The sequence below is a fragment of the Colletotrichum chrysophilum genome (genome assembly GCF_026319265.1).
Source record: "Colletotrichum chrysophilum strain AFK26 chromosome Unknown scaffold_50, whole genome shotgun sequence".
Classification (NCBI taxonomy): domain Eukaryota; kingdom Fungi; phylum Ascomycota; class Sordariomycetes; order Glomerellales; family Glomerellaceae; genus Colletotrichum; species Colletotrichum chrysophilum.
This window is the reverse complement of record NW_026517337.1, coordinates 4,135-273,699: the sequence shown is the minus strand read 5'-3', so window position 1 is coordinate 273,699 and position 269,565 is coordinate 4,135. Positions and strand designations below refer to the sequence as shown.

Here is a 269,565-nt window from a genome sequence, read left to right as displayed (position 1 = left end):
ATTTCAGACCAACCCGAGATGAAAGGGCCATTGAAAGCCTTGAGTCGGTTGTATGCTCGAATCTTCTTGCCAACGTAGACCGCCAGCAAAACACCTAAGGCCGCCCACCGAAGGTCGTACAAGTGAGAAATGACAGTCATGACTGCAGAATGAGACACATGCAAGCATGCGAAAGACAGAAGCACAACTGCGTCCTGGGACCATGGACCCGGGACACCTCTTCATACTTATCAAACCCTCGCCTATACATGCCCGTTCACATCCTTTCCTGGCTTCCATGAGGGGCTCGCCCCCGGATGGCGTTCTCATCACACACAACGTGGCTTTCCCGCTTGCCCAGTCGGGATCCATCACGCTACCATCGCCCACTCTAGCCGACGCCCTAACGCCCGTTGATACCGCTCAGCACCAGCCTGTCAAGAAATGCCACAAATTGTGACGTGACGATACCGACTGGTCGATGGCTAATATGCTGGTATTACCGAATGCAGCCAAGCGGACGACGGGGGGTCAGCAGCAAGGCAAAGCCCCAGCCAAGCCGGCCAGCACACTGCGACTCCGACGGACGGAATGTCGCATTCCCAATTTTCGAGGTGCCTTAGTCGGGTCGGTACGACGTGCATTGCATTGCAGCGCGCCCAATAGCGCCGCTGGGTTCCAATTAGTGCGAATGGAAACCGCACCGCGACCGTGAACATCCATTGCCGTTGAGGATGGGCTTACGGGGAGCTGGGAGGAGGGGGGGAGGGCTAATGCACCGAATCGGGGTCATCACAGGTATTGCCGCTTCACCGGGAATGGAGCCAAGGTGGGGTGGAGGAGGAGGGGATTTTCGTGTCCAAGTCATGAAATCCTACTGCAGGCGTATGAGGAGGGGGTTTGAGACTCGTCGTAGCTAGTCTTGGCAAGCTGTCGTGATGCTCTCTTCTCGTAGCCTCGTTCCCAGTGAAACCGGTCTAGATGACCCTCTCCGAATGCGAGGTGTTGTACTGGGTTTTTGCAATGAGAGGCGGAGCCCGTTTGGGTATGGGTCTCTCAATCCTTCACCGTAGATCATCAGAAATTCTGCCCGAATGCCAGAGCGAAGGCTGTTTCACTCATTCTCCTATCGCCGACTCACCGGATGCACGCACAGTCAGGGGTCAAACTCTAGCTTTGCATAAGCTTAAGACATCACCGACTAGTTGGAGCCAGGTTGTGCAGCAAATCACTGATTCCAGAAAGTCCTTCTGACGTGTGGTGCATTAGGTTCATTCTATTTTTCAAATTGTAATCTTGTAATCATCTGTCATAACATCCTGTACCCTGTCATACACGACTGTGGTGCCTTGAAACGCCAACGACTCCAAATTTCCATCAAGTGAATTATTTACTCCTGGGCGGAGTTGAGAATATTGGCACCAGCCTTCTTCTTCCTGCGGCGATCCCTGCGGCCAGCGGGGGGAGTGACTTGAGGAGGAGGGCTGTTGGGGGCCGGGACAACGGCGACGGGCACAGCCGGGGCCGGGGCCGGAGCCGGAGCGGCGGCTGGGGGTGCTGGTGCCGGAGCAGCGGCGGGAGGAGGAGAAGCAGGAGCTCCAGCAGCAGGCTCAGGTTGAGTAGGGTTCGCAGCCTCAGGCCAGCCAGCAGCAGGTTGCTCCGCGGATGGCTGGGCATTAGGATCGGCGGGCACAGCAGCAGCAGGTGGTGCAGCAGGTGCAGCAGCTGGGGGAGCAGCAGCTGGTGGAGCGGCAGCAGGCGGGGCAGGTGCTGCGGCAGGAGGAGCAGGAGCAGCAGGCGCCGGAGCAGCAGCCGGGGGTGCACCAGCAGCTGGGGCCGCGGGAACAACAATGCCTGGCGCAGGGGCAGGAGCGGGGGCCGGGGCAGCAGCTGGGATGACAGTGACAGGAACTGCCTGGACAGCGGGCTGGGAGTAGGCTGCGATACCCTGATCGAGGACGTTCTCAAGCTGAGCTCTGTCCTCCTCGGCGATTCTCTGTCCAACTCTGGGGACCTTCTCTTCAAGCGCGGCAGTGAGAGCCATGGTGGAAATCTTCTGCCTTTGGAGAGAATCCAAGGCAACACCGCTCACGCCCAGGTTGTCAAGAACAGGCTTCCTTGAGACGAGATCAGAGACCGTGGTGGTCGTCTGATCGAGGAGACCATCGGTGATGCGGCGAAGTCTGGCAGCTCTGATGGCCCCAAGGCTTCCGGATTGCTGGATCTGAAGAGTGGCCTGGTTGGTGGTGGCCTCAGCCTGCTGAGAGAAGACGAGGAGGTTGTTGGCAGTGACCGGACCGCCATCAAGAGCAAGGACGGCGGCGTCAACCTGGGCAAGTGACTGAGAGACCGGAGCAAGAGCAGCCTCGATGTCGTCGAGGTTGTCGCGAGCCTTGATAGAGTTAACCGGCGCAGTGGCGATGATCGCCGACTGGCTGAGGAGGGCAATGACCAGAGGAAGGGTAAACATTGTGAAGAAGGTTGGATGGCAGACAAAGGGTCTTGAGAGTTTGTGGAGATATAGCGTAGCTTTGGAGGCAACCAAGCTTCTTGACTTTGCTTTCTTTGTCTGATGCTCCAAAAGAAAAGGTTCTGTCGTCGGGAGATCGAATGGGTTTATAACCTTCGTTCGGGCTGTCTGTGATGATGAGGAGCTTGGATCATGATTAGGACCATGATAGAGTAGGTGCAATGTCGTTAGCTCCTGTCAGACTCGGCAGACGCAGACCGTGAGACACTTCCGTGAACTGAATCTGGTGAGGACCCGTGGTCTACAGCTGGTGATCGATGTAGACTGCAGTTGAGCCTGGCCTGGACCTTCGCAACTCTGCGTCCCCGACGCTGTTGTCGACTGTCGGGCGGGCTGTCAGAGTCCGTGTTTGACGTCCGTGTCTCTCGGCCGGGAGGTACTCGAAGGTGTCTACACCCATTCTTGACAGCGGAACAGTACAAAAGTACTCAACGGCTGTCCGCCGGCTTCCGAAAAGGGAACAGACTTCTGTATCCGGGGGAAGGTCTTGATCTGTGCGAGCAGCTCCCCGCAGGAAGGGTAGGCAAGCTGCCGATGCATCAGGGATGCGGCCCTAGCAAACCTCGTGCGGTGAGGGCCGCAGGTAGGCATGAAACCAGATCCTGTCTCTTCCTAGAGGCAGACAACAGGGTCGGCAGCAGGCGACAGGTCGGGGAGTTTCCCAAGAGGCCATCCCAGGGCAAGCTGTCATACGCCAAATCATGGGATGAACGTCGAGCTTAGTCCAATGAGGGACTAGACTGTGCGTCCGGGGACGCAAGATGGAAGCACGAGCGCGTTTCGACGGTGTAAAGTGATTGTGAGGGGATTTTGAGTGACATGGTCTCAGTGTATGCAGTCAAGAGCTCGGGCACAGCTGCGCCTCCTAAGGCACCAGCAAGCAGCGACAGTAGTCGATATGCTCGTCAACCCTATTTCGCGGACAGCTGCAGTGCGTCGACGCCAGTCCGATGTTTTGGTGCTCGCGGCACGTCCCCGCAGACTGCCATCGACGAAGCCCTATTGGATATCAGCCTCGTGGAAACAGGTTGTGATAAGGTGTCCGGCTGCGCAGCCCGAGAGGTTCATAGCTTGTTGCCATCGCCAAGGACATAGCTCCCCGACCCTTGTGATCATAGCTTTGTCAGGTTGACAGCATGTAAGTCAGCCAGGGCCATCTCAGGAATATCGGATCGTTGCAGTTGCCTTTACAGACAAGACATGGAAGATCTGGCCGGCCTCATCCACCATGAACTTTGGTCAAGAGACTTTGCGATAGTTCTTCCCATGTTGATGATGGATGCAACAAGCCTTTTGACGTTGCCGAACCATAACCTTGAGGTTATTTGCAGCATCCATCTATAAGCGCCATCTATAAGCGTGATGTTTCCCTTTCGCCTCCTGCATGAATTACAAATGGCTAGATCTGCAGAAACGCTGCCAAAATGGCATTCGGTATGCACCTGCACGAAAGACGCAAGAGGACCAGCGTGCAGAGCTCACTGCATAGCGCCATCGATACTGAGCTTCCTAAATGGGCACCGAGAAGCCCACCAGGAACATCTCACGCGGGCACCTGGAGGACGGTGATGAGTCAGACCGAATGGCTTCCGTCGCCTGTGGAATCCATGGATCGGGGGCCCACCGGTGTCACCAGGCCGGCGTCCCCGCTTCTCTAGGCAGCGTACTACCATGACCGAACAAGTCAGTACTTGAAGGCTCCGTATCCGCGACTGGAGTAGAAACCGAGACTTCGACCCGAACACGACCTGGGACAAAGCAGACGTTGGAGAAGTTCGCCGTTGCAAGCATGCCAATCGACGTCCAGCCCATCGTGGCAGCCGATCTCCGGCGCTGCGCCGAAATCGAGCACGACGCGTTCGCAGAAAGCCCATCCTATCCTGTGCTGTTTCCCGGGCCCTTGCCAGACGATCCCTTGGCCCTCCGAGTCGAGGGCCTGGAGAAGGAGCTTCGGGAGGATCCGACCGTGCGCATCCTCAAGGCTGTGGACACAGAGCTTCAAGGCGACGAGGCGATTGTGGCATGGGCCAAGTTCAACAGTTATCCGGAGGGACTGCCGGTGCCCAAGCCACGTGTACCACCGCCAGGATCCAACGCTGAGGCGTGCACAGCATTGTTTGTTGGCATAGACAAGATGCGGGAGCGTTTGATGACAGGCAAGCCGTGTGTCTGTAAGTGGCCACTACTCCACCCGTCAGACTGGCTGTCAGACTGGCGCAACAACGACTGACGACTAATGCGGGACGAAGACTTGCATATCCTGGTGACAGATCCAAAGCACCAGAGACGGGGTGCTGGGCTGCAGTTGATGACCCCGCTGATGCAGGAAGCAGTCAGGCTGGGCGTGCCCGCGTACCTGGAGTCCTCTGTGCCTGGGCATCGGCTTTACCAAAAGGCAGGGTTCCGTGATATCGATGAGCACCGGGTGGACTTTAGCAAGTTTGGGCAAGAAACGCCTCATCTAAACTGGGCGATGATCTGGGAGCTGCCGAACCGGAGGTGCCCATGAGGTCTCAAGAAGGCCATGATCTCGTCGGGGAGCGTCAAGTCGCCTGGGGCGTGTCTCGTAGGGCGCGTCGTATCACGGCGGTCTCCCAAATGGCCGAAGAGGGGTTTATCGCCGATGACCTCATGGACCGGCGATAGATGTGAGCTGCTTTGAACGGTCGAACGTTGGATTTGAACGGGAAGAAACACATCCGTAGTTGATCTCAAGAAGAGAAAGAGCTGTCAGTCCAATCGCTCCTCCCCGATGTGCAGGGACCCTCGTACTGTGCGCCATGTCTTCCTTTCCACACCGTTTCTTTGCAAACTAAACCTCGCAGTCGGACAGTGCGACAGATTCTGCAGATAAGCAGTGTCCAAGTGTCCGGCCAAGTCGGGGGCCCGGCGCGTCCAGTGGCCAATGCGTAAGGCGCGTTGTTGGATGTGCACTGTGACCCTTGCCCGGCAGCTCTCCGCAGTGAGGTGGGCGGCGGCGGGTGCGGCAGTGGCCTGCACTTCAGTGATCTCGCTGCTGGAGGCAGGTCGTGGCCCCACCTTTGTCACTGAATTGATGATGAAATCGACCTCAGCGGGCTGCAGCAAGTGGCCCGGACGTTCTTGCTAAACTCCGACGCAGCAGCACCGACCTCACCAAATCGCCCATCTCGACATTCTCCATGGGCCGCAACTCTGGGATAGAGCTCCCACTTCACAAAGCTCACAGACCGCCGCAATGTCTTACGTAGCACCCATTCATCGGCCCAGCAGCATACGCCATGCATTGAGACTGCGGCTGACAGAAGACGAGGAAAGCTTGGTGGTATCGTAAGTCTGCCCTCCTCTGCCTTTGCCTGTGCCCCTCCATCTGCGGGACAACCTCGAGATAGCTATCGCGACAGTCGCTGTCTCTGCCCTCCACATGCTAACCTTCTCCAAGGAGATCCAACAGGCTGGAAGTATGGCGCGTCACGCCCACCGACATGTTCATGCTGGGCTCCGTCTCCATTTACGGGACAGTCCTCCTCCTTCAACGCCTCACTCCGAAAGACTCCAAGACCGACTTGTTGTTCGTCGGCACCGACCGATTCCAATACTTCACGGCAAGATGGGACTCTGATCTTCAGAGACTCGTCACTGAGCAGGTCATTGAGGACAGTGGAGAACCGCACATGCGCGAGGCCCAGAGTCAGGACAAGTGCTTGGTCGACCCCTCTGGCAGGTTCATGGCCATGCACCTATGGGAGGGTGTCATGAACGTCATGCGTCTAGGAGCTCGGGCTCCTCATGCTTCCCGTCTAGACCCTCTGTGGGAGCAAGTCCGTTTGTCGGAGCTCTCCATGAAGGCCAGCACCTTCGTGCCCACTGAGACCGGCCACCCCACCATTGCTTTCTTGTACCAGAGTAAGATCGACAAGGAGGATGCGAGGTTGGCAATTTATCGCCTCATGAGCGATGACAGAAATACCAAGACTTCAAATTTCGATGCCGAAAAGGACAGAGAGCTCGACATGGAAATACTGGACCCTTACGCCAGGATACTCATTCCCGTCAGTGTCGAGGAGGACCAGGTCAAGCGCTACCACAAGAGGGACACATCAGCGGCGAAGGCGCAGCTTGGCGGCCTGATTGTTGTCGGAGAGACTCTTCTTGTCTATGTCGACACTCTCACAAAAACAAAGGTGTCTGCTGGCATAGACAACCCGACTATTTTCGTTGCCTACGCCGAGTACGATGTCAGGAACTATTTCCTTTCCGACGACTATGGCAACTTACAACTTCTCACCATTGACACCGACGGCGTCGTGGTCACGGGGCTGAGAGTCACACATCTTGGTCTTACATCTCGGGCATCTTGCCTCGTCTACATGGGTGACGGCATGCTCTTCTTGGGGTCCCATTACGGCGACTCGCAACTGCTCAAAGTCGACGTCACTGCCGGCTTCGAAACAACACAAATTGTCCAAACAATACCCAATATTGCACCTATTCTTGACTTCGCCATAATGGACCTGGGTAATGCTGGTGACAGCCAAGTCGGCAATGCTTTTTCGTCAGGCCAAGCCCGTATCGTTGCGGGCTGTGGTGTTCATCAGAACGGCAGTTTGCGGAGCATCAGGAGCAGTGTCGGTCTTGAGGATATTGGCGTTCTAGAGGATTTGAGTGACGTTCGTGGACTCTTCTCTCTTCGGTCTAACGGCTCGGACAAAGATGATACCCTGGTTGTCTCTTTCATCACCGACACAAGAGTCTTCAGGTTCGATGCAGAGGAGGGCATCGAGGAGGTCTTTCAATTCCAAGGTCTTGAACTAGACAAACCTACACTAATCGCGTCAACCCTGCCGAATGGTCAATTGCTTCAAGTCACAGCTAACAGCGCTGCGCTACTTGACCCTGAAGGTGGCATCACGCTAAGCACGTGGTCAGCCCCAGAAGGCAAAGTCATTGTCAATGCATCATCCAATGCCAAATGGGTTCTGCTTTCCATCGATGGAACCACACTGGTCTCGTTGAGCCTCTTGGAGAATCTTGCAGCTCGGGAGCAAGTGCTGGGAAGTGGAGTAGGCGGAGAAGGCGACCAGATCTCGTGTATTCATGCCGCAACTGACTTGGATAATATCGGTGTCGTGGGTTTCTGGGCCACAGGCTCCATATCCATCATTGACCTGCAAACGCTTGATGCTTTGCACGGTGAAACCATCAAGCAGACCGACGACAGCGTTTCAGTACCCCGGAACATTGCTCTAGTACAGCTGCATCCGCCACATCTATTGGGCCCTACTCTCTTCGTCTCGTTGGAAGACGGGCAGGTGGTGTCCTTCGATGTTTCGAAAGACAACTACTCGTTGTCCGGCAGGAAAAGTGTCATTCTTGGCAGCAAACAAGCAGGCCTTCATATCCTTCCGCGGCCTGACAGCGATGGTATTAGCAACGTCTTCGCTACCACAGAGCACTCAAGCCTCATCTACAGCTCAGAGGGGCGCATAATTTACTCAGCGGCGACGGCGGAGGACGTCACCTACATTGCACCATTCGACTCGGACGCGTTTCCTGATGCTATTGTTCTCGCCACTGATAAGAATGTTCGCATTGCGCATATTGATGTCGAAAGGCGAACACACGTGAATCCACTTCCCCTGCGCCAGACGGTACGCAGAGTAGCCTACTCACCGGCGTTGAAGGCTTTCGGTATCGGCACCATTCGGAGAGAACTGTTCAACAACGAGGAGATGGTCACGAGTTCCTTCCAATTAGTTGACGAGATTGTCCTCGGCGTAGTCGGAAAGCCCTTCCATCTTGATGGCGCCGCTACAACGGAATTAGTTGAAAGCGTTATCAGAGCCGAGCTTCCGGACAGCTCTGGTCAATCTGCGGAGAGATTTATCGTGGGGACTAGCTATCTCGCTGATCCAGAGATGGATGAGAATAGTGAGGTTAAAGGACGTATCTTAGTCCTCGGGGTCGACTCTGATAAGAACCCGTACCAAATCGTTAGCCACGAGCTGAAGGGTGCATGCCGAAGTCTTGCTGTGATGGGCGACAAGCTTGTCGCTGGCCTCAGCAAAACCGTGGTGGTGTACGATTACGCCGAGGAGTCCTCAACATCAGGATCGCTCCTCAAACTGGCTACTTTCCGACCATCCACGTTTCCTGTCGATCTCGATGTCAACGGCAACATGATTGGCGTCGCCGATTTGATGCAGTCAATGACACTGATCGAGTTTATTCCGGCCCAGGACGGTAACAAAGCACGACTCGTCGAGCGGGCCCGCCATTTCCAGTACATCTGGGCTACCGCGGTTTGCCATTTAGAGCAAGACTTATGGATTGAGGCAGATGCACAGGGCAACCTCATGGTGTTGCGCAGAAACCCCAATGCACCAACAGAACACGACAAGAAGCAGATGGAAGTCATCAGTGAATTCCACCTCGGCGAGCAGATTAACAAGATTCGGCCACTTGACGTCGTCTCCGGCGAGAACGACCCGATTGAACCGAAGGCCTTCCTCGCAACGGTATGCATCTGCGATCAGATTCCGACATAGCTATAGCTGCTAACGTCATCTTAGGTTGAGGGATCAATATACGTCTTTGCAGACATCAAGCCCGAATACCAGAGTCTGCTACTGCAATTCCAGGAAAGGCTTGCAGGGGTGATTAAGACCCTTGGCCAAGCAGATGAGCCTGGAGCTGGACTTTCATTCATGTCGTGGCGAGGTTTCCGGAATGCCAAGCGGTCCGCGGATGGACCTTTCCGCTTCGTCGACGGCGAGCTTATTGAGCGATTCCTGGACCTGGACGCGGGGAGACAAGAAGCTGTAGTCCAGGGGCTGGGTCCGACAGTTGAGCGCATGAGAGACTTGGTAGAGGAGCTGAAGCGTATGCACTAATGTGTAGTATGCATATGTACAATAGTAGATGCAGGATATCGGGACGACGTCAAGGACTAAGGCCGTCACACCAGGTGACGCTGAATAAGATGAAATACAGACATATTGAATCCAACAGACGACCAAACCGTATGACAGAAGCAGCGATCTCAATTGGCATCCAATCGTTGTCCCAGTGGAGACGGTTGAAGGGAGCATTCACGGTCAAAATTTGTCCAACTTGGCAGTCGGCTAATGGGGGCATTGCAACTATCCAGCATAATTCGATCACCACTCGTGCCACCCGGAAAGGGCCGGGACTCTGGTGCCCCCACCAGCCAATCATCAAGCACCAATTTCACAACGTTCTGCCTCAGGCTGCCAGCCCAGAAAGCTTTCGGCAATCCTCAAACCACAGCATCACGAAAAAAGACGCTCACTTGCCCAAACGTCATCCCTCTCCAATTGCATCTCGCAACAACCACCAACCCTCTCCCCTCCACCCTCCCGAATCTCTCGAGATGGCGCCCCTCGCACACGCTTCCCGCACCTGCCTGCGGCAACTGGCGCGAAGCAGCCCCTCCGCGACGGCTGCGCGCGCCCTCAGCACCTCGGCCGCCCGGAACGACGCCACTGCCACGAGCTACTCGAGCCCCTTCAAGGGCGCCCAGAAGGGCAGCCAAATCCCCGACTTCAGCAAGTACATGAGCAAGGGCTCTGCTCAGGGCAACCACCTCATCTCATACTTCATGGTCGGCACCATGGGCGCCATCACCGCCGCCGGCGCGAAGTCCACCGTCCAGGGTACGACAGCCTTCTTTCCCCACGAGTCACCGGACAAACGAATCGACGATCAAGACGAGGAAATGATTGAGGGAAATGTGTTTTCGGCGAGCATTGGCTGACGGGTGGTTTCAATTGCAGAGTTCCTCGTCAACATGTCCGCCTCCGCCGACGTTTTAGCCATGGCCAAGGTCGAGGTTGACCTGAACGCCATTCCCGAGGGCAAGAACGTGAGTAGCCTGGTGCTAGGTTCCGCAGCAGGGCCAGCGGGAATTGCGACTGACAATCCGGACCGCAGGTTATCATCAAGTGGAGAGGCAAGCCTGTCTTTATCCGCCACCGCACCCAGGCCGAGATCGACGAGGCCAACAAGGTCACCGTTGCCTCTCTCCGTGACCCCCAGGCCGATGACGACCGTGTCAAGCAACCCGAGTGGCTTATCATGTTGGGTACGTGATCCCCGATCTGAACGGATTTTCGCACTTCCTCGGCTTTCGGATATCCGGGGCCATCGAGGCCCGCTGGGACGGGATATCTGGGCCCTCGTGACCTCAGCTAGGATGCGAATCTGTCAAGAAGAGCCGCAAACTAATTTTTCTACCCCACAGGTGTCTGCACGCACTTGGGTTGTGTGCCCATCGGCGAGGCTGGTGACTACGGCGGTTGGTTCTGCCCCTGCCACGGTTCTCACTACGATATCTCCGGCCGTATCAGGAAAGGACCCGCCCCCCTCAACCTCGAGATCCCCGAATACGAGTTCCCCGAGGAGGGCAAGCTGGTCATCGGTTAAGCACCACCTTTGTACGAGTATAAAAAGGATGATGAGAGGGAGAGGAGAGAGAGCCACGCCGCAGCTCGCAGGTCCCCCCTTCGCGGGGGATGCGGTGTGGATAGCAGCAACAACAACCAACTAGAGAACACTTTTTCCTTTTTTTGCATCGGAGACGACCAATGGTGCTTGGGGTTTGGGTTCCAAGAGAGTCAAAGAGAGAGGTTTTTTCTTTTTTCTTAGACGTGTCCCCGGGCAATGATGCCAATGTACAAAAGTCACAGAGCGTCCAGGAACAATGAGTAGCCTCGCAACTTCATAATAGCCATGCCGGGTCAGGTTTGTGATGTGCCGTGTGGGATGTGACTGGCTGACTGACAGTGGACGGGACAGCTGGGTGCATGATGGAAAAGATGACAGGATGACAGGCCCGGGAGTCAATACGATCGACGGCAGTAATCGGATGAGGAAGCTCAAACCCATCCGGAGGGTTCAGTACCACGAAATGATCGCTGACAGCTTCGGTCCAGTCGCCGAGACTTGCACACTGGTTCAGGCTCGCTGAGTAGAGTTGGGGAAAATGATGGTAGTGACAGCCGGCTGCGGAGTCGATCAGACTGAGCCGTCCACATGTGACAGCTCTGCCTGTATGCACCCAGAGTTGGGGAAGTGGCTGAATGGCATGCCGTGGCGCATAATCTGGCTCGGCAGTCAGTGCTTCCTTTCGCTGACTGGCAAGAGATCGTCGACTCCGGGACCCGGCAGGTGACGCGTTGGTGTTTGGGACGGAGATCTCTGGGAATGGGGTCGAGAGAGGGTGCGACGACGGCTTGCAGGCGATGGCACCACGCAGTGTGTTGCCGCCTGGGTTGCTCACGTAAGGGTGGCCGCAATCTTGGACAGATGTCGAGGTCTGGATTTGGAGGAGGAGGAGGAGGAGCCAAACGACTTGTTTTGAGGAGGTCTGGGCGTTGCAGGTGTTGGTGGGCCCCCGGGCGGTAAAGAGGGTCTCGATGTTTTGGGAGCGCGGCTGCGAAAATAGAGTCCCTGTTCGGTACCGTGTTTGGGTTGCGGGGCGCAGGATGTCTATCGTGGATAGAGTCTCTTTACCTTGGCAAGTATTTTCCGCCGTCGGTCTCGGTTGTATCCTGTTTTTGTGGTTGAAGTTTCTGAGTCTCTAAATGTGCGTGTATGGACGATGTTCAGTGTTCATCTCGTGAGATCATCTGAAGTGAAGAACCCGGAAGCCATCATCATCGGCATGAGAGGGGATCGGCGCTTTTCAGATGCATTTGATGAGATGACACTCTGGGCATTGACACATAAACCCTTCCACATAACTTATTACGCAAGCTATTACTGAGATCTCATGCTTTGCCAAACCCAGATGCCAAGGCGATGGCAACTGTCGCGCTGGTGGTGGACAATGCAGAAGTCGAAGTGCTGTGCCATTGTGCGATTGTTGCTGTTGCTGCTGACGAGGATGCGCTTCCCCCAACACCCCTGCCAGCTCCACATGGCCGCACGGATGGAAGCGAGCCAATGATGGATCTCCGAGAGGCGGCTCGGAGTGGATGAGACGCCCTCCCGCGACAGCTGCCGTCTGATTTCCGAGTTCCTCAAACTCTGTTCGACTTCAGTTCCTCTCCGCCAAGAACAGGGGGCGGAGGGACCACATCTTGATTGTTGATCGGGTGAGGCTCCTTTTGCGTCTTCAAGGTGAAGATGACGACCTTGGACTTCACTGGCTGACGAATTTGACGTTAGACTCATCTAGTGATGAGGAAGTTCCTGACAGGGTGCCCACCAAAGGAGCGTCTGCCTAAGATGAATCGAGTCGTGGCTCGAGCGAAATTTGGACGCCGTGTTTGTACGAGTGTATGAGGCGAGAGATATCTCCCTGGTGGTTTCCTCGGAATTTCCGCCCATCCAGTCGGCCAGCAACCGAAACAGGTAGTTTTTCTGCCAGGTCCCAACAGGCGCCCTCCTCCTATCGCCCGCTCTAGCGGACCGGACGAACTCTTGGCTCGCACATGGCCATGTCCTGCATCACCCCTACCGAGTGGATGAGCCGCATCGGAGACTGCCCAGCCGACAGCTATACCCACCCGACAACTCCGGGCCCCAACCGCCAAGCCGCATCACCATCGCGGAGCGACAGGCGAGGACCCAAGATCGACAGAGTCGCTTTCCCAAGCGAGTTGCTCAGGGGCCGCCGTTCACGTTGCGCCGTGTTGGGATGATGAGACGAACAAACCGAGATGCGGGCGGCCGTCTCTGCTTGCTGCTGATGGGTCGTTGTCCGGGTCGTCATGTCCGTATATAAGTCCCCATCTTCTGTTCAGTAGTTGACAGAAGGAAAGTTCTGTTTCCTCATCACGCATACTCTCCTTCTCTTTCGTTCAGTTCTGGGAACTTTGTTTGTATTCTTTACTCTTCCATTCTTTAGATTCTCGTCCTTCTCTCCGAGATCACTAGGCCGGCCCTTCTTTCACCTTGTACTTTACCACATTTCTTTTCCCCGAACGAACATAAGATGAAGTTCCAAAACTCCATCGCCCTCTCGGCCCTCTTCGGCCTCGCCGCTGCCGAGGTGCCCCAGGAGCACTCCCACGAAAAGTACCTCCGCGCCGTCAACGCGCTCCTGAAGCAGGACAACCCCCTGAACATCCAGGACGCCGTCTTCGGCCTGCTGGGCAACGCCGCCGCGGAGGCCGGCGCCGGCGACGTCACCAACCTCGATTGTCTGCACCAGGCCACCGCCGACTCGGCCTTCACCGCCGCCAAGGCGGCCAACGACGTCGACGGCATGGCGAGCGCGCTCGTCTTCCGCGCCGTGGAGCGCAACACGGGCTCCGTCGGCCTGAAGAGCGTGCTGTGCGACGAGACGGCGCAGAACCCCGAGATTGCTGCTCTTACACAGCACCAGGACCCTGCTTCGGAGGGTGCTGCCGCGACGAACAAGGAGATTACGCTGGAGCTGGCGAGGCAGCTTGCTGCTGTTGGGGCTGACCCCATGCTGGCGCTTGACTCGGGCACTTTCGAGCCTGGTGACGTGAGTGTATGCTGCTAGAGTGAACTGGCGACGATGCTGATGAGACTGTAGCCGAACGACAACACTGGTGCGGGCAACACTTGCGACGACGCCGATGATGCTGAGGGATGTATCTTCTCCCAGAACCTCCTCGTCCAAGATGCCACCGCCGAGGAGATCCAGGCTGCCGTTGACGGTGCCGACGGAACGGGTAAGATTCCTTCAGTTCCAGAACCATACCTTCTTACATCGTGACTAATGCCAATACCTTGCAGCCAGCAACTCTACCGCCGTCACCAAACTCAGACTCCGCCGTGCGACTCTCCCGAACCGCCGTGGAAAGAAGAACCAAGACGCCGCTGCCGGCGCCGACGCTTCTGCTAACGCCACCGCCGTTGCTGACAAGGTCCGTCGCGGCAACAAGAACAAGGACGCTGCCGCTGATGCGGGAGCCGCTGCCAATGCTACGGCTGTTGCTGATAAGTTCCGCCGCGGCAACAAGAACAACGCCAACGCCAACGGCAATGCTGCCGCTGCCAACGAGACCGCTGATGCTGTCCAGTCCGCTGGAAACGGCGGCAATGCGAACGCCAATGGTAACCAGAACAACAACGCCAACGGTAACAACCAGAACAACAACGCCGACGATGCTGCTGAAGCTACGGGCAACGGCAACGGCAACGCCAACAACAACCAGAACGGAAACCAGAACAACAACGCAAACAACGGCAATGCCGATGATGCTGCCGATGACGTTGCTGATGACGCCGCTGATGATACTGCCGATGACAACACTGGCAACAACGGCAACCAGAACAACCAGAATGGTAACCAGAACCAGAACGGCAACAACCAGAACAACCAGAACGGCAACCAGAACAACAATGGAAACGCTAACAACGGAAACGCTGGCAACGCCAACAACGGAGGCAATGATGCTGCCACCGGAACCGACGTGCAGACCTTCACCGGCGACCTCGGCGGCCCCCCTCCCCCGGTCACCTCCGACGCCGCCTCTGACAAGCCCTTCTCCGTCAACGGCGCCACCTTCGTCAATGCCGGCGCCGCCCTCCAGCGCTCCTGCGCCGTGCAACACAACGCCTGCGCTGACGCCGCGAACTCCGGCTCCGAGGACATCACCGTTGCCGACTGCGACGCGCAGGAGGACGACTGCCTGGCCGCGGCCTCCCTCAAGAAGCTCCGCCGCTCCTCCAGCGTCGGCTCCGAGGGCCGCAAGATGCGCATCGCCAGCAACGCCATCAAGACCCGCCAGAACCTCGACTTTGGCGAGTGCCAGGACCCCAGCATCGAGTTCGCCGCCGGCCTCGACGGGCGCAAGGAGGCGTCCTTCGGCCCCGCGGGCGACTTTGAGCACGGCTCGGCGCTCAACATCAACATCATCAGCAGCTTCATCTGCGGACAGCTGTCGTCGAGGTGCCAGGCTTCCGACGACGCTGTTGCAGCATGTGAGCAGGGACAGGCTGACGCCCAGGGATTGCAGGGCCAGGCGGCTGCTGATGCCTTTAACACGGCTCTCGGTCTGTAGAGGCTGTTTATGTATGATGACGAGTTTCCTTTGTCGGAGTTTGGACTAGATGTACGATGAGAGGAACTGAGAGGGCCATGTGAATGAAAAGAATTCCATCTCAGATATTTCTGATGAATATGACGATGATTTGCATTGTGCTTTGTATTGAGACTGATTGATTTACCATGGAAATTGAATTTTGTCGATGCTTTTAAAACCGCCGATAATCGACAAAACCACCACCAAAAGGCAAAGTGTAATATCGACTTGGAAATAAAATTCCAATCATGATGAGAAACATGTCTACACACACTTTTTCCAGTCCACCAGGTCGTGGCTTGTTTACATTTGCTTAGCGCTTGCCGCCAATGAAAATCATTTCACCCGCTGTGGGAATCTTCATGCAGCGTTTTCCTGGATCTCATCTCCAACTTCACTCCACATCTCCAAAACCAAACGCTGAATTTTTCACCTTACTCAGTCACCCTTCACATCCACCAAAAAATCGAAAATTACTCCCAGCAAATCTTTAGCTGAGTGATTCTTCGACTTTTTTCTCGCCATGGCTGGATTAGACTACACGGCCCTCGGCGAGCGGGATTTCAGAATCCTCTCGCTCGCGCCCGGAAAATTCGACGAACCCCTCAAGGGTGAGCTTATCGTCCGTCCGATCGACCCTTACATCGACGAGGCCTCCAAGCACGATGGTGAACTACCCGAGTCGGCTGACTCCTACGAGGCTGTTTCTTACGTCTGGGGCTCCAACGACACCCCGCGCAGCATCACCATCTCATCCACCGAGGTGTCCATCACAGAGAACCTCTTCACCTGCCTGAAGCGCGTGCGCCTACAAGACCGCCCGCGCCAGCTCTGGGTCGATGCGCTGTGCACCAACCAGGCCAACGCGGACGAGAAGCAGGCGCAGGTCATGCTCATGCATGACGTCTACGTCAGCGCGCGGCGCACCCTGGCGTACCTCGGCGAGGAGGCCGACGGCAGCAGCGATGCGATGGACTTGATTGAGAGGTACTGGCGCGTCTGCATCCCCAACGAGCTCAACGCCGGCGCCCGCGCGTTTCTGGAGGATTCGCTCGGCAAGCCCGTTCCTGATGCGCCGACCGGCGCGGAGGCGGAGCTGCCGGCTGAGGGCGACAAGCGCTGGCTGGCTGTGTCGCGGTTCTGGAACCGGGCGTGGTTTAAGAGGGTGTGGATCGTCCAGGAGTTCATCCTGGCGAGGGATGTGTTGATGATTTGCGGAGAGAAGACGGTGAACTGGGCGCAGCTTTGGCCTGCTACGATTGCGCTGGAGGAGCCCGAGAGCCCGCCTTGGCCGCTGATTGACGAGAAGGGCGAGGAGGTGGAGAGCGCGGCGGATTTGATGGCCAACATGGCACAGAGACTGCGGTTCTACCAGCTTGGTGCCATGAGGGGAAATGCCCAGGAAGATGGATGCTGTGGCGATGACGATGAGCATGATCATGAGCACGGAGACGGTTGCTGCGGTGGAGATGACGAGCATGAGCACGATCACGACGGACATGACCACGGAAAAGAAGCCGCTGAAGGCAGCGAGGAAGAGTGGGAGTCTGAAGACGAGGACGAGGACCCGAAGCGCTCCACCGAGCTCCTTAGCCTGCTTCTCTCCTTCCGCGAGGTCGAGGCCGCTGACCCGCGCGATTACTACTTCGCCCTCCTCGGCCTGGCCGCTGACGGCGACAGAGAAGAGTTCCGCCCCGATTACTCGGAGAAGTTCGAAGAGACCGCCCTCCGCTTCGGCCGCACCCTGTTCCACGAGCCCTTCAGCGAGGAGCTCCTCGACCACGCCGGCATCGCGGAGCACCTCAACGGCAGGGCCAACAAGTTCCCCTCGTGGCTGCCCGACTTCCGCCGCCCCTGGCACCGCATGACCGTCGCCGACGCCGCCGAGTCCGAGGCCGCGGGCGAGACCGACTTCGACTTCGGCTTCGACCCCAACGACGACGAGGACGTCCTCCTACTCAAGGGCGTCAAGGTCGACACCATCGCCCAGATGAGCGGCGTCCCCCGCGCGGCGCACCTGCACGCCGACCGGCCCTCCATCTGGGTCAAGAAGGACATCCTCACGCTGTCCAAGATCCTCGAGAAGATCCCGGGCTTCGAGAAGGCGACATACTCCACGGGCGAGTCCGGGCTGGAGGCCGTGCTGCGGACGCTGACCTTCTTCCGCGCCGAGGCGGAGGAGGAGGAGGTCCCGATGGCGACGCTGAAGCTGGCGTACCGCTTCTGCACGGCCGTCGAGGAGGACGACCTCGACCCCGAGCGGGCGGAGCGCGACGTGCTGCGCCGCGAGATCGAGCTGGCGGGGCGCTCGGCGGAGGAGGCCAACGAGGCGCTCGTGGCGGCGGCGCAGATCCTCATCAACCGCGTCTTCACGACGCGCTCCGCGCTGGATCTGGTGCTGGCCAAGGGTGAGAAGTACGTTGCTATGGTGCCTGATGGATGTGAGGCTGGTGACGAGGTTTGGGTTATGAAGGGGTGCAACGCGCCGTTTGTGCTGAGGAAGAGCGCTGAGCGGGAGGGGCTGAGACGTATCGTGGGTACGGCGTACGTGCACGGTATCATGGATGGCGAGGCGGTCGAAGAGGGAGTCGAGTTTGAGCCGGTTACGATTCACTAGTTGGGATCATCTCCGGTGTCATGATGGAGAGATGGCGTGGGATCATGATGACATGACACGGACCCAGAGAAGGTCTTTATGCTTAGACGTCTAGATAGAAGATCACGGAAGGAATACAAAAGTTTTGCAATTTAGACTGACACGGCTGCTGTGAGAGGAACCTTGATGGCCTGTGAAGGCACCGCGAGCGTGGGCTCCCGCACCGAGCGGCCGGGACGGCACGGACCTGGAAGTGGGTCTTACCGGTCCGTTAGCGGTTCCATGGCAGCGGGAGTGGCTGGCGATGTAGGCGTCATTGAGCGTCATCGTCTGGTCTGTTAACTTGTTTTAGAGCTATGATGCAGCGCTTTGTTAACACCTGTTGTTGAGTTCAAAAATGGCCAGTTCGTCTCTTGTGAAGATGACGCGAAGTTTCAAGCAACAGCAAGCTCGGTCTCAATTGTTATTTTTGACCCATCGAATCACCAACCGCACAAGCAACTTTTCAACGTACACTGCCAACAGGATGCCTTCGTCAAAAGGAAAGCCCACTGATCCTGAGCTGAGGGAGGAGATCAAGGAAGGTGAGAGTGATGAGGAGCCACGGCATTTGAGAGCACTAAACTGACATTTTGATTATAGAAATTAAGCAGGAGCCTAACAAGTCTGGCGGCGGCGAGGGACAATGGTCAGCATGGAAGGTCAGTCTGCAAGTCGTAATATGAACATGGGCTAAGGACTAACAATTACCCAGGCATCCAAGCTTGCCAAAGAGTATGAGAAGCAGGGTGGTGATTATGAGAATGAGGCCGGCTCCAAAAATGAGCCAAAGAAGGGAGAGCCGGAAAAGAAGAGCGAGTCCAAGAAGAAGAAGGAGACTGAAGATTAGGGCGTCAGTCGTCATAATGTGCATCAAAGGGCGTAGCTTCACAGAATAATAAATATTGCATCAAGGTCAACACCTCGCACTTTGTCCAATAATCGGAGGAACTTTTGATACGAGATGTCGACTGTGCCGCATTTCCGTCACCCATGCAAGGCCGGAGTACATTAAATCCCACCCCTCGTTCTCACCTTCTTCGCGGCAGCTCCCTGTCTACTTCATACCTTGAACATGCAAGGCATCACAGAGGAGGACCCCTCAGAAGATATACAGCCAGACGAGGATGATTGCTGGACGCCTCTCCAAAAGGCCTCCCGCGACGGGGACCTCACCGCGGTACAGACAGCCCTTGCAGCCGGCGCCGACATCAACGCCCCGCCGCAAGGGTACTACGGCCGCACCGCGCTCCAGGCGGCCTGCTTGGGATCGCACGCCGATGTGGTATCGGCGCTCCTGGCCGCCGGTGCGGACGTCGACGCTGCCCCCGGCAATAACGACGCGCGCAACGCACTGCAGATTGCGAGCGGGCAGCCGGACATTTCCATCGTCAGAATGCTCCTCGACAAGGGGGCCGACGTGAACGCGCCGGCGACGAGGTACTGCGGCGCGACAGCGCTGCAGTCTGCGTGCTCCGCGGGACTGGGTGACGTGGTTGTGCTGCTGCTGGATCACGGGGCGGACGTGAACGCGGCGCCGGCCAAGACGGCGGGACGGACGGCGCTGCAGGCCGCCGCGGCGCACGGGTTTGCGGGTATAGTTAGGACACTACTGATGGATCACGGGGCGGATGTGAACGCGCCGGCGTGCCGGCATAAGGGCTTCACGGCGCTGCAGGTGGCGGCGTTTCACGGAGACGAGGGGATGGTCGCGACGCTGCTGGGCGCCGGGGCGGATGTGAATGCCGAGGGGAGCAGGTTCAAGGGCGGGAGGGCTCTGCATGCGGCGGCAGAGGGGGGTCGCGTTCGCGTGTGCGAGATGTTGCTGGATGCCGGGGCCGAGATCGACGCTGGATCTGGCGGATGGGCTGGTGTTGGTGGTGGTGGTGGTGGTGGGCAGACGGCGTTGCAGGGCGCGGCTGCGAGGGGTCACGGTGCGGTTGTTGGGGTTTTGCGGGACAGGGGTGCTACGGGAATGGAAGGTGGAGGGACGTTTCTGTTTGATAGAGTTTGATTTCCTGGTGACATGCAGCAGATAAGGTGGGATTCTGGCCATGGAAGAACTAGCGGTGGCTGGTTCACTTGGAGTTGATAACGCAGTTGCATAGCGGAAAAGAAGGGGTAGTCGACACATCTTCCACGGACAGAGAGAGACACGCACAATCTTAGCTAACCAACTAGTCCGTTACCTGGAAGGATGCCGGACCCTTACTGCGGGCGGCGCATGAACACCATCGACAACACCACCACCCGCAGAGCCAACAGCCAAGACAAGATCACACAGGCGCCCCGACGTTTACGTCTCGTCCGGAAGTTCAGCCAAGTCAGCCGACTAACGCAGACCAGGGCATCCCTCGCTCCAGCCCGGTCACGAACCGTGTCTCCCACTCTTACTCTACCAGGTCTACAAAGATACAAAGATACAAAAGTACTTGCAGTGACAGTGACTAGACGTACGAGGCAGCTGTGTGTGAGGGAGGCTCCACCCCGCTGCGCCCGCGTCAAACCGGCCCCGCGGCGCCCCGCCTATCATCGGCTTCCGCCGGCTCGGGTGTGGTCCCGCGGCGCACCGCCCGGCGTGACCTGCCTCATTGCGAGTGCGTTCCCTTGCTCAGTTGCTCCCTACGCTCCCTTCCGCACCGTAGCGGCAGGCAGGATAAGATAGAGGGGGACCCAGTTGCCAAATAATTACCTAAAAAAACAGGCCTAGAGTTCCAAGGCACTGCACTCTTCGAAACAGGCAAGCAACATGGGACCTTCAGATGAAGAAAAGTACCTTGCCTACTGCACCTACACAACACACGCAATACACATACTGTATGTATGTACCACAACCAAACAGTATCACTTCTCGAAGCCAGACTTCCTTACTTCACCGCTAGCCTCGTCCCGTGACGTAAGACGAGCACCCGCTTGGCTTGCCTTCATCACGTTCGTGTGGGCCTGCTGACCTTGACCCTTCCTCCAGGCTGGTGAGACGGGCGTGTTAGTGTACCTTTACCATACTCGTCTCTCCCGAATCCACGTTTCTTTGTGTCTCGAATCCGAGCTGGCGCTGCGCTGGGCCCTGCGATGTCCCTCCTCCTCCTCCCAAAACGTGCTACATTGCGCCGTCCCGTATCGCTGGGGCCGCCTCCACCCCGTGGTCCCTCCCTTGCAAGGCCGCCTGGACCTTATGCCAGGTAGAGGCTTGAATTGGGCCTGTCTCAATCCTGGGGTTTCGCTGGGTCTTCCCCGCCATCGCCGCGATCGTCTTTGGTGGGGCACCTCTCCCCGAAAGAAAGGTCCCCAAATGTCTTGATAAGGACTGTGCTTTGTCCTTCCCACCCACCTCTGGTGCCTCTACGATGCCGTGACTCTGTCTCTCCCACATTCCAACTCTCCCGTCAAAGCAGCTGACCAACAGCGGGACCCAATTGGCAAGAAACAGCAATACCAAACTCAGCAGACCCCGCGCAGAAAGATAGGCACCATGGGCTCGACGCAGGAGGCCGACCTCATCCTCACCACGCCCACGCACGCCGAGAGGCTCCGCGTCTGGACCTCGACGCACCAGAAATGGGGCGCCGCCCTCGAGCTGGACGAGTACCTCCGCCGCGAGGAGTACCTCACCACCGTGCCCATGAGCCGCAACGGCGGCATCACCCAGTGGATCCTGACCGACCCCTCGCTGCCGCCCGACGCCCGCCCCATCCTCTCCTCGTGCGAGAGCATCCGCAAGCGCGCCCTCGCCGCGAAGCCCGACGGCTCCGTCGCCGAGGCCGTCGCCCACGGCATCGCCTCCGTCTTCACCGAGCCCGAGCACCGCGGCAAGGGCTACGCCTCCACCATGATGAGCCTGCTCGGCCCGCGCCTCGGCGGCTGGCAGGGCGCCCGCATGGCCAAGGGCGAGCAGTGGGGCGACATCCGGGACGGCGAGGTCGCCTTCTCCGTGCTCTTCTCCGACATTGGCAAGAAGTTCTACGCGAAGCAGGGCTGGCACCCGTACGAGAGCGCGCACCTGTCGTTCCCGCCGCAGCCCAGGGCCGAGGGGCAGAAGGAGGGCAGCAAGGCGAAGCCGGTGGGATACCACGAGCTGGCGGAGCTGAGCCACGTCGACGAGAAGTTGCTGCGGGCGAGGCTGTCGAAAGAGTCCAAGGGGAGCAAGACGCGGGTGTCGTTGCTGCCGGATATTGATGCTATCTTGTGGCACCTGATGCGCGAGGACTTCATGACCAAGCACATTTTTGGAAAGACACCGACGGTTAGGGGAGCTGTTGTCGGGGAGCGCGGGGAGAGGGTGTGGGCGGTGTGGACGAGGGGATACTATGGTGGATTGAAGAAGCCTGAAGGCAACACCATGCATATCTTGAGGTTGGTTATGGAGAACGAAAACAGCAGCGATGAGTATGTCCAAGACGCTATTCACGAGCTCTTGACGCTGGCGAGAGCGGAGGCGGCCGAGTGGAAGTCGAACAACATTGAGCTGTGGAACCCCGACTCCAGAGTGAGAGGGCTGATTGAAAAGGCGGGCATCCCCCACGAGTTTGTTGAAAGAGAGACTGATAGCATTGCGAGCCTGATGTTTTACGGCGATGGGGATGTGGAGTGGGTGCTGAACGAGAAGTTTGGTTGGTGCTAGACGACGAATCATCATACACGGAACATGCATATCACGGTTGTGGGGAATCCATTACACGGAACGGAATTCGGAGTACAGGACAAGCGTCCAAATTGGCATGGCAAGGTATCATTAACAAATGATCTATGAACCGTCTAACCTTGATCACTTCCCACGTGGCCCATTTTTGATTGTTTTATTTTCACATATACGCCGCCGCATTAGTGACCGTGGCCGTCATCCTCCGCCCTCTGCTCGGGATCCAGCTTGATCAGGGTATCGATACGCATGATGCTGATGCAAGCCTCCACGGCACTCTTGAGTTGCCGGATCTTGCTGATGCTGGGCTCCAAAATACCAGCCTTGACCTCGTCAATAACCTTGCCCTTCGTCAGGTCGAGACCGTAGTTCTTGTACGCCTTCTTGCGGGCGACAATCTTCTCGTCATCGTTGCCCTCGCCCTCCTGGATGCGCTGCGAGAGCGCGTGCCGAGAACGCAGCTGAGCGACGAGCTCTGAGGCGTCCTTGGCCGCGTTGACAGCCAGGGTCTTGGGGATGACGAGCAGGGATTGGGCAAACTCGCCGATGGCCAATTGCTCGCGGGAACCGACGGTACCGGCAAACTCCTCGAGGTAGATGTGCAGAGCAGTCTCGACGGCACCGCCACCGGGCACGATGCTGCCACTCTCGAGCGTTCTCTTGACGGCGTTGAGGGAGTCGTGGATGGAGCGCTCCATCTCGTCCAGGGTGAAGTCGTTGGGACCGCGGAGGATGATGGATGCTGAGGAGTGGGTCTTGGTGCCCTTAACGAGGATGCACTCGTCGTCTGAGATGCGCTCCTGGACAACCTCCTCCGCGTGTCCAAGGTACGCGGGGTCGAACTTCTCGTCGCCGTTAAGGTCGGACAGTGTGCTGAGAAGGGTAGCGCCGGTAGCCTTGGCAATTCTGCGGAGGTCCTCCTTCTTGCATCTGCGAACACCCATAGCGCCCCTCTCAACGAAAGTCTTCAGAACCATGTCGTCGATACCCTTGGTAGTAAGGATAACGTTGGCGCCAGCCTTCAGGATCATGTCTACCCTCTCCAGGATCATGCCAGACTCTCTCGCGCGGATCTGCTCCAGTTGTGTCGGGTCATCGACGGTAATCTGAACACCCAACTTCATACGCTCCTTTTGCAGGTTCATATCCAACACGGCAATCTTGGCGTCCGTTATTCTTGTAGGCATGGCCTGGGAAGCGACTGTGCAGTTAAGAGCGTAGCCCTTGACCAGAACAGACTCCAGCGAGCCCTTTCCGTGTGCCTTCAGGATGTTGACAGCCTTAACGGGGTATTTCGTCTCGTTGCGGTTGTTCGTGGTCTTGACGGCGAGCATGCCATCGACAACCATGTTGGCGAAGAACTCGGAGTCGGCACCGATGATCTTGCTGGACATGGAGGTCTTGGCAATGTTGATGAGGGATTCGCGACCGAGGTTCTCGACCTTGATGCTGATGTTCTCGTTCATGTACTTGACGGCCTCGCGGAGGGCAAGTCGGTAGCCGGTGATGATGGTAGTGGGGTGTATGCGGTTCTTCATAAGCTCGTTACCTCTGCGCAGCAGCTCGGCGGCGATGAGGACGACGGACGTGGTGCCATCGCCGACCTCCTTGTCTTGTTGTTGTGCCAGGTCGACCAAGATCTTGCCAGCGGGGTGCTCGACGTCCAACAAGCTGAGGATAGTAGCGCCGTCGTTCGTGACCGTGACATCCTACGCCGGGGTTAAGCGGGGTCCAGGGGGGGAGGGGGCCGCCGAACGTACACCAATATCGTCGACCATCATCTTGTCAAGGCCGCTCGGGCCGAACGAGCTCTTGACAACATTTGCGATAGCTTGGGTCGCGAGGACTGGGAGTTTGTTTTGTCAGCATGGATGAAGCTGTAGCCGGGGGTCGCAGCAAGCGAAGCAACAACAGCGGCGACATACCGTTCTGGTCTCTGATGTCGGCACCGGAAATCTTCTGGCCACCGAGGAAGAGGGTGCCGCTCCCTGACTGCTCGAACATGGACGCCATTTTGGGTCCTCACTGCCTGCAATAATGGTGAATCGCGGGATAGGGAGGTGGTGGAGGGTGGATTTTGGGTAGCTCGTCGGTGTGGCCTGGACAGCAATAGAAGCTTCTGCGCTGTGCCTGCCTTGTCCCCTCGACGCAACTTTTTTTCGGACCCGAGTTGTTCCAGGAACCGGGGAGCTGTGGCTGGTGCGGTGCGGTGTCGATAAGGACTGTGCTGCATTTGGAGACAAGCACTGCACTACTGCCATTTCAGTACTGTCGATACAGTGCAGCTTCCCCACCTTCACAGTAGCTGAGCCCACCTCTGATAAGCGCTCGGGCCCCCGGTCTGGTCCCCTGTGGCTGCCAATTGACCCCTCACCTCCCTCGCGCCCAACAGCTCGACACACGACTCACATTTTAGTGCGGGGCAGATTTTCCGCTGTATCGCACCGCCATCTCTGCCCAAAATCTCGAGTGACTCAGGCCGACCCGGGCACCACGCCGCCAATTCTATAAGCCGATACCCTCCCCGAGACGAACCTGCGATTCGCAGTCACTATCGCAAACATGGCCGACGCTGCTGCCCCCGAGCAATCCAAGAGCGCCTTGAAGAAGGCCGAGAAGCAGGCCAAGATGGCGGCCGAGAAGGCTGCGAAGGCTGCCAAGCAAGCCGCCCTTCCCGTTGTCGGCGGCAAGAAGAAGACGGACGACATCATTGGCATCACGGTCAAGAAGAATGAGGACTTCTCCATGTGGTACCAGGAGGTCGTTCTCAAGGCCGAGATGGTTGAGTACTACAACGAGATTGCTGGCTTCTTCATTCTGCGCCCGGCCTCCATGTACATCTGGGGTGTCATCCGCAAGTGGTTTTCCGAGCGCATTGAGGCCATGGGCGTCGACGAGACCAGCTTCCCCATCTTCCTCTCCTCCAAGTCTCTCGAGAAGGAGAAGGACCACGTTGAGGGTTTCGCCCCTGAATTGGCCTGGGTCACCAAGGCGTAAGTCAACCTCTCCCTCCGAAATCGCCTCTGCCCCCACTAACAACCCTTTTAGCGGTGACAAGGACCTCGAGGTCCCCGTTGCGGTTCGTCCCACCTCTGAGGCTGTCATGTACCCTTACTACTCCAAGTGGATTCGCAGCCATCGCGACCTTCCCTTCCGCCTGAACCAGTGGAACTCCGTCGTCCGATGGGAGGCCAAGCAGACTACCCCTTTCCTCCGCACAAGAGAGTTCCTGTGGCAGGAGGGCCACACCGCCCACCTTACCGAGGAGCTTGCCGGTGTTGAGGTCCGCGAGATTCTTGAGCTCTACGCTGGTGTCTACGAGGAGCTTCTCGCCGTCCCCGTCGTTCGCGGCACCAAGACCGAGAAGGAGAAGTTTGCCGGTGGTTACTACACTACCACTGTCGAGGGTTACATCCCGTCCAACGGCCGTGGTATCCAGGGTGCCACCTCTCACTGCTTGGGTCAGAACTTCTCCAAGATGTTCGACATCACCGTCGAGAACCCCGAGAAGAAGGGCGAGAAGATCCACGTCTGGCAGAACTCTTGGGGTCTGTCTACCCGTGTCATTGGTGTCATGGTCATGATCCACGGTGACGACAAGGGTCTCGTCCTCCCCCCTCGCATCGCCAAGACCCAGGTCATCCTCATCGCCGTCGGTATCACTGCCAAGACCACCCCCGAGGACCGTGAGAAGCTCGAGGGCAAGACCGACGACCTCCGCAACGAGCTGCGCAAGGCCGGCCTCCGCGCCGAGTCTGACTTGAGGGAGGGCTACACTCCCGCCTGGAAGTTCAACGACTGGGAGCTGCGCGGTGTCCCTCTCCGTCTCGAGTTCGGTCCCAAGGACATGGCCAACCAGGTTGTCAGCTTTGCTCGCCGTGATACCGGTGAGAAGGGTACCATCCCCCTGGCCGAGCTCTCCACCAAGGTCCCTGAGCTCCTCGAGACCATCCAGTCCGACATGTACCAGAAGGCCAAGAAGTCCTTCGACGAGCACCGTCTCGTTCTCAACGACTGGGAGAAGGTCATCCCTGCCCTGGACACCAAGAACGTTGTCGTCATTCCCCACTGCCTGGCTGAGAAGTGTGAGGATCGCATCAAGGAGTTGACCAACAGCGAGCCCCCTGAGAACGCCACCCTTCCTGAGGGTAAGAAGCAGCCTACCATGGGCATGAAGTCCCTCTGCCGTCCCTTCGACCAGCCCGAGGGCCTCGTCACCGGCGAGACCAAGTGTCTGAACCCCGACTGCAAGGACTTTGCTAAGGAGTGGGTTATGTTCGGACGCAGCTACTAAAAGATGGGGATGTTATTCAGAGGAGTTGCGGGTTGAGTATTTTGGGACACTATCGGATAACGAGACCCACGGCGGATTTGATTCATGTCATGTGTTGCTAGAGGAGAGAGGTAGAGGGTCGAGCATGTTATGGTTCTCAAGAATTAGCGAGGGGAAGTAGAAACATGCAGGTAAAAAGTCATTCGATACCAAGTTCATTACTTTTTTTCAATCCTCCAGTGAAGCATCGTGTCGAATCCGCAACGCGTCACATTGAAAACTGGACAAGAATCATCTCCCAGGCTGACTATCGCAAATAACACACTCCGGCTTGTCGCCGTTATGGACCCTGCATCCCGAAAGCCAGCCCGCAATTGACTTTGGCACGGTCGACTGCGCCCCCCTGTCACCCGGACCGCCAGTGGGTCGACTCATGATGGCTCATTCAATTGGTACCCCAGACCAGTCCCGAAGAGGCAGGTCTCGGCCCCCCTAAAACATGATGGTGGGTGACTCATTTTCAGCGCCTTTGTCCAATCCCATGCTCTACCAGTCCCCCTATCGAATAGCACTGACAGAAGACGCCTTCATCTGACAATTCCTGTTAGTGATCGGTATCGGAGCCGACGCAGCACCGTCAAACGCGTTCCGCATTCTGACTCAGAGGATTTGTCGTGCAGCGAGGCGTCGACTGATGGATGATGTCGAAATGAGTTTGCTTCGGCTATGTTTTGGTAACACATTGCTGATTCGCCAATTGAAGTCCAGATGTGGCTGTGGATCGAGAAGTCTCGGCCATCCTTGAGCCTCAGCGTTTTATCTTCCGCAATGAGCTCTGTTCCAAATATTAAAGTATAAAGCAGACCAGTTCTTCATAGTACACAGGCTTAAATCATCAAAGAAAATCAAGAAATCAAGTTTACTCACAGAAATCACCAGTTTACCCGTCTCAAGTTCATCGCAAACACATCTAATGGTCGGCGCAACAACCACTAACACCACCAATACCAACACAACCGCAGCCATGGAGCAACCAACCACATCCCATTTCAAGCTCTCCGCAACGTTCTGCGGCACATGCGATGTCCGGTTCGACAACCCGGATACTCGCCGAGCACACTCCAAAAGCCAATGGCACGTCACGAATCTCAAGCGTCGCATTGCTGAGCTAGAACCACTCACGGCCGAGCAACACGCCGCTGCCGTAGCCGCCGCCCCGGATAGCCCCACCACGGAACCGTCATCGGAAGACTCCTCATCCTCCGCCTCCGATGTCGAGACAGACACCGAACCCGACTTTGTCCCTGAGGAGTGTCTTTTCTGCAACACGGTCTCGGAAAACTTTGAGGAGAATATCGCCCACATGCACAAGTCACACGGCATGTTCATCCCCGACAAGGAGAGACTTATTGTCGATCTCGAGACTCTGGTACGATACCTGCACCTCGTCGTCTTCGGGTACCGCGAATGCCTCCAATGTGGGACGCAACGCCGCACACCTGCCGCGGTTCAACAGCATATGAAGGGAAAGAACCACTGTCGCTTCGATATTCACGCCGAAGACTCCGAATTCAGAGACTTTTACGAGAAATTGGCCACCGACGAGGAGGCAGAGCAGGAGGGCAAGACGCGCAAGGCCATCGTCGACGCCATCGAAGAGGGCAGCTCTATACGCCTACCCTCCGGAAAGACGCTGTCCCACCGCTCCGCTCCAGCACCATCACGTCCTCGCAGAAAGCTCGGCGAATCTTTGTCTGGCGAGAACCTTCTCCCCGAGGGCGTGAACGTGGACGAGTCGAAGGCGAGCATGCAGCTTACCGCGCCCGGGATGAAGAATAGTTCCAAGGCGCTCACGCGTGCCGAGAAGCGCGAAGCCGTCTTTGAGACGCAGCTGGCGCGGTTGAGTGCCAACGATCGCATGGCCCTTGCTCATCTTCCGGCTGCGGAGCAGAGGAGTTTGTTGCTGACGCAGCATAAACAGTTGCAGAAGGCAGAAAGGGCTGCTAGGAGGACTCATATGAGGTTGCAGATGAAGGGGAACATTAGTGGACGGTTGAACTTGGTTGATGATGTGATGGGGCCGAAGTTCATGGTTGGATTGTGGGGATAAGTCGAGTCATTCTTACGGAAATAAAATTCAAGGGTGTTAAGAAATCCTGACAAAGTTTATGGTAGAAGTCAATGAATGTCTTTAGGAAACTAACTATAATATGTCCTCCTCCACTTCATCGGTGATCAAACTTGGCCCTAGGGTTGAGATAAAACACATATTATACGAGCATCCATCCATAGCTCCCCAGATCTACCTGCACTAAACATCTGAAGTTAAGACATACTACCATTCCAACAGTACCGTGAGTACTCCCAAGGAACTAATTTAGTCTCCAATTTTCAGTTCGCTCACTCGCAATGCGTCCTTGACTACTACCTTGACCACCTTCGAAATCCGGTTGGCGTAGATGCTGCTGGTACATTGGCGAGCCTTGGCTCGCAAACAATTCGTTGCGCATGGAGGAGGGTATTTGGGACTGACCATGGAGCGGTTCCATATGCTGTCCTCTGAGCTGCTCCGGATTGCCAGCATCCAAGGGTCCGCTGAAGGGCTCGCTGGCTCCTCCCATGCTTTGCTGACTATGCCTCATCTGCCCTCCAGAATAAACTTGCGTGTTGTCCATGGAGAACCCCCGTGTCTCCATACCTCTCACCGAGGACGAATTATCCATGTACCGGGGAGTTTGCCAAGAGGATGTCGAGCTTTGCCAGGGCCGAGGCGGCGGTGGAGGACCACCCCTGCTGTTATAAAAGGGATCAGGGGAATCTGATGAAGGGCCATCTTCATAGTATCTCCTCGCCGGCCTCGGTGACAAATCTGCATTCCGTACATCGTCCGCTCGAATAGCCTCAATCCTCGCCTCTTCTCTGTCGGTCATGGCCCGTGTAAAGTCCATGTACCTGCCAAAGCGTTCGATTGCCACGGCGACTCTCTGAAACTGTTTATGGTCGAGAACGACCGCGCTTCTCTCACTAGATGCTACGCTGGGCTCCTCGCTAAGAGAAGTCTTCCGAATGTGATAGTGAGCTAGAGAGGAGGCAATCTGGAAGGCGTTCCGAATTTGGCGTCCGTTCCAACGAAGATGGGGGGTTTTATGATGATTCTCAAAGTGATGAATCGCGTACTCCATAATCCGATCTTCGTCAATAATGAGCTTCGAAGCTTTTTGTCCAGTGTTGTTCTGCAGTTCCTGCTTTTGTCCCTCAATTGCTGACAGTTTTTTGATGTTCAGTCTGAAGATCTCGATAGTTTGAAGCCTGTTCAGCGGCTCATAATAGAGGCTGATATGAATCCGAGATTTGAACGCTTCGTCAAGCGCACCAACTCTATTGGTAGTAAGAAACAGGATACCGCTGTAGTACTCAAGTATTCGGAGGAAAACTTTGATCCGTCAGAATCAGCACATATGACGTTTACGAACGAGCTGAAAGAGCTTACCGGACACCAAAGCATTGCGGTCCAGGTCGTGGTTGCCTCTTTTTGCAAGAAAAATGTCGGCTTCGTCAAGTAGTAAAACACAGTCCCAAAGATGGGCCAGTCGGAATAGATCTGTCAAGCTTCGGTCTACCAAGAGAGCGTTCGTTCCCAAGTCCCCACACGTCATCGAAAATAACGGCTTTTTGTTCGCTTGGGCGACCGCTTCGGCGGTCGCGGTCTTACCCACACCAGGCACACCGTGAAGCAGAATACAAAGGCCAGCGCCCTTGCCGCCGACAAGATCTTGGCTGATAGGACCAGACATGGGGTTTCGACGCTGAACTTTCCTCTTCTCGAAGTGATCTGCGACCAAAGACTGAACCATGACTTTGTGTTCCTCCTCAATTTTTAGATCGTCGAAGATATCAGGTTGATCCTGGATGTGCTTTAGCGATCGCACATCTACCATTGCAAAGTATCTTGTGCGAAGAACGTAAACAAAAGCTCTTTGAGGCAGCAGAAGGTTGCTGATGTCTTCGTTGATACCGTCAAGTGTTTTCGTGTTCTGGCTGCCGAAAGCTTTGAGAAACGGATCTGACTTCACCCAGGTATTTTGTATCTGGTCAGCTACACCATCGTCGATTTGGATTGCTTCCGTAAGTCGGAATAAGGGACCAGGTCTTGTCATTGGTGTTCCTGGGTCCGGCCAGTGAAGAAGCCGAATCTCATCATCTTCTGCATCCCAATCCTCAGAGATGTCAACTGGCTTAGGTGCCTCGAACTCTGACCTCCATAGGGGCTGCCGGTCCAAAGCTTCTTTGAAATCGATGATGACGTCGCTTTCAATGTGAGTTGGCAATTTCACTTCGTGCGGAGCCCACGTTGATCCCATGGGAGGGCCAGTCAAAGTCCAACCATCGCAAGAAACGTGCTTCTCCCGGACAAAACTTCTGAAGGTTTTGCCCTGATTAATCAAGTTGTCAATGATGTTTTCCGAATTGGGGGCAAAACGTATAGGGTAACCCGTCAAATCTCTGATATCTCTTTGGCCAAGGAAGAAGTTAATGACAATGGTGTGCCAAACGGGCCCGTAGGACTCGCCATCAAAATCGAGATAGAAGCAGTCCAAGTGCATAGGACGACGGTTGAACTTGCAATCTTCTTCATTTTCGTCCTTCGCTGGGTAATTATCCTTTCGATGGAGGACAAATGCAGTTTGGTACCTTTTGGTCGTTGTTTGTCTGCCATTAGCGTCTGGCGGAAAGCCATTCACTGGCGGCTGGTACAGAACATCGCCGATCTTGAAAAGATACCAGAGATCATCGAACCGAACCATTCGATGGTCAATATCATTGAACATATTCTCCAAGGGCATTATTCTTTCATCCATGAACTTGACGTAGCATTGGAGATGGTCGATGGCCATCTGTCCAGTAAGGGAATGTTGACCGTTAGGTGTGGGGGTAAGGTGATGATGTGTCCCTTCTGCTTCGGGTGTCTCCCTAAACAGGGTCGAGGCTCCCTCGGTGCTAGCTGACTTGCAATTGAAGCCTTCGTCTGCCGGCGGTGATAACGAAGACATTGAAGAGTTGGCAACGTTTTCTTGGAGATCCCGAAGCACTTTCTTCATGTGTGAATGATAGTAGATCAAGCATTTGAACGGTCTGAAAAATACTCGGGGAACATCAACACTCCAAAGAGGGGCTTCTGTCACTTCCAGCAGATAGTGCAGAATGATTGGCGAGTGAATCCGTATGCGCTGAATCCAGGTTTCGCCAGAGGCCACCCTGAGCCTTGTCTCCGGTTTTGGTCTATTCGGTCTCAATGAATAACCATGGCGGTCGATCCATTTTTGTCGTTCGTCCACAACAAAATTTGCTCTCATAGACGCCTCGGCGCTTTCCTGGTGGGCAGACTTGTCTGAGCCTACCAAAAGCTCCACGATGTGATATAGGTCATCTTCTCCCCAACGATTCTTGAAGTTTTCAAAATCAAATTCGCCAATGGAGACAAGCAGAGGGCGGGAGAGAAGTCTTTCTTTCCAATCAGCAGCCTCCATTCCTTTGGGCTGTCCCCAAGCATCAGGAGGAATACTTTGGTCGTGCATATAAGGTTTTGCCATGGTCTCAGGCGCTACGGGGCCGGGTGCGGTGGTCTCCTGTGCGGTGGTCTCCTGTGCGGTGTACTCCTGTGCGGTGGCCTCCGGTCCGACGCCTTTCTCTGGCAATGCTGCCCCTCCAGCGACTTCGACATCTAGCCCTGACATTTCATTAAAACTGTAGCTGGTGGGCTTTTGTTTCCGATGGCGCTACATGTGTTTTATTGTTGCTTGCAATACGCCGGCCTTTTGAATGACAATGTGGTGTTTGTTTTAGGCGAACCCAGTTGGGAGTTGGTGCGGATGTCGCATCAATGTGTGATGATTCAGTTTGAGAGCTTGCGCTGAAATGAGGAAATTAGCCACATTGTATTGTAAGCCTGATAGACTAAGTGGGAATGAATCAAACCACTTGCGAGAACGTAGTTTATCTGTATTCGTGTATTCTTTGACATGGGCTTCGGTGCTGTATCCTCCGCGGTCTAAAACGACTGAATGGGGTAGTGAATGATGTGAGGTCTGGGTCAAAGTAAGCGCCAACTGAACCCCGAAGAGCCCCCCAGCGAGGAGAAGATCTCGGGCACCTGATCATTTACCCTGGATTGGGACATGTACTTATTGACATTTTTTCAAGTTTTCATGTGCACTCACCAGATATCTGCAAGTCAGCTGATAGTATGCATTTTTGCTCCAGAGTATTTCCAGCCTGACGGGAAAGACGCACCAACAAAAAAGGATCATTTGAGCACGGGGCATTTTCACATCATGCATGAGTGTGTACCACAGAAATATCATGAACGTGCACCGGAAACCACCAGGCTAGCGATAGGAACCTCTGCCTTGAAATTCATGCATAAGCAAGACTGCGTTGTTCCCGCCATGACAGCAAGTAGGTATCAGGTAGCCAATTGCCTCTTGTTTTCCACTGGCATTCCTTGATCATGATTAGTACGACCAAAGGGGATGATAACACTACACTTTGTCAAGCGAGTGCTTTAGCTGTCCGGACGCAGGTGGGGGGGGGGGGGGGGGGGGTGGGGGGCTCCCTGGTTGGATAGGCTGATTCACAGTCACGAGGGAGCTTCCGCGAAATGCAAATAATCAATATGACCTGACAACAAAGCAGGCTCGCATGATTATGTGGAAGGTTGGTGCCGATTATTGGACAGATGTAGTATCGCTGCGCATGCGCAGTCATCTTGCCAGTCGCACAACATCAGGCTATGGAAATTTAAAAGCGGGGTTAGAAAGAGGCAGAGTTTAATGTCGGGTCTTTGAGCCGCTAGCCCGTCAGGCAGCGTTGCCTTCGATCCATCCACCCAAAAAGGGGCTTTCTGACATGGTCCAAGAAGCGAAGGCAGTGGTATAGATCGTAAATGCCATCACCATACCGTGACTGTGCCCATTAGTCTTCCGCTCTCATTTTTGCGAGAAGAACTTTTCTTTCAAAGCGCTGGGATATTTTGAAATTCGTCGATGCCGGACTAATGCGGAGCAGTGAATTCTGTCTACTTGAAGCATGTCAATCGAGATTAGAACATGGCTTTAGAACGTCCAAGCAATGGGCTAAGCACGACCAAGGAAGCCGAGGAGGTATTTATAAATGAGGAAGCCCCAAAGATTGACAACACCTTCGGCGGGTTGAGATTGTCAGAAGGCGGCCAAGTTAAGACACTAAATCATTTCCAGTGGGTGGTATCTCTCAATGTCTTCTCGTTTTACATTCATTTGTGAAGTCGGCGTCTAAGCTCTACTCAGGAAGCTTCAACCAGCGCTACAAACATACGTACGTCAAGATGGACGGTTTGCTTGGGGGCCGAATCCGTCGAAGTGGGAATGGGAGGCGCTCTTCAACGACATCGCTACTGAAGAGGCGAGGGCAACACAGTCGGATCAGGGTGCGTTCGATATATTCAACCGAATGGTCGTTCGCGTCGGGAACAGGTCGGATGCCATCGATCCCTGGATAAACCTAATCCCTGATGCTTACGGACTCTGTGTCGTCAAATGCGCATTTGCTGTTCTGCTTAGTGTAAGTCACGCCACTTCGATATTGCGCATAGCTAACGATTTCAAAGAGAGCTAGGGAGTACGTGGACAAAAGGAAGGCCATATTTGATGCCTTCCTGACCGTTCGGGATGTCATAAAAGAGGCTGTCATCAAAGAGATACACTTCCAGACCGATGCTACAGTCTATCGTTGTGCGGGGGACTTATATGAAGCAGCAGTAGATGCTATACAAGTTCTATCGTCTATTGTCGACGACATGAGTCGCAGTCACAAATGTAAGTTCTTTCCATTTCTTTTAGGCCTGGTTGTTCATTCTAACGTATGTTCCTAGTGTTTCGCAAGGCAAAGAAAAGGGAAAACCCAGAGATCTTGAACATTGCGTTCAAAAATTTGAACGACAAAGCGAAGATGCTATCTCTAGTAGTCGAAAATTGTCGCATGGCAATACTGAAAAAGATCGGAAAAGATTCTGGGCAGACATTGAAAGAGGTAACATTCATTCGATGGCAGAGTACTGAAATCAAGGACCTGCTGTTCAGAATCCACCAAGAACAGTTTGAAACACTTCAAGGGGTACAGAGACAACAGCAGATTCTTGAGGACTTGGGCAAAAATAGGGACTTGGCTAACACCAACCTCCTCCATATGTTTCGTGAGGAAAGTGACAGTAAGCTGCCACGGAATCACTAGGGCAGGAATATTTCCTTTTGCTGACCACGCTTCAGAATTCGAAAACTCTACATTGCCTGCTATCCAGCAGGCCTTCCAGCGGTCATTGAGCCAGTCCAACTTACGATTAAAATCTAGCAGGGCTGTGATCTGCCTTGAGGACCTCTTCAGAATCCTTTGCGCTCCTTCGATTGACCAGAATTTTGGAAGAGACCTCCCTCTGAGTCTCGATATGTGGCGGGCGAGAAACAGGGAATTGCATATCGTTCTTGCAGCGGCGACGAAATTTGGATCACGAGCTCAGGACCAGGCGCACTCCCTTCTTCACCAAGATCGTTTCTTCGACTGGATGAGTTCACGACATCCAGACATGATTTTTGTCGACGGAAACATTCCAGAATCAGCTCGAGATAATCTTTCTCCCATGTCACTCCTGTGCGCCAATTTGGGACTGACCATAGCTAGACGGGAGCCAAACTCTGTTGTTGCACACTTTTACTGTGGTCTTCACACTAGCCCACTCAGCGATAGCTGGTATGGTCCAGTTGGCATGTTGCGATCCTTGGTCTTCCAGCTTTTGACAGCTCTGGTCGAGAAGAACTGCCTTGATTTGGACTTTCTGGACCATCACAATTATGTGCGTGGGATTGAGAGGCATGACACTGAGGTGCTATGTCAGTTGTTCAAGGATGTCGTACAGCAATTCGACGCAAGTACGCGAATTTACTGCATCGTCGACGACGTTTCCAAATATGACGTTGACTTAAGAGATTCATCCATCATATTGCGCATATTCCTCCAGAAGTTACAGGAAATTATCAGACTTGATAATCTGAGAGCTAGATTCAAGGTTCTGATGACTGTTCCTTTCAGGACCTTGCCAACGTTGAGGGGATTTCTCTGGGACGATTATCATCTTTCTTTGCCTCTACGGACTTTAGGAACCCGTGGCTTGTCGGATAGGTCCATAGATTTCTCCATCTCCAGTCCATCAACGCCTAGTATTGTATCCGATCGATTTAGGCAGCTGGAAACGACTCCGGAAACGTGGCATCAATCCGAAGATGATTGATTAGCGGCGTTACAGTCAAAGCCTGGTTTAGCATTGAGAGGAAGTCATGTATCCATTGAACAGAACAGTACCCGTCACTTGACTTTTGATACGCTGTAAAACAAAACACTTAGTTTCTGTAGCAATTTGCAGCAGCTTTCAATTCTACGCCATTCTCTTCGGCATCTATCCCCGTTTTGCTCCCCGAGTGGAGTACTACCGGTCGTTACTTGCCACTTTACCATGGATTGCTATTATCATGGATCCTACCGCTGCTGTTATGTGTATCCATTCCCCCTCCCACGGCTCAGTCGCCGCCGCCGTCGCCGTCGTCATTTGCACCTTAGAAACAGCCAGTAGCCTTCCGCTGAAGTACCACAGCTCGGCGGCAACAGTAACCAGTGAGTACCTTCTTCATTATCAGTACCTGAAAGTCAAGGCTGTCAATCAGACAACCTCTCGTTGTCGTCGGCTGGTATATAGTAGTAAGGACCCCGTGGATCCGACCATAGCTCGTCCGTATCCAATCCCAGCCTCTCTGCGACCATCTCTGTTGCTTCCCGCCTCGCCTGGATGAATTTGGCAACTAGGACCTTGTCTTTTTCTTGCTCCTCCCAAGGAGCGTAAAGATTGACGTTAGCAGCTCCAGACAGTCAGTGCAGTCTAAACACGAGCCATTGGAAAGTGATAAGCTCCCAGTTGGGGACCTTCTGGGGATCCTCGGACCAGATGGTGAAGGTGTGGCCGTTCTTCAATGGGACTGCGCCGTCGAGCTCGTTCTCGTGATCCCAATCTTTCCACATCTGGCGTGGGTCTGCATCCATCGTGGGAGGACTGTCGTCAAACCCTCCCATTTTGGTTTTCTAGAGCCAATGAAAACGAAGTCCGATCCCATGCATGAGCTTCTTCTTGCTGGCAAAGTTGGTCTCCTTGCCTCTCTTGTCACCTTTGGCAGTGACCTTTTTATGCGGAGGCTCGTCTTTAGCTGCCTCAGAACCTCGCTTCACAGCATATGGCCCCATCCCAGGTTTTTCGTCAGCAACGGGTTCTTGAATAGTCACATATTCATGTCGTTGGCGAACAGGCTCGAGGCCAAATACCCTGTTGTTCCACATCTTGCGAAGCGAGCTGCGCAGAGTAATCATGTTTGCAGGGGATTCCAGTAAATCGAAATCACCAGGTGCAGTCTTTTCGCCTTCCGAAGCCTTCTGATTCAGGATTTCCATCAGTTTGTGCTTGAGATCTATGCCTAGAATGGCCCCGAGTGGTTCGACGACGTTGGCCTGGATTTCCGAGCGTCGCGAAAGGGAGGAGAATGGGAACACATGGCAATCCTCGCTGCTACTCTTGTGGGTAAGAACACATCGGAAACCGTCTCGTCTTAGGGCCTTTGAGCAGGTTAGCATAGGGATCAAAAATGACAGAATCATAGAAACTACATGCCTCCTCCCTCTGCGAATTGCTGCGCACCAAATCTAGCTCTCTTGTTGACCTATCCGTCTGACTCACTGCAAGATGTCAGTCATGCGAAGAGCGTGCGACCGGTGATGTCGATAGACTCACTCCACCATATCACTTCGCCCACGTTGCGGACAGCCATCAGGAAAGCGCTGAGCCTGTCTTCTTTCTCTTTCGCAGCCCCAGTGCGCATAGAAGATTGGAATGCGACGAGTTCGTTTCAACCCATGGTCAACAATACCGCCCAGCAATTCGCGGATGTGACCGTCTTCTTATTATGAGTCCAGAACAACGTTCTTTCGAGGTCCTTGTCATGGTGAATAGTGTGCTGGAAGGTCCTCATCACCTCGCGTCTTTGCTCCAGGGCAATTTTACCGTCGTCTAGATAATCAATGTGACCGCCCATGCTTCGAAAACAGTTCCGGAAACAGTCGATATGGTCGTTGTCTTTGCTGCGGCAGGTTGGTGTTGATTTTGTTGTCCCTCGTACGCGTGTCGGAGATCATAGTGATGAAATTTCCGAAACCAATAAAAGTGTTATGCCACATAAATACCTTGAAGGCCCTACCTTGAAATGACCTCTCTGATATGCAAACACCCTGCAAGTCCAGCCTGAAGGTTCAAAGTCAAGCTTAGGCGTTAGAATATCCAGTTTTCGCTGCCGTCGTTGCCGTCGCTATCGTCATCATTGTCATCGTCGTCAATGTGGCTGCTGTCCCACGTATTCACTGTCCGCCCGAATAGCAGGGCTCCTGCCAAAGCAGCTCTCCTTCCTGCTATCAAGATTATTTTGCTAATCTACTGTGATCTCATATCTCAATTGAGTAAGGCGAGGTTATGTGGAGCGTTTCTGCTGTCGAACCGCTCGTGCTGCAGCCTCGAGATCGTCTCCGACGATATGGTCCCAGGCATTGAGCCGCACCTCCCAGACCTCTTTCCCCCCTAAACTTACGACAGATATATGATCTACTAGACTTTCATATCGCTCTGTAGTTAATTAGCACACAAACACGCTTCCCACCTTTCGGTACCACTTTCATTAGAAATAAGGTTGTTGGCGCATGATGCTTTCCGTTCGTGCTGTAGCAAAGTTTTGCTTGCAATTCAACCAAGAAGAATCATCAACACTTTTAAAAGACGACGTTTGCCAGAAAAGATGTTCTTGATCTGTAGTTGCCTGTGATATCCAGCGCTGATAGGACCAGGTGCTGCCTAAGACTCAACATGAGTGAAGTTGGGATAGAAGACTCTGTGATGGATGGGGGTTGATTATAGGTCTTAGTAAAGGTCATAGTCGTAAGCCATGGCTGGCTTGAATAATTACAGGATGAAGTTGTTGTTGAAACACTTGCTTTTCCTATGAAGGCTGCGAGGCACCACCGACGGGTTTACATACATACCCATCTTACGTGGAAGTGTGGGTGAAGCCATGGAGGATAGATGTCTGAGAGCTACGTGCGCCTGCTTCTGAACTTTGTCACCAGCAGCATCACGATGAAAGTCAGTCTGCACTTGATAGGCTTAGGACTGGGCAATACCTGTTGAAATTACCAATTGTCCTCGTCATCTGTCAGTCCGCATCAGCCGTAATAATCGTCATCGGAAAAGGATGCATAGACAGTCTAAATACTGCAGGTAATTCGTTGCCCAGCTCTCGCCTATTCTAGTATGATTTCCTCAACTGTATTAAAAAGGTCCTCAACATCATCTGTACTCCAATTAATTTTCAAAAGCCCATATCGTTGGTAAAGTGTCCCCCCCTGTCTCCGCACTAGTAGCCCAATGTACCAGTACCAGTCGTCGTGATCCGCATTCAAGCCTAGGGTTAACCATAGTATATCAATGCCTTCGTCTAAACCCGTTAGAAATGAGTCGTACAGTGTATCATCTTGATTGGAGCGCTGAGCATCCAAACTACCATGAGCTTGGCCATTAATCCTCTTCCCTCGCCGATCCTTAGTAGAGACGATGAGTTGATTGTTTATTCTTTGCAGAGAGAACGCAATCAATGGAGCTCTGATGTACAGTCTAGAATCAATGCCTTCCGTCAAGGACATATTTCCGGGATGCACAGGGAACAGTGGTGGCCGCTGTGGGTGGTCGTCACGGACGAGCCCAACATCTTCGAGTTCATGAAAGTAGACCGGGCAATTTGAGGCCCAGCTCCAGGTGGGAAACTGGGTCCCGACATGCTTTGGAGCTCGTATCCTCAGGTCGAGATTGTCGACTTCCATCAGGTCATCACCCACATAGGACCATGCAAGTCCTTGTGCGATGCTACTTCGAAACACGCCATGAAAATATTCAGCCCCACACCGTTGAACTAGTAGACTCGCAATCCCATGGATGGCGTACAGGCGGTCGCGTTCGTACGAAAGTTGCTTCGAGGAATATGCCTCAATTAGCTGATACCAACCAGTGTAGGCGAGTATTTCGTCATCGGGTACTGCTAGAACTTGTCGGGGCTCGTTCGAATATCGGATTAGTTTCTGAAGCCCGCCTTCGATGAAATTCGAGCTTTGACATTCTAGATAAAGACCATTCAAAGTCCAGTGTAATATACGCCGAGAAAGCATCAGTTCCTGGAGGTACCATCCGCGTTCCATTAGCGGTGATGCCGAGAGCGCTTTCTTCAGATACATTTCGAATTCTTCCCCCCTCAAAAGCACTGATTGCGACGTTATGCTGGATGATAACTTCGAAGCGATGCGTGGGACAGGAAATCTACCCAGTGGTCGTTCAGTAAGAAAGCCTTCTGAGCTATCGCGCGCAAGAGACGCTGCTATGCAACATTCTGCGTTGACATAGTATTCCCTCATCCTCATGGCCTCTAGTTCGAAGTCTCCAGGATCGTCCTCCGTGGCTTGAATAATGCACATTGCATCAACCCAAAGGTATCGAAAGCCCATCATTCGTGTCAATATGATGGCATCCCTTATGGTTTTAGGTAGCGTTGTCGTGGAGAATCTACACAAACGGCTCTCCAGATTATCTCGGGTCGTTTTGGCGCTCTCGTTACTCTGGCCCCAGCAGTAACTGAGAATCAAATACGGATTTGTCACCGACTTATGGCCCGTTTCGATAAGTCGGATTAAATCATCCTCACCTTCTCCGACGTCAATCAGTCGTGCTGGGAAGATTCTGGAATCACCCGAAGGTCCACAGTGGCTATGATCTTCTTGTTGCTCATGGCAATTCTTCATCCACGGTAGGATTTGGTTGTTGACTAGTTCTCCCAAGTCATCGAATATAGTCCCCGGAGAGAAACCTGTCAGACATCTTAATGAGTGTATCAAGTTGCCATGGCGCCTCCTTCACTTACGTTTTACTTGCCGTTCCTCTAATATTTCCGACCCTTTCCACTGGTCGGCTTCCAAGGGGATGAAGTTGATGCAACTCCAGGAATCAACTGACATGCCTTCCACTCTCAACGAAATGTAAAAGCTACCTCCGTGTCTAACACCAACATCTATTGAGAGTGATGCGTCAAAAAGGAACCGTACGGTCTGCCTTTTTGCAACTTCTTGGCTATTGATAATGCAACACCAGAAGAGTTGACAAAGAGTACAACCTGCAGCGGCGGATTCTTCAAGTAGAAGAAAAGTTTTGTCGGGCGGGTCTGGCTTGTAATCCGGCCCGTCAGCAATTGGGAGTTGCGGCCATTGGAAAAGCTGGCATGAAGTGCATAACTGCACAGTGCCAAAGAAAGTGGCTGTAGTGGACATAGTATCTCTGTGTTTTGAGGAAATGTCGTCGAGAAGATAGGCTGGGCGGAATGAGGAGTGGTGAGCGAGCAGCCTGGGCTGCTTACATGCAAGTCGCCACATATAACATAGACGCGAGACCTCGCATCCCCACCTGCAACGTGCGTTGTCAGCAATGCCAAATTCGCTACCCATTTCTTCTCATTTGGGGCCATGGGATGACACATTCGATCATTTTACTGGATAAAGATATTGGTTCTTGGATTCGGTGCTGTAGGAAAGGTACTGTGCAGAAGCTGCGACATTTATGCTCCAATCAGCTGTGTCATCGCAAAAGTTTTGTAATGTGGCTGCGGTTCTGACACACATATATGGTGGGCCCGAGTCCAAATCCCCCTCATTGCCCAGACTTTGGCTATTCGTGCGAATACTGATGGCAATCCGGATGGTGATCGACAAAACAACGACGACGATGATGATAGCGACGACAACGATAAGGACAACACGAAGGATACTGAAGAAGTCAAGAAAGCCCCATGATAACAGGGACGATCAACAGCTAGAATAGGCAGTAATAGGCCTAAGTAGAAAATCTGTTGCTCAATATCTTAGCATAATAACTCAAATGAGTTAGCCATATGTCAAGGTAACGGAAATGAGGCTGACGTTATTCACAGCCATAATCATAAAGAGTTCCATATATAAGTCCCTGTTTGTATTTGTCGGTGGAAGCCTGTCTTGCATGTCGACAGATTCGCTCCTGTTGGTTTATGTTTTGAACTCGACAGTGACGTTGACCCCGACAGGACGGCCCGTATCGACCAGCCTCGCCTTCAACTCCTTAGCCCTCTCCTCCTCACCGGCAACCTCACCGATCACCAGTCTCAGCTCTCTCAATACAGGCGGCCGGCATTCCAAAAACTCCATAATTTTCCATTCTAGGGTCTCCCATCTCGCCATCTCGGCATGACCGCCTTCACAGTTGAGGTCATCCCACTCATATTTCCACCACGAAGCCATCTCGTTTGTGATCGTTAGCACCTCGAGGCTTTCCGGCAAAACGTAGATTATATCAGCGGCGCCTTGCGTCTTCCAGCCAAGTAGAACGGGCAGAGAAATGATCAGGTGGGTCAGGCTGGTAAAATCCTCTAGCGAACCGATCGAACCGCGGATGCCCCAGGGTCCTGGCCCGCCACAATCGATGGCCGTTGACGACCACAAGGTCAACGACAGCGATAATTCCTTGAGTGACTCCTTTAGAGGCGCCAGAGCAGTTTTCAGGTTTGCCAAGTTGAGCCATCCTTTCGCGCAGTCGGCATCGATAGCGATATCGACTCGCAAGACTTCGAGAGTTGGGGAATTTCGAATGATTGTGGCAATGTTGTCTTCTATGAGTTGGCATCTCTTCAAGACCAAGCTCTTCAGTGTCGGTGCTGTAAGCGATGAAATCGGCTTAATCGGCTTTCCGCCGTCATCCACTCTGTGAAGCTCAAGCGTCTTGATCGAAGGCAGGCTGAAAAAAGGCAGGATGGATTCTGGGTAGATGCAGTATCCGAAATCCTTCGCAAGATCATCGTCGGGAACAGGTATGCTAAATTGGAGTGTTCCAAGGCTGTTGAGAACGGAGCTATTGTTGGAGGAGGATATGAGCTGCCCTAAGGTGCACAGGAATGGGTCTCTGGGAGGGCGAGCTTTGCCTCCGTCATCGTAACTGGCTCGGTCAAAGGTCTGTATCTCTAGGGTTGTCGCTGATGAAAGACGAGACACGACAGCAGCTATGGCATCTGGCAGTTGAAGCTCTCCAGTAGCTTCGTCCTGCATGTTGGCCAGCCATGATCCGAGGATAGCTCTTTCCTCCTCGTCAAATTTCTGGGTGCAAAATTCTCGTCCAAGGCATTGTGTGCTACGCGTGCCCCGCAGCGTCACACTTCGTATGTTGCTGATTTGCGCGGCATTTCGAACAATAAAGCGCATTTGACTGATGACTTTGGGTATTGAGCCATCATCACTCCAATCCCAGCAGAGCTCATCCTCAATATGTGTCGTCATTTTAGACCTCGTGGTACTTTGGTGTTTTCTTTGTGGTGATTGTGAATGCCCCACAACGAAGTTACTCAAGGGCGCAAGTGGACTCTTGCCGCAGCATTCAGCCCTGTATCCGTCATGTTGGGTAGAATCCCCTGTAAATTTAGTTGCCCACTGGCTACGGGATGCCATCAAACTTCACCCGCTCCATCTAAGGTAGGTCGGCCAAGTGCTGTCGGCTGGGTGGTCGAGCTTGCCAGACGCGGCCGTGCATTGAAGACCCCCCGAAAAGAATCCGGCAATAATTCCGTCCAAGAACATGGACATTCCGTCAACCCATCCCGATGCTCTCAGCCGCGCATAGCTGGTGTCAATACGCGCCAAACGAAGCCACTGTGGCGGGGAACACGGGCTAGTCCCGGATTCAAAGCAGGAACACGACTAATGCGAAAGATCATGGCGATGACATCCCAGAAGCCGAGGATTACGAGGCCCTCGTAACGTCGAAACCCCACGCCCATCTCCACGTGCATTGCCTACGTATCGCGCGCCGAACACGGCCATCCCGAACCAGCGAGGAATCCTTCGTCGCTGCTGCCATTCTTCATGAGTGGGCGATGCAAATCTGTAAGACTGTTGCGAAAGGGCGTCAGCCCCCGGCGGCGTTCCGGCAATGGCTGAAATCTCCGCCTTCGAGTGCCGTTTGCTGAGGGAAACGCCGCCGGGGTGGCTTGACACTCCTTTCAGACACCATCCTAGCCACACAGGATGTGATATAAACCTTTCACCAGGTCCTTCAAGCCTTGGATAGCGATGTCTCACTGGTGCAATTCGTCTTTCCAACATGTCTGATTCCAAGAAAACCATGAGCTCCGAGACGGACGAGTCGCTTTGCGACAGCCCCCCTCCTTATGAGCTTCACTCATCAGGCGCGCTTCTTTCTAGCGCTGCAGCCATATCTGGTAGGCTCATCGCTGCCATGTGGTGCTTCTTACTAACCATCAACCAGCCGATGGTCAGGTCAACATCAACTTCCAGTCTGAGTATCCTGAGAAGCTTGCGGAGGAGCTTCCACCCTTTCCAGATGACGCTGATGTCACTGCGCCGATATTCAACGATAAAAGGGTTCCTCCTCTCAATGTCGTGATTCAAGTGGTCGGCAGTCGTGGTGAGCAGAAGACATCTTTATCAATTGGAGACAATCGTGACTTACTTGCTGCAAATTAGGCGATGTCCAGCCCTTCATTGCTCTCGGCACAGCTCTTCGCAGATACGGCCATCGCGTACGGCTTGCAACCCACGATACCTTCGCCAAGTTTGTAACGGACTCTGGTCTAGAGTTCTTCCCCATTGGCGGCGATCCGGCAGACCTGATGTCGGTATGTAAAATCCTTACCATCTGCGGTGTTCATGACTGACCCCATCAAAGTACATGGTCCGCAACCCTGGATTGATCCCATCAATGGAATCACTAAAGGGCGGTGACGTCGGACGGAAGCGCGCCATGATGAGAGAGATGCTCCACGGATGTTGGCGGTCTTGCATCGAGCCTGACCCCATCAGCAAGGGGCCATTTGTCGCAGACGCCATCATCGCCAACCCTCCGAGCTTCGCCCACGTTCACTGCGCTCAAGCATTAGGCATACCCGTCCATATCATGTTCACCATGCCATGGACTGCCACCCGCGCTTTTCCGCACCCACTCGCCAACATTCAACGTGGCGACAACCTCGAGCCTCAGACAACCAATTGGCTTTCCTATGGAGTCGTCGAGTTGATGACATGGCAAGGTCTCGGCGACGTGATCAACTCCTGGAGACGCAAATACCTCGAGCTCGCACCGATACCAGCAAGTATGGGACCGGGCATCACCACCTTTCTGAAGATCCCGCACACCTACTGCTGGTCACCTGCCGTTGTATCCAAACCTGCCGACTGGGGCCCGGAAATCGATGTCTGCGGATTCTTCATGAGAGACGAGCCTTCGTTCAACCCGCCATCCGACCTAGACGCCTTCCTCGCATCAGGTCCCCCTCCCCTCTATGTAGGATTCGGCAGCATTGTAGTGGATGATCCCGCCCGACTGACAGACGTCATCATCGCAGCAGCAAAAGCTTGCAATATTCGCGTGGTCATCTCTCGGGGATGGAGCAAGCTAGGCGAGGGGAAGCCCAACACGAACGACGTCTTTTATTTGGGCGATTGCCCCCATGAGTGGCTGTTCAAGCGGGTGTCAGCAGTTGTTCACCATGGAGGAGCAGGGACAACGGCGTGCGGTCTCATCAACGCGAGGCCGACCACCATCGTGCCCTTCTTCGGAGACCAGCCATTTTGGGGTCGTGTAGTTGCCGGTGCCGGTGCCGGGCCTCTACCAATTCCTCAGAAGGAACTCAGTGTGGAACGCCTGACTGAGGCAATCCAGTTTTGTTTATCCCCAGCGGCGAATCAGGCTGTGAAGCAAGTAGCCGACATCATGCGACGAGAACGAGGTGTGGACACTGCCGTCGAGTCTTTCCATCGCAACATACCTGCCGCCAGCCTTCTTTGTGACATGCTGCCTGAACAGCCCGCCGCCTGGATGTACGAGGCAAAGAGCAAGTCAGGTCGCAAACACCTCAAGCTCTCAAACCAAGCCGCCACATATTTGATCGACGCGAAGAAGATCAAGTCTTCCGACTTGAAGCCTCTGCGGACGAAGGAGTACAACACCGACGTCACGCGATGGGACCCCATCACCGGCGGAGCTTCCTCCCTCCTCGGCACGGTGACTGATTTCACCGTCGCGTTAGGCGGCACTTTCATCGACCCATGGAAAGAGTATAAGCGCTCAAGAGCTTCTGGTCACGAGGCTGGACGGGCCAGTGGTTCAGCTGCCTTGGCTGCTGGGAAAGGATTCGCCTCTATGACGGGAGCCGTCGCCAAGGGTGGCCTCGTAGACATGCCACTTGCGCTCACAGAAGGTCTGCACAACGTTCCGAGGCTCCTCGGTGACAAGCCTCGTGACAATGGCAAGGTCGAAGACTGGAAGAGTGGAGGTGTCGTAGCCGCAAAGGTGAGTCAAGCTGTCGCCCAGAACCGATTTGGACCGCCTCTGACTTGATGACAGACTTTTGGAACAGGCTTCTACGACGGCATCACCGGTGTCTTCACTGACCCCTACAAAGGTGCAAAGGAGGGAGGGGCTCTCGGCCTGATGAAGGGTGTCGCCACAGGCTCCCTCGGTCTTTTTACCAAACCAGGCGCCGGTAAGTAAACAAAATTCGTCCCACCGTCGAATATGTCGGTCAGAGCTGACCCGTGATGACCAGGGATGTTCGGGCTGGTGGCATACCCGGCAAAGGGAATTCATAAATCCCTCAAGTCGAGGACGGGACGCGGGCATACGGTGTGGCAGGCAAAGTCTGAGCTTCTAGACCGTGACCGGCGGAAGCAGCGCGAGGATTCCCCCCGCGCCGGGAGCAAGGTCCTGCAGGTGTTCGATGCCTACTTTGCGCAATAAAGTCGCATGCGGAGTGTATCGTATGGGGCGGCCACTTAGACAATAGCATTACCAAGCGATTGGGTTTCTACTGCATGGATTTTCTAGCTTGCTTGGCGTATCTGAATGTACTTGGTGGTTCCATGCATATGAGAGACATTGGTATGGAACATGGCAGGTAGAAGATCAGTGAGAAGAAGGAGCCCTTAGTCGGATACAGGCTCAACTGGAAGCTCTCTGATGGCTCAATGCCTAACGATTTCCAACGAGAGTAAAAGGGCTCGGAAACAATATTGCGAATGGAACGCTTCTGGCTGACCGGTCGGAGGAGAACGCGACAGATACGTCAGGAACAGAGGACGAACCATCGCCCGATGGCCACCAACATGCGACCAACCACCTCACAACTGAAAGACAAGGCAAAAGCAAAGAAACAAGCACGAACCGATGCCAAAAGTCCGTCGGGTTGCAACGAGAAACAAACAGAAATAAAAACAAAAAGCGGGTTCTCCACCTCCGGCACCCCGGTCCCGAGAACCTTGATGTCCCGGGCTCGGGCGGGGTTTGAGAACCCGGAGGGCCGCCGCCGACTCAGCCTCCCATACTCAAAGACCACTTCCACCCTCACCACCCTCGAGCTCGAAGCCAACACGACTTTAGCACCTCTTGGCCGTGGGGTCCTTCGCCTTGGCTACCATCTGTTTTCTTCCCCATTGGCCAATGGGGACTACATCCCTCCAGCGTCAGTCATGATCGTGAGCTTGGCGTTGAGCTCGCCCGCTTTGCTTGGCAATCACCCGACAGCTCGACTAAGACGAAGGGCAGTCATGGCCGAGAATGAGCTTGAGAGGTAACTCCACATGGGCGAAATATTGGCACTTTGTCCATCGAAGAAACGAAAAAGCTTGCTTGTGAGCTCCGGAGGAGGGGCTCGTTGGGAGGGATACCGTGGCCTGGACGGCGGAAGATGGCTGGCGATGACTGCATACCCGCGGCGCATGTCGTTGCCCGATCAGCACATACGGCCGGGAGGGATCATGGCAGGATCAGCCTGGCAGAGCGGCCATGACGAACGACGACCGACGAACCCACGCGAGCAGCAAACCCCTCATGGGCAAACTGCTAGCTCGCGTCTTGGCTCGACATGTCGAAAGAATCCCCATTGGCGTCCCGAAGCTGCGGAACTACTCTCTCGACGAAGAAGAATTTTCCCTCGCAGCATCCCGCAGCTATAAAAGACTACCCGCATACCTCCCCATCACCAACTCTCGATGAAGCTCCAAGCTCAAGCTGTTTCCCAAGCTCCTAGCTCACCTCAACTACATCAGCCCTTTCAAGCTCCTTGAACCAACCTCACCAAACAAACCTTCAAGATGATGTACACAACCCTCACCGCAGCCATGCTGCTCCTCTCCAGCGCCTCGGCCTCTCCCCTCGCCGTCCGCCAGGAAACCACCACCACCACCACCCCCTCCGCCTCCGTGCCGACCCCGGCCGAGCCCTACTCCTGGTCCAAGGACTGGCAAAAGACCTTCCCCATCCACCAGTCCTGCAACGCCACCCTCCGCGCCCAGCTCGAGGTCGCCCTCGCCGAGACGCAGTCCCTCGCCGCCCACGCGCGCGACCACATCCTCCGCTTCGGCGACGCCTCCGAGCACGTCCGCAAGTACTTCGGCAACGCCTCCACCGCCGCCGCCGTCGGCTGGTACGAGCGCGTCGTCTCCGCCGACAAGTCCCCCATGACCTTCCGCTGCGACGACCCCGACCGCAACTGCGCCACCCAGTCCGGCTGGGCCGGCCACTGGCGCGGCGACAACGCCACCGAGGAGACCGTCATCTGCCCGCTCTCCTTCGAGATCCGCCGCCCGCTCTCCTCCGTCTGCGGCCTGGGCTACAACGTCGCCAACTCCAAGCTCAACACCTTCTGGGCGACTGATCTGCTCCACCGCGCCTTCCACGTGCCCACCGTCTCCCTCGGCCAGGTCGAGCACTACGCTGAGGACTACGCGGAGGTGCTTGACCTCGCCAAGAACAACGCCAGCCTGAGCGTGGTCGACAGCGACGCGCTCCAGTACTTCGCCATTGACGTCTGGGCCTACGACATCGCCGCTCCCGGCGTCGGATGCTCCGGTGAGCTCGAGGAGGAGCACGACCACGACACGCCTGCCCCTACCACCACCGCCGCCACGCCCGCCGCGACCACCTCCAGCGCTCCTCAGGAGTGCCACACCCACGCTGACGGCGTCGAGCACTGCACCTAAGCGTTAGAAGAAGAAAGCGGAAGATAGTTGAAGAGTGTGTTGAGTGACGAAGGAAGGAACGAGAGAAGTCCTTACATGCCGGAACGATACCACTGGATCCATGACATTAGACGAAATTTGGGAACATATGCCTTTCTGGAGGATGACCTGTTAATGACGAACATACTAGATATTCAACTTCAACCGATCGTAGTCATATGTTACTAAACTTATGACAGATTGGTCTGAGGTCTCCGTTAATGATTCAATTAGAGTAGCAATAATCGCATAGCTTGCTCGCAAACTTCGAGCAATCTCTACAGTTGAAACTTGCACAGATGCTGGCGGATGCCCTGATATATTCTGCCGTCGTGACTTCCCTGCTTCTCTTGCAATTTGCCCAAAACGCTACTGACTCTGATTTTGAGCCTACAGCCGAGACCAGTGAGTGTGCTACACCAGCCCGGCATACTAAACAAAACAAGCAAAATAAGTTGAAAGTTTCCTCGGTATCAAACATAACCTATATTATAGAGGAATAATTGTGTGCTGCACGAGATACAGCTTGGTCTAGGCTATGCTGCATCGGCCGGTCGAGGAAAATGCCAGCGCGGAGTGCACAAGGCGACTTAGAACGCTTATCATGGGCTGTTCACAGCTGCGAGAGCGGATATATCTTGCCCCAACACAGTACATACCCCGAAGCAACATCTATTGAGAAAAATAATTAGAGTTCCATGCAGAGAGTTAGCTGCAATGTGGAAGGCGGCTATTACCATATTGCGGGAAGAACACCAGAAAAGCCATAGAATGCAGGGTTTCAGAAAGACGCCGAGAGTCTTGCGGAAAGATTTGCCATGTCATGGTCAGGGTGATAGAAGAAAATTTTTAAATGTCCAATGGACCGGTCCAGTTGGGCTCATTCGGCCGGATCATGACTAGCACCCATTTCAAATCGGTACACAGAAGTTTCCCGCTCGCAGAGATGGGTCAATGCCTTAGTTATGCCATGCGATGTCGTGTTGTTCATGGTCAGAACCTACTGAGCAATCTCGTATCATTTCATCGAAAACTTGGAGATGTATTGCTTCTTACGAAGACTACGAAAGCGATCTTCATATTAGAAAATATGAAATTCTTGTATTTCCCAAGCGGTAAAATGAGGAAGACCTGAAGTAGCATACGTATTGTTATAATCGCAGATGCGGAAGTATCCCAGTCTCCGGTACTGGTTGTCATGGAATCTTTTCAACACAATACCTTCAAGTCTCGATTTCAGCGCGGGAAAATCTTTAGACTGAAAGTCTATAGCTATGAGTGTGACAGGCGTGTAGTTTGTATTCGGCTCTCGTGCGTCAAGCTGTAAATCGATGTCAGGTGTTCCACAGATGTCGTTATTGCCAGGCTTCCGGTATATCCATTGACTCATAGGGTGAGGCTGATTTCGGCTCTCACTTGCATTGTACTCATACTGCCACTCGATCTCCACTGCTGGCCCCGAAATTCGCAGCTGAGCGCTTCTCAACGCACCGAACGGTGCCTCCTCAGAGACAAGTTCATACTCAGCACTTACTACTGAGGCGAGACATCCCCAGTTACGACCTGAGAAGCGAACCCCGTCATTAATCGAGAGCCAAGACCAGGTTGGTCCTTGGTATTGAGACGGCCTTGGCGATGGGTGGGACTCAGTACACCGCCATAGAAGCGACCACGGCAGGCTATGGGCCCATAGGCCCGCGATATACTGCTGAAAACCGGGTAGCAAGGCCGAGAACCTCTCCGCTAGCCCAGATATGGCGAGGCTCCTGTCGGTTTTCACCGATAGACAACGATGCGTGTATTTTTGCACTAGGCTATTCCAGCTGGTGGTCATTTCCTCTGGTGTTGGTCTAGAAACCCTGAAATTCGGGTTCGACGAGACGAACATGACGGCGTCCAAGACATAGATATCTTTGAAGCCGAGGATTTCGTTCTTCCAACTGAGGTAGTTATCGAATGGATGTACTTCGTACCCGTTGTCTTTGGCAACTTTCCATCCATCGTTGTACTCATATGCTGCCTCGGGTCTTTGTTTCCGGCAAGTCCACTCTGTCCGCCAGGTACCGAAAGTGAGCGAGCGGCTACAAAGGACGGTCTCCTGCAACACCCACCCTCGTGTGTCCAGTCTAGTGCAATCATCATCTTTGACTGAGGACTTGAAATACAACGTAACCGATCCGATTTGCTTGTCTTGATCCTGAAAACGATGATCATGAAAACGAAGACTGCTAGATCCTGAAGGTAGAGATCTTGTGTGTAGAAAGCCATCGGTGGCTTTGTTCGCTCGTTTAGCCATGATAGTCAATGACGCGTGGCTGTACACCCAAGTCATCTGGCTGATCTGTGCAATCTTATCTGTTTCGTTGTTCTGAATGATGCAAAGTGAATCCACCCAGAGAAGTTGGATGCCAAGTATGTGCGTCGTTATTACGGCGTCCTGTAGCGTCTTTGGGAGAACACCCCATGGGATTTCGGTCTCGTACTGAGTCAAATTCTCCGTTTTAAGCATGCTTCCGTCTAAGCCAGCGCCCCAGCAATAACTCAAAGCTGCATATTCTATCCCCTCCAACGGTTCTTTGTAGACAAGTCTGAGTTGGAAATCTGGTCCGCGGGGGGTGATCTCAATAAGCCGTGTCGGTAGATATGCAGGCAAATCTATCGAGCAGATTTTGTGAGTGGAAGTTGAATGCTTAGAGCAGCCCTCAATCCACTGAAGGATGGAAGACACGGTTGATGGCGATAAAGGATCAGCTGACATCTGTTGTTTGACACCAGGAAGATGCTCGATAGGGCTTTCTTCGCCTCATGTTACTTGTGATGCACGGGTTGACGCCAGGGCACTCAGGTTACCTTACCTTGATCTTCCACAAGATAGCAGGTGGCGTCGCGGGCTTCTAAGGCTTCCGTGGCGCACACATAACGATGTACTACATCGGAATCGGCGTTTTGCTTGCTGAATTGAGGTACGCGATTTACTCGGATGAGACTGCAAAAGTTAATTTTGCCGCAACCCAACTTTGCATATAGCTGTATGTCATTCGCGTCCATCCCTTCGTGAAGCTGTTTACCGAGGTCGCGTAGAAGACATCTCGCAAAGTCGCACCCGTCTCTGGATGCGTCCGTAAGGTCTTGATAGGAGACATCCAGACGAGTCAGGTCTATGTTATGGAACCTGAGGCCGTGTAGCGACGCGTCCCAAGAGCTACTAAAGCTTAGCTCTTTTGAGCAACCAGTGCGTAAGACGATCTTCTGACAATGACTGCAAGAATGAGCCCTCACATAATGATCCTCTTGACATTTAACCGTAGTGACATCCATTATTGAGCCTTGAAGTAAATTAGATAAGACGTTGCTAGTGGTGCAATCTTTTTGAACAATGATTCGAACTGTGGATGCTACTTAAAGTGGCAACTGAGATAGAATAGGCCTGGGACACGAAGGGAACGAAATGTTTGGAAATGGGCGGCTAGATAGGCTTACAAGCCTGTGTCCTCTCGACGTCGCCACCCCCGCCCAAAGTGCAATGCGCGGGACTTTCTTCCATATCCTGTCTGCGGCGAAACCGTTGGCAGGTCTGCATTGATGTGCAAGCGTGACCTCCTCGGCCAAGATGACTGGCCAATTCAAAAGTTGGCGAACCAGTCCGCAAATACAAATGCAATCCGTCAGGAATAACAGCCAAGTGTTCGTCCTGTCTGGCAATGAAGTGGCTGATAGAAAGAGCCGAGCACGAGAGGAGACTGGAGTGCGTTGCTGGCAGACATCACCGCGAAGCTTCTCCGCCCGCTTTGGAGCAGACCATGCCGATGACACCTAATAACAGTACCGTAGATTGTACCACGCTGAGATGGGATAGAGGAACGCCTTCATTATTGATACCAATCAATAATAGCAGTGGCATATTTACTGTCAAAGAAACAGACCCTTTGCTTTCCATTGTCTTCTGTAAATGCCTCGTTTAAACCAACATAACCCGAACGATTCCCCGCCGTTATTGAACCCTTTCTTGAACCAACACACTCCTGCACGCCTCTGTCGAGCCAAGTCAAGCGCGTCCGCACTGCCTGTGTATGCTTTTGTGTCATGACATGAAACCAATCATTATCTTGAATGCCAGTGCTCCAACAACTCTCTACGCTATGCAAACATTTTACTCAGCAACCAGGCCTTCCAAAACATTCATAGCCTTGGTGCCCTCGTTCTCAAACTTGCTGACCATCGCCTCGCACTCCTGACGCAGCCTCTCCTCGGCCTGGTTCGCGTTGAAGTGGATCCACTCCTCGACCGTCATTCGCTGCTCAGGGCTGGTTAGCTCCATGCCCTTGTGCAGCAGCCTGTCAACAGCATTCCTCTTGTCCGACTTCTCGGGCGACCCAAAGATGAGGTCAATATCGACCGGGTTCCAAGGCGTTGTGCTTCGGAGACTAGCTAGAACCTTGCGCTTAGTCGGTGAGTTGGGGCGCGCCGGCGTGGATGAGGGTGCTTGCATCACGCGCTTCTTTGCGGTAGCAGATCTTGAGGAAGGCGGCTGATTCTCTGCGTCGGAGGATTGAGGGGATGGTGAGGGAGACACAGCTGGTTGACGAGCTGACTGAGCAGGTGAAATACGCGGGGCCGCTGTTTGTTGCTGAAGGCTGCGACGTGTCGAGGGAGCAGCAGCCACTGGGGAAGAGGATGCAGGTGGAAGGCTCTTCTTCTTCGGCTGCTGCTTGGGTTGAGGTGTTGGCTCGGGGGCTTCTGACTCTGGCTCCTCCTCTTCCTCTTCCTCTTGTTCCTCCTCCTCCCTTTCAACTTGGGGCTCATCTTCATCCTCTGCCTCATCTTCTTGCGGTTCAGCTGGCGCTGGTGTCTGGCGCGCTGACGCAAATGATTGCCTTACGGAGACCTCATCAACCTCGTCCGCCTCCTCTTCGTCCTGCTCAGGCACTTCCTCTGCCTCAACTTCAGCCTCGGGTCCCACTTCGGCCTCAGACTCGACCTCAGGTTCGGGCCCGACGACTTCTTCAGGCTCGACTTCAGGCTCAGCAACTGGCTCTGGCCCAGCCTCAGGCTCAGCCTCAGGCTCAGCGATCTCTGGCTCGACCATATCAACCTCTTCTGTCTTGCTAGCCTCGAGGGAAGCACGCAATTCAAGCGACTTCTTGGACGGGCGGCCGCGCTTCCTGCCGGTGCTGCCGGTGCTCGTGCGGCTGCTGGTGCTCATGCGGGCGTTCTTGGTAGTCGTCGTGATGACGGTAGCAGTACTGATCTCGTCCTCCTCTGGGTCAACAGGCTCTTCAGGCTGGGCTGGCTCGACTGGCGCTTCTGGTTCGACCGCCATGGACAGCTCGTCTTCCTCGACAGGAACTGGCGCAGCCTTGGCCTTCTGAACCTTGGTCTGCTTCGAGACCTTGCGAGGGCCAGCTGCCTTTCGTCCCTTCTTGGGAACCTCGAGGACTTCGGGCTCGTCGATGGTCATCTCGGCCTCGAGCTGCTTCAACTCCTCGTCGACGGCTGCTTCGTCGGCCACGTACGGCTCGGCATCGAACATTTGGCTGTCTGCCCGCTCTGGGCTGGCCGCTTCATCTTGGGGCACATGGGCCTTCTTCGTCTTTGGCTTCGGAGCAGGAACCTTTTGCCTTTCGGAATCAGAGTCTTGCATGATGTCCTCGTCATCAGTCAAGGGACGCTCCAAGTCCGCCTCGAGTTGTCGTTGAATGTCATCATCTTCTTCGGGAAAAGCACCGGGCGCAGCTCTTAATGAGGCAGTGGAAGCCGTTGACTTGAGCGACTGTCCCGAAGCCTTTCGCGTTCCCTTTGTACCAGAAGCACGAGCGGTCTTGCGGCCCTTGGGTGCCTTGGCAGGTGCCGGCGCATCAGCAATACTAATGTCTTGTTGCGACTGGTCAATGACGGAGCTGTCTGCAGCAGCCTTGCGACCACGCGGCGCGCGCTTTTTCGGTGCGGGTGCCTCGGAGACGGTCATCGCAGATTCGTCGGCTTCGTCGCTTGTGCGCTTGCGACCTCGCACGGGCTTGGGAGGTGGTGCTGGCTCCTCAGCCTCCATAGGCTCGCTCTCTACAACCTCGACAGGCTCATCCTTCTTCGCCTTGGTCTTCCTGCCCTTCGCCGTCGTCGTGGCCTTCTTGGCCCTCGATCCCTTCTTGCCAGGCATCGAGGCGGTCGTCAAAACGCTGTCGTCCACCTCGGCGGGGGCGTCGGTAAGGGTGGTGATGTCTGATGCCGCTGTCGCTACGGATTGAACGGACAATCGTGCCGCGGTTTTGGAGCCTCTAGCTGCCTTGGCCTTTGGCTTCTTGGTTGCGCCGTACTGTTCCACGAGGGCAAAAAATGGGCATTCCGGTGATCGGTTGCTGTGCTCGTCCCTGGGGATGTCAGCTAGGTCCACAAAGGGAGGAGGCAAGACACTAACCAAGGCTTGTCACCCTGTTCCCACCCGTCTAATGCCAGGTCGCAGTAGGTACACGTCGCCATGTCATCGTATTCCAGGGAAGGGGTGTACTTCCATCCGGCCTCCGCAAGCTGTGAATGGTCAGCGCAGGAATCAAGATGCAGGTGGAACGCGACTGACCTGCTTAGTCTTGCACTTCCAGCCTCTCTTGCCATCATGCGGCCAGCGCCCACCGAAAGTCTCCTTCCTCGCGTTGATCATGCGGGCGCTGGAAGGGTCCTCCGACGCGAGGTCGCCCACGTTTGCCTCAATGCCGGCAACAATAGCCCACCCACAGTTGGGAGCGTGCTTAATGTGCTCCTCCAGGGCATTGTCGCCTTCTTCCCACCCATCGAGAGACTTATTGCACAAAAAGCACGCGACATTATCTGGGTTCTCGGGGAACGGACGCCACACAAAACCTGCTTTCGCGAGCTGGTCCAAGTTAGCGCGCGTGTTCCTTCTCGATATCTTCTCCTGAATTCAAACGTACGTCCTCGGGCAAAAGGTATTTCGCGTGCGGCCATGTCAGGTTCTTCGATGCGCCCTTTCCAGCGCCAGATGCGCGTCGTTTCGGTTGGGGGAAGGATTGTTTGAAGGAGGCAAGACGGCCTTCGAATGTGAAAAATTCGGCGGGGACCAAGCCTTCGAAAGACATGGCGGATGTGATTTGGTATGGTATGTCGGGTACGGGCTGAAGTTGGTGAAGGTATGAATGTCGCGATCAGGGACGCGAAGCGTTTGCGAAGGGGTGAAGGGGGGCGGCGCGTCGATCGCAGAAAGCAAATGTTAATCGCAGCAAAAATGCATTAGGGCCGTGTAGGTTCGAGTGTAAATCGCGTCGGCCGTGGAAGAGAATAGCAATGCTGGAGCTGCGAAGGTTAGTAGCGAGTTGTTGTTGAATTGGTGTGGGAAAGCTGAATGACGGCGTCGGCCGTGATAAAAGCGAGGGACGGGAGTGTGCCGGGCGTGGGCTGGATCGGCAGAGCCCCAATTGCATTGGCTACATCTGTCGCGTTTGTTTACATTCAGCTTCTGCTGTTCCCGTTGCTAGCGGCAGGAGTGTGGTGGGTCCGGCGGGGTGTGGCTGACGGATGCATGACATGAACCCTTGCGGGACATTCAAGTTGGAAGTGGCTGGAGCTCATGGCTATTGTGGCTCAACTATCGATAGTGTCCCATCACTTCCCGCAAGCAGCAGACTGAACTGCACGGACTTTTAACAGTGTTATTCGGGGCTGTTTCCCCGTCATCTTATGATGACCAATGCTAAAGATACAATTACGACACTGCTTGCTTCAACATGAATCAGCATTTACTGGGGAATGCCCAGCTCCTTGTAGAAGGCCTCAGTGCTAGGTTTGCGGCCAAGGAACTGCTCCAAGGTCAACATCTCCTCCTGACTACCGCCCTTCTCCAGAACGGTGTGCCTGTAACGACGGCCCTCCTTGCCGTTCATGGGGTCGGCCTTGAATACAGAGTAGAACATGTCGGTCGAGTACACCTCAGATGAGAGGTAGCCGTAGTAGCCGGCATCGTATCCTCCAATAAGATGACCGAAGCAGGCTTGTCCGTTGCCCCAGTTGCTGTGATGGTTAGCATCAAAACTCGTTGGGCCTGACATAAGGGGTACAACATACTTCTTCTCGCCCTGAGCTTCGGGGCCCTTGATTCCAGCAATCTGGCCGCGAAGCTCGTTGTAGACCTCCGACATTTCCATGTTCTTAATCTCCTCGTGGCTCTTGGGGGTGTGGACAGTCATGTCGAAGATGCCGAAGTGAAGCTGGCGCAGGTTGAAGAGCGCAGCGTTGACATGCTTAGTGGAGATCTGCTTCTCAATAAGATCGTCGGGGATCTTCTCGCCGGTCTGGTAGTGGTTGGAGAGAGACTTGATGACGCTAGGAGTCCAGCACCAGTTCTCCAACATCTGGGACGGCGCCTCGACGAAATCCCTCACAGTGCTTGTTCCGTGGAAACGGCTGTAAGTGCAGCGGCCAGCGAGGTCGTGAATGCCATGACCCAGCTCGTGGAAGAGCGTAACGACCTCGTCGTGCTTGAGCAGAGAAGGCTTCTTCGGGGTAGGCTTGCTGAAGTTGCAGACCAGAGCAGTTGCGGGGTACCTGCGAGAGCCGTTCGCTTGCAGGTAGCCAGGCTGCAGGTTGAAGTTGGCAGCGTGGCCATACTTGCCCTGACGCGGGTGGAGGTCAAGGTAGAGGTAGCCAACAAAGCCATCGCCCTCAGAAGCATCGTCCCAGACGCTGAAGATGATGACGTCCTCGTGCCAAGCAATATCATCGGCCTTGCCAGTAGGGCTCAATGTAGCACGATCCTCGGGCTTGAGCTCCACAAAGACGAAACCCAGAAGCTCCTCGAAGATCTTGAGCATACCAGCAATGGTAGAGGTAATGGGGAAGTACTCGGCAATCTTGTTCTCGTCGATACTATACTCCTTCTCGATCATCAATCGGTCGTAGAACTTGTGATCCCAGAGGTAGTAGTTGCCGTCGTTTGACACGCCACGAGCCTCGGTATCCGCCTTCTTGAGCTCGAGCAAGTGCTCAACCTCCTTGGCACCGCCAGCGGCGAGGCGAGAGCGGAGGTCACCCAGGAAATCTGTGACGGTCTTGGAGGTCTTGGCCATCTTGTCCTCAATACGGAGGGAGGCGTGGTCGGGGTAGCCGAGCATACGAGCAGCCTCGTCGCGAAGGACGATGGCCTCCTTGAACAGCGGAGCATTCTGGTTGCATTTGTTCTCGTTTTGAATAAAAACCTTGCGTCTCGTCTCGGGGTTCGTCGCGAACTTGAGGGTGGGGAAGAGGTCGGGGTACTTATAAGACAGCTTGAGCTTGCCCTCGTTGTCGCCGGTGCCCTTCTCAAGGCCTTCAATGACGTCCTCGGAAACTCCGTCGAGCTCTTCGGGGGTGAACCAGATGCCGCCGTTCTCCTCATTGAGGTTCTTCTGGAACTCGATCTGGATCTGACTAAGACGCTTCTTGATCTCCTTGAAGCGGTCTCGCTGAGGGCCAGCAGGCAGACCCAGTCCCATCTTGATGTAGTTCTTGTAGTCCTTCTCGAGCAAACGCAAGCTCTCGGGGTCAAGCCCCTCGGCGTCCTTGCGGTTGTGAATGGCCTCAATCAGCTTGAAGACATCCTCCCTCATGTTCACCTCGATGGAGAAGTCGTCCATGATCTTGTCGGCCTCGGTGGACGCCTCGCGCAGGGCAGCATCTCCAGAGACGTACTGGTAGAAGCCGAGTATTCTAGTCGACAAGCCACTCTCGTTCTCGTCCTTGGCGATGGGGCGCATGACATTGTCGAAGGTGGCCTTCTCGGCGGGGATCTCGGCGACGAGCTTGTCGAGGAGGGCTCGGGTCTGGTCGCAGATCTTCTTGGAATCGCCGACGATGGACTCCTTGGTGCCGGTGAAGACGGGTGGTGCCTGGGGCGGCGACTTGTACTTGTCGGGAACCGTCATGGCGGCGGTCACCAACGGGCGGTATGTGGAGGTGGGAGTGGCGACGAGGGGATTCGGTTTGAACCGCAACTGGGCGAAGAGAGAAGTGATTCTCGGAACTGCTCGCGGGGCCGCCAGGATGAGAGATGTTACGAGGAAGAAGAGGGAGAAGGAGAGTATGAGGAGGGGTAGGCGCTTGAAGTTGAAGAAAGCGAAGGACGCCACGGCGACTGGGCGAAACACGGTTCGATCAGTCGGTCTAGAGTCGGAGCGGGGGAGGGGAAGCAGGAGCACCAGGTGAGGCGGTGGTCACTGATACAGGGTCGGTTGGATGCGGTGGTTGCTAGCTGGCTGAGGCGGTTATGCTGGTGGTGGTCAGGTAAGGTACAGCAGGCGAAGTAGAGTTCGAGTAAGGCAGGCGCGGGTAGTTACGCAAAGCAGTGGACTGAGGTGGTGACTTGCAGGAGCTCAGGCGGGGACGATGTCTAAGTGGAAGGTGGCTAGTGGTTGATGGCGGGACGTCGTCTGCCAGCGACTGAGGTGCTGCGTCCAGTCCAAGCTCCCGGCGCTGCGACATCCGCCCCACGCTGAGGCAAGCGGGGTGTCAGTTGTCACCTTTGCTGTCCTGCCCGACTGTGTGCTGTCTTGTATGGAGACATGTTTGTTCTAGATGGTTTTTGATCATCCGCGCATTTGCAGAACACCCGCATCTCTTTCAATCACTTGGGCCATCGTTTCAATTTTGTTAACGAAGGTGTTGGGATGGTCAATGGACTAAGACTAAACAGTGGCACCCCAGTTGGACCTTTCTGCAGGTCCAGATGCCCAGACGCAGGCCACATCGCCTGACACTGAGAAAGATTATATAAGACAGCGGCATCGGATCGGCTAATGCGGGGTGCTGCGTTGCTGGGCAGACAGCCGGGGATGGTAGCAACAAACGGCTGATGACATCTCATCCGCATAGTCTGGCCAAAGCAGGGCAAGAGTGATGGTAATTAAGACGGCGCAGAGATCAAGCATGGAGACGGTTGTGGAAATGGATGAGATCAATTGATTGCCGTCAATGCCGCTGATCCGCAACCACATCTAACCCCTAAAACAAACAAGCATGACCCTCGATGCTGTCCCGCGCACACACACATCGCGCAACCTCCTGACGTCCGTACGTGAAAGTACACGCAAATAGGTATCAAAGTGTTTATTTCTTTGTGGTATCGGTTCTATCGAGAGCCGTACATGATGATCCAGAGCAAGCCTCTGACGAGCAAACTCCGGAAATACCCAAATTCCCTACAAGTAGCGAAACAATCGCCCAACGCAACGCAACGCAAAGCAAACGCCATCCCATCGTGCCAGCCATGCAAAATGTCTTCGTAAGCTGCCCTTCTTGATCTTTCTCTCCCATGTATGTCGTACAACTCGCTCGAATGCCTCCTCTCTGTCGCCATCTAGGCGGCGACCGCTTAGTTGGCAAGGATGGTGCGGACGAGCTCTGTGTATGTTGTCAGCATTCTGTCACGAATCGAAGATGGGCCTACGCGAAAGGCATCGGAAAACATACCGGTGTAGTTGACCTGGCCGGAGCTGGTGTCTACAGCCTTGAGCAGCTCGTCGACCTCCTCGTCCGTCATCTTCTCGCCGAGGTTGGTCAGGATGTACTTCAGCTGGCCGACGCCGATGAAGCCCGTCATGTCCTTGTCGAACACCTGGAAACCACGGCAGTACTCCTCGGGCTCGCCAGGGTCGCGGAAGCCGCCGGGGCGGTTGAGGATGCGCTGGAAGGTCTCGAAGTCGACTATGTGCAAAGTCAGTCGCCGGTCTTCTTTCCCTTCACGTCTCGTCCGAATCGCATCGCGTGTCGCGCCGCACGGAGTGTTCGGCGGCGACAGGTACGGGGGATGGGGTGGGAAACTCACAGTCGCCTCCGACGTTCTTCTCAAGGTCGCGGATCTCGGTGAGGGTAGGGTTCTGGCCGCAGGCGCGGAGCAGGTCGCCGAGGCTGTCGATGGCGACACGGCCGTTGCCGCGCTTGTCGAACAGGGAGAAAGCCTCCTTGTAGTTGGTCGAAGCCTGAGCGTCGTACTGGTTAGAAGCCATTTTGGAGATGAAGTTCTGGTTGCGTGTCTGCGCAAAGGGTCTCGATGTGTTCGCGGGGTTGTGGTTTGTGATGCGTCGCAGCGGATGCAGAAGAATGTAGAAGTAAAATGGCGCGCAGAGGTGTATGCAGTGGGAGAAAGGTTGGGTGGGAGGAAGGAACAGAAATGTCGTGATGCAGAGTCGGATGCTTCTAGCCTGGCGCGGAGTCCCAAAGTGTGCTGCTGCCCTGCTGTCGCCGCCAGTGGCTGGTTGGTGCCGCCGCTGATCGGAAAGTTCGCCCCGTGGCTGGCCGCTGTTGTTTGGGTTGGACGCTGGACCTGTTGGCGGGTGGATGGCGGGCTGCTCGTTCTTTCTCCCACTGCAATTTTCCCGCCCAAAGTGCTTCTACAAGGTTCGCCGCTGAACCAACCACACGCTAAGGCAGGTTTTTTCGACTCCTCCAGGCGAGTACCTCACCACTCACGTCGAAAAAAGGGGCTGCCGAATGGCTGACTGGCTCCTCCCTTCCCTTTGTTTACATTTTTCTGTGTGAGGGAGGGGTGGGGGTGGAAAACAAAACAAAAAAGCAATTGGGGGGGACTCCAAAACTCACCATTCTGGTCTGTGTAATGTGGTACGGTTGGTTCCTCTGTTCTGTTCTCTGGTAGGATGGGCGAAAGAAAGGCAGACTTTTGGTGTGTTGTTTTGATTGAGACGAAAAAACTACGAAGTAGAAGCAAAGCAGGACAATGATGTTTTCTGCAAGTTGAATGTTTGGCGGTCGAAACACTTTATGTTCTCAAACCCCCCTCCCCTCCCCTCTCCTTATCCTGCTGTTGGCCTGTCCTCTGCCATTTTTTATCCAATGTTCATTTTTATCCAAGCCGGCCCTGGGCCATGGGGATTCCCAGTCACCGTTATTCATGCGGTTTACAGACGGGCGGTGTGAGTCTGCCCGCTGCACCGCTGTGCGCACTATTGGGGGGACGGGAGGCACCCTGGGCGGGCGGCGAGCGGTAAGCAGCACCACTACCACTGCGCCAGGCAAGCAAGCAAACCACCGAAGGCAATCAAGGCGAATACAGTGTGCCACCGCCCGGTGCAGCGTTTGGGAGCATCTCAGTCGACACATCCGCCAAAACTCCTGAAACCTGACGGGGCAACGAGGGCCGGTGGGGTCGCAGTGGGAGCCGAGCGCCGCGGGACCCGCACAATCTCAGGCCCGTCGCCGAACGGCCAATGACGTGTCGCGAATGTCCCCTTCACCCATGGCCGCCAGCGACCCAATTCCCACCGCCAACTGGGCACCAGTCATCTTTCATGGGCCATGGCGTGCACTATCGACAATCACTTTCGCAGCATCGTCACTTCACGAGGTTATGCACCGCACTTTTATGTCATGACATGGCCGTCGTCTTGATAATGAACATCTCGTCGCTTCTCGCACGTTGTGATCGCCCTCGAGCGGTTCGTCCCGACACCTCAGACTCAGGCCCCGAGCCGGCGAGTCATTCCTCCACCCCTCGATGACAACCTTCACTTCCTCTTGGCCAGGATTATCGTCGTCCCCCAGACCGCCTCGACCTCCACCTCCCGCCACCTGTCGCCCTTCGCCTTCCACTCCGGCACCGCCTCCAGCAGCCGGTCGAACAGCGCGTCCGCAATGTCCCCCGTCCCGCCCTCCGCCCGGCTCTTGATCTCCGGGTGCGCGTCCCGCCACCCGCGGTACGAGCTGAACGTGCGCACGTAGCCCTCGAACTCGCCCAGCTTGAGCGTCTTGCGCTGCCACGCCGCCTCGGGGGCTACGTCCGCCCCGATCTGCGACGTGGTGCGGTCCGGGTCGTAAATGATCCGCTTGACCTTCTCCCACTCGGACGCGGGCGGGTCGACTACCGACAGGTTATCCCGGAGGATCTGGCGGCCCGGCTTCTCCCAGTACTCCCCCATCGTCTCCAGTGGGAATGCAGGTGAGGCCTGCCCCTCGCCGTAGCAGAAGTGATCAAAGATGGCGTTGGCCTCAGGGTACCCGATGAGAATGTTGTCCTTGTAGCCCCAGAATGCCAGCGTGCCGCCGCTCTTGACGACCCGGGCGAGTTGGGGCCAGACCTTGGAGTAGTTGAACCAATGCGCTGCTTGGCCCGCAACCACAAGGTCCACAGACTGGTCCTCCACGAAGGAGAGATCCTCAGAGCTGTCCTGGCGAAACGTGATCTTGGGGTCTGTCGTCGACTCTGATGCCTGCTTTACCATGTTGGCGCTCGGGTCGATGGCGATGACCTTGCTGAAATGCGGTGCCAGTTCCCGTGAGATGAGGCCGTGGCCACAGCCTAGGTCCAGTGCCGTCCCATTCGGTGATTTGGCATTGTGGTATCCCAGGATCGTCTTGTACAGCGATGCTGGGTATGACGGGCGGAAAGCCGCATATCCAGCGGCATTGAACGTGGAGCGTCTGGAGAGTGTCAGCTTATTCTCACTGATGTGGTTGCTTGAAAAGGAGGGCTTGCATACGCAAAGACAGACATCGCGAAATGCTTCTGTGTATCTGTAATTGGTGTGTTGCTATTGGTCGGCGCTTGTTGACGCCGAAGAGAAGGATATCGTTCAGTTTGGTGTTGATGTTTTGATGAAGTTCAAGTCTGGCCTCCCATCTGTAACAATCCCCAACAAAGAGGCACCCGCGTACCTCTTTATCCTCCTTATTCGGCTCTTTTGCAAAATCCCACGGCACCACACAGCCGAATGATGTTGCCACAGCCCAGTCACGAAAGCCTCAAAAACCGGCAGACTGACTAAGGTATCCGTCGACATCAAGCAACCCGCGGCTCAGCCCAGGCCTCATCGGCCGTGGTTCCCCAGTTTTCCGCCCCCCACGCGGGCGGTATCCGCCCGCGGCGCACTGAGATGTGGCCTCGGGCTCGGCCACAGCGTCTCCACCTGACGTGCTCGGAGCTCCTTATGGCATGGAGATTCGAAAACCGCCGAGCCGCCCTACCCCTCATCTCCGACCACCTCGCTCTTCCTCAACTCGAGCCCTCACCACTTGCGATTATTCATTTCGAAGTCAGAGATCACTGTATTGTTGCCCGACATGTCGACCGAAGCCACCGCCCGCGCCTTCTTCTCGTCAAAGTTCTTCGCCGTGGTGGGCGCCAGCTCGAACCCCGCCAAGTTCGGCCACAAGAGTGCGTTCCGGCTCCCCGAGTCATCCACCCCCGCGTTTCTTCAATCCTTCTCCCGCTCACTCATTGAGCTAATAAGAGGGAGCGCTGCCACTTCACTCAATCAACTCTCACACATCACTGGCTTGCTCTCATAAACACACCCAACCCCTCACAAGGCACCCAACAGCACCACTAACATATAACCTCCAGTCTTCGCCTGGTACCTCCACCACAACATCCCCGCGACGCCCATCAACCCGACCTCCAACACCGTCAACGCCGCCGGCAAGGACCACCCCGCGGTCCCCAACCTCGCCGCCCTGCCCAACCCCAAGGAGACCTCCGTCTCCATCATCACCCCGCCCGCCGCCACCCTCAAGGTCCTCCACGAGGCGAAGGAGCTCGGCATCCCGGCCGTCTGGCTGCAGCCGGGCACCTTTGACGACGCCGTGCTCGAGTACGCGCGCGGCGAGGGCGGCTTCGAGGCCGTCGTCGCGGGCTTCGGCGGCGGCACCGTTGGAGGCGAGGGCTGGTGCGTCCTCGTTGATGGGGAGCGGGCGATGAAGTCTGCGGGGAAGCTCTAAGCGTGGCGTAGCCCAGGCTAGGACACGATGGAGAAGCAGCAGCAGCGACAGTAACAGCGCTGTGCCAAGAACGACGGGACGGCCACGTTGACATGTTTGTTACGAAATGAATTACGAGAATTTACCCTTTAGTTTGGGAATGCGTGACCCCCTCCCCAGGCACCGGGCCTCCAAAACACACACGCCTGGATCATCCATCGTGAAGAAACGTCGCGTTGGCGAGGGCTCACCGAGATAGCTCCGTTCCATGGTGCCTTTAAAGTTGTGACGACGTTCAGGTCACACCACCACCACCCCTCCCTCCTCCTCTCCCCCTCTGTTGCATGCAGGATCACTCCAGCAGATCGAGGGTCTTGGGATCTTGTCATTGATTCCCCCGGTGTGATCGAGTCAAGTTGCCAAGTCTGGGGTAAGGAACCTAGCGCGTCGTCCGTCGGGTGCCGGACCGGATTTTGAGCCTCAAGTGATCCCATCACGAAATTCTTCTGGCGAGCAGAGAATCAGCCCCCATCCCATGAGTCTGGATTGTTGCTCGAATTCAATTCTTCAACTTTTCAGAGAAACTCGTCTCACCCCATCTCCCGACATCTCATCTCCAATCCCAACCCCTGTTCATCCTCAGTCCAACAACAAACGGCCGACGCACACGCCTCATCCGCTACCCCGACTTCTGCTCCCTTGATCCGTCCCAAGCTTTCCCCGCAATTTGCACATCCAGTCGCCGGGTCTCCACACAAGCTGAAGCTTCATCCCCAAACTCAAACCAACCCAACGCGTATTAGTCTAGCTCCCCCTCTCCAAGACCAGCGCACCTAACCTGCGTGTGCTGAGAACATGGAGCTAAGAGCCTTCTTATTACTGTAGTATGTCGAGGCGCTCACGGGTAACGATACTCGCGTGGGCTGCATGCGCTACTGCAAGCCCGGGCTCCGCGTCCCTCCCGTCCGCCGTGTTATTCCCTTCGCTTTGCCGTCGCAATCCGGCCGGCACAGACATCATTGGACCACTCTTCATGTTCTCTGTCAGTTCTCTGTCAGAAATTCCCGTTGGCCGCTGCCTCGTCACATCTGCGCCCTCCCTTGCCTCCACGCGAGATGAGCGAATCAGCCTCACCTGGAGCCCCAATCGACTCGTCACAACGGTCTTCTCTCCTCCCCTCGTAATCAGAACCGGCCGTACGGTGGACGGTTCCAACAGAGACGTTGACAGAAAACTTCCCCAGATTTGCACGTCTGCGCCCCTCACTGTCACATCCCAACCCCGTCTAGTTGGGGGACATGGGAAGGGAGACCCATAAACGTCCAGACCTCCTCGAACCCCAAACGTGACCTCCACACAAGAAACTTCCGCCTTGGGCGAATCATCCTCTGTAGATCCTGCATCATGCCACTCCCGGTCCGGCATCCGGGGGGTTTGCAGTCACCACCCATCATCCCTTGTGCCGAACCCTCCACGCTCTCTGCCGGTCGCCCTAGCGAAATGCCCTCCTCGTCCAATGCCTCTCCCGAATGATGGCAAGACAGGAACCCCGTCTCGTCCATGATGGAGGTCCTGCTGCCAACTCTCCGACTGGACCGGTCGTGCCAGCAGGTCCTTGCCAAGATGGCCGGTCGTCCTACCCATGTCGGGGGCTTTATGTCCTCCTCCTCTGGGTGTAAGGCAGCATGCAGAGGGGGGATATACTAGACTCATTGTGGTGTCCTGGGGAGCCTTCATAATGGAGGGCTCTGGCAGGTTCACCTCATCTTGCTCTTGCGTCCCTGACATCTCTTGTTGTTTGTTCCTCATTGTTCATCCAACTCTTTTCCTGTATCATTAGCTACTCCTTCATCAACATCATTGTACCAAAAGACATACATCTTTATTTAATATGGCAACCATGGACCACAAAGAGTTCCAAGAAGTCCGCTCACATTCGCACCACAACGGCCACCACCGGCCGCCCCGTGGCCCGCCGACGCCGCATGCCAATGGCTACGAGTACGCCGACGAGTACATCCACCCCGAGATGAGCCGCGACGACGCCTTGAAGAGAATGAAGACGGCCGGGTCCATCTCCATCTCTCCAGAGCTGTTTGAGAAGCTGTACCTGTCGCCACAGAACCAAGTCAAGGGCGAGTTACGCAAGACGTTTGGTAACCCGACGCCAATGTCAGTATGCCAGACGACGTATAAACCTTGGGATGTGTTCACTAACATGATGCAGTGCCATCGTGGGCTTTCTCATCTCCCTGACTCCCCTCTGCTGTGATTTGATGGGATGGCGTGGTGCTGGTGGCAGTGGTGCTGCAGGCATGTAAGTCAGACCGTTTCTTCGTCCTCCCCTTGACTCTCGACTGATATTCCATCATACATACAGTCCCACATACTTCTTCTTCGGCGGTCTTCTCATGTTTGTCGGCGGCCTGCTTGAATGGGTCCTCGGCAACACCTTCCCCGCGACGGTGTTCACCACATTCGGAGCCTTCTGGGCCTCCTTCGGCGGAACTCTCAACCCTTCCTTCGCGGCCTTCTCGTCGTATGCCCCGGCGGGCGAAGCTGGGGCCGCAGGACTGGCGACCAAAGGCTTCAATGCTAGCTTCGGTAAGTTAATTGATGTCTCGATAGCAGGTATCCCATTGGTGCTGATTGGTTTGCCAGGTTTCATTACCCTCGCCATGGGTATGATCTGCCTCGTCTTCCTCGTTTGCTCCCTCCGAACCAACATCGTCTTCTTTGTTATCTTCCTGACGCTCGTCCCTGTCTTCGGCCTCATCACTGCCGCTTATTGGTTTCTGGCCATGGACTTCACTGGCAACTCAGCGTTTGCTGCCAAGCTTCTGGAGGTGAGTCGTTGACTTTCTGCAATCCACAATAAACAAATACAAAAGCTGATACACGATGCCTTTCAGGCCGCTGGGGCGTGTGCGTTCGTGACATGTATGGCCGGCTGGTGGCTCATCTTTGCCATTTTGCTGCCGTCGGTCGATTTCCCCTTGGAAATTCCTGTCGGTGACTTGAGTCGGATCATTCGAGGAAAGAGCGAGAGAAGTCAAGTCTGAGACATATTGAAAGGAAGGACTCTGCGTCAGGGAGGAGTATCCCGTCAGAAAACAACGGCTTGCTCCTGCTAGATGACGCACGCATGCAGAAGAACGGACTTGTCCAAATTGATAGAAAATCGTTTCTTCGTTTTTCGGTTGGGAACCTCTGTGACTTGCTAATCCTGCTGCAATGCACAGCCTTAAGAAATGGAAGGAGAGTATGCCTTGGCCTCAACGCTGCCTCATATGTCAAGTGGAAGAAGAGGGTAGGGGCTGCCCATTTACGAAGAGACACTGGACGCGACAATAAGCCTCCAACAAGTAACAACAAAGACGACTCTTTCGCTGAGATTCTTTCTATTTTTCTTGCTTTGGGGCCTTTTCACCCTCGCTTACTGGCAGACCTGAAGAGGAAAGATCTATCCAGCTGCCAGGCTCCTTCTTTCAAGAGAGCGGCGCGGTTTCTTCACTTTCCGTCTTCTTGCTTGGTTCTTCAACCGAGCTCGAGAATTCTTTTTTTTTTTTTGGCTCTAATTTTCCACTATCCCGCTTCCCATTCAAGCCCAATGTTGCTGTGATTATCGTTGATTAGTTCCTTCTCTTCTCTCTTCACCAAAGCCTGCAACCCCTTACTTCCCACCGTCACCTCCCCAACCACGTCGGTTGGCTTTCTCGCAAGCATGTCTCTCAACCGCAAACGAATCATGGAAAAGTAGGCGCTCAAATTCTTTTCTGCTCCTCTGCTTTGCTAACGCGCTCAATAATAGTATCTTCCAATCCAAACAGATCACTTTCGTCATTGGCGAGGAGCAGAAGAAGTATTACGTTCACGAGTCGTCCTTTAGCCGCCTGTCCCGACCTCTCAAAGCGCTACTTACAGGAGGCATGAAAGAGTCTCAGAATGCCAAGGTCGTCTGGGCAGAGGTTGATGATGATGTTTTCCTCGCCCTCGTTGACTTTGCCTACCACGACTCGTACACCATCCCATCGCTTCGCAAAGTCAAAGAAGGGAAGCATTTCCCAGTCAGCAACACATGGGAGGGTTTCGGCAGCGACAACTCACAGGACGACGCAAAGAACGAACCCAGGAAGCGGACATTTCCATCAATCATCTCGTGGATGTTGGAGACCGGTACCGAGTGTACTCCGAAGTACGATTTATGCAAAGACAAATTCAATGGAGGCCAGGGAGTATACCGAAATCCAGCTTCGACCTTAATATGGGCAACGGAGATGAGAATGACCGATCGCACTGGCTACACCGACGTCTTCATGCTGCATGCACGACTCTATGTCCTCGCCGATACCTACGCGATTGAGCAACTCCGCAAGCTTTGCCTCCAGAGGATCCGTATCAGCTTTCTCAACGTCACCCCAAACGCAGAGCTGCTCGAAACCTTGCATGACTTGATCATCTACGCTTTCGAAAACACCAAGGCGTCAGATGAACTCCGCACGCCATTGCTTCATTTCTGTATCGCTCAGATGGAATGGATCAGGAGTAGTGGCTTTTTAGAGCGGATGAGAGAGGAGCTTCCCGAATTTCTGGCCGACTTGGCTCTTGAAATTCCGTTCGAATTCTGGAGTAGCATCGGTGGATCATGACAAAGAGCTCGGCATCATAGATGTCGAGGTGGTACGGTGCTTCAATTCAGCAATCCTGGCCTAGGACCGTGGGATTGGCTGGAACGGGGGTTGTACACAGGGCCGCGGAAAATGGAGAAGAGCTACTTAGTGTCATAAGAAGAAATCAACACCGTCAAGTACCAGTGATTTCCCGCATCGCAATATGTCTATGACTCCTGTGCTGCTCAAGCCTTCGTCACTATGGCCTTGGCTTAAGAATACCCTACCCAGAATCTTACCATGTGGCCCAGTCATGCGGCCTGGATATTCAGCTCAGTTTATGACCAGATGAATGGAGGAGGACCAGGTGAATAACTATGCAGTGTATAATGTTCTTCAGTTGTATGTAGTTAGTGCCATTGTCACTTCGATGGTGCTAGCCCTCTTTTTACAGATTGTTTAATTTCATTGTCCTTAATTTGGGCCGCCTTACTCAGCGGCCGCGCCTGGACAGTGAGATGTTGCGAACTTCTTCTGCCCATGATGTGCCGCAGGTGCCGTTCTGGAGCCCCACACTTCTTCACTGCAAGTCATTGACGTGCGTACTCAAATTGCACACTACCGACTTTATCAACAAGATCCCTCGTCCAGCAAGGGGACCCCCGACCTTCATTGCCATTTACAGCTGTGGCTAGGTCCTTCATGGGATCCGTTCCAGCCGCTGTCAATGGAAAAAACCACATCGAGGCGGGCGCGAATTGCTCGCACTCATCTTACCGTCCTATGGGCCAATTTTAGTTCAAACTCTAAATACATAGGATATTCGGGAGCTGTATCCGTACTCTAACAGGTCGATCATCACGCTTGGATAGATATAAATGAATCAATGTCCCGCAGGCCACAACGATGCAGGAACTACACTACCATCATTATTTGTCGAAAAAGAAAAATGAAGTTGCTTACTCTTTTCTCCTGTGTCGCCGCCGCGACGGCGGCCGTTGCACCCCGCCATGACGCCGAACCAGCTGAGAGCAACCTCCAGAGCAGGGGAGCGTCCTGCAATGTTTGCGTGTAAGTCTAACCAGACTTTCTTACAGAGAAACCGAGGCCTCAGCTTAACACTTTCGATAGAACCACTGTCAAGGGCTCATCTACGACAATCTGGGGTCCTTTCCCTTTCCCATACGACCACGGAGGCCAGACGTCGCGAGGGATTTACGTCGGCTGCGACGTCCATATCGATCGCAAGCGCACGACGGATTGCAGTCAGTGGAGTGTGTGGACGAAGGGTACCTGTGGACAGGTAACCAAGCAGCAGACGTGTTGATAAGAACTTTGACATCCGCTGAGGCTGCGTGGGCCGAGACATGGGATTGATCAAGAAGGCGCGATTTTGCTGAATGTTAATAAGAGAATGTCACTGGAATAAATGATATTGCCATGGGACAACAAATACTTTGAGTTTACCAGTATTTCTTTATGCATTATACAACCAAGACAATAACGCAAACCGTTAAACAACCAAAATCAAGGTTGCAGAAGGGGCACAGAGCTAGACAATATCATAGGCCATCTCCAACCTGAGTTTGAAGTAGCTGGGGCAACACCGTCAATGTCATGGCTCGAGTGCTATATCGTGATCCTTAATACTAGATCCCGCCATTTCTAGTATAGAAGCATGCCGAGTAGGCAGTACAATGCTATGCGAAGAGAAGCCGTTGCAACTATAGGTTTTTATGCCGTATCTAAGAAATCTTAGGTTTCAAAGAATGATGGTTCTCTCTGATTTGTGAAGTCATATGAGAGGAAACGGACTTGTTACCATTGCGACCTCTTGCTTGCCTTGATTGCTCCTTCCTTGATCGCTCCTTCCTTGATCGCTCCTGCCTTGGCCGTTCCTGTCTTGATTTCCAAACACTTCACCCTAGGACCCACCCAAATATTCGGACGGCCTTTCAGTGCAATCGAGTATTTAATGCTCATTCTATCGCTTGCCAGCCGCATCTGCGTTCTTCCTTACTTCCACCACTGCAAGGCTCGCGCCAGGGCGAGAGTAATTCATCCTCGGTCTTGACGTGGCTCGTCGTCGCTTTCAACTTCGCCACTGATATTCCCGCCTGCCATTTTCGATATCGCTGCCCGCGCCAGTACACGGTCGCGCGCCTCCGTCGTCCTCTGAAACCATGTCTCCCAAGCGCAAGGAACCCATGGATGAGTAGTTCTCACTGTCAGAACTTCCTATCTTCGCCCTCCACTAATAGTGTGCAGGGCTGCAAGTCCAACCAACGCGCCTTCCAAACGCCAGAGAGATATGAAAGAGTATTTTCCCAAGCTCCTACATCAGTAACTACTGCTAATCATGGTATATAGAATCTTCAAGTCTCGCAACATCACATTCGTCATTGGCCCTGAAAAGGAGCAGTTCACCGCTCACGAGTCTTCCATCGCCGGTCTTTCCGAGCCGCTCCGTGTCCTATTCACTGGAAACATGAAAGAAGCCATCGAGGCTAAGGTCATCTGGGAAGACGTTGATCCGGCTGTGTTTGTCAGTTTGCTGGAGTTTGCATACACTGGCAGCCTTTCTACTTCAAATTCCAAACAGCAAGGAAACCGCGACGGGCTGAAATCTCCTGGCTTGAATAAAGAGTCATGTGCCGATAAGAGAGATGACAAGAGAGAGGACAAGGGAGATGACGAGAGCGACGACGACCAGAGAGACAACGACGAGAGAGACGACTACGAGAGTGACGACGAGAGTGAGGACGAAATTAACGACGAGAGTGACGACAAGAGTGACAATGAGAGTGGCGACGAGAGTGGCGACGTGAGTGACGACGATGAACAACACAGTCAGAACGGAGATCCGGGCAATCTCGGAACCGACCAGTCCGATGCTGAGAACGTAACCCTAATGAGCGAGATGAATGAATACTCTGCGAGGGGAAAGTTCTCGCAGAAGCACTTTCGGCTCAAGCAATTCCACCAGTTGAAAGATGACCCGTCAAGCTTGAATGATGACATCATTCCGTACAATGCCGAGGCCTATATAATGACCGCAAAGCTTTACATTCTGGCTGACAAGTACGACATTGCGGCACTCAGAGGCCTCTGTCTTTGCAGATTCACTTGCAGCTTGGCTCATATTGGCGGCCGGGAGATGACCATGGATATCCTGGCTGCTACTATTCGATACGTCTACGAACACACCATAAAGAAAGATCAGCTTCGAAAGTTGCTGTTGCGATTCCTGATCACGGATTTGCAGTGGGCACTTGGATGCAACGGGATAAGGAAGATGCTTGGCGATATTCCCGAGCTTGCTTCTCAGCTGGTACTCCTGGTGCCTTCCTACTACTGGGAGGAGCTCCAATAGGGAAGGTAGGAAGGCCACCTACTACCAGCACGCAAGCGAACATGACCTCCTAGACAGACAATACAGACCATGAAAAAGCAGATAATCATTGTGTCAGCCCCTAGTTTTGAGAAGAAGAATGAGACTATCCTAGGAATCAGAGTAATTTCCTTGATGCTCACCTCTACTCGGTGTGGTTGTTGGCCTGAGATGGTTCAGGTGATCATATCGTCGTCTTCCTCATTCGGCTTTCTCATCCGCCGTCGTCACCCGTCGTCATCATTTGTCTTCGTATTTGTCGCTGCTATCGCTAATTTCCTGCGTCACTATACACCTGTGACCTGAATGGCAAACCCTTTCCCAGCAGTCAGACAAAGTTCTTCTGAACTTCTTTGGGTTCCACGCAAAGAAAGATTATTGTAATCTGCTTCTTAATTACTCTCGTGCTTAAAAAGTGGCAGTCCTTGGAGGTGAAGAATTGCCAATCATCATTGTCAATGTTTTCGTGAGAATTGCCAACCATCGCAACCTAGGTTATCCGGACACGGAGCGGACGTAAAGCAGACGTGGTCATCAAATGCCACATATTTAGGAGGTTTAAAAAGCGATCTGTCAGGTTTAGATGGGGATGCAACGTGGGATTGCAGTCTTTTTGTGTTAGAAGGATGTTAAAAGAGATTCTAGAGCTTGCTTCCCGATCATGAAAGACACCGTGGAATGTGAGACTGAAGGGAATAGTTAACGGTAATTAATGGTCAGAAGGTATTGGAAAGTAACAATCTTGGATGTTGAATCGGAAGTTGAACGCAAAGCAATACCAAGCCTCGACTGGATGACCATCGAGCCAGAGCTTCGGGACAGCCCTGTGCCCGAAACTCCGTAAACGACCGTTAAGTTGACCGGCAAAATGTATTCTCCACCTTCGGAGAACGACAAAAGAGGCAGTATCTTCATTCCAGATGCAGTCTTCTTCATGCAGTTGCGGGGTCGAAATGCTTGTGCTCGGTGAATTCAGAAAGTGTTGCGAGCACTTTGTGTGGAATGGCGCGACTGCAATGATGTAGTTGGCTGAGCCGCAGCTGACAGTGCAAACATGCATGCCAATGTAACATGAGATCTCGAAGATGATAGGGCGATAAGACGGAGATGTGGACGTTTAGGATTTGGATCCCAGCAGCGTTTCCACCCGCGGATATTTTGCCAACTCCAGGTGGAGTGAATGAGTGCGAACGCTAGTGTTGGTTCGCAGCGTTCCTCGTTCTGTCTTGTTTCCCCTCACGCTTTCACATCTTCTCCCAGTACCCATCAACATCTCGCCACGCTTTCTTCCTCTGGACTTCATGTGCTCATAGCAGCTCTCAACTACCAGCTCCCCTCAATCAAACATGGCAGAGCAGCGCGCTGCCACGAAGTCTCCCGTGGGATCACCTCCCAAGTCACCTGAGGCTGCGACGCCGGGTGCCGCATCACCCGGTCCCGATCAAGCCCCCGATCAAGCTCCCGAGGCGACGATTGAGGCAAACGATGCGCCGGCTGATGAGGGAGATGGATATTCCACAGCTTCTGACACCAGCTCTAATGCCACGGCTTCGTTATCGTCTTCTGTTCGGGACTTCAATTTTGAGAACAAGCGACGCTACCACAAATACAAGGAAGGGCGATATGCCTTTCCTAACGATGACGCGGAACAAGAGCGAGAAGATATGAAGCACAGCATGGTAGTAACACTATGCGGGGGAGCATTGCATAGCGCACCCCTCCAGAACCCGCAGAAGATCCTGGATATCGGTACCGGAACTGGGATCTGGGCTATTGACAGTGCGTTGTTCACATTGATGCTTGCCTCACCGTCGAACATCCAGAACTAATCTCTCTTGCTTTAGTGGGTGATGAATACCCTGAAGCTCAAGTCACGGGTATTGATTTGAGCCCAATCCAACCTGCATACGTACCGCCGAACGTTGCATTTATCGTAGACGATGCCGAGTCGGAATGGCTCTACGCAGATGACTCAATTGATTACATTCATGTTCGAAACATGGGCGCGGCGATCAAAAATTGGGAAAAGCTGTTGGCGCAGGCGTATAGGTACTTGTCTTTTTGTTATGTGTCGTGTGCCGTCTGTCCTCGGTGCTAACTACAATAGGGTGCTTAAACCGGGTGGGTGGATCGAACTGCAAGAGATGAAGTGGAACTTCAACTGCGACGATGGCACGATGGGACCCGATTACGCACTCACTAAGATGATGAAGTTGGTCTGGGAAGGCCTCGGAAAGTTTGGAATCGAGGCTGATGTAGCTGATACTAATCCTCAGCGCTTGAAGGATGCTGGATTCGTTCATCAAGTCCACGATGCCGTGAAAGTGCCAGTGGGAGAGTGGCCCAAGAGAAAGGATCTGAGCAAGATTGGAGCCTACTGCAAAGCTGTTCTCTATGATGGCATCCATGCAGTCACGATCGGTCCCTTGACTAGAGGTCTGGGGTGGACTTCTGATGAAGTTGAGGTGTTCTTGGTTGACGTGCGCAAGGACTTGCTGAACAACTCGATTCACTCTTACGTGTACTATCATTCGCTTGCGGGCCAAAAGCCAAAAGAGGAGAAAGCATGAGACAGAAAGTCCGCGAAGCTTATGGAAACACTCGGTCGCTAGCGATGCTGAATAGTCTCAAGGGCTTTTAACATCTAAAGATAATTCTATTAGCTCCGCAATGTCGGCACTCAATGTAGCATTCTGAAGCCACAGCTCATCAGATTTACTGTTATTGGTAGTCTAGACACGGCCAAGCTCACTGTTCATGCTGCCTGACTCAACAAAACTTCGGGCATTTGCAAGGATGTCTTTGACAAGATTCCTGAAAATGTGGCTCAAAATGGGATCACGACGCAAGGTGACATGTTCGTCCGAGTGGTCGAAATCGGTTACAATGGCGATAACTCGATTTCAGACTGGCAAGGCCCGAAGGATGACGGGGCTTTTAACCCACCTGCTTCTTTGATGAAATTGGTCAAATACAACCACGGATAAAAGGGCCCCTAGGACAGAACGCATTTTGCACATTGACGCCCGGATAGAACCCAGAAGCTTCGCAAGTTACGCGTTGAAAATGAGGGTATAAGATCTTGACCTAATTACCACTTGGGCTATGTACTCGATGAATGAAAAGAAAACTGCCTTAACGTTTCTTTTCCGCAGGGTCTGACTCGGTCGGATCTGTCGCTTTAGGATCTGTTGGTGTCGTATCGTCCGGGTCCTGTGTCGTCGGTGTCGGCGATCCCCCACGACCAGCGTCACAGCCTTGCTGGTCCTTCAGAGCGCCATAGAAGCTCTCCCTATACGCTGCGTCCATCTGCGCCTGAAAGTTGGCGTCGGTGAAGGGAACCTGCGTCTTCTCGTACTTGACATCCTGCAGTGCCTTTGCCGCCGCGTCCGGGAGCGAGTCCCACCCGACGAGCGTACGCTCGAAGACCTTGTCGCCGTCGGCGCCTGTAAAAGGCGCTATCGCGGTGTCGTGGATCTGAATTTTAGGGTGTGTCGGCATGTCTACGCCTACAGTCGTCGACTTGAAGGAGAAGTCGCCCGCATTCGCCGTGCCCCAGGTGAGATGGTCGGTCGTGAAGGAAATACCCACAGGCCAGACGGCGGTGACATCGTCGTCGACGCAGCCCCAGCGGTTAATCCAGACGACAGCGCTAGCCCAGTAGTGCCGGTGGCCGTTATCATTACCCTTGGCCCAGCGGACTTTAGGCATGTAGTAGCTGTACATAATACCAGTGCGACCTTGGCTCGAGCCGCGGCGGGCGTAAACTTGAGCATTTCCCCCTTTATCACAGCCACTTCGGCCGCCATTCGTGGGTTTCAAACCGCCTCTAGAGTGATGATGTGAGCATATTTGGGGTATATAATGGGTAGGGAAGGGTATCATTGCTTACCCGAGGTTTCCGCTGGCATCTGTGGCCGGGTATGGATCGCAACCTCCCGCCACGTACAGGAAGGGGCTAAACCGGAGTTCAAGCTGACCATCTACACCTGGCGAAGCATTCTGGGTAAGCGCAACAACTTTGTCATGGTCGATCCAATTGTGTCCACCCGAGTCGTCTTGGCCGCGTGGGAGTACCGATGACGCTACGGTGTTGAAGAGAAGACAGCCCAGTAAGGGCCAAACGGCGACAACTACCATCTTGCCTTCTGAGTGAGTGTATGTAACGAGTGTAAATGAGTGGCTAGGCTGTTGCGCAAATGCAAACAAACCCCAGGAAAACGAATGTTAAAGGTGACCATCACGATGTATGTGGCATGAGCAGACCTTCACTCCGGCATACTTATGTTCCTCGTCCCGGGAAGATTCTCAGTAGTGGTTTAAAGCGACTGGAAGTATGCTGACTATTGCACACAGTCTCTTTGCTCACTGCATACGTTACATTAAAGAGAGTTTTCCCCCGTGGCTTCATTTAGCATCCCCCTTCATTACCTCAGGCCAAATGGGCGTTGAGTATACGAACGGTATGGCCGGACACAGAGTTATTTCCACACCTCGCTCCTTGTTATTTTCTTTGTGGTCTTAATGATATTGATCTGACTTGCCGGTAAGGCTGGCCTCTACGCTTCGTGTAAACTTTTACCTTCATATTACTGTGGGTAATAACACGGAACCCAGTGCCGAACTCTACCTTATGTAGCCGACGGGATGTCATACCGACGCATTAGCGTTTGCCTTCCCGCAACCCCTTATTGCTACGCCAGTCTACGCCCCTTAAACCAACTGCGTGTTCTCACAATTACGTTAGCGTAACTACCGTAGTTGTTGAGCGAGTTGAAGAAAAGCCGAGTTAACGCAATTAACGGCGGCAGCTCCCCTACCAGTCTGTACATATGTATTCGACCAGTCATAACTTCAGACGGACCTTGGGCGGTCCAATCAAGAATTTGCAGGCTAGATGATGTTCGCCCCGAGCTTACGGCTTAGTAAAGAGCATTCGAATATGAGTCAAAAGTCACTGTATTCGTCGTGTCCATCCCATTCGACCCGAACGCTTCGCACAAATTCAAGTTGGAGCGACTCACCAAATGAATGGTGGTCCATTAGCAAAGAGTTCCAGTAGAGTTTGCGGCCCGAAATAGCAACTCTCGCCGAGCCCCAGAGAACGACGCACAGCCCAGCTACCAATGGAGTTGCCGAAAGCTTATTAGTCAGGGGTCTTCCGCATCTAAATCAACAATGAGCAAATTACACTCATGCTCTTTATTGTCCTCGTACGGACGGACACTTTTGCAAGATCCGGTAGGGCTCTCATTACCGGTCAACATGTGCACTAGATTCCGATCGAAAATTTAAGTTGGATCGCAAGATGCCGAACACATGGCTTCACAGTCGGCGTCACCGTTTTGACCTCCTGAACTCGGCCTCAATTGAAATTACAATATGGAAAGATGCACGTCGCTTAATCACTTTGAAGAAAAGCTTTCTCACTGCGTTATATAGATGGGTAGATATTTCCTTGGTTCCCGCCTACTAGTTGCGCTAGGTGCTACGTCCTCTGCCACAAATGCAATACTCTGCGAGAACTTTGTGCAAAATAGCCCTTTGGGGCGCCTTCAGTCTCATCGCCGTCAAAGCACAAGGGACAAACGGACTTCTCGCCGGCGATGAGAACGACTGGTTGGCATTAAACAACGTCGACCCTTGGTATCTGCCCCCGGATATAGTCGACGGCGGTGACAAAGATGGCTCTGGTGCGCTCCCAACACCTGCGTAGATCCTCTTCAAAGTTACAAGCTGACCATGAAAATCTGCAGTTTTAATAATGAACGGCCGAGTGCGCTGCGGCGTCGTCCCTCTCGACAAGAGCGGCAACGTGTGGACGATCCCCGCCAACGGCGATTTCGACGCTGTCGGTTACATCCTGCCCCGAGGCGGCTACGACTCACGATCCGACAAGAGCCTAGCAGACTGCGTGCTTCGCGAGTCCAAGGAAGAGGGCGGCTTCATCATCGACGTCAACTCGCTTGTTCCCCTCGGGCTGAGCAAGGGGGAGACAGTGTACTGGTACAAAGGCACCGTCACCGAGAACGTCGACCCGACCGAACCGCGCGACCGCCCGCCAAAGTCCTTCGCTGCCGCGGAAGCGCGAACAGAACTGCAGAAGCCGGCCAAGAAGCCAACGAAGAAGTCGGACATGCGAATGGCGTTCAATAAGGCGGAGTCAGCATCCGAGTCTAACAGTTACCGTTCAACGTTCAAGGCGGGTGGCGGTGCCTCGGCCTACTCATTCAAAGAGGCCGGGGCGGCTATGGAGGTGTACAGCACAGAGTTCCAGAGTGGCAGCGCGCCGATTATTAAAGTGGAGGTTGACTCGTTCTTGAACAAACTTGTGGCAGAGAAGGCGGGCAATAGTCAGGACCAGACCAAAAACCGGCTGAGTCTCGCGCGTATGATGGGCTCGGTGTGGCTCAGGAAGGGCCTCGCGATCAAGCAGCTCAGTGCGGTAGAATTCATTGACGTAGTCGATGATCAAACCAAGGCTGCAATCACGGCAGTCCAAGGTGAACTGGAAGCCGTAGCCGAAGATTTCGAGGTTCAGTCGACGGATTCGGTGCACTGGGGACGTCTGGTGAGCACACCTCTTGGCGAAGCTGCGCAGAGCTTGGCTGCCGCGGCAGAAAAGTCCGTGTCGAAGATTTCTGTTACTAGTAGTCCCATTGGTATCGTCTTCGACTTAGTTTGAGTGGTTGTAGAGTAGTAAAAGGCTACATGGTTGGCGGGTTAGAAGGAAACAAATAAAGATGCCCCATTTCTCCGATTTTCTGCACCGTTCGTTTTGAAATGTCATGGATCGTCATATCAGGGGTTCATGGTACCAATATCGTAGATTCTCAGTAATGACAAATTGGTCGCGTTGAATAGACGAGATTTTTTGACAGGAACTGCAGGTATGAGTTTAGATAATATCTGTTCGCGGAGCCCGTTAGTTCAAATTTTACGTATGCTTCCAGGCCTCATATGCTACTTTTCAGCGTTTATTATCAAGGGACAAGGACGCAGAAATTAAGGACATTGTGATGCCCACTTTGTCTTCGGGCAACAGGCAGCCTGTACTCATTATGAGTGGTTCGGAAGTATTGAAAGGCGGATACATTTCATTTCTTCCCTCGAAGCTCAATCTAAAGCCAGCCACCAAGTTGATCAACACTTTCGTCGTATGTCTCAACGACGGTCAAAGCGTGATATCTTCTTGAGTCAGCTGATTTCTGTCAGTTTAACAGACTGTCACAGAGGCATTGTTGATTTGACTCAGGGTTATGGGTCGTCTATGAAAACACGCTGGATGTGCATAGTTACGTTGTCGCCACAGACGCTTTTGGAGGTGGCTACGTCATCCCAATGATTGATGCATTTGGGGACATGAAAAGAACGTATGGCTTTCGCTCTGTCGAAGTAGCCAGTGTAACGGACGTCTTTCTCGCTTCGTCGGGCATCAGAGGTGTGCAGCTGAAACCTACAGCAGCGAGAAAAAGCACAAGTCACTAAATTGCTTCCTCGAATACAGTTGCATCGGAGAATATCTCAAAGTTGATGCACACAAAAGGTTGGGCTTGACGGTCTATCTCATAGAATCCACTTGACCCTTCGGAGAGTAGCACAGGTGCTAACACATTCACCACAGGCTTCACAAAATACTTGAAGACCCCCATTAGCGGTCTATATGAGGGCAGGACTGCCATTTATAAGCAAAGGCACGAAATGTCTGAATATTTCAGTGGTGATGAAGGCTGTTCGTGGGTGAACTCTTTTTCTGAAATGAACTGAAAACGCCACAACAGCGGTAACTAATACAAGATTGAAGCAAGAATATGTCTCGAAACGGGGGCAAATAACGGCTAGAAAAAGTCTTAATTAGAGTGGAAGAGTGGGATAATCGCAAGCGTAGACATCAGAAACCAAAAGTACATTATGTTGCATTCAATCTTTAATTTACTTCTCGTCAGAAAGACCCGACTATGGTGGCAAGTCTACGGTACTTCTATTTGTACTTCGTGTTGATTCTCGGATCTGAAGGTAGGTGAGCTTTCTACGTAGACTAAGGTACGACCTGAGTGGGTGCTATAAGAAGGTACAATGGGTGGGCTCCTTGCGTGAAGGTGTGATATTTCATCATGACCCCGATCCGATGTAGCAGCGAATCTCACTCCTGCCTTGAGTGAAATTGTCAGCACTTCATTTAAATATCACATATTGGTCGTAGGCAGGTGGGCTTTCCTAAGAAGACTAAGGCCACACGCTTACACTTTCGAAGTTCATCTTGCATGGGAAGCACGACTCGGCTGATCCTCCTCCCTCTTCAACCATCAAGATCAGACTTGAGTCCCCTCACTCTTTCTTCATACCTTGCCGGATTTCTGACAAGGACTTTCAAGTTAATTGTTCTCCGACGTTAATTCGCTTGGAGAATCAGGGAGGTGCGACTCTCTCCCTCACATCCGACCCCACTTTATGGCGTCCGAGTGTCTCGGCCCGCTAAAGTCAATCCCAGCAACTGCCTACCTACCTTGATAATCTCACCTTCCACAACCTCCAACTGCTACGTCTGATCATCGCATCATCGGACGCGAACTTCTGAATCCATTTCTGAAAGAAGACGAGCACAAATTCAGACTGTGAAGCTGTGTTCATTCGTACTCTTCCGCCACCCAAAACGATGGCTGGCAGAACCATCGTCGACACAGAGACGTACGTCCCCCTCCCCCTTTCCGGACGGGCTTACCTTGTTGAGTCGAGTGCATGGATGCCAACTAACAACTGCCAGCATCTACACATCGCGGGTCTTCAATTTCATCGTGGGGCCAGAGAACACGACATTCCATGTCCATGAGAAGCTCTTTGCCCCTCACTCCAAGGGGCTGACGCGCATGCTCAACAGCGGCATGCGCGAATCGCAAGAGGGCGTCGTCATTCTGGACGATGTCGACAAGACCACTTTCACCAGCTTCCTGGACTACGCCACATACGGCAACTACATGTTTCAGAGGACGATCCCTTCGAAGAACACCCAGTCGACGTTGAGTGACGCTGATGTCACGCCAGAGAAACGGTGTGACTCTCTACGTGACCATCTCATTCATTACGATCATCGACGGGACATCATCGAGAGGAAGCCGTACTTGAAGTACATGGAGCTCTTTGTGAAGAGCGGGGACCAGCACGGGCTTTACGCCCCTCCTACGTACCTGTCTGAACCTGACGAGCTTGGTTTTGACGTCGATCTGGACTTGAAACTCTCCAACAAGGAATTTGGCGAAGTCTGTCAACACCATGTCAAGCTCTACGCCTTCGCCGATAAGTGGGATATCTCTGAACTCAGGCAGCTGTGTCTTCACAAGATTCACAACTGCCTAACCCGCGTCAAACTATGCGATAGCGGATACCACTTGCTTTTCGCCCTGATTGACGATGCTTACAAGAGCACCATGCCTGGAGATTTGCTCCGCAAGCTATTCACGCAGATGTGCGTCGCCGACATCAGCCTCATTCGAGGTATGTCTGGATTTCCTTGCCTGGTGTGCCGCCTTCCGGAAATAGGCCTAGACATGATTTTGGAGGAGCCCAAGTACTGGGAGGACAAGCCGAAGGCCTTAGCCGACGTCAACAGCAAATTTCCACCGCGACCATTAATTGGCGACCATGATCAGAAGGGAAGGTAGACATCTTGAAAGCAGGATCGTCACAAAAGCAAAACATACTTTCGGGCTTTCTTGCGGGCACTTAGACTTTGAATTAATTGGCAATTTTTATCATTTCGGGCGGGGCGGAGCAGGACTATTTCAGGAAACGGCGTTGGGGGAACTTTGCACATTACGCATGCGAATTATTTGATCTGCCGTCTACGGTAGCCAATTTGAGTGCGTACTGGAATCCTCTGGATCATCATATATCTCTCCCTATATGAAAGCTTTGGTATGCGATGTTCAATGACGAGATCACAGTGCGTCGTAGTCCCTTCGAGAGACGGTGACATTGGAGCACGTTGTACCTCCTCTTGTAGTGCTAGGCACCCGGAAGCACTCGTTCGGGCAGGGTGCGCTGGCATTGTATTGCCATGAAAAGAGAGGATCCGTCTCATTAGTAAGGATCTGCCCGATCATTGATGTTTGATATCCAGGGAGTTGCCGAGACTGCTGGAACACATCGTACTTCAAAAGCTGTTAGCAAACGTTGATGAAAGGAAGTCCTGATCCACCTACGCTACTCAAGGTCATTACACCCCAGCCAACGTTGTAGTTATGCTGGATAGTAGTGCCGTAAACGTACTCTGTGAGTATCTCATCAGCTTTCGACTTCACCAGAATAATGTCGTGCGTCCTAGCTGACCTTTGAATCCTGCCCAACGAATGGCACTTGCGCACTGATTCCAATGAGTCAATGCTACTTCCCGAGGCTTTCAAATACGTACCATAGGACACGATTCGGCGTTGGTGTAGATGGAGAGGTCTCCCCATGCGGCGTAGATCTCACTGAGAAGCAGTCAGCAGTCAAGTTTGGCAAAGCCTTGTAGTAGGACTGGAGCTAACGTTGGCGTCATCCCCTGCTCTGTGAACTTGGCCGTGCAAGCATTGATCGCTGAAATTTCTCCATGAACTGAATTCAAGTTAGATTGGAGACACGTCCGTTGATCAATACAACGTACTGGTTGGATCTCCCGTGCGGAAGTTCGCGCCCTCGCAGACAACTTCATCACTGGTGTGATTGACAATGATCGAGCCAAAGGCGGCGAAGGGGCAACTAGACACCCTCGGTCAATCGCAATCCATAAGATAGTCATGTACTTCGGGAGGCGCTTACGGTCCACTTTGGCGGTAGAGAGCTTCATTCGTCTGGTGGTAATGTTAGAACGTCGCAATCGAAACCTCAAGATTCATCGTTTAATTACCTTTCTCATGTACTCAACTCGCTTCGCGGCTGGAACAGAGTTGACGGTCAAACCCGACATGTCCTGATCATCGTTTGGAATCACAAAGTGCGCCGAGCAAACGCTCAGCGCTCCCAGAGTGGCCAACACGATTGATTTCAACATGGTAATTGCGCAAAGATCAGAGGAGTCAAATCACATTTCGAAGACTCGCTTAACACAGGACAGTTGCCGATATTTATGTACTGCGATGCAGCTCAAGATGCGGCTTTGCCAAATCCTCCAAGAGATAAGAACGTCTGGGATGATGGCTGGGGCCCACGTGCCGAACCCAACCACCCGGAACTCATGGTACCACCATGCTTGTCAAATGAAGCTATCACCATGCACGACCCCGCAAAGACCCGCACATGCGAGGGGGTATGTCGTTAGCGCAGCTTCTCTTATCATTTCCCACGTTGCGGTGACAGCTTGGCCGCGGATGATTGCTACAGTACTGCGGGGGAATTCCCGAGAGCGGAGGATGGCCGCGCGATAAGATAACGGCGCACTTCACCGTTGTCGGTTAAGCTGGAGGTGGTGATGACATCTATGATTATCACAAGCTCAATAGAACCTAAGCTCAAGCGTCATGTCTGTCAACATCTGCGAGCTTTGCTTCTAAATCGTCCAAGCCCAACTCAAATAGCCACCGCATACGATCCACGGCGGGCTTTTCCACATCCACCGCGTTCGTCGACTTCTGCCTCTCGGCTTCGGGAGATCTCTTCAAATTTGTTGCTCGCGTCATTTGGAGCACCTTGTCAATCTTGGCCTGCCGCCAGGATTGCCAAGCACCAAGCGCGAGAGGCCGTTCTTCCACGGTCCAGCTTCTAGACAAGACCTTTGCCAGGGAGTAGACGTCTTCCAAAGCCTGGTTCACACCTTGTCCCGACGATGCCGGCATCGCATGAGCAGCGTCCCCGACGATGATGACATTTCCCGACGGTGAAGCCCAACTAGGCAGCCTGGGCATCGTGTAGAATGGCCAGCTCAACAAGCCTTCTGGACATTTGCACAGCTGATCAATGATTCGTCTTGCCGTGTCATGCCACTGATCATAGTCCTTTCGCATCAAGGAAGCCAAGGAATCAGGGCTGGCGGCCAGATCTTGCCAACCCTCACGGCCTTGTTCGGGATGCGGGAATTGCGTTCCTACCATGAGCGTTCTGCCGTCCGATTCTTCAGGAACCATGAAAAGACCGCCCGGCTTGCCTTGAATTGTGCAGCTAGAAGCGAAAAACTCCTTGTCGGGCCATTTAACAGAGTTGGTAGGGATGTGCCCGTACACACAAAAGACACCCGTGTAAACAGGAACGAGGTCCGTTAGATAGCGCCTCAGCGTGGAGTGAATACCATCCGATCCGACAACAACAGCAGCTTTCTCCGCCTTGCCGCCAGCCAGAAACGTGACGCCTTCCGGGGAATCGCTAATGATCTTCTCGAACTTGGCATCAAAGTAGATCGGGACTCCACGCTCGGCCAGCATTTGCTTCATCTCTTGCAGAAGGGCGAGACGGTACAGACGATAGGCAGGATATCCGTACACTTCCTTGGAGGCTAGCTTCATCGTATCCACAGTCTTATCTTCGCTGTTTTTGGTGATGCTGTCTTCGAAAAGGAAGCTTTTCGGCTTGATTCGGCTCAAGACGCCGAGGTCGTCGAGGATGCGGCATCCGTTGGGTGTCAAAACCACACCGCTGGTGAGGATATCCGCATCTGCGCTTCTTCCTTCGTAGATCCGGCACGGAATCGACTTTTGGTGGAGGGCCAAGGCAAGAGCAGTACCCTGAGATACCTGTTAGCTCACTTACAGTAGCACACTCGATAGTGCCATGTGAGAGGGGACCCACGCCAAGGCCTGCGCCAATGATGGCTACGCCGTCCTTCTTGATGGTGTCCATTGATGATGAGACTGAGCTGTTTGTCTGTGATGAGTTGGAAGGTTTGGTGACGGGATTCCCCGCGAATGATCCGTACTTATATCAAGTTACCACTGCCTATCAGACGGCGATTGATGAGATGAAACCGCCGCGTCCGAAAAGCATGGCCTTGACGGGAATTCGGGCGATGGAACTTACCGTCTGACCATTGAATTTGAAGGAATCCGGAATGCCGTACATCGTAAATGAGGGCCTGCGTAGACAAGCAGTTGAACTGCACGAATGACGAAACATTGGCGTACTTTTCCACGAATGAGACAGCCATACTTCCATGTCATTGAACACCGTGTCCGTGCTCAGAAGAAGGTTAAACCAGACGGCTCTTCGCGCTTTGTGATATTCACCATGTTCTTCGACTTCGTCCGATGTACAGTGTCGAGAATGACCACATCTTGTAATTTGACGGCCATCATTCAGTAGCCGACCGGACTAAATCGTTGCCAAGGCCTCGAGGAACATTTAAACAAAGCTGGACTATCAGCCTTAGGCTATATGGTCGGAGTGTATGCCCAACTCCGACGGCTGCGGAGTTTACGTAGATATCCGAACGATGAGAACGACTGCACGGCATACACAACTGCTCTCTGTGTGGCGCATTTATACCGACAGGAGATTTTGGGATGCTAAAGCCTAAGCAGTCCGGTTTGAGTCAGAATTAGACATATAAGTGCATTCAACAGCAATAAATGCCAGAGTCACCCCTACAGTCTTTGCTTTATCCCCGGGTGTTCAATAATCAGCGACAGGACAGAAATCGTCAAGAGAAGCTATCTCCTTTCTTCATGACTAGCCATTGCATACTGCGTGCGAGCCGCGGGATGAGGCTTTCATTGAAGTCTATAGCAAGTTGTGCACGAAATACCTTTGCATTCCAGAAGTCACGTTCAGTCGCCATTCCCAGGTTTCCATGATCACGGTTTGTACACCCAGCCGTCACCACACTAACGCAAGCTTCTTCATTTGCCGGTATGGTCATTTTCAATCAAACTATGATCATTCCCTCTGTCCTGTGAAGCAAGAAATCCGGCAGATGGGTACCGTAATGTGGGTTACAAGACTTGAGGGTAGAAGTAGGCTAAGGTACACTGTTGTGGAAACAAAGTCTTAGTATTGCCTAACATTGGACAACTTGTAACAAGACTGTTGTTATGATCTCGGATTAAAGTCATTAGCATCTTTTTCATATTACTGCTGTGTTTGAATTAACTTGTGTCATCTCATCGCAGATTCCATTGATAGAACGATGGCTTTTCACAAGCCTCTGCTCGTCCATGCTTGTCAAGGTTCATCTAAACTAGTGCAACGTCATCTCACTAAATGTAAGTATGAGCAATAATACTCCAGCTTCCAGTTATGCGAGAACCAAGCCTCGACCGAAGTTATGCTCATGTCTTTTTTTGAGCCGCAAGTCGCCACAAATCGTCACCTAGAGCTGAGCAACTTGCGTCAGCTCTTCAACACGGTGCGTCTATGGGCTTTTGCTAAGTCGTTTAGGGTTTACGTATTCGCAAAACTGAAGCTGTGACTAGTTCGCCTCATTCTCAGGTCGACACCTGATTTGTCGAATATCGTTGGAGTTTCTCGTTGAGTCATTTGTGAGAGAGTACAGGACGTGCGTTCAGGCGATAACTAGGCTGCGTAGCTGTGCTCGTGAGGATTTCCCCAATGCTGGAGTTTTAGTGGAGTAACCCAAATAGTGGGTAAGGGTTCCAGTTCTGCAGGGTCTCGACTGCGCGATCATAGCGACCCTCTACTACCCTCTCTTTTCTCCAGTGGTTCGGCCGAATTGATGAAGAACGCCATCGTACGGAAGGCGAATCGTTGCGGGGGGTAACTAATCTTATAAACCCCGCCAGATTTCTTTTGTGTATCATGACGTCGGCCTCGCAATTCAAGAAAGTCCGTTTCGTATTTGTTTCGTACTCGGCATGGATCTCGTGATGGCCCCGGATGCTTCCAGGATGCGAGACCGAGGTGCATATGAAGATACAACTACCGGGCCAAGTCCCGCCATTCACCTTTATCATCCCAACCCCGCCCGCGTCGTGCCCTCCGCCTGCAAACACACAAGCATCTGCGTAACCGAACCCAAAGTCGCAACGCGCGCGAGCCCTTCACGATGGCCGAAGTTCAGAATAATCCCGCAACGACCACCGAGACGACGGCGACGACCACGGGCGCGCCCGCGGACGAGTCGCAGATCATTCAAGAGGCGCCTCTGTTGTCCAAGGTCAGGTATGGCGCGACGGCTTTCGCGATCCAGAACTTCGTGGTCAAGCCTGCGCTGTTCCTCCGCGACGTCAAAGCACGCATCATCCCGTCTGAGCATCGCCCCGACTTCGTGAAGACGTACGAGTGCCGACCGTATCTTCCTGTCAGGTATGCATGCAGCCAGCAGCTAAAACAAATCCTTTCGTCTGTAAGAGACCTGCAGCTGACAGATGTTCCAGAATGTTCTTCCCCAAGTGCTTTGACAAGACCTCCAAGGATAAGCTGCCTGTTCTCTTCACTATTCACGGAGGTGGTTTCGTGCTCGGAACTCCCGACGACAACGATGACTGGAACGCGGCGTACGCTACTCAGCATCACTCCATGGTGATCGGACTCAACTATGCCAAGGCCCCTGGCAACCCGTTCCCAGGTCCGATTCATGACTGCGAAGAGCTCTTCCTCGCCTCTTTGAACGATGAGTCCCTGCCCATAGATAAGACCAGAGTCGCTCTGGCGGGTTGGTCTGCAGGTGGAAATCTCTGTCTTGCGGTCTCGCAGCTGGCTTCCGTGAAGAAGCACTTGTCCGCTATTGTTCCACTGTATCCCTGCACGGATCTCTCCCTCGAGGCGGAAGAGAAGGCCAAGTCGCGACGATACAAGCCTGATCTGGGCGGTTTCCGCGCCAAGGAGAAGGACTTCCTACTTAGCATCGCCCCTGTGTTCGACTGGTCTTACAAGGTCCCGGGCGAAAGCGCTCGCAACCCGCTTTTGAGCCCTGCATATGCGCCAAAGGATGCTTTCCCAAAGCAAGTCTTCATGATCGGCTGCGAACTCGATCTGCTTGCCCACGAAGGTCAGCGACTCATTCACAGCCTGGCTGGGCGCCCGGCCCCTCCCGCTGTTGTGGGCAAGGAAGAGACCGTGGAGAAGGGCGAGCTCATCCTAGACGACGAGAGGTTCCACTTTGAGGTTTCGAACCCGGATGGAAGTCGATACAGGTGGTTGCTCGTGCCCGACACCGTTCACGGATTTGACCAGCATCTGGATGGCATCGTCCGTGACCCCGTTTTGCTTGAAGACGCCGAGATCAAGACGCAAAAGACAATCAAGATGATTGGAGAGTGGGTCCTCAAGGCACCTGCAACGACGGCCTCGTCTTGAGACCACTTACCCATGAAGCCAAGAATCTGCCCGAGCAACTGCGCGACCCCACCGCACACGTAATAAGGGACTGCTTTCCAAGTATACCAAGAAAATATCCAGCAGTGGACGACGTTTTTATAGTATACCATTTTTTTCCTGTTTCTTCCAGATTCTTGTATTCAGTTTTCGTGGCTCTCTGCTCAAACGGAAGTCATCATGTACGTACGTAGCTCATTGTTTATATGACATCACTCAGGCGCATACTTTTGATCTTCGGTCGATGTCGTTAGGGCTTTGGGAATCGATCTAGTAAATCTTTCCAGTGCAACGAGGCTGTTACCTTACAACGCCCCCGCCCTGGGTTCGAGGAACCAGTCACACGGGAGTATCGAAGAAAAGCCGTCAGAAACATGTCTAATTCTATTCCATCTACAAACTAATTTGGAAGTACCGTCCCGGCTGGCGGGATGTTCAGGTTGATCAGGTAGTCGTCAACCGCTCTAGATGCATCGCCCTTGTTGAGGTAGCTAGTATGCCCGGACCCCTCCCTCAATATCAAGGTCGCATTCTGGAACTCCTCCGTCATTCCCACGGCATACACCAGACTTGTGGCGGGGTCGAAGCGAGAGTGTACGAGAAGAATAGGGTTCTGTGTCGCCTTGACACTCAAAGCCGTTCGAGGGTTGGTGATCTTCACAGGATACCCAGTGCAATCAATGACTCGATGCCAGAATTCACCCATACCAGGCGTAACGGTGAAGGCCCTCGTCATATCAGCAACTCGTTGCACTTCGATATGACTCTCAGCTGCGAAGAAGTGACCATCCTGGCATTGAACATTAGTAATGGACAACGAGCGGCTGTCTGTAAAAATGTCTCCTGACAAGAGCCCCGGGCTGAAGAAAGAGCCATTTCCAGTGGCTCCGAGTTTGAGCTGTTCCGCAAAGGTTTTGCGCTCTGAGGGGAATTCTAGGGTAGATCGAGCGGCGCCTATCACGTTGTTGGCCGTAGCGAGGGGAAGACACCTGGTCTTGGCTGTCCCGTCGCACTCTGCGGCCTTTAGGTTTCCAGCGTTGGCGACTTCAAGGATCTTATTCCAAGTCTGTCTGATATCTTGGCCCCCCTCCCCACAGTTAGTGGCGTTGGCTTCACAGAACCTGAAGAAGTCCTGGATTGTCGCATCCAAGGAGGTTGCCTGCGTCATGATGTTGGACGCAAAGGCACCAGTGTGCTGAAGCATGCCGTCGAGAGCCATGGCTCTAATAGTGTCGGGGAATAGAGCGGCATATTGCGCCCCTAGCTGGGTTCCATATGATACGCCGAAGTAGTTCATTGGCTCGCCGCCAGCAGCTAAGTCCAGTCAGCATATCCTGTAAATGCAGCCGTTACACGACACGACTGACCAACTCTGACGGCTTCCATATCCTTCGCCACGAATATTGTGTCCATGTGATCGAACAGTGGCCCAGTCATAGCCCGGCATGATTCTCCGAGAGCCTTGTTGTAATCGAACAATTTCTGAAATCCTTCCGGCGTTGTCGCATCGAACTCGCTTGGCTGATTGGCCAGGTTTGTGTCGCATTTCTGCGGTGTACTTAAGCCAACACCTCGAGGATCCATTCCGATGATATCAAAGGACTCCCGCACTGCGTCGCTGATGTAAATCCTTTTTGTTGCCATTCCAAGAACCATGCTCGATGCGGCGCCACCCGGCCCTCCTGGATTCACGAAGAGATTGCCAACACGCTTCCCAGTGGCAGGTAATTTGACGATGCCCAACTGAACCTTGGGACTATCGGGCTGCACATTGTTGTGATCGAGTGGTACTGAAAAGTTGGTGCATTGAAGCTGCGATGTGGCATTGACTCCGCGGAACGGCCGTATATCAGTTGGGCAAGCGCTCCATGTAATCTGGGCTGGTATATCCTGTTGCACGGGACCAACTGGCTGCGGAATCATAGCCGCGATTCCAGCCGATACGCATGGGAGGAGACCCAGCAGTAGGCTGAGGATCAACAGGTAGTCCATCTTGACGGAAGACTGCCTCTGGAATGTCCGTGTTGTGACAGGAGTTCGTCCATGGGCTGCACAACATATCTGAATGGAACTGCTGCCATCAGCATACTTTTAAACGTCGAACCGCTGATCTGACCCATCGAATACCGTTTGTCAGGGGCATCTGCCACGCATCACGACACGGCGGCAACCCTGAGTCAAGGAAGCTTTTGAACTTTGATCAGGGCGACAAGCCACCAAATTCGCGTTTCCGCCCGGCAAAAATGTCTCGCGGACGTATCAGTCTTGGCCCTGAACAGGAACAGCTTTGGTGGGTGAGACGAAACGGCAAGGAGGGAAGGGGAATTAGAGTTTTTAAGCTTGGATTTTGGCATGATCCCACCAATCATCCCGCCGGTTGTGTGAGAAAGTGTAAGAAGCTAGCGGCAATTCAGGAACGGCGTTTCCAGGAGCCAACCTAGATGCCGCCGCGGTAACTCCCGTAGACTTGTCCGAAATTCCGATAGACGCGGGAGAGTCATCGTGTAATCGCGTTCACGAATGGGGCGGAACGCTCGCCTATGCGAATTAAGGTTTGCTACTGTATGATCGCTTACCTCCGAGCGATGAACTGTTGAACGGGAAATTTGAATAGTGGCTTCGGTATTAAGGCCCATCGCCGAGGAAAAGCATGATGCGATACACTACTGGCTAAGATCTAGCAGTCGCCGTATTCATATGTGATCCTAGCTCTGTGACTATCCTTGCCGTACCTGCAGGTAGTCCGACCTTGTGTCTCCTTGCTTCTCATTCTACAATGATTGAATCATTCCAACCAGTGGTGATACCCAGAAATGCAATGTCACAATCTGGTCGGGGCCCGAAAGACCTTCCGGCTCTACCAATGACATTCATGAGGCCGATTGCCCTAGCCATGCGATAACTATAGTCAAGTACTAGACCGAATACAGCGGTCACAAATAGCAACGTGGAGAAAGCCAACTCAGCCTGAGGATGCTACTGATTTGATTGTGGGCGCCCGCGAATGTCACGCATTGGAAATCAACGTAGCAATGCGGCGGCGACAGCTGCTCAGCAAATCTTCTCCTTTCATGAGAGGATAGGGGGGATGGAACAGCAGATCACCCGCATCGACAAGAAAAGTCCATCCTTTCAACCACTGAGCCCTTGCGATCTTGACAGGCCTATTTCTGCGATTACGGTCGGGGTGTTTTCCAAGACGCGGATGTACATCAACTGTCGAGCCTTGAAGTCTATTTTCTGTAGTGCTTCTCGTTGGCACGTTGTGTTGTGCGAGCCATTTCCTCCCTTCGATATCAATCTATAAATTGCTCTCCAAATCCATCAGTTACAAGAACTCAGCTAGAGCTGCCTACACATGTATGGAGAGGCACCTTCTCAGCTCAGATGGCAATGTCACTTTGAGCTTAACAATTGGAGGATCACCTGCTCCCTCAAAGCTTCTGTTGACCTGCCATGTCTCCGGAGGGACTGTCAGCCCCTGAGCGGTGCCATTCCTGATCATGGTACGAGGCAAGGAATCTGTCTCGCACACTTCAAGATACCTTCCATGACAATGTGGCATTTGGAAGGGGACGAGTTTAGCTTCGTGCGTGACTCAAAAGGGTGCAACCTCGACATCTCAACCCGAATAAATGCGTAACCTTCAAGGCACCCAAGGATTGAATGCCAAACCCAAGTCTTTCCGATTTTGACTGACATCCCTTGGCCTAAACTGCTTCCAGAAGGGACATTGCGAGGGAGGGAGGCAGGTCTACGAGAGGAAGGAAGGCAATCGGGACGCCGTGCCTCCCACTCCTAATTCTTCTGCCACCGTGTGAGGCTTCGTGGTCTGGTTGGTTTGGCCGGATAAATGGTCAAATTCTCGTGATCTTGGTTCGATTCTCCTATGATGTCGAGACTTTCGGGCCTTTTGTTCCACGCACCGCAAGGGTGCATCTCCGAGCCACACATGGCAAAAGAAGGCCACGATTGAGGTTTTCATGTGGTACCGCTTTGAGCACCCCCAAGAAGAATATAGAAAAGAAACCTCCGCCAACTTTTGTTGAGTCAAATTGTCCCTCAGACTATTATCCAACGTTCCTAGCATTGAGCAGCCGTGAGGCTGAACCCGCTAAGATCAAACTAAGCGTCATCACTGGAACGACTCTGTACTGCGTTGACGATTGTGCCAATATTTTCATATTCATATCCATCTCAATCTGCCAGGGAGGAAGGGGACTGCTTGGTAAGTGGGCGGCAGGGCATCCTTCTCCTTAAATCATGTCCTGATGGCGCCTCCCTGGTTTGGGTGGTACCTCCTGGGGAAGGCGACATGCGTGATGGCAGGAACGCTCCAGCTTCCCGGGGGCGTGTCGAAGATCTGCGGGTTCAGAGAAAACAGTGATAACAGCCCACAGTCAGCTCTCCGAAGCAAGTTGGAGGCTGCATAGATGGCACATATTCTGAGTTTTCTAAAGCAAAATGGGAGGAGCCAAAAGAGAACATTCGCTGAGTTTTGGCTTTTGGCTATGATTCCCGTCCGCAAGCGCGAGACTCTTTACATGCTAGGTTGTTACTTTGGTGAGTTTTTGCTGGAGTCGTTGATGACGAGGGTTGATGCTGAAATCTCAGGGGTTCCGCCGTGAATGCCGCAAGTTGATAGTTTCTCAATCATGGTCGCTTAGAATCAATCCATGCCCGAATCACTGAATTCGGAGAACACCAGAAACGTTGCGATAGAAAAAGGCACTTTAGCGAATAACCAACATGACAGACTCGTAATTTCCGCAGCCTCCGTATTTTCTTACCTTCGTTATGTTGGCCGAGGCGGCCAGTGTCATATGACTTATGGAAACCTCTCTTTTGAAATTGTCTCAAATCCCCATAATTCCCCATCTCTCGCCGTCATCCACTTACAGGCGGAGATGCATCACTCGGGAGTGGGAAATCAGACCCCACCCCCATCTTCTGTGTTCGTCTCCCACTTACGGCCATGATAAGCCACCCCACCTACGGTACATTGAGATGTATAAGTAATGTTATAGTCTCATCGCGTCTAAAATGAATTAATCATTGTACCGAAGCCAGTAAAGTCCGCTCTTGATTGTCTGTGAATTGAGAGGTTATCTTCACCAGTATGTTGTTCCCTCGCCATGCACCACCAGCTGCTCACATATACAAGTGTCTTCGTCTGAAACAGAAAGCATCACGGCCGTTCTTCACGCTTACGGCGCGGCCCTCAAGAGTCGTAACGTGGAAGAGGCTGTCGCTCTATACACCTCCGATGGCGTGATCATGCCGCCTCATTTCACAGCCGCTGCAGGCACTCCAGCTCTTCGCGAGTCCTACACACGCATATTCTCTAGCATCCAACTGGTCATCAAGTTTTCTATTGATGAGATTGTTGTCATGTCCCCAGATTGGGCATTTGCAAGGACTACAGCTGAGGGAACCAAGACGATGCTGGCGACACAGGAGTCGGAGGAGCATGCCAATCAGGAGCTCTTTATCATGAAGAAGGAGGGCGGGAGCTGGAAGATTGCGAGATATGCGTTTTCAACGATGAAGCCTTTGGTTCAGAATGGTGTAAGAAGAAGCTAAACATGTAGTCAGCCAACGAATGCTAGAAACATGAGCAAAAGAACACTTAGAGCGCTGATCTTCAAACTTTGATCCAGGCCATCTTCATATGGCTTCGGTATTTATCTCAATAACAGAAAATTATTTGATTTGATTCAAAATCCTTCTGCATAATACGGAGTCCTGTGCTCGACCTTCCATCCAATCATACTGTTTGGCAATCATTTTCCGCCGATGCCGAATCGTCATCGACGGAATGATTCCGAGTAAGACTTCCACGACCCGGGCAGAAGTTCAGATGAACACCGTTTACCTCGAGGTTTATCGTCGTGTCTGTTTCGTTTCCTGGCGTCCCTCTCCCGTAGATACCCATACGCCAAGGAATGAACAATATCGCTGGGCCGAAGAAAAAACATGGCAACAACTGCCAGCGGCTTGCGAGCTGCAAAAGTCCCAGTTCGGTAAGAGGGCGCTTTTTATCTAGTGGTCTGGCGTTTACCCCGTCGGAAAAGCCAACCTGCGGTTTGTCCCTGAGCGAGAATGTCCGAACAAATGACTCATCCTCATCCCCAGATGCTGCTTCGATTGTTTTCTCTTGAAGCAAAAGAAGCGTGCTAGCTGACTCCGTAGCATTTGTCAACTGGCTATGTATACTTATTAAGGCAATAAGCCCACTGCTAATAGATAAAAGCAGGGCGTACGACCCGAGCTGTGCTGTTGTAGAGTCGTTCTTTACAGACGAAGTCCATGGTGCTAAGCCGGTCACGAGACAGATGCCCAACATGACCGCAATGTTGGCAAGCATCTTTTCGAGTGCAGATTCTAGACTCTTCTCATAGTCCTTGACTTTTGCATCGCGAAGTGTGTTGATGAACGCGAACAACTCTTTTTCTGGTCCTGGTGAAACCTCACATATAAGACATGCCCACGTCCGCTTGTCAAGCCTGTGTCTGAACCGCTCCCATGACAGTTTGCTTGCACCTGGCATTGCTTGGCCTTCGGGGAACTTCGAGGCCGACTGATATGTAGTCGACTGTTCTGTCTTGCCAAAGAGTTCGAGGCTGAGAGGATTCCATTTGGCCTCGTCGGCGACGATCTGGTGTCGGCGTTTAAGATGTCGGTACACGTTGCTTGACGCAAACACAAATGTACCGCAGATAGTTTTCCAGCAAGCCTGATATATAACAAATGTGAAGTTGCGGTAAAGTAAAGTGGAAGTGCGGCGGTGAAACAAAATGTTGGCCAGCCCGTATACCAAGACCAAGAACAATCGGGTTACACTGTCGGCGGTCGTTCTTTTGTTCAAAAAGCCGTTATAGACAAGCGTATTGAAAGTCATGGCGACGACAAGCCAGCCACTGACATAATTCCATATCGATATCTGGACCATAATCTTCATCACCGATGAGGAAGTTCTAACCCTTACTGGTATTTGTTTGGGCTCTGGACTTTCGGTTCTTGAGTCATCGGGCTGCACATCGTTGATTCGACGACCAGATGAATACGGAGAGTCCGTGAAATCGCTATGCCCACCAATGCAGTAGATTTTTAGTTTCTTTGAAATTTTATATCTGACGTTGATGCCAATCTCTTGGGGGAAACAAAGTATCCAAGGCAAGGCTTCGTTTTGGTCTTGAGTTTGAGTTTGAGTTTTGCTTTCATCTCTGGGGTGGCTTTCTTCATGAGTTTTAGGTTCAACTTGGGATCCGCTTTCAACTTGGAGTTTTCTGTCATTCGGGAATTTCCATCGCAATCTCTCTGGCCAGGTCATTGAAAGAATGGCGGAAATGTTTGGCTCCAGGTACGTTGAGGGTAACCATATATCGTTCGACAGCTTGGGCGTGTATGTCGTCAAGATCCAGTACGTAATCATCATGAATGATAGTGTGACAAGGGCGATTGTGGTGTTAACCTTCTTGCTAAGTTCCATGGTCTCAGACACGGGCCCGCTGGCATTGCTCGAATTATCGGAAGCTGTTGCAGCCATCTGTGCGTCGATAAAGAATTTAGTACCGTCGCCCATAGTAGCTGGTCGACAGATAATTGAAGTGACTAGGCCGAGTAAAAGAATGAGGCGGCGGCAGTGGATGAGATCCATTTTCATTTCATTGTCCCATATACGGGACGGTGACGGCGTTTTAATGAAGAGCCTGTTGAGAATAGGGAACCCCGAACATTCACTGTCGCCGAGATCCGACGAGTCGTCCGATACCGAATGCTGTGGGAACCAGGAGCAGATTTGAGTCGCAGAGCTTGAGATACCTGTTGCTGTCGTAGCAGACAAGAAAGCGGCCTCTTGCCGCAAGGTCGATAATGAGGAGTTAACTCCGCAGATACCGGACGCAATGAATTAAGAGAGAAATAATTTCGGCATCAGCATTATGCTAGGTGGGCAGCCTTTGGGATAAGTAGTAAAGGAGGGGGAAGGCACATACTTGGGCCTTAATGGTCCCTTAGAGAGGTGCGGCTGTGTAGTTGATCCCGCAATCGGTCTCTCTCCCTTTTCAACGCCGCTACAGGGGAGTTTGTCCAGCTGAAGCTGAGCAGCTTTTGTCGACTGCTTGCTATATGTCTCGACTCGAGACCTTGAGCTCTATAAGAATGAGAATTCCTGTTAGGAAGATTTCGTTTGAAAAGAAACAGCTGGTGGGAAGAATGCCGATGGTTGGGTGATCAGGCTGGACCCGCCAAGAGCAAGCAGGCTGAGCATCGGGACACTTGGGGGCAGGGAAGCAGCCAACCCTTGTTGCATATGCATCTTCAGATGTGGGACACCCATTAAAATCAGGCTGGCTCTGGGTACCCAACTGACGTGGCATCTCGGTCTGCCCAGTACACAGCCTGAGGCGATGCATCTTGCATGCAGAGGTGGAATATCCGGAGAAAAAGACTGCAGGGTTGAACAAGAGAAGCGACATGTTTCGAATGATTCGGCATGCCTTCACAACATCATTGATGTTGACTTATGTCAGCAATGAGCAAGTATTTAGGTACAATGACGGCTATCTAGCCAAGTACTCTCTTCTTAATACTACAACTTATGCCCACAGTCAGAGGTACTGCTACAAGTGAATCCAACAATTGATGGTTTAGTTGGTAGCAGAAGAAGATCGTTCGTCATAGTTGGAAAGCAGGTTCATATACGTTCGGGTCTCTTGTGAGTCCTTGGACCTGTGCTCATTATAGAAGGAATTGATGGTGAAAATAATAATACAAATTGAAAGTCTACAACCACAATGCTCCTTCATTATCGTGGTATTATCCCAAAACATGCACCCATCTCTCATCTACTTCTTGATCTCGGTGCTCCCAGCAGCAGTTGTCCCGCTCGCTGTATCAGGAGAATCCAACAACTCTGGGCCCGGCTCAACCTTCTTGTTAACGCTCTCAGTCGCCACCTCCTTCTCAACCTTCTTAACATCAACATCATCCGCCTCAATCTCTTCTCCGTACGGCCCGCTGGTCTTCACGCCCTCCATAGAATCAGTCTCATCTCCATCCTTCACGACGCCGTCCTTGACACTGCTCGCCCGGCTCACGTCCGCGCTCTCGGGACTCTCCGTCCTCAGGCCGAGGTGCTTCTCGGCTGTGGGATCCTCCTTGTTGCCGCCCTTCCAGTCAGCGGCCTTCATCTGCGGAACCGGCGACCCCTCTGAAGGCTGCTGCACGACATCGCCCTCCGCAGGACCGACTTCGTCACCACCATCCTTGGCGCGGTGGGAGTCCGCAACTCGCCAAACGACGGCAATCTTGTCGAACCCGCGGGACCCCTTCCTACTGGACCCCTTGATACCGTCCATCGCGTCCCATTCGATCTCGAACACGCCGCTGGCATCGGGCTTGCCATCTTGCTCAGGACCGTTGCCCTCAAAGAAGACGTTGAACCAGACGTGAGCCACCGCCGTGACCATGGTCAAGCCCATACTAGCGGACGTCCTGTTTCTTCTCTCGACAGAGATGTTGACATCACTGTTCGGGATATGGATGGCCTCCTTCGGCTTGAGGATAACGGCCATGCCACCAGGCTCTCCTTCCTCAGCATCTTCCTTGCCATTCGCTTCCGTCTCGCTCCTCTTCTGCTGTCCAGGCGCCGCCGGGTCCCTGATAAGTGACGTCGTCTTGGCGTTCCTCAACTTCTTGCTCTTACTCCTCGACACCCCGTCTTCCTTTGTCTCCTCCTTCTTTCCACCATCCTTTGCATGATTTGTGTTGGCATGCTCCGCCAAAGGTGCTTCCGCAGGGGCCTTCTCCGTAGGCTTGACTCCCACGCTGGCCAAATCGGTCATCATACGCCCGATACCCCCTCCACTAGGTGCATCTCCCTCGATAACCACCCTCTCACTCTTCTTGAACGTGTGAAACACCTTGATCTTCTTGCCCTCATCCTCGAAGCCTTCAACATCAAACTTGACGCCGCTACGCAGGCCCCAGACATGAATCTCCATAATCTCAACTGCGCGATCCACATACTTTTTGCCTCCCCTAGTCCAGCGGTCCACGTAGGTGATCGTCCGCAGCTGACTTGGGATAGACACACCAGCGCCGAACTTAGGCCTCATCCTCCGCTCGGTAAACCTCGTCAGCGCCTCCTCAGGCTTCCAGCCGCACTCCGAGATCAGGTAGCTGCAAGAAACAGTCCCGCTGCGGCCCTTGCCAGCCTTGCAGTGCACAACGACGACTCTCTGATTATCGCCTCCCTCGACCTTCTTGCCGTCAGACTTGCTGACAGCCACGTCGCCCTGCTGGAGGTCGCCGCCATTGAGCCAGTTGCGCATGCTCGCCATGATCATGGGAATCAGGCGGAACGGCGGCGGGTGGTGGTCAGGCCAGGGGTAATGCCTCACACGCCCGTAGACCTCCTCGTCGGGGTACCCCGTGCCCTCGGCGCGGAACTCCCATATCGCCCAGTTGTCCTTGTGTTTCTCGTCGAGGAAGGTGACGAGGCGGTCGAGCGGGTTTCGGTAGGCTCTTTGGGGATACGTCCCTGATGGACCGGAGCTGATTCGCACATCATCGTCAGCTTCATGTGTCCTGCAAACATTGTGAAGAAGAGAACGACTTACGTGGCAATAATGTTGGAAGTGACATAGCACAAGTCCAAGTCGGACTCGGCGTGCCTTGCGCGAGGCCCCGCGACGATTTGTCGCAATAGAGAAGCCATTTCTCGAAAAGAAAAAAAGAACCCGAAACCTTGAATGCGACGTGGAACTTGGATTGGAAAGCGGAGCAAGGTTTAGAACGGGGTCGCGCGCCAAGAATAAAAAGGTTGTTGCAGTGCAGCTGTATTAAATGAAGGGCCTAGGGAGGTGCAATCCAAGTCGAAAGGCCTCCTGACGTTTTGCGGGCGGTTCCTTAGCTGCGCCTGCGCCTTGGTCGCGTGCAGCTTGTCGAGGCTTGACGTCGGTGTGCGCGACGGCTGCGCGACGTCATTGATAGTGGGGTGAACCAGGGGAGGAAAAGGCCGAGCTACGCCACTTTGGGTGTGGCTAGGTGTCTAGAGCGTTCGTTCCCCGGGTGCTTGGCGACATGTGCTTAGCCCTTGTATCAGTGTTACATTATCAACGCCCACACCCATCGCAGCGCGAAGCAAACGGTGTAATGAATACTTTAATCATGCGGGTTTTGATGTATTGCGCAAACAAACTAGTAGACAATGGCCAGAGCCAGAGAGCGAAACGGGAACCTGAAATCATAGTGTAATGCAGAGCGCAACCCGGGGTTCGTCCAGGTCCTAAACTCGCCGACACTCCAAAAGCCAGAATGAGTCGCGGAAAAGCCGTTTGAACAATGGTCGGCCGTAAAACATCTCCTCTTCTTTCCTTTCCGTTGCTACCTTGTATCCTTGCCCCTGAACCGTTTCTTACATACTCCCCTGGAAGGAAACATTCTTATCATGGCTGGAGTTGCAGCCTGGCCCATCACATCGGCCGAGCCGGTACTGATGCGATATCGTATAATTAAGATGTGTGGGCATCATGCACCAGTCGTAGGGACTGGTGTGCATTCTGCCTGCCAATTTGAGCTCTTAGGAGGTCTTCTTGGGGACGGCGGTACCGCTGAGGTAGCGGTTAGGGTCGGTGTAGGCGTAGAACTGGCGGGCGCCTCCCTTGACAGTGTCCCAGGCCTGGCGAGCGGCAGGGGGAGTACCCTGGTTGCCGACGGCGGAGTCAACGCGGGACTCGAACATGGCGAACGAGTTCTGGACGTGAGAGCTCTGGGTGAAGCGGGCACGCAGGAAGGCAGTGTAGATGGCAATCAGAATCCAGGAGCGGCGCTGGAAGGTGATGGCGGAGAGCAGAAGGCGAACCCAGAGGAGGATCTCAAGGGAGGAAACCACGGACATGGACGCGTCGTAGTACTCCTTGACGAAAGCGCCAATCTTGTCGGCAATGGGGTTGTGCGCGTACTGGGGCTTTCCGCCGGGAGAAGCGCCAGCAGCCGGGGCGATGGGCTTGGGGGGAGTGATGGTGGGAATCACGTTGGCGCGCGTGTAGGTGGCGACGTGGAAGACGGAGTAGATGGCGTAGGGAAGCATAGCCAGGGGGTACTGGGGAGAGAAGAGCCAGACCAGGGACATGACTGCAGATTCCAGTTAGCCGCAGCGACAAGACGGAGAGAACGAACGAAGAAACTCACCAAGGTACTGGACATTCTCGTCGGCGATGAGAGCCAAGGGGCTCTGGGGCGCCTTAGCTCCGGCCTTGCTGCGAGCTCTCAGGGTCTTGTAGACGACAATACCGTAGGTAAGGCAGGCCGAGAGGAAGGCCAATCGGTAACTCCAGCGGGCGACTCTGCTGTAGTAGTTGAAGGTAACGTAGGAGAAGGAATAGCGAATAACGGACAGGATCAGAGTCAGGTGTCTGGCGAACGCGTTGTTAGCAAATGCTGAGCCCTGGAAGAAGTTCTCATCGCTAAAGATGCAGCCCCGGTCCCCCGGCCTTCTCCGCAGGCGCGACTAGCATGTTCTTCGGGTCGCAGGGATACGGATGAAGCTCGAAGGTCAAACGGAATTGTCTGTACGTACCCGGCAAACCAAGCGACTGTTTGAAGATAGACGGTTAGCATATGCCGCACTCAGACATGCAGACGGGAGTTTGAAATCGACATACATTGCAGGGTCTGGGCGAGAAGCAGAAGCCTCTGGGTGAGAGGGACGCTGGCGGGCGGAGGGGGTGCCATCGTGCAATATTCTTCTGGCGGCAGGCGCGATAGGCTTGAAATGTGGTATACAGCTGTTGGTGCTGATAATCAGCAGGTTCGCAAAGGATGATGGGATTTGCGACGCAGTGCAAAGCTCTGTGTCGTGTGTCTTTTTTCTGGTGGTGTTGGAGTTGACTTTGGAAAGCTGGCCAGAATGCGCAAGAAGTTGAGGTGATGGCGGGCGGTGGAGTGGCTGGTTAAGGTGGAGGTGGAGGAAAATGGAGCCTGGACTCAGGCAAGCGGTGGTCGGTGCGTCAGTGCGTCACTGCTTCCTTCTCTGTGCTTCCCTTTGGTCGGGCCAGCTGCTGCCCTTTTTTTCGCTGGACTCTGGAGTGGCCGGGAGCGCGCAGAATGGACACGGAATTGAGAGGGAGGGGTCAATGGCGGCGGGAGGGAGGAAAGGTTACAGTGACCCCGGCAAAGCAAGACAGCGGTACGACGACCAACCCAGCTGAACTCCAGTCCAGGGTCCCGGGCACTTCAGCGGCAGATCTGCGGACTGTTCCCTCGCTGAGAAGTGAAGGGCTCCAAATTTTATGACGGCCTTGGACAGGGCTCTTTGCTGCGAGAAGTGTCACCTGCGAATCATCAATGCGACAGCTCTCACATGTCATTTTTTGCGCATGGAAAGATGAGCCCTCTGGTCCTTTTATTTTTGTTTACTTTCCATCATTTCTGCTCACCTTGACACCGACGAGGCGGAAACATCTGAGCCCAGCACCTCCAGGTAAAGGGAGACATGAGACGACGGAATAGAATCCGTGCTCTCTGGCTGCAGCCCAGTATCAGCAAAACACCAGCCGCTAACCAGTCCGGATGGCCTGATGCGCTGATGCAGCAACTAGGTAATCGTCCACGGTGCTAGGTGCTAAATGCTAAGTAGCCCAGGCAAATGGTGCCTCTGCCCTGCTCTGGACTCATTGGGCGCGCATCTGCGAGACGCTCTTTCATCACCACCTGACGCTAAATCCGGACTTCCCTGTTGGTGTCAAGCCTCAATCTTCGGCTTGTTTCCTTTCGTCATCATCACACCCTTGGTCTGTGCGCCAGCTGCAGCTCCGATCCACCAGCTTTGGCCAATCCAAATTCTCCGCCGTCAGCTTGCTGTCAACACTGTACGTCTCAGCCTAAATTTGCATCTCAATACAGTGTGGACCAACACACCAGAACTGTCCGTCTAGACCCCTGTCAATTGAGAAGCTGTGGCGTCACAGCTCCCCGAAATCTGAATTGTTGAGATTTGGAGCTCCGTGGCATCACCACAACTGATTGTCTCGACGGCCCGTGTTGTTTCGCCCACTCCGACCGTGACAACCCGCCACGATGCCGCCAAAAGCTGCTCCTCCGCAGAGGGAGTTCGTCCACCCCGAGGCCGGCCATGCCAGAAAGAAGTAAGCCGTCCAATTCAATTCCTGGCTGCTGCGCAGCCACTCCTGCGACGTCCACTAACAGGACCCTCGCGATAGGCCGCCCAGCCCTTTCGCCATCGAGCCCATCTCAGCCTTTTATTGCTTCCTGGCTGCAAACATAATCTCCGCCCTCTTCGCCCCGATCCAAGACTGCGACGAGACATTCAACTACTACGAGCCTACCCACTACCTCTCCCACGGCTACGGCCTCCAGACATGGGAGTATTCTCCCACATATGCCATTCGCAGCTGGCTCTACGTTAGTCTGCATGCCATTGTCGGCAACATCCGCCGTCTGCTGCCCCAGTCTACCAAGGCAAGTCCAATGCGTCGTCCACGATATTCGGCCTATTGGTCTCGTACTGACTGACCTAGGTTGGCGAGTTTTACTTCATTCGATATGCTCTGGCCTTCGGCTGCGCCTTATGCCAGACCCTGCTGTTCCGTGTCATCAGCCTCACCCTCAATGCGCGCATTGGTCTCTTCTTCATCCTGGCCACGGTCTTCAGCGCAGGCAACTTCCATGCGAGCACCGCCTATCTACCCTCCAGCTTTGCCATGTACATGGCCATGCTGGGCGCTTCGTCCTTCATGAACTGGCGTGGTGGACTGAAGACTGCTCAAGGAATTTTCTGGTTTGCTGTTGGAGCTGTCGTAGGATGGCCTTTTGCTGCCGCCCTTTCCTTTCCCTTCCTCATTGAGGAGGCTATCTTCGCTGCGCTGAGTGACAAGGATCGCTTCATTGAGGCTATCATCCGCGTCGTCAGGGGTGTGATTGCTGGCTTGATCGTTATGGTAAGTCTCTTGTTGATATCTGTGGTGTAAACCGCATCTCACACATCTAGTTCTTTGATGGATGCATCAACACTTTCTTCTACAAGAAGGTCGAGGTCGCATCTTGGAACATTGTCAAGTACAACATCTTCTCGGAGACCGGTGGCCCGGAGTTGTACGGTACTGAGCCTTGGGACTTTTACTTCCGCAACCTCGCCCTGAACTTCAACATTTGGTTCATCTTGGCCCTTGTCTGCCTCCCCCTTTTCGTCCTGCAGAAGCTGGTTTCACCTTCAGGACAAGGCTTTCAGACAGGCTTGCGCGCGCTGGTTTTCATCTCGCCTTTCTACCTCTGGCTTGGCATCTTCACCCTTCAGCCTCACAAGGAAGAGCGTTTCATGTACCCCGCGTACCCTTTCCTTGCTCTCAATGCTGCCATGTCCCTGCACATCATTCTGGCGGCTCTTGGCAACTCGGATCCCAAGACTCTCGTTGGCAAGATTCCTGCCAAGCTCAAACTCTTCACCGTCAGTCTGGTGCTCCTGCTTTCCTTCGACATCGGACTCTCGCGCGTTTACGGGATCTGGTCCGCCTACTCTGCCCCGATGAGGCTCTACTCGCCACTTGGAGCGGGTGTCAGCGGTCAACAGGGGCTCGGCCTCCGTGGCGATAACGTGTGCTTCGGCAAGGAGTGGTACCGCTTCCCGTCATCCTACTTCCTGCCTCGCGACATGCACGCCAAGTTCGTTCGCTCCGACTTCCGAGGACTGCTTCCTGGAGAGTTTGCTGAAGCTCGGACTGGCTTCGGTTTCTGGAGCGGTACGTGGATGCCCACGAAGGGCATGAACGACAGGAACGAGGAAGACATGGGCAAGTACGTTGATCAGAGGACTTGTGGATTCCTGGTCGACACTCAGTACCCCGAGCGAAACGACCCCTTGCCGCCGAACGAGCCTGACTATATCGCCGATGAAGAGCACTGGGAGGTTGTGAAATGCGTTCCGTTCCTGGATGCGGCCAACACACACTTCCTCGCCAGAGCACTCTGGGTTCCAGACCTGCCCTTCATTCCCGAAAAGTTTCAACGCAAGTGGGGCCGCCATTGCCTTCTCAAGCACAAGAAATGATGGATCCCAAGAGCTCAAGCAAGGTCATCTACGTACCCAAAGTCGGCCTGATACCCACCATTCCAAGGCGCTCCTTGCCCCGTTGGACAGCTTCTAACGGGCGATTAGACGAGGGCGTCAACTTAACAAGTGAATACTGGCCAGGCTGCTCAGGCATTTTGGCATGCTCGCACTGGGGTATCAAGTTCACCTGAAGAAAGGTGGCAGGGCAACCAGCTATCAGACCGTGAAGATTGGAAAGGGAGCATTTATGCACGCCTGCAAAGGTTACGCGCCTGAACAGCGAAATATGCCTGGTTACAGCCGTTTGATACCACACAATGAAAGCATTCAACACACTCAGTCTACCTCCTACATGTGATGCTAAACTTCCACACTAGGGTTTACAGCAACAGTGACCACTTTACATGACCTCCTCAGAAGAAGAAACCCAGAATTCGCTTCCACATCGGAGTCTTCTTCTCAACCTCGTCAACTTCATAAACCTCCAGCTCCTCCTCCCGCCGCCTGCCCTTGTCCAGGTCAATACTCCGCAGATCAACTCCAAAGCCCCAATCTCTCGTGTACACCTTCCAGAAGAGAAATAGCGCAAGAGTAATCGGCGCCGCCATATAACTCTGGAAGAACGACTCGGCATTCGGGCTTCCGCCAACCGGCTAATCCCCATGTCAGCAACACAACTCTCCAAACATCTCACAAGATCACAAACAACTTACGTATAAAGCCGAGTAAAACGTCGCGCTCAGCGAACACACCACCAGGAACACGCCCACATAGCTTCCAGCCACGCCCAGGGCAGAGCGCCAGGGGATCTCATCCAGACTGCGGCCCTGCAGCCGCCACGCCTTGCGGAAGCGGATGTGCGCCAACATGATGCTCGCGTACGCGAACTGGCCCGAGAGGCCCGTGACGGCGAGCAGCCAGCTGAAGACGGTCTTGCCGTCGGCGGCGATGGTGATGAAGGAGATGAAGCCGAAGGCGACCTGCAGCGCGACGCAGTAGATGGGGCGGCCGTCCTTGTCGACGCGCGCGAAGATGGCGGGCGCGCGGCCTGATTGCGCGAGGGCTTGGAGGACGCGCGTGGAGCCGTAGGTGCAGGAGTTTGCGACGGAGATGACGGCGAGGGTGATGACTGTTGTTCTGGTGTTAGCTTGTTGTTGATGGGAGAAAGGGTGGTAAGAAGGACGCACCGCCGTTGATGATGTGAGGGAGGACCTCGATCCTAGCTAGCTGGACCGCGAGCACGAACGGGGAGGCTTTGGTGTTGGCTCCACTTGCGCCGAGGAGGACGTCGCTGTCTGACGGGACGATGAGGCCCATGATGAAGATGTTGAGGATGTAGAAGAGCGTGATGCGCCAGAAGACCTGCCGGGAAGCCTTGGGGAGAGTCTTGCGGGGGTTGGCTGCCTCAGCGGCAGCGAGGCCTACCATCTCTGTGCCACCAAAGGAGAATGCTATCGACTATTAGGTTTCGATGATACAGAAGCATGAAGGGTATGGATGTACCGGCAGTCACGAAGACGGAGCAGAAGCCCTGAAATCCGTTGCGGAAGGCGCCTGGGTCGTGCCAGTATTGGGCCCCGATATAGCCACGGGGATCGGTCGGGACGCCGCCTGTGTTGATGATGATGCCGAGAATGATGAAGCCGATGCAGGCTATTATCTTGACGATGGCGAGGATGAATTCAACTTTGAGTGGGCGTTAGCGTAGGCTGCTGGGCCGTAGAGAGTGTCAAAGGCATACCTTCTCCATATCCTCGAACACCAAAGACTTGAATCACAATCAGGAGGGTCATGAAGACGGCGCACCAGACTCCCGGGTTAACCTCCTCTCTGCTTTTCCAAAACTCGATGGTTATTCCAGCAGCGGTGATCTCAAAAGGGAGGGTTACCATCCAACCGATGGAGTATTCCCAGCCCATTGCAAAGCCCCTTATTACCAGTTAGCTGTATCGAGACTCCAAGCCATCCCCCGAGGACGAGCTTACCAGGCCGGATCGATGAATCGCACGGCATACTCGTAGAAGGCTCCGTTGACCGGGTAGATGATGGCTAGTTCTCCGAGGGCTTGGACGGTGCACATCATCATGCACCCGATGATGATGAAGCCAATGAGCTGATCAAAGATGTCAGTTCGTCACCCATAAGAATTGAGTTGGGATCACCCTACCAGAGCTGCCGGACCACCGGTCCTCAAGGCTCCTCCAGTTCCGACGAAGAGGCCAGCACCAATGGAGCCTCCTGGAGTTCATGAAATGCTATATTGAGCTTCATCCATGACAACAATTTTTAGAGTCCACTAACCGATGGCAATCATCTGCATATGCCGCCCCTTCAACGCCCGCGATAGGGGACGATGCTGCGATAAGGAGCTCTGCTTCCCCTCGCCATTACTGGAGGTCGGCTGAACAGCCTCGTCGGCAACGTCCAGCTTCTTCTCGTCAACTGCCATGTTGATATGACGCAAATTTCACCAAAAGTCAAGTCAGAAACAAAAGTCTGCTAAGAAACAACAAGCCTCGCCCAGAACTTGGCGGCTCGGCTTCAGTTTTATTCAAGTCTATCAGCTATCGTACTCCGTCGTACGGCTATTGCCCGTCGCACAACTGCCAATGCGACTTTATCTTTCATCCCAGCATTCGCGCCCCTGAAATGCATGTTGGACGTATGCTCGTCTGATAGAAATTCGGTCGATCTCTTATCACAAGAGGCGATGTCGCGTCTGTTGGTTCGGTGGCCGGGGGTCTGGTTGCCGTCTTTCCCCCGGTGATAGCGCGCGGCCGGCTAGAGATCGACTTTCATGGTCGGCAAAAGGCATGGGCGAGACGTCACTTGTCTTCATGCAGGTTGAAGTGCAGTATCTGGGAGCTTCTTATCAATGGCACAATCGATGAGATGGGAAGGAAACATTTTGCCAAGGAACGTGCCGTCAGGAGGGTGGTAGGACTGTGTGTCTACAGGACTGATAGCGTGTTGCAAGTACACCACGTCCATCACCCATCTGATTGAGCAAGACATTACAAGTCTTGACACCAAAGGAAGCTGCTCGGGAATTGCATCATTTATTGACAGATTTAAACCAGTTCATGAGTCAATCCATCAAGTTCATGTCCCGCATCAATCCTCCGTCACCGGGAATACGCGGTCACGTTCTCACGGTCCGATACTCGACCGGGGCTCAGATAAGACACCCCCCGGCCACCGATCGTCATCGCGACATGCTCCCAGATAACAATGGCAGACGACGTCCATCCGATAAGAGACCTCCAAGCTCGGACTGATGTTGAGTGACGGTGGGGTCGCATCGGAGGGGTGTCCGGTAAGTGGATCCCCTCCCGGAGCCCTCTCCGGTACCCTCGTCGAACCACTTTCCTCTCTCGGTAATCGCCCAGATCCTCCGCGATGCCAGCTATCTTATCTGCACGTGTGCATAGCATCAAGTGACATGTTATCGGAGCTGCCAGCCATTCACTCACGTAGACATCCCCCAAGAATACAGCTGCTACACACGTCCCCTTCCAAGCTTACTCCCTGTTCGGCTAGCATCGCGATGCGTGCGGGGGAGAGAGGAGCGATAGCCGGCTCCAGCCATCAAAACAGCGTACCTGTACTCTGTAGACGCAGACGCCAACTCATATCTCCAAGACGGAAGCAATTCCAAACAATCCCGATTGGCATGCCCATCTAAACCACAGCATGTGACCTGTTAGCCACCAGGATGGCCATGCCCGCCACGTCCGTACATCGGACCGGAACGAAGCGTTGGAGAAGGAGGCGTTGGAGAAACCACCGGATCCGATCACGACCAGAGGCGGGGAAACCGAATAAGCATTTAGAAGCCGTCCCCCTTTCAACCGCTCAAATCACGGGCTCATCTCATACTCGGAAGCATCCGAATACTCTCTTGAAGTTGCGACGTACACGAATTCTGTCACATTTGCATCCAGATATATCATGAAGGTGTCGCTGGGGCTGGCATCTGCCAAGACGCCCTGGGCGAACCCCGCGTTTATCGTATCTGGCAGACGAGGCTACGGGAAGCCAACACAACCGCGACAAGCAGTCGGAGCAGGCTCGCCACATGCTGCTATTCCAGAGACAAGCAGCATTGAGCTCAAGAGCCCTCCAGCACGGAAATCCGTCCCCGGCGCGCCTTTATCCATCTTATCTACGGGAACCCTTCTAAGATCGTTACTCATCACCACCGTCTCGTCAAACCGCTTCCTTCTCATCCCCTCACTCTACGCACTATCCTTCCTCTCCAAGTCGAGCGGAAGCTTCCTTCTAGACGTTGATCGCAACCCAGTACTACACGCCATCCTCAAGAAGACATTCTACGACCAGTTCTGCGCCGGAGAGACCCCTGAACAGACGAAAGCATGTGTTGACCGGCTCAAGGCCTTGGGCTTTAAGGGCGTCATCCTTACCTACGCCAAGGAGACTGTATTCGACCACTTGACTCAGTCTGCTCACGAGACTGGAAAGACTGCTGCTGCATCGGGTATTGCTGGCGTCGATTCTGAGATCGAGTCCTGGAGATGCGGCACCTTGGAGACTGCTGCCCAGGTTGGCGAGGGTGACATCCTCGCCATCAAGTTGACCGGAGCTGGCCGCGAAGTCACAAAAGCCTTTGCCGAAGACAAGTTCCCCCCGAAACAGATGCTCGACGCCCTCGATGAGATCGCCACAACATGCAAACAGCGCGGAATTAGAATCATCGTCGACGCAGAGTCCACGCACTTCCAGAAGGCCATCGACCGCGTCACCCTCGAGCTCATGCGCAAGTTCAACGGAGACGGATATGCTGCCATCTACAATACGTACCAGGCATATCTCAAGAGCACCACGGACAACGTTATCAACCACCTCTCGGAAGCCAGCAAGGACGGGTTCACCCTGGGCCTCAAGGTCGTCAGGGGCGCGTACATCCTCTCCGACAACCGCTCGCGCATCCATGACACGAAGCAGGACACGGATAATGCGTACAACTACATCTCCCAGGGTGCCGTCAAGAGACACATTGGAGACTTTGGCGGATCCAAGCCATTCCCCTCTGTGGACTTGTTGTTGGCTAGTCACAACAGGGAGAGTGTCTTTGCTGCGCTGAAGTTGCACCAGCAGCGCGTCAAGGAGGGCAAGCCGACTGTGCCCATTGCGTTTGGACAGCTGCATGGCATGTCTGACGAGGTCAGCTTCTCGCTTCTGCAGGAGAAGAACGAGGGTTTCGGGGGGCCGGACGTGTTCAAGTGTTCTACGTGGGGCAGCATGGGCGAGTGTTTGGCGTATTTGCTCCGCCGGGCAGTGGAGAACAGGGACGCGGTGTTGAGGACGACGGATGAGCATACTGCTGTGAAGAACGAGTGTTGGAGGAGGCTGAAGTCGGCCTTCGCGGTTGCGAACTGATCTAGCATAAGAAGTTCAAGGCATGAGTTTTGGGAAGCGATAGCCTGCAGCCGTCATAATCTTACGTCTTATTTATTCACTTTGTGATTGGATCGCCGCGAATAGCATGTGCTGCTTCATTTCCAAGGAGAATACGGAGGCAATCATCACAATGCCTAATCAGCCGACTCGGCGTAAGACGACCCAGCTACACCGCAGACACCAGTTTGTAGATATTCTTGCGCATCATCCACATCCCCAAGACTGTCATTGAAATAAAACGACTGGATGGCGATGACTAAAAAGTCTTCTGCGTCGATGTACAATCGGAATCTGTCTGACGTTGGAAAGTTCGGTTTATACCTGGCCAAACCCTTGCCAACTATCCAATATCGTTGTCCGTCAACTTCCTCTCTGACTACAAGAAGGATCTGTCTGTATCCCTCATGCCCCTGAAACAGACACCAGTCGCCAACTGCAGCAGTTCGTGGGAGAAGGATATTCCTGACGACACGATACACTGTTTTCTGGCCTTCTACAATCGGAAAGACCCATTCACCAGTTTCGTTGCATGTAAGACGAATCCCACTCCATAGGAATCCCTCACAAAAGAAGGATCTCGTGCCGGCATTATGAGATAATGATGCCTTTGTGCCGGATGCGGAACTCATCAGTCCCTTTGCCGTGTTCTTATGATTTCGTATCTGTATCGCATGCTCAAGCCTGGTCGACAGCTCGTCGTGAAGTTTCAGGATCTTAACCACCAGCTCAGCATATTCGAGAAGGAAGTCGACAGAGTGTATGGGGCTCTCTTTAGCTCTTGAAAGCAACTCAAGTCCCAGCTGGAATACATCCATGGTGTAATCTGGCGAGATTGGCTCTTCGCCACTCCAATGTACCAGAGAAAGAACTCCATACACTTTATCTAAGAGATCGTGGCAATCCAACTCACAATCATGCACATGCTCAATAAGCATTGCCAGGGGCAGCGGCTGTTGTTGGAAAGAACCAGCCACTAGCATCTCAAGCTTTGGGATATCTGTTCGCAAAAACGGGTCATCGGAAAGACTTAACCGCTCAAACGCTTCCCGGGCTTTCATCAATCCCCAGATATGGTTTGCTGCTGCAAATCCATGAAACATGCGTATATGCAAAAGCGACTCCCCACATTGTACATAAACTTGCTTGCCCAGAAAGAGCTCTTGATAGACCCAGACTCTCTGAAAATACTCCCTTCTCAAAAACGACTTGAATGAGATGAGCATCCGCGGAAGGGTCTTGTATCTGATTAGGAAGAACCACAGTCTTGACAAAGCTCTGTCGCTAGGGCCGAGCCAATGCCGGTTTCTGCCTACCCATCTGAAGAAGTAGGCATGGTTTTGGAGCTTCTTGCAGAGGAACCGGCTATCATCTGCATGTTCGCCAACATATGCAATCACCAGATGAGAGGCTCCGAAGACTTTGCCCATGATGGCAACTTGGTGGCCTTTTTCTTCCAGATTTTCTTGGTCGATACAAATAGCATCGATCCAATAAAGAGCTGTAGTATCATGTTGTCGGGCCCGCCGCAGAACAAGTTCGCAATTTAGCCGAACACTTTTGAGTTGGCCATTAACCTCAATCAGAGTTGTTGGCGCTTCTGGGCCCCAAGTGTAGGAGATGGCATTGTATTGAGGTATTTGTGCCAGCCGAAAGGTGTGGAGGACGCAGCGTATGTCGACGGTGCCAGAAGAAGCCGCCGGCGGCGTTTGGAAACTGAGGAGACGGATGTATGTGCCAGCATTTGGCAAACTAGTGTACTTTGGGCTTGCTGTCGATTGATTGACGTTGTACCGGGCTGACAAGTCAGGACTTTGACGAAATGAAGAACTCGAGGAGCCTTCTATTTCGAGTGAACGACAGCAGATCGCTTTTGCAACATCTGTATCTGACGAAGCTTGGCGCAGTCTTTCTGCTGGCTTAAGGTTACCCTCCGGACTTGCCGAAGGTAGCGAGCGCGACCGAAGCATCGCCATGGCAATGGAAAGTCGGTATTTTGCAACTGAGGAGAATAAGAGGCAGGTCCCCCACTAAGCAGATTATAAAGTCCGAGAGTGAGACTGCGACTGGTCTGACGCCAAGAACTCGGTGGCTATGCATGGCTGCCTGGTTATCTCGGTCGGCGCATTCTCCAACTAGACCCCAAGAAGTTCAATCAGAACTCATAGCCCTAAACAAACTTTAGAGCATCTTCCGTCATCAATAGTAGGGACAACACTCGCTCATTCAGCAGCATGTTTGGAATGGCTGATCCAGTTGAAAGGTACTAAAGCAGTGTGAGAGTTGGCTCATGCTTGAGGTCTCACCTTCCAAGCCCGGAGAAGTCAGCTTAATTCGCAATGTACAAGGGAAGTACCTTGTCGGCGTTAACACGTGGTTTCGTGCTGCCGGTTGTCCCTGGTGCTAACTTGAATGAAAGCTCAACTTCGGCACGGATATGTAGCAAGCACTAGGCACAAAGCTCTCCGTGGCGCTTATCGGCTCACAACATACCTCCCGGCCTCCGCGGCACTGCGGGGTGTCGTCCCAGCGGTCCGGAGTGGCGCCCCGTAGCGTCGGGCACGATCCCGATCTTGCATCCGGCCAGCCGGTCCCAATTACCCCACAAGCACCAAGTGGGCTGAATGCCGATCGTCTCCATTGAATTCTCCGGGAAGTCGAAGGAGTTTGTCCAACGAGGAACAACCTTTTGTACACAGTGACATATCATTCCTCAGTTCCACATTTGACCGCATATCTTTCAAGACACTCTGGTGAACGTTGATGACTTCGGCCGGCCTAGTTCCATCTATTTCGAGGTCGCAGCAACAAGCCGAATGAACCCGTCGTTATCCTGCGCTCAGTTACCCATCACATCATTATCTCCAAGCCTCCAGTCATGGCATCTGCTGAGCATTTCAACAAAGCTCTCGCTCCCTTCAAGTACGAACTTTATCCCTTGGGTACAATCAAACCCAATGGGTGGTTTCGCGACCAGCTTCGACTGAGTGCCAAAGGTCTCGGAGGGAACTTAATCCACTTTTATCGATTCGTCAAAGAGAGCACTTGGCTTGGAGGAACATGGGAGTACACCCCCCTAAACGAAGCTGCACCATACTGGTACAACTACATCGTTCCGCTTGCGTATAGTTTGGATCGAGATTCTGACCCGCAGCTGTTCTTGGACTTGAAGAAGCAAGCGGACTACTTCTTGAACTACACGCTTGAACATCAAGCCGAAGATGGCTGGCTGGGTCCGGAAACTACATCACATACCCGGGGAATATGGGCGCGCTGTTTGCTGCTTCAGGGGCTCATGAATCATGCTATCGCGGATTCCTCCAGACGTGCAACGATCCTAGAAGCCGTTTTGCGTTTTGTGAGGCTGGTTCGCAAAATGCTCAAGAATAACTACCAGGGTTACATTCCACAGAAGGATGATGTCTTCGACTTGCAACTTTTTGGGGTCGCTAGAGCTCATGAACTAGCTCTTACACTTCAGTGGCTCTACGATCAGCCCGAAAGCTCCAGTGATCGTCACGGCATTTGGGAAGTTATGGACATGATGTGGCAAGGCTCTCGTATTATGGAGAGAGACTGGACGAAATTCTTTGGGGAAGACTTTCCCAAGACTCCTTCAGTCCGCTACAAGTCTCTGAACTTCAAGCACGGAGTCAACGTTGCACAAGGTAAGACACTATAACTGAATGAGATCCATCTGATATTGATCCAAGTCGCAGGCCTTCGATATCCGGCTCATTTGTACCGGATGGAACCGTCTGACGATCTCGCATCTCTTTGTAGAGATGCTGTTAAGAAGACCTTCGATTACCACGGCACAGCTGCAGGATCCATTAGCAGCGATGAGTACATCGGTGGGCTTTCGCCGCAGCGGGGCTCCGAGCTGTGTTGCTCTGTGGAACTATCGTTTTCGATCTCCTACCTTTACCAGCTTTTCGGAGACAGCCACTTCGCCGATATGGTAGAGTCAGCAGCCTTCAATGCCGTACCTGCTGGTATCAGTGCAGACTGGTGGAGTCATCAGTACATCACGCAGGTCAACCAGCCCTGGGCCAAAGAGCTGGAGCTTCCAGAGGGCGAGAAAACGCCATTCTATGATGTTTGCCGGTACGCAAATGTCTTCGGGCTAGAACCTGAGTTTGTAAGTGGCCAGAAAGTCCATACAGAGAGGTATGCTGATTAACTCCCGAGTAGCCCTGCTGCACAGTCAACCACCCCACTGCTTACTCTAAGCTCTTGATGAATGCCTTCCTCTGGAAACAAACCCCGAAAGGGATGACATCCATCATTCATGCCTATCTTATACCATCCAGGCTGGAAACTGAGGATATCACGATCAACTGCGACTCGAACTACCCATTTGCCCCGTGTGCGCTTCGCTATAGCATCTCCACCAGCAAGCCATTTGAATTGTTAATCAGAGTTCCAGACTGGGCCTCTCCATATTCTACGATCGAGTTCAAGGGCTCAGGCTCGCTTGCTTCAGCAAAGCCGCAGCCATTCATACAAAACACGGAGGACAGCAGCGGCCATGTTCACAAGATTGACATACCCGCGGCCGGCGACTTTGATGTGTTCGTCACAATCCATGCGGAGGTCCGTGTTCAGAAGCATGAGAACGGCTCAGTCAGTATTCACTACGGACCTCTGCTTTACGCGTACGAGATCGACTTCAAAACCGAGACCAGGCTGCCACGCAATTACAAGGACCAAGCTTCAGAGTGTACCGAAATTTCTTCCGTGGCTAACCAAGACGAGGAGCCATGGATGACACATACCCGTGACCACGACTACTTGCCAACTGCCGACTGGAACATCGCCATCGATCCAACACAGGGTTTAGAGGTCGTAGTACACAAGGGCCCATGGGAGCAAGAAGGCGACAGGAAAGTTTCAGAACTTCCTAATCCTGTATGGAATTCGGGAGCCTCTCCTGTGCACCTTGAGGTCTCTGCTGCTTGGGTCAGCTGGCCAACTCGGAACGGAACTGCAGCAGACCCTCTCGATGTAGAGAAGAAGATTCAAAGCCAGCCTTTCAGAGCGAAGTTAGTGCCATACGCAACTGCGAAGCTTCACATAGCACAGTTCCCTGTCGTAGACACTACATCATGAACAAATTGTCTCTTGTATCAACGGGACAAAGTACAGTCGTGGATGGCGTCGCATTTCTGGATTTATAGACGAACTTGTTTTGTGATTTGAACCAATATAATCCAATTTTCCTGTTTCTGGCCAGTATATTTCTTATGTACTATTCAGCCAGGGCTTGCATTTCGAAAGTGGACGATGGTAGCAGCGACTATTCCAATGAGAGCGACTATGGCAAGGTATCTTATGTAGGGGCACACAGGAAAAGTAGGGGGTGTCTCTTAACGAAAACATCACACGCGCAGATATCAGCAAAGATGCATGTTATCTGGATAGTTTTCTGTGTACGGTGGCACAAACAGCAGCAATTGAAGACAATCACCAAGTGTCAATTCCTTTTCCAGTCAGAACTACGATTGCTCTGTTCCATTCAAGTTTACCCTTAAACTTAAACATACTGAGGCATGCACACATTTGGCTCTCCATAAAGCATGCAAGAACATATAATACTTAACCAATATAGTTTGCTACCCATCTTTTGAAACGTCGTTTGCTTGCACTGCCTGTCGGGTGTCGTACTTATCCTTTAAGCTTGCGTCTGAGCTGGCAAAGGTGGTAGAGTGGTTGTCTTCGTTGTTTTTGCTGTTCCGTTCGTCTTGTAGGTGCTATCAGGAGTAATCACAACTTCACCCGTCGCAATATCAAACCGGTTGGTAGTTCGGTTGAAAATCTGGAATGAAGCCTTTGGCTGGAAATCTGGTGATTGTCAGCTTTGTGCGGTACATCACCGGGGTTCGCAGCGGCTTACATGGGATCTCATGGCCTGCGTTCCAGACTCGAGTGAAGCTCAGCTTTCCGTATTGCCGCGTTTCTCCATAGGCAACCCCATCGACCGTAAGCTCCGTGTACCCAGCGTCACGGAAGTTCTCGGCACCAGACCACTCAGCCGCAACGGAGAGCGCTTCTCCGCCGAGCCAGTTACAGATGTAGTCTGCATCTCCAAAGACCAGGGAAACTTGTACGTCTAGCTCAAGAAGCTTTTCGATGTCTGGGAGGTAGCCGACGGCGAAGTCTCCAGAGAGGGTGTAAGCTGTGTAGAGCAGATTGTTTGACGTATAGTTTAGGTCCACGCCAAGAGCGTTTTGGACTGGTCGGGTGTTCAAGTAGGGCTGTTGCATGGTTAGCAATTGCTCTGGTGCCAGGCTTCGTCTACTTACCCTCCAGTAGTTGGGCGGAACGTCTTCTCCTGAACGGAAGCGCTGTGTCTGATTAGTCCAGCACAACTCATCAGTGGTGGGGGGCTCACAATATCATAAGTTCCACGGCCTTCGAGATTGAATGTGTAAAACATCCCCTCAACGTCGGATTGGCAGATAAACTGGGCGGCTGAGCATGCTGAACGGCGAACGATAGAGTCCCTCTCAAGCCAGTCGCAATAGTCAAGCTTCTCTTGACATCCACCAGGGCGATCACGGTTCCACTTCCCGTAATCGTAGATGGTGTCGTTGATCAGATCAACTCCGTATCCATTGTTCTCTCCTCTGGTGAAGTCAAGCAGGTATCGCGTCTGGGTGTGCTCGTCAACAATGCCATTCACGATGCCGAGGCTCTTCAAGTTTAGCTTGCGGCCAGTTGCGGTGTTTTCATCGAGCTCGGAGTTCTTCTCATTGAAGAGAGTGTAGAACGCGGGGCCCCAGTGGCCACCAAATGACTCTGGAATTCCATTAGTGACTCGATGACTGTCGGATTTGATCAGCCTACTCACCAGCCCACAGATGAAAGTCAATAGATGAGATGTTTGACGTGCTCATTTGCGGCAAAGCGTCATAAAATCCTTGCAGAACCTCCCAGCAGGTTATGGCAGCTAGACGACTTGTATCTTCCTTTGTTGGGTCGATAACTGCCCAGCGACCCTCTCGCTCATCTGAACTCTCGGGCTCCTTGTCCACCAGGAGGTAGGTTGGGTCAAGGAAACCCACCTCTTTCTCGCTGTAGGAGAAGCCTTTTCAGGTCAGTCTTTGAGATACGTAATTGGTAAGACCTTGAAGAAAGTACCTGTTCCGACTGGCTGAGAGAGGAAGAGAACGTTGGAAATATCAGTCCAGGAGTAGTCTCTCAGGACTGTCGTCATATTCTCGACAACCTCGCAAGGTCCGATCTCCTCGAACAGTCCAATGAGAGAGTCGGATCCAGGACCACCGTTGAGCCAGAGTGTTACCTGTTACGTTAGCTCGGGGGCCCTCAAGTCTGACAGGTCGAACGTTGGAAGCTCACAGGGTCGTTTGCAGGGTCTCTCCGCGACTCAAAGAACCAGAAGAACACATGAACATCAGGGGCGATATCGATGTATCCGCTGTAGGAGTTGACCCCCGGCGTGGTCTCGCAAATTCCCTCTTTTCCAGGCTCCTTGAAACGGATTTGAGAACCTCCAGGGCTGGTGATCGTCGTCACACCCTCAGCAGCACCCGGCGCCTGTCTTGGTCGCAAGACGGCAGTGAGTGTTGGTGTCACGCATGATGCGAGGAGAGCGGCGATGAGATTCTGGAGTCTCATACTGACTGTGACTTTCAGAGTGAAGAAGTTTCAGGCTGGCAGCTTCACATTACTGATGGGATTGTTTTCCATGCCGGCGATACCATTTATTATAAGCGCATCAGTACATATCACTGGCTCATGGTCGATAAATTAGGAAGCTCATCGATGCTTTTAGGCATGTATAACAGTACGTTTCATTCATCAACCAAATGGGAAGCCCGTTGTTGGACAATTTCCCCCATCAGTCGGGCGCGCTGCGACCGGCTCAGGTCTGCATTCTCGGCATGTGCAGTATTGAGACTCTTCGCTTCATGCTCAATACGAGCATTGAGTGTGTAATCACGTCACACTGGGTAATTTCTCATCGCTTCCGGGGGTTGGCCAGCAGGAATCCGGAGCGGGGAGAGCTTACCTCGACTTCCATGGGACGTGATCAACTACCCGCTCCAATCAGGGACATTCGCCAAAGCAAGTATGAAAAACCGCCCGATTTTAGGAACTGGATGTTGGCTGCCGAAGTATCGATGTTGCTGATCGTTTGCCGTATCATACGTTACTTCGGAGTCCTTCCCGATCTCCGAGATTGGGCAATCGGGCCACCCGTTCTTGCATCACCCCTTGTCCTGATGATATCCCCTGTCTTTCTATCACAGCTCAATCCATACAGTCACGATGCGAGAACATAGGCACTAGCTGGGTGGGTATGCTTGATTGTCTAGGTACGGTCGAGGTTCAGTGTCCATGTACATCCATCCTCAATCGTGAGACTAGGCAATCCCAAAAAATGATTCTACCACCCTGATCAATGGCCTTATGGCTTCCAAAAAACGAAAGTCCCCAATGTGCTTTAGAACTTTCGCTACTCTCATGGGCGGATAATGCGAGCAAATTGAAAGCCAAGTGACTTTCCCATCCTGGTTCTCTGATAGACACCCGTGACACTCACTTTCCACCGTGTGTGAAATACACACTATCTGGATCTCTTGTTCGTTGCCGGGTATGCCTCCTTCATAGCAGCGTGAATGGCACGCTGCTCCTTGGTGGGAGTCTTGCAGAGTTCCTCGAGGTCGGTCTGGTTATCGCGACGCTGGAGCTCGAACTTCCAGTAGGCGCCGCCATTGTCGTTGAAGGCCTTGGTGCGACGAACCACATCGTACAGGCCATCATACCGAATGCCAACGCTGGGGCTGTAAAGACCGTTGTTGCCCTTCTTGGCAGCTGCACGGAGCAGGCGGACAGGCCGGTTGCTCTTGAGTGACTTGTACAGCATCTCAGTGCCGTCAGAGTTCTTCGGTTTGTTGTCTGTACACTTGTGGGCGCCTGATCCAGAGTAATAGATGGTATTGCCCTGGTCCTCATTGAGACTGTCATAAGTCCCACCGGATTTGACGATTGAATGAGCACCCTGGTCCTTGTCTCCAGTAATTCCGCCGAACCAGTTACCATGGGCGCCGTTGACGCAGGCGACCATCTGAGCCGGCCACCATTTGCCGACGGGGATGTGATTGTCCCCGAAGACTCTCGACTTAACTGACGCATAATCGGGATGGGCCACCCAGCTTCTCTTGCCAGCTTTCAGAACGTAAGCGATGCCTCGAAAAGGACCGTTCTCGCCGAACATTTCATGATGTTTGTCGGGAACGTAGAGGCCGTCGGGAGCGTTGTCGTTTGAGTCACTCTTGACAGCAGCGGCCTTGGCTGTCTTCCGACGGGGCTTGCCAGCTCCCTTTTTGTTCGGCTGAGCTTGCATAGCAACTGGAGCGATTGGGTCGATTGCTGTTTGCATGTTGGTGTGATCCTCCATGTGATCCTCCGTGTTGAGGGGGCCATGAACACAGGTGGGAACCTTCGGGTAAGCGTGGAGCGACATGTGGTAGAAATTTTGGCCGTCCATCAAGCCCTGTGAGTGGTGCGAGTGATATACACTATCTTCGGCTTGACCAAGATACTGCGAAGTATCCTCAGAGACCACGATATCATGGTTAGCCATGGAATCATAATCTCCCATGGTCATGTCAGCATCTGGGGCCTTGTAGCAAGCTTGAGGGTGGAAGATTGGCATTGAGCCAGGCATAGTGATGGACTCCTTGTTGAAAACCATGCAATACTTTCGATCGCTGTCGTCCATAGCAGCGAAAGTGGTTTCATCCACCTGGCTCAAGTTGCTGAAGGCCCAAAATTGCCACAACTTAAACGCCCGCTCCCGACTCTTGGTATCAATGTACTGCTGAGATTCAAGGGAATCCGGGTCAAACATGACGAGCACAGTGTCCATCAGACGGCGACGAACATCTCCGACAATGTATTCGGCCTGCCACTCAATGTAGTCGAAGTGCTGCTGGAGGCTGTCGTAGATGTCCTGGACAGGCGGACCCTTATTCTCCTTTGAAGCAACGAGAATCTCCGCTGCGAGGCGATGGAAGTCATCGATAATCTTTGCCTCCACGGCGGGGTCCACGCTTTTGTTCGAGTGGTCGGCAAGATGAGTCTGCTCATCGTTGCTTGATGTACCCTCGATCATGCGATCGTCCTGGGGGGCGGTGTCATCACTGTGGTAGGCTTGCTGGTCCTCCTGTTTGACGAATACGTTTTGGGCATCAGCGACCTCGGTGTGGTCGGCCATGTGGAAGTCCATGCTCATGCCAACTTCGTCTCCATCATGAGAAGCATAGCCATGGTGACCCTGCTCACACAGGGAGTTCTGGTCCTCGTAGGGAACGTCGTAGCTCATGTTGGCGTCCATGGATGATGAGCAAGACGTCTTCGCGGATCTGGCTACTCTAGGAATGTCAGCTTGGTTTTCAAACAGGTCGGCTTTTCCCCGAAGCGTTCAAAGACTTACTCAAAACAAACTATGGAGTCCAGCTGCGCAAAATGCCAGGTGTGTTTGTTGCTCGCCCGTTGATGTTGAGCAAGATGTCTTTGCGGATCTGCCTTTTCCAGGAATGTCAGCTTGATATTCAAAAAGGTCGATTTTTCCCCCTGAAGCGTACGAAGACTTACTCAAAGCAAACTGTCGAGTCCAGCTGCGCGAAAAGCAAGTTGTGTTTGTCGCTCGTCCTCGAGACGATGGGTTTGGTGGAAAGCAAAACAGCAAAATCGAAGGATGTGGGAGGGAGAAGAATTTTCAAAATTCTTGTGGGTGCAAGAAGAAAACCCTTTCAGCGGCCACTCCTTCCTCAAACAAAAGACAACAAAAGGCTAGCCTAAAAATGATGTTGTCGTGGGCATCGCTTAGTCGTGCAGACAGGTGAGCCAGGAGTTGAGGTCTGTTGTTGTCGAGAGATGTCTTCCGCGGTGATTGGCTCATCAACTCACCAAAGGCCCCGCCCTTCCAAACAGCCCAAATCTCTGGAGTGACAATTCCCCGAGCAGGGCGCCTCATTATTAAGCTTCCCATTGTCTTTGTGGCATGTGTTGGAAGGAACACAAGTCTGGCTTCAGAAGAAACATTCCATGGAATCTCTTGGAACAATCCATCAGAGATTCAAACATCGACTGGGCAAAGGATTTATACTGGAAGGGAAGATTGTAGCACATGGGAGCCATACCATGTAGTACAATTTGCTTGCCTTCCTCATCTCAGATGCGTAGGTAGCTTCGACTATCAACCTGGGGAGGACGTCTTGTCCCTAGAATTTAGCCAGCTATGAAGCGAAATCACAAGCTCTGGCTACGGCCCGAGTTGATGCTGCTACATAAAGGCTTCCAATTTGTTTGAATTCATCGGCTCTCTCACCACACCTTGCTTTGCCTCAGATGTTAACTGACATTCGAACGCATACGAAGCCGGAATCGCAACATATTATCCTGCCTATGCTTCAATTCTAGAACGGTTTTCAAGCATGCCGGTGATACGAGCTTTTCTGAACGGCAGTGCTTCTTTGGTAAGCACGACTCGATACTTCCAGATACTTGATCCAAAAAGACTTCCATATGTTCCAGAAGGAGGTCTGGAGAGTCTCCTCAGTCACGGCCCCTGTCATCCAATCGGCACTAATCCAGGACCTCCCTGTTCCCGTTCTATGCCCCATTGGTCCCCGATAATAGCCAACACCAACCGCTGAAATCGTCGCCGGCCCGGTGCTTCGACGCGTGTTCTGCACGCCCTGCGTCAAGTCCCCTACTCACAAGGGGCGGCCGGCCAGCAACGCACCAATGGCCAAGACCACCACCCGTCAACGGCACGGACTGATATGCACCCCGCATCCCACCAACCACCCGACGTGCTAATGACATTACAAAATGCTCGAAACGGCATCTGGAGATAGCGAGCCTCTGGGATCTCCCTAGATAAGCGCTCCTATCAGTGGGTCCTCGTTATCTGCAGCTGGCTCGAGGGAGGGCGTACGGCCCGGCCGATGAGGAGGCACCTCCGACCCCGCACCACCTCCAAACGACGGATATCTGGGGGACTGGGCAGTCTGCCTTCCCAGATACCCACCTACGATGGCGATACCAAGACGATTGATGCTCATGGAAGCAGAATAATTCCAGATGGAGTCGTCTAATACACAGAGAAGAATCACGAAGCGGTCGTCATACGCGTGAGTCGCGACATGATGTGGTCTGACCAACGGGAGATAGCTACTAACGACTGACACTCCAGCTGTTCACGATGTCGGAGGCAGAAGATCAAATGCTCGGGATTGCATCCGTGCAATAACTGTACTCAGCGGCGGCTGACTTGCATATTCGATGAGCGCGATAACAAGGTTATGGTGACGCAAGGGTCGGTTCCCAACCTTACAGCTCTGACGACAAAAGTACTGACTGCCATTGGCTTAGATACCTATCTGAACTACAACAGAAGATCGCACGCCTAGAGCGCCTTCAAGCAAGGGCGCTGGCTGAGCAGAGCATCAGACGAGGCGAGGATGTCGACAATCCTGAGGGTATGTCCGGTTGGCTTCTTAGAAGTGGGCGACTGCTGACTTCGAGAAGATGGCTTTGGAGACCCATCGCGATATGATGAGCATCGCGCTAGCTATCACAGCCCGGAGGCAGCGCGAAGGGACTCGCCGCCCCGGAATCCCGATGGCGACGGTCCAGATCTGACGAACCCTCTCACTGCGACGCCGTCCCGGTACTGTCTTTCAGCATCCAATGGAATGGCTTGTAAGTGCCTCTCACTCTCATCATACTCTGCCTGTCATTTCGAAGCTGACCGACGCAGACTTTCTCGCCCCAGGGTCCAACTGGTCATTCTCGCGGCATGTTCTCAGTGTTACACACGACCATGTCTGTCAGTCTCCTCTTCCTACCAATAGTCTCTTGTTCGACGGCTGCGCCTATGACCTCGGATGGGACGGCTCTCGAAGCACGCAGGCCCTCGACAGCCGCTTCATTCCGAGCATTGACTATGCCATCTTTCTGATCAACGCCGTCAAATTTCACTGCGGCCAAATGTTTCATCTCTTCGAGGTGGACGAGTTCATGGTCAACATGCAGAACTTTTACGCCAAGTCATCTGCTGATCGAGCAGAGGACACCAGCCTCTGGTACATACACTTCCTGGTCATCCTCGCTTTCGGCAAAAGCTTGATTCAGAGAAAGAGTGAAGGCAAAAGACCGTCAGGGGCGGACTTCTTTGTTAGGGCTCTCCAGCTCTTGCCAGATGTTACGGCACTGTGCAAAGAACCGATTCTGTCTTCGGAGATCCTGTGCTCGATTGCGTGGTACTACCAAGCGTTGGACTTTCGACATGCTGCTCACAACTTTGTAAGTGCCCTAATACCTTGGGGTTGTTCGAGAAGAACTCTGCTGACTGGATGATAGATCGCACAAGCGAAGAGCATGGCGATGAATCATGGTATGCATACCGACATGCCAATCATGGAGCTTGGCCCGGAACTGGTGCAAAGATGTCGCAAGATCTGGTGGACAGTGTACGTGTTGGACCGTCAGATGAGCTCGTTGATGGGGTTGCCCCAGTCAACTCTAGATGAAGGTGTCTACTGCCAACTGCCATCCTACTCGGGATCAGTACAACGCACGACGGCATTGAGCATGCAGATAAAGTTCGCGCGCATCATTGCTGAGATCAGCAGCAGTGAGTCTGACGTCTCTGCGAAACCGAACTCTGCTAATCATCCTCATCCATCTCACAGCTGTTTACGGCACGACAGGTCGCTTGAATAAGAGATTCGTACTCGGCACCAAAGCTGTGCTCCAGAGCATTGTGTCAGTCGCCGACGAGCTTCGTACCTCATTTCCACTGCATGCAGATGAGCGATTCGATGGGATCTCGAGGCTCTCTGCGCACCTGCATCTGTCTTATTACCAAGTGAGTAAACACATGGTTTTCCCCCGGTGGTCTAACGGACTAACGTCTCTTCTTAGTGTATCGTCCTCGCGACAAGACCCTTGCTTTTATGCTGCCTGATCAAGAGATTCGAGTCACCGCTGGAGGCGGACTCTCTCATAGCATCACCGAAAGTTCGAAACCCCGTTCAAATGTGCGCCGAATCCTCTATTCAAATTCTCAACATCCTCGACAGGCTACGAGCTCAGGGATTACTAGGTAGGATACCGTCTGGCATCAAGTCATTTCGAAACCCCAAAGGACTAACTCAGAGGATAGAAACCTTCCTTCCCCTCGACCTCGACTCCCTATTCGTATCCACCGTCGCTCTCCTCGTCGCCCGAGCGGTCGATTCCCGTCTGATTGAAAGTCAGTCTCCGTGGCTAGAAAAGTCGCACGCCATAATCGAAGAAATGGTTGCCAGCGGCAACCTGATTGCGGGATTTCGCAGGAACGAGATGCAAAAACTGGAGGAGATACTCAGCAACTTCACCACAACGCAGCCTCGCGTTGCGGGCATCCCTGAGGATACTCAAGGAGCCGAATGGAAGCAACAGCAGCTAACGGACGCCCCGGCCACTATTCAGGAGCCTGTGCCGCCTCCGCCGTTTCCCGAGTTTACCAAAGACAGCAGCAGCCAGGCGGAGGATCTGACGGCCCAGCAGATTATTGATGTGGTTAATTCTATGGAATGGGAGGATAATGAGTGGATGTCATTTACGGTCATGGATGATCAGGCATGAGATGGACAAAGGTTCGGGGAAGCTTAACGTGTCGGGGTTGCGGTTTATATTGGATCGAGGACCTTTTGGTAATTGAAGCTGAATCAGATTTATGAATCATATCAAGCAACGATGTTCGTCGGGGATTCTCCAACTGCCAGGCCAATGGGAAGCTTGAACCGAAACCGACGTGTTCGTCTGGTCTTTTAACTTTGAGATGAAGTCTAAACGGACAGTTCCGTCGGCGTAGGCGATCATCCCGCCGGGCCAAAATATCTCCAGACTTTGGAGGTGGAGTTTCCATGATTCGGTCTTAATCTAAAGTCGATTAAGACGAGGCAGAATCCGGGGTTTAGCTTGCAATGAATCACCACACAGTTGCCCGAATCCAAACACAAAAGCAAAAGGCTTATTCGTATAATTACGAGCTCCGCCCGGTCGCATTCAGGTACCTTACATGAGGTCTGCCGAGGCGAGCCCCCAATCATAAACAAGGATGGGCGCATGCCGATCATTTGCTAATAGCCGAAGCAATCGGGCCATTCCCCGATTCCCGTTATATTTTTCCTTCGTATGAATGCCACCCGAGCTTCTAGATTGAGTCGCCGGGCCCCTCCACAACGGATGGAACGATTGCTTTCCATCACAATGTCACCAAACGGCATTTCTTGGCGGGCGAATGGGGGAGTAGCGCATATCGACAAGGGGGCCGGAGGCTGCATGTTGCAACCTCCAATGAAAACAAGAAAGACTTAAAAGCAAGGTACTGCCGTCCGATGATGTACGACATGCATGCAAGGTACGGCTCGTTGCGCGAACAAGGGCTTGACTCTCCTCGTCTTTCACCATGTCTCGGTTCTCAGGCTTGGGCCCGGCTCTGACGCTGGCTCTTGCAGCACTTGTCAACGGCCAAGACAACCTCGGTATCGCGAATGGCTTCATTGATTACAAGACGGGCCAGGTCAGCGGCCAGTTCGTTCGCGACTCCCAGACTCTCGCTTCGCTCAAGGTCGCTTCCGGCCACGACTTTCTTCCCTCGGATTTCCTCTCCAACCTTACGCACACCGAAGGCGCCCACTACCTCGGAGACGTCACCTTTCGCTACAAGGTCGCCGGCGCCGGTAACTGGACCAGCGTCGACTCTGCCCAGGCCAGAAAACCTGTGAAGGCTCTGGAAGGCCTCGCATCCGGTGTCCTTGCCGGCGCGGACTTGGGACCTACACTGCCCAGCGGCATTCCTCTCGCCATCACGAGAGAGTGGCTGACCGAAAGCGACAGCCTGGCTCTGCGCATCAACCTGACCAACACGGGCAACGGCACCGTCGAGCTCGGATCCCTTGGCCTTCCCGTCTCCATCAACAATGTCTTCAGCACGCGCGAGGCGGAGAACCTCCAGGACAAGTGCTCGCTCGCGGATCCGTACATTGGCCTTGACGCCGGCTACGTTCGTGTGTCTCCCGTCAAGGGAACCGGCAACGCGCTCGTCGTCGCGCCTCTCGGCTCGAGCCCTTTCGAAGCATGGAGACTTCTCAGCGAGCCGCAGGGTGACTACTACTACCAGAGCCAGACGTACGAGGGCAACTATGAGTGGATGATTCACTCCAAGGCCTGGGCGGAGACGGAGTGGAAGGGTGGTGCCCCGTGGAACACCCCCACGTCCAAGACTTTGGAGGCTGGCGAGACCTATTCCGTCGGTCTCAAGTTCTCCGCCGCCGAGAGCATCCAGACCATCGAAGATGCCGTCGAGAAGTCGGGCATCCCTCTTGCCGTGGGCATCCCGGGATACGTCATGCCCGCAGACCTCACTGCTCGCCTGTACCTCACACACTCCTCCCCCGTCAAGTCCATCGACGACTCTGGCGTGTTCACTGTGAAGCAGGACACGGCCGCCAAGGGCTCGCCCTACCTCATCACCCCTGTTGAAGGCAAATGGGGAAGAAGCAAGATCACCATCACCTACGAAGACGGCAAGACCCAAGTCGTCCACTATTTTATCACCAAGGCCGCCACGCAGACGGTCTCCGACCTGGGCCACTTCCTCACCACTTCCGCCCACTTCAACGACACCTCCGACCCCTTCGGCCGCGCGCCGTCCATCATGGGCTACGACCGCGAGGTCAACGCCATCGTCGAGCAGGACTACCGCGTCTGGATTGCGGGACTGAGCGACGAGGGCGGCACGGGTGCGTACGTCGCCGCGGCCACGAAGCTGTTCGTGCAGCCCGTGGCCAGCGAGGTCGAGGTCCTCGACGAGTTCATCCACGAGACCGTTCTCGGCACGATCCAGCCTCCCGACTCGTTTGCCGTGAGGGCGAGCACCTTCTTCTACCAACCTGACGCAGTCAACTACACGTACAACGCAGACCTCGACTGGACCACCTGGGCCGCGTGGAACAAGGAGAGGTCGTACACCACCGTCCGCGCTTACAACTACGTCCACCCCGTCATCGCCTACTGGTCCATGTACCGTGTGGCCAGAGACTACCCCGAGATCAAGACCCGGGAGGAGTGGAGCTGGTACATCAACCAAGCGTTCAACACCGTGCAGTACTGCCTCAAGGACGGCGCCAAGGACTGCGACTACGGTCTGACTGGATTGATGGGCGAGACGGTCTTTGCCGAGCTTCTCGAGGATCTGAAGCGCGAGAACATGACGCAGGAGGCGTCCACACTCGAGGCCTCGATGAAGTACCGCGCCGATTTCTGGGAGACCCTTGCCGTGCCGTTCGGAAGCGAGATGGCCTGGGACAGTACCGGGCAAGAGGGCGTCTACTACTGGACCAAGTAAGTCATGAAATCTCCAGCCATGAACCGGTGAACCTTGCTAACTTGCGAAAGCTACTTCGGCCTGAACACCACCGCGACCAAGGCCATCAACAGCATCACGGCGTACATGCCCACCGTCGCCCACTGGGGCTGGAACGGCAACGCCCGCCGGTACTGGGACTTCAACTACGGCGCCAAGCACGCCGGCACGGAGCGCCAGCTCCACCACTACGGCTCCGGCCTCAACTCTCTGCCCATGCTGCACTACTACGAGCGCAACCCGTCCGACTTCAACGCCATCCGCGTCGCGTTCGCAGGCAACACCGCGCCCCTGAGCAACATCGACGAGGAGGGCTGCCCGTCCGCTGCGTTCCACTCGTTCCCCGAGCACCTTGAGTGGGACCCCTACACCGGCGACTACGGTCTCGGGTTCCTTGGCCTCGGCCTCGGCCAGACGCTGTACATTGTCAATACCGAGAAGTATGGCGAGGTCGTGTTTGGAGGCAATGTGGTAGAGTCAACCGCCACTTCTGTCGTCGCCGAGCCGAGGGATGCGGTTCGCCGGCGGGTATTTGTTGCGGATCTGGGATTGAAGATCTCGTTGAGCGCTGGAGCTATTGGCACCGTCACGTATGATCGAGAGGGCCAGACCGTCAAGCTAAGCGTCAGCCAGGCTGCGTCTGATACGGCTCTCAAGGCCTCTTCGGCCATCGTGTGGCTTTCTCAGACCACCGGAGGAGCGGCATTTGCGGTGACAGGGGCTACCCAGGCGAGAGGTGGATATAAGGTTGACTTGTCGAGCGGAAAGGCCGAAGTCACGATTGCGAAGGCGTAGACAAAGTCGAATGGTTTCAGTGTACAAATTTTGGGTGAAAGAATAGAAGCTTCTTACAACAAGCGCCATGATTCCCACCCAAGCTGTGATGACAGACGTCCAATTTGTCTAACATCTCCGTTCAGCGCAACGAATACAGCAAGCCCAGGAGCAATGTTTCACCCCAGAACTAACACGAAATGATCAGACGAACGCCAAGTGTCCCACCTTCTCCAAACCCCGCATCCCCGGCCTTCTCCCCCGCGAAAAGATCCAGCCACCATCTTATTACCCCGCACGATTCTCCCCGCTTCTCATTTCTCTTCGAATCTGCCGATATCCCGACATGAGGAAGTGCCCCTTCGGCCCAGGGCTCCCCCCTGCCATTGGCTTCGAAACTGTGTGTTTAGGCCGCTTGGATTGGGTCAGAAGTGCCTGGCTCCTCTCAGGAACCGCGACTCGTGGAAACGGTATAGCTCCATCATTGGCCACCTCCCCAGACGAATCACTGAGCTGATGAGCTGGTGAAAGCTTCTCACGTAACTTTGTCCCGAATTGACCGAGAGGGGCCCATATCTACCGGCAAATATCACCTCACCTCGTGTCTTTAGTACCACCATGGCCACCCCAGGTTAGAGAGAGCCGTCTCGCGGGGACCGAACTAGGATTGCTCTCCAGGCTAAATGCCCAGGTCGCGTCTCTCGAATCCCAGCTCCCTGGATGCGGTGACATCGTTCGGCATAATACCTCGCGATGCTTCGTTCATAAACTCACTCCCGTCCGGATGGGCTCGCCTACTCAAGCTGTCTCCTCTCACCTGGGTTAGACCTCAAGCCCGCCATGGTCTCGTCCAAGAGCTTCTTCCTAGGCGCGAGCCTCGTCGCCAGCACCCTGGCATCTTCCTGCTGGCGCAACGCAACATGCACTCATCCAACCGAGGCGTCCTTCCCGGGCCCCTGGGACGCCAACATCTACGCTCCCGACTCCCGCACTGCCCGCCCGAAGTCCGTCCTCTCCCTCGCGACAGGTGATGCCATCGGCTCGTTCCCGTGCGCCCAGCCGCTCAAGGGCAACGGCTCGGCGCTGGTGTTTGACTTTGGCGTGCTCGTGGGCGGCATCACGACGGTCAACTACACCTACACGGGCGACGGCCCCGCGACACTCGGCCTCGCCTGGACGGAAGCGAAGAACTGGATCGGCGAGTACTCCGACAACTCCAACGGCAACTACCGCGGCCCGAACGCCACCCTCATCAGCGTCGACGGCGCCCTCTTCCACAACATCACCGCCGCGGGCGAGGGCTCCTACACCGTCCCCTTCGCCCAGCTCCGCGGCGGCTTCCGCTACCTCACCCTCTACCTCATGACCAACTCCTCCTCCTCTTCAACCTCCAACACCAGCGCTCCAACCCTCGCCATCGACGATGTCTCCCTCGAGATCGTCTTTCAGCCGACCTGGTCCAACCTCCGCGCCTACCAGGGCTACTTCCACTCCTCCTCCGACCTCCTCAACAAGATCTGGTACGCCGGCGCCTACACCCTCCAGACCAACGCCGCGCCCCCGGAGACCGGCCGCGTCCTCACCGAGGCCGTCTGGAACGGCTCCTGGTTCAACGACGCCTACCTCGGCGTCGGCTCCTCCCTCCTCCTCGACGGCGCCAAGCGCGACCGCTGGATCTGGCCCGGCGACATGGGCGTCGCCGTCCCCTCCGCCTTCGTCAGCACCGGCGACCTCGAGAGCGCCCGCAACGCCCTCCAGACTATGTTCGACTACCAGCAGCCCTCCGGCATCTTCCCCCGCGCCGGCCCGCCCTACCTCGACGCGACCAGCGACACCTACCACATGTGGACCATGATCGGCGCCTACAACTACGTCCTCTTCTCCGGCGACCTCCCCTGGCTCGCCTCCAACTGGGCCGCCTACCTCCGCGCCATGGACTACATCTGCGCCAAGATCATCCCCGACACGGGCATCCTCAACGCCACCGCGACCGGTGACTGGGCGCGCTACATCTACTCCACGAACGGCAGCGCGCCCAACATGCTGCTCTTCCGCACCCTCACCACCGGCGCTTTCCTCGCCGACCTCGCGCCGTCCAACTCCTCCTCCTCCCCCTCCGCAAACCTCACCTCGACATGGCTCGCCCGCTCCGAGACCCTCAAAACCGCAATCAAAACCCACCTCTGGGACCCCGCCAAGGGCGCCTTCTTTGACGGCTACAAGAACCGCACCCTCTACCCGCAAGACGCCAACGCCTACGCCCTCGCCTTCGGCCTCCTCGCCCCATCCTCCCCGGAAGCCGCCTCCGTCTCCGCCGCCCTCACCGACAACTGGACCCCCATCGGCCCCGCCTCTCCCGAGCTGCCCGGCAACGTCTCGCCCTTCATCACCTCCATCGAGCTCGAGGCGCACTTCGCCGCCGGCCGGCCCGACCGCGCGCTCCGCCTCATCCGCGACAGCTGGGGCTGGTACCTCACCCACCCGAACGGCACACAGTCGACCGTGATCGAGGGCTATCTCACGGATGGCAGCTTCGGATATCGCAAGACGCGCGGGTACACGGACGACCCGAGCTACGTCTCGCACGCGCACGGCTGGAGCTCGGGCCCGACGAGCACGCTGACGGAGTACCTCGTCGGGCTGCGCGTGACGGCGCCCGCGGGGCGGGAGTGGCGGCTGAAGCCCGTGTTCGGGGAGGTGGAGGCCGCGCAGGCGGGGTTCACGACGGCGCTGGGAAGGTTCAGCGCGCGGTGGGAGGTGAGGAACGGGAGTGTCGCGAGCGTGGAGTGGGATGTGCCGACGGGGACGAGGGGATGGGTCGAGTTTGGGGGTGGTGGGAGGTGGGTTGAGGGGGGGACGGGGAGGGAGGTTGTTAACGTGATAGTGTCAAAGAGAGAGGCGTGAAAGCTTGTATGCATGTAATAATGAGAGTCGATACGTTACCGTATTTCTGATTTCGGACTGAGATGTGACTGCGTAGAGACGTTGGAGTGGTTGATCAGTTCCGGATCCCCAAAGCTCATCCCATCGGACTCCGTCTCAATACATCCGCTGAATAACGTCCGAGTAGCTTTTGACAGCCCATCGCACGCCCCGGTCACGTCTGTGTGGTTTTCAATAACCTACCGCATCAGTAAGCGTACGGCCTGGGCAACGTCCAAGCGGACGACACTAGATGGAATCCATCCCATAGATACATGATGTATTGGCCCGGTCAAAGTCTGACGAAGTTGAGGGCTCCCATACCCAAACGATCACATCAACAAGAAGAGAAAGCTCCAGCCACAGCAGAAGGGCGGCTTTCTTCTCCCACGAACCACTACACGCCCATTCCCTGCACGAAACAACCAAAAAGGACAAGACGAGAACCATACAAGATCGCCTCAAACCTTGCCCACGCACTAGAAGCAAGAAACGCAGAGGCCGCAGCCTGCCCAGCGTTTCAAACTCATCCGAGCTTTTTCGCGAGGCGCGGCTGCAAGATCCCAACTCTCAACGTCCAGAGTCAGAACTCTCCGTACGGGACAAACCCTTTCTCTGTCATCTCAAACAACGGGGTTTGCCCGAGAAATCGGACGGTCAGAGAAGATGGGACGGCGGAAGTATCTGCAGTCAATTTCGTAAGTTCAGCTTTGCTTGTTCAACAGTTCTGATGAATGAGAATGTTGTGGTATTTTCCCCGGGTATCAGTCCCAGTGTGTATGTATGCAAATGTAGGCGCAGCAGCTGCAGAGGCCATATGCAAGTCCTCACGCGTTTCCGGGTCAAGGAAACACGCCTTTCGCAAGGCTCTTTTCGCCGATCCAGTGACCATATCCAAACATGACTTTTTCTCCTTCAAAAACAGCTCCTTCGGGGGCCTAGACCAGCACTTGCTCAGGGCCACAGCAACCAATGCACCAAAATCAGGATCCCTCTCCAACTCCAAAAACACCAGCACAAAACCCAATACGTTAAGAAACGATCCTTTCATCCCAAAGGCATCATCAGCTTGTCGTCGTAGTCGTCGTCGTAGCCGGCTGTGGCACAACCTGCGCAACTTCCGGATCGCTCTGCCGCTCCCTCTCCCTCAGCAACGCCCTCTGCCGCCGCCTCTCCTGCCGCCTGCGCTGCTGCTGCGGGCTGCCCTCCTTGCAGGCATCGACGCAGTGCATGACCATGTAGAGGAAATGCAGGATGGCGGCGATGAGCTGCAGCCACATGTACCAGGGGGCCCAGGTGGCCTTCTCGACGCGCAGGGGGTCGTCGCGCCAGGCCTTGTACTCGCGGTGGGGGCTGCCGGTGCGCCAGCCGTTGAGGATGATGAAGTAGAAGAAGGCGACGAGGCCGAGGACGAAGAGGATGAAGTCGCCGACGACGAGGGCGCCGGTGCGCAGGCGCGGGATCTGGCCGGTGGAGTTGGCGAGGGTGACCATCTCGGCCATGGAGTAGACGATGCCTGAGACGGACTGTTGGAGAGGTCTGTGTTAGCAATTGGTTCGCTTTGTGAGAATTTCCCTGTTATGGAACACGATCAGGGAGGAGGCGGAGGTTAAAGCATACCGCGACATATCCTATGGGAAAGTCAAACCCGTAGCGCGAGAGCATGATGAGCGCTGCGAGGGCGCATACTTCGAACACGACGAGGGTCAGGCGTAGGCAGAACTGGAGGATGCCATAGAGATGAGGGATGCGCGGGCGCGCCATGGCTGGCCACGACAGACGAGGACTCGGCCGCCTCCAAGTCGTCGAAGCAAGAAGAAAAAAAGGACCTCGAGGGTTCTCTATCGTGGAATCATTCGCTTGCGGGGTCGTGTCGGTGAGGACGGTCGGTCGGGTCGGTCGGGGTGCTGGGCGGACTGTAACGTCGGGGTCGGTCGCCGGCGCGGGCGGAGCGGCTTCAGGTACGAGAAGGGACGAGAGAAAATAAAAGCTAATAACGACAAGGGCCGGCCGTTTCGTTTCTCTGGGAGGCGCCTTTGTTTCGGTGGCGTCGCTTTTTCTTCTTTGTGGTGGCCCGTTGAGTGCGTGCGTGTGTTACATTCGGCAACGGTCAGTCAAGACGGCCGGTGTGGTGAGTGAAGTGGATGAGTGTGAGATGGAGAAGGTGAGGGTCGCCAAAAAGTCGAGGTGTGGTGCAGGTCGTTGTTTGAAGGTCGGGTTCTGCCTCGCCCAACCGCCGACGTCCAGCGGGGAAAACGAATGGCTGCGTAAGGTACGTGGAGCGGATATCAAGATGGACGGCGACTGGCTGCGGCTCGAGAGGAGCGGTGGTGGTGGTGGTGGTGGTTGGCAGGTTAAGAAAACAAGCAGGTGGTTGAATGTGACCTGCCCTGGGTGGTGAATGAATGAATGGTTGCTGGTGGCACAGGAGCGACCTGCAGGAGAATGGAGGTTCCCGACCCAATTGCAAGTGGAAGATGCCCAATTCCGAACGATCTCGTCACCCCCAAAGTGATGGATTTTTGCACATGGACAGAAGAAGCAAAAAAGAAGAAAAAAAGGGCCAACACGAAGCGAGCACAGCAGCGCAGTGGGCAAGCGAATGCACTTAATCAGTCCAAGGAGGGAGTTTGGGCGTCCTGCGCAAAAGGCCGCCTCAGCTCTTCTCTCTAGCCATAGGATTGGGGGGAAGGGGACAAGCGAGAAGTCCGGGTTTGCCAAGCATTTCTGGACAAGGATGCGCCCCGAGGGAATGGAGGATGGGAGGAGATGGCCATGTCTGCGTCGCTCATCTTTGGGCACGGGAGGGAGGGAAGGAGACTTTTGCAAGTGGTTGTAGCTGAAAATGCGAGGCGGGAATAGAATCTGTAGACTAATGGGCCGAAAATGTCTAGATCAACAGACCGTCCTAGGACCCTTGGATTCTTGGAATGCTCTCCCTCGGATGGCGGGAACTTGATCGTCTTCTCTCCCACGAGTCCGACGCCGCCGCCGCCGCCGCACTACGACTGCATCTCTCGGGGCGCAAACCAGCACAATGGCCGTCCCGCTCCCATTCAGGTGGCTGTGCGTCCTAACGGCTGCATAAGCCTTCCTTGGAGAACAAGAGAGAGTGGGAAATGGGAGATAATCTGGATGCGACAGGTCATCAGCAAAGTGGCCCGGGCAGAACCTTGGAGATGCCCAGTGGGCGAGTCGGGGGATGCGGCCAAGAACCTCCGGTGGTTGGATAGGAGGGAAGCCCGGGAGGACTGGGCATTGTTTGGGCGTCTACAGAGTACGCATACACATCCAACACCGCCAATTGTTCGTTTTCAAGCCTTCCTGGGTGGTCTCTACTGATATGTTAGTGGGAGTAAGTGAGGAGGCTGGGAGGACCCTTGCCCGCCGTCCCGCCTTCTGGTCCGTAAGGTTTTGCAGCAGGAATGCCAGACCCTTTAGCTCTGGCAGTCTGTCACTGTTAGACAGGGGCTCTTTCTCGCCTTATGTCAGCCTCAATCCGTACCTCAGGTGTACTATGTAGATGGATGTCCTTCGTCTCCGGTGGGCACAATGGACGCTTGGCAACGGCTGAACGGACAGAGGTCCTTCGCCCAGAAACCGTTTGCGTCATCCCCGGCACCTCACCTCGCCAGTCTCTCCCATCTCCGCAGCGAAACCCTTCCAGAAACATGCCAAACCGCGCCGTTTGAACACCACCACCACCGCCTCTGAACCGACGACACCTCTCACACCATTAGTGTTTCTACTATCGTCCACCACCGACACGAACGACAGGAACACCGATCGCCCATCTTCCTTTGCGGCGGAAAGAAAAAAGCAGGGTCCAGCTTCCATAAATAAAACAAGCCCAGTCCAAGTTTTCTCGTGATCAACCCGCTACGTACCTCCTGCTCAAGCCTCAAGCGCCCACCGGGGCCACACCATGCAGAAAGGCGTCCGTCTCCACATTGCCACACCGCGACGCCTCTCCCGGCCCACGTCCCGTAAAGGGCCCCCCCGCGGCGTGCCCACAAAGAACGCCCCCTTTAGGAAAATGACCGGCGCGCGATGAGATCAGATGGAGCCAGACGATTGCGGCTCATCGTCACAACCACCGCCCGTTCCCAGTATTCCCACCACCGGAAACTTGTTCATCGCAGAACCTGCCCGTTGCTTGGTCTTTGCCTGTTCACGGTTCTTCTTCCCACACGTAAGCTCACGATACACAGTGACATACAGCCGTATCCTGCTGCTGGGCCTGGAACCAAGGCAACCCGGGCAAGACGGCACTTGGTCGCGTGCTTGGCTGGAGATCCCTCCATCACCTCAAGACTCCAAGGCGGGATGTGAATCGTGATGCGACGCCCCCCGGACGGGCTTGACGTCTTCTTTGCCATGCAAACGTAAACCTGTGGGCGGTGGGCGGCGACGCCCTGCTTGCCTTCCCATGATGCTTGGTGATGTCTTGTTGTGTTTTCGATGGAGTAGGATTTGACGTAGCTGAGGAAAACAGGTTGACGACAAGACTTGGGAAAGCTTGATCAAGTATATAACTCTAGACATCGAACCTCTCCAAGCATCCAATTCATCTCACTCATCAGAACAAACCAACAATAACAACAACCCCATCACCATCACCGCAAACCTCAAACACCCAACCACTCTAAACACACATCTCTTATAAACACACATCCAAAATGCACTCCGGCAGACACGAGAACTACGGCTCCTCCGGCAACTACGGCGGCGGCAACGACTACGACCGTCGCGGAGGCGGCTACGGAGGCGGCCACGAGAGCTACGGCGGCGGCATGGGCGGTCCTCCCCGCGACAGCTACGGTAGCGGCGGCATGGGCGGCGGCCGACGTGATGACTACGGCGGCGGTATGGGCGGAGGCATGGGTGGCGGCATGGGAGGCGGCCGTCGTGACGACTACGGCGGTGGCTACGGAGGCAGCTCTCGCCGTGACGACTACGGCGGCGGCCGTGACAGCTATGGCAGCGGCGGCGGACGCCGTGACGACTACGGTCCCTCAGACTCCTACGGCGGTGGCCACTCTTCCCACGGACGTGAGTTTTCCCCTTTTTCCAAAGCATGACACTCTCAGTATATACTAATAACGAGAAAACAGGCCGCAACAGCTACGATGACGACAAGAAGAGCTCCTCCGGCGGCGGCTTCCTCGGCGGCATGCTGGGAGGCGGCGGCAAGGACAAGAAGGACAAGAAGAAGGACGAGGGCTTCACCGACAAGATCATTGACGGTGCTGCCGAGTACGCCAAGAAGAAGTGGTAAACTCTCCGAGAGGTATGCCTGATGATGTAATGAACAACAACCTGTACTATTAGCCGGGCTATTGCCTGATATAATAATTCCATGTTCGACAAGAAAAACACGGTTACCAAGCAGTGCGGGTGCGTGAGAGGATGAATTCCAAGGTGGTGGCCTAGGCCTGTAGTAAGTATATGAACCCAAGCAGGAATGGCATATCGGTCATGGCAACTTGCGACGTTGTCGCACTTCATTCAGATCGCCAAAAGCTTGGCCTTCAGGTTCTCGCCTGGTAGTAATGTGTTACAAGCCCTCAACGCCAAATGCCTCGCCTCTTCACCATGAGTGTCGTAGGGATTTCTCCTTGAACCTCTCAATGCTCCAGGGGACCTAGAAATCCTGGCCGAGTTCTCAGGACTCTGCGGAAAGCCAACTCTGCGTGCGACAAGGCGTATCAACCAAGAACCCCAATCCTTTTCCTGTTCTAAGTCGAACCACCCTAATGCTAATGCAAGTTTTCCGTATCGACATAGACAAAGGAAAAGAAATGGCACAGTTAGACAGTTCTCAAGCAGCGCAAGATCCGAATACCGAACCATCACCGTCATGGCCTGCCGAGTGAGTCGAGCGTAAAGGAGCAGTCTTCGCTCAGATGCTTTCGCAGTAATGTACAGGTTGAAGCTTGAAACTTCGTGGCGAGAAATATCATATGTACTAGGCGTTAAGGCGTCGCATGTTGAATGTTCGTAAGCTGCATCGAGCAGACTGTGCAAGTCGTCAACCATCCATGTTGGTGGTGAACTTGATGTGGCCGTCTATCCGGACTTCTCAGGTTTCTCGGCGTCCTCTTCTGCCTTCTTCTGCTCCTCGGCCTTGGCTTTCGCCTTGCCTTCGTTATACTTGGTCCACTTCTCAGACATGTAGCGGATGGAGCGGCCTACGCCTGCGGTGAAGAAGCCCTTGATGGACTGAGCAGTGGCGGGCCAGTTGACCGTCTGCTTGATAACCTTACGGATGTACTTTTGCAACTCCTCAGGGTCGTCTTGCACGATGCGCTGTTCGAAGCCGCCGCCCTCGCGACGCTTGTAGCTAACGTCATCCTCATTCTTGGAAGCGTCCATCATGGCCTTAAAGTCGGCAGCCGGAACCATGAACTTCTTTTGGTATTGAAAGTATAAACGCGAGCGGAAGGCCTTGGGAAGACGGCGGACCATGTTACCCCGCTTGACGGGGTCCATATCCTGGTGCATGGCGCCATCGTACTCAGGGTCCGAGATGTGCTTCGCCTGCTGGTCGGCCCCTTCGCTGTAGTCGATATTCGGCAAGGTGTTCAGGAGAGGGCCGTACAGCTTGCGGAAGGAGACCATGTTGTTGTCAACAATGTTTGAAATCTTGCTCTTGTTTTCCGTTGGGAGAGCCATGCGCGGGTCGCCAAGGTAGGAGATGCGGGCGATGGTAGAGTAGAGCTCCTTTTCGGTGAACTTAGGGGGGAGAAGAAGGAGAGCAGTGCGTACGGCGGCGAGGAGGTTGGCCTGGTTCGCGAGACGAACTCGAGGATGATCGCGCAGGATTTTAACCGGCTTCTGGAGTCTTCCCGCGAGATACAAGTTGTTCCAGGTGGACAGATCGGTGCAGAGATTGTCGATAGAGGTCACACCGTACTTGATGAGCATGCCATTCTTAGTGACATACGGATTGAAGTAGACTCCAGCACCCCAGCGGTCCTGGAAGGTGGAGACAAGGCCCGAGCCGAAGCTGGCCAAGCCAGAGTAGTGGTCGCGATGCTGGCGCATGTTGAGTGAGTGCCAGTGCTGAGTGTGGGTGACTCCGAAGATGAAGTCAATCATCTTAGGGCCGCCCTTCTGGACCTCCATCAAGGAAGACGTCGGCTTGGGGTGAACGGTGCGAAACTCCTCGTCAGTGACACTTCTACTGGTCTTGGACTGGGGAAAGACACCAGAGCCGTAGGCCATGGCGTACATGACGGGAGCGCGGAACTCTCGAACAACGTTTGTCAAGACCTTTTTGAACTCGGCGTTGACCTCCATGTGCTGGTTGATGCCGAAATCTTTGTAAGGGAGCTGATCAAATTCCTCGATCTTAGCGTCTCCGTGATCCTCCCAGTTGTCCTCGGAAATGGTCGGGCCCTCCTTCTTGCGCGCCTTTTCGGCCTCGCGTGCCCAGTTGAAGTTGATGGCTGACCCATGGTGAGTGTACGCGGGTGGGCTATCCTCCTTCTCCTCTTCTTTGAGTTTGTTCTCCTTCTTGTCGGCTTCCTTGGCGGGGTCCCCTTTCTTGGCGTCTTCGTTCGATGAGTACCAGCGAGTGGACCAGGCGGGTGTCACAACGATGGTCGACGCTGCGACCGACCGGAGAGAGTGATAGGGGACAGCCCGAAAAGGCTGAAGCTATCTCATGTATCAGCAGGCAGTTCCCACCTCTGGTCCATTCAGCTGGGGACAGAGAGAGGGCTTACCATAAGGCGGGACATCGTCATCGTCGCCGCTTGGATGTTGTAGACGTGGCTGTCGATGTGGGGTCGTAGGACGAGAGGACGGGAATAGATGCAATATCAAAGTGACAGTGGGAATTCGAGCTTATCCATTCAAAACACACAGGGCAGCCAGGTCACGGCGGGAAAGGCGGGCAGGCAGTGACCGCAAGGCGAAAGGCAGCAGTCCGGGCCAAGTCAACCCAAGCCGTGTCGCAAACAGGCTCAAACTTGCACCCAATATCCAATCGAAGCAGTAATAGCGTCCGTATCGCCGTAGAAGTCTCTCGCAAGTACTTTGTGAATTCGCGATCGTTCCAAATCGGCTTGGGCGTGGTTCGAGTCGAGAGATCCGGTCCGGGTTCGAGCTTGGCTATTACGGACCAAATTGATGGCTACTGGCAGCTGCCCCTGTCTATCTGCCCCAATTGGCCGAGCTTCACCTTCGCAAGCGGTGTTTCGCGGTATCGTATCGCTGGGTATCGATGGGCTTGGAAGGGGCTCGGCGTCGTTGTCGGGGTTGCGGAGGGGGGAATTCGGAGGGGGAATTCGGAGGAGCTGAAGCTATCGTTGAAATCTGCTTCTAGCAGTGAGCTCGGGCAAGCACGCACTAGGTAGGAGCAGCCGGGCACGGAACAGCCCGTGACCAATGCAGCAGCCAAGACAGGAACAAGCTTCCAGGCATGTGGGATGTGGGGATCACGTCATGGTGCTGCTGCCCCTGTCCGCCGTTCCGCCCTGCCCTCTCAGCCGGCGCAGTGACAGCCACAGGGTCCAGGGCCGTTGTCTTTCTAGCTGTGTCTTGTTCTTTGGTGCTTGAGGCCGTGATGAGAATCTGACAGCTTTTCGAAGCAATTGAAACAGTGAAGGGGCTCAAACAATGCAAAGAGAACGGAAAACTGGTAATAGCAGAACAGATGATGAGATGACATGACCAACAAGAGGCAAGTGCAGCTTGCTGATTCAAAATAGTCGAAGACTGTATGGGTTCATCCGACAAGGCAAGAGAAGCAGGAGAAACTTCGATTGCCATCAGCTGATTTGTAGTGCAGAAAGTCCCTGTCTAGGAAGGTGCAAATAGCGAAGAGACTTTCCATCTCAAAGCTGCAAGTGTGACCCACGGCTTTGACAGGCAGCACCGCCCAGTTCCTACCTGCCGACACCGAGAACAGCTTAAGGTAGGAAATCGGACAGGAACAGTCGCAAACTGGCGTCAACACCTAATTACCCAAGCACGCCAGGTCAGGAATGTCTTGACTTTCTGCATATCTCAGAGGGCGAAACTTTCTTTCCGTAACTTCAACCTTCAAAGTCACAGCGCCAGCGGCTCTTCAAAATGGAAGACGATGATGACGAGCAGCTCACGCTTGAGATTGGTCGTTTTTTGACCACGAGAAAGGCAGCAATGCAACAAGATGCGACAAGCAAATCGGGCCCAGCTGCCTCAGCTGAGATGCAGGCGACACCGCGGGGAACCGACGGGGGCGACAGGGGAGAGCGGCCGGGCCTGGGAGATCGAGCCAGTGCAGAGATCCCTGCTAAAGAACACGTGACACGCTCACCGGCAACCCGGAGCTCCCAGAGCCAAAACACCAAGTCACTCCTCAGACGCGCCGTTAACAATCGGCACAGCATCCACGACATGCGCTCTCACACCCCATCAGGCGACCCTCCAGGCAGGAGAGGTTCCGTAACTAATCGCTTTCGCAATAGCACCGGCGGAAGCGCGTTGCCACGACCTCACACCTCCCTCCGAGAATCCAGGGTACGATCCCCTAAAATAAACAAAAACAAAGACCCCGATCCCCGCAAACGCTGACCATAAACTTTCAGTTTCGCGCAACCCAACCGACATACAACCTCTTCACCGGCGGCGATGCGAATAGCCGTCCCGGTTCCCGTCAAAGCTCGGTACGCGCCGCTTCTCGGGAGAGTTCCAAGGAAAACATGGCACCGCCAGACGCGGCCGAGTATGAATCGCAGAGACAGGTGATCGAGGAGCTCAAGGCGGAGCTGGGCACCCTCAGGTATACGATCTCTACATTCGAGCAAGAGAAGGAAATGGCCGAAGCACGACACAAAGTTGAACTCGAAGAGGAACGCCGCCGAGCCCAACTGGACTTCACTGCTAAGCAGACTGCCGAGAGCGAGAAGTCGCAAGCACAGCGACAGTTTGAGAATGTCCAGAAGGAACTGAGTGACTTGCGAGAGGGCGCGTCCGAGGAGAACTCCAGCTTAGAAAAGCGCGCGCGAAGTGCGGAAGACGAAGCGCGATTGCTCCAGGAACAGTTGGAAGATCTTTCAAGCGCAAAAGATGAGGCCGCACGAATCAACGAGAAGAAAACAATCGACTTGGAGATGCAGTTGCAGGCTGCACAAAAGTCAGTCCAGGAGTTGGAGCAGGAATCACAAGCTCGCGAGACTGCCCTACAACAGGTCCAATCCCAGCTTGTCGACAAAGACAACGCGATTGGGGACCTTGAAGCGGAAGTACTCAGGCTGAAGGCCCAGACTGGCGATGCTGATACTATGGCTATCATCAAGCGGGAGTTGTCCGAACAAGTAACACATATTCGCAACCTCGAAGCAACCAACCGCGAGCAGCTATCTGAGCTGAAGCACCTGCGCCAGATTCACAGGGCCGTCGAGGTCGTTGAGGAGGAGAAGCGATCCCTTCAACGTAAGCTCGAGGCTGCCCAGTCTCTGGAGACGGAATTGTACGAAGCCCGCATGCAACGTCAACGTCTTGAGGATGAGCGCATGGCATGGACTGCGTACCTAGCTAGCACTGGCACTGAGGCCGAGTTTGAATCCCCCGAGGATGTTGCTCGCGCTCTGATCCAAGAAAGACTCACGTCAGCCTCCCACGTCGAGAGAATAGGAGCCCTCCTAGCTGAGCTGGCGGCGCAGGAGTCTGCACTCAACTCTCTTCAACAAGAGCACGCCAACCTCAAGTCACAACTCGCAGAGGCAAAGACTGCGGCCACCACCCAAAACGTTGACAAGGCCCGTCTGCGCACCGAGCGCCAGCGTGTCCTTGCTGTGAAGGAGGTTGAATATCTTCGCGCTCAGCTTAAGACCTTTGACGCGGAGGACGAGGCCTTCCAGCCGGAGTCTGTCGATGAAACCAAGTCCCGCCGCATTCAAGAGCTCGAGGACCTGGTCGACAAGTACCGCTCGGAAGTGCAAGCGTTGCACACGGAGATGTCTTCGATCGAGTCAGGCAAGCCTGCACCAACAGTTGCTGGCACGAAACGCCCACGCGACGAGAACGACGAGGCCGCACACGAACAAGTCGGCCTTCTCACTCGCAAGAACCGCAAGCTCCAAGATCAGCTGTCTTCAGTCCAGACGCAACATAGCGTCACTCAGAAGGAGCTGTCTGTCGTGCAGGAACAGCTCAAGACCCTCAAGACCCGATCCAAGACGCGCATCCTCTCTCTCCGCTCCAACCCCACCTCGGACTTTGAAGCCATCAAGATGTCCACCCTCACCGCCCTCAAGCAAGAAAACGCAGACCTTCTCGCCCAGCTGCGTTCAGATCCATCTGTCCGCCTCATTCCCATCACCCAACTAGACGCCGCAAACCGTCTGGTCGAAGAGGCGCGCGCTGAGACGGCATCCGCACAGAAGTCCGCCAAGCGTCTCAAGGAGGTCTGGTCCAAGAAGTCGCTCGAGTTCAAAGAGGCCATCTTCTCGACCCTCGGTTGGACCGTCATGTTCATGCCCAACGGCAAGATGCGTGTCGAGTCCACCTTCTACCCGTCTCAGACGGACGAGTACGAAAACTCCATCGTTTTCGACGGCGAGAAGGGAACGATGAAGGTCGGCGGCGGGCCAAAGAGCGCCTTTGCCCGTCGCATCGGCGACCAGATCGGCTTCTGGGTGCGCGAGAAGGGGTGTATCCCCGGCTTCTTGGCCGCGCTCACGTTGGAGTTTTACGAAGAGCATTCAAGGAACCAGAATTCGGGCGAGTAAATGTATCGTCCGGACGGGGGTAGGAGCGGGATACGATGGGTTTTCTTAACAAAAAGCATAGCTCGTTTAATGTTTCAGGGCCGATGTACTTGTTTGTTTACACGAGATACCTCACCTCGAACCCTAGACTGGGACGAGGCTTACATGCTGCATGATTCTTTTGCTTAATGACAATATGTATTATTTCTGTTCAACTAAACTGCCTTGGATAATTCCACAATTATTCGCCCCAAGACCACCTAAGACCACCCAAGACCAAGTGACTGTTCACCATTTCAACATAGATATCACCTTTTACAATAGCATGTGCTTTGGAGGACTTTTTCTTCATCATATCGGTACAAAAGCTACCTACAATCCAAGCCCTTCTCCATCTTGTTGGGAAAACCAAGAAGACATGTGACAACATATCCTCGGGGGAATCCAGAAATGAAAAGGAAAACACAATTTGCCGTCACCAGGCGCAGAAAAAGCTGTCCGCGCGTGTCTTTTTCTTCCCTTTCTCCCGTTGTGCCGTCCACATACCGCATACGCTCGCTATGTAAATGTCCTTCAATCAAAATCTACCGCTTCCAACAAGGGTATGTACACCTCATGAAACTCCTCCTCATTATAGCTTGGCGCCGATCACTTGGCCTCGTACTTGCCGCTCGTGATCTTCTTCACCAGCTTCACATCCACCCATTGTTGATCAGCTGGCAGGGCCGGCGAAGCCGGGTTGTCGTCCGCGAAAGGGTCGGCTTCCTCTTCCTTGCCCTTGCCCTTGATCTCTTCCAGTCTCGAGATGGAGATGCCGCTGCTGAGGGACTCGGGAGTATATTCCCATCTGGCCTCGATGTGGCCCGGCTTGGGCTCGGCGTTTTCGGCGCCAATGATGCGGCACACAATCTTTTGCGTCTCGGCGGTGAGTGTGAGGTCTCCAAGGCGCCAGTACACCAGGTGCTTCTCCTTCAAGTGGGTTCCTGCCGGTTTCGTCTGGGCTCCTGAGGCCTTGGCGCCTTCGTATGTAGCCACGAACACGACGTTTTGCAGCGTCACGGGTGCTGTGAGGCCGCTAGCAGGGTTGAGCGAGTATTGCAGAAGGAGTCCAAGCTTGTCGCCCTGAGGCTTCCAAGCTGGTCGGATGAACAAAGGAACATGGGCGGCCAGGCCAGCGTCGCCGGGGTGAACACGATATGTGAACGCTGTTGCAGTCTTGTTGATGTGCGATACATCGAGATTGAACTCATCCGGCTTGTCAGGACTGTTCTGAACAAAGATGCGATTCGGTCCAATGACTTCCAGGCTAGGGAAATTGTTGATACGAATCGTCTCACGCTCTGCTGGACGTTAGCACACCAACTTGTGTAAGTATGGCTCAGAAGCTTACCTGGAGAAGCGTCGCCGGCGGGATGATAAGCAAAGGCAATCTCGCCATGAACCTTGGCATTCTTGACCTCCCCTTCTTCGAATGTAGCTGACACTGTCTCGATGATAGAAGCATTGAGACCAGGCTCGTGCATTTCAGGGTGCTTGAGGTGAGCAAGGCTCATCAGGGAGTTGGCTGAACGGATCGACTGAGTATCTGATGTAGCAGCGATGCTTGCTTCGGAGGCGAGCGCTGCGACAGTAGTAGGCTTAGAAGACTGGCTAGGCAGTGATGGGGATGTCGGGAAGGGGTTCTCGTTGGTGAGCTCGGGCATGTTTGGCGGCGGCACATAGATGGTATTCCTGACGTCTCTCCGTCCACGCACTGTTCCAAGCTTTCGGGAAGGAGCAGCCATCTGTGTAAGAGTGTTGGCGACGCTGTTCAACGCAGCCTCCTTGGCATCGGCGTCCTCCTCCTGAATCGGCGAGCTCGCAATGTTGAGCTTGAACATTTGTTCATTCTCCTCTGCGGCCTCGCGCTGAGCCTGAGAGATCGGGTCGTCCGCAGGAGGGCGAATCGTAAAGCCCTCGGAGTCCTTCACTTCGGCCTCCTTAACCTGGGACGGTGGCGGTCCCGGGGGAGGGGCCACATCCTGCACATCCGTATCGTGGGTGCCATTAACAGTACCAGCCGATGAACCAAGACGAGCAGCTTCCGACGATTCCTCACCAAAGCCATTGGTTCCCTCATGGAACGGCCTGTCGGTTCCAGACGAATGGGGCGGCCTAGGCGAGTCGGGTGTTTCCGCAAGAGCCGACAGTCGGTTGTTGGTTTCGGCCAAGTTGTGCGAAGAGGCTCTTGGCGAGAGGCCACTGGGGCGGACGTGGGTACTGCTATGGCTGCTACTGAGGCCACGGCCGAACGAGGAACCGCCGGTCTTCTGTGGAGAAATCGGACCGAAGCCACCGTGGATGCTCTGTCGGCGCCGGCCGAGCATCGTGCCGATTCGACTCCGCAGCTTCGATTCTGCGATACATGTCAGCCAACTCTGTCGGTTTTGTCATGATTCTCGTGCTCAACATACCGGACTTGCCCTCCAAAGCTCCCGAGTGATCGCTCGTATCGTCATCATGGTGACCTAAGCTGGAAGAAGGTGGCGGGGGTGGAGCCAGAGTCTGGCTTGTAGGCACGTTCGAGGACTGTCGTGATGTCGTGACCCTCTTCTCCATGCGCGGCCTTCCGGAAACAATCTTCTCCTTAAAGCTCGCGATTTCCTGCTCGGTACTTATTTCAAGCATCAAGGCCAGCGTCTCGGCAGCCTTACTCTGGGATCGTTGGGCCTGGTCGCTTTCGTGGGTTTGGTATTGGGTGAGAAGGTCGCGCAGCTGGTTCACGCGCTGTTCGTCGAGAGCCTGGAGGGTTTCGAAGATGAACGGGGCTTGGGAATCCCATTGCTGGGTGGCCTGCTCGAGCCTAGCGGTGGCATCTGCCATCTTCTGCGCATTCGTCTTAGGACCCTTCCTAGCCAGCGCGTCCATCTTTTTCTGGGCATCCTCGAGGTCTCGAGCCATAGCCGTCAGGTTGGCAGAAATGGTTTGCATGTTCTGCATCTCCTTTCGGGCCTGGAAGTTGCGCAGGGGCGCTTCGACATCTTTCTCGAGCAGGCTGGCGAATTGGTGATGAGAGTGGGCGGTCGCATCGACGGAGAGCACGATCTTGTCCCAGGGTCCAGAAAAGACGCTGGACAGACGATTAGCACGCAAGACGGTGGACGGGCCTCGGAGAGAAAAGCGACCTACCCGAGCTCGGACTGGCCGTTGGGAACTTTGAAGTTCATGAGCTTCCGTAAACTTTGGACATACTGTTCCTCGACTCGACGGCGCTCCTGGAGATGCTGGTTCAGCTTCGAGTCTTCTCTTCCGAGAGATGATTGGGTAATCAATTACCTGTAGCCAGTCTGCGACTTCGGTGTTGATCTTGGTTATTCTCTTCACGCGATCGGTCAGGACGTTGACAGCCTGCATGGGCTGGAGGTGTGCCTGGACAAAGGAGGGACCATGGTTAGCAATCAGGTCGCAAACAATGCGCTTCTGCAATGGCACACGGAGGCAAGGGGAGAGGGGTCGGTGGCAGTGTTGGGCCGTCGGGCTCTGGAGTGGGAAACAGTGACGATGATGGGGAGAGCAAAACATACCAGCATGGCAGGGTATTCGGCCCTCGCAAGATCATCCATTGTGTCTAATTAGTGCGCGCAAAATCATATACGGTGAATGCAGTCAAGGAGAAAAACGGCGCGCATAGCGATGCTGTCTATAATGCTGTTGAGGGTGTCGCCAAGGTGAGGAGCATTCGCATCGTGGGAGGGCGACAGTTGGTGGTGGAGGAAGTTGTAGGAGTGGCAGCAGCAACAACAGCAGTGGTGGTGGTGGTGGGTTGCGAAATGGATGGAGGAAATGGAGCGGATTGGATGGATGGAACAAGTTCGGCGCAGCGAAAGACGGAACTGGTGGAAGCAAGGCCAAGCCAGGACGAGGCAAGAGGTCAGAGACAGGGAAGGCGTTGTTGCTGTCGCTAATACACTACGGTACTGCACGCACACTCACACGAGGCAGAGGCAGCAAAGGCAGCACCTCACCAGTCAACACCACCGCAGCAAAATGGCAGAATCCCGGGTTGGCAGGAAAGGCCGGGAAAGGTCTCCTGGGCAGCTGGATCCAATGTGACCTGGACCGATGATGGAGAGTGTGGAGTGGACCGGACCGGGGGCAGCGCTGGGTGAGTACCTAGGTGTGGAAGCAGGCGCAGGCAGTGCGAGGCCAGTCCCGTCAGCACCCAAGTCTACGAATGGAAGCCTGTCCGGAGCTGGACCGCGCAAGTGACCTGACGGAAATGGCCTTGGGTCGCCAGGTCCACAGCTAGAGGAGGTTACCTTAGGTATCCGAGGTACCTCGACAGGGTAATTGGCGACATTGGACTCTTCTCTCGCCTTGCCTTGCCTTGCCTTGCCTCGTTCGCAGTTGCGCTGCTGAGGAGTGAGTACGGAGGAGGTAGCCAGCCACTATTACCGGAATGAAGGCAGTCCTCCAGAGGCAGCTCCCAGCGTCGGGTCTCTGGCTGCTAGGTACTGTTTGACTACGTCTCCACTTGTACCTTTCTTACCTCATCCCAATTGTCTCACCATTCCCTCCTCCGACTTTTTTTTTTCTTGCTAGATGCAATCAATTGGCCCAAGTGCTGCCGAAAAGTTCAGCGCATGTCCGCTGGCAAATTTGAATTCTTTAATTGGGACGGGAAGTTGGCCCGGGAGCGGCGGACACGGACGGCCCTACGGAATAGAGGTACACGACGGACTCGATACACGCAGACTGCAGTACGGATACACAAGAGTCGTCATCGCCAGTTGCTGCACAGCAATTCTGCTTGCTGCACAATGGGCCTCTCTTGAACTCAAGAACCACATGGCCCAGTCATCAACTCACCTCGCCTCGGTTCGACCCTTGTTCGAACATGCAGCCGTCCTAATGACCATAACCAGCCTCTCTGCATGTCCCCCGTCCTCGCCGCGGTGGTCTGAAAGTACTTTACTTCCGCCTGACAGGGCTCCTGTACTCGAAACGGGCTAGTTTGGAGGGGACTTCTGCAATACGTCACGCACCTGACGGTCCCGGTTTAGTTTGTTTTCACCTTGTGCCTACTCGACTGAGCTTCTTCGAATAACCCGAGCCCGCTCCCGCTCCAACACCCAGTTCCAATCCTAACCGCACCGAATGCTAGCTAGCCGACGCCGTGCTCGACGAAGTCTTGTCTGGCTTCGAAATGCTGAACCCGACCGCCCGTGACGCTGATGCTGGAAACAACGGCGGCGCCGACCTGCATAACTAAGGAACGCGTCCCGTCAACTCTAAGAACCTGGCTTTTGCACACTTTACTTATTCAGGGCCTTGTTGCTCACAGGATGTCGCCTCCAGCAAGGTTCAGAAAACGGTGCCTGTATGAGATGACGGGAAGAGCCCTGGCGTCTCGCGCCCGCGCCATGAATCTGGCCCGAATTCAATTAGCACATGGCAAGCAAGCCAGCACACGAGGATTCGTCAGTTGAGCCGCATCATCCTTGCCGCCATTGCCAGCGATGCATGAATTACACTTTCAGCCCTTATTTTCATCGCAAGAATTCGGGTTTTGTGCACGATGCAAACTGCCATGCTCAGGAGAACCCGCTGGCGTGACTTGCAGGCTTCCAACTGCATTGCAGACAGCGGCCATGCATCGGCATTAACATAAGGACACACAACAGTCTTGGACATCGTAAGGTAAACAGTGTCAAGCCTCTCCGAGCTAGCGGAAGCTAGGCAAAAATAGAGGAATAAGCAAGCCCAATTGACGCCAAAGGAGCGCCTTGGTCAGGTACCCGTGAAATTGCGATGCCCAGCTTTGCCTTATGTAAGCAGCACCGAATACAGGGGCCCAATGCAAGTCGAATGTAGCCCAAGCCACACTGTACGGCGCCGACGGGTCTGCGGGGTGGCTGCCGGCTGCCCCGGCCCGGACAGTCATCGAATCTTCTCACACGGTAAAATTTCGCATCGCTCTGGCGAGTGGAAGGTACACCGCGCTGGATGCTTACTACAACAATCCTCGTCCCTTCCTCAGATATTTTGGTGCTCACTAACAACCACTGGAAGGCGTTGTCGGACAGGTCACGAATACTTGCCATCCCCGCGTGCAGCTCCCTACGCTCGACTTCAAAGTTCAAAATCAATAGGTTCGCCTCAATGGCTGACGACAACCCGGATTGGAGGTCGCAGCTCTCGGCGTCCGAGCGCTATGAGAACATTCAGAAGATGTAAGTCGGTCTCCTCCACCCGCATCTCGGTCGCCGACTTACACCATCACGCAGCAAGGCAGTCCTAGAGGCTGCAAGCCCAGACGCATCCGCAACATCGCAGACCGAGGCTTTCTCGGTCGAAAACCAGGCTTACAAGGATTCCTCTTCGAGAGTAAGTTTTTGGCCATGTGGTATTCTGCGCGAGCTCAACTTACACTCTTCTGAAGGCGCAATATGACGAGATATGCCAGCTAGTCGGATCAGCAAATCTCGTTCCCCAGGAGAGCGCAGCACCCATAGGCGATGCTGATGACGGCGTTGGAGTCACTATTGGCTCTTACAAGAGCTGTATGCCAGTCGCAACTGGCTTGACGTCAGAGGTCTACCGATGCCAGGACCGCGCCTTGAAGGTCATCGTCGAAACGCACAACATCGAACCTCACAATCCGCAACGTGAGGCCAAGATTCTTGCAACTCTGAAGCGTCCTTGCATCCCGCTGTTGGAAACGTTTCGAGACCAAGAACAAAGATTCGTCCTGGTCTTTCCCTACAAGCCGCTCACCCTTGCCGATGTCATCGACAAAGGAACCCTCCCGCTGCCTAGAGTTCGACGCCTCTTCAAGGAGATTCTAGCTGCTCTGAAAAACATACACAGCCAAGGCATCATCCACAGAGACGTCAAACCGGAGGCCATTCTGCTCGACGGCCCCGATGGACCGGCCTACCTTTCAGATTTTGGAACGGCCTGGCATCCGACCATGTCTGTTGTTTCCGAGCCACCCACGGCCAAAATTTTGGATATCGGAACCGGGGCATACCGAGCCCCTGAAGCACTATTCGGCAACAAGGCTTATGGGTCCTCTGTCGACATGTGGGCTACCGGCGCCATGTTGGCGGAGTGTTGTCGCGATCCTCCCAAGCCCCTTTTTGAGTCCAGAGCAGCGCACGAAGACGGGAATCAGCTGGGCTTGATCTTGAGCATCTTCAAGACTCTCGGCACGCCTACGCGAGAGACGTGGCCCGAAGCTGCAAGCTTCAAGACGCCGCCTTTCGAGATGTACCGCATGTTTGAGGGCAAGTCCTGGGAGGAAATTCTGCCAGAGGTGGATGTGGATGTTCGTGATTTGGTCACGAAGCTGGTCCGCTTCGATTCAAAACGGTGGACTGCCGAGCAAGTAAGTTTTGATGGTTCATAATCCCGATGTTTGATCTGACATTGTGCTAGGCTCTGCAACACAGGTGCTTGCAAGAACCCGACGAGACGCCGATTTGAGGGCCTTTAACGAATCACAATGACCTGTCGCAATGAATAATGACTTGTAACGACATCGTCAAAGTATGTCAAAGCCGGTTGGACAATTGTTTAGAAACTTCTTTGACTGTAAACCTTCACAACGACGGAGAGTACTGTCCTATCGCAAACCAACAAAACATCTACAACAAAGAGCTCAACGAGTCCGAACAAGTATTAAACCAGAAAGCCGGCACGACGTCTCTGAAATCCGCAGACAGCATCTAAAACACTATCCATCAGAACCGCAAAACAATCGCAAACCGAACCGCAGCTCCAAGCAGTAGTCCTCGATACCACGAAAGCCAGCCGAACCAGCCCGCCGCCATGTCCAGCCCGTTATATTATCGCGCCGGAAGCTTCGATACCTCCTCGAGTGCGTCCGACTTGGACCGTTTCTTTGACGAAAGAGGTTGCCATCAAGAGGTTAATGTTGGTCTCGCAAGTAAGGCAAACGAGCACCATTGCCACTGCGGCGCACCCGGCGGCGACTTTCAGATGTGCCTTAAAAAGGGGTGCAAGGTCATGTGCAGCGACTGCGGCGTCGTGCGGTCCTCCCAAAGCAGCTCCTTCTGTATGAGGTGTCACCTTGCAAAGACGAAGGAAACCCGCGATGAGAAGAAGGCCCAGAAGCAGGAGGAAAAGGCTAGCAGGAAGCGGAAGGCGGGAAACGATAGTGGAGGGGAGCAAGCCAACAGTCGCAAGGCGCGCAAGCCCAAGCATACTGCTCACCAGAAAGAACTCCGCCAACAGGTCCAGGCCGCGGCGCACGACGCCAACCAGGTCCACCACGGCGGCATCGTCAAGATGGCGAAGGCGAGGACGATCCCGACCATGTACGGCTCGACCGGAAAACCGTGTCCTTCTCACTTTATCAAGAAGTTTGATCGGTTCATACGCTCCATCGACCCCGATGCGGTCTTCGCCCGTGACTGGATGGACACGGACGGCGCCTACGATGAGGACGTGGAGATGGCTGACGAGGACGTCATTGAGGATGATGACGAGGATGATGACATGCGCGATGGGCATCTGTGGAAAGACGACAACCAGTTCATGGAGGACGCGGCGGCGGGTCGCAGACTTCGTCACATTGACGACTTTATCGGCATGGTTGTCCGTCGTCGTTGTCGATACTGAGCGACAGCTCGGTTTACCTCTGCTGAGGCTTTCATTTTATCATCAATCTGGGTTTCGTTCTCTTGTTTCCACCTGTCGTTGCTTTTCATAGAAATCATGGTTCTGAACTTCATCTTCGTATTCATCTATCCCCAGCTAAAACCCCCCAATTGCTTTTTCCATGCCGTCTAGGTATGACCTACATAGAAAAACGAAAAAAACAATGATACCACCTCTTTTCCTTGACTCATTTCGTCTCTCATTTCCATTCCATCGCTTCGACGTTCCCCACTACCACATAAAAGTCCAACTTGCCTTAACCCCTGCGCGCCTTGGTATCGGCACCAAGGTAGTCAATCGGGTTACGGCACAGCGGGCAGGTGTTTTGGTTACTGCTCTGGAACCACTTGTACAGACACGTGCGGTGGAAGAGGTTCTTGCACGTGCCGCAGCGCTTGTCGGGCATCTTCTTGTCGGTCGAGATGATGCTGTAGCAGATGGCGCACTCGCTCTGGCCCTTGAGGGCGCCGACGATGTTGCGCTTGAAGGCGGAGAGGCCGTCGATTATGCTTCCGTTCTGTGCGACTGGTTAGTACGATGTTGAGAATGGCAAATAAGTGCGCAATAGGGGGGGGTAAAGCTTACAGAGAAGGTAATGACGCCCTGCGTCGTCAGCAGCCAGCTCTGCCACTTCTTCTCGCTGACGGCGACGCGGTTTACGCCGACGACGCTGACGCCCTCGATGGGGTAGCTCGCGGGCACCTTGACGGCGATGCTGGCCATGCTCTCGTCGACCTCGTAGCCCGCGGTGATCTCCTTGCCCGTCTTGCTGACCTTGACGACGAGCTCCTTCTCGTCGTCGGCGGCGGACTCGCCCTCCTGCGACGCGGCCCAGGCGGCGACCTCGTCGAGGGCGTCGGAGACGATGATGGGGGAGAAGTAGCGCGTCATCCACCCCTCGACGGCGATGCGGGTCTGCTTGGAGCGGCAGTCGAGGTACCAGGTCTTGAAGAGACCGGGGGTGTACTTGAGGGTGAGGTAGTAGAGGTGCACGAGCAGCCAGTGCAGGTTGCGCTCGTCGGGCTCGGCGTCGGCGACGGCGAGGTCGTAGGCGGTGATCTCCGCGATGCCGAGGCCCTCGCGCTCGAGGTTGAGCGGGTGCGCGGCAGAGTGGCCGAGCACGTCGAAGGTGAAGTTGAGCAGCGGGGCGATGTAGTTCTCCGTCTTGAGGTGCTCGGTGTAGTCGTTGCGGACCTTGAGGGAGGCGGTGCTGAAGGCGTCGAAGATAAGGTGCCACGAGAGCAGGTAGGAGCGGATGGCGAGGGGGAATTGGGCGAGGAGCTCGTCGGGGTAGCGGTCGAGGGTTGGGGCATCGAGCAGGAGGGAGAGGAGCTCGTCAGGGAGGCGGGCGTCGGTCTTGTCGAGGAGGACGTTGACAGAGAGCTCTTCTTGCCGGGCGGGGAGCGCGCGGTGCAAGAGGTTGAAGGCGGCGGTTTGGATCGAGCGGGAGTCTGCGGCGATGAGGCCGTACAGGTCGGAGAGGTCGGAGATGTGCTTGAGGGGGATCTTGTCGACTTGTCTGCAGATGATGGCGTCTACGATCTCGAGAGGCTGGGTGCTCTTTGCGCGGTCCAGTTTGAGGAGTTCAATCAGAGAGAGGGACTTTGTCTCTGCGAACTCTTTCAGCGCATCTTCGAGATCGTCATTGGGGTCCAAGAGGGTCTCAAGTGCTGACACGAGCTTGAGGGATGTGTGGATATACGGTAGCGAAGCATCAAGACGGTCATCAGAGGCCTTGGCCCAGAGAGCCGTAGAGAACTCAATCGTCTTTTCCCAGTGAGGGCCGTAAACCTCCTTTATGCTTGGAAGAAGTCGTTGTAGGGCGCGGCAAATCTCTGCGGAGAGGGCCGGTGTGAGGTTGAGGGTATCCTCAAGCCAAGATGTGATTTGGCGGACGGCAAAGACAATGCGGTTGTTAGCCACGGGAACTTCGCCCACCTCGTAGACCTGCAGACAGGCATTCAGAAGGATAAGGATCATGAGTGCCTTTTCGGCCTTCTCTGGCTCGATGCTTGCGCCGGCAACGTCACTAACGAGGCGGTTGCATAGGTTGTTAATTGCTTTGGAAGACTCAAGACTTTCGCCAAGACCGGTGAGCACCGCCGTGGCTGAGAGAATCGTAGGGGGCGTGGCTCTCAATGTGGCAAGCTGGGCAATCTTCTCGTCGCCTGCAGCGGGGAAGCCATGCTTCTCGGTGAGGGTTTGAAGGAGTTCGCTCAGGGCTCTGGCGCTGTACAGACCAAGCGCAGTGAGCTCCTTTGTCTCTTGCGTCATAATGGCGATGAGACCGTTGATGAGTTTTGTAGAGCCAGAATCAGAGCCATCTCTCCATCCCTTGGCGTCGTCAGCGATGGCGTTGATAGTTACCCTGGTGGACGACACAAAAGCCTCAGCAGCGTTGAGAGCATCGCCAGTCTCCAGGTTGAGGAACAACTTGTTCTCGTCCATCAGCGTAATTTGGTCGGAAACTATCTGGACCGCAACGCAGAGAAGGTAAAGGATTTCTACCTGGAAGCTCTCGGGTAGGGTAGAAACGGAAATGTCAGATGACAGCAGTTTGGAGGTGTACGCCGCCATTCTCGCAGGAACGGAGTAACCGTCGCGATCTCGCCGTACTCTGACGCGCTGCGCTGACTCTGCAGGCGGAACCAGGAAATGAGCTCCGCCCAGACTGCTCGTGATGGATAGAGACGGGTTGAGAGATCCCTGTAGGAAGTTGGACAGCTGCTGCATCCAGACATTCGTGCTGGGGAATAGATCCTCAAGTGCTGAACCGGTTTTGGATGCTTGCAATGCCTGCTGTACCAAGGTGTCGATTCCAAGGGACTGCGGTCCTGCATCCTCCAGGTTCCGCTGGATGATGGTGACCAAGGGCGACGTGCCGTCCACGGGGTGTTCCAAAAGAGCTCTCAAAGAAACAGCGCGGGACGAAACGGCTCTGTCGTTGAGCTCAGCCAGCCCCAGTAGCTCAGCAACGACCGCTGTATGAGTTGACTCGTCTTGTGAAAGAAGACCCGGCTTGTTGTTGGCAATGATCTCCAAGGCCCTGAGCGCTTGGGCCGAGTGCTGTTTGTCCTGAGAAAGGTAGGAGATACTGCTGTCAACCAGCTTCTTCGCAGTTGATTCCGTGACGGCGTCGTTTCCCAGGCCCGCTTCGAATAGCGACCAAAATTCTGACTCGCCCCGGATGGTGCCGGTGCACTTCGTTTCGATGAAGCTTTGTAGCTGCTCGTGGGATTTGGACAGGTCGGATGCGTGCCGATTCGCGATTAGGCGCTCGATTCCTTTCGCGGCCAGCTTTTCGTCAGACAAGCCAAGCAGGGACTCGATCCACGTCTTCCAGATGGATGCATAGGCTGTCTCCTGGCCCTGCAGAGAACCCAAGATAGGCACACAGCTCAAGAGATCCGGTGCGGATCGAGAAGTCATCAGAACATCCATCCGCTCCCGACCTTGGCTCGAGAGAAACTGCTCCAAGGCTTGAGCAGCTTCGGCATCTTCCCAAACCCGCGGGGCACTCTTGCCGACATTGTACAAAACCCCAGCTGCACCAAACGGCTTCAAGTTTCGGGTCGCAAGAAGGTTTAGTGAGCAGGTAATGATAGCTTTGGAGGGGCCAATGAGCAGCTTTGCAGGACCTGTCGTGGAGGCTTTGGTTTTGGTTTGAACCTGGCCAACTAGATTGAACCACCGGTCGCCCTCGGCAGCGATTGACTCTTGCGACTTTTCATACCCTGATGATACTTCAGGCAGTGAGTTGGATATCCTCGTGCAGAAATCGGATGACAAATGTTCCGTCATGTCGGCAGTTGCTTTAACCAGGTCCGCAGACGAGTCGTCGGCGGCAACCTGGTAGACTTCGCTGAGAACGCCCAACCGTCCGGCACCGCCAATCTCCCAAGCCGCATTTTCAGGGGTTGGGAAGAGGAAGTGCCCCAGCAGGGGAAAGAGGTTTTCCTGCACAAGCTTGGCATGGCCTTCTGAGGGAATCGTCTTCAGGAAATGCTTGGCAACGTGAACGTAACACGTCCATGCTGTGGGTGCGTTGAATCGCGGCTCTTCCCTATGGGTGATGCCAGTTCGCAATGACTTCAAGGCTGCTGCAGAAGCCTCAGCAGTAAAGTGCTCGGCTGGGATGACAACGATGAGTTGTTCGAGGTATTCCCAGTATTTCGCGGAGCTTCCCTGAGATCCCTTCTCTAAGAAGCCATTCAGCCTAGTGATCGGAGTCTTCTTATCACTTGAGCTAGACCAGATCTCAGGGAACCTGCTCGTCAACTTGGTAAGAACCCTGACAAACTCTATAGCAGATCCAATCTGGCTGCTCTTCAGGCCCTCTGCAATGAAGATCTTCTTCAGGCGGGAGATCTGCGAGGACGTCGAGTCGGACCTCTTGTCCAAGCAAATCCACAGCAGCTGGCAGGATGTTTTCCTGACAGAGTTGTCAGCCATAAGCGCGCTCTTCCAGACCTTCTCCTCGGCGAAAAAGGTATCGTATGCCTCCTGTTCTTTTTCAATGTCGGCCGGCTCCAACTTTTGCAGGAGACCAAGAACCAAGGAAAGACTGGCCCCCACCACCCTTAGGTACTTAGCCTCGGCATCGTCTGGAGTCGTTGACCTCTCATCGCTCAATGTGTCCTTTGTTTCCTGGATGGCCTCGGTGGCGTAGGTCAAAATCTGGGACTGGCACTTCTTCCAGAACGAAACGACCTTCTCCGGGCTATTCAGGAATGACGATAGGCCGGCATCCGCTGCCCTGGATACCACACGATCCTTGTCATAGAGACCTGCGAGCCAGGTACCAACAATTTTGGGGATATGCTTCTCCATGCGCTTGCGAGCCGACTTCATCAACTCGAACTGCAGGATATGGGAGAGCTCGCGGACGCGACGGGCGTTGTCTATGGAGATACGAGGATATATTTGTACCTGTTACATACATTACCACATGTTCGTCAAAGTAACTCTCCCGGGGAAAACGCACCCATGCTTCCAAGACTGCCTCCTCTGTTCCACCATCCTTTTCATATGGGTGAGCCTGCACGTATGCCACGAGTTCCTCCAATGCCTTTGCTTTTGTCGTAGCATCTTTCTTCAGGGCGTTCTTGAAGGAAACGACAACGTTCGCATCGGAAAGGGAGGAAAGATCGGGCGGCTCGGTAAGGTAAGACAGTCCATTGTCGTTCGAAGAGGAGAAGCCGCCGAAGCCGCCCCGCGCCGGGGCACCAAAGCTCTTTGCGCCGCCCGAGCGGCCTGCTTTTCCAAAGGCACGCGACATGATCTGGTGGTTAGTGTCGTTTGCGCCTTGTGCGAAGGTGATGTCGTTGAAGCTGCGAGCGCGAGGGACCTAGCGCGGCGAAGCGCGGGAGCTCAAAATGATGTTGGCGGGGTAGAGTGCAGAAGTGCGGCACCGAAGAATCCAGAAGGGTGCTTAGGAATTGGAAACGTGAAAGACGGACCGAGGCGCTCCAAGTCAACAGACTTCCAAGGGCCTATTATTTCAAGGAAAAGAGAGCAAACCGACGGTAGGCAGAGAAGTGCTGGATTGGCCTCGTCGCATCGCAGGCTTCAATCGACATGGAATACCAAAGAGAGTGCAGTGCCCTGTTGACTCAGGCCGAATGAGTTTTGGCCGAACCACATCCAGAACCGGCGAATGAAAATGGCCAAGCTGCCCCGCCAAAGCTCCTTCTCAGTGTTCTTGTGGACGGAGATGATGCGGTCATAGGTGAGCTCCTCGCACGTGACTTTGGCTGATTGTGGCCTCATTCCGTCCGTGCGCTGTGATGTCCGTGCCTCCCGTCCTTCCATCCCTTGCTCTATCTTGATGCTCCTATTGGCCTTTTCTTATCACTTCTCCAATTCGTGTTACTCCACTCCCAGCTTGAGCAACAGACGGCGCTTCACCAAACCCAGCAGCGGCGTAGATGGAACAAGGGCACCTTGCTGGGCATTGGACTTGTGTATTCAATACAGGCGTTGCATATCTATGAATAAATAGCCCAGGTGTCTGAAAGTTTGCTTATCTGCTTGAATCCCATGGTAAGTAAGGCAGGCATCAGAGACAGAAGATGGCGGACGACAGCGGAAGACAGCGACGAGAAGAAGACAGAGACGGCGCCAAGGACAAGGACGAGGACGAGGACGACGATCACGAAAACAGCAGTGAGCCGAAGTCGAGATAGGTACTTCGGATAGGAGCATCGACTATTATGTAGCTTTCATACCTACCTTACAGTCAACGTTCGAAGAGGCCCCCCGTTGACCTGGGCGTCGCCGTTCGGGATCGTTCGGCGGTTTCGAAAGGCTACCCCGCAAACTGCACGCTGAAGGCCGCCTCCACGTCCACTGCGCCGAGCCCACTGCGGGAAAGGCGCTAAGGCACTGGGAGCGGAGACTGTGGGCCAGTGACCCCGGGCAGCTCCCCTGCAGTACCTCGCCAACCCAAGACGGCTCTGCCCATAACGGTAGGCCGTCTCCTCGATCCGTCGCTACCTGGGTAGCTACCTCCCAACCTTCTCGTCCTTATGAAGGTGGCGGTTTTCCACTTCCCCTTTCCTCCCGTCATTCAAAAAGCGTCGTCCATGCAGGCACTTGGCTCTGCAATTCCTCCCTTGTGTAAGTGTCTCCTGTTTATTCGACTATTCATGTACGAATAATCTCTGGACGTCGCCAGTGACGGCGGCCAGAGACGGCGGGGACAGTGGCCAGAGACGACGCCTAGAGATGACACCCAGCGACGACAACCAGAGCCCAGCTACGTCGTGTACCCTGTGCTAACTACAGCCAGTGCAGGTAGCATGGTAGAAGCGTCAACATGCTCTTCAACGTCCCTCGCTCGTCTCGTGCGGGTGGCCTCCAAGTGAGAGCCCTCGCCAACAACCATGCGAAGGCAAGCCATTACGGCCAGACTCGCGGCTTTCGCTTCCGCGCGTGGTCCACCTACCTAGACCCCGAGTTCCAACGACAGCTGCGACAGCACCAGCGCAACGTGACCTACAAGTATATGGAGTCAATCAACCGAAAGATATCATGGGACCCAAGCTCGCGTGGCGAGGATTCAAGAATACTCATGAAGAAGATGATGTCGCAGTGCTGGATTAGACACGGTCACACCCATTCGAAAGGAAGCCGCGGGCCGAGCGATAAAGCAAGCGGCGAAGAAGGAGTTCGCCCTGGTCAAAACATTGAAGACGTCGAGCGCGGTGCTATCAACGCTTTATTCTCTTCCAAGCGAACGGGACCCTACGAATATGACTTGTGGCAGTCACCCCTGCAGAACATTCGCAACTACCTGGGTAGCCAGACTCGCGGCAAGTCGACGACCTCGGCCAGCCGGGGTGCGGAGTTCGAAATTGATCCTATCACGAATCGAAGGGTTTCACCAGATTCGGCCGTTGAAAGTAGTTCCGCCGCAGCCAACGAGCCGTTCTACGAGGACGGCCCACCTCCGCCGGAAGAGCTTAAGCGGTACGGTCAGGTCCCGCTCGATGGTACCCCGTGGGCCGACAGTGGAGATGCGGGGGCCCCGCAGTATTCGGACCTGGACAAGTACAAGCCCGTGATGGACGAGAAGCTCGATGCGGGACAACAGAAACCAGCAGCGTCCGAATACGACGACCTGCATAAGTACACACCAGTAGGGCTGAAGGACTTTATCAAGGACGACGAAGCCGGACAGCCAAAATATGAGGACCTTCACAAGTATTCCAACCCATCCCTCTCTGACGGGCCCCCTGAGGAGCTCTCTCAGCCTGCCTACGAAGACCTCGATAAGTACCGCCCTGTGATGCACAATGAGGACGCAGAAGTCCCCGAAGCACAGGAGAGGTATTCGGATCTGAATAAGTACGGGCCAGTGATGCACAACGAGGACAAGGACGCCAAGGATACGTTGTCCTACGACGACCTACACAAGTATGGCCCTAGTGGTTACAACGAGGCCGAGGGCGGCGCTCGCCCCTTGAGTGCCGAGGAGAAGTCGAAAGACTACGACGATCTACATAAATACGGCCCTATGGGGTACAACGAGCCCCATGGAGCGCCCCCTGTGCATCCCGAGGAGGCTTCCAAAGCATACCCTGACCTGGATCAGTATGGGCCCATGGCGTACAACGAGCCGTTCGGTCGGGCACCCATACACCCAGAAGAAGCCTCCAAGGCTTATACGGACCTAGGAAAGTACGAGCCTGTGGGCTGGAACGAACCGCACGGTAAGCCGCCAGTGCATCCGGAAGAGGCCTCCAAGCAGTACACCGATCTGGGTACCTACGGCCCGGTTTCCTTCACTCGAGGTGGGAAGGCACCGGAGGGCGTTACTGCCACAGTTGCTCCAGAAGACTTGGCTCGTCACAGGCCTGTTCAATACGACGAGCCCGAGGGTCAACGTCCCAAGCCAGATTGGGATCAGACTGCGTTCGATGAGGCGAAGAAATATGAGTCATATCGGCACAACGAGCCAGATGGACAGCCGGTCGAGATCATAGATCCTGTATCTAAAGGCCTAAGCGATTTTGACGCGGAAATTGCGGCAAAGGCGTCAAGGACGACGACGGCGGCAGCAACAGCAACAGCAGCAGGGGCGACTACAGGAACGGCAGGGGCGAGCAAGCGCCTCCTCACCACCTCCGCGACAGACCAAGAAAGAGCTGACGATTTGGACCTGCTGCGCGCAAGCGATATTCGAGCCAAGATCCCGACCTCTTCTGGCCAGTCTCGTAGGGGTTACAGCACTACTAACCGGCAAATGCTCGAGGCTGACCTACCGCGGTACGAAGTGAATTGGGATATTTCAAGCAAGGCAGCTCGCGTGAGTCTGCGCAAGGCTAAAAACAGGGCGTGGGAGAACATCCAACCCAAGGAAGACTTGACCGGCAACTATTTCAGGGATTTTCCAGAGGATTTCTCCAGATCATGGACCAATATTGTGGCGGAAAGCCCAAAGGCAGAGGACAGCAAGTATCAGAGCCCCCAGGGTGATGACGTCGAAGCTGCTTCCTTCGATGAGAGCTTTCCGAAATTGGAGCCGGCGTTGAACAGGGCCTCTGCTTTCAAGTCGCAACGTGTAGCAGGAAAGCAGGGTCTGCCTGATATGTACTCTACAGAGCCCCAGGGCCTTGAGCTGAGCTACTCTGAGGAGTGTGGTGGCAAGCAAACCTGGCCTTCCTATGTGCGATCGTACGGCACAGCGTCAGACGCCGCCGCAGATGCTGCAGCTTCGGAGAGTGTGTCGACCTCGGCCAAGGAGGAACTTCGTGAGCCTGTTGTTTACAAGATTCTCGCCTACGACCCGACGATGCAAACCATCAACACAGCAGAGACTACTTCGGTGGTACCTGACAGCGCGACGCCACTGACACCGGCCGAGGTTCTCCTCCGCTTGTCCAACCCGACAAAGTTCTTCCCCTACTTCAGCCCGCTCCAGAAGGAAGGCTACGAAATCGTCTCCGGAAGCGGAGACGTCCTGGTTTTCCGCAAGGTCCGCGAGGCAGAGATCACCCCTTTCACTCCTACGATCGAAAAGCCGACGACCTACCAGGCTCCAAAGGTGAACCCCATCGACATGATGGGGAGCGACCCCGTGGTACCAAGCGCTTACTCCTCGAGTCCAACAGGCTATCTGAACTATGATTATCCGGGAGCGGAGGCGGAGGACAAACCCCCACCACCCTTTAGCGCAGTGAGGAGACGCAACACGATTTCATGTGACCGTCAGGATTTTGAGGCTCCTCGAAGGCCGAAGAAGCGCAGGGCCAGGAAGATTCTTCTTGGCGCTGCGTGGGTCGGCGGGATCTCATACGCTATTGGTGTGGTTGGGGAGTATTTCAACACAGGAGGCGAGGACGGTCGTGGCCCCAAGAGGCTGTAGGCCTGATTCAGATTTCATCCAGAGAATGGTGAACTATATACTTTTGCGATGAGGGATTCATCACCAGTACTGTTACTCTTTACATGTACCAATAGTACTCTCCAGGATGCGATTGATTTTCATTCAATTCCACTCATCGGGTTTTGTTTTCGTTAGGACTGGGACGGGACGGAAGGCTAGGGTTACGGGATTCAATAGCACACAATGAAGCTTCAAACCAATTCAATTATGCGTGTTTGGTAGAGTACAAGCAGTATCGTGATCATGCAATTTTGAACGCCTTATTCCCCTTTCCCAACATTCCCAGCTTGATGCTCTGGGTAGTCAGGCGGTCTTGGTCGTGGCACCCTTCCCGCCTCCGCTCCGTTATTCTCTCGACTCCGGAATCATGCAACGCTACGCATTCATGCCCTCTCGGTAAACCCAGGCCCGGTCTTGACATCCTCAATGTGGCTCATCTGCAGCTCGCGCTTCTGGTCCTCCTTGTTCCAACTCTGGCGGCGCTCGAAGGAGGGCTTCCAGCTGTTGGTGCGCTCGATGACGCGGGCGGCCTCGGCGGCTGGGCTGGAGGGGTCGTGGGCGTCGGCGTGGGGGACGCCCTTTTGCGGGGCGACGTTGGCCATGGAGGGTTGGGAGGACATGTTGATGTGTGTTCTTGTTGGGTGGATGGGAGAAGTAGTGGTGGATGTGTGTTAGGTTTGGAGTCTGACGGTGGTGAGTTGTTGTTTGGATTAGAGGACTGATGCTGATATTTGTCTTGAGGTTTGTAGGATGTAGAGGCGGACGGATTGTTGTTGATGTTTTGGTTTAGAGGTATGGAATGTAAGTTGAAATTAGAGACAGGTGCTGCGGGGAGTTATAATAGAAGTCACGCTAATCGAGGTGGGAGCTTCCCCTTTCTATATCAAGACGACCCCGGGTAACAGCTTCCCTTAGACGTTCCCCCAAAAATTCCAAGGGTCCAATGTCCTTCAAGCTCCAATCTAACCTTCAACCTGCCTGCTCACCCCCTCCTTCGTCTTCATGCAGCTCAATCCGTCCCCCGTTTCCGTCCCGGGGCCACCTTAGTTAGCAGGCAAGGCGAAGCAAGCTGAGAGTTTCTCATGCACGAGCGATGGGGGACCGGCCAGTGAGCAACTGACATCAGACGACGATCACACCAGTGGACAGAGCTTTTGTCGCCACTGGCGGATGGGGGTTGTTTCTGTTCAACCACACCACCACCACTACATCCAACGAAGCACATGCTTTTCTTTGTCTAGCTCGTCTTGATGCTGTGAGGTGAGGTAAGGGCATGGAATCTTCTACGTAGCTAGCTACCTAGCAAAGCTGTGTGATAGCCCATAATACGGTGTTGCACCTTTTGATCGCCGCCTTCGTCGTTTTTGTTAGGTAGTTCCTTCTGGGCAAGGTGAGTTGCAACGAGAAGGGGGACCACCACCGCCGTCATTGCGGGGTAAAGAGGTCGAGGCCCGGTCGCCGGCCTAGCTTTATCGGACGTTATCGGGGTGGGACAGGTGGTGGGACCCACAGGAGCTCCTTTCAGTGTCGCTGCCGGTGCAACCACATTCCATCCTTCTCGTGATGGCGGATGCGTGATGACATCTGTGGTTGACTTGCGGATCGCGATCTCGGGTCGTTGTTCGAGGGGCGCGAGAAGATTGCTCTCCAAATACCCAAGAATCTATGGTTGCTAGATCATCTAGATTATTACGAACCAGCGAGCTTCAGGAATCGACGTAAGAATTGTAGTTCTACAACGGCCGGCCCATCGACGGGCCTGGTGGCCAGCCACCGAGACACCCGACCCGCCCGTACTCAAGACCCAACAGGAACGAAACAAATCTCTGAAGGAACAAGCATTGTATTTACCAGACCTGATTCAAGCGTAGTCATCGAATTTTACATTTCCACCATCACCTCGTCAATCCGTTTTTACCAATCGTTCGCCCTACCCCTTCCCCTTCCCGTCTCCGTCCCTCGCCAGAATCCGTCCCATCCCAAGTCTTCTTTTTCCTGTATTCCTTCCAACGCAGAAAGATGAAACCCGCCGCCGACAATGAAAGAAAAATCGAGAATTTCAGCCTAATAATGCAGCTTTGCTCGCTCCGAATCGTTGAAACTGGACCGGCGTAATGCATGTATCTCATCTAAGCGGGGGTTGTGTGTATGGGGAATCGTTGGGGATAAGAATAAGGGGGGGAAACCCGAGGTATAGTAGTAGTAGTGTGAGTCGTACAGAGTTCAAGAAAAAAAAAAGGGAACACAAAAACACAAGATAATAAAAACAGTGTAATCCATAAAACGCCTTGCGCTATGCAGCCAGAACACAAGTTTTGCCAAACGGGTCGGTTTAGAGCTAAGGTATGGACAGTTGAAGGGGTAGCCTGAGTGCTGATCATGCGGAGAGTGTGCATGGCATCAGCTCAGCTTGAGCAAGGTTGCTGGGTGCAAGCCCAAAAAAATTTGCCATGGGATAAAAGCCAGAATAGTGATCATTCAAGGGGTTCGCGGGCGCTTCCAGTAGTATTGCTAACAAGCCAATCGTGTTAGTGAAGACATCTTTCGACTTCTTTTCGGCTGATCGTACCTTGTGCTGCTTTCTGCAGGCTCTCAGACTGGGCTTCCGGAGGCCGTCCGTGACAGCGAAGCGACGCTGCTCGTCGTCGTCGGCCTCGGGGACGTAGTAGTACTCGCTCTCGAGGGGCTTGCCGGCGGCATCCTTGCCCTGGCGGCGGATGATGCCGATGCACGCCGTGTTCTCCAATAGGCTTCGCAATTGTTCCTTGAGCAGACCCTTCTTCTGCTCGGAGGGGAGGTTGTTCATGATGGTCGACAGAGGGTTGGACGACAGGCGGGAGAAGGCGAGCTGGTTGACGACATGGTTGCGCACGGCAGGGTTCTCGTAGGGAGGCTCCTTGACTTCCTCTTCTTCCTCCTTGATGACCGGCGACTTTGGCGGTGCCGAGATGGGGCTGGAGGGGTTGGAGTCATCCCGGATAGGAGGCAGCTGTGAGTGTTTGGAAGAGGGGTACTTGGGTGCAGTGGCCAAGACAGAGGCCAGGCGGTTGGAAATGTCAGCTCCAAAGGGACCGAAGGAGTGGACGATGGGGTCGTTTTCCTCATCCGGGTCGTTCTCATCTTCGGGCTCACTGAGCTCGGACGAGAAAGAGTTGGTCACTTCGGTAGCGAAGCTCTGGCCGACATTGACACCCGAGTCAGTAAGCTTGGGAAGTTCAGGCTCGTCTGCGCTGGAGTCCTCGTAGATGTGGACCTCTCCATCATCGGTGGGAAGAAGAGCTTGCAGGCGCTGGGAGCTGGTCATGTGCGCCGGCGTTGGAGAGTCCGGAGACTCGATGCGCGAGGTACGGCGCAGGGGGCTTGACTGGAGCAGGTTGGCAGCGGCGGCGGCGGCACGGGCATTGGGCCGGGGCGGGGAGTCGTCCCACTGGGACTCGGGGCTTCCCAGCCGGTCACGCTGGTCCCGCTTCGGCCATTGGATCATGACACGCGCATCCTGGACGTCAAGCATAATTTCGGTACCCTCCGTCTCGGACGTGAACGAGTCGCCCTTGAGCAGCTCCCACGTGCGGCCCTGGCAGTGCAGCTTCAGTCCGTTCCAGCCATTGCACAGAATCTCAATCTTATTCGGCTCCAGTGCCGAGGGAGCAGGCACGAACCGCGCCTTGACGTGCACACGGGACACGAGACGGTTGGCGGAGAGTTGGTAATGGGATGAGTTGCTAGAACGGCCCATGAGCAGGGTCTCGCCGTTGTCGTTCAGTTCAATGGAGGCGACGGCACCGAGGGGCGTGCGTTCGGAGGCGGAGGAGAGGGCTCGCGAGAGAGCGCCGGGGCGCTGGTGGACGCGGGGTGGGGAAGATGAGAGGATGCCGGTGCTCGAAGTCGGAATTGGCGTGGGATACTTGAGGTAGGCGCTGTTTCCTCCAACGGAACCGGGACGAGCTTGACGCTTGGAAGGTCGAGGAAAGCCCGGGGAGGAAGACAGAGGTTCGAATGCCGGGAGAAGGCTCGGAGCAGGACGCTTGGTGCCGGCCATGGGGAGGGTAGGCTCCGGGTTCTTGGATTGAGGCGACGAGTCCATCATTGTTGCGGCGACGACGGCATGCCCTGCCAAAAGAGTGACTGCCCCAAGTGATGTGTGGTCGTGCTTCTTGTTCCTGTACCTCTTGATGATTTTTTTTCTCTTCAGTATATTTCTTCCGCGTGGTGAGCAGTCGCGTTTTGGTGGGCGCGGTTTCGGTCCCCGATATCAGGCGTGGATTTTGGCGTAGAGTGGAATCGCGTGTAAGTGGTTTCGTGGTGGGGGACAGGGCCGATGGGCAGGTAGGTAGGTTGTGAAGAGTGGAAGTGATAATGGATATACAGGACGAAGGTGAAAAGACGAGAGAGGAGTTTTCCACACAAAATAATTCCCTGATGCAAAAACTGTCAAAGTGGTTGCAGGTCTGGTGGAAGGAGGCCCAGAGTGTGAGTGACCAGGAGCGTGGTGGTGTCTGGACGGGGACGGGACCTTTTTGATGGCCCCCTTCCGTTAGCATGGCAGGAGCGAAGCGTGTTCTTGCGCGTTGGCGTTGATCGCGTCCCCCGCGTCCAGACGTTGTGCTGTGCAAGGAATTGTGCTTGCCGGTGGAGCACGCACACCACTGTATCCGTCCCCGACCGCTGTACCGGGCACTCGCTGTCTCCTAGCGGTCCACTGACATGCCAACAGCTACAGCGCACTTAGCGCACCGGCGGAGCCTCGCAAGCGCTAAAGATGACGCTTGGGGTGTCTTCAGGCCACGACCCCGGCCGACGCGGGCCGCTATCTGAGCTTTAATGGGTGTTTCAATCTTTAACTGTCCCGTTGACGGCAGTCTGCATCTTCAACTCGGGTGCAAGCCGCCTGTTTGCTTTCTTCACTTGCATCTTCACTCTTGAATATTCTGAGTATTCTGGAATCTACTCCATAGACCGCTCTTTCAAACCAGCCATCTTATCTGCAAAATATCGCAGCCTCTGACCTCACAATGGACACAATTGCCCCTCATCCACGTCGAGTCTGCCCGTTCCAGCCTCCTCCCGAAGCCGAAGCGCGTCTCCACCAAAGAGAAAAAAAAAAACTACGACTCACGTCCACTTCCGGTGCGCGTCTCTGGCCAAGCACCGGGCAGTGGTCAGCAGCACCTCATTCATCCATCCATTTAATCCTCTTACGGGGGCAGCCCAACGGCGCAGAACGCTGAAGAACGTACCTTTGGCACTTTAGCGCCGACAGACACCCACGGCCCAGCCCACACATCAACCGTCCCTCCAATGGCTGACACTATTCAACCCTGGCAATCCAAAGCCTGGCCGGACGAGTAAGTACTGCGTAGAGCGTGTCGACACTGACAGAGAGAGCGAGACTGCGAGAGACACAGGCTTGCAAATTACATGCTATGTAGTCCGTACATTAGCACTGCATAGCTCTGTATTAGAGCACCATGCATTCCCACCTGCCCTCTTCCCTGATATTTCACCATCCCTGTGGCTCCCTCGCTTCCAGCATTTGCGCCGATGCTCCTCCTGTTGGTCACATGGATCGTGGAAACCACGCCAACTCATTGGTTCTCTTTGGCAGCTTCACCTGCCTCCATTTCCCTTTTCTGCCACGAGCATGTGCTGCCCGTCCGTCTTTGTGAGACTTGGCCCGCTCAGAGACTGGGTTGCGCATACACGAGCCTCAAAGTGCCCTCATCCACGGCTCGCATACATAAGATACGCTGAAAGTGAAGGGGTTGAAACGAGGCATCGCGGACGTGTTGGCTCGCGTAAAAGTGGTCTCAACCCAGGTACCCTGTCTGTCCAAGTCATGATATACATACCATACCCGTCGCCCGCTCTGCTACCACAATGATACCTTTTCCCCTTATCTCGTAGCCAGCTGTCGTATGCTCTAGCAATATGTACTTATTTGTTTTAGCTCTGTGCGCGATGAGGGCTGACAGCTGGCTTCGGGAAATGAGCGTCAGGAGGCAGACAGCCGAGCCGTGCTGAGCCCGCCTCCCGAACCGTCAATCATCGCCGCGTCTCGGCGTCCACCCCGCATCGCTAACGCAAGTCGCGCTCCTGCTCACACGACCCGCTGAGGCTTTGACAGGTTTGAAATGATCCCGGCGTTCCCAATTGGACTGAGGAAGCAACCCCCGTTGGCCGCGCGTGTGCAAAGTTCTTGCGTGCCATGCTACTGCGTCGTAGTCCCACTGCTCTCGTACGCAGGCAGGCTTTCCAAGGGCCCGTTTTCAGAGTGAGACAGAACCCGTGTATCAAGACCCATTGGCTCTGGACACCCTTCCGTGGACCACGGTAACGTTTAATCGGCAACCGGAGGGGCTTTTGCACGAATTACCAACGCTCTGGGTTATCCGTAGAGGGGCACCGACTGAATGCGATGCTTGGCCGCTCAGCCCTAAAGTTGAATGGCTATATGCACTCAAGATTCAAGACGCGATGTCAAAAGCCAATAGACGCGTAAAGCTGTGGTCAGCTTGCAGATGCACAACGCGGCGCAAAATTTCTCTTCCACAACTACGAATGTGTCCGTGAGGCGTCTTGAAAACTTTTCGATCTCTCTACCTTTGCAACGAAACAAGACATTAGTTGGCCGTCGCATGGAATGGTCGGGTTTCCCCCATTGAGATGTTCACCGGCCCTTCACCTCGGTAACTCGGTGAACGACAACTTTATCGGATCCACTCACTGATAAGCTCAAACTTATCGATAACTGGGTATGGCCCGTGCATATCGGCTCCGGCAGTCCGCATTTGCCGACAATTCATGATCCCTGTCAAAAAAATTTGGACGACCGCGAAAAAACTCCCCGCCAACTCTGCAGTGTAGGCGACGTTCTGCATCCCCATCCTCTCCAGCTAGAACAAACAGACGTTCCACCACAACATCTGTAGTCATGGTCCCCTCAAAGACCTCCAAGGCCGTCGCCGTCGCATCGAAAGATGTCGCGCCCGCAATTGACCCCGAGCAGGTAAGAATTTACACCCCAATTCGCCACTGACAAAGCCCGTTCCGTTCTCTAATCGCAGAAAACAAAACACAGACCTTGAAGGCATCCAAGGCGCTGCTCGCCCACATCAAGAAGGCCGCGGCCTCCAAGACCGAGGAGTCCGGCAAGAAGAACCTCCTCGCCGACCCCGAAGACGACCTCGCCAGCTCCCCCGTCTGGCTGACCCTCACCACGAAGCGCCACATCGCCGACACCAACCGCCTCAAGCCCGGCAAGATCGTCCTCCCGCACCCGCTCAACACGGACGAGGAGTCCACGATATGCCTCATCACCGCCGACCCCCAGCGCGCCTACAAGAACATCATCGCCTCCGACGACTTCCCCGAGGCCCTGCGCAAGCGCATCACCCGCGTCGTCGACGTCGGCAAGCTCAAGGCCAAGTGGAAGCAGTACGAGGCCCAGCGCAAGCTCTACGCCGAGCACGACATCTTCCTCGCCGACGACCGCATCATCAACCGCCTGCCCAAGGCCCTCGGCAAGACCTTCTACAAGAGCACCACCAAGCGCCCCATCCCCGTCGTGCTCTCCCCCAAGCCCACCCGCATCGACGGCAAGCGCCAGAAGCCCGCCGAGAAGACCCAGGGCTCCGTCCGCGCCGGCACGCCGCAGGACATTGCCGCCGAGATCGAGAAGGCCATCGGCTGCGCGCTCGTCAGCCTGACGCCCTCGACCAACACGGCCATCCGCGTGGGCTACGCCGGCTTCACCGCCGCGCAGATCGCCGAGAACGTCGAGGCCGTCGTCAAGGCGCTCGTCGAGAAGTGGGTGCCGCAGAAGTGGGCCAACGTCAAGAGCATCTACGTCAAGGGCCAGGAGACGGCCGCCCTGCCCATCTGGCTGACGGACGAGCTCTGGTTCGAGGAGAAGGACATCGTCGCCGACGGCAGCGAGGAGGCCAAGGCCATCGCGGAGAAGGCCAACATTGGCAAGAAGCGCAAGTCGATCGAGGCCGCCCCCGAGGGAGAGGAGGAGGAGGAGAAGGAGACCAAGCCGACGACCAAGAAGGCCAAGAAGGCCGCCGCGCCCAAGGCCCTGCCCGAGGGCGACGACGCGAAGCTCGACAAGAAGATTGCTGTGGCGCAGAAGGAGAAGTTGAGGAAGCAGAAGGCCAAGGCCAAGGCTGCTCTGGACAACTAAGAACGTGCCATTTACATAAAAACGAAAAAGAGTCCACAAAAGGAGAGGGATTCCTGCGGGATTATACCATGCATGGTTCGAGGCGTACGGCGTTGGTTCAGACAAAAATAACCAGAGAGAGAACTTGTGTGTCAAGGGATTTATCAATCAGACCTAGTGTACAATTTGCCCCTTTTAACCAATACTCGCGCGCCATTAAACTATCCCATTTTTCGTACTGTGTTACCAATTACAACTCCTCAGAGACGAAGCTAGCCTTCTCGGAGCTGAAGCGCTTCTTGAAGGGTCCGAAAAACTCGGAAATGGTCTTGTTCAGGTTCTTCTGCGTCAGCTGCATGTGATCACCAGGCACCTGGCGGAAGCGGAGGGCTCCCTTGCGGTCAAGCTCCCTTAGGCCGATCCAGTCCTCCTTGTAAATCTGGCGGGCGCGCAGCGGCAGGCTCTCCGTGCCGTTGACCTCCTCGAACCAGGCCGTCTCCTTGGGGATGACGGTGGTGTCCTCCTCGAACATGACCATGACGAAGTTGGACAGGCCGGCGAGGTTCTTCTTGTACTGGACGTTCTTGAGCTCGCGCTCGTTGTTGATGTCGGCGAGGAAGTTGGACGACTCGAGATACTTCTCGTACTGGTCGGGGGCCGGGTCACGGTAGTACTGGGCGGGGACGAGGCGGTTCTGCACAAAGCTCGACCAGGTGTTGAAGCGCAAGAGCGCCATAGCGCCCTTGCACAGGAAGTCCGAGTCGCCGCAGGCCTTGAACTCGACGATGCCGTTGTGCTGGCTGCCGTAGGTCACGAGACTGCGGACGGGGGGCTTGTTGCAGCGCTCGACGTAGCCGCGGAGGAACTGGCCGCCCTGGCTGAAGCCGATGGCGTCGACGGCCGGCGCGGTGGAGAGGATCGGGTGCGCGGCGAGCTCCTCGCAGACCTGCTCCAGCTGGGTGGTGACATTGCCGAAGAAGGTGGCGGACCGGTCGCTGCTGGCGTCGGTGCCGACCTTGATATTGTAGACGAAGGTGCCCGGGTTGATTGCCTCCGCGAGCTCGCCGACCTGCTTGATGCCATCGCCGTCGTAGGAGTCGCCGAGGCCGTGCCAGATGATGAGAGGGATGGGGTGGTCAGGGTCGTCGTTGTTCTCGTCCGAGAGCGGCCTCTGGACGGCTGCGGAGTATGCGACAGCGGCAAGGGAGCCGGCCGTGAGAAGCCTGGCGATGGAAAGGGACTTCATCTTGGATGGCTCTGCTAAATGGGAATTATGATGATCAGTGCTAGGTTATGAATCCAACAGTCTGGTGTTGGTTGAAGCAATGGTGTTCCAGGTGCCTTTGCCAAAGGGAAGGTTGGACTGTGGCGAGGGAAGCTGACGACACGGCCAAGCAGGTTGCCTGTGACATTGGGGGAGCTCCCTCTGCTCCTCAGTTATCGCCCGGCCTAATCACTGGAGCTTCCCATTGGCCACGGACAGCGCCAAAGGTCTTGGAGATGATCCGAAAGGCCCGTCGCTCTTGGTCCTGCAGAATCTGGCCCGTGCACTGCTCAAGTCACGGGATTTTCTCGCTTAAAAGCGTTAGCGTCTCAGAGCTCCTACCCCAGTACTTCTGGAGCTTTCTTTAGCTCTGCTATCCTTTTCTCTCCTCGACCTCCAGTCAGACATCCGTCAAAGTCTTGGTTCGAATCCTCCGGCCGTGGCGGGATCTTCAAGCGCTGGCCTACTGCGAAGCTAGCCCAGCTCCCGGACGGATGTTGACGACGACGCTGACAATGACGGCGACGATTCGAGGGGACTCCATGTTCGACAAGCCCATGCTCCGGCGGGTAGATCCCACGTTGCAGAGGTTCCCTGCCGTCTGAAACGCTTCTCAGGGCACTTCCAAGATGGTCCCCTGTTTCAAACGGCGCTGACGACTGCTGGCACAGCTGGCACACGCCGAGGGTTGCATGACGAGGGAATGCGAGGCGGGCTGTGATGCGCACTCGTGGCTGGACAACTCTCTGACACTGATCGGCCGATCTTTGTGGGAAGGGCTTGGCTCGGACTGCGGACAGCGCATGTTCGGTCGGTTGTCACGGCGTCTTTTTCTGGCTGTGGCAGTGGCAGCGGTTCGCCCATAAGTATGGACGAGGCGCCGCTGCCATGGACGACATGAAACACCACCTCAGTTCGCCATCGAAGTTTCCCATCTCTCTGCAAAGTTGTTAGAAGAGTCTGATCTTCTTGTTTCCATCGTTCCTGCATTTGTTTGTTCTCTGCAGTCGTTTCCTCCCATCTCTCGCACGTTTTCCCTGCAGCCTTCCGACGACAGTCAAAATGCAGTTCTCCAAGGTTCTCTACGTCCTCTTCCCCGTGGCCGTCCTTGCGGCGCCGCTGCAGACTTTCAACATCCCGACCATGGACCCGAACACCGTCGCCCCCGAGGTCCCGGCCATCGGAAAACGCGTCCCTCAGGCGGAGGACACTTGCACCGATGAGTAGAAGGTTTTGGAAATGGGTGCCAGGCAGCGGAAAGCGAGCAGTATCGGAGAGTGATGTTGCCGTATGATGGTCTCGAGGATGTTGCTCGTGTTGCCTGGTGCTACGGAAGTGATTGTCAACACTCAAAAGGTACGTTTGGTTCTTATTTATCTTACCCTGCCCTCCCTGCCTCATCATGATGACTTGCATCCACTCAACAATGTTTCAAGACGGGATTGAGTATTCACCATGAAACTACGCAACACTCTGAGATGTTCTCTCAACACTTCATTGTCTTTGGACTCTTGTCTTAAGCACAATGCTAACTCTACTTACAGATATCTGGTTGACATGACGACATGCCTCGGCCTATGAGAGCTACTGCCTGGACAGAGGGCCCACGTCCCCATCGAGTGAGGCTTCAAAGTCCCCGCGTGAAGCCCTCGCCGAGCATTGTCTCATGAGGCAGCGAGGCACCTCTCCCTCTTTGTGGTCTTTAGCGAACGGTTGGATAAGGAAAGAGCAATGGCTGGAATGAAATCTTTGTACCTACTTTCGGAGCCCTCGTTGTTCCCAGGAAAAAAATAGACTCAGACACAAACATCTTCACCTCGATCTTGTTGTTGTTCTTTGCCCTCATCACACACAACGACTTTCGACTGGTCTATTCTGGACTTGGTCTACTATGTTCGAATCGTTGCAGTGTTCTCTTGCCTTCGCTTGCTCGACATTTCTGGTTCGAATCGACGCGCAGCTCCATCGCGAACGCCTCAGCTGTTTCGCCGACTTGCGATTGCGCCCAGCTCGCCACGCATCAAGACGACTTGTCAAGATTGCTTCCTCGTCGAGGTGTAGCCAAGGTAAGCTGATCCGAAATGAGCGGGCGCCATTGGATTTTTCTCCTGCCTGTGTTTTACTCCTGATACTCGGTGTCGATGCTGCTGGCGAGAGGTTCTTCGGAGCTTCGCAGACCCCTCGTTTTGGACGCTCGCGATGGCTTCACTTTTTGAGCGGCGCGCAGCCAAGAACTCCCCTCCATTCCCGATCACTGTCCTGTGTTACCAGCGGCGTCCTTCGTTTTCTCTGCTTCGTTATGTGGGCGATTCATGTGACGCGTTCCCCATGTTTTTGCTTTTACTTTTATTCTCTATGATTTTTTTTGTTTTTGAGGTCACTGTCCTGCATGGCATCTACTATCACCGATTTTTCATAGATCGTGACTATCGGCTTTGGCTTTCATTTCCGCCGTTCTTGTATTCATGCTAATACCGACCTACAGATGCCCAGAGGCCTTCTATCTGCCTGGTGCCAGAGATTCAACAACTATGAAGCACCCCTCGACCTCCTCGGTCCTCACAATGCCACCGAGACCCTAGACGCCTGGACCGCATCTGGTGTGGTCAGGGTCTTGGTGGGTGAGGACCGAACGGTGTTCCCGCCCCGTCTCCGTCTCCGGATTGTGGAGCATGACGACTGGCGCCTGTGGTCCGTGCAGACAAAACGGTTCAACTGGCACGTCGCTGACGCTGGCCCGCCGCCGCCGTTCATTACCCAGACCCTTGCCGCCGAGATTTACACGGGCGCGTTGCAGCACATCCATTACCGAGTCACGGACGCCACTCGGCAGCAGATCTCGCTCCTTCCCAGCAACGAGATCCTCGACCTTCCGTTGGACGGTGACGCTGTTTTTCACTGCGACTACTCTTTCCTTGGAGATCCGTACGACGTCGCACCCGTGCGCAGCTTTGCCGAGCTCGAAGAGAGTGAGGACGACGAGGACGACAAGCCTGAGGCCGACGCCGACGCCGACGACTTCGAGAACGAGAGCTCTGACACGAAGAAGGACGACAGCTCCAGCACCAAGCAGGACGAGAGCCAGGCCCAGTTCAGCGAGGGAAAGGGCGGTTACGATAGCGACAACGACATTGGCGACGCTGACGAGAGCGACCTCGACGAGAGCGGCAGTGTCTACGGTGACGAGGGTAGCAGCATTGACGTTGACGAGGACGTCGACCAGAACGAGGCTTGCGAGGAGAGCGCTGTCGATCACGAGAGCTGCCACGGCGAACACAACGACGCAGAGCCTTGCACCGACTCCTCCGAGGATCTCATCGAGTTCTCGAGCAGCAGCAACAGCTCCGACGACGACCCGTTCTACCTCGAGCGCCGCTACGCGACCGTCCTGATGGCTCCTTCCGGTCCCAAGGCCCAGCAGCAAGCTGCGGCTTCGAACAATGCCTCCACAAACAGCTCAACCCCGGCACCTGCCGCGGAGCCGCAGGTTCCCAAGGGACCTCACCCTGGCCACATCCAGGTGTCGTGCCAATACACGAGCGAGCAGCGCTTGCGCCGCATGCTGAGAGACAACAAGAGCGATCCGGCTAGGGAGGATAGCTACCGTCTCCAAGGAGTGCAGCTGATCGATAACGTCCGCAACGTGCTCCATGTGTACGTCGTCATACTGCTTCTTTTTGCCCGGTTCAAGGCTAACGTTTCACAGCCCAGTCAAGACGTTCGATACTGCATGCGTATACTACCACTGGTTCCGCCTCTCCTTCCGTGACGCCGAATACAATTATCAGGATGCTGCCATGGCCTCGCTCTTCCTCGCCTGCAAGGTTGAGGATACCATCAAGAAGTCAAAGGAGATTCTGTGCGCTGCGTACAACATTAAGAATCCGGATCATCCTACGACTCAAGATGACAAGGTACGCCGTTGGCTTACTACATCAGCGTAAGAGCTTGACTAACACATGGCAGATGTTCGAGCAGCCTTCCAAGATCGTCATCGGCTTGGAGCGCCTGATTCTCGAGACCGTCGGATTCGACTTCCGTTGCCGTTACCCTCAGGCCTCTCTCCAGAAGGTCACCAAGCAGATTATGGGCGCCGACGCCAAGGAAGTCTTTGCTATTGCTATGGAGATGAGCATCGACCTCTACAAGACCTTTGCTCCTATCAAGCAGCCTTCCTTCGCGATGGCTCTCGCCCTGCTCGAGCTCACCGCTCGCCTTCTTGGCACCGGCGTCGACAAAATCGAGAAGGTCGACCTCTCCGTCTACCATACCACCCGCCAGAACATCGTCGAGACCATGCTCGATCTCCTGGATCTCTACACCCAGCACCTCAAGTCCACCAAACTCGGCAACCGCTTCGACCTGAACAAGTTCATCGAGGTCAAGATCGTCATTAACAATGAGGTCGACAACGATGACAAGCTCGTTCGGTACGCGCACTGGTGCAACAACTGCGACGGCGGCGAGGACGAGAACCTCTCGAATGGCGTGTCCGTCCTCAAGAACATAAGCTTCTTTGGTAGCAACTCCGCTAAGCGCAATGGTCGCAATCAGGACGGCACCATGCGCTTCGTCTTCGATCCCGAACAGGCCCGCTGCGAGCGCCGCGAGGTCGAGCCCTACTTCAAGGACGAGTACGAGGACTACGAGGTCGAGGTCGAGGTGCCCATGGAGCCTGAGGGCAAGAACCACAATCACCGCGACATGAAGCGTGATGGTGGCTGGGGCGGTGGTCGTCGCAATCATCACCACGATCGTCGCAAGGGTCGCGGATACTACTGAGCCTGATTGTTTGCATTCTCTCTGGTGGTTCTACATTGAGCATAATTGGCTTCCGATATTGGCTCAACCCACAAACTAGCTACAGCATTTGGTACCATTGTACCAGGAGGAAAAGGACGTGGGAAGGGATTTTTGTCTGAGTTACAAGGCGTTTACGGAAGATACCCCGTGGGAAAGATTCGGGAAGATATTGCGTTATTCGGCGGTCGGTTCGGCCGCTTGTACATCTGTTGGACTACAATCATCCACAACGCTTGTGTAAGTAAAAATTGTAAGTAGAAAATCTCATTCTCTCAACGTCATGCTGCAATGCTATGCAAGTGTGCCCGATTTCAACGCCTCATCTCAGGCTTTCCTTCCAATCTTTCCGAAACTCTGACGTGGTTGAGTTGCGAAGATGTCGCCTCATTGTCGTTCAGCCTAACCCCTGAATTGAGGCGCCGGTGCAGCAGGTGTTTTCGGGGGTTTAACATGTCGTTGGTGGTAAATTTGACAACTGCGCCTGCGGAGGCGCCTATCGATGTGCCATTGAGGAGGCGCTGCCTGCATTGCTGCGGGTTAGTAAACCAGTTGAGAGGGGTCTGCGGCGCTCCGTCGGGTGGCCTCAACTCCTGGCCAACTGGCTTCTGACCTGTCTGTGTCACCCCAAGTTTCAACACGAATTTTTTTGTTCGATTTCTGAACGTGTCGGCCCATGATGGCTTGGTGGCTAGGCAGCCTCAGTAGGCAGATTCGTCCTCGTCCCAGAATCTAGCAGTCATTTGTCCACGTAGCGTTGCGTACGTGGATTGAACCCATACCGGCGTGGCCTCGTCAAAACGCATAGGAGCCTGATTCGCATTATGCGCCGCCTCATGTGGATGGCCATCTTAGATAATCCACTTCGAACCCCGGGGGAGACTCAGTATAAGACCCACGGCTAGCTTTGAATATCAGTCCAAACAAGATCATGTCCATCACTCTTCATTCCTTTGAGCTATACAGGATTCGATCATTACAGCAACAACCAATCTCAACCAACACCGCCTCAAAGGTCGCGGCTTACGGTGTGAAGACATCCTCTTGGGTCTGTCTTTGTATAACGATTCTCGCCAACTTTCGCAGCTATCTGCTAGAAGTCCTTGAACAGTGAAAGCGAGGTCATCGTCGTTCCGTGCTACATGATGGCACCGTCACTGTTGATTTTCTTTTTGCGAATGACAACGCAGTTTTGCTTCTCGGCCCCCCACTATCTTGACGGGAAAATAGGTTGACGACGTCTCATAGCACACTCGGTAAGAGCGTACGTAGGAGGATGGACGCAGTAGGAGCACTTCAGACCTGACTTCGTTCAGTGAGGGCATCTCAGTGTACGTAAACTTAATGATAACATAAAAACTGGACTTTCCCCCCATCTGAGAATTGGGTGATGCCTCGTGAATTCTTCGTCAACTATTAGGCCTCTTACTTTAACACCAGAGCAGGAAGCCTTGTGACTGATCCCGACCACGCGAAGCTAGTACTACCCATGGCTTACCCTTCCCATACCCAGTACGTCTCTCTCGCGATCCTACGCTTGGTCTCCAGACTTTCAGTTTATACCCAGACTTCACATGACATTGTGGTCTTTCCCTAACCCCTTCTCTTATCTTGTTAGACCTCTCCACCCGAACCGGTATCAGGCACCAGAGACTTCCTGGGTGCCTTCCCAGCTGCCCAACAACTACCACCTAACACAGTCGCACTTCTCTCACGATGCTTCCCATCGTTCTGGCTTTGACGCCCTCCCATCCCAGCCATGGTCTATGGACTCCTCAGACAACGCCGGTCTTGGATCATCACTGCTTCCAAATCATATCAATACTCCTCATATGAACGAGGCTAGTCACCCCGCGTGGGGAGATCACTTCTTCGGATGCTGTTATGGCTGTAGCGTGCCCCAAGGAGACGCTGATCTCACAAGCTCCCTCCTTCATAGTTCCACGCACAACAGCGAGCATTTCAGCAACGGCATCAATTCAACTCCCGGAATCCGTCCTCTCGACATCAACCACAACGACGTCAACATGTACGGCTTTCCCACCGACAGACAAAGAGCCTCGAGCGGTCATGATCCGAGAGCAATCAATTTCAATAGTAGTATTGATGGCTCTTTGACGTCTCAGCTTCCTCCTATCTCGCAAGTCAACCTCGCAAGCAGCGCATCAGGAGAGTACATGTCTAGATACTCCCAGACTGCGAGCTCACTTCAACGTGAAGGAGATCAGGCCTTCAATTCTCAGCTTTGGGAGACACAAATTCCCATTGACCCCGCGCTGCAGTATCGCGAAGAGAGTCTCATAACGTCTTGGCACTCCATCCCATCCCCCTTCACCATCGACATCCAAACAGCAAATTCGGCGTCTCGTTCGAACGACTCACTCCATTCGTTTGACACGTTTGAAGCTGGCTATATCAATGCTGTAAATCAGAACGGTATCGCAGATGGGTCATTTGAGGACGACAGCGACTCAAGCGTTGAGTCCGCACGACCACAGACGATGAATCGGTCTACGTCATCGGTCCTGGGAGATCATACCTGTCCTGTGTGCAAAGCCTTCACCGGAGGAGTGAAGCGTCTCAGGCACGTTTCCCCGACTACCAGATCAGAAATTCCCAAGCGCTAATAGCTTTTAGGGAGCATTTGAGATGTCATGAGCGAGACCATGTTTGCCCCTCGACCGACTGCGACCTGCGTTTCAGCTCCCTGAGAGATCGCGATCGACACTACAAATCTGTTCACCAAAAGGCTGTCCTGAAATGCCCGCGATGTTCGACGGTCATTAAGGGCGGCCGCGAAGATAATTTGCAAAGGCACATAAGATCCTTTCACTCGACTCATGCGCTACTTGCCCAAGATCTTGGGAAATGGTATCGCGCGGAAGTCATTGCAGCTTGAGTTGCTAGAGGACACTGGGTCATTTTCACGTCGATGTAGATTAGGGTCTATGCATGGTTTTTCTGGCAAGATCGATCTGTTTATCAGGGGCCTCTCGTTTACGGAAGATGCCCCTTGAGAAAGACAGGAATTCGTTTCGTTCGATAGCCAGCTTAGCCGTCGGAATAATTGTTGGGCTACTATCATTCACAACACTCATGTTGGTCAATACAAATGCTCTGGAAAGAAAATGCTTGATTTCATCAACCTTCACCCCACTGCAGGCGAGCCTTGCCTTCTGCGAAGTATCCATGCGTCTTGATCAGGACGGGTAAGTGGCCTTAAAGGCGAATGACTCTTGTCAGCTCCAACCCGCTTCACGCCGTGCCGATGAAGCCCCTCTGGAAATGCTTAAAAGGAGAAAGCCCTGTGGCTTTGCGGGTCATGCGCATCTGATTGTTTGCCATGGTCAAATCGTACGCTAAAACCGACACGTTCAAGCTTGGCATGTGTTCAACCAGCGAGAGTATCGAACATGTCGTTCCACGGCAACAAGAGCTCACGTACGGTGCTGATATCTTGGCAAATGCTGCAGGACCGCCCGGTGGCCTCGTCGAGATGGTTTCAATTCACACTATCAGCAACACGTCATGCCCGGCCCATTCAGATGGTAGATGAGATGCGCTGTGGCCTCTGGGGGTGGGGTGGGGAGGTGAACCATCGCGTGGTTCGCGCACCATAGTAGGCAGCCACTAAAATAGCCTGCGTCTTTCACTACTTATTACCACTTTTCCCTCCTCTTCCCTCATAGCAATAGCCATCCATCATCGACAGATTTGCTGGCCGAAATGTTGTCCGTTTGTGGTTACCCATTTAAAAGAGGCCGAGGGAATTCTTTTTGAATCCGTAAGTTTGGCCATTAATCCCCAGGAAATGAAAGTGCCTCTTTGACTTTACTCTTCTCGAATCATGGAAGAAAATCTCGTTGACTTCCTTGACATAGAACATGCTATCGGTTACCTTCACCTCCAAGCCCCATATCAAGGGCCAATACGTGTGTCACTCATCAACCACTGTCTCTTGTTGTTGGGCCAAGCCTCACGTATCTAACAATGTAAACAATATTAGTGCGACCTTTGACGATGCTTCGTATCCATCATCGACTATCCCTACAGAGGTTCCTTCTATTGCTTTGTTAGATAGTCCGGCAAATTGGACTAACGACCGGGTCTTCGAGCTTAGTATCGAAGAGTTCGATGATGCTATTGTCTCCGTTGGTACAGGGTCATTTGGGTTTCGGGAGCTTGGCAACACCGCGCTGTCGTCTGGCCTAAGCCCCAATGGCGTCAATAGCCTCCATGCAGACAGCGATGTCTGGTATGATCGCATCAGTGCCGCAGGGTGTCGCATTGGAAGTAGCTCTGCTCTGCAGGACACTCACTCCCTGACCTTTTCCAACCACAAAGGAGTGGCTGGAAATACTAGTCACTGCAGCTTCAACAACTTTACCGCTTTCAATAAGCTAAACACCCTCGACGAATCCGACAGCTTCTTTGATCCAAGGCTTGACCATGCTTCTTCTGCAGCAGCAGCCAAGTACGGGGCTTCAGGATTTGGTGATCTTCGGTTCTTGAGCGAACCAAATCAAACAAGCTTTAAATCGACGGAGTTCGGCTTTGAAGTCCCAAACGCTATCAGTCTCCTACAACATGAACACCAGCCGCTGGCCGCCAAGCTTCCTGGATCCACCGATGTGCCTTGTTCCACCTTGACTTTCGTCAACGAATACCAGCCCACGCCGAAGCCTTCTGGATCTCCCAGGAACTCTACTAACACTTACACCGTAGATTCTCGGGACGTATTCCAATGTATGCCTTCCAACGGTATAGCGACCGAGCCTGTGCATGACGAAAAATCTGTCGTACATCCCAAACGACGCGAACCCCGCTCTGGAACCAGACACTTCTCGGGCGATGAGACGTTTTCGTGCTCTGTGTGCACAACCTTCACTGGTGATGTTCCAAGCTTAATGTTTGTCGTGCCCATCCATTTTAGAATCACACAAAGTTAACGGACAATAGCGAGCACATGCGATGCCATCATCGTTCCCACGTCTGTAGAGTCCCGGGCTGTGTTCGCCGTTTCAGTACATCCCAAGACCTTATACGTCATACGAAATCGGCACATTCGAACACAATTTTGACTTGTCATGTCTGCTTCGCGGTCATCAAAGGCAACCGTGTGGACAACCTTAAGAGACATATCAGAAACCGGCATCCAGCCCAAGCCATGGCGCAGGCTTCCCCTTCTAATTACTCTTCATGGTCGAGTCCTGGAGATTACACTTCGATGTGAATCCTTCATTTCAAGGAATCGATGCATTCAAAATGAGGAGCGTTTGCAGTAGGTCTCTCCGATCTCCTGATATTACGCTATACTGATGTATTCATGCAGTGGATCTCAGGGTGAGACAAAAAGGATTATGTTCTGGGTCCCTCTGTATTTTTCTGGTTATAAATATTTGAGATACGAGTGGTTGCATAACGTCGCGAAATATTTCCACATGTGGCTGGCGGTGATGCCATGTCGCCTCAACGAAATACGCTCGATTCGGCTGGAATGACACCCCAAAGACCTTTCGTAAGACATAGAATGTCTGACACACACATCAGAGACGGGTCTAGGGGGCCGATTCAATTGCAACTTATGAACTTGTTTATTGTCACTTTGGTTTCAACCAGGCGTGATCACATCTAGAAGTGCACTTTGCAGCGCCACCAGAGCGGCTTGGCTGTCACGTTCAAATTCTTTCTAACGAATATGCAGCAATTCTACGTCGGATTGGATTTGCCTATGCTCGATATGCCACACATTTATCGGGGACGCGAGAAGCTTGAGGGCGGTTCTCTCGAGCGGTTAGATGAATTTCCAAGCAAACTGATCACACGACAGACAACATCTGCGCTATCACGAGAAGCCACTTTTGCAACCGGCCGATCGTCATGCTGGGGAAGAGATGGGCCACGATGAGGCTTGTCTAGATGCTTTCAAGAACCATTGGGGACCTTCAATTAGACAAGCTAGTCAGTCAAACAGTTTGCCCCTGTTTCAGGCCTTCAACTCGGCCTCGACGGTGGTAAAAGAGTAATTGATTTGGATTGAGCTGCAATGAATGGCTGCTATTCTCGCAAATCTCGCGGTTTTTTGCTTTAAGTTTTCAATTTGTATATATTGAGAGTCTATTAGACTTCAAATGAATTTTAAGGGAATTAGAATCTCAAATCAAGGTCCCTTTTCATGGACTGGCCACAACAGAGGCCTTGTACTTTGCGGGTGGCCCCGTGGAGAAGCTCGATTAGCTTGTTCTTCGGTCCCAAACTTGAACACTGTATGGCAACATGACGGTTGGAGGAGAACAGTGTCGCCTTGTAGAGTGTTGTCCCAGCTGGCGCACGACAATCAATGATCCTCATGCATGGCTTCTCTCAGAAACCGTTCGTATCTTTTCTGTCTATCTCGGAGCCTGATTTGTTGACTGACATCAGTGGGGTCGAAAGTCATGCGGAGGTGGCCTCTGGAGGCAACATGGCCAGCAGAATTGAGCTGTGATTCGTTCTACCCTGCATAATCAGGCGTGGCCTCAACAGCCTCATCTTGGCGTGCGTATGCCAGGTACTTCGCCGGTTTTGCTACGTGCTGTTCAAATACATCTTGTTTCCGGTAGCCAGCCTCAGCCTGTTTGCTACATTGCGCGAAAAAAAAAAGTATAAAAGGCTCCTCAACCTGTCGTTCTGTTTTACTGCCGATTGACATTCAACAGGCATTGTCCCATCGCCTTTGGGACATCTAGTCTCCTCTCGGGTTAGTTTCAAAGACCATGCAGCGACAAAATTTTGCTGACCATGGTCATCCTCAATAGCTTCCCCAACCAACAGCTTCCTCGGCGGGGGCTTCTAGAGTCCCCGCTTAGCACCACATCTCGACACAATGGAATAGTGCTCAAGCAGGATACGACCCAGAGGTCGGAGACCGGTACGATGACCTCTTTGAGGTACCAGGGAACTTGAATATCTCGCCAGTCTCCGATCCAGGATCGTCTCAAGCAGTTCACTATAGCGGAAGAACCGGTTTCTTTTGTCCAGGAGTTCATGTTGTTTTTTGCAATCTTGGATGTTGTTCTCCTTCTTTTCGTACTACTTGATCAGAACTTGAGCCAGTAGCCTCACTTCCTAGTTTCCCACTCCAACGCCAACTATGGGATTGCGAACTTCGTATTCACGACCGCCTATCTGGTGGTCTTGGTTACGATGATGATGGCCCAATGCCAAACCTCTTGAGCTCGTTCAATGGAGATTTGGCCAATCACTGTGGCTCTGCACCTGATCCCTCGGGCATGGGCGACTTCATTATCAATACGGCGTCTTTTCCCCCGGTCTCTGAGTCTCCTGATGCGGTTCCTGATGCGGCCGAGGACATGTCTGAGAATAAACGGACACGTCCAGAGCCCGATTGGATTCGATCATTTGATTTCAGCGTAATCGCCAAAATGGACTTTGCTCCCGTACCTGACGACCGAGACACAGACTCAATCTCGCCCAATCCCGTTGTCCCGAGGCAGAGCTTGGCCGCCCAAAGTCCAACGCCAACGGGCTGCACGTCTTATATTTGCTCAACATGCAGTCGACATTGCAAAAGCAGAAGAGATTTAAGGTTTGATATTCCCTCGATGCCGTCGTCTTCTGAATGCTGATTTTTATTAGGGAGCATAGCCGTTGTCACAATAAGTCTCATCAGTGCCCCGAGATAGGATGTGAGAAGACTTTTGCCACGCTCCGGGATCTTGGACGACACAAAAGTTCGAAGCACGAGGATGTCGCTCAGATATGCCCTCACTGTTCTAAGTCTTTCCGAGGCCATCGCACAGACAACTTGAAAAGACACATGCGATCTCTACACAAGAACGAGAAATAGCGGGAACCACAAACGATGGCAGCGGATATCTCTGCCCAGCTAGCTCACTTGGTGCTTTGACGGCACGAGTAAGAACGCTTCTTGCTCGTAGGCCATCTGCTCAGCGTCCTGGCTACAGCAAGGCAAGAGATTCTCGACGACAGCAGAATACATAAGTTGGGTGTGGATTGAAGGAGAACAACAGACATTTGGATTATTTGAGATGTGATGGGATATATCAGAAGGACTGGCGCTGATTGGAAGACGGTAAGCATGATAGCCGATGCACCTAACGACATTTATTCCGTCAGGAGGGGCTGTCATGCGCATTGTCTTCTTTTCCCTGGATCACGCCGTTTTGATGTAGCTTCTCACGTACTTAAAACGCAAATAAAAGAGAAATAAATAAAGAATCTTCCCCTTTGGAGAGCTTTCTGAAGTTACAGCTCGCTTACCGAAGCATTTGCACGGTGTTGGCGGTATCTAGAGTAGCTTCAGGCCAACGAACGGTTCCGTAGTGAAACCCTTAGTTGGTCTCATTTAAAGCTTTGATGGACAGTAGGCATTGACTGGTAGATACTTAGGGTAAGAACATCTGAGCATGCCTCAAACCACAGGCGCCTTCCACCCCGAGTTGCCAGGCAACCGCGCAAACCCTTATGGTCTTCCCAAAAAGGGTCTGCTGTCACCAAGATCCGTGGTCTAGCGGGGTTACTAGGCACTTTCAAGTGTGACCAAGACCGAACGTCCCGAGTCACGGGTCGGTGAGTTCGAATCTCACCGCCGGTTAGAAAATCGCAGCATCGGTACACCTGAGGTTGGTAAGAATCTCTTGCGAATTTTCATAGGCTCATTGGAGCTGAAATTTTTGATTTTTGCCACTTTTGGTTTTTGTCCTTGCAAGAAATTTGCTGTTGTCGGTCGCGCTTGATAAGAGCGTTGGGAAGCACGCGTGACGAGACGTTGTTAAGAGGAGGAAGGAACGAATTCAGGTGACCTTTTCGAGTCGAGGTGGGCTCGGTGAAGGTGGGGCGGCAGTCGCAGACCGAGCGCTAGCGCCAGCCATGTCTCCGATTTAATTTTTTTATCGTTATCGCCCCGCTAAAATTTCACTGCTCGTCCCCCAAAGACTCGATTTCTTTTTGCGCTGCCTTTCAGGGTCTGCTTGCTCTTCGTCACCTCAACGCCTCGACTTTTTCTTCGACTACCCCCTACTTACACGATCGCCTTTGTTGATCATAACGAGTTTGAATAGTCGTGAAAATTCGCAATGTCAGGCTTCCAGATCCCCGGCCTGGGGTTCGCGAAACCCAACGAGACTCTGCCTCCTCTGCCCCCCGACGTACTCGCCGCGGCCGCAAGCTTCGAGGGTGCCAACATCGAGGAGAACCACAAGCCTGCCGAGACCAAGACGGAGCAGAATGAAGACACAAAGATGGAAGAGACACCTGCCGAGGCAACGGAACCTATCGCAAGCGAACCTCAGCTTCCTCCCCATGTGGAGCGCTCAGAGACAAACGACTCCGACGCCATGAACATCGACGCCGCCGAGCCCCCTTCCCTCACCGACGCCCTGGAAGCCATGATCAACGGCCTCGACAAAACGCCCGCGGTACAGCCTGCCCCCACGACTGCCGCCTCAACAGAGCAGCCCACCAACACCGCCACTACAGAGCAAGAACCCGCCGCCGCCCCCGAGGGCCAAGAAGCCGAGCACCCCGAATGGGAAATCGACTCCTCCCCCTACGAATCCTCCTCCGAGTCCTCCAGCTCCGACTCCTCCTCAGACGACGACTCCGAGTCCGGCGAGGGCTACCAGCTCCTCGGCGTCGAGGAGACGGCGCGCATGCTCATGGAGATGGAGGGCGGCTCCGACGACGAGGGCGGGCCCGACGCCGCCGGTAAGGCTGGCGGCGGCGCGCACCTGCGCACCAAGAACGAGGTCGCCCCCGACGCGGTGCCCAAGCCCGACCTCACGCTCACGGCCGACGACAAGATCGAGGCGCTCGGCGCCGTCGACCAGGTCGTCGACAACATCATGGTCGTGCGCGCCTTCACGCCCGGCGAGTACCAGGTGCTCGACTCCGGGTCGGCGCTGTGCACGGAGGACCGGAAAGTGTTTGGCGCCGTGTGGGAGACGATCGGCAAGGTGCTGCAGCCGATGTACACCGTCATGTTCGGCAGCGCGGAGGAGATAAAGGACGCGGGGCTGGAGGTCGGCACGAAGGTGTACTACCCCGTGGCGCACGCGACGTTTGTCTTCACGGAGCCGTTGAAGAATCTCAAGGGGTCTGACGCGAGTAACATCCACGACGAGGAGGTGGCGGAGGACGAGATGGAGTTCTCGGACGACGAGAAGGAGGCGGAGCATAAGAGGCAGGCGAAGCAGAAGAAGAAGGACGCGAGGGCGAGGAACGGCGGCGGGGAGAGGCCCGCGAGAGGGGGCGGCGCGAGGGAGCCGCACCCGTTGCGGAACGAGGTCTCCGCGGGGCCGAGCGACGGCGGGCTGAACTACGACGACGAGGACGACGGGCCGTACAAGCCGCTCACGAGGCCGCCTGGGTTCGGGCAGGTGCCGCCCATGCAGCAGACGTTCAGCCAGGAGCCCGAGCCCGGCAGGTTTGGAGGGCGCAGAGGCGGACGGGGAGACTTTAGGGGACGTGGTGATAGGGGCAGAGGTCGTGGACGCGGCGGACGCGGCGGGTTCGGACAGCGCGAGGGCAGAGACGGGTACTCCATGCCGCAGCAACGGCACCAGGAGCAGCAATCACAGGGACAATGGGTCGGCAACAACAACAACTACCAGCAGCCTCAACAGCCGCAGCAGCAGTCTGCGCCGGCCCCCGCGGCACCGACCTTCAACTTCCCCTTCCCGGGCATGCCTCCTCAACCGGGCGGTCAAGGATTCCCTGCCGTTCCGCCGCCTCCGCCTGGTTGGCCGGCGCAGGGCGGACAGACGGGGCAGAATCCGGCGGCGGGAGCGTACATCAACCCTGCCTTCTTCGCGGCCCTGCTGGGACAGATGCAGCAGAACCAGGCGCAGAACGGTCAGCAAGCGCAGCAGCAGAACCAGCAGAACCAGCAGCAACCACCGCAACAGCCACCGCATCAATGGGGCGCGCAGCCTCCTCCGCGATGAAGCAGATAAGGAGAGGGAGGTCTAATTTGAGATCGGTGGCTGCATTGCCTCGCAGATGCCGATGCGCGATCTCATGCAGGGTACCCGGCGGTGCTGATGGTTTGGATGGAAGATAGCAGAACGTGGAAGCAGTCCTATCTGAATGTGTGAACGACGGTGACGCAGTCACCTGTTAGGACAATTGAAGGGATTACTGAAAGGCCGTCATGGCACGGATTATGGCGAATGAAGCCAGGGGGCATCAAAGTGTCGGGTGGCTTGGGTTAGCTGCCTGCTTGGCCCCTTCTGCTTGTCGGTCTAGACGAAATTCAAGCCAGGACCTTAAAAAAGCAATTGCATGTAATAATTAGACTTGAGACCGCAAACAATGCGAGACGAGACAGATTTCAGCCACGGACTAGAGAGGCAAGACACGAGTTATTTAAAGTTAAAAGCTCGTCAGGCCTGGTGATCCTGTTGCATCTCCGGTGAAGCTGGCAACGGTGCTGAACGCTTGCACCCATCGAGACTGACGCTGCAGAGATGCCATGTTCTGGACGATCATGAATGTTCTGGTGCAGGTGCGGGTGCATCTCAACTATCGAACGCCGGCAGCTGATGCAAGGGAGATTCGCTCAGGTCGGTCGGAGATCGTAGACGCGACAAACGGGCCAAGCTGCATACATAGGGCCGACGATCCCGAATTAGCGGTCGATATATCCAAATAGCCGGGCAGAAACATGATCGTCTGAGAACTGAGACGGCGACCCAGGCTCAAACTTGGTTGGTTGGGAACGTTTGTTTGTTTTCGTCATTTACCCAGAAATGAGTAAGATGAGGGCAGCGCAGATCTACGACGCTGAGCCCCAGGAGCTTGAACTTTGCATTTTGGCAATGTTGACCTCGGTCACGAATGCGACGGTGGCCCCGGTTGGAACGCGTGTTTGACGTGATTGCGGTGTCCACAGGCGCTCCCGCGTAAGGACGGAGGGCTCCATTGGCGAATGTCGTTGTTGACGTTGGTTGCCTGCCAAAACCATGCGCCGATGCGGTGTTTTTCATGCACCCGGGGGGGACAGGGTACGTCGACTTTAATCTTGCTCGTAGATTTTCTGTTCCCTCCCATTCCGCGTGTCGTGACATGGATCGCGGGCAAGGCTGGGTTCCATGTGCGGAGGAAGGCCGGAGGAGGCTTCATCTCGGTAGTGGTGGAGAATGGAACGGCTTGGCGGGAATTGGGAGTCTGTTGGCAGATCATGGCCCCCATCGCCCAATCTGCGATGAGGGGAACCACTGAACCAGACGGCTCGGGCGGAGGAGATGGCTGTTTCAGAAGGTTTCCCAGTGCGCTAGACGGCGCCGTTAACTCTTCCCCGGGAGATTTCCCCCGTCGCTTTCTTATTTCCCATCTTGTGTCGTCTCGGACAGCGGGAGTTTTGTGCGCTAGGTTCGGGCGGAAGAAGCAAGCACAACGCCATAAAAATCGGACGGTGAGCGATTTTGGTGATTGCTAGACGTGAGATAGGGTATGGATAGTGTCCGAGCATGCTCGAGAGCAGAAACTCAAGTCGGCAGAACGTGGCCTGACGACCTGTCTCGTATGAGAGATAAGCAGGGCGAGGCAGGCAGACGTCCTTGGATGCCCATTTTCGTCGCACTGGCTGCCGGACACTGACTGAGCTGATAGTCTGGGTGCAGATGCATCTTTGTCAGGCCTCCGACTCGAAGCAAAGACAGGCGGATCGAGAGGAAGAGGAGCTGGCTGCAAAGCACAGAAGATGTCATGCCATTTTGAAGGGCATGATTGCTTCTTGTCTCCTCCCCGGACCCTTTGGAAGGAATGGCGTTTCGGTGGTATTGTCGCTGTCTAGTGAGACATGTGTGTCTGATGACCGAACGGCGGCGGGGAGCTGTGGCTACCTCTCTAGAAGGCTGCGGGCCGAATGTCGAGATGATGATGGGCAGATTGAGCCTCACCAAGAACGCCGGCCTTTCCAAGCTGCGACTGGAGGGAGAATGCGATAATGACCGTAGTGATGACCTCGGACCAGGCTATTTTGATGCGATTTTGGGCTTTACTCTTTCAGTCGTAGACGGCCATGAGGTGGTGGCCTGCCCGAAGCTTGAGAAGCATAAGCAGCCTCCCGCTCTTCTCGAAGGAACCCAAAGAGGAGAGGGAGCATGTGGTCGGTTAGGCTAATGTCGCCCATTGGATGCCTATGAAGCAAGGAAAAAGGGGAGTCGGCGGTTGCAGTGAGTAGACGTCGCCGAGTCGTTGGCGACACCATCAAGTCAACCCCTCCAGAGGTCACAAGTGCGTGTGCCTGCATGGCCAGTTGGCCACAGGCAGTGGCACAGCATTCTGCGGACGCAGGTACGGCAGGATTGTGGCCCCTGGGCCCTGGTTGGTGATGACGAGAAGCAGGCGGCAGGAGAGTTGGGATTTGGGATTTGGGGGCTGCGGATTGGAGCTCGGGCCGGCCAAACGGTCTTTCCTGGTTGTGCACCGTGTGACGTGATTGGACCAACATCAGGCGAACCCTGAGCAAACAATTTCGTCTATCCTGTGGGATGCGCAGTGGAACCACAAGGCGAGGTGAGGGCCAATCAGACAGCACCTGTACCTGACAGGGTGGAGCTGAGGACCCCTGGCTAGCGCGGACCGTGCAGGGCGCTGATGAAGATGGGCGCCGGTGTGGATGGTTTTAGGCTTGGAGCAGGGCCGAGTTGCGGGAATTCGACGAGCCAGCGAGTTGTGCAAGTCTCTGGGGGCTCGGAGGGGGCAGAGGGGTGATCAGAACCGGCGATGATTGAATGCGACCGTACCGCTGGCATTGAGGGAGCCGGCGATGGCACAGGGTGCAATGGAAACCATGACACTATCGCGAAATGTTTGGTTTGTGCTTGTGCAGAGTTGTCATGTTCCCTGAAGGCGCAGGGAGATGCCCCAGAAACAGCCCAAAGGTGAAACGCTGACTCGGCGCGTGGCTTCGCGGATCAGATGCATTGTCGAATGGCCGTTGAATGCGCCGTTGCATTTTTTTTTTTTTAACCCAGCCGCAGTTGTTTGTTTGTTCCCATTGTTGAATTGTGCAAAATGTGATCCGAGCCCCCTAGCAGAAATCCAAAAGAGTGGCCTCCGTCGCCAAGGGACACCAGCGACGACCACTGCGACCCCCAGAAGCCGCTAACACGGCAAAAACTGCAGGCGACACAAGCCATGCCGTACCGCACGGCCGCGCTTTCCTGCAAGTGCCATCCCATTTCCATCGGTGAGCCAGCGGCAGGAACCAGCCTGAGTGCTGAGTGCAAGACAGGAAGTCGCAACTGCCTGAAGGTGGGTGGGCAGAAAAAAAAAAGAGACGACGCTGCTGGAGGGAAACAAGTGCCAGGAACGCGGCCAATGGGCGACTTGCTGCGCAGGGATCGTCGTCCAAAGTCACGACCAGTCACACCCGCCGACACCCCCGTCAACACGCACACACGCACTCGCTCCCACTCACATTGGGCTGTCATCCTTGTCTCTCCGTTCAACGTTGCTTGGGTCCTCGTCCACTCGTCCAGGATGCGCATGCACTGACTGCAACCTCGACTTCCCCGTCTCCTTCTTCTCGCGCCCTTTCCCACTTTCGTCCCTCTTCTTTCTGTCCGTCCCATCCCATCCCATCCCGTCCGAACTGCACTCACCGGGACTGTTCTCTCTGCCGCTGCCAGACGCAACCGCCAACAGGGTCGTCTTCTCTCGCAGCTTGCAAAGAGTGACTGGTGCAGATTCATCCATTCTTTCCCTCCACACGACGTCTTCCGTCTCGTCTGGATGACAACTCACTGTCATTAACACTGACTCTTGTGTGTGTTGTCCATCGCTTGTGAGCTGGTAGTGAGATCTTCAACCTTTCTCCCCTCATCCACCTCTCACATTACTCTCTTTCCCGGCCCAGCGCCGCTTTACATTCGTTCTCAAAAATCGCACACACCACACAAAACGGCACCACGTCCTCGAAACCAAAACAACAAAAATCTTCGAGACCGAGACACTCTCTCTCACAACCCGTCCACGACAGATCTGAGCACCGCGACTCCCTGGCTGGACCTGTTTACAGCCCGTTCATTCTTTTGACGATCACGATTCATCTGGCACACGTCGCCTAAGAGCATACCCATCATCAGCCTCTCCCGCCCACGCCAGTATTCCTCAGAGATATTCCAGATACCCCTCTGACCCACGAACCACGACATTCACGATTCGACTACCGAAACATTCCATCACCTTCATTCTTATCACGACGACTGCTGGCTGGGCCTATTGAATTACTTGACCTCGATCCACTCGGCCACGACACGACCTCAGCTTTACACAATGGCTCACCACCACCGTGCTGCTCACAGGCATCTGCCTCGCAATCCCGATTTCTGGAACGACGTTGGAAACAGTTTCAAGAACTTGAACCCTTTCGGTTCCGATGATGACGACAGTGAAACCACTACCAAGAATGGAGGTAATGACAAAATCAAGCGTCAAGACGATGACGATGACACGACTACTACGCGCCGGGCTAACAGGCAAGGTCGTTCAACTGTTGTTCGTACCATCTACCAGACCGTCACCGACGGCGCCGTCGCTGCCTCAAGCACCTCTACGAAGCTCATCGTCGCGCCCTCTGCCCTTCCCACCCGCTCCAAGTCTACTACCACCACAGCCGACTCGGGCACTACCATCCAAAGAGCCGGCGGCGCCATCCTCGTGACCCCCGATGCCTCGTCCTCTACTGCCACAAGCGATTCTGCCACGAGCACTCTCCCCTCTGCCATCGAGGAGTCCGTCACCGAGAGCATCCCCTCGACTCTGGCCATTGCGACTGACGCGCCCACTCTTGCCCGCTCGACCAGATCCGCAGCCACCGCCAACGAAATTACCGCCGTGTCCAGTGCTTCTGCAACTTCCACCGCCATCAGCGACAAGTCTGCCAGTGAGCCTAGTGGTGCCGCAAAGGCTGGTATTGCCATTGGCGTTTTGGCTGGCGTTCTGGTTGTCTTTCTCCTCGTCTTCTTCCTTTTCAACCGTCGCAAGAAGCAGTTGGAGCAACAGCGCCTGGCTGATGAGGATGAGAAGACTGGTGCCTTTGGAACTGCCGCCGCTGTCACCAGCGGCAACAACACCCGCGCTCCCCGCGTCAGCCTCCGGCCCGTCACTCAATTCCTGCCCAACTTGAACCCCGCCGACAAGCGTCAGAGCAACGTCAACGGAAACATGGCTCCCGCCGCCGCCGCTGGTGCTCTCGGCGCCCGCGCTCCTGGCCAGAGTGCTTGGGAGAGACCTGTCACTGGCCAGAACGCAAACCCCGTCAACCCCTTCGGATCTGGAGCTGAGAGAATCAACGGCACCATCAAGGAGGAGTCCGTAAGCAACATGAGCCTCAACGAGAAGCCCCTGCCTTCCGTCGCTGCCGATGTCCCTATTGGTACTGCCGTCAGCGAGCCTCCTTCCCCCACCAACAGTTCTATCAACGGAGCCACGATAGCTGCTGGCGCCGCCGGTGCCGCCGCTGTTGCCGGTGGCGCAGTTGCAGCCGGAGCCCTCACTCGCAAGGCTTCCACCCGCAAGGATGGTCCCAAGGCCCTCGATCTTACCATCCCCGCCCCCGCGCCCCTGTCTACCGTCCCCGCCAGCCCTTCTGGTACCGAGTTCAGCGCCAACTCCGCTGGCCCTGGTCACCAGTCCAGCGGCTCCACTGGATCTGCTGCTATCGCCGCCGCTGGTGGACCTGCCAACACGACTGTTCACCGCATCCAACTTGACTTCAAGCCTACTCTCGAGGATGAGATGGAATTGAGAGCCGGCGGCCTCGTGCGTCTCTTGCACGAGTACGATGATGGATGGGTAAGTTTCAATACATCCCGCTTTACAAAAATCACACTAACACATTCTCAGGCGCTCTGCATTCGCTTGGATAGATCCCAGCAGGGTGTTGTACCGCGCACCTGCTTGTCTACTCGTCCGGTCAAGCCTAGGCCTCAGGGACCTCCCCGTGGCCCTGGTCCCAATGGCCCCAATGGCCCTCCTCGCGGTCCCGGCCCCAACGGTCACCCTCGAGGACCCGGTCCTAACGGTCCTCCTCGCGGCCCTGGTCCCAACTACCCTCCCGGTCAGCGCCCGATGACGCCCCAGGGTGGTCCCCACGGCGGACCCCCTTACCCCCGTCCCGAGTCGCCTGCGCGCCCCAGAACTGCCGGTGGCCGTCCCCAGTCTCCGGCCGGTAACGGCCCAATGGGACCTGGCGGTCGCCCTCAGTCGCCCGGTCCCCGATTTCAAGGACCTCCTGGACAAAGACCTCAGAGCCCGGGAGGACATGCCCGCAAGCAAAGCCCTCCGGGACCTAGCAAGATTCCCCAGCCAAGCCGAATGGGTCCCCCAGGCCCTCCTGGCCCTCCCATGGGCCCTGTCGGCCGCAAGCCCGTCCCTGGTCAAGCCCCTCCTCCCCCTAGCCAGTCCCCTCCCCCTGGCCAAGCCGCCTAAGTGCCACAAAAGCACCGTTCATGTACACTGATTCCCTGCGTATATAACGTCTTTTGGCACAAAGACTGGGGATTCATCTCTTACGTTTGGCGATAGACTGGGGTCTGCTATGCATTCTGGACAGTACGGCGTTTCTGCGAATCAACAAAAAAGAACTTGGGAAGATTCTGTTTTCTTCTTCCCCGACCGGACTCTCACGACGAATCCGACGATGGGAACAAAGACGACACCGACGCGTTGTTTTATACCTTTCGAGTCACTCTCTTACGACACAAACTTTTGATACACCCTTTGCGAGCACCCAACGACAGGGCCCCGCAACTTCTTTTCTTCTACACTTCTTGTCACTCCTTCAGACACCCGTTTAAAAACTTCATTCGATTCATATACCGTGCCCGGACTCGATTCAACGCCAGACCGCGAATGCTGGCGAAAACAGAGTGCTGGGAAAAGGAAGCGCCTAGTGCTTAATGTATATTGCGCCACTCTTTGTTGTTGTTTTTTCAAACCTCCTTCTCGTTCTTGATTTTCTTGCAGCTCTGGTGGCTGGTGGTCGTCGCAAGCTGGCGACTGTTAGGGCGGAATTTTCCATGCGCGGGCTGCGTTGGTCCCCTTCTTTTTTTGGATGCCTTTGTGTAATTTGACACGGGGGCATGGGAGGGGGGCAGGTTGAACGCACCGCGATGCGGGCGGATGGAGGGGGAAATCGTGTTGTTGCATGTTCCCTCCCTCGATTTACTAGGGCTAGAGCTGCTTCTTGTGTCGAGCAAGATAGGTAGACAATGAGATGCCATGCTCTGAAATACTTTGAGTCGCAATGTGACCTTTTGAATCTAATTGTACAATGCCGATGGTGACTGTAATTACGGGGAGCAGGGTCTTCAAGCTGCGTTCTAGCATGAGAACGTACTAGTCAGAGCAGTCGAACAGTGTACATGAACAGAACCAACATGTTGGGTTAACTTGAGACAGTCCTTTTGCGGAGGCCCTGCGCTGTGTCTTCAAAATCACGAGTGAGCTGAGATGAGACTACTTGGGTTGGGTTGAAATCCATACAGGCAAGCACACTTTTCCGCGTGTAGCTATCTATCAAGCCATTCCCCGCGGTCGCCAATGTGCAGGCACTGATGGCCACTGTCGATCTCATCTGCCCGGACAGTAAAACCTCTTGCAAGCACCAGCTTCGAATGCGCCAAGTCACGCACAAAACGGCAAGGAGGTGTCGAGAAGCAGACATGGGATTTCATACACTCAGTCTGCAAAGTGCTAACCAACAGACTTCAGCAGGACCGATTGTTCGCAATGGTGGTCTCCTTCAGGGCATCCTAACGGCACTTTTGCAAAAGTCGCTGTCTCTTACTAAGCCCAGTGAAATGACCTTTTATCCGCTGATGATCAGAGCCTACATTGTTGTGATATGTAGATCCATCACGGCGTGAACTGTAACGTCGACGGAGGAGGGTACATAGGGGTGAGAGCAAGACTCGTCGTCTAGCAAGCTCTATAGAAGGCCTATGAGCCGGCCCTGAGACATTCCACAGCTATCATTACCTATGATCTTACTTGTTTGAAGACTGTTCACAACCCCAGAAACTGGTCAGCTCCATTGCAATGATGCAACTCGTCTGTGGCAACCACAATGGACATCAGTGTGTTGTCGCGAATAGCTCGTGGGATCGAGAATGCCGCATAGAACGTCCATAGGAACCAAAAATGAGATTGCATGACTTCTGATCTCTTGTCCATCCAGGCTGTGTCGCATTTGCAGCCCTGATGATGTGCGTGCATTGACAAGAGGTCGATCATGGCCAGTGGTGTCTGCTCTTCAGCAAGGCTTCAGTTATGTCTCCTCCATCAATCGGAGCAGCGATGGTGAAAGCCCAACTCGGTGGACATGTTGTGATCGACCTGGAACTTTCTCAAAAGATATCATTGTCGTCAAGTCGTCATCAGCCAGGCCTCGTGTGACGCCCAGGACAAGCTCATTCTGAGCATGTGATTGCGGACGCACGTTCTCCGGTAATCTCAAATGGCCAAACCGTAGAATGTCATGACAGGACACACCAAATACTCGATTCTCCTTCTGAAATATCAGCATCTCAGCCAACACGATCTGGCCACTGCTGAAGATTAGATTGGGCGTCCATGTCGGACTCGGCGGAACACGCTACAGCACAGCCGCAGGGGATGTCGATGTACACGTACGAAAGGACCGGGTTGCGCCCTTGTCTCTCTTCTTTTTTTGCAGATGCGTTCCGTCCGGGAAAGGCTGGCCGACGAGTCCGTCATAGCACAAGGTCTTGAAGTGGCATTGTTCGCAATCGCCGCAATTACACGGCCCTCAATTCGTTGAGTACCATATTTACAAGTACAATTTTCCCCGGCCCATCTCGTTTATGAGTTCTGGACAGCTTGTGACTGCGCCGACTCCTTCTCCTTCTTCGCGGCCTGTTCTCTGTCGTACTCGATCAATTGCTTCGACCAGCTGTGTCACCAGTTGTTAGTCCGTGATCCACGACTGCTCGTGTACCATGGCCGAATGACGTACTATCTGCTGGGGAAGAAGCTGTTCTCCCGAGGCATAACGTAGCGCACCTCCTTCTCGGCGCTGATCCTCCAGATGACGGCAACGGTGCCGAGCATGACGGTGCCGATGATGGCGGTGTTCAGCTTCCAGTTCGCGGGCTGCGCGTACCAGCCACCGGCCGGCGACCAGACGTGCTTAGGGTAACTTTTCAAATCGCAACATGTTAGACAAAAGCTTCGCTTCGGCTTCGATGGGGGCTTCCGGTCGGTCGCGGGTCGTGGCTTTCGAGGGGTATAACTCACGGAACTTTGGGGCCGCCTCCCTGTACAGCAGTTAGCAATTGGCGCGTCAGGATCAATCAGATGAGGGGTCAATATTACCATCTTGACTGCTTTCAACGAGAAGAGGTTGGGGTGGTTCTGGTGATGGCAATCGCTTTCCCGCCTCGACAGGTTTGGCAGCTTTTCGACACAACCGGGCACTTGACGTTGTAATCTGCGGTACGCTATTCGACCGTTCCTCCACGGTGGAGCTCGCACCGCCCGGAGACGCGGACCCCAGATGTTCCGGGCTCGCAACGGGCTGAGGTGAAGGCGACTGCGTGGCTCGTGCACGGTTCACCCTGGCATTGGGGGGGAATAGAGCTCACACGACTCCAGTCAATTAGACGTCTAGAAACTTTTTCGTGACGGGAGACCGGCGCTGCGAACGAAGGGACGTGGAACTTTTACTCTGTGCGGAACCCCCCTCCATCGACACCCAGCAATCCCAATTGCTCGGCCTCCGTATTACCGAGTTCGACATTGATCGAATTACTGCTCGACTTTCCCTTTCTTTTGTCCCGTTAACGACCAGCAAAACTCTTCTCCCCACCGAAAAACGACTCCCCGATGAAGAGGTTAAGGATATCAAGATGCACCGGGCAGCTGCTCAACGCCCAGGCCAGGACACACGCCTCGCCGTCCTTGACGCCAATCTCCGTTAGAAGCTCACAGCAACTCGTCCACAATGCCCGCAGCAGCACCTGCGGTGCAAGGTCACTATTCTCGTGGACACGACCCTCCGCCACGGAAGAAGAAAAAGAAGTAGAAGTCCCCGAGGAAGCGCCCGAGGAAGCGCCCGAACAGGAGCTCAAGCCGCTTTCCTTCCCGTCACCACTCCCCGAGAAGGCCCTCTCCTCGGCCAAGCTCGCCGCTCTCCACGCCCGTCTCTCCCTCCCCGAGAAGGTACCGCTGCAGACCCTCGCCCGCTGCCTCGTCGACCCCTCGGCCGACCCGAGCCCCAACTTCAACAACGTCAACCTCGCCGTCGTCGGCGCCTCCCTCATCAACTACCACACCTCCGAGCGTCTCGTCTGCCAATACCCCCGCCTACCCATGACCATCCTCTTCGAGGCCATGCGCGCCTACGCCGGCTCCGACTCGCTCTACCGCATCGCCCACGGCTGGGGCGTCGAGAACACCATCCACCCGGGCGACGAGGTCGATCCGGGCCTGCTGCAGTGGTCCCAGGAACTCCCCACCGTCGGCATCACGGGTGCCTGGGGCTACGAGCGTAAGGAGGCCCACCACCTTGACAAGTTCAAGTGGCGCCGCGGCGTGTCCTCGCGTGTCGTCCTCGACGACGAGTTCGGCGACACCGTGCACACCAAGCGGGCGGAGGCCCCGAAGGAGCCCAAGTCCAGCAGCCCCGAGGAGTTCCTCGAGGACCCGACCATCGTCCGCGAGCGGTGGATGCGCATCCGCAACAACGCGCACGCGGCGTTCGTGCGGGCCGTCACGGGCGCCATCTACGCGCACTGCGGCCGTGACGCCGTGCGCTCCTTCGTCGACGCCCACGTGCTCAGCCGCAAGGTCGACCTCGAGCGGCTCTTCAGCTTCAAGCTGCCGACGCGGGAGCTGGCTATGCTGTGCGCGCGCGAGGGCTTCGAGCCGCCCGTGGCGCGCCTCGAGAGCGAGACGGGCCGTCTGAGCAGGACGCCCGTGTATGTTGTCGGCATCTACAGCGGCCGCGACAAGCTCGGCGAGGGAACGGGCGCCAGCCTGACCAACGCGCGGCTGCAGGCGTCCATGAACGCGCTCAAGTCGTGGTACCTGTACAGCCCCGGCAACAACGTGCGGGTGCCGAGTGATATGCTCGTCGAGGGGGCGAAGCCGTGGCAGCCTGTGCATATTGACATGGGTGAGATTATTTAGAGAGAGGCAGAGAGCGTGGGTGTGTGTTGGGGGAGAAGCGGTAGACGAAAAGCATCATGTGTAATTGCCCATGGGACGAGGACGAAGGATGAGAAGGACTGCCTTGGCGGGGCGGATGGGTGATGACCGGGACACCGAATGCCGTCTGGCAGTGTACATTTTTGAACAAGGACATGTGGAAAAAAAGGTTACGCATGTCTCTGTAAGATGAATAGATCTGTAAAAACAATGACACACTCCTCGAAGCGGGGCGACTTTTGAGTCAAGACTGTACATGCACAGATCGAAGATGTTGAAGAGGTGAACACACTGAATCAGACAAGACGCAAAGAGCTGGAATAGTAGGTGAATCTGATCATTAAGACAGCTGGCTATTCTGACAATATTACAAACGACGTCTCCCTCTCTTTTCCCCGGGTATCAACTCCCCCCCCCCTCACCAAAAACTCCCTTCACGAAGCTGCTTAACTGAACTGATCGCCCTCTCCCAACTTGTGCGCCATGCCCCTCTGCACAAGCCTCCTGTACTTGTCCTTCTTCGCCTTCTCCTCCCGCTCCAGCCTGAGCTTCCTCTTACGCTCGTAGACCGCCCTTACCGTGCCGCGGATCTGCTCCCGCCCCTCGGCGTAGTTGGCCCTTGCCAGCGCGACGACGTTGTCGATCTGCTCGGGCGTGTAGACAAAATTCCACGTGCTGAGGTAGTCCGTCGTGCCCGGGTTGATCCCCGGTACTTTCGGGTTAGCCAGGAAGGGCAGGTAGACGATGGCGATGCCGGCGTCGGGCTCCATCAGCTGCCACGAGGAGCGCTCGTCGATGGCCTTGGACGGCGGCGGCGGCTCCGAGGACCGCTCCTGCGTGGTGCCGACCCAGACGGTGCAGTAGCCCAGCTCGCCGGACTCTTGGTCGCCGGGAGTGAACTTGGCGGCCTGGCCCTTGGCAGTGTCTTCGTCCGGGGTGGGGTGTGGGTGCTCGGCCTGGTGGTCGATCTGGTGCTGCTGGGCGTCGTGGAGCTTGCGGTCCGCCTCGGTCGAGGACGCGGCCTCGGCCTTCTTGAGCTCGTCGTCGACCTGCTTGGGGGACTCGCCTGCCTTCGGCCAGCCGACGCCGACGGGCCAGCCCTTGATTCCGCGCTGGCGGGCGTAGCCGTCGGCGACGGCGAGCCAGTTGTCCGTCTTGATGTCGGCGGAGGCGTCGAAGGCGACGAGGACGTCGACGTCGCGGCCGGGGCGGAGGAGCGGGTAGATGGGGAGGTTGTTGGACATCCCGGCGTCCATGAGCTGGATGTACTCGGTGCCGAAGATGCTCTTGGGCGCGGTCTTGGGCAGCTTGCCCTCCATGCCGTAGGCGAAGTTGGCGACCGTGCCGGGGTCGATGGGGTGGACCTTGCTGAGGTCCTCGTTGTAGCCGTAGATCATCTCGTCGAGGGTGCCGAAGCCGGTGAGGCTCTGGACGAGAGGTCTGATCTCGTGGTAGTAGTGGCTGAGGGTCGCGCAGAAGGCGCTGCCGAAGACGCCGAGGAGGAAGGGCATGCGGGTCTCGGGCAGGTGGAAGCCCTCCTCGGGGGGCACGTCGACGCCGTTGTCGAAGCGGCGGCCCATGGCCCACGTGGGGATGCCGGCGGAGAACTCCTCGCAGAAGAACTCGTAGGGCGTGATCTCGAACCACTGGAACCAGGCCTCCTTCTTGGCGACCTCCTTGGCTGCCTCCGAGGTGGCGGGGGCGCCTACGGCCCCGTCGACGTCAACGTCGGGGATCTCGTGGCGGACGGCCGTGTAGATGGGCAGCGGGTTCTGCCCGTACTTGATGTACTCCCTCTGGTTGGAGAGCTTGAAGTCCCGATCGTTAACTTCGAGGTCGCCCCTGGGGACGAGGTACCTTGCCGCCAACAGCAAGCCGTAAACGTCGACGAGGCCAAAGTCAGCGTTCGGGTCGCCCTTTAGCTTCTCGACCATGCCGCTGAGGAGATACTTGCTCGTCGGCGCAGACAGGAGAGTCTGGAAGGCGACTGGAGGGTAGGCGATGTGGATGCCCGCCCGGGCCTTGAGGTGCTGCAGGACGCGGCCGAGGCTGCCGTGCGAGATGGACGAGTGATATAGCGTCTGTAGCCAGCATGAGCCGCTGACACCAGAGGTGTAAGTAACGCAGTCGAAGAGTCCGTCCTCGTCGGCAGCGAGCATGGATCCCGTGCCGGCGACAAGAGCCCTCAACCCGCCGCCTGAGCCGCACATAGCGATAGTGGGGACGTCTTCGGGGTGGACGTCCTTCTCGTCAATGTCGAGATACTTGGCTAGAGCCATTGTCGTGACCCTCTTTCTCCTCGACAGGAACTCCTTTTCCTCATCGCAGAGGTCATTGGATACCCTCACCCGGGCGCTGTATTGCACCTCGGGATTGATGAAGGGATCATGAGCTTCTTGCCAAATCTCATCAGCCAGAGATCCGGGTGACATGGATAGCTTGGGTACAAATCAGCATTCTTCCCAACTCAAAACCCAGACCGGCTCACTGGCGGCGATAACTCACCTCTCTCTGGAGTTTCCGGATGTAGCCGGGGACCCCCTTGGACCATTCCGGGAGGATGAACCCGACAATCTTGTCGGCGGTCCACTCGACGTCGGTGGCATCGGACAGGTTCTCAAACTTGAGCGCAAAGTTGTACCACGCCGTCTCGTTCGCCTTCCTCTGCTCCGGCGCGCCGCCGCGCGGGGCAGCGCTCTGCTGGTCCGTCGGCGCGATCGATAGGCGCTGAAAGTCGTCAGATGGGTACAGCCACCAAATAAAAAGCCCGCCGGTGAGCACGGCGACGGGGAGAGAGGTGGTAGCTGCCTTTTTCTTGCCGTTGTTGCTGTTGCTGCCGGATCCCTCGGGGCCCTTGTCGCTGGCCGTGAAGAAGCCGTGTTGCGACTGTCGCGACTGCAGCGTGGGCCTCCGGCGGGGGAGGAGGCCATGTGTCCTGATGCGGCCGAGGGTAACGTGGTGGAAGCTCCTCATCTTGCCGGTCGCCGACGGCGCTGCGGGTGCGCGACGGAGGAGCAGGGCGGCGGCGTGTTGGCGGGAATACGCTGTGAATAACCTCATCTTGGCGATTTTGGGTTCGTCGGGTTGAGGCTGGAGGTCTGGAACATGACTGGCCGGACGGGCCCTGGCGGTCGTGAGTGTTGGTTGGAGATCAGCAATGGCGCGGGGGGTAAAAGATTGATGTGGTGTTGAGAGTGTCGTGCTGGTTCAATACCAGAGCTGTGGAAATGGGCTCTACGGCTGCGGCGGGATTTTCATGGTTTTCTTCGGTATCAAGAGTTTTTGTTCTTGGAGACTCCCTCGCAATGAGAGAATTATGAAAAAACCCTTTGGAAAAAGGCGCGCGGCCAGCGACGAGGCGCGAGGCTGTGAACTCAACAACTTCTCTGCTGACACTGGTCTGCTGTTGACATCATTGAAGCATGATTGAAATCGGTGGATCAGAAGCAAGCAAGGACAGGCAAGGGGGTTTGAAGGTTGCGGACCTGTTGATCGGACGGGATTAAGACGATACCTGTGCCCGCCGGGAGTCCGTCGTGTGCAGCCCAAGTCCCGCGCTATGACAGGGAAATCTCCACCGTCCGTTGAGAATGCTCCGGAAGGCTTGATTCGCCAATTACATTGGTGGACCTGAACGTCCGCTGCGCACCGCTGTGGCCCAGCTTGTGGAGCCTGCGACCTGTCGCCTTCTGCCATGTGACGATGACGGGCCTCAACTGTCATCGTCACGGCGCGCTGCGTGTCTGAGTCTACCATGCAGTAGAAGCACGCAGAATCTGCAGATGACTTTGCAAGTGATCATAGGGGAGAACAAGAGGACTTCTGTTATGTGTGTCAACCAAGGCCTAACCGTGGGCCAAGTCGGGATGTCAAAGAGCTGCCATCTTAGCTGTGGCCCAACTGGCGATCTGCTTCATCGGACGAACCGGACCCAAGCTTCATATGTCCACGGCCAAAAACGAGTCTCAGAATTGTAGCTGGATTATAGAAACTCGACTGGATATTCTGAAGCCCATAGCTCTTGTATCGCATTCACGTAGCCTCAAGGCTTCCATTTACAGGTAATGTTGCCGCCGCGGGATTAACTTCTGCATTTATTAGTAGCCGGAGCTTAAATATCAATGTCAAGCACAAAATTCTTGCGACCAGAATGAGATGCAGCTAAATGGGGAGAACGAAGCGTATTGGACATGCCGTGTAACGTTGGAGGCATCAGAACTCAACGATAGCCTTGGATTTCAACCCCGCTCCCAAGTGCTCTCACACCCGAACAGTTAAGCTTCAGCTAGTTGTGGTTACCCATGGGCTGACAATCCAACTCTGTTCAATTTTTTTGCTCTCGGATTATGGCGTGTGCAGCCTCACTTCATTGGATTCAGCGTCGGGAGTGCGTATCCAGATACCCGGGATGAGCTAGTCTCGGGAGCTGCCCACCGGCCCAACTTGCCGCGGCGAGTGCTGACGCTTATACTTAAAATCCCCCGACGAGCCTTCTCTTATTTTAACGTTGTCGTTCGGACTGCATCCGCATCTGACAACCACAACATACATCTGTTCCCTAAATCAACCCGTTTGTGGTGATATACCAATCTCACCATGTCCCGAGGAACGGTTGCCGTCATCGGCGCAGGTGCGTGGTCCTCCCCAGCCGGGAAGAGGTTTCGTACCCAGACTGATATCCGAGCCAAACAGGACCGGGAGGTCTTTCTGCCCTGAAAGAGCTTCGCGAGGTCGGCTTTGACGTGACGCTGTTCGAGAAGCGGTCTGATGTGGGAGGCCTGTGGACGTTCTCGGACGACCCGTCCGTCACCTCGGCGATGGCGTGTAAGTGCAGACCACAAAACGAATATGTCAAGGCCGATCAAGCTGACCGTGTCCAGGGACAAAGTCGCAGATTAGCAAATTCATAGTCAGTGCAGAAGAAAGAAAACACATCCTGGCATGACGCGCATCTAACGAGGGTCTTCAGTCGTACATGTCCGATTTTCCGTTTCCTGATCGTAAGTGCATTCGTCTTGGACAGCTCTATCTCCCGGATGCTGACGGCGGCATATACTACCCTGCACACATCTCGGCGCAAGAGTGGTCTGATTACTACAAGATGTACGCCAAACACTTTAAGCTTTACGATAACATCGTGTTCAACGCGGATGTAGACTTGATCAGCAGGAACGAGGAGAAAGGCAAGTGGGTGGTGCACATCAAAGGCGAAGCGACGCCGCGGCCGTTTGACAGAGTTGTGCTTGCTAGTGGGTCGGAGACAACGCCGGTTTATCCAGTTATTGCGAATTTGGACCAGTTCGAGGGGAAATTCATGCACTCTCAAGCCTACAAAGGGTATGTAGGCCCGGGTTGAAATGTGCTGGGAACTGGCTAATATCACGAACAGGCCAGAGGGGCTTAAAGACAAGAATGTTGTCGTGATGGGCATTGGAAATACTGCCTGTGACACTGTTGTGGTGAGTGTGCGCGCCGGTCGGCTGAATCGACTTCACTTATTTAATGCAATCACCAGGAGCTCGCAGACTACGCCTCGAAAGTATATCTGTCACACAGACGAGGTGCGAAAATAATTCCTCGCATGAATCAAGACGGCCCTCTGGATGCTGTAATGTCGTGGCGTACTTCTCGTTTCGGCCACTGGTTGGAGCACTTCCTCCCGGGTATATTCAGCCTCCTCACCGAGTCTGTCATCAAGAAGAATTCGATGATTCTCGGGGAGCAGGATCCAGGCTGGGGGTTCGAGCCGTCGCCCAGTCTGAAACTCAGCCTAAGCGTCATCGTGGTCAACGATGATCTATTCTCGCGTCTCCGAGAAGGCCGTGCCGAGTCGGTTCGCGGGGTGACGCGCATCGTGGGACCGAAGTCCGTCCAGCTGGACGACGGGACAATCATCGAGGATGTGGACGTCATCGTCGCGGCTACCGGGTACCGGCCGGATTTCTCACTTCTGGCGGACCTGTCCCACACCCCGGCCCCGGATCCGAAGGCCCCGCCCCTCCCGAATTTGTACCAAAACATCTTTGCCATCGACTACCCGGATTCTCTCGCTTGCGTGAGCTACTGCACTGTCGGCGACAATGCGGCATCATATCGCGAGCTCCAGGCCATGGCTATCGCACAGGTGTGGGCGGGCAACTCGTCGTTGCCGTCCACGGGGCAGATGCGCCGCAGCACCGCAGCGTATCAAAAGTGGACTTGGAAAAGGTTTCGAGCCTTTGCCGGAGCGCCCCTCGGGTCTGGCCAACAGTATCCGTGGTTCAGATTCGTCCACGAGATGGCAGGCACCGGTATGTATGAGTACCTGGGCTGGGGTTGGAAAGGGTGGCAGTTCTGGTGGCAGGACCGGGAGTTCTACCGGCTGGTAGCGTGGGGGGCTTATTCGCCGCATATCTACCGCCTCTTCGAGACGGGCAAGCGGAAGACGTGGCCGGGAGCAAGGGAGGCCATCATCAAAGTCAACGAGGATAGAGACAAGATGTTTCCAAAGAAAGAGAAGAAAAAGACGGCTTGATCGAGAGTTGAAAGAACGGCTTGCCAGAGAGAAACAAAATGGCGCGGGATTGATTGGTGTTTGCGAGCGTGCCAACCAACCAAATAGATATCTTGAGTTTTTTTTGGTCGTGTTTGCTTCTTGTCTGTCGGGCAGATTTGCGCCAATGCGGTCGACGGGCTAACGAAACGGACGCAAGGTGTTTGGGCGAGACAGTGAGACCCGAGACACGGCAAAGCGGGCTGCCAGACCTGCATCAGGTTTCTTATCTGGCTTGATCCTGCAGTCTGGCCTGTCGACTTGCGATTGCAGGACCAGCTGGACCGATGTATTTGTTTACTGCGTGAGTACGCAAATCATAGACGAAGCAACCACTATCGTCTCGAGACGTAGGATCCGCTGGGCTAATGACACGCCACTTGGCACGATGGAGGAGCATTCCCGTCGCAAGAAACAGGGAAACGTCGTCGCCAGCACTACCTCGTACATGCAAGTGTCAACGATTGCAGTTCCTTCGTATGGGCAGCGTGATAGGTGTGTAAGGCCATGATGTGGATGGCTAACAGTGGCTGCGCATAGGTGCACTGGGGAGCCGTTCCGTGCAGCTAGCGGCGGGGATCAGTCTTCGGCAGACGTCGTGTGCTGTGTTGGTATTTTTGGAGACACGACTGACTGGCAAGTCCCGATGGGAAGAGACCCCCAAACCCCCGACGGGAAGCAGAGGCAGGCTTGACTGGGCTGACTTGTTGGCTGGCCTGGCAGCTGGCGGAAGGGCTTCTGTTGGTGTGGTCGCGATCCAGGGACTGCTCCTGCAGGCACACGGGGGTTTCCTGCAAGTAAAAGTGGCCAAGCAGATGAAGGGGTGTGAAGACCTGATGTGAATGAAGCTTGCAGCATATCAGAGGAGCCAATGGAGCCGGGGTTGAGCTTGCAGGTCAGTGTCAGGAAGTGGCTTGTGCATCGGGACCAACATTTTCCCGTTCCTGCCTAGCTGGAGCCCGGATCCACTGCCGACCGGGAGCCGGCTCTCGCTTAAAGGTACGTCCCGCGATGCCAAAGAGGTCCCCTTCGTGTTGGGGCGGCTGCCTGAGGCGCATTGAGACGACGGGTAATTTGTCAAAAAATTGTGTGAGGAACTTGAAGGCATTGGCGGGCATGGGGTTGACGGTTGACGGGTCGAAAAAGAGCAGAATATCTGCAGATGATGGTGACTTGTGACCGACGGCCGACGTTTTCCCATTTCCCGCGTCTCCATTCCACCCGAGCAGAATCTCAATTGCACCGGGCACCTCAGTCCACAGGTGCATCCCGTGTCCACAGTCCACTCTCAGTTGGGTATCCATAATGTGAATCCACGGTGGCCCTGGCGCAGGTGCTGGTGTCGCTGTTTCTTCGTTCCATGGATCATGGTTGAGACGTGGAAATTGGAGGTCGGTTTGATGCTTTCCTGGCTCTCAATGCGACCAGACGCCACACTCACGAACGCCTAATCAGAGCGCGTCTGCTGCCACACGCCAGCAGAACATGCTACCTGCCTTACTAACATTGAGGCGACTTAACTTCCAGAGGCACTCAAGGTAGGTAGGTGGGCAGTGGGATTCAGTAATGGCGGCAGCCAGAGGCATTCGTCAAAGAGTACAGCGAGTTAGCCAGCAGCTGGGCCGTCTTATTTTCGTCCCATTCCCAAAGCCCGAATACGTAAGTTTGCAGCTTGCTCGCATTGTTGACAGTACCTTAAAGGCAAGGACTTTATGCACATCTGCCACCAATGCACATGGGACACAGCACAGAAGGCGGCTCTGAAAAACTCAACCGGTGCGTGTCGTTTCACCCTGACGGTTCACCTGTCATTGTCGCAAGCCATCACGGACACCTGCGAATTGAATTGTTGGGTATCCGTACGCAGGTGGCAGAGCCCAGAGGGTATCGCCCAAACGCCCCAGATTGTTTCTTCCGTTGGCCCCCATTGCCGGCAAACACTATGAGAGTGGAGCAGACATGTTGGTAAGGCCATGCCGTGTACGAATTCAGAGCAGGATTAGATTATCGCGTAGTCCGCCGCCCAAGGCCCCAAGCACAGGCATGATAAAGGGGTCCTCAACTACCTTGCCTTCCAGGTAAGGTAACTAACGGATGGCTGGCTATGTATGGGAAGAGTGAGCATCTAGAACGACAAGTCGGGTCTTCCGTTGAACAACCGTTGCTTGTGTCCGTCTGCTATGCGATCTGTGAACCATCTGTGAACCACAGGGTCAACCGAGCAAATCTCCCCCGTCCTCATGAAATTCGAGTCTGTCGTCCCCAATCTCCAAGGGCCTCCTTTTGGCGGTTTTTTTTTCCTGATGCTTCATTATGACCTCCACTCCTAAGCCAATCAGAGGCTCTCAATGAAGGCAGCCCCGGTCTCTAATTCTCTTTCTCCATCCAATACCCCTGCCACCTACCCCACCCAAACCAAGCTAGCCAGACTGGGATTAGGACAGCTCAACCCCCTTTTGCTCCCAGCGAGAAGGGAACAGCAACGTGCTCGTCAACCACGCAGCGGCCAGCAGCAGGCCACCCTCCCAACCTTTACAGCACATGCTGGTCCCTGTACACAGACGATGCCACTGGAAACAGAAGGGCAGCTCGCTGCAGCATCTGCGCTGCCAGCACCACCTCATGCAGCGAACGGGAGCCGAAGCACAGGTGCAGCCGTCCAAGGTCCCAAGGTCCCTAGGTACCTAGGTAGTGGCGGCAGCAGCAGCAGCGTGAACGGGAGGAGGACTGGGGAGGAAAGGGAAGGGACGCTGCACCTGCTCTGCACTGTCTGCCACCGTGGGAGAAACGGGACGGGGTCGCACCGCACAGCCCAAATCTTTCCTGTCCTCGTCGCACCCCAAATTTCCCCTTCCACCTAAAACGTAGTCGTACCTTCGTCGTCCTACCTTACCTGACCGACCTACTCTACCTAACCTCACACCTTTCGCAACCACCACACTCTCTCTCCCTGAGGTTGTGATTCTTCCCTTCCCCTTCGACATCATCGATACTGCTTCGAGCATCGTCAGTATCTCTTCCCTCAGGGCTCGACAAATTCCCACCCCAATTGTCCTTTGCAGTCCATCGCCATCTCCTGACGTTGCTGCCCCCTTTCTCTCGTTAACCTTTTTCCCCTTCTGCGACACTCCTTGACACGCGACTACTTCGTAGACGTCCAGGTACGTACGTGTTTCCTTCACGATTTCTCTGCGAATACCTCTTGCCATGGACCACGAGGCAGGAGAATATCCCATCCCATCACCCCATCTCTCCTGCTCGCGCCATTGCTTCGACCGTCTGGCTTGATCTTGCTGCCGCGCGGTCTCCTCACGTCCTTCTGCCCCCGATCCTCCTCCTCCCTGTCCACCTCACCTCCTTACTCCATCTCTGTTTCCCCCGAGCCTCTTCCATCTTTGCGGCATAGCTAACTCTTTCTTCCGCTCCCCAGACTTTTCTTCTCGACCAATTCCTTCTCAACCTTGACTGCTCCCCGCGTATTCGATATGGGTAAGCCCCCTTCCTTCCCGGAGACGAAGATTGTGAGACTATGGCAAGGCGAGGCAAGAGGATACTGGATCAATCTGCGGCAAGCAACGACCACATGGCCTCGTTGGACTGTTTCTACCTCCCGCTCCGGATCGATTGAGTTTCAGGATCTCTCAACAACATCACCTCACTTCTCGTTACCCGACCACATCCGTTCCACCATCTACCATTTCTTGGTTTCCCCTTTTTTGGTCCTTTATTGGTAGACCAGAGATATCAACCTGCCCTACTCAGAGTACCCCAACAAAACGACATACACAATGATCTACAACTTGGACCAGCCCTCCAAGGACTGCAAGGGCAAGGGCAAGACCGTCGGGTCAAGAGATACGGACGCCGATTTCACAATCAAAAACAAACAGCAGTCAAACGCAGGATCGTCTCCCACGACAAAAGTTCAAATCGTTCGTTCCATGCTCGACGTGGGTAAACCCAACAGCGACGGACAGCCCGGTCCGTCGTCCGCTAGTCGGCTTTCACAACCTGGCAAAGAGAACGACGATCCCGCCAGACAAGTCTCTGAACGGTCACCGGGTTAGAGAAGATCCTCTTGCCTATGCCTTGCCAAACATACTTACCACTCGTTACTACGGTACGAGCATGAGCGCTGACGTGATTGCATAAATAGCCTCCGAAGGTTCTCCTGCTACCTCCCCGCCGCCCTCGGCGGCGCCGGCGTCGCCCCCCGCCGGCAAGCTTGTTTCTGCGAACGAGATCGAAGAAGCCATTTCTAACGCGTCCTTAGCTGGCGGTGTTGTGCCCCCTATGGCGGCGCCTTCCAGCGATCTTAGGAACATTGTTCGCCGCAAGCTGACGGGCTATGTCGGCTTCGCTAACCTGCCTAACCAATGGCACCGCAAGAGTGTCCGCAAGGGTTTCAACTTCAACGTCATGGTTGTTGGTAAGTCTCTTCTAGACAGCTTCGTTTCGTCTTGAACACTCTCTTACAAGTGGCGTACAGGTGAATCTGGCCTCGGAAAGTCCACCCTTGTGAACACCCTCTTCAACACTTCCCTCTACCCTCCCAAGGAGCGCAAGGGACCTAGCCTCGACATTATCCCGAAGACTGTTACCATTCAGTCCATCAGCGCCGACATTGAGGAGGCTGGCGTCCGCCTCCGTCTGACCGTCGTCGACACCCCCGGCTTTGGCGACTTCGTCAACAACGACGAGTCGTGGCGCCCGATTGTCGACAACATCGAGCAGCGTTACGACGCATACCTCGACGCCGAGAACAAGGTCAATCGCATGAACATCGTTGACAACCGCATCCATGCCTGTGTCTTCTTCATCCAGCCCACTGGCCACTCCCTGAAGCCTCTCGACATTGAGGTCATGCGTCGCCTTCACACCAAGGTCAACCTGATCCCCGTCATTGCTAAGGCTGACACCCTCACCGACGAGGAGATTGCCAACTTCAAGTCCAGAGTATGTCCCATTCAATCCCCCCCCTACAGCTCAAAATCTAACCTCTCCAGATTCTGTCCGACATCAAGTACCACGGTATCCAGATTTTCGAGGGCCCTCGCTACGAGCTCGATGATGAGGAGACCATTGCTGAGAACAACGAGATCATGTCCAAGGTCCCGTTTGCTGTTGTCGGTGCTACCAACGAGATCACCAACGCGGATGGACGCAAGGTTCGCGGCCGTTCATACCCCTGGGGTGTGATTGAGGTCGACAACGAGGAGCACTGCGACTTCGTCAAGCTTCGCCAGATGCTTATCCGCACCCACATGGAGGAGCTCAAGGAGCACACCAACAACAGCCTGTACGAGAACTACCGTACCGACAAGCTCATTGGCATGGGCGTGTCCCAGGACCCCAGCGTTTTCAAGGAGGTCAACCCCGCCGTCAAGCAGGAGGAGGAGCGCCACCTGCACGAGCAGAAGCTCGCCAAGATGGAGGCCGAGATGAAGATGGTCTTCCAGCAGAAGGTCGCCGAAAAGGAGAGCAAGCTGAAGCAGAGCGAAGAGGAGCTCTACTCACGCCACAGGGAGATGAAGGAGCAGCTCGAGCGCCAACGCATGGAGCTCGAGGAGAAGAAGCAAAGGGTCGAAAGCGGCCGGCCCATCGAGAAGGAAGGCAAGCGGAAGGGTTTCTCGCTCCGTTAAGACTTCTTTGCCGGTCTCTTGACGCCACTTGTTCGCATTCTTCTTTCTACGACCCATGTCTAAGTACCCATGATGCCCATACAATACCAGCACAACGCGCCTCTTTGTCGGTTCTCTTCTTGTTCTTTCTTATCACCCCTTTTTCTCTCGACCTCTTTTAATCACAACCCTCATCTAATCACTTACGGAAACCCAACATCACCAAAAAGTCTTTGCGAAGCAGTCGTGCAAGGGGTTTTGATGCCGACTATGGAGGGAAAGACGCGAAAGCAAACACGAGGAGTCATTGCTTCTGCGAGGCTTGATTCTGGCGATGAGGCGTTCTCGGGAACAGTAGTCCTACTTGCCGCATCCTATCATACTGTGGCGGACATGGGAGAGGAGGACCTCGGGGAGAAACATGGGGTCGGTTGGGCGAACACATTTGCGCTAGCAGAGTATCCTCGTGGTTTCATTTCTTTCGCAAAGACTTGCCACTCGGAATAGGGTTTTCTTATAATCTATGACGCCACGCTCAATACTCTTGCCGCCTTCTGGTGTCGAACCAGCTAATATCTCTCGCTGTGGACGCCCAATGTGGTGAGCGGGTAGAGGCACACGCTGGATGGAGGAGCCCACTTATGTCTAGCAAATTACCCCTTGATGTTGTATTTTACTCGGATGAGGTCACGGAGAGGGAGGGGTAGGAGACGGTCTGGCATGACAGGCGTCTTTACTTACTTGGCATTTGATTTCCTTGACGTCTACTCTCTTTGTTAGCTTAGTTCCTGTGTGGTTCGAAAAGGGTTGTTTCCCAGAATTTGTCTATCTTGCCGTGTCTATCGTCGTGATTCCTAAACCCTTCCAGGTCAATTAGCTATACCTGAGGTTAGTATTGTCAAGACGCTTTCCTCGTGTCCTTGCCTGTGCCTGACTGATGTCTCGTAGTTGACGCTCGTTGCCTTCCAATCCGCCTAAGAAAACCGAAGACCCTGAGTGCGATGAACATCTAGGGCAAAAACATTTAGCTGGGCGGAGCGTATTTCAACTACCATCGCGCCTGTATTCCCGGTGTCTCTACTCTCGTTTCTATCCTCGTGACCTCTTTTATCGTCGTATCTGCCATCGCTGTCTTTCTACCATTTTTTTACTACTTGACGTCTGGAAACTTCTCGTTGCAGGACATGAAAGTTTCAGGCAAAATGAGCAGTGTCTTTGCTAGAACTCTGCAGAATATGTTGACGACGACTAACACATCCCAAGTAGCACACACATGGTCAGCAATGTGGGGGTTGGCCTAGAAGCAAAGGCAGGTAACGGGCAACATGGTGAAGGGCAGAGTCTTTCATTTCCTCTACCAAAGATGATGTACATATAAGACTACGTCTAAGCCTTTACATTCGGGTCGTAGAAGCTCGGGGTCTATATCCTGTTGTACAATGCCGCCTGGACCCTTCCTCAGGGGCGATGCCACCACCACGTCCTTCATCCACCAACCAAACATCATTAACAAAGCGTCTACCGCCTCCTCAAGTACCAGTTAAAGGCAAGCTGGTTTGTCTCGTAAGAGAAGGGTGTGGGCACCTCGGCGAAACCACGACGGGCGACGGGGTGGCGGAGGTAGACGGCGGCGCAGATGTTCTGGTTCACCTCGAGGTAGCGAGGGATGAAGGCGAAGGGGGTCATGTAGCGGCGGGGTTCCCAGGGGGTCCAGTACGGCTTGGACTCGTCGATGGGGTTCTCGGCGTTGGTGCGGAGCAGGCTTGCGAGAGCCGTCTGCTCGGCCAGGGACAGGCCCTTGACAGCCTCGCGCACCTCGTCGCTGGTGATGAGCTCCTTGATGGTGTCCCTGGTCTCTTGTTTCTTGGCGCTGACCTTTTGCTCCGCCTTCTCTAACTCTTGCTGCTCCTGCTGCTGCTGCTCCTGCTCAGGGGAAATGATGGCCTCGACCTGGTTGCCCTCCAGCTTGAAGTCCTTGAGCATGGAGGAGAGGTGGTCAATGACGTTGTCGGGGCTGATGGTGGCGCTCTCGGCGGTGCGGCCGGCCTGAGAGAGGGCGCGCTTGACCTCGCTCGTGAAGGCGCGGAGCTGGCGCTTCTTGCGAGGGTTGAGGCCGTTGCCGTCGTAGAGGAGTGCCTTGGCGGAGCTGATGAGGCCCTTGAGCTGCTTCTTCTGCTGCGCAGCGCGCTGCTCCTCAGTGAGCTCCTCTGTGGCCTCGGCTGTCTCGCCCTCGCCCTCACCATCTGCTTCCTCGGCCTCGGCCTTGGCTGCAGACTCAGCCTCGACTTTCTCTTCGGAGGCCTCGGCTTCGGCCTCAGCCGGGGCTTCAGCAGCTGCTTCTGAGCTGTCGTTCTTGTTACGGTATTCCTCCCTCTTTGCAGCCCGGAGAGTTTCATAGTCTTCGCCGGCGAGCCACTTTGCGTGTAAGGGGGTCTTGGGTCGGCCAGTGGCATAGAGAACGGAGTCTACGTCGACTTGGAACATGTCGCCTGGGTTCAGGAGGTAGGCACCATAGCGCATCTGAAAAGAGGGGCGGTGTTAGTCGTCGTCAAGGCCGAGTCGAGTGTGTGCAACGCGACTGGGAAAGCTTACCGTCTTGCCGTTGACCTTGACGGCGCCGTGTGTGCAGAATTGCTTCGCCTGGAGGGTACTGCTGGCGAACATGGCACGGAAGATGGCCACGTCTAGTCTCCTCTCGAGCGGCGCAAACGCCATTTGCATGTAGGGCGTAATATGCCTAACGGGTTTGCCTAGGAGTTCTGCGAAGTCGTCCCTCCTGGCCTGGACAGGGTGGACATAAGGAAGACTGTCCTCTTTGTCTGAGATGATGCGCTGTTTGCGCTCCTTCTCGGAGCGGGAGAACGAGCCGGCGTTGACATCCAGGTCTCTGCGGCCGGAACCGCGGCCGCCAGCCTGTTCGGAGCCGTCGTACTTGGCGAGGTAGGCCGGGGGCATGTCAACGGCAGAGTAAAGGCGGCGAGAGAACATGCGAGACCAGTCGGACTCCTTGATGTTGGCGCCGTGGTAGCCTCGGGTGAGTGACTTGGCCGCCCATTTTTGCTGGAAATGAGTTTGCTTAAAGCGAAAAGGTTTGAGCCTTGTCATCAGCATGTTGTATAGATTATATTTGTTCCATGACTGGCGGACTTTCTGGCGGTAGAATAGTGGTCAGCGGTTTTTGTTTACAGCCAGGGTGTTGTGTGCGGCGTGGTATAGATAGAAGCATCGCATGAGGTAGAGGTCGAGGAGGGCGGCCTCCCAAGTTGTGTGTGTGCTTCAATTGACGCTCGTGCGAGGGGAATATGGTTTGTTTGGGGGCATACCATGGACTGAAGGCTGTACCACCTCGGCTTTCTTGCTCTCATCTTGGGCTAATTGTGGTGTCGACGGGGACGTGATCGCACTCGTAGGGCCGGAGGGATGGCGACAGCTTCAGGAGCACGAGACGTCGAGACCGAATTTTTGGTGATGGAACGGCATCTCCCGCACACAAGAAATCGGTACGTACCGCACATCCCACAACGCGCGCTTGAGGGGTGGAAGGCTCCCGTTGGCTTACCTAAGGCAGCAGCACAGTCTTGGGCTGTGTTTGGAGCAAGAGTCCCTGGATGGGGTGGTCCGGGTACGTACCGGCGCCTCTCGCGATTCACCCTTCACCTGCCACCCGTGTGGTCAATTTTTTCAGTCTCCCCACCTTACCAAGTGGGACTTGCTGCGGGCGGTGTGCATCGAATGCGCGCAACCTGCTGCGGCAGAAACTGGAGCTGTTGCTCGTGCATGCGAATTCTCGTCGCAAAATCCTCGCTGGGGAAACGGCCTGCTCGCTACTTTCTCGCGCTGCCAAATAAAATCCACACGAGAAACGAAGCAACTTTTCTTCAGCAACACAGCCTTGTTTCTCTCACTCACCCACGTCTCGAACCACGGTCGCCGAATCGCATTGGTCCGATTGTTAAACTGTAAGCTTTCTTTTTTTCCTGTCTCCGAATTACTCACGTTACCCTGCTGTCTGACTCTTTGGGGTCGAGGACCGTACCCCGCCGCATAATATTCTTCCTCCTTTCCCAGCCTCAATTCACCTTTCGCCGTGTTACTCATCCAGTCATACGCGACGGAGTCATTGTTTCCCGTCCGAGGACTTCTTTTTCGAGGAATTTCATCGTTAATTGTCCCTACTGCAGACTACTCTTTTCCAACTTGAATCTCGACTCGCCACACAATGAGCGCCGCCGAGGAAACCAAGCCCATCGAGGCTGTCGCCGCTGAGGCACCTGCCCAGGCTGAGGAGCCCGCGAAGGTCGAGGAACCTGCCAAGACCGAGGAGCCTGCGAAGACCGAGGCCGAGGCCAAGCCTGAAGAGAGCGAGGCGAAGCCCGAGGAGAAGAAGGAGGAGCCTGAGGTCCTCAAGACGACTGCAAAGATCGACGATAAGAACCACTCGAACAACGTCAAGTTTGATGCTTCGCTCCTCAAGGAGACAGATGACCCGGCGGAGATCCGCAAGCAGGTAAGGCGCTCTCTGCAAGGATGCCTGTCGTTGACAAACGAGCTAACGTTTTGACGAAAAGGTCGAGTTCTACCTGTCAGATAGCAACTTGCCCCATGACAAGTACCTGTGGGAGCTCACTGGTGGCTTCGAAAACAAGGCCATTCCCCTCAAGACCATCACCTCCTTCAAGCGCATGCGCCGCTTCCAGCCTTACTCCGCCGTTGTCGCTGCTCTTAAGGAGAGCCCCGCCCTCGTGATCGCTGGCGAGGAGGGAGAGGAGACGATCCAGCGCAAGCAGCCTTACACCCCTGGTAACGATAGGTTCAACGCTCGCTGCGTCTACGTCAAGGGCTTCGGCGACGAGGAGCCCTCTACTCAGTTCGACCTTGAGGCCTTCTTCACCAAGTTCGGCCCCATCAACTCTGTCCGTCTCCGCCGTACCCAGGAGAAGCTCTTCAAGGGCTCCGTGTTCGTCGAGTTCCCCGATGAGGAGGCCGCTCAGAAGTTCCTCGCCCTCGACCCCAAGCCCAAGTGGAAGGAGCACGACCTGAAGATCATGCCCAAGACCGAGTACGTCAAGGAGAAGAGCGCCCTCATCCACGCTGGCAAGCTCGAGCCCAACACGTCGCGCCGCTTTTTTGAGGGCAAGGATGGCAAGGATGGCAACCGCAGGGGTGGCCGTGGCGGCAACAACAACAAGGACAACTGGAGGGAGCGCCGCGACAACGACCAGAAGAACGGCTTCAGGGGAGGCCGTGGAGGTCGCGGTGGCCGTGGAGGTCGTGGCAGAGGCCGTGGCGGTGATCGCCGGGGTGGACGTGACAACGAGAACCGCAGGGATCCCAATGAGCGCGGCAACGACCGCAACGCGTATGTCTTCACCCCAAACTTGGCCGTTGACTATCTTACTAACCTCCATTACAGCGGCAAGCCTACCATTCAGGCCACGAACGACAAGGGCGAGCCCGTCGCGGAAGACAAGAACAGCAACGGCAAGCGCGCCCGTGAAGATGACGGAGCCGCTGCTCAGCCCGAGGCGAAGAAGGTCGACACCAAGACTGAGGTCGCCGCATAGGTTATGTGAGAAGAATGGAAACAACCTCGCGAACGGCACACTCTATCTGAAAAAAGAACGAGATACCACTTACAAAAGCACTCTATCGGGAATCGATTTATTTTGGCTTCACCTGCCCGTTCGACAAAAATGAAGGGCAAACGGTCTATGGCGTTCACGGAACTTGGCTTTAGGTAGCTGGCTTAGAGGTCTGGTTATTATGGAATAGCATGAGCATGTGGCCTTACTTCAATAACGCCTCACTGTGTGCCCTGTCTGGAGTCGCAAGTGCAAGAATGCCAGCTGCTCTGCTAAGTAGACTTGCGACTCTTTTGCGGTGTCATCATAGTCAATCAAGATATTTGTACCACTTATACGCTGCTTGCCTCCTGTCAGGATCCACCCTTGATGATTGCGGAAATCAGCCAACTCCTTTTAGTTGGCGCATCCTTATTGATACTCGAGTTACGACAATAAGACCTTTCAACTTGCGATGAGAGGATTCTCAGCCAGCGGCAAATTGACTCCTCTTTCTCAGCCGCTCCCCAAACACCCACAATAGAATGGGGCCAGGCAAACCAATACCGACGGCAATCAATGCCAGCAGCGTGTTCCCCCATCCATAGTCCAGCCTATGGTACAAAGCCGGTGCAAATAACGGAAACCCAAACCCAGCAACGCTTCTCAGCACCATGACCGAGCCGATGGCAGACGCGGCGTACCTCGTATACGTATCGACTAAGAACGCCTGAATGCCCTGGAACCCTACAATGACGCCCGCGCTGAACAGCACCGCGCCAAGGTTGGGTAGGATCCAATGGGCCTTGTACTGCGCAGACCATCCGTATATCAGCAACCCAACAGGCACGAGAACCGCCCCCGGAACCATCATCGGCACGCGAAACTCTGGCTTCCCAGGCCCGCCGTCGGGGACATAGCGCTTCTTGAGAGCGATGTAGACGCGGTCCTGGAACCTGGCGCATGTCTGGGCCCCGAGGAAGAAGCCGAGGCCAAGCGAGATGTAGTTCAGCCCGCTGATGCCGGTCAACTCTCCATACCTTGTCGTCCAGAGGGCCGAGAAGGTGGAGAGGACGAGGTACATGATGCCATAAAGGTACATCATGTACACGGCCAACGCCTGGATGATGACCTGCGTGCCGAAGAGGCGGAAGGGGCGTGTGAGAGCACCAGCGAGGGCGCGAATGACGGTGCGGTCTGGGTTGTCGAACTCGGTGCGCAGGGCGGTGTTGCCCGTCTCCTTGACGAGGCGGTTCTTGATGCGGACCAGAAGGACCGGGGCGCAAGTCTCCTGGAGCACGAACAAGCCGATCCCCTGGACGAGGCCCGCGAAGATGGTGGTGCTGTAGAAGATCCAGCGCCAGGTGGTCTCCTGCGTGATGAAGCCGCCCGCGATGGGGCCGATGGCCGGGCCCAGGAGGGGCGCGAGCGAGTAGATCGATATAGCCCGCCCGCGCTCCTCGGCGTTGAAGAGGTCTGCGAAGACGGCGCCGCCAACGGCCATGGGCGCCGAGCCGCCGAAGCCTGCGAGGAAGCGGAAGGCGATGAGTTAGGCTTTTGTGGTGGCGAGGCCGCAGCCGAGGTTGAAAGCCATGTAGAGCAGGGTTGTGAGCTGGAGGATGATGATGCGGCCGTACAGCTCGGAGAGAGGGCCCCAGATGAGGGGCCCGAGGGCGTAGGCGAGGACGAAGATGGAGAGGACGAGGATCTGTTCAAAGGCGGAAGGGATGGTAAGCTCGTGGGCTATCGCTTCCAGGGCGGGCGCGACCATGGATGAGGACACTGGCGAGAGGAGGGTGTAGAATGAGACTGTTGACGGTGATTTGTGAGTACATGGACGGTCATGTCCTGAGTTCAAGCCAACTTACCACAGAATACTGCTGCCCATTTCTTCTTTGAAGGCCAATTCTTGGGGCTACGGGGGTCGTTCGGTCCATCCCATGTGATGAGAATGGGCTCTTTCTTGTCTTCCGCAGCGACTGAGTCTTCTCCTGTTGAATGCCTATCGAGCTCAGGAGGGGCAGAGAAGACCTCAACTGAGGAGCGCGCATGCTCTACCACAGCTTCGTTTCCTTCTTGCTTCATTGATACGTGTAGGGTTTCTTCAGTCTTCAACTGCTCTGGGTTTTCTGGAGTTTCTTGTCCCAACACAATAGGTATGCAGCATTTGATAGAAACAAAGTGGCAAAGTGTTTTTGTCCGAATGACTCCAGCGTTGGTGGACGCATAAATGCAACAACATCAGAGGTGCATTGGAGGGAGACTTTTCACCAGCGGAGAAACAGACCCTGAGACAAGACTTTCAATTATTGCCCAAAAGTGATCAAACATGCGGCCATGATCCTTCGTGAAGGTACCCTAGACATATCTCATCCTGTTGACACCCTTCGGCGGGCAACTCCGTCCATCCCAATACACGTTTCGGCCGAATTGTCAATGCTTATCTTTTCCACTCTTTTAGCTCTAGGGCTGAAGGTATTCCGAAACCTATTATCGAGCTGATATAACGCTGACACAGCAACCCTTGTTTTTGCCGCGAGTCGTCTGCTCACGCTTCCGCGTGGAAGCTGCCCAGGTGTCAATGGATGCCGAATCACCCGAGGGAATCTTATTACTAGACGATTTTCCACTTGTCAAAGAGAGTTTCTCTAAGTATGTACTGAAGTGGGCGATTGCCGAGAAGTAAGAGTTGCGAGAGGGCCAGTGGGAGGTCGTTGCGATTCATTCTGAACCGTGCGCAAGAAACTTCAGGGACTAAGCTCGTAGACCGACCCTTCGTCCGATTCATTTATCTCTACTTCGTATTAACCACTTAAAGCTTTTTGTACAGAAACGCGAGCTTTGTAGTGAGAGTGGAAGCATACCTTCCTCGTCACGAGTGTCGTCGTTGTCTTTACAGAGCCCGAAACAAGGAGAGTTCAAGTCAAAGCCGTGGATACTGAATACTGAATAGCCGTACACTCGGCTACTATCTCTTGATAAGTTCTAGCTTTACAGATGACGGCTCATACATGTGAACAGTCATGACAGCATACGTGTTGTTGACCACTCTAAGCGTTCGTTTACGCGCGTCACCCATGCTTTCCCCAGCATCAGGAATAACTTCAATCCTATGCTTGAGCAAGATTGCCGCAAGCGCTGCCACAAAGCCCACCTGAGAGAACCTTTTCCCGGGGCAGATACGCTTGCCGTCACTCCACGGTAGGAATGCGCCCTCAGGGGGGGCCCGGAGCTGCTCGTTTTCCAGCCCTGCAAGTGATTGTGATGAAGTGATCCAACGGCTTGGTCTGAATGATTTCGCATCCGGGCCCCAAACTGGCTTGTGTATTTGAATGCTGGGCATGTTAACGTAGACATTGACACTTGGCGGGATATGTCGATCGCTCCCGCTGACGGGAAGTGTCGTGGACTCTGAACCGGTGCATTTCGGCAGCACAGTGACCGATGGAAAGAGCCGCAAGGTTTCATTCTGGAACCACCCTGTGAGGCCAAGTCAAACATAAGGCTCTATTGTGGCACTCACCATCACAGCTTGGCATCTCTTCAAGCGAGGGAACATTTCCATGAATGATTCTTCAGATTGCCAATCTGTCTTTTGGCCAAGGACTGACGTGATCTCTGCTGCCAGCCACTCTTGCTCTTTTGGAAGAGCTGCAAGGAGATAGAGCGCGAAAGTCAAGGTATGAGCGGACGACTCGTGCCCACCGAGTGAGTAAGTGAAGAGATTTCCACGGATCTCTGACTCTGTAAGACAATTTCGCTTCAAGCTCACCTCGGAACTCGCGTTCTCGGCCTCAATCTCGCCATTACTCTTAACCATGAAGCTTAGAAGATTATCCGTCTGAGTCCGTCTTCTTGTACCCTTTTCTTCGAGCTCCTCTTTACTAGAAGCAATCATCTCGTCGAGATATTGGCGCATTTCACGCGCGGAATCGCGAAAGTTGCTAATCCTGTGTGGCAAGACGGGCAGATCCAAGATCCACTTTGGCACCAGCCGGAGAATGAGCAAGTCCTTGAGACTGGTGTGAAGACAGTCCTTGTAGCTGCGTGAATGACCTTCTGGTATGTATTTTTCTGCGGCTTGGCGGAAGTCGTACTTGACACCGAAGCAAACACCTGTGAAAACGTGGAGATACACCTCTCGAACGTCCTCTACGGGGTCAATGATGCGACCGCTCGAGACTGAGAAATAGTGCTGGATCATCTGCTGCGTCTGCCTGACGGTTTCGGTCCAGACACGTCGATTGTTCCTGTCGCTCAGCGTAGAGACCGTGGCTTTGCGATGGCGAACCCAGTCCTCGCCATCTGACGAGACAAGACTCGTTCCAAGAAAATCGAGCACCTCTTTGACGATGGTTGTCAGCAAATATCCCTTCGAGGAAACTTTGAGAAAGCTTGGGTGTAGCTTACTGGCATAGTGACTTATCTTGGGGAACTCATTAGCACGTTTCCGTAACACCTCGTCAGCGACAGCAGGATCGCGTGTGTGTATTTCGATCTCTCTTGGAGTGGCATGAGCGAAGGTGTCGCCGAGCTTCTCATGGACTTGTGAGTCTCCATGAGCGCGGTCTACCCAGGTCCAATTTAGCGCATCGTGCTGAGTCCAGCTTCCCAGGCTGAGGGGCAGACGCTGGATAATCGGGGACAGCCGTTTATTGAAGATGATCCAAAATGGGTTGAATGGGCTGATGGGGCTCCATACCACTGGGATGCCAATGGTTTTGGCGATTCGAATATTTCGAATCAAGCACAACAGTGAGTATAGAGCATAACTAGCGCAAAGAAATACGATCACAATAGTAGAAGACATTGGTGATGTAGTAAGAAGCGAAGGGGAGAATGGTTGCTTCTGACTATCTCTCGATGCGTTCCAGCGTGCCCAGCGCAAATCTCTTTTGAAGCTGTGATCGTGCTTGTTTCGGTCGACAATGCGAGCTAGAGCTGGTCCCTTGTCCCATAGTTCTGATCCTGGTATGGAACCCGAGTCAACTTCTGTTTCCGAAAGTTGCGGGATGTCAAGCACGAGTTGCAGATGCGCAGGGGCCAAGCGGAACAAGGAACATACTTTCCAAATCTGCCGACTTGAAGTAAGTGCGTTGTGAGATGCGACGCCCTTGGTTTATAATGCTGGCAAACTCTACTCAACGTCACAATTCTGATCAGTCATATCATTTTGATCCACTTCCCGTTCAAAAGACGCAATTGCCAGGTTTCGAGACCGCCCCTCAAAGTATAATAAATTCAGGTGATGTTGGCGGACTTAATGGCTTTGAAATAAAGTTTGGGAAACTCCGAGGAAACGAAGATGGTCGCCGACGTCAGAAGCGAGATCCTTTGACCAAGTCCATCCTGTACTGCTGCCCGTTTACCACAGCCAATTGAGCTTCCTGTTTAGATTGGACGCACAGTGGCAGTACAAACATATTGTCTAGACTCTTTACCATATTGTTATCTGAAATCCTGAAGACATAGAGATCATGGAAAGTGAAGCGTTTTCAAATGGCATATCGATGTCTTACACAGCATGGCTCATAGTTGGCGCATTGAGTGCTATCCTCCTGAGACATATTGCCCTTGCGATACGGGGAGAGAGGATCATCGGGAAATTGGGCGGACATGCCCAAAAGTTCCAATCTTATACGCCTATCGGTAAGTCAATTATGTGTCTCATCTCAGTGAACCCAAGTATATCGTATTTGGCGACATGTGTCTAATGCTCAGTAGAATGGCTGTCTGGAATTCACTTCCTCTTGTCGATCACATCACACGCTTTGAGAGATCAGAACCTCAAATTCATGCACAACACATTCCGTCTGTCTGGCAAAAGAAAGAAAAATCCATACACTTTCGAGGTCAACATGCTTGGCTCACGCACGTTGTTTACTTCTGATCCCGAGAACATTCGAGCCATGTTAGCAACACAATTCAATGACTTCGGAAAAGGCGAAAGGTTCAGAAAAGACTGGTTTGATCTTATGGGGAACGGAATTTTTAACGTGGACGGAAGCGCCTGGCACGAGTCTCGCCAACGACTTCGTTCGCTCTTCACTCGCCAACGGGTCAGTGACCTCGCTTGTTTCGAGCGCCATGTTCAAGACATGATTCCCATGTTGGGCGGAGGCCGCACCGTCGATGTGAAGGACATCTTGAGTAGATTTGCACTTGATGTATCGGCGGACTTTTCCTTGGGACGACAGATCAATTCGCTGACCAGTCACCAAAATGACGAGTTTTTCGACGCCTTCGAACGTATCCGCCACATTCAATCCTTGATAGAACGATTGGGCCCTCTGAACTTTCTCGTCCCTCGACGCCAGTTTCGCCAGGACCTGGAGACTCTAAATGATTTTATGAAACCAACAATTGAAAAGGCAGTTTCTATGACTGCAGAAGAGCTCGAGGAGATGGATAAGACAGATCATGGCTGGACCCTTCTTCATGCATGCGCCTCTGTCTCCCGAGAAAAACGCTGGCTTCGAGACGAAATGGTTGCTATTCTCATGGCGGGCCGTGACACGACTGCTACAACCATGTCTTGGGCTTTTTATGAGCTAGCCAGGAACCCCGACGTCCTAGCTGACCTTCGGCGTGAAATTGAACTTTCGGTTGGCGTTGGCGACTCAGCTCGGGAGCCAACTTACAAAGACCTGAAGAGCATGTCTTTCGCTACACATATTCTCAACGAAACTCTGAGACTGTATCCGAATGCACCTTTCAACATCAGAGCAGCCGTCAAAGACACCAGCTTGCCACATGGCGGAGGTGCAGATGGGAATAGCCCAGTTGGTGTTCGCGCTGGCACTCAGGTCATCTATTCCACCCATGTTTTGCAGCTTCGAGAGGACCTCAATGCGTACGACTTCGCGCCGATTGATGAGTTCTGCCCTCGCCGCTGGGATTCGTGGACCCCGAAATCATGGACGTACATTCCGTTCAATGGCGGTCCTCGGATCTGTGTTGGACAACAGCTAGCTCTGACCGAGATGGCATATGTGTTAGTACGTGTATTCCAACGATACAAGAATGTGCAGTTAGGAGTCTCGCCGGGTCAAGTCCAATCAAATGAGTCGGGTTGGACAAGAAAAGGGTCAGAGCCTGAAGGGATAGAAAGATTTGTCGGCACACGACTGCGCATGGCGAGTGAAATTACTCTCTCTCCTAGAGGAAGTGTTGATTTGAGATTTATTGAGTGATGTTCAAGACCATTGTCCTTTTTCTTTTTTTCTTATCAACCTCGAAATCACAGTTCCCGAAAGAATTCTCTCGCCCCTCCCCATTTCTTCTATTATTTTATCTTCCTCTAGAATGGTCCCTAACATTAGCAATATCATTATCTTGTCTGTTGTCGTCTGTAATCACTTTCTGCCCGACTAACAAAATTCTTGTCAGAAGTGCACTAACGGTATTGATGAGCGTTTAACAGGTTCAGATTCACATCCTGTGACTTATACGAACGAACACATCAAGAATTATAGCAGTGCAGAAGCTGAAGTGATACGGGGCAATAAATATCAAGTGGGCTTTATATGAGATCTAGAAGTTATAAGCTACACCGGGAGTTCTCGGTGACTTTGCCTCGAAGAGCAATGTAGTTCCGACCACTCGAAATTCCACTCTCTCAAAAGCCGCTTCAAGAGGCTGAATAATGTCACCCGTACAGTCTCCTTCATTATGAAAGACGCCTGAGAAATTATAAACAGACATGAGCAGCTTTCCGAAAGTATTGTGCTTTACTCCAGAGCCGAGGACAGTGGCGCCAACAACGGCGCCGCCAGGTTTCAACAGTCGGCACAGGCGCGCGACTGCTTCTCCTTTACGGCACCCTTCTCCTGAGAGGCAATGAAGAAGCAACATGCAGGAAATGACGTCGAAACTCCCATTCCCTCCTGCATCAGACAAACGAACTGATGATGATGTTTTGTCGTCACCAAGTTCAAAGACATCTGCTAGGACCACATCAACATCCACATCTTTGTGTGTGCGTTTGATGCGTCCTCGAGCCTCGGTGAGGGGGTTTTCATTGATATCGGCTAGGATCACTGTTGTGCCCAAAGCCAAAGGGGCGTGTTCGATGAAGTGGCCTGTGCCGACACCAATGTCAAGCAGGCGGGGGCGGGGCACCGCAGAAAGGGAGCTGACGTGTTTGCTGTAGTGTCCCTGAAGAACATCCTCGGGACATCCCCAGGCGCGGGGGCAGATGAACCCAAGGACGAGGGTGTCGTAAAACCACTGGAGAAACAGTGGGAAGTAGATTGCGTTGCCGAACTCAGCTCTGCCCATGATGACGTTATGAGGATAAAGGATATTCTGTCAAGTCAAGAAACCGAACCAATTCTGTCAGAAGCTGCCTCGCAGTTATGTCGGAAACAAGTACAGTGGTGTTTGTGATGTGTTGTAGTCAGTCAGGTCGGATCCAAGTCGTGATGTGGTATTAAGTTTCGCCTGATACGAAACCGAGGCTCCGCTGCTGTCAATGCTCTCTGTGAACAAGGAGCTATGATCCATGTAACCCTCATAGTTCTGGAAGCCCACCTACTAGGTTAGGTATCTCTGCCGCGGAACTTACCAACTTGGAAGGAAGCTGAAGTTTAAATCCAGATGTTGTCTGATGTCGAAGACTGACGTGCCGGAAAGTGGGTGTTATCGGACTCAAGAAGCTCAGTCACAAACACTACTGCGCGAGTTTCAAACCTGACTGGACGACACTCGACTCTGGACGGTCGCAAAAGGGTAATGACTCGGACCGACTTGCATTAGTTCGCGGATGGCGGAACGCCAATCCACGCCAATCCACTCATAACAGTCAGTATAACGAAATCCGAAACTTCGTGAACGGCTCCAAGAAAGTGTCAAACCTTGCAAAGCGGCTGTGATATGCAATGGGACCGCGGCACTTGTGGCCGGCAGGCTATTCGGTTCCGTTCGCCGACGTCGTCGGCGTTTGTGATCGACGAAGCTGTCACAAATAACACTTCGTCATGAATATATATGATATCGGCGATGAATGAATCAGGTCGGCGTGGCGTCGTCGGCACTTGATCCAGGCGCCCTCAAGTTCAGAAAAGACAACATCAATTTTGACTTACATTCAGTAGTACCTAAGTGAAGTATACTTTACTGTCCATCTCTTCACTAGAGCAGATGCAGATCTTTGAACCAAACTGTCGGAGACTTTGAGTGAATCCAAGTCTAAACATGAACCCCAACATGGACTTCCCTAAATCGGAGCACACCCAGCCCATAGCCATCATTGGCCTGAACCTCAAATTTCCTGGAGATGCTACGTCACCGGAGGCATTTTGGGACATGCTACAGAATGCACGAAATGCTTCAACGAAAGTGCCGACATCACGCTTCAATGTCGATGCATTCTACCATCCAGATCCAGCTCGTCTGGACAGTGTAAGTCTGCTCGGTGCCTGTTTATAATACCCCAAGCTGATGGCTGTGATAGATGCGCGTTCCCAAAGCTCACTTCATGAACGAAGATCCTCGAGCTTTCGATGCTGCTTTTTTCAACATGTCTCCCGCGGAGGCGTCCATTCTGGATCCCCAACAACGCGGACTTCTCGAGGGGACATATCACACTTTTGAAAATGGTAAGTCACATCAAATACCGTCTTGGATCGCACCCATATCTGGAAATGTTGTCCAAGTCGACCAGTTACAGGCTCCATGAGGCTAACATTGCGCAGCCGGGTTAGCCATTGAACATGTAGCCGGGTCCCGAACCTCCGTTTTCTGTGCCTCTTTTGGTCGGGACAGCGACGCCATTGTAGCTCGTGATCCCGAGTTTCAGTCCAGATACCAGGCAACGTCGTCGGGCTCATCGATGTTGTCAAACCGCATCAGTCACTTTTTTGACCTTCGTGGGCCCTCTCTGACAGTTGATACGGCGTGCTCAAGCGGGTTGTACGCTCTGCACTTGGCTTGCCAGAGCATATTGACTGGAGAGTCCGATATGGGTCTAGTCTGTGGCTCGAATACCTACCTCACCCCTGAATGCATGAGCTTCCCACTCAGCAACGCCGGTTTCCTATCACCTGATGGACGTTCGCATAGTTTCGATCGCGAGGCCAACGGCTATGCCCGTGGCGAGGGATACGCCTTTGTGCTTCTCAAGCCTCTCAAAGCAGCACTCCGTGACGGAGATACCATTCGTTCCATAATTCGGGCCACAGGGGTCAACCAAGACGGGCGAACGCCGAGCATCACCCAGCCCAGCTCTGCTGCTCAGGTCGAGCTTATCAAGAAGACGTACGAGGCAGCCGGCTTGAGTCTTTCTGAGACCGAATATGTGGAAGCTCATGGCACGGGCACGCCAGTTGGAGACCCCATTGAGGCTTCTGCAATTGGTCAGGTCTTCCGGTCTCACCGGAATCGCCCCGTGTGGATCGGCTCTGTCAAAAGCAACATTGGGCATCTTGAAGGCGCGAGCGGGCTGGCAGGGTTGCTCAAAGCAGTATTCGCACTTGAAAACAGCGTTATACCGCCCATTGCAGATTTCGAAGAGGCGAATCCAGCGATTGATGTCGACGAGTTAGGTATTAGCTTCCCGACGAAGCCAACACCTTGGCCAGTGACGGAATCGGGGATCCGTCGGGCCTCGATCAGCTCCTTTGGGTACGGAGGATCGAATGCGCATGCCGTTCTGGATGATGCTTACAACTACTTGCGAACTCATGGCTTAAGTGGCCATCATCGCTCTGTGGACTCGTCTCGGAAGATCACCAACGGTACCTCAACCAACGGAGCTCACACCAACGGCACCGAACCCAATGGAAGCAAGGTCAACGGAAAAACTGAGAATGATAATGGCCAAGACGGTGGAGTTTCTACCAGCCACTGTGGTCTCTTGACATTCTCTGCCGCAGATGAAGATGGAACACACAGACAAGTCTCGACCCTAGAGAACCATCTCGCTCAACACCCCATCAGCTCAGCAGATGCCCTCGTGGACTTGGCACACACTCTTTCACGTCGCAGTCTCTTGAGTTGGCGCGCTTTCACTGTCGTCGAGTCGTCAGATGACCTCAAGTCTACACTCGGAAAATCCCTCTCACCAGTTGTCTTTGCTCTGCCGTCGAAAACCCCTGAGCTAGGCTTCGTTTTTACGGGGCAAGGTGCCCAATACTCCCGCATGGGTCTTGGCCTTCTACAGTATCCAGTTTTCCGTCAAAGCCTGCTCGACTGCAACGACTACTTACGATCCCTCGGATGCGAGTGGTCAGTTCTGGAAGAAATGCAACGGCCAATAGATTCCTCAACGATTCACAAGCCGGTGCTTTCCCAGCCACTTTGCACAGCTCTCCAAGTCGCCGTCGTTGATCTTCTTCGATCATGGGACGTCGTCCCTCAGTCCGTGTGCGGACATTCATCGGGCGAGATTGCGGCTGCATATTGTGCTGGTGCCATTGATCGTCTTTCTGCGTGGAAGATTGCCTACTTCCGAGGAGTCTTAGCCAAAAGGCTAGTATCTGACACATCGAGGGCCAAGACAACCATGATGTCCGTTGGCTTAAGCCAAGAAGATGTTCACCCTTACCTTCAAGATGGGCTTTCGATTGCCTGCGTCAACAGTCCTGTTAATGTGACTCTATCGGGACCAGTTGACGCCATCGAGAAGCTCCTGAGCAAGCTGGATAGCGAGGAAATCTTTGCCAGAAAGCTCTCAGTTGAAGTTGGATACCATTCAAAAACTATGGAGGCAGTCGCTGCGGAGTACCAACAAAAGATTCAAGACATTCATGCTCCGCCACAAGATGGCAACAGGGCCTCTCAAAAGCTGTCGTCGATTGCACTGTACTCATCCACGACAGGAGAGCTCGTGCCGCATCTCACGATGATTGACCCGGCATACTGGGTACGCAACTTGGTGTCGCCTGTTCTCTTTTCCAATGCTATCTCATCTATGAGCGAAGCCAAGCAAGGCGCACGTCAGTTCTTGGTGGAGATCGGGCCACAGTCCGCTCTGCGGCGCCCAGTTCAAGACACACTGAATCGCGTCATTGGAAAGACCTCCTCAGAGAAATGGCGATATTCCTGCGTTCTGAAGAAGGATGGAAACGATGTCAAGTCCCTGTTGGAAACCATCGGATCCATGTGGACAGCAGGCATCCCATTCAACTCGAGTAAATTGAACGCGGATTCAATCCAGCCCAGTCGTAAACCACGGCTGATGGTCGACCTTCCTGGATATCCGTTCAACCGCTCACGAGAGCTTTGGGAGGAAAGCCGACTAAGCCGCAACTATGCGAATCGACCTTACCGCCGCCACGCTCTACTTGGTGTTCGAGATCGAGATTGGAATACCGAGGAACCAAGCTGGAGACACTTCATACGATCGCAAGAGAATCCATGGATCTTGGACCACGCCTTGAATGGGTCTCCCCTTTATCCCGGCGCGGGAATGCTTGTCATGGCCATAGAGGCCGCACGACAACTCGCAGCTGCTGTGGAGTCTCGCATCGTTGGGTATCAACTAGACAACGTGCGTTTTCTCCGCGCCATCAACGTCAGTGACTCAGAACGAGGAACCGAGGCGAAGGTCGTGTTGCGGCGGCGGAGGCAAGCTACCAACACCAGCGGTCAGATGCTCTGTTACGACTGGCGCGTCTTTGGCACGAACGGCGACAACTGGGATGAGTGTGCCTACGGCAGTATCAAAGTTGAGTTGGAACCCGAGCAAGGTGTGACACCTGAGCAGGCGGCTCTCTGTGAAGCTCGCCGTGCTCGCTTCGCTAGCACCATCTATAACGAACTGCAAGAAGATGCGGAACAATGCCGTTTGAGTGTTCACCACAGCCAGCTTTACAAGAACATGTCGAGACGTTCTGGCTTTGACTACGGGCCGTACTTCCAGCTTCTCAGGAATATCGGGTACGACAGAGATGGCCATGCTACTGCTACTCTATCCCTGAGAGACTACACCAAGACGATGCCATTCGCCGGAGAAGATCCATGCGTTGTGCATCCAAGTACTCTGGACGCGATTTGCCATCTCCAGATGGTGGCGCTATCACAGGGTGGATGGTACGCCGTTCCCACCATGATGTTCTCTCACCTTCGAAAGCTTTGGGTGTCACATCAGCTTTTCCGTGCCCAGGACAACCCTCAACTCAAGGTCGCAACTCATGAGACCATGAGAGCTTTCAGAGAGGCGGAGTGTCGGACGACAGCCATGCTTGCTGAGACCTCCGAGCCCGTTATCATTTTGGATGGTCAGCGCGGCACCGCTATCTCAAGTTTGTCAAAGACGAACGCGGGCATTGGCTCTGACAAGGACTCCAAACAGTTGTTCTACAGTCTTGATTACAAGCCAGATCTGTCGCTTCTGACTGAAACTGAAAAGAGCAAGTACCTCACCAACGCCTTCGAGCAAGATCCTCGGTGCAAGGCCCCGGATAAAGGAATAATTGACCGCGCCGACGCCATTGCACTTCATTTCATCGAAGCCGCTCTGAGCGAGATTGATCAAGATGACCAGGCCACCAAGTACGATGGTCATCTGGAGCGTTATATGGCATGGATGCGCCGAGTTCGTCAGAGCAGAGAGAAGTGGACGCTGGAGTCTCGAGGACTCGGCGGCTTGGATATCCAGGATATTCTGGAGGAAGCTGACTCTGAGCCCACGCAGAGGCTTACCAAGAAAGTTGGCGAGCATCTGAACCGCATCTTGAGAGGAGAGGAGAACGCCCTGCAAATCATATTCGAGGGCAATCTGGCAGATGGTAAGCACGTCAAAATGAGCAACCTTGACCCCTGAGTGTGCTGACCAACACACCACAGAATTCTACCATTCAAACATCTTTTCAACCAATAATAGCAAGATGGGTGCCTATATGAACATCCTGTCTCACGCGCAGCCAAATATCCGCGTGTTAGAGGTTGGTGCTGGCACGGGGAGCTCGACTGGTCGGATCCTCCCATACTTATCGGTGGATGGGGAAGAATGGGGTCCTTCCAAACCTGTTCGGTAGGTTATCAACCTTTGATACACTTTATTGTGTATTTCGAAGTATTCTCGGAACTTTACTCACACAGCCAATAGCTTTGGCGAGTATGTCTACACGGACGTGTCAGCCGGCTTCTTCGAGAAAGCCCGCGAGCGTTTCTCCTACGCCGCAGACCACATGACATTTCGAAAGCTCGATCTCGAACAAAACCCATTCTCTCAAGGCTTCGAAAAGGCAAGTTACGATGTTGTTGTTGCGGGTAACGTTCTCCACGCAACAAGCGATTTGATCCAGACCCTTCGATACGTTCGAAGCCTCCTGCGCCCTGGCGGTGTCCTCATCCTTGGCGAGACGGTGAACCTCGACAACGTTCGCGACGGCCTCATCTTTGGTCTCTTGCCTGGCTGGTGGCTGCGAGACGGGCAGTGGTGGTCTACGAATGAGGAGTACCAAGATCAAGGCCCTCTGTTGACCGAAAAGCAGTGGGATGTCGTCCTACGTGAAGCTGGGTTCCCCGGAGTCCAGATGACGTTCAGGGATCATGAAGAAAAGCCGCATCATCGTGTGTCAGTCATGATGACCTCAAAGGTTGAAGACGAAACCACAAGCGAAGATTACGTCAACGTTGCGCCTGATCAACCATGCGAAAGCTCAAGTTATGGAATTATTATTTATCCATCATCTGACATCCAGAGAGTTGTTGCTGAGACGCTTCGGGAGACTCTTACAAAGGAATTGGAAGTTCGCGCACCAGAAGTCATCAACATGGACGATATCCTCTCAAACACCACCCAGCTTCGAGACAGGATCATCGTCAGCCTTCTCGAGCTCGAAGGCTCCATCCTCAAAGACATTTCCGAGCCTACCTTCGCCGCCACCAAGAAGATCTGTCTCGACACCAAATCAACCCTCTGGGTAACTCGCGGCGCCAGCCCCAACGCATCAGTTCCCGCGTCAGACATAACTACAGGCTTTGGGCGAAGCGTCTGCTCCGAAAGAGGCGACCAAAACTTCACAACCCTGTCCTTGTCCACGAGTCCCACGGCCATCTCCATCCCGACCATCGTCGACCACATCACCCACGTCCTCAAGCATCACCGTCCAGGTCTTGACAACGAATCTGAGTTCTCAGAAACAGCAGACGGCATTCTCTGCATCCCACGTCTCACCCCAACCTCACACCTCGAGCAAACCCTCTCCCGACGCCACAAGTTTCCAGAACCCAAAACCTACAACACCATCACGCCTACCCCAGCCAAGCCTCACATTTCGGCAAGTATCGAAACCCCAGGTCTCCTTGACACACTATTCTACGCCGAGTCTTCCCAAGATTCTGGCGATCTAGCCGACGGCGACGTCGAGATCGAGATCAAAGCAACATCTCTCAACTTCAAAGACGTCATGATCGCCCTCGGCCAGATACCGGGGCGCTCCTTCGGGTTCGACGGCGCGGGCATAGTCTCTCGCACCGCGCGAAACAGTGCCCTCCGCCCCGGCGATGCTGTCCTCTTCTGTTCGTCCAAGGGCGGTGGCTTCGGCACATTCGTGCGCTGCCCGGAGCTCCAGACGGAGAAGATCCCGCAGGGGATGAGCTTCCATGTCGCGGCGGCGATACCAGCTGTCTGGTCGACGGCGGTGTACTCGCTAGATCACATCGCAAGACTGCAGAAGGGGGAGACGGTGCTGATTCACTCCGCCGCGGGTGGCGTGGGACAGGCTGCTGTGCAGCTCGCGTTGCTGAGGGGCGCCGAGGTATTCGCGACAGTGGGAAACGAGGCCAAGCGGCAGCTCGTGAAGGATCTGTTTGGGTTGAATGATGACCACATCTTCAACAGCCGCGACGATACCTTCGCCGAGGACGTTCTTCACGCTACAAAGAACCGCGGCGTGGATGTTGTCCTCAACTCGCTTGGCGGCGAGCTGCTCAGGCAGTCGTGGGAATGCATCGCGCCCTTTGGACGGTTCATCGACATTGGCAAGGCGGACATCATCGCGAACAACACGCTACCCATGGGCCCATTCAATAAGAACGTCACGTTTTCCTCGGTGGACCTTGTGGTTGTCCACGAGGAGGCGAAGCCGCTGATGAAGAGGATATTGCAAGATGTCGTGCGTCTCTTTGAGGAGCATCCAGGGCTGGCTGAGCCTAAGCCGCTGCACGTATTCTCCCCGTCGAAACTTGAGGAGGCTATGAGGTTTCTTCAAGGGGGCAAGAACACCGGTAAGGTTGTGATTGATTTTGATGCGTCTGACGAGGTCATCTACCGGCCTTCGCCACAACCGGGAATGAAATTTAGGGGTGATGCGACGTATATTGTCAGCGGTGGGCTGGGTGGTTTGGGCCAGGAGATTGTGAGGTGGATGGTCAGTCGTGGAGCGAAAAATCTGCTGCTGCTATCATCTCGCGGAGCCCAGGGGCGAGCGGACGCGATGAAGTTCATCAACGAACTCGAAGGCACCCACGAGGTCAAGATGCTCGCACCAGCATGCGACATAACCAACCGCGCCCTCCTCGCCGAGACGCTTCGCCAGGCCAGAGAGACCCTCCCCCCGGTCAGAGGCTGCATCCAAGCAGCGATGCTCCTGCGCGACGACATGCTCGCCAACATGTCCGCCGCCACCTTCCACGCCGCCCTCGACCCGAAATACCTCGGCTCCCAGAACCTACACGAGCTGCTCCCCCCGGACCTGGACTTCTTCATCATGCTGTCCTCCTTCTGCGGGATCATGGGCAACCGCGGCCAGAGCAACTACGCCGCCGGAAACGCCTTCGAGGACGCCCTCGCGCGGCACCGGGTCGCGCGCGACCTCAAGGGCGTGGCCGTCGACCTGATGCTGGTCGCCGAGGCCGGGTGGGCCAACGTCAACTACGAGTCCGTCACGCAGAGCCTGCGGGCCGGCCACGGCGGTCTGACGCAGGCGCAGCTCATGGCTTTGCTGGAGATGCTGTGCGACCCGGCGTACGACTGCTCGCGGCCCGGGGCGGCGCAGGTTGTGAATATGGTCGACAGCCCTGCGGAGCTGGCGCGGATGACGGGGTTGGGGCTGTTGGACTGGATGCAGAAGCCGATTTTCAACAATCTCTTGCGCATGGGCGAGACGGACGACAGTGACGCGGCCGGCGGGCGCCGGGCAGCTGGAGATGATAAGGGTGAAGAGGTTGATTATCTTGGTCTTGTCAGGACGGCGGCGAACTTGACTGCGGCAGGAGAGGTTGTCACACAGGGCCTGGTGCAGAAGCTGGGAAAGAGCTTATCTGTACCGGCCGAGACACTTGATGTTGGGAAGCCTGCGTATGTTGTTGGCGTGGACTCGCTGATTGCGGTCGAGGTGAGATACTGGTTCATGAAGCGGCTGAATGTTGAGGTGCCCGTGTTTGAGATCTTGAAGAACCAGAGTATCACGGAGTTGTGCCAGCAGGTTGCGTCAAAGGTTCTTCAGGGGACAGCTAAATAGGAGTCCACATCTACAATGCGTGCTAGGATGTATTTTCTTTATTTCGATGCTAGAAAAGATGGAAACATTCGTAGAAAGAGATAGACTAAATTTACAGTCCTATTGCTATTACGAGACGCGCTCAGAGATATTCGCTCGTCTCTTGACGCTCCAGAAAGTCTCAACAAGCCTAAGCTTCGTAGTTCAACACGCGCCAAGTTGAAAGAGGAAGACCATGCATCTCTGCTACCGAAAGGCCCCTAGAAGGAGTCGCTGTCGTCTCTGTCGTGTCCTGTCGTGATGTAAGAATCTGCCACCAGACCTCCCCCTTTTGCAAGCCTAATCCGTCCGCAGCATGCAGCAGATACCCAACATCTCTCTCAGGTCATTACATTGCTTACACCGAGCTTTCGAACTCCCAAAACAAACGTCGAGCTAGCCGATCCTTCTCGATTAAGAATGTTTCTCCCCGTCGAATGACGATCATCCATCCCCAGGCGCATCACTCCTCCCAAACCGGGCGACCTACCACACACGACGTCGAAAATGGTGTTGTAGTATCCCAATATCACCACGGAAGAACCCGCGCTGACAGCCCCTACTCCCTCTGGAAACTAGACGGCGCGTTTCGCCCGTGGAGGCGGGCTGCTGTCGGCAGGGTGCCTACAGCGGGGTGTGTCATTGACCCAGACTTTACACGTCTTTGGGAGGAGCCTGGCCAGACAGCTTCGGGTCAGGAGGGGATGCCGCTTTTTCAGATGAACGTGATCGACGTCAAAGTTTCAGCTTCCTAATGAAATAATATCGGGTGCCTTGGCAGCGACGTTGGGACGCTTGGAGGATCCTCGGAAGGGATCTCCCTCAATGTCGTGGGGGGCGAATGGTATGTTGATATTGAAGGGACTGAGCCAGTTCGGGCCTATGGATGGACTGACGGTGTTTGAAAAGCGGGAGGCAAGTGGCAAAGGCTGGAGGAGCCATGCTTGGTCACTGAGAGAGAATCGTTCACGCGTGCTGGTCATGGAGGACGTGGATCCAGGCACGGAACCGTTTACATCATGGTGTAAGATCTCAAGCTCTTACCATTCAAGTTGTATACGAGCTCCGAGAAGCATCCCAAATCTCCCACTGCAAAGTGAGCGCACAGCTAAGTCGCACGTCAGAGCTGGCCAGCTAACTTCCCCGCAAAACCGCAGCCCTAGACATCGGCAGTCTGCTGCAAATGCCGCAGGATGGCCGGTCAAATTGGAACACAAGACGGAGGATGGCCTCAAATAGGACAGCGTCAGATGCTCAAGGGCGCAAGTGTGTGTGTTTTCAACGTTCTGGTAGGGAAGCGCGGCTCGACGTGCCGTGGGAACGGTGGTATGTGGACTTTGGTGATATGGAAAGCCCTCGTGCCGTGGGCTGTCATTCCTGCACCTATACCGCGTTGATGGGGCTGCGAATTCGGACAAGCCAATGCTTCGAGCCTGTCGCATCCCCCCTCCAGATGGGTTGGTTGATGGCCTTGTAGATGCGGGCAGGGTAGCATACCATCTATGCATATGTGTGTGTGTATTTACTCCTGCCGCTGGTTATGTTCCGAGTTGACCGAAAGATCGACCCACACCTTCAGAAAACAATGCCTTCACTTCCCACGTCCACAGCCTGTATCACGCAGGTGATCCCTCCATACTATATGCAAGTCGTGGACAAACAGATGCAGGTCCCTGGGCCAAGACGGAGGCCGCAGCCGTGAAGCCTACATTCGACCGTGAAGTCGACCTTGGGGTTGTGTCAGCCCGCTTCACTCACACGATGTGACTGGAGTTGAACAATTTGCCATCGTACGTACACGATCAGTCAGTGATATTGGCGTCATTATGTGACTTGGCGGTGGGTGGCTTCGCTTGCTAGCTTTGGTCCGTAAGTGAAGCTTTTAATAGACACTCGAAATTCGATACCACTTCGGAGTGCAAGAAAGAGAATGTTCGTTGTTCAAATAGACCTGGCATGCATAATGACAGCTCCAATAGGGCGTGGCGACAAGCTTTAGCCGGCACTTGGATGTCAACCTAATCTTTTCTCCTATGTTCCGAGTTGACACCCAATTCTGCAGTTCGTAGCGTGCAAGACAATATCGAATGTGTCAGGACGCGTCCACTTTGCGCCCACTTCATGTTTTCTGACGAGTGTATGGATGCTGTCTCTTCTTCTGGGACACGTGACGTTTTTTTTATTTTAGGCCACTAACCTTGAGTCGTTGACTTGCTACAGTTGCGAAAAAAAAGGAGGCCTTCGTGTCGAATAGTCGGCTCAACTGAAAGCCTTCGTTCATTTGCAACTGTCTTATGGGCTCTGTCCTCCGAAAAGAGTAAGTCCATTGACGAAGAGCGACATTCCTCATTTCAATCTAACGAATAAGATGTTTGTCAAATAGTCGGCCTCCCTGGCATGACGATGTTCATGGGACTTGTGTTTCCTGATTCTTGACCAGAGAAGTAACGACGTGGCGGACCCTCCAAGATCAGCGTCTTAGCGGGTCACGAGAGGGGCATCCTCCCTCCTCAGCTGTAAGCTTGCTGCATCCCATCCGACATGCATCGGCGGCTAGGAAAACTCCCCGACGATCCACTAAGAAGGAGAGCATCTTGCCGGGCCCGGAAGGTCGGATGGAGGTAGACCTGCGCCGTTGACGGGGAGGGACCTGCCCCCACGGCAAAAGATTCCAAGCGCATCTGTCATTTGATTTTGATGCTCATTGTGAAAGCATACATCAACAGACATGATTGAAATTAATCTCCACGAGACCAGCAGCCTCTCGGCCGTAGTCCGGCTTGGAAGACAGGCGTCTAGCGAGTGAGGACACTGTTGGACAACAGTACGGATTTAGCTTGTCTGGTGGAACGACGGTCCACCTGCCGAAGCCCCCAACGCACCCCAACTCGGCCATGTGTTGGTTGAAGGGTCAAGACCAGCCGGTAATAAGACTGCAACTTCGCCGCGAAAAGCAGAGCCAGACGCAGTGCATCCTCTAGACTGCGACCCCGGACTGGGAACTCGGAGATCCACCTCAACATCCGCCGTCACTTGACCGCAGCTCAACACGGGGAGACCTGGCCGTCAAGCCTTGTCGGGAGCCCAATGGACCACTCCAAAACCAATGTCACGGCGGCTGAGAAGCGTGTCGTCCAACAGGGTGCTCATCCTCTTTTCGTGTCTTGTTGGTTCAGAGGATTGATGCGACGACGATGGTCAAGCCAAGACGGCAGAAGAAGCTGAGAACCAGGATAGGAGGGGCTTCAGCGCGCCGTCTCGTATTGATCAACTGAAGGCTTCGAGTCTCGACGGGCCGACCTGAAGCAGCTCGCCCTTGCACTGATTTCGTCTGAGAATTGACGCGGGGAGACTGAGATTATTCGGTGAGGCCACAATGACCAATGAACGGTGTAATCGAATGCTCGCCTGAACCCTCGCTACTAGCTGGGTTCTGGATAGCCAAACTGCCTGGGGCAGGACTCTTGTTGGCCACGTGGAGCTGATGGGCGGACGGAACGGGACTTGTCCCGCCGAAGCAACGTAGGTACGAAACGAAAAGGAGATGTAGCATCGGCCATTATTTAGACACGACCGGCAACGCTCTAGACTAAGAGAAGGTATTGACAGAGTCGAGACCTACTGCAATGTCGTCACATCCAAGCGCCTTTGGCCAGGTGCCGGAGATTGACGACGAGCTTGGATGAACGACGACTTAGAGACCTGGTACACACTGTTATGGAAGGAGCCTCTCGAGAAGGCTTCCTCAGTGGCTTCATAGCCTTTCGAATGCAAAGACATCTGGTTGATGGTGATGAGCACTCTGATCATAAACGTCGATGACTTGCGTGGCAGGATCTGAGCCACTCCGGGGTTGGCATCTACCGCTCGCTGCTGTCTCCGGATCCATCAGCCCGGGGGTTTGACTGACTGATGAAGTTGGGATTTGGAGCAATTTGAAGATGTGGATGAGTTGGGGTAGAACAGGGGTTGTCGATTGGTTCGTGGAGTAACGAGCGCGGGAAACCCACGAATGAGAACCGCGTTCGCGGTACGCCGTCAGATCTTTCCAAATCTTGGAGTTTCGGACCGACGACCGTTATGGCATGGCGCCACGCGCGACGCCATTTTGCATTTTGCCTAAATACCTCGTGGCACACTGGGCAACCTAATTTGGTGGTGCCATCACCCTCTGGGTGCAGTCAACGAGCCGCCACTGTTTCCTCGTTGTCTTCCACGGTAATGTGTATGCAACGGTCGGGTATGACGAATGTTATTCTAGATGAATAGATGATTCAATCAGGCTCGGGGCTTGCCTCTCGCTCCTAGCCATCAGCTTGCCGGAAAGGGTGGGCGAGAGAAGTTGACCGAGGTTATGTGGTACAGATTACGACCAAGGACGGCTCGGAAAGCTTCGCGAAGGAGCCGTAAAATTCGCAAAAATTGTGTGTGCGCTTGTCGGTACCGAGGCACCGCGGTTGGTTTGGTGCACATTGACAAATATGCTGGCCACCGCGGCACAGGACAACGTCGTTGTCGAGGTCGATGGAGGCGGCATGAAGCCATGGCTGCAAAAGTCCTCCAGAAGCCCCACCCGCACTCTGTGACTTGGCTCTTCGCCCTCCCGTCATTCTGAGTGCCCCAGGCCGATGACGGCAAGGAGCGTCGGCCTCAGTTAGGGTGTTGTTGGTACTTGGTAAGTAACCCCTCAGAATCGACAGCCATTAGCAAGCAAGGATCTCCTGGTAGCATCTGTGAAGGCGGAATGACCCAGCCTCACGCTCTGAAGGCGTCGTAGCAGGCGAGTACTTGTCACAGAGCCCAGAAGCCTGTCTTTCGTAGCACGCATAGGCATGGCGGATTGAAGAGACAAGATGACCGCCGACTGACGACTTGGGCTTGGTATATGATGCTCCTTCGTACGAATCTCGGAAAGGACCGAATGGGACTTTTTGGGGGGCGGACTGTGGGATGACTCGACGAGGTGTGGGAGGTGAGGAGGTGAGGAGGCGGAGACATCCTTTGCTCCGCATGTGCGGAGAAGAGTTGGAGGACGCTGAGTGGACCGGATCGCAAAGGCGGCTTCTTCACACGCTCGCGGCTCGAAACACGTCAATCGTAGGGTGACTGCGCAAGTGTTTGGTTGGGGCACAGCCGTCGGAACGCCTGCTCAGAGGGTGCGTGCGGATCGAGCAGCGAAGACAGCAGGCAGATGATACCTCCCAGTACATGCTGTCACTTTGGTCTGGCCAGCTGAAGACTCTCAGTACGTAGATAGTCGTCCATTACTGTTGAACGAGGAAAAGCTTGTCGAAGCTTAACGTGCGTACGAAGACGCGGTTATGTCGGTTTCGATCAAGACTGCTGTAGCCAGTTCATAGTCATCGAGGTGCATCCCGGCCAGCGTCATCAGGCTTCTGGGTAAGAGTATTAGTGCAGGGCTAGGCAGGAAATAGTCGGTAGTACTTGGTCCCTTATTTCGATCTGTGAGCATCTGCCAGGGCGAGATGCCCCTTACAGCTGCTTTTGCTGATATTAAGTCGACACCCTCAGGCTGCCCCCGCCAATTTGGGTTTCTGGGGATGATGGGTTGAAAGGGTGGCTGGTCGCTGGTTGCTGCTGCTGGGTCTCTTGATCTCTGTCGGAGCTCAAGCGAGTAGGGAATCCTGGTGAAGTTGCCGGCATTCGACTGCGGAACCGGAGCTGAAGTTTTGCTTTTTTGGAAATTGCCCGACCTCGTCCTCTCCGGGTCATCATTTAACAGTCGGGCTCCACGTCATTTGCCTGCCGGCGGGCGTCAGCGAGAATCTCAGACTTGAACATAGACTGGTTGATGCGGTTAAGGGCGTCAGGCTGGGGTATAGTCGGCGTTTAGGCCAGAGTGGTGATGTTGTGTTTGAAGCTCACCTCAAAGAGGTCAACTTGGTAGAGGTCTCTGGAGATGGACAGGGAATGCTTTCCGGTCGGGGGTTGTACCTTCCCATTGCGAGTTCCCTCGCTCCTGACAGAGGAAAGCTACGTGTAGGCACCTTAGGTAATTACGTAGGCAACTGGGATGGACGTAGAAGAGGGAAGGCAGCAAGAATGGAGGAAGGAAGGGGGGAGACCCTGATGGCAACCGGTGGTTCCTGCAGTGTGAGTGAAGTGCGTGCACCTCACTTACTTACTACCGTAGACCTAGGCAGGTTGCATGGATCAATCTTCGCAAGTACCTCCCAGAGAAGAACGAAGTCATTCGGCCACTAAAAGCACCCAAGAGCAAAGGCTCGTCTTACAGCGCAGGAGATCGCCGTCGCCGCGTGTCCTGTATCCTTGGGGGCAATAACCTACGCCCATGCGAGCAAACTCCCTGAAAAACAGCTGCTGCAGAGTCAGGTACCTTAGGTTCGCGTCAGCAATTACGACCACGACCTGGGCTGACTTGAACTTCCACTTCTCCAACCTGACCAGAGCCGTCCCATCTCATGCCCATTCATCGCAGCCCAACCTCGCCATCGGATTCGACATGGCTTCTCTCCGCATTCTCTACCACATCAACCACCACAATCCCTGTCGTCGTTGCTAATCTACCTACCTACCTACCTAGCTCGCAGAATTTGTACTGGCATGTACCGGCAGACCAACAACCACCTGCAGCGGACCCCAAGAGAGTGCAGATTACCTGCCTTGGGAGGGCATCAACACCACCGTCTACGGTACATTCGTGGCGCATACTGACGCTCAAATCCCTCGCGCCCACGCCCGCAACGCCGCTTGTGCGTCAGTAAAGCCATCCCGCTAGGCGACGCGCCATCCGCACCTTTCTGACAGGCCCGGTTCTTCCTCTGCGAGTCTGCGGCAGACATGGTGCGCCGTACCCGTGCAAGGCGTTCGTTCGTCTCCGCCTGCTTGGCTCTCTTTTGAATTAGGTTCAGTCAATGCAGCCTACCTTGGGCACGCAGTACGAAATCTGGGGTTCTTGCAGGGACGCCCTCACTTCACTCCCCCATATTCTGCTCTTCACACCACCTCAGAACGCCCTCCTTTTCCCACGCCTTCCAGAACAAAATACTCGAGCCGAGAGAAGCTCTTATTGTCTGATCTCCTATGTCAACCGCTCGTCACAGCAGCGCGGTACGGCGCCCGAGCGCAACGCCAATGCAGCTCGAAGCGGCCCACGAGTGTTGAAAAGGAAGCTCGTCTCCGCAACTTCGCCCGCTGTCCGGCACAGAGAGAGGCACCACAACGGCCACATCGCGCTCCAATGCTCGTCCTTGCTCCACAGCGGCTCGAATCCTGGTCATGCTTGCCGTTTGCGGTAATGGGAAGGAAGCACAAATCCCGGCAAACATTATAACAGACTTCGCTATAGGGCCAACCCGTCGCCGTGTCTGGCGAGCGCTGGTCGGTACCGAGCATTACTTACGACAGAACGAGGCTGCGCATGAGTGGAAGGACCAACAGTGCCGGACAACGGACGAAGAAGGATGGAGCAGAACTTCAGAAGAACGACGGTCATGTCTGTTCGGCGGTAGTCGAACCGAAAGAGAAGAAGCCAAGAACCCTTCCGCCAAGCCGAATGGTATTATTGGCTGGGATGGCACAGTCCAACGACACCGGGCCTCCCTCCAACCCACTTGGGGCCGGAGCGGGTGGAGTTCTGGAGGTCTGGAGACAAGCCTTGAAGCTGGAGAAGCAGACTCGAAAAGACGATTCCCCATCTCTCGAGATTGGCACCCCCCAGTGTGTGTGCCGCGCCACCCCTACATAGCACCACGCTACCGTCTACTTTCGGCCTCCAACCTGCTTGACCCAAGGAGCAAGTGTCGTGGCTACGGGGGTTGTCCCGAGGCGCGGAGGAGACGACCGAGGCCGTCGGGGAGGAGAGCACGAGAGACAAGAGGAACGTTGGGGAGAAACCCGTCCCGGTGGGTGGGAAAAGCTTTGATGACATGACACTAGCCATCCCGTCCGCTACGTCGTCTGTCACCGCCACCTCGATGGCTTCCTTCGCTGCCTTCGTCGCTTCTGCAGCCGCATCCCCGTCCGTCACGCTCACCGGCTGAGCCCAGCTTCATCTCGTCTGAGGATCGACCAGAATATGCTGGGCCTGTGCCACACATCTCAGTCGACTAGAGCTCGACAAGATCAGCCTGGGGGTGGAAAACTTTTGGTTCTAGACCGGCACAGCAACTTTGGGCATGTGGCCCTGTCCCTCGCCCAAGATGCCGCTCTTCTCCACCACACACCCGTAAATGGCCGCCTTCGCCAGTTTTCCTGTGGCTGCTGTTCGTTGCTCCTCACCTTACCATCGCCCATCGTGAGCTAGACCCCTGCTCCCCTCACTGCAACCCTGCCCCGTCCCTCACAGCTATTATGTACAAGCGTACCATATAATACCTAAGCCCGAGGATCCTGAATGTGACCTTCTCGCTTCTTCCCCCCTTCGAGAACCAGACGCGCCGTAGAGACGTCTCAATGTAGATGCGTCGCCGAACGTTTTCTTTTCTTTTTCGCTGTCTGTTCTCGCGTGTAGACAGATCTTCTACCTTTCCTAGTCACCCCAGCTCCTCCACCTCTTGCCCTTTCGTACCGCGTGTTTATTACTTTGCCAATGCGAGGGTCGCACGGGACGATAACCGTGCCGTCTGAACTCGCCCACATCTTCACCTCGGCCTCGACCGCTTTCTCGTATGCATGCCAAGTTTCTATCTACGACCATTCGAAAGAAGACTGGCAATCAGAGAGGCGCAAACGACAAGGGGGATTCTAGTTGAAACATTCATCGAGTCGGTCGCCTTCTCGCAATCGTACAGCTACAGTCTTCGCAGCAGCTTAGATCATTGCAACGGCAACAGCTCACGACAGAGACCGCATCGTCGCTGTCGCAGTATTCGAACCCGAAGAAGTGGGACGCAAAAGGTTCGACTTACGATTCACCAAAAGTCGTCTTCGTGTCTAAAGCCACCGAAGACGACTCTTCAACGAATCATAGCGGAAGACAACCAAGGTGTAAGGTGAGTTGCGCTTCGATTCGGTCAGAAGTACACCAGGCTTCCCACACTCCCTGGCGGTGACTTTCCCACACCCCCCTTCCATCTCTCCCGTCCAGGCAAGTCGGCCTGGCACGCATCAACCCCGCCATGCCAATGTGCTAGCTGTGCCATACTCCAACGGTGGTACTGGTGGTCTCTCTGGTGGTCGTGCCCCTTATTTTGGACCATATTACTTTACTCAATGCCCGCCTGTCTCCTTGATTTTGCCCCCTGACGCACTCCCGGCTCGTTTATGTGCCGCTAACTGAGCTGCGTAGAAAGGCTCTCGCTTTAGTCTGCCCTCTAGATATATGTTACTCGCCATTCCCTAGTCCACCCCAACGACGACGTCCAGCCATCGAAACCAAGACGATTCCTAGACTTGCTTTCAGCCGCTCTCAGCTCGATTTCAACTACGCATGAACAACAGAAACTAAAGCATATCTGAATATCGTTCACGATTCACCCATCACGCAGCCATAAGCGGGCTTGGCCCCAGCACAACGAGGACAGAATGCTATCCAACCCACTACACCGTTTCTCGCCATATCATGGCATGCCACCCAACACGCTCTTCTCCAACACCCACGTCCAGAACGGTCATCCCCATACACCCGGGATGGACGCACTCGCCCCAAGTTCTCATTACGCGCTTCAGCAAATACAACAGCATGTAGGAATACACAACCCGCATCTTGCCCGTGCCGGGCCCCAGCACAAGCATCGTCAACACCCGTATGGACCCGGCGCAAGAACACCAAGTGCCTCTGGACCCATCCGCAGAAGAATCAGTCGAGCATGCGATCAGTGTAACCAGCTTCGGACGAAATGTGACGGGCAGCACCCATGCGCCCATTGCATAGGTAAGGATCCAAAGACTAACTCAGTTCATCTCTCGAGCTCCTCTCTAACACCCTTCATAGAGTTTGGCCTGGGGTGTGAATACGTTCGGGAGCGAAAGAAGAGAGGAAAGGCATCGCGGAAGGACCTTGCCGCACAAGCAGCCGCGCAAGCAGCAGCATCAGCCGGCCAAGGGCCAAAGTCACCATCTGAAGACAACGGGCAATCTTCAGAACAGTCGGAGTCAAATAATTCAAAGACTGGGCAGCCCTCCATTGATGACTTGCAACAACACCATGGCGGCAAGACTCTTGATGATCTCGGCGACGAAGCCATGCAACGGAGTCAGCGGACGGGCTCGCTTGATAGTCTCGGCGATATTGCTGGTCATCAAGCTCAATTGACAGGACACCATGGTATGGACAGGGACCACTTGGAAAGCCCGACTACTCTCGATCTCAACGGATACGGAGGCGTGCCTCCGGGATACGATAGACAGAGCCTGGGAACACATATGATGGCGGGCCCCTCACATGCCGCATACGGCCCAAATCAGGGGAGCATCTCAGCATATCCTGACATCCCTTACGCCATTCAGACGCACAGTCCGACTGCATACGCCAACGGCGCGCCGTTTCGCATCGCAGCAAGTCCGATTAGTGCCTATCCGCTCGCGGGCGAACCGACGTCCCCTGAATGGATCTCCATGTCCTCGCCGCCAACACAGTATCCAACTCATATGCCCACAGGCTACCCTCAACCTAACCAACAACTACGGTACCCAGTATTGCAGCCTCTACTGCCCCATCTTGGGAACCTTCTCCCGGTCTCCTTGGCATGCGATCTCATTGATCTGTACTTTGCCTCGTCATCGTCTGCGCAAATGCACCCGATGTCTCCATACGTGCTGGGATTCGTCTTCCGGAAGCGATCTTTCCTTCACCCCACGAAACCGAGGTTCTGTCAGCCCGCCTTGTTGGCTAGTATGCTCTGGGTTTCTGCTCAGACCAGCGATGCTCCATTCCTCACCAGTGTCCCATCGGCTCGAGGAAAGATCTGCCAGAAGCTATTGGAACTGACAGTGAGCTTGCTCAAGCCTCTCATCCACACCCCATCTGGCGACACCTCCCCAGCCACCAGTCCAGTCATCGATGGGGTTGCTCTTGGCGGCCTTGGAGTAGCGCTCCCTGGGTCCATCAGCATGGATGCACTCACCGGAGAATCGGGTCCGTTCGGCGCTGCAGGGACGCTGGACGATGTTATCACCTACATCCATCTCGCAACGGTAGTATCGGCAAGCGAATACAAGGGCGCCAGTCTTCGCTGGTGGAACGCCGCCTGGTCTCTGGCTCGTGAGCTAAAACTAGGTCGTGAACTACCTCCAACCCCTATGTCTATGAGCCAAAATCACGACATGGACGCAGACGGCGAGGCCGAAGATGGCATTGGCAGCAACAGCCACCCGGGCGTCATCACAGAAGAAGAACGCGAAGAGCGTCGACGTATCTGGTGGCTGACTTACATTGTTGATCGACATCTAGCCCTCTGCTATAACCGACCATTATTCCTCCTCGATCTCGAATGCGCTGGTCTTCTGCAACCCATGGACGATACTGCCTGGCAAAATGGCGACTTCCGCCAGCTTGACAACACCACCGATCCGAGCCTCGGAGACGGGTCCAGCCAGTCCGGCCGTGTCCGTGGTCCGCATTTCGAATGCACAGGGCATAGCATTTTCGGGTACTTCTTGCCCCTCATGACCATCTTGGGCGAGATCGTCGACCTGCACCACGCCCGCAATCACCCCAGGTTCGGCGTTGGCTTTCGTTCCGCCCGCGAGTGGGACGACCAGGCGAGCGAAATCACACGACACCTAGAGGCCTACGAGCACAGCCTCAAGCGCTTCGAGCAGCAGCACCTCACGCGCCATGTCAACTTGGACGACAAGATTGACCTTGTTAACCCGGAAAATGGCGAGCACGGCTCCATCGCAGACATCGGCACTCCGTCTGTCCACTCAGTCCACACCAACGCGTCGAATCGCATGACCGAGAGCGACATCCAAACGAAGATTGTCATGGCCTACGGCACCCACGTCATGCACGTCCTGCACATTCTTCTGGCTGGCAAATGGGACCCCATCAACCTCATCGACGACAACGACCTCTGGATCTCGTCCCAGGGGTTCATCACCGCAACGGGCCACGCCGTCTCGGCGGCCGAGGCCATCAGCAACATTCTCGAGTTCGACCCCGGTCTGGAGTTCATGCCCTTCTTCTTTGGCATCTACCTGCTGCAAGGGTCCTTCCTCCTGCTCCTCATCGCCGACAAGCTCCAGCTCGAGGCCTCGCCCAGCGTCGTCAAGGCGTGCGAGACGATTGTGCGTGCACATGAGGCTTGCGTCGTGACGCTCAACACGGAGTACCAGGTAAGCGGGCCTCCCTTGTGCGATTTCCTACTGAACAATGCATGTGCTGACCATTTCATCCAGCGCAACTTTAGTAAAGTAATGCGAAGTGCTCTGGCCCAAGTCAGGGGCCGCGTGCCCGAGGACCTCAACGAGCAGCACCAGCGCCGTCGCGAGCTGCTCGCGCTGTACCGCTGGACAGGCGACGGGACCGGCCTCGCTCTTTAGGGTCTTTCATCCTTAGAAGACAGTTCAAGTATGAAAAAATGAGATATTTGATGCGTGGACGGCAATATCACGATGGATACGGGATGCGGAAAACGGAAACAGGAGTTTTGGCCGCGGCGCTGGGGATCGGGTATGGCGGGACATGGGCGGGACATGGGCGGGCGACAAAACAAAAACATTATACACATTGCGATGGAGTACATCAGCTTTGAGGGAAAGGGATGGGACGTTGTCTACTTGTTGGCTTTTTCGATATTTTTGATTCTTCTTTTCAAGTTTATACCAGGGGAGTTGTGCGGGCTGCGGGGGGATGACGGGAGAGATGGGGGCGGGATGGATGAATGTACGAATGTTTGGATTCATGTAAATAGCCTTGTAAATATCGGTGACTTCGAGCTGACTTGGGTTCCAATGGCAACGTCTTCGCACATGGTTCTCCAAAATCTGATGCTTTTTGTTCTTGCTTAGAGCAAGCCTGGTCTTCCAATGTGTAATAACGACAGTACCACTCACAAATTGAATGTATGAACCCATAGGAAATGCAGTCGCTTTAGCACAGGAAACATGGGTGGTCTCCAATAAGGAGGTTTTGTGAATTAACTTGTGCGGCCCACACTTTTGCCAGTGCTTCTTCCAGTGAGGTGTTGCAGCATTGTATGCACAAAGGGAAGTATTAAGGGTGATTAGGTGCCAGGTGCTGAAAACTTGCAGTTGTTGTGATCTAAAAAGGGTATCGTGCTTTTGAGTGATGCGATTTATGGCCTATTCGGTTGCGAGAGGTGAGGCACACTTCATGACTCCACCCACTCGATCCTAAGCTGCTGAGATTCCATCCGACGCCTGGCCGAGTCTTGCTTAAAGCGCTCCCACCTTTCAGACTTTTTGCGCCGTTCAGCCTTGAGCGCAACGGTATGCCATACCTTGTCTGGCCACAGCTCATCGATGAGCTCTACCAACTCGTCCATGTCCCGAGACACGGCCAGACGGCGGCTGGTTTGCCCAACCGTGTCGTAGGCATCCGGGTTTGCACCTGCTCTCAACAGCAACTTGGCGTCTTCGACGTTGCCCTTCCAGACGGCAACGAAGAGCGGTGGCGAGTAGAACCGTCCGCCTTTCTTGTTGACATCGACATTGTGCTCTGGTTTGAGAAGGAGCTTGAGGATTGATGTCATGCCGTATGAAACAGCGTAGTACAGGGGCTCTGTATTGCGGATAGCGTTCAGGTTGGTTGTCTGCATGATGTACTGCACCCAGGATTCGAACGGGCCGCCATTTGAGTGTTTCTTTGTCTCGAAAAAGTCGAGGATAAGGCGCTCGTCGGCTTCAGCCATTGCAAATCGTTCCGAGTGTATTGGCCACATGGTCGCTGCGTAGTCGAGAAGAGGGTATTTGGTGAAGCGACTGTCCATCTGCCTCTGTTTGTTTGTTGGGCCTGAAGCGAACGGGTTGAAGTTAAGGTATGCAAGGCACTTGCGCATCATTTTGCGGTGGCCCTCCGTGGTGTCGAGCGCAAAGTCTGAAGCGTCGGATGTACGAATCCAGTCCGATTGCAAGCAAGTTCGTATTGAGTCGTGAGCGAGAGTGACGGTCTTTTTGCTAACGTGAACCAGGTCTTGACATATCTGTGGAATGATGGACGGGTCGTTCAGCCGGCAGTCGTTATCAATGTCGGTGTCGTTTTCTTCGACGACGACGGCTTCCGCAAGCTCCTCGAGGCCCAAAGGACGCAGAGAAAAGCTCAGCCAGGTAAGGGCCTCGCGGGCAATTTCCTTATCTCGTTGTGGGATGCGGTTCAAGATTGCCGCGTAGGTCTCGCTGAGGGTAGAGGGCATGTCTTGGAGTGCTCGCTTCACATCCCGTGGCGTGCGAAGCACACTCAGTCTGTCCATGCAGACTTTTGCCCATCGAAACCTAGAAACTGTCAGCTCATGACGTAGAAGTTTGGTGTTCTGTCGCAACATACGTCCCATCAGCGTCTGATACGATCTTGATCCTTATCTCCTCTTGAATTTCGGGCCTCAGGGTTTGAAGGCTGCGTTCGTTTGATAGCCTATGTTTCACGTACAGCTCGATATCCGAATGGATGGACTCAATGTTCATTTGCCTAAGATATATCTTGGGGGATGCATCAATAGGCTCGTGAGTACAAGTAACCAAGACGCGGAGATTGGCATGTTTCTCGCAGAGATCAAGCAAGATCTGGATGATGAGGGCCTCGTGACTGGTCTCGTTCAAGGCGTCAATTGTGAGGTAGAAAATGTCGAACAGCCCCAATGCCTGGTCCATGACCTCATGGATCTGGGTGATGGACAGGTTGTTCTGGGGTATCAAAGTGTTACCCGACTGTCTGAGCGGCCGAACATGATCGAGGATTTCTGGTCTCGCGGCTCCGATCTGAGCCAAGATGGACCCAAACACATTCGGTATCGCTTGAGACGCAGTATCATCCAGCGAGCAACAGTGAAACCCCATACCAACTTTGCTGGTTGCGTTCAAGGCATCGGAGTCGATCCGCTCTTGAAGCTTCTCGACCAGGTGAGAACTGAAGAGGTGTAAGCGATGGCAAGCTAAACCTTGGCAGCAAGAGACTCACAAAAGAACCGTTTTACCCGAACCCGCTGATTGCATTAGTCGAGGCAGGTTGACAGCAGACGGGGGCTTCGGGGTCGAACTTACACCGGCCGGCAATCCAAAACACAGGCCAGTTGGTCGGACCGCCCTCCTCCCATGCCGAGAACCGGCCGGCATGGATCCATTGCCCGCTCCCCGGCACTCGGTCAGCAGCAGAGTCACGCAGTTTGTCTTTGCTGTTGACGGGCGACAACCACTTGAGCAAGTCGGCAGTTTCCTCGAGCTCTTGGTGGGTCTTCTTGTCGATGATGTCTTGGCGCACCATGGATGTCAATCGCTGCATCTCCGTCAAGACAGTCGCGGTGGTGTCGACCGAGTCGCGCATCAGGATCATAATGAACCAGGTTTTGGAGCGCTCAATGGTTGCCAGATAGTGTTCGACATCATCCGACTTGAAGGGCCAAGTCAGGCTCTGGATGGCTTGGCCCACTTTGGAAGTGCTTGGAGTTCCGAGCTTCTTTTGCATGGCGTCGAGGGTCTCGTTGGTCAAGGCGAGGACAGATTGGACCTGAGTCTGCCATGGCTCAAATGAGTCTGATCTTGTCTGAAGATTAACCTGGTACATGGCTCCTTTGAGAGCAAAGAGCTCCTGGGTGAGTTTGCGGATGTCATCTTTGGCGGATCTCACGGCAGAGACGTAGGTGCAGAGACGGTCAACGACTTCGGTGATGAACGCGGCGACCTCTATCACGGTCAGAGCCTCGGCCATTTGGAGCTCGGTGGCGGCGCGGGCGGGCGGGATTAACAGACGAAGCTAATCTAGCGATCGAAACGGGTCAGTGGTTGTCGGCTGGCCATAGCTCGGCCGGTGACGTCGGTCGAGTGGCAGTACGGATGCCATCGCACATTAATTACTGACCGCAAGACTAGAGTAGAGTCATGCGGGAGGCAGCCCGTCTAGTTCCCGATGCAAAGGTACCGTTGGGGGCAGTCGCAGTCGTAGTCGCAGTTGGGGTTGCGGTAGTACCGTAGTTGCGGCGCCACAAACCCGGTCGAGTTGCAAGGTCTCGGGTGCGACAGTTCTGGTGGTTTCCGAGGCGGGCGTTGATAGCTTGACGCGGGTGGTTGAGTTAGACGTGGTGGGTTTGAACTCTCTCGGGCAAGGTTGAATGGGTTGAGTTGGATTGGATCAGATGGGATTGGACTGACCTCAAATGCGAAGCGGGGCAGGCTGCAGAACCCTTCACACATCGCGCGAGAGCGAACACTGAACTTGTCACAGCCATGGATGAAGATTCAGGTCGGCGGTAAATGTGGGGAGAGGTGGACGGGTTGCTGCAACGGTGCAGCACTGCGAGTGGACGCGGAGTGGATGCCTTCAGCGGTTCAGACTTCACGCGGTAGGCACGATCCACTGGATCCAATGTGAATGCGCCTGCCGTTTGTTGGGGGGCAGCAGCAGGAGCCGCCCCTGCCTGCCGTGGTGTGGTGCAGCTGTGAGGAAGGAACGTGCACTGAAACTTCAACTGGCACTTCAAGGAAGGCAGACAGGATCTTGGATTGACGATGCCTGCCAACTGCTTCATTCTGTATTGGATGCCAAGAAGGAGAACTCCTTTCGTCATGTATGATTCCACATCACAACCCACAACGGATCGCCTTTCCACATGGAATTCCTTACTTTCTGCATGGGATACTCGCATAGACGGGTATCTCAAACTGCATCGTCCAGCATCTGCGGCCCTGTCCTCTGCACGTCGGACGAAGATCGTCGCAGGACAGAAAGGCAGACAGCATTTCAGACGCCGAGTTTCCGAGTTGACGGTCGAGCCAGACAATGACGGAACACAATGGCGGGACAAAGGCACACGAGAGTTTAACTCTTGCAACGCTGAGATCACTACATGAAGCGCCTGCTGAATGGCAGCTGTTTGGAAATCCGGTGTCTGGCCTCGAGAATCCTGTCCTCGCCTGTAAGGACACACATCATCCAGGGATATCCAGCAATTCAACCATTCATCCACTTCTCGAAGCAACAGCCCTGGGCGTTTAGCGATGCTGTAACCAAACGACTCCACCGAGGCCTTCCCGCAGTGCGCCCAGACATGGTTGTTCCCTTCTTGGCGGTTCGCCTCCCCATTCGTGCGTTGACGGGCCGCGGAGATATCAAATCGTCCCAAATATTCTGGAGCAGCCTTGGAGGGCGCCAGTCTGCGGCTTACTACTCACCTACTACTACCTAGTAGGTAACTTCTAAGCAGGACCGTACTGTACCTAGGTAGGTGGGTTGAGGGCTAAGTGGTGTAATGCACCCCAAGGTTTGTTTACTGATGGAGTCATAGCTGTTGCACTTTTGCACTTGCTAAACCACTCTGCACACTTCCGTCTCCTACCTGACGAATCGTCGGATTGTCTACCAGAGCCAGCTTTGACTCAACACTTACACGCCTCTAACCACGACCTATCGGCAGTCCACCTCTAAGCTGCCGCACTTCCTTCACCTGACGATCCGGGGCGCTCTGCCTGTTATTCTTAGCATCGTCCACCGCCTAGGCCCAAGCCACAGGCAAGCCGACGCTTCCACCCGTTGTCAAAAGAAAGCCTGGACCTGTCAAAGACGATTGATTTCTCATCCCGCTTTGTTGGTTCCCGTCTCTCCTTGCCCCCCTCACTCGACTTTACAACCTGAACCCGGCCCTTGATTTGTCGGTTGCCTTCCGTCCCTCCCTCCCCCATGGTCTATCCGTACCTTACTTACTGTCTTCCATGGACTAGCCACCAGCACGGCATCCCCTCCACACTTCTGTGGTACCATCCCACACCAGTTGACACTTCGGCTCAGTACCGCGACTCATTCGTAGTGTACAGCACCGGGGGCCGGCGCAAAACGTTTCGTTCCAGCGACATAGACTTCTTCCCAAGGCAAGCACCAAGGCCTGGTTTTAGGTACGTAATATCTCAATATCCAGTGTTGCTATGCAATTATCCCCCATCTCCTGAGCCCGAACAGCCCGCGAACCAGCCGGGCGGCGCACGAGACACCAAACCCCTCCAGCATCCCAAGGCCTGTCCTCACGCCCTTTTCCTGGTCAGCTTTTTCCCTCATAAGAACATGTTCTAATTCCGTCGTAGACAACTCGAAGAACTCCCTTGTTCTCGTACACTCCAAATCAAAAGTCACTCCTCGAGCAGCTATGATTGAAGAACTTTGAGACCCAGACATACCAACCACCAGCTGCTATTCGGCAACCGCTGGAGTCACCTTTCTTCAATACCTTCACTCTCTCCGGATATCAGCCGGCCAAGCCACCCCGGCTGCCCTGCCCATCTCTTCGCTTTGCGCATCAGACGCTGCGCTGCGCCAATCCCGCATACCCTGCACGCCCCAATTGCCAGCCAGATTCTTTATCTCGACGACAGGGCAAGGTGTCTATCCTTATCGATATCTTCCTACCTACCTACGTTAGACCACTGCGGCGCCCGCCCGCAGACTCCGCGACCCCTCAGATCCACGCCTGTCGCATTCAGATCCCTAGCCCAGGTCTCGCCCAGTGCATCTTTATCTCTGCGGCACTGCGATTAAGGTACAGCAGCGTCATCTCGCCGCCCTCCCAGATCTGGTGGGGTAATCTGCCCATCATCAGCTCCTCCTGCTGCACCGTCCCCATTCCCCGGGATACCGCCCCCATCAATTCCCACATCTCCGTGCTCCGCGTCTGCACCAGACCCAGCACACTGGGCCATGACCTTGACGTCCTCTGTGCCAGTCGACTAAAGAGGCGAGATGGACAACCAACATCTGTTTCCTCAGGCGTCATCCGCCAACCCTAGCACGAGCTCTCCGGATTCCTCCTCAGCGCCACAGCCCAAGAAGAAGTCCCGCAGGGGCGGCGACGGTCCCCAGAAGCGACGATGTGTGAGCACAGCTTGCGTAGCCTGTCGCAGGAGGAAATCGAAATGTGATGGCGCAATCCCAAGCTGCGCGGCATGCGCCAGCGTCTATGGCACTGAGTGTGTTTATGATCCCAACTCAGATCATCGTCGGAAAGGCGTCTACAGGGAGAAAGCCGACAGTATGAAGGCACAGAACTCCACCCTGCAGATTCTCATCGAAGCTATCCTGAACGCCTCCGAAGACGAGGTGCCAGAAATTGTCCGGAGAATCAGGACTTGTGACAGCCTCGATACTGTTGCCCAGCAGATTTTGCGGCGAGAAGTAATGTCCCAGGAGACTGCGGAAAACGACGAAGGGGAAGACGAGTATCCCGCTGACCAACCCATGGAGGGTGAAAGAGAATTGGCCCGCAAAATGGGCGAGCTACGCCTAGAAAACGGCTCAGTGCGCTTCATCGGAGGCACCTCCAACCTCATCTACGTTGACTTGGGTGAAGCTAGCTCCAACGAGCCCGAGTCGGACACAAATTCGGCTAACGAAGATCCCGTCACCAGTTGGACTAGGGTGACGAAGGATAAGGAACTCATCGCCCATTTGCTGAACATGTACTTCAACTATCACTACACTTACTTTACGACAATGTCCAAAACGTTATTTTACCAGGACCTCTTCAAGGGCAAGCACGGGGTAAATCACTCCAACACTGTTTATTGCTCGCCATTACTTGTCAACGCTATCTTGGCTCTCGGAAGTCACTTCACCAGCGTGCCTGGCGCCTGCGGAACACCAGGCGACAGCCGCACAAAAGGAGACCATTTCTTCGCCGAGGCAAAACGACTTATCGTCGAGAATGACGAGTATGAACGTCCGAAGCTCACCACTGTTCAGGCATTGGCCCTCATGTCCGTTCGGGAAGCCGGGTGCGGGCGAGAGGCCAAGGGATGGGTGTACTCCGGCATGGCCTTCCGAATGGCCCAGGATCTCGGCTTGAACTATGATGATGGCGGCACATCAACGGACAAGAAGAATCTCGGCGAACAAGGGGTGGACGCCAGGAGGGTGACCTTCTGGGGCTGTTTCTTGTTTGACAAGGCATGGTCCAACTATCTTGGGCGGCTGCCACAGATACCCAAAAACTCATACAACGTACCCAAGTACGATGTCTTCCCCAACGAGGACGCTGAACTTTGGTCCCCCTATACGGACGCAGGATCCGACCATACCAACAGGCAGCCATCGAGGACGCGCGCGGTAGGGTTGCAGTTCTCAACACTTTGTGAGATCAGCAGCGACTTGCTACTGTTCTTTTACCACCCTAACCATATTGGCCGGTCAAGCGGCAAGGCTGTGGAGCTGAAGAAGTTGAGCGAGCTGCATCGGAGGCTCGAGGATTGGCGCAAGGAACTGCCTCAAGAGCTGGAGCCAAGGGAAGGGCAAATGCCACACGTGATCCTTCTCCAGTAAGTCTTGCGATGTTATTATCGAGCCGCCGTTCCCTTTTCTAACTGTCAACAGCATGTTCTTCCATCTCCAATATATCCACCTCTTCAGGCCCTTCTTGAAGTATACGCCAGCAGCGTCCCCGCTTCCGTCGCACGTCTCGCCCAGGAGGATATGCACCGCCAACGCTGGCGCCATGTCAAAGCTGATGAGGCTGTACAAGAAGTCATGGAACCTACGCCAGATCTGTAACATTGCCGTTTACATGATCCACAGCGCCTGTACAATCCACCTGCTCAACCTGCCCGAGAAGACCGCCAAAAGAGACATCATCCACGGCGTAAAACACCTCGAGGAGATTGCCGAGGACTGGCCATGCGCCCGGCGGACTTTGAGCATCATCAGTGTTCTAGCGCGCAAGTGGAATGTTGAGCTGCCTGAGGAAGCTTCCGTTGTTCTGCAACGGACTGATGAGAAGTACGGCCACTTCAACACCTCCGATGTGCCAACACCACGATCCAATACCACCGCTTCACCGTCACAGCAACCAGCATCACACGTCCCGACGACCACGGAACCAGAGTCATTCAGCCCAATCACTCAGTATAACCTACCCGCAGTGAGCCAAGCAGATCTTTCTCCCAGCGATATCATTATGGGAAGCGCGTCCTTGGCACAGATTAGCGGCGCGGGGCCTCCAGCAAGGTCACGGCCTGCCGACAACGGGCCCAGCATGAGTATGACTTCAGAGTCTCTCGGTGGTAGTAGGCTTCCGACCGGCCTTGCCCAGTCTATGTACCAGCAGCAACAACCACAACGCTTCCCACCAATGACTAGCGCACAAGGAGGCAGCATGAGTACCTCACAAGCAGGCGGTTCGGCACCAGGAGTCTCGACGGGCCAGGTATTCCAGGGGCTCGACCAAGATTGGTTTCTCAACGACGGCGCCAAGTGGCATCAGAACTTTGAGGCGTGGAATATGCCAGGGTCCATGCCGACAAACGACCAGATGTTCATGTTCACGGACAGCAACAGCGGGATTCCGCCGCGGCAGTCACCAGAGGACACGACCAATGCTACGAACTTTGATAACCTGAGCTCCTTGACTAGTAACGGTTGGCTTCCTGGCCTGGACTAAATGGGGGTCTTAGGCCGGGACGGAAGGACCGTAAGAGACGAACATGTACGAAACTTTAGCTACGATTTCTGAACATATTTTTCTGGATTAACCTGGCCTCAATGATCTATCAAAACGGCCAGATTGAAGCAGCACAAGGACACGTTAGGAATGTTTGCCAGCTCGCCACTCCAAACTAAAGCGACTTTGAGAGATGTCCATACCTCAGACACATGATGGCTGAAGATACCAAACTCTAACATAGCCAAGACCAAGTGAATCATTTGCTGAGATTGAGGTAACACACGAGAATCGCATGGCGTGACATGGTGGCACTAGGCACGCACCGCCACACCGAAGCCGGTGGAAGGGGAGAGAGCTGGTCCAAAGTGGGGGCCAACATTCAATGCGTCTGGTCCGCGGCGGGATTAGTAACCGACCGTGGTAGGTGCGGATGTAGCTACCTGGGCATGCTGGCAAGCACCTCTACCCTGACCGCTGCCCGATGAATGATGCATCCCCCACCATAAACGTCACGTCAGAGGCACCTCGACCCTACCTTACTTACACTTACCGACCGCCCGTGCCTTCCATTTCCTCTTTGCTCCCAAGAGTAAAGACCAACGGAAGACCAACGCATCAAACGTGAAAGCGACCCTGGTTTTTTTCTCCCTCTTTTTTTTTTCTTGCTCGTTTGCTTTTCGTTTGGAACAAACTTCCTACGACTCACCCTGGCCTCCCGAAGCAAAATACGCGTCTACCACTTCGTCTCGCTCTCGCTCTCTAAATAACCTACAGCTACTCCGCGCTGCGATCATCGCCCTTTGCTGTTGCTTTCTGTTGGAGAAATGCTCCTCTCCAAGCTCCGCTCACTGTACATGGCTTAGCTTAGGTACGTCCCGCCCACCACCCCTACGCTGTACCACCACATCCCAACACACCTCCATTGCGCAAGCCCGTCTTGGAGAAGGGAAGAGGAGCTGGATGCCGAAGACGAGCTTCTGGGGCGAATCTTGGTTTCTACCTCATTGGCTGCGCCTCCCGTTTTGAAGCATAAGGCCGACTCTGACATTGCTGCACTCAGGCTCGACATATCCACATTTCTACCTCCACCGATCCGACCTACAGTTCCGTGCCACCATACTGCCGTCGTGCTCTCCCGCTCTCCGCCGATAACGACCTGAACCTCGATTCGGCTGACGTCGCGAGCCTGTTTCCTACATCACCAGCACAGCGACCTCCTCTCGAAGGCCGTACTTGCTTCGAAATTTGCCTCCCGACCTTCATTCACTGGGCTCTCATTTTATCTGATACCACGAGAGCATTCGGCAGTCCTCGCCAATAGCTTACGCGCCCGCCGAAGGAAATACTGCCCCTCCCAAACTGCCTTACCCAAACCTCGCCCTTCCACATCATCCAGCCTGGCGTTCAGAGCACTCCGAGCCGCCGGCCTCGCTGTGGGCCTTGGACTTACCGCCCTAGCAGCCTACCAGCGCAACCAGGCTGAAATGGATTCGCACGCCACGAGAGGCGGTCACCTGGATGCCACGGCCGGTCGGGAAGTTGTATATTGTCATGCCTGCTCCAACGAGTGGTGGCAAGACGAGCATGGTTTGCAGTGTCCTCGCTGCGACAGCGAGATAACGGAAATCGTACGTCAAATAAAACTACGTACGGTCCCGAGGAGGCAAGATCTAACGAATGCACAGGTTTCGCCGGACAACGACCCCAGACTTATTGAGGATGGCCCTCCGCTGCATGATTCACCCTCTAATCGCCACAGACATCCGTTGGACGACGATTCTGACCCAGAAGAGGCCGACATAGAGGAGCATTTGCACCGAGGACCCAGTGGCTTTGTTCTCCATCGCACGATATGGGACAACCAGAGACCTGGACAGGGTGCTTCCCCCAACGCTCGCCAACCGACGGACCCGGCCGACGGCGACCAGATTATCAGGCGCTTCATTGATATGGTCAATGAGTTTGGTATGGGCATGCCTCCTCGCCCGCCGCCAGACGAGACCCGGCCGCCCCCTGGATTTGGCGGTGGTCTATTTGGAGGCCCAGGCAATGTGCGCACCTACTACAGAGAAGGCCGTGGAGGAACTACAAGCTTCACAATCGCTACTGGACCGATCCATATCCATCAAGGCGGCAACCGATCCCCCGTCGGGCCTGGAGCCGACCCCTTCCAATCGTATGTTCGCCAAAGTCCCCGTGGCCACCCCACCAATGGACCTCGAGTCACCATGATATCCATCAGATCCAATGCTAATCAGCTTCCCAGTATCTTCAGCAGTGTTCTGGCAGGAGCAGGACCCCCGACCCCGGGCGGACCTCCCAGTCCTGGTCAAGGACAGCGTGCGGCCGGTGGAGCGCCCACACTTCTCCATGAGATTCTCAACATGCTCAACCCGGCGAACGCTAGCCATGGAGATGCTGTGTACACTCAGGAAGCCTTGGATCGGATAATATCCACCTTGATGGAGCAAAACCCTCAGTCGAACGCGGCACCTCCAGCTACCGAGGACGCTCTCAGCAAGCTGGAGCGCAAGAAGGTCGACGAGAAGATGCTGGGACCAGAGGGCAAGGCTGAGTGCACAATTTGCATCGACGACTTCAGTCTCGGTGATGATGCTACAGTTCTACCCTGCAAGCACTGGTTTCATGATCAGTGTGTTGTGATGTGGTTGAAGGAGCACAATACCTGCCCGATCTGCCGCACGCCCATTGAGGAGTCGAGCAACAACAATGCCAACAGCAGTGCGAGCAACGCTAACAACAGCGGCAACAACGCTTCCCAGCGTTCTCCTGATGCTGCCCCAGGTTCATCTGGCAGCAACCAGAACCCCGCATACTGGGACGATGCGCCTCCTGGGATCCCCGGTCATTGGGGAGCGCAGACGTTTGGTAGCCGCCCAGTCTTCTTCGGTGGACTCGGTCCACCTCCAGTACCGGCGGACTCGACGCGTCCGGAGCGATCCGCGGCTACCGATTGGGATGTTCCTTCCCCTCTCTATGGCTTCAGCACAGGCCGAGACATCAATCCTCAGCGCCCTCAGGAGACAAGCCGAATGTCTAGCTTCCGGTCCCGCCGGGATTCTCATTCGCCTCCTAGCCTACGTCGGCATCAGTCCGATTCATTCAGAGCTCGACACAGAAGCCCGTCTTCAGGAAACTGGGAGAGAAATCAAGACAATAACAATCAAGATGGCGGATCCAGTCACGGACCCTTCAACTGGTTGAGAAACACTTTTTCTCGGGGAGGCGGCTCGAGTGGCTCAGGAGACAACTCGAGAGACAGGCGCAGGGCCCAGTGAAGGGAGGCATGGTTGCCACAAGGGTTGGATGAGTGAAAAGTGATAATGGGCATGGACAAAACCATGCCAGGGTGGACTGGCCGGCGGCAGATTATGAATGACGAAATGGATTGCCGGCGTTTAGCATGGGTCGTTTTCCCCATTTTCTCCTTACGAGGGTCATATTCCGGGGCGACGCTTGATTGTCGCCCTGGACGTGTATTGGTAGATCATAGCCCACCACAAAGCAAGGGCGTTTGGAATGATCACGGGCTGTCTCTTTTCGCATGTGATGTTCATGGTGTTCCGTCATAACACTCATCGGTGGGAGAGCATGTGGAAGACATGCACAGCGTCCCAGCTTCAAGATGCAACTCACTCATCAAAAGCGTCATGGTAGCAAGCCCGTAGATCTGCTTTACACGTTCCATCAGCATCACGAAACCAGGTCAGGCCACATGTAACCCACACGAGCGCGTCGCAACACCACCAGCCAGCTCCTCAACACACATGAGGAACATCCATCCCACTACCCCATGACCGCCTTCTGGATTCGCGTCCCTCTGGTTCGTTGCTCACCTACAGAGGCCCTCTGCAGAAGGGGAATCGAGGCATTGGTTCGTATAAAATGTGTGGCCAGCCGGCGGCCTTTTTCTGTTCCACGCCAATTGTCCGTCGGGGTTGAACCTTTGACAAATCAGCTGACTGCCACGAAGGCCTTATGTGATTGTATCGGGCATACCTACAACCCCATGGTGACAGTGAGCGAGTACATAGAGGCAAGTCGACGAGGAGTGGTATGGATGGGGTTCTCTTCAGCATTTTTGTCGCGGTTGTATTCTGGTTTGGGTATACTGTGGACGGAGGAGGGCGGCTGACATGGCGGCAAAGGAGGTACTTTTTGGTGGTGATGTCTGCAAGGTAGATTTGGGCGGGTAATCTAAGCTCACAATGAGACTTAGGAACTCCGCGAGGCTATTTAGAGAGACACATGTGGCATATCATTTGGTTGGTTCAGATCTAGTGTGAGGCGATGGTGATTGTTTTATACACGGCAGCGCGCGAACAAGATGCAGGATGGCGGCGTCGGCTCGTCAACGTGGCTTCCCTCTTGAGTCGTAGCTCACATCTCTTGATGCTCTCCTTTTGAGAGGAGGCCAGAGGGAATAAGTGCGTGATCGTTGTTCGGCAGAGACGTACGGCACAAGGCGTCATCTCATAGAACAATGGTGTCGAGGGATAGGCCTTACCCTAAGCCCAGAAGGCTTGCTCCCGTAGTATAAAATACACAGGTTTCAGTGACTTTGAAATCGACGGAGACAAAAATTGTAATACTCCATCGCAGGGAGAAAATTGGCGACGTTAAGCAAGCTCATTCGCGAGCTTACGCTCTTCCATCGCGTGTTGTCTGTGGTATGATACGAGGTTTTCTCAGAACACGTCACGGTCTGCTTCCTTGGTGTATTATCTGATGATACCCCAACGACGAGAATAACTGAAAATGGCGTTGGTATTATGGAGTCGTTATCCACGCTCCAGCGCCATCTTGTCGTTCGTTCACAAGGTGATGAGATGTTCTGACGTTCCATGTGGCATCTCTCAACTGGTCATGATGGCCTTTGATCGAACATCAACGTCAAAGGGCTCCATTGCCAACTCCCGAAGATTTTGCGTTTGGCCGTCTTATTTATACTCATTCCCTGGGTAGTTTCTTCCGCATGTTCCGGATCTCCTGCCATAGTATACATGTATGGCTTGGAGCAGGGAATAGAGATACCCAGGCCTGCTGCGGTCTTGTTTGATCTGGAATTAGCAGAAAGGGGAGCCATTATACCAATATGCGAGATTAAAAAGGGTTGAACTCTTCTCTTACGAATCAGGAACCAATGCGTGAGCTTCCGGGAATATTCTTATTGGAAGCAGTCTACTTCAGTCATGGTATTGCTACTCACAGCCTCCACTCCTGCGGAGACAGCGTACTATGATCGGAGCAAGATGCTGGGAACTACATCCGGTGTTGTGTATTCTTGTACCAATACGAAGCCGGCGATTCTGAACGATAGATAATGTATATTTGGGTTGATCGTGATGCCCGGCGAGTGTTTTTTTTTGATTGAGGACACTAGGGAACGCATGTCAAGACAGATTTCTATGATCCAATACGAAATGCGGTCGAAAACTTGATTTTCTTGGCCTTCAAGGCCTCCATGCTCACTCTATGAAGACGATGTCGGCATTTATACCTGCTTCAACGAGCGAGGTCGGCCAGTCCTCATTCAGACACCGAATAGGGGGCGATCATGCTTGAACACCGTGAGCGGAACTTTGCCAATCTCATATTGTGTCTTGTTGCATATATAAATGGGTTCTTGGTATTTCTGGATATGTAGAAGAGCCAACAGAGTGTGGGTATGACTGTGCGGCGATTCATTGCCCCTGTGCCCGCTACCTTTTGATGTTGTGTGGTCTTGACTGGTGGTAGGGGTGATCAGATGACCGCGAATCAAGCTAGCCCTCAACATTTCGTTCTAACCCTTCACTTCTGGCATGTTATTCTTATGAATAAAGTCGAGAAAGAAGTGTTGCCCCGCAGATATTAGTCAAACGAAGATCATCGGCAGAGCTGAAGAGGTAAATGCGTCGTTCGAGCATGGCGTTCTTGACATCACTCTGATCCCTCTCAATGATCTGGAGTCCCAGCTCGAATTTGGTGCGGCCTTTCTACGAATCCCAGGATTCAAGGTTTTATATGAGTGGGCTGAAGACTTCTCAGGGATACGGCACAACCTATTCTCCATCTTTTGGTACCTATATATGAATGAAAATGAAATAGAAAGAAGCAAACCAGACAATTGCGAATGCCTTTGGTCGGATCTGAAATCCACAGCTCCTCGAGCTCGACAGTTTCTGAGGTTATACCAGCTACCCTTAGGGGACTATTACGAGCAGCTTGATCCCCCTGAGAATTTTCCATCTTGGTTATTGATTGCGTGTCCCATTCACAGCCATGGCGGACGAAGACGACCATGTGAGATGAACTTTACGGAACATTGGGATAGACACATTTGAGTCCCTGTTGTCTGTCGCTCGAAACATCGGTCAAATGCCTGTTCTGTCGCGTGGATTTGGGCTGACTGGTCATATATGAGGCAAATGTTAACTCTTTAAATCATTCGAACTTCCATGCAGTTACAATGAAAACTTCGCAAGGGAGTCTGAGAGAGATATAAAAAGCAAAATCTAAAACAAGTTCTCATGATTGTCATAATTGTAGCCCTGGGTTTTACCCCTAGTTATAGCGGTCTCTTTGATGCTGACCTATTTGTGGTAGCATGACACCGTGTTCTGACCCTGGGTTCGGCCACATCATTAGTAGCCCAGGAGTTGTTGCTTCATAATACACCGGCGATAGACCAGGGAAAACACGACAACATTCCAGTCAGCTGATCCGTTGATTGAATTTCAACTGAGGTTAAGCGGTACACTAACGGGCAGAAAACATTTTTGTTTCTTTCTTAAAAACTGCTTGAGGGCCGAGAAAAGATCAAATTGGTTTTGCGCTTTGGTGGGTAGAATCTCGATGCTCGTCCTCTTATGTTGTTTTGAGGACTGAAGTTGATGGTCATGGAACATTTAAGATTGGATGTCTGTAGACGAGAAGCACGCTGCTACATATCAGGCAGCGTCATGTTCCGTTGAAGGCGTTGAATGTGCTCGCAGATTAGAGTGACGCCGATCAAATGTGTAGTGTCGGAATGAATAAACAGAGAACAGATGTGACGAACCATGCAGACTAGCGAAAAGCTCTTGATTTCTTGCGTCATCTCTGATCCACCCAATCGCGAGGTGTATAGCAGGCATAAGTCAAACCATCACACAACTTTAGAAAGAATAGTTGTTCCTCCCGGGTCCCCAGCTATTTGGCGGTTTTGATTCTTGAATCCTAACTGAAGTCCACTTTTTATACGTCTGGGTTAGAGACGTAAAAAACTGTCTTTAGCGATAATTCAGAATACAGCAAAGATGGAATATTGGATGACCAAAAGAAATGAAAGGATTTTGGTATTTCTAATGCAATACCAGATGATTGCAGATTGCGGGTCTATTTCTCACTTGCAGTTGAAATTTATTAGCCTTTTGAGGAAGAGTGTTGTTATCTTTATAGCGATTAGCGAATACTGCTGCGATAAATTGCGACAACAAACGACGACAGAAGCCGCACGACGCTGGTATAGAGTCCTGTTAGGTTCCTTCTTCTATTAATGCATAACAATACTCACGCTGAGCCTTTTTCACCTGGCTGCCTTTTCAACGAATACCGCGAGCACCCCATCGATTGGGCTTGCCCCAAAGTTTCTGTCTCATGTGTTGATCCTCAGCTTTTATTTATCCATGTCTTACAAGAGCTAAGAATCACCGCACGTCCACTTCCCAGCGCAACAATCTCAGCCTGTGACAGATTCCATGCATGAATCTTGAAACCGTCTGTTGTTGACTACGTTTAAGCTGTCCCGCTCTAAGAATAAGAAATGCATCACCTAGAACAATACTACTTCAGTTGAACAAGAGAGCGTTTTTTATGAGTGAGTTAATGGTAACTTTTAGATATCATGTGCAAAACCTCCGTAAAACCTCACCATTGTGATGAGGATTACTTGAGTTGATTCTAACCTCACAGGTCCACAATCCATCAAACAACCTTTTCACCCTCACAACCTTTACGAGCACCTTGCTATTCCCATCTTAAGATTTGTTCCATCCGCAAGATTCATTTCCCCTAAGCACCTACTTAACTTCTTAGGCTTTTCAAGTCCAATACACCTACCTCCGCAAAGGCTTGACCGTCATCTAACCACAACATCAAAAAGCTGCAAATTTCTACCCCTCGCTCTCGTCTGCGTTCTCTCCATTCATATCTCTGATTCTCGACACGACCGCATTATTTCGGAAGACACCACTATTTATGAACAACCATGGCTACACAGAAACTTTCTTCGTTTGGTGATCTCTGTCCAGAGATCCGAACAATGATATGGGACTTTGCAACCCGTCCTCACGGCATCCGCGGAGTGCAACACTTTTCAATCTTCCCTTGCTACGATGTTCCTGCAGACTTCGACGGACACATCGCACCGATAATAGAGACGAGCCAAATGGAGGTCGTGGGGGCTCCATCGACGATAGACAGCACGACAGGAAGCCCCTACAGCAACAACTCAACATACACCATCGACAGCGGGCTTTGGACCGCTTGCAGGGAGTCAAGAGCGGCCATGTTTCGTCGCTACAGGCCTGGTGAGTGGACCGATTTTTATGAGGTTCAAAAGAAAAAGTACAGCTCAAATCGCGAACCCGATCGAAGCGTCGTTCACCTCAGTAGCACATATCACGACATGCCCGCTACCTTCGAAATGAACCACGGCGAGAAGAGCCAATTCTTCACCGTTCTCCCCGCTACGGATCTTATCTTTATACACCTGACGTCGTTTCGGCAGAGAATCTGGGATCTGAGCAAACAACTTCCCTTCGCCTCCTGGAGACTTGGTTTCGGGGGCATGTGCCACGTCGCCCTGGAATTCGATCCGTCGTGGAGCATCGCTGAACTTAAGCAGTATCAACAGGAGTGGGAAGGAGGCCAGCCTGAACTGAGCGTCGAGCGCTGGAAGGAGTACGACATGCTGGTACAAACCAGTAGAAACGTTCACGCCCGTGGCAACCTCAAGACGTTGTGGCTCGTGGATCGTCGTCTGCGAAGAGAACATCTAGCGCCCACCACTGATCAACTAGAAGCCATGTTGGAGGTCGAAGTCATGTCAGACGAAGAGCGAATGGTTTTCCATGAAGGCGGCTGCAGGTACTTTGGTGCGACGGCGTTCTATGAAAGATGGCCCTGGGCATACGAGGACGATGACCCGGGATCGGCAGACAGTAGCCGTGAAACAGTATGGCAGTTTGCATACAGTCTGCAATGGGTCGCCACTGTTCAAGCAATAGACCGCGCCGGTGATCCTTGGAATCTACCCCTTGGCGCCGTTCAACGATGGGGGGTCTTATTACAATCGAGCTAATAGTTGGGTACGAACAACATCCAATCGTCAGATCAGCATGTACGGACCGGTGGACTCATTGAAATCTCACAACTACGATTCGGTAACTATTCAAGGTGTTTGCTATCTTTAACTAACCCTCAAGCAAAGATTTACAGCATCGGCACACGCAGTTTTAGTTTCAACTGATCGGGCAGAGGCGGTGGAGCCTGCTCTCGACTTCAATACTATTCTCCTGTATCCTCAACAGACATGCGTATTCACCCGTACCAGACCTGATGAATGACAAAGCAGCCCGGTGGTAAGAGGGATAAGGGTCTGGAACGGGGCATCGTATGGTCCGACTGACAGGTCTTCCAAGTCGAACGAACAAATTGTGGGCGGTTACTCATGAACGAGGCATCGCCGCGTCGCCACATGTGTAAGCAGCTTGCACGTTGATCCGGATAAATAATTAGATGGAACGCAGACGCTGAAAGCTCAATGTCATGTCATCTCCCTAAATCTGAGCCTTAGTCTAGCAACTCACCAAGCTTGGGAAGCCACAGTGTCAACGTCAGTATCTCAAAACATTCAAAAATGATGCGTGTCCCGGGAAGAAAAGCCAAAGATTGAAACAATAGATATCGTCAAAGGCAAAAGATTGCGCCGAGGGGGAATCGAACCCCCGGCTCCCCGACGCTGCTGGATGGCAACGGAGAATTTTACCACTAAACCATCGGCGCTGATGGATTGCTTCATGCATGGGAGTTTCGTGAGACTGACTATGGAGTGCCTGCCTGCAGGTGTGGGCGGTGGGCTGCAGAGTGCAGGCCCCGTAGCGCTGACTTGTGGGCCAGCAAGAGGGTGGCCCATGGCGATATCGGCCGGGGAAGCGTACCCGGCGGCCAAATGACCGAGAAGGGAGAGGACTCAACAAATATTTGGACGGGGCGTTAGGAAAAGATCCCGGAGCCTTGTGGGAGAGGAGCCAAGCTGGCCTGGAATATCATTTGATCAGGAGGCGATGAAGAAATTGTTACGATGCAAGATGCGAGTGCTCAGAGGGGCCCTTTGAACTGGAGTTCGGGGAACAGATTCCGTTGCATCAGTGACGTCGATGTGGGCGGGTAGAAGTGCGCGACCCCGGTGCGATGGAAGGCGAAGCTTTCCGGCAGGCAACCTACCAAGCTTACTGCTTGCTGACTGCTGTTCGAGGGGCAAGACCGAGAGCGAGAAGGGAGCTATGGTCTTCTTCTTGTTGTTGCTCCCACAAGCACACGCAACATGTAATATGCGTAGGGCTATGAGATTATCATAGATTATCGCCTGGTCAATAACGTTCAGGAATTGCAATTGAGCAGCTGAGGGGAACGTGTCTAGCATCATTCCGGCGCGCGTTGAGCTAAAAGAGGCCAGCGGAGCATGCCGCGGCGGACGGCGCGAACCAACATGACTTGTTCAGCGAACCAATTGTCCTGTGATGTGAAGGAACCATGTTCAAAGCTTGCCAAGTCATACCGCCCAAAAAGCCAAGCTCTGGGGTCGGCCAACGTCTGTCAAGGCCTGCTCACTAGCACCGAATACAAGCTTACACACCCGGTAGGGAAGACTAGGCAAAGCAGGACAAAATCAGGTCGTTGACGGCGATACCTGCCCGTGTCGAACGAGACGGGCGTTGGGCCCCCCAGGCGGCGAGTGCGATTAGCGGCTCCTGATCGCCTATGCAGAATGGGGGATGGACCAAGATTGGAACCCCAGCCATCCAGCCATGCCGTTGACCGGCCGGCAGTTGCCTTCGGCCATGGATGACTGGATGACTCGAGGGGGTTTTGTCTGCTCGTGGGTTGATGATTCAAGAGAGAGATGACACGGCTTTGACGAGAGTTGGGCTGGATGCTGAGTGGCTGCACCTTGTTGAAGAAGGGCTGATTTTGATCTCGTCTCGAGGGTCTTTTAGTCGAGGCTAGGCGGGGACGACATGTAGCTGGACTATCCGTACTACGTTAGCAGAGAGGAGCAGCAGCTGGGCCGTTGGCGTGATCTCTCTTTTTTTCCCTGGACCTTGTTCGTCTCATAGCCTGGTCCCATCCGTGGCTAGTTCAGTTCGCTGCGGCGTGGGTTGGATTGGTTATAGATTTTGGGACTTTGACTGAGTGGTCTCTGTCCAGTGACTTGTGGACTCCCATGTGAGGTGCCCGCGTTGCATAGGTTGCGTTGCGCTCCGTTCCGTCTGGGTACGGCCGCTATGTGGAATAGGTTGGAAGACTCCCGTCCTGTTCCTCCTCTTGTAGGTAGGGAGCAAAGAGGAGGAGGAGGAGAGGAGCAGGAGGCAAGGCAAGGCAAGGTACGGTACGGGTTGGTTGCCGCTGCCGCAGCAGCAGCAGCAAGTCGCAGTCCAGTGAGTGTGTGGTCTCTTCCAATTCTTTTCCCCTCTTTTTTTCTTTCATGTTTCCAATCCCCCTCCCGTCTGTCTCTCTTTTCCCTCCTTATTCCCATCGCTTTCTCCCACCCAAAAGATTCCCGCGCGGCGACCCCAAATTTATTGGCTTGGTGGTGTACGACAACCATTACATACTTACGCAGCGTGCTGTGTTCCCGTTCGCTGCGCAATCGCCTGTTTATTCCCAGCAGCAACCCCCAAAAAGACCAAGACCTCCGGACGGCGAACACTGCGCCGCGCCGCACCGCAATTTGCCCAGCTTTTGCGTTGCCGCAGCGCACCTCATCCTTATTCCCGGACGGCACACGGCGGACGGCCACAGCTTGTCGTTTGCCAATCCAATCCGCGTTCGCGCGCGCCGCCGGATTCGAGCGTCCAATTTCCTGAGCGTCCCATCAATCCTCGCTGCTGCTGCTGGCGCGCATCCCCCGATCCGGTGCTTCCCCGGAGATTGCAGACCTCCCGTCCGGAAGGGGACCAGCACCACAGACGCCGCGTGCCCAGACGGCGGAAACTGGAGCAGCGTCAATCGCGAAATTGGCACTTTACGACCGGCGCCGGAGGTGGGAAATTGAGAGCAGGCTCGGTGTCGCGGGAGGGTTCGGTGTCATCGGCGTCAATTGATTGACTGCCGCTCGGCGCCGCTGCCGCAATCACCAAAACACCATCACCACCATCGCCAGAGCTGTCGCGATGGCTCCCCAGGACCACCCGCCGCAGCATCAGCAGCAACCATACACGCCGAGTTCGGCCTCGACAATCTACGCATCGCCGGCTTCAGAACACGGACGCCTGCCGCCACCGCCGACAACGAGTGCGACGACACCGAATGGAGCTCTGCACCCAGGCGGAACGCCATTATCTTCGTCAACCGTCGCTGCACACCCATCCTCCCAGTCCTACCCCTACAACGGCATCGTCAAGACAGAAGACAGCGTCGACGGCAACTCGGCCAGCCCGGACGGACAACTGAACGCCTCCGACGAGCCGCCCAAGAAGAAGCAGAAACGCAACAAACCAACCCTGTCATGTCACGAGTGCGTCGAGCGCAAAACGAAGGTATGTACGCATTGGTTCTTTGCTTCACTGCTCATTCAACAAGTTCATGACTCTTCCCTTCCTCGTTGCTTAGCAAGCCGAGCTTCACTCCTTGCGCTTGCTCCCCCTACCCTCCCCCGCACTCGGAGCTTCATGGTCCACCGTGGCTCTCGCAGCCGCGCCGACGCTGGCCCGAAGTCTGGACCCGGCCGTCTGTCAACATGTCTGCTGCTATTTGCAGGAGGCGGGCGCCGAGAGAGTCATGAGCCTCGCACGTGGCATGCACGCTGCCCGAACCTTGTTGGCTCCTCAGATCCCGGAGACGAGCTTTTGACAGCTTCCAAATGGGGTTTACACACCGATCCCATGTGAATCAGAATGCAAGTCATGGCATGGAACGCTGACGCGCATGATAGTGCGATCGAGGGAGGCCGCATTGCTTAGCATGCATCAAGCGTCAGACAGAATGCAAGTATGCACATGTCGCGAACCTGCTCGAGTAAGTGCCCCCTTGCCTTTGTCGGGGCTTACCGTACTGACCATCTCAGGGAAACGACACGGTCAGCCACCAATGGCCGGCGAATGACTAAACCGCCAAAGAAGAAACCTTCAGACGTCAACACGATACCCAACATCGCCGACAGGGGTCTCTTTGAAGGCAGAGGTTTCACTTCCCGCGGTTCCGTTGGTTCCATCGCCTTCTCATCATCAACCGGGCTGCTCTCGAATGTGCCGTATTCTCTGCCGACGGCCAGCAACGTCTTTGGCATCGGTTCCGAGCACCCTTTTGCCAACTACTGGACATGTGAAGGGGGCTTGCCAGAGGTCATCTCTGTGCTGCCGGATAAGATCCAGGCAGACATTCTGCTGGCCCAGTATTTTGAGTGTGTCGACCCGGTGTACCCCATGATCCACCGGCAGACATTCTACGCGGACTACGAGCACTTTTGGAGTTTGGGCAATGACGAGAAGAACCGCGTGGACGCCGCCTTCATTGGGCTCATCTTTGTGATGCTGGCTCTGGGGACGCAGTTTGTGACGTCTACGTCGCCGAGAGATGGGAAGCAAACGGCCGAGTTTTATGCGTCGGCCAGCAACCAGGCGTTACGGATGTTTTCCTATCTGAGCGCTGCTTCATTACGGTCCATCCAGGCCATGGTCTTGTAAGTCTATTGCCAAGACCCCAGAGACATCTTGGGGGATGATGCTTATTTGGCCAGGTTGACCTACTTCTTAATCAACGACAACCATGCTTCTGACGGGTGGGCATTCGCAGGCATACTCATACGCCAGGCCTACGCAATGGGTCTGCATCGTGATCCTAACATTGGTAAGTTGTACCTGAAGTCACGCATCGAGCCCTGCTAAAAGCTACTAGTCACTCCCGAAGCTAGCATCTTTGAGAAGCAACAGCGCCGCAAGCTCTGGCAAGCCGTCCTTCTTCAGGACACCTTTCTAACCGTCCTCCTCTCCCTGCCCCCGTCAGCAACTCACACAGACGTCTCCGTCGAAGACCTTCTCGACGACGGTTCGGCCATTGCCTCCAGCGACCCGACAGACATCGCCTAC

At 54.3% G+C, this 269,565-nt stretch overlaps 80 protein-coding genes and 1 non-coding gene across 81 annotated transcripts in view; 49 read left to right on the top strand and 32 right to left on the bottom strand.

Annotated features, from left to right (window-relative positions):
- The window catches only part of COL26b_006695 (uncharacterized protein), a gene marked incomplete at both ends in the record, with an annotated part of 1,702 nt that extends 1,562 nt beyond the window's left edge, over positions 1-140 (bottom strand). The window contains one exon of the mRNA XM_053179507.1: positions 1-140. This exon is cut by the window's left edge and continues 68 nt beyond it. Within this exon, the coding sequence (XP_053036618.1) occupies positions 1-140 (140 nt within the window).
- Positions 141-1,369: 1,229 nt separating this feature from the next.
- COL26b_006694 (uncharacterized protein) lies at positions 1,370-2,449 on the bottom strand (the record flags this gene model as incomplete). The annotated part of the gene is made up of 1 exon (XM_053179506.1): positions 1,370-2,449. One exon carries the CDS (start codon positions 2,447-2,449, stop codon positions 1,370-1,372), a length of 1,080 nt encoding a protein of 359 aa, XP_053036617.1.
- Positions 2,450-4,298: 1,849 nt separating this feature from the next.
- COL26b_006693 (uncharacterized protein) lies at positions 4,299-4,739 on the top strand (the record flags this gene model as incomplete). Its single annotated transcript, XM_053179505.1, has 2 exons — positions 4,299-4,680; positions 4,708-4,739. 2 exons carry the CDS (start codon positions 4,299-4,301, stop codon positions 4,737-4,739), a joined length of 414 nt encoding a protein of 137 aa, XP_053036616.1.
- Positions 4,740-5,726: 987 nt separating this feature from the next.
- On the top strand, positions 5,727-9,381 carry COL26b_006692 (uncharacterized protein; the record flags this gene model as incomplete). The annotated part of the gene is made up of 3 exons (XM_053179504.1): positions 5,727-5,818; positions 5,931-9,006; positions 9,061-9,381. 3 exons carry the CDS (start codon positions 5,727-5,729, stop codon positions 9,379-9,381), a joined length of 3,489 nt encoding a protein of 1,162 aa, XP_053036615.1.
- A 500-nt stretch (positions 9,382-9,881) lies between these two features.
- On the top strand, positions 9,882-10,933 carry COL26b_006691 (uncharacterized protein; the record flags this gene model as incomplete). The annotated part of the gene is made up of 4 exons (XM_053179503.1): positions 9,882-10,164; positions 10,285-10,373; positions 10,442-10,592; positions 10,752-10,933. 4 exons carry the CDS (start codon positions 9,882-9,884, stop codon positions 10,931-10,933), a joined length of 705 nt encoding a protein of 234 aa, XP_053036614.1.
- Positions 10,934-13,448: 2,515 nt separating this feature from the next.
- COL26b_006690 (uncharacterized protein) lies at positions 13,449-15,492 on the top strand (the record flags this gene model as incomplete). The annotated part of the gene is made up of 3 exons (XM_053179502.1): positions 13,449-13,967; positions 14,019-14,157; positions 14,222-15,492. 3 exons carry the CDS (start codon positions 13,449-13,451, stop codon positions 15,490-15,492), a joined length of 1,929 nt encoding a protein of 642 aa, XP_053036613.1.
- Positions 15,493-16,036: 544 nt separating this feature from the next.
- COL26b_006689 (uncharacterized protein) lies at positions 16,037-18,130 on the top strand (the record flags this gene model as incomplete). The annotated part of the gene is made up of 1 exon (XM_053179501.1): positions 16,037-18,130. The coding sequence occupies one exon, from the start codon at positions 16,037-16,039 to the stop codon at positions 18,128-18,130; it is 2,094 nt and encodes a 697-aa protein (XP_053036612.1).
- A 505-nt stretch (positions 18,131-18,635) lies between these two features.
- COL26b_006688 (uncharacterized protein) lies at positions 18,636-18,998 on the top strand (the record flags this gene model as incomplete). Its single annotated transcript, XM_053179500.1, has 3 exons — positions 18,636-18,693; positions 18,752-18,810; positions 18,864-18,998. 3 exons carry the CDS (start codon positions 18,636-18,638, stop codon positions 18,996-18,998), a joined length of 252 nt encoding a protein of 83 aa, XP_053036611.1.
- Positions 18,999-19,223: 225 nt separating this feature from the next.
- Positions 19,224-20,162, top strand: COL26b_006687 (uncharacterized protein; the record flags this gene model as incomplete). The annotated part of the gene is made up of 1 exon (XM_053179499.1): positions 19,224-20,162. The coding sequence occupies one exon, from the start codon at positions 19,224-19,226 to the stop codon at positions 20,160-20,162; it is 939 nt and encodes a 312-aa protein (XP_053036610.1).
- Positions 20,163-21,620: 1,458 nt separating this feature from the next.
- On the top strand, positions 21,621-22,769 carry COL26b_006686 (uncharacterized protein; the record flags this gene model as incomplete). The annotated part of the gene is made up of 1 exon (XM_053179498.1): positions 21,621-22,769. One exon carries the CDS (start codon positions 21,621-21,623, stop codon positions 22,767-22,769), a length of 1,149 nt encoding a protein of 382 aa, XP_053036609.1.
- A 200-nt stretch (positions 22,770-22,969) lies between these two features.
- CCT1 (T-complex protein 1 subunit alpha) lies at positions 22,970-24,800 on the bottom strand (the record flags this gene model as incomplete). The annotated part of the gene is made up of 3 exons (XM_053179497.1): positions 22,970-24,496; positions 24,548-24,633; positions 24,713-24,800. The coding sequence occupies 3 exons, from the start codon at positions 24,798-24,800 to the stop codon at positions 22,970-22,972; spliced, it is 1,701 nt and encodes a 566-aa protein (XP_053036608.1).
- Positions 24,801-25,349: 549 nt separating this feature from the next.
- COL26b_006684 (uncharacterized protein) lies at positions 25,350-27,081 on the top strand (the record flags this gene model as incomplete). Its single annotated transcript, XM_053179496.1, has 2 exons — positions 25,350-25,780; positions 25,836-27,081. 2 exons carry the CDS (start codon positions 25,350-25,352, stop codon positions 27,079-27,081), a joined length of 1,677 nt encoding a protein of 558 aa, XP_053036607.1.
- Positions 27,082-28,084: 1,003 nt separating this feature from the next.
- Positions 28,085-29,170, top strand: COL26b_006683 (uncharacterized protein; the record flags this gene model as incomplete). Its single annotated transcript, XM_053179495.1, has 1 exon — positions 28,085-29,170. One exon carries the CDS (start codon positions 28,085-28,087, stop codon positions 29,168-29,170), a length of 1,086 nt encoding a protein of 361 aa, XP_053036606.1.
- Positions 29,171-42,288: 13,118 nt separating this feature from the next.
- COL26b_006682 (uncharacterized protein) lies at positions 42,289-43,494 on the bottom strand (the record flags this gene model as incomplete). The annotated part of the gene is made up of 1 exon (XM_053179494.1): positions 42,289-43,494. The coding sequence occupies one exon, from the start codon at positions 43,492-43,494 to the stop codon at positions 42,289-42,291; it is 1,206 nt and encodes a 401-aa protein (XP_053036605.1).
- An 895-nt stretch (positions 43,495-44,389) lies between these two features.
- COL26b_006681 (uncharacterized protein) lies at positions 44,390-47,044 on the top strand (the record flags this gene model as incomplete). The annotated part of the gene is made up of 6 exons (XM_053179493.1): positions 44,390-44,507; positions 44,555-44,713; positions 44,773-44,924; positions 44,975-46,597; positions 46,652-46,790; positions 46,854-47,044. The coding sequence occupies 6 exons, from the start codon at positions 44,390-44,392 to the stop codon at positions 47,042-47,044; spliced, it is 2,382 nt and encodes a 793-aa protein (XP_053036604.1).
- Positions 47,045-48,396: 1,352 nt separating this feature from the next.
- COL26b_006680 (uncharacterized protein) lies at positions 48,397-49,284 on the top strand (the record flags this gene model as incomplete). The annotated part of the gene is made up of 1 exon (XM_053179492.1): positions 48,397-49,284. One exon carries the CDS (start codon positions 48,397-48,399, stop codon positions 49,282-49,284), a length of 888 nt encoding a protein of 295 aa, XP_053036603.1.
- A 4,168-nt stretch (positions 49,285-53,452) lies between these two features.
- Positions 53,453-56,390, bottom strand: COL26b_006679 (uncharacterized protein; the record flags this gene model as incomplete). Its single annotated transcript, XM_053179491.1, has 4 exons — positions 53,453-55,667; positions 55,715-55,824; positions 55,874-56,167; positions 56,226-56,390. 4 exons carry the CDS (start codon positions 56,388-56,390, stop codon positions 53,453-53,455), a joined length of 2,784 nt encoding a protein of 927 aa, XP_053036602.1.
- A 657-nt stretch (positions 56,391-57,047) lies between these two features.
- Positions 57,048-59,207, bottom strand: COL26b_006678 (uncharacterized protein; the record flags this gene model as incomplete). Its single annotated transcript, XM_053179490.1, has 2 exons — positions 57,048-57,318; positions 57,373-59,207. The coding sequence occupies 2 exons, from the start codon at positions 59,205-59,207 to the stop codon at positions 57,048-57,050; spliced, it is 2,106 nt and encodes a 701-aa protein (XP_053036601.1).
- A 1,445-nt stretch (positions 59,208-60,652) lies between these two features.
- CDC4 (SCF ubiquitin ligase complex subunit cdc4) lies at positions 60,653-61,286 on the bottom strand (the record flags this gene model as incomplete). Its single annotated transcript, XM_053179489.1, has 3 exons — positions 60,653-60,681; positions 60,751-60,984; positions 61,106-61,286. The coding sequence occupies 3 exons, from the start codon at positions 61,284-61,286 to the stop codon at positions 60,653-60,655; spliced, it is 444 nt and encodes a 147-aa protein (XP_053036600.1).
- Positions 61,287-62,801: 1,515 nt separating this feature from the next.
- Positions 62,802-63,787, bottom strand: COL26b_006676 (uncharacterized protein; the record flags this gene model as incomplete). The annotated part of the gene is made up of 2 exons (XM_053179488.1): positions 62,802-63,714; positions 63,774-63,787. 2 exons carry the CDS (start codon positions 63,785-63,787, stop codon positions 62,802-62,804), a joined length of 927 nt encoding a protein of 308 aa, XP_053036599.1.
- Positions 63,788-64,353: 566 nt separating this feature from the next.
- On the top strand, positions 64,354-65,010 carry COL26b_006675 (uncharacterized protein; the record flags this gene model as incomplete). The annotated part of the gene is made up of 2 exons (XM_053179487.1): positions 64,354-64,447; positions 64,637-65,010. The coding sequence occupies 2 exons, from the start codon at positions 64,354-64,356 to the stop codon at positions 65,008-65,010; spliced, it is 468 nt and encodes a 155-aa protein (XP_053036598.1).
- Positions 65,011-66,889: 1,879 nt separating this feature from the next.
- On the top strand, positions 66,890-67,847 carry COL26b_006674 (uncharacterized protein; the record flags this gene model as incomplete). Its single annotated transcript, XM_053179486.1, has 4 exons — positions 66,890-67,161; positions 67,217-67,306; positions 67,370-67,593; positions 67,651-67,847. 4 exons carry the CDS (start codon positions 66,890-66,892, stop codon positions 67,845-67,847), a joined length of 783 nt encoding a protein of 260 aa, XP_053036597.1.
- An 866-nt stretch (positions 67,848-68,713) lies between these two features.
- On the top strand, positions 68,714-69,638 carry COL26b_006673 (uncharacterized protein; the record flags this gene model as incomplete). Its single annotated transcript, XM_053179485.1, has 2 exons — positions 68,714-68,745; positions 68,801-69,638. 2 exons carry the CDS (start codon positions 68,714-68,716, stop codon positions 69,636-69,638), a joined length of 870 nt encoding a protein of 289 aa, XP_053036596.1.
- A 2,144-nt stretch (positions 69,639-71,782) lies between these two features.
- COL26b_006672 (uncharacterized protein) lies at positions 71,783-72,972 on the top strand (the record flags this gene model as incomplete). The annotated part of the gene is made up of 2 exons (XM_053179484.1): positions 71,783-71,814; positions 71,970-72,972. 2 exons carry the CDS (start codon positions 71,783-71,785, stop codon positions 72,970-72,972), a joined length of 1,035 nt encoding a protein of 344 aa, XP_053036595.1.
- A 1,364-nt stretch (positions 72,973-74,336) lies between these two features.
- COL26b_006671 (uncharacterized protein) lies at positions 74,337-75,560 on the top strand (the record flags this gene model as incomplete). Its single annotated transcript, XM_053179483.1, has 3 exons — positions 74,337-74,769; positions 74,835-75,039; positions 75,098-75,560. 3 exons carry the CDS (start codon positions 74,337-74,339, stop codon positions 75,558-75,560), a joined length of 1,101 nt encoding a protein of 366 aa, XP_053036594.1.
- A 565-nt stretch (positions 75,561-76,125) lies between these two features.
- Positions 76,126-76,901, bottom strand: COL26b_006670 (uncharacterized protein; the record flags this gene model as incomplete). The annotated part of the gene is made up of 2 exons (XM_053179482.1): positions 76,126-76,730; positions 76,883-76,901. The coding sequence occupies 2 exons, from the start codon at positions 76,899-76,901 to the stop codon at positions 76,126-76,128; spliced, it is 624 nt and encodes a 207-aa protein (XP_053036593.1).
- Positions 76,902-78,496: 1,595 nt separating this feature from the next.
- COL26b_006669 (uncharacterized protein) lies at positions 78,497-79,675 on the top strand (the record flags this gene model as incomplete). The annotated part of the gene is made up of 2 exons (XM_053179481.1): positions 78,497-78,683; positions 78,747-79,675. 2 exons carry the CDS (start codon positions 78,497-78,499, stop codon positions 79,673-79,675), a joined length of 1,116 nt encoding a protein of 371 aa, XP_053036592.1.
- A 1,971-nt stretch (positions 79,676-81,646) lies between these two features.
- Positions 81,647-82,649, top strand: COL26b_006668 (uncharacterized protein; the record flags this gene model as incomplete). Its single annotated transcript, XM_053179480.1, has 3 exons — positions 81,647-81,678; positions 81,755-82,482; positions 82,528-82,649. The coding sequence occupies 3 exons, from the start codon at positions 81,647-81,649 to the stop codon at positions 82,647-82,649; spliced, it is 882 nt and encodes a 293-aa protein (XP_053036591.1).
- Positions 82,650-84,476: 1,827 nt separating this feature from the next.
- Positions 84,477-86,016, bottom strand: COL26b_006667 (uncharacterized protein; the record flags this gene model as incomplete). Its single annotated transcript, XM_053179479.1, is given in 3 exon segments — positions 84,477-85,691; positions 85,708-85,821; positions 85,975-86,016. 3 exon segments carry the CDS (start codon positions 86,014-86,016, stop codon positions 84,477-84,479), a joined length of 1,371 nt encoding a protein of 456 aa, XP_053036590.1.
- A 1,939-nt stretch (positions 86,017-87,955) lies between these two features.
- COL26b_006666 (uncharacterized protein) lies at positions 87,956-89,208 on the top strand (the record flags this gene model as incomplete). The annotated part of the gene is made up of 2 exons (XM_053179478.1): positions 87,956-88,215; positions 88,287-89,208. 2 exons carry the CDS (start codon positions 87,956-87,958, stop codon positions 89,206-89,208), a joined length of 1,182 nt encoding a protein of 393 aa, XP_053036589.1.
- Positions 89,209-89,626: 418 nt separating this feature from the next.
- On the bottom strand, positions 89,627-91,218 carry COL26b_006665 (uncharacterized protein; the record flags this gene model as incomplete). Its single annotated transcript, XM_053179477.1, has 2 exons — positions 89,627-90,540; positions 90,594-91,218. 2 exons carry the CDS (start codon positions 91,216-91,218, stop codon positions 89,627-89,629), a joined length of 1,539 nt encoding a protein of 512 aa, XP_053036588.1.
- Positions 91,219-94,361: 3,143 nt separating this feature from the next.
- COL26b_006664 (uncharacterized protein) lies at positions 94,362-94,859 on the top strand (the record flags this gene model as incomplete). The annotated part of the gene is given in 3 exon segments (XM_053179476.1): positions 94,362-94,389; positions 94,409-94,794; positions 94,836-94,859. 3 exon segments carry the CDS (start codon positions 94,362-94,364, stop codon positions 94,857-94,859), a joined length of 438 nt encoding a protein of 145 aa, XP_053036587.1.
- Positions 94,860-98,075: 3,216 nt separating this feature from the next.
- COL26b_006663 (uncharacterized protein) lies at positions 98,076-99,949 on the bottom strand (the record flags this gene model as incomplete). Its single annotated transcript, XM_053179475.1, has 2 exons — positions 98,076-99,786; positions 99,852-99,949. The coding sequence occupies 2 exons, from the start codon at positions 99,947-99,949 to the stop codon at positions 98,076-98,078; spliced, it is 1,809 nt and encodes a 602-aa protein (XP_053036586.1).
- An 864-nt stretch (positions 99,950-100,813) lies between these two features.
- POM33 (Transmembrane nucleoporin) lies at positions 100,814-101,967 on the bottom strand (the record flags this gene model as incomplete). The annotated part of the gene is made up of 4 exons (XM_053179474.1): positions 100,814-101,367; positions 101,425-101,648; positions 101,813-101,828; positions 101,898-101,967. The coding sequence occupies 4 exons, from the start codon at positions 101,965-101,967 to the stop codon at positions 100,814-100,816; spliced, it is 864 nt and encodes a 287-aa protein (XP_053036585.1).
- Positions 101,968-103,311: 1,344 nt separating this feature from the next.
- On the top strand, positions 103,312-105,298 carry COL26b_006661 (uncharacterized protein; the record flags this gene model as incomplete). Its single annotated transcript, XM_053179473.1, has 4 exons — positions 103,312-103,379; positions 103,455-103,656; positions 103,773-104,192; positions 104,243-105,298. 4 exons carry the CDS (start codon positions 103,312-103,314, stop codon positions 105,296-105,298), a joined length of 1,746 nt encoding a protein of 581 aa, XP_053036584.1.
- Positions 105,299-105,714: 416 nt separating this feature from the next.
- Positions 105,715-107,750, bottom strand: COL26b_006660 (uncharacterized protein; the record flags this gene model as incomplete). Its single annotated transcript, XM_053179472.1, has 8 exons — positions 105,715-105,954; positions 106,015-106,430; positions 106,489-106,752; positions 106,805-106,987; positions 107,043-107,230; positions 107,287-107,414; positions 107,469-107,539; positions 107,603-107,750. The coding sequence occupies 8 exons, from the start codon at positions 107,748-107,750 to the stop codon at positions 105,715-105,717; spliced, it is 1,638 nt and encodes a 545-aa protein (XP_053036583.1).
- A 1,502-nt stretch (positions 107,751-109,252) lies between these two features.
- COL26b_006659 (uncharacterized protein) lies at positions 109,253-110,701 on the top strand (the record flags this gene model as incomplete). Its single annotated transcript, XM_053179471.1, has 1 exon — positions 109,253-110,701. One exon carries the CDS (start codon positions 109,253-109,255, stop codon positions 110,699-110,701), a length of 1,449 nt encoding a protein of 482 aa, XP_053036582.1.
- Positions 110,702-114,095: 3,394 nt separating this feature from the next.
- COL26b_006658 (uncharacterized protein) lies at positions 114,096-115,831 on the top strand (the record flags this gene model as incomplete). The annotated part of the gene is made up of 3 exons (XM_053179470.1): positions 114,096-114,387; positions 114,439-114,826; positions 115,105-115,831. The coding sequence occupies 3 exons, from the start codon at positions 114,096-114,098 to the stop codon at positions 115,829-115,831; spliced, it is 1,407 nt and encodes a 468-aa protein (XP_053036581.1).
- Positions 115,832-116,393: 562 nt separating this feature from the next.
- On the bottom strand, positions 116,394-118,360 carry COL26b_006657 (uncharacterized protein; the record flags this gene model as incomplete). Its single annotated transcript, XM_053179469.1, has 7 exons — positions 116,394-116,563; positions 116,616-116,976; positions 117,025-117,066; positions 117,114-117,520; positions 117,573-117,809; positions 117,863-118,025; positions 118,082-118,360. The coding sequence occupies 7 exons, from the start codon at positions 118,358-118,360 to the stop codon at positions 116,394-116,396; spliced, it is 1,659 nt and encodes a 552-aa protein (XP_053036580.1).
- A 952-nt stretch (positions 118,361-119,312) lies between these two features.
- Positions 119,313-121,073, bottom strand: COL26b_006656 (uncharacterized protein; the record flags this gene model as incomplete). Its single annotated transcript, XM_053179468.1, has 1 exon — positions 119,313-121,073. The coding sequence occupies one exon, from the start codon at positions 121,071-121,073 to the stop codon at positions 119,313-119,315; it is 1,761 nt and encodes a 586-aa protein (XP_053036579.1).
- Positions 121,074-123,060: 1,987 nt separating this feature from the next.
- Positions 123,061-125,389, top strand: COL26b_006655 (uncharacterized protein; the record flags this gene model as incomplete). The annotated part of the gene is made up of 7 exons (XM_053179467.1): positions 123,061-123,074; positions 123,131-123,237; positions 123,350-123,460; positions 123,519-124,063; positions 124,121-124,394; positions 124,453-124,628; positions 124,685-125,389. The coding sequence occupies 7 exons, from the start codon at positions 123,061-123,063 to the stop codon at positions 125,387-125,389; spliced, it is 1,932 nt and encodes a 643-aa protein (XP_053036578.1).
- Positions 125,390-126,215: 826 nt separating this feature from the next.
- On the top strand, positions 126,216-128,969 carry COL26b_006654 (uncharacterized protein; the record flags this gene model as incomplete). The annotated part of the gene is made up of 2 exons (XM_053179466.1): positions 126,216-128,152; positions 128,207-128,969. The coding sequence occupies 2 exons, from the start codon at positions 126,216-126,218 to the stop codon at positions 128,967-128,969; spliced, it is 2,700 nt and encodes an 899-aa protein (XP_053036577.1).
- An 819-nt stretch (positions 128,970-129,788) lies between these two features.
- Positions 129,789-131,852, top strand: COL26b_006653 (uncharacterized protein; the record flags this gene model as incomplete). The annotated part of the gene is made up of 1 exon (XM_053179465.1): positions 129,789-131,852. The coding sequence occupies one exon, from the start codon at positions 129,789-129,791 to the stop codon at positions 131,850-131,852; it is 2,064 nt and encodes a 687-aa protein (XP_053036576.1).
- Positions 131,853-132,934: 1,082 nt separating this feature from the next.
- COL26b_006652 (uncharacterized protein) lies at positions 132,935-133,634 on the bottom strand (the record flags this gene model as incomplete). Its single annotated transcript, XM_053179464.1, has 2 exons — positions 132,935-133,396; positions 133,491-133,634. The coding sequence occupies 2 exons, from the start codon at positions 133,632-133,634 to the stop codon at positions 132,935-132,937; spliced, it is 606 nt and encodes a 201-aa protein (XP_053036575.1).
- Positions 133,635-136,549: 2,915 nt separating this feature from the next.
- On the top strand, positions 136,550-137,148 carry COL26b_006651 (uncharacterized protein; the record flags this gene model as incomplete). Its single annotated transcript, XM_053179463.1, has 2 exons — positions 136,550-136,922; positions 136,985-137,148. 2 exons carry the CDS (start codon positions 136,550-136,552, stop codon positions 137,146-137,148), a joined length of 537 nt encoding a protein of 178 aa, XP_053036574.1.
- A 791-nt stretch (positions 137,149-137,939) lies between these two features.
- COL26b_006650 (uncharacterized protein) lies at positions 137,940-139,621 on the bottom strand (the record flags this gene model as incomplete). Its single annotated transcript, XM_053179462.1, has 2 exons — positions 137,940-139,532; positions 139,601-139,621. The coding sequence occupies 2 exons, from the start codon at positions 139,619-139,621 to the stop codon at positions 137,940-137,942; spliced, it is 1,614 nt and encodes a 537-aa protein (XP_053036573.1).
- A 1,330-nt stretch (positions 139,622-140,951) lies between these two features.
- On the top strand, positions 140,952-143,593 carry COL26b_006649 (uncharacterized protein; the record flags this gene model as incomplete). The annotated part of the gene is made up of 2 exons (XM_053179461.1): positions 140,952-141,380; positions 141,449-143,593. The coding sequence occupies 2 exons, from the start codon at positions 140,952-140,954 to the stop codon at positions 143,591-143,593; spliced, it is 2,574 nt and encodes an 857-aa protein (XP_053036572.1).
- A 627-nt stretch (positions 143,594-144,220) lies between these two features.
- COL26b_006648 (uncharacterized protein) lies at positions 144,221-147,174 on the bottom strand (the record flags this gene model as incomplete). The annotated part of the gene is made up of 6 exons (XM_053179460.1): positions 144,221-144,912; positions 144,963-145,967; positions 146,026-146,681; positions 146,741-146,826; positions 146,888-146,980; positions 147,136-147,174. The coding sequence occupies 6 exons, from the start codon at positions 147,172-147,174 to the stop codon at positions 144,221-144,223; spliced, it is 2,571 nt and encodes an 856-aa protein (XP_053036571.1).
- A 2,539-nt stretch (positions 147,175-149,713) lies between these two features.
- COL26b_006647 (uncharacterized protein) lies at positions 149,714-151,039 on the top strand (the record flags this gene model as incomplete). Its single annotated transcript, XM_053179459.1, has 4 exons — positions 149,714-149,784; positions 149,839-149,938; positions 149,994-150,941; positions 150,992-151,039. 4 exons carry the CDS (start codon positions 149,714-149,716, stop codon positions 151,037-151,039), a joined length of 1,167 nt encoding a protein of 388 aa, XP_053036570.1.
- A 345-nt stretch (positions 151,040-151,384) lies between these two features.
- COL26b_006646 (uncharacterized protein) lies at positions 151,385-152,197 on the top strand (the record flags this gene model as incomplete). Its single annotated transcript, XM_053179458.1, has 1 exon — positions 151,385-152,197. One exon carries the CDS (start codon positions 151,385-151,387, stop codon positions 152,195-152,197), a length of 813 nt encoding a protein of 270 aa, XP_053036569.1.
- Positions 152,198-152,492: 295 nt separating this feature from the next.
- On the bottom strand, positions 152,493-158,005 carry COL26b_006645 (uncharacterized protein; the record flags this gene model as incomplete). The annotated part of the gene is made up of 4 exons (XM_053179457.1): positions 152,493-152,753; positions 152,822-157,165; positions 157,221-157,517; positions 157,823-158,005. The coding sequence occupies 4 exons, from the start codon at positions 158,003-158,005 to the stop codon at positions 152,493-152,495; spliced, it is 5,085 nt and encodes a 1,694-aa protein (XP_053036568.1).
- Positions 158,006-159,053: 1,048 nt separating this feature from the next.
- Positions 159,054-162,104, top strand: COL26b_006644 (uncharacterized protein; the record flags this gene model as incomplete). Its single annotated transcript, XM_053179456.1, is given in 2 exon segments — positions 159,054-160,449; positions 160,462-162,104. The coding sequence occupies 2 exon segments, from the start codon at positions 159,054-159,056 to the stop codon at positions 162,102-162,104; spliced, it is 3,039 nt and encodes a 1,012-aa protein (XP_053036567.1).
- Positions 162,105-162,508: 404 nt separating this feature from the next.
- Positions 162,509-162,745, bottom strand: COL26b_006643 (uncharacterized protein; the record flags this gene model as incomplete). Its single annotated transcript, XM_053179455.1, has 1 exon — positions 162,509-162,745. The coding sequence occupies one exon, from the start codon at positions 162,743-162,745 to the stop codon at positions 162,509-162,511; it is 237 nt and encodes a 78-aa protein (XP_053036566.1).
- A 1,858-nt stretch (positions 162,746-164,603) lies between these two features.
- COL26b_006642 (uncharacterized protein) lies at positions 164,604-166,212 on the bottom strand (the record flags this gene model as incomplete). Its single annotated transcript, XM_053179454.1, has 2 exons — positions 164,604-164,636; positions 164,695-166,212. The coding sequence occupies 2 exons, from the start codon at positions 166,210-166,212 to the stop codon at positions 164,604-164,606; spliced, it is 1,551 nt and encodes a 516-aa protein (XP_053036565.1).
- Positions 166,213-169,056: 2,844 nt separating this feature from the next.
- On the top strand, positions 169,057-170,307 carry COL26b_006641 (uncharacterized protein; the record flags this gene model as incomplete). Its single annotated transcript, XM_053179453.1, has 2 exons — positions 169,057-169,131; positions 169,204-170,307. 2 exons carry the CDS (start codon positions 169,057-169,059, stop codon positions 170,305-170,307), a joined length of 1,179 nt encoding a protein of 392 aa, XP_053036564.1.
- A 229-nt stretch (positions 170,308-170,536) lies between these two features.
- On the bottom strand, positions 170,537-171,532 carry COL26b_006640 (uncharacterized protein; the record flags this gene model as incomplete). The annotated part of the gene is made up of 1 exon (XM_053179452.1): positions 170,537-171,532. The coding sequence occupies one exon, from the start codon at positions 171,530-171,532 to the stop codon at positions 170,537-170,539; it is 996 nt and encodes a 331-aa protein (XP_053036563.1).
- A 1,080-nt stretch (positions 171,533-172,612) lies between these two features.
- Positions 172,613-173,131, top strand: COL26b_006639 (uncharacterized protein; the record flags this gene model as incomplete). Its single annotated transcript, XM_053179451.1, has 2 exons — positions 172,613-172,773; positions 173,095-173,131. The coding sequence occupies 2 exons, from the start codon at positions 172,613-172,615 to the stop codon at positions 173,129-173,131; spliced, it is 198 nt and encodes a 65-aa protein (XP_053036562.1).
- Positions 173,132-174,035: 904 nt separating this feature from the next.
- Positions 174,036-176,332, top strand: COL26b_006638 (uncharacterized protein; the record flags this gene model as incomplete). Its single annotated transcript, XM_053179450.1, has 3 exons — positions 174,036-175,204; positions 175,257-175,464; positions 175,517-176,332. 3 exons carry the CDS (start codon positions 174,036-174,038, stop codon positions 176,330-176,332), a joined length of 2,193 nt encoding a protein of 730 aa, XP_053036561.1.
- Positions 176,333-185,448: 9,116 nt separating this feature from the next.
- On the top strand, positions 185,449-187,317 carry COL26b_006637 (uncharacterized protein; the record flags this gene model as incomplete). The annotated part of the gene is made up of 1 exon (XM_053179449.1): positions 185,449-187,317. The coding sequence occupies one exon, from the start codon at positions 185,449-185,451 to the stop codon at positions 187,315-187,317; it is 1,869 nt and encodes a 622-aa protein (XP_053036560.1).
- Positions 187,318-191,656: 4,339 nt separating this feature from the next.
- Positions 191,657-193,813, top strand: COL26b_006636 (uncharacterized protein; the record flags this gene model as incomplete). Its single annotated transcript, XM_053179448.1, has 2 exons — positions 191,657-193,177; positions 193,229-193,813. 2 exons carry the CDS (start codon positions 191,657-191,659, stop codon positions 193,811-193,813), a joined length of 2,106 nt encoding a protein of 701 aa, XP_053036559.1.
- A 2,394-nt stretch (positions 193,814-196,207) lies between these two features.
- COL26b_006635 (uncharacterized protein) lies at positions 196,208-196,723 on the bottom strand (the record flags this gene model as incomplete). Its single annotated transcript, XM_053179447.1, has 4 exons — positions 196,208-196,298; positions 196,362-196,544; positions 196,643-196,662; positions 196,721-196,723. The coding sequence occupies 4 exons, from the start codon at positions 196,721-196,723 to the stop codon at positions 196,208-196,210; spliced, it is 297 nt and encodes a 98-aa protein (XP_053036558.1).
- Positions 196,724-197,230: 507 nt separating this feature from the next.
- COL26b_006634 (uncharacterized protein) lies at positions 197,231-198,535 on the top strand (the record flags this gene model as incomplete). The annotated part of the gene is made up of 1 exon (XM_053179446.1): positions 197,231-198,535. One exon carries the CDS (start codon positions 197,231-197,233, stop codon positions 198,533-198,535), a length of 1,305 nt encoding a protein of 434 aa, XP_053036557.1.
- A 464-nt stretch (positions 198,536-198,999) lies between these two features.
- Positions 199,000-201,613, bottom strand: COL26b_006633 (uncharacterized protein; the record flags this gene model as incomplete). Its single annotated transcript, XM_053179445.1, has 2 exons — positions 199,000-200,991; positions 201,059-201,613. The coding sequence occupies 2 exons, from the start codon at positions 201,611-201,613 to the stop codon at positions 199,000-199,002; spliced, it is 2,547 nt and encodes an 848-aa protein (XP_053036556.1).
- A 1,536-nt stretch (positions 201,614-203,149) lies between these two features.
- COL26b_006632 (uncharacterized protein) lies at positions 203,150-205,067 on the top strand (the record flags this gene model as incomplete). The annotated part of the gene is made up of 6 exons (XM_053179444.1): positions 203,150-203,183; positions 203,246-203,377; positions 203,434-203,462; positions 203,523-203,890; positions 203,943-204,012; positions 204,069-205,067. The coding sequence occupies 6 exons, from the start codon at positions 203,150-203,152 to the stop codon at positions 205,065-205,067; spliced, it is 1,632 nt and encodes a 543-aa protein (XP_053036555.1).
- Positions 205,068-208,873: 3,806 nt separating this feature from the next.
- Positions 208,874-210,727, top strand: CDC3 (Cell division control protein 3; the record flags this gene model as incomplete). Its single annotated transcript, XM_053179443.1, has 4 exons — positions 208,874-209,147; positions 209,242-209,514; positions 209,575-210,041; positions 210,092-210,727. The coding sequence occupies 4 exons, from the start codon at positions 208,874-208,876 to the stop codon at positions 210,725-210,727; spliced, it is 1,650 nt and encodes a 549-aa protein (XP_053036554.1).
- A 1,497-nt stretch (positions 210,728-212,224) lies between these two features.
- Positions 212,225-213,817, bottom strand: COL26b_006630 (uncharacterized protein; the record flags this gene model as incomplete). Its single annotated transcript, XM_053179442.1, has 2 exons — positions 212,225-213,226; positions 213,299-213,817. 2 exons carry the CDS (start codon positions 213,815-213,817, stop codon positions 212,225-212,227), a joined length of 1,521 nt encoding a protein of 506 aa, XP_053036553.1.
- Positions 213,818-214,925: 1,108 nt separating this feature from the next.
- COL26b_006629 (uncharacterized protein) lies at positions 214,926-216,270 on the top strand (the record flags this gene model as incomplete). Its single annotated transcript, XM_053179441.1, has 3 exons — positions 214,926-215,213; positions 215,275-216,065; positions 216,120-216,270. The coding sequence occupies 3 exons, from the start codon at positions 214,926-214,928 to the stop codon at positions 216,268-216,270; spliced, it is 1,230 nt and encodes a 409-aa protein (XP_053036552.1).
- A 484-nt stretch (positions 216,271-216,754) lies between these two features.
- On the bottom strand, positions 216,755-217,771 carry COL26b_006628 (uncharacterized protein; the record flags this gene model as incomplete). Its single annotated transcript, XM_053179440.1, has 1 exon — positions 216,755-217,771. One exon carries the CDS (start codon positions 217,769-217,771, stop codon positions 216,755-216,757), a length of 1,017 nt encoding a protein of 338 aa, XP_053036551.1.
- Positions 217,772-217,816: 45 nt separating this feature from the next.
- Positions 217,817-218,352, bottom strand: COL26b_006627 (uncharacterized protein; the record flags this gene model as incomplete). The annotated part of the gene is made up of 2 exons (XM_053179439.1): positions 217,817-218,076; positions 218,136-218,352. The coding sequence occupies 2 exons, from the start codon at positions 218,350-218,352 to the stop codon at positions 217,817-217,819; spliced, it is 477 nt and encodes a 158-aa protein (XP_053036550.1).
- Positions 218,353-219,810: 1,458 nt separating this feature from the next.
- COL26b_006626 (uncharacterized protein) lies at positions 219,811-220,683 on the bottom strand (the record flags this gene model as incomplete). Its single annotated transcript, XM_053179438.1, has 3 exons — positions 219,811-219,918; positions 220,040-220,639; positions 220,678-220,683. 3 exons carry the CDS (start codon positions 220,681-220,683, stop codon positions 219,811-219,813), a joined length of 714 nt encoding a protein of 237 aa, XP_053036549.1.
- A 3,362-nt stretch (positions 220,684-224,045) lies between these two features.
- On the bottom strand, positions 224,046-224,547 carry COL26b_006625 (uncharacterized protein; the record flags this gene model as incomplete). Its single annotated transcript, XM_053179437.1, has 2 exons — positions 224,046-224,096; positions 224,173-224,547. The coding sequence occupies 2 exons, from the start codon at positions 224,545-224,547 to the stop codon at positions 224,046-224,048; spliced, it is 426 nt and encodes a 141-aa protein (XP_053036548.1).
- Positions 224,548-227,770: 3,223 nt separating this feature from the next.
- Positions 227,771-233,678, top strand: COL26b_006624 (uncharacterized protein; the record flags this gene model as incomplete). The annotated part of the gene is made up of 3 exons (XM_053179436.1): positions 227,771-229,997; positions 230,056-230,242; positions 230,318-233,678. The coding sequence occupies 3 exons, from the start codon at positions 227,771-227,773 to the stop codon at positions 233,676-233,678; spliced, it is 5,775 nt and encodes a 1,924-aa protein (XP_053036547.1).
- Positions 233,679-244,412: 10,734 nt separating this feature from the next.
- Positions 244,413-246,164, top strand: XLR1 (Xylanolytic transcriptional activator xlnR; the record flags this gene model as incomplete). Its single annotated transcript, XM_053179435.1, has 3 exons — positions 244,413-244,881; positions 244,954-245,957; positions 246,021-246,164. The coding sequence occupies 3 exons, from the start codon at positions 244,413-244,415 to the stop codon at positions 246,162-246,164; spliced, it is 1,617 nt and encodes a 538-aa protein (XP_053036546.1).
- A 791-nt stretch (positions 246,165-246,955) lies between these two features.
- Positions 246,956-249,504, bottom strand: COL26b_006622 (uncharacterized protein; the record flags this gene model as incomplete). Its single annotated transcript, XM_053179434.1, has 4 exons — positions 246,956-248,075; positions 248,128-248,706; positions 248,758-248,782; positions 248,841-249,504. The coding sequence occupies 4 exons, from the start codon at positions 249,502-249,504 to the stop codon at positions 246,956-246,958; spliced, it is 2,388 nt and encodes a 795-aa protein (XP_053036545.1).
- Positions 249,505-252,810: 3,306 nt separating this feature from the next.
- On the top strand, positions 252,811-255,208 carry NIT4 (Nitrogen assimilation transcription factor nit-4; the record flags this gene model as incomplete). The annotated part of the gene is made up of 2 exons (XM_053179433.1): positions 252,811-254,090; positions 254,146-255,208. The coding sequence occupies 2 exons, from the start codon at positions 252,811-252,813 to the stop codon at positions 255,206-255,208; spliced, it is 2,343 nt and encodes a 780-aa protein (XP_053036544.1).
- Positions 255,209-256,762: 1,554 nt separating this feature from the next.
- Positions 256,763-258,436, top strand: COL26b_006620 (uncharacterized protein; the record flags this gene model as incomplete). The annotated part of the gene is made up of 3 exons (XM_053179432.1): positions 256,763-256,798; positions 256,897-258,192; positions 258,224-258,436. 3 exons carry the CDS (start codon positions 256,763-256,765, stop codon positions 258,434-258,436), a joined length of 1,545 nt encoding a protein of 514 aa, XP_053036543.1.
- Positions 258,437-263,882: 5,446 nt separating this feature from the next.
- On the top strand, positions 263,883-264,557 carry COL26b_006619 (uncharacterized protein; the record flags this gene model as incomplete). The annotated part of the gene is made up of 1 exon (XM_053179431.1): positions 263,883-264,557. The coding sequence occupies one exon, from the start codon at positions 263,883-263,885 to the stop codon at positions 264,555-264,557; it is 675 nt and encodes a 224-aa protein (XP_053036542.1).
- A 623-nt stretch (positions 264,558-265,180) lies between these two features.
- COL26b_006618 lies at positions 265,181-265,261 on the bottom strand. Its single transcript has one exon. It is a non-coding gene; the product is annotated as a tRNA-Gly (tRNA).
- Positions 265,262-267,651: 2,390 nt separating this feature from the next.
- COL26b_006617 (uncharacterized protein) lies at positions 267,652-268,330 on the top strand (the record flags this gene model as incomplete). Its single annotated transcript, XM_053179430.1, has 2 exons — positions 267,652-268,017; positions 268,091-268,330. 2 exons carry the CDS (start codon positions 267,652-267,654, stop codon positions 268,328-268,330), a joined length of 606 nt encoding a protein of 201 aa, XP_053036541.1.
- A 132-nt stretch (positions 268,331-268,462) lies between these two features.
- Positions 268,463-269,163, top strand: COL26b_006616 (uncharacterized protein; the record flags this gene model as incomplete). Its single annotated transcript, XM_053179429.1, has 2 exons — positions 268,463-268,468; positions 268,597-269,163. The coding sequence occupies 2 exons, from the start codon at positions 268,463-268,465 to the stop codon at positions 269,161-269,163; spliced, it is 573 nt and encodes a 190-aa protein (XP_053036540.1).
- Positions 269,164-269,298: 135 nt separating this feature from the next.
- Positions 269,299-269,565, top strand: part of COL26b_006615 (uncharacterized protein) — a gene marked incomplete at both ends in the record, with an annotated part of 961 nt that continues 694 nt past the window's right edge. The window contains 2 exons of the mRNA XM_053179428.1: positions 269,299-269,326; positions 269,375-269,565. The exon at positions 269,375-269,565 is cut by the window's right edge and continues 511 nt beyond it. Of these exons, the coding sequence (XP_053036539.1) occupies positions 269,299-269,326; positions 269,375-269,565 (219 nt within the window). The remainder of the gene's footprint in view (positions 269,327-269,374) is intronic.